The following is a 243,793-nucleotide window of genomic DNA, read 5'->3' as shown; positions in this document are numbered from 1 at the left end:
CTGTGCCAAAGCACAGGGAAGACCTGAAGGGGAGGGACTAGGAGCCTCAACCAATCTGACCACGGACATGCAGCAGCTAATGACACCGCGGTCTGTGGAGAGACAAGTGAGGTGATCCAGTGCTACTCCAGGACTGACCTTGGGTAGATGGTGGCTGACCCCTAGGAGCGGATAGCTGGGATGGCACAGAGGAATGTCCAACAGATGCAGGCAGGCAGAGATGACAGGAACTGCAGGTGCAGACTGTACAGTCTGACGGAGAGATGAGTGCTGGCGGGTGCAGCTGGCTCGACTGCCGTTGAGGTGAGCACTGGCGGGTGCAGCTGGCTCGACTGCCGTTGAGGTGAGCACTGGCGGGTGCAGCTGGCTTGGCTAGCCTTTGAGGTGAACACTGGTGGGTGCAGCTGGCTCGGCTGCCGTCGAGGTGAGCACTGGCGGGTGCAGCTGGCTCGGCTGCTGTTTTACATGCTACTGTACGTCCGCACCTTAGTGTACTATATTCACCTGACATCCCTCTATGTATTTTGACTGGACCCACCAGTTGAGGTGAATGAGGATGGACTATACCATGATTGCGGTTGTGACCGGGCACAGTCTTACACCGTTTTCCTGCCGTGTGTTAGGACTCCGGTTTGAGGTGGTTTCTACCATAATTATGGCGTTTGTGACATGGACGTGCAAACAACGCAGTAATGAAAGTGTAGACGGATAAGTCCAGCACGAGCAGGGAATAAGGAGTCTGAGATCTTGCGGGTCCACAGCACTGCGGCCAACTTTATTGTGCTCATTACATCTCAGCAAATAAACGAAACTGGTCATTGTGAGAGAATGTGACCAAGATCCTCTGCCCACAATCACACGCTGCTGGTGGCAGTCACCCTACAAAAGGACTGGACATCGCTCACTCCACGCCTTTAGCTTTCAGCTCATCTCGGACACGCTTCAGATAATCGGGATCCGGGAACCCAAACCTGCAGGAGAAAGATACGAGGACGTTACAGAGCATGATACGGGTGCCGCAGAGAGGGAGACGGCCATCGCAGCTGCCCACAGTGAAGACCAACATCCAGTAAAACTCTCCATAAATGAGGGCAGTCCCGGGCACTAGTGACTTAGCAGCAAAAAACATGTGTTTGTTGCAGATTTCACGCGCCCCAGCGACATTTGTACTGTGTGCAGAATCCAACCTGTCGTGTACAATCACTACGCCATGCGTTACTAGGGGCTTACTCTGCTGCCCCCTTAGAATAAATCCGAGTCCCATCATGCTCTTACCCGGCGGCGCCCCCCTGAGGGTTGGTCTTATGATGAATGTCGTTCCAGGTCACAGCGTCTTTAGCGCCGGTGGTGCGAGATTCCCCCACGGTGAAGATCAGTTTCTGATCGAAGGCTTTCCTGAGCAGACGAAGAACCTCCTGACCCTCTCGGTTATCCGGTAAATACGCCATGCGTTGAGTGCCATGGAACGGCTTTCCGGGGTTAGGATGGTTCTTCTGGATAGGAGAGAAGATAAAACATGGAGTTACCGGACCTGGAACATGTGATGGCAGAAACATGATGGCGGTGTGGATGAGGCTCAGCCTGCAGCCTGAAATACGACAAATGAAGGTGGATTTACACTAAAAAATGCATCAGGTCCAGATCCACTGATCTCCGTCACTTCTATAATGCGTCACTGCAGAACTGCAGCAAATCTACATCTGAACGAGGCCATAAAGGCTCCAAAAGTCAAGGGGCATCACAGACCCCAACGTCAGAACAGTCAGACATCAATGGCTGATAGTCTAATATATAGGACCCCAATAACATCTATATTTATATCCCAAACAGCACCGCCCAATGGGAGCACCGGGCTGTGCTGCGCCTGACGGACCCAGACGTCCCTCAGAGCGGAGACCCATGCCTCTCCGTCAGTGCTGGGTCCCCTAGTGACCAGACATTGATGGCAGCGTGATTATCATGCCCTCCTCTCCCCCAGCTCCGTATCCCCTGCACTCACCTGCTGAATGCCCCCTGGGACTTCATATTGAATGTGTATGGTGCCACATCCAAGATAGCCCGGCAGGCTTAGTCCTGAGGTCGTAACTTTCATCGTCCCATCAGGCTGGTTCCCTATGACAACTCCGTACGGGACACCACACACGGGGCAGACCGGCTTCAGGTCTTGACATTTCTGGAGACAGTGAGCACAGAATTCATGTTTGCACTTCAGGACCTTCTTATTTGTAATCTGGTCCAGGCAGATAGGGCACAGCTCCTGCTCCGCTCTCGCCTTTGTAGCAGGGGGACCAGTAGTGTCCATTGCCTCCTGAGCCTCACGTCTGGAGGCAGCAGCATCCCGGACATCTTTTATCTTGAAGAACTCCCGGAGCTTCTCTTCAGCAAACTCCAGGAGGACTGGAGAAGCGATGAGGGTGACGGAGCCATTGTCCTGCTCCAGAATAACGTCTAGTCCCGCTTTCTGCAGCTCCGTTCTGAACTGCTCCAGTTGCTCTCCATTCTCCAGGTTCCCGTGGATGGTTTTTCTCTGCAGGTTCATGATGGTGCTCTGCAGAAGGCTGGTGAAGCTGTGACAGGCGTGTGCGCGCAGATCAGGGGCCCCGCTCGTGACTCTGAATGTGACTCTCACGTTCTTGTCTTTACCTTCTTCATCCATCATCACTCCGTACTTCTGCTGGAGCTCCTCCATCTCTCTGGACTTTAATTTCTTCAAGATGTCCATGTGCCTGGCATCTACTATCACCTCGCTCCTCGTGTCCCTCGATGAGATGGTTATGCCTCTGCGGGGGTGCCGAGATCGGCCTTCTACTTTATGCAAAGCCCCCACTGCCAGGGACAATTCCCGTTCAGGTCCACGGAGAATTAGACGATCTCCGTCCACTAGGACCAAGGTCTTGTGATGTTCCTTCATGTAGTGTTTGGTGTCTTCCAGTGGAGCTTTCATGGCGGATATCGGCACTTCCTTCTGGCTCCAGTCCTTGGTCACAGCTTGGATCTTTTCAATAAAGATTTGCTTTGCTCGATCCACTGAGGAGTCAGGTGCCAGAGGGTTCAGTTTTATGTAAGAGGTGTTCTCAGATTTCTTCCCCTCGGTCACCTCCACCTTGTATCGCGTCTCCATCTTTGTCAGCTCCTCTTTGTAGATCTCAGTGATATACTCATATAAAGGTGTCTGAAGGTTCAGCCAGTCGTCTCCGTCTTCTCCGCGCTCCTCCTCATGGTGGATTGTGCTCCTCTCACCACCCCCGAGCTGTGTCTGGAGGAATCTACGAAGCTCTTCGATTTCACTGTAACTTCCTCTGATTTCGATGCCGGCTTGAGTCTCTGCCATTTTCAGAGATGGAAACTTGTGTGAGATTTGCTGCAAGATCTGTAAATGGATCAAGTCTGGGTGGAGCTGTGCAGAGACGTAAGGAAAGATCTGGAGAGGTAGGAAAGAAAGGGAGAAGGTGGTGACGGTCGAGTCTGGACACTGCAGAAGTGGCTGCACGAGTAGGGTCCTTACATAAAACATCAGCTCCTTATTTGTCCTCCGTGTAGCAAAATGGATCGCAATAAAATGCTTTAGGGTGCATGTGACTGCGGAAACCTGTGCCGACCCCAGCGTCATGTGTCCAGAAACAGCAGTACCACCTCAGCCAGGAATGTCCGACTGTGGATCACTGTCAAGTCCCAAATAAAGACACCGCTTAATAACCGCGGGGAGATTAGTCAGACGGACCTGGTCATACCTTGTGTCGGATACATGCCGCCGGAGATCGGCACGTGTGTCCGCTGTCAGGTTCCCTTTACAACCCACCAGGATCGTCCTTGAGCCAAGACTGTGGCAGAGGCCGGCAATCACTGGTGGGCTACAGGACCACAGCAGAGTATTCATTTCATTACCGGAGGGCTGTCACTAATGTTATTTCCCTGCCCCTATTCTTTTTACTTACCAGCTGCTGTCTTCTGCTCTTCCCGGAGCCACTCTGGTCCTGCGCCGCCATCTTGTTACTGCAGTGCCTGAATGACCAGAACTCAGCAGTAACGGTCACCAGCTCAGTGTCCGTCTATAGGGACTGGGTTCTGGCCCTCACAGTTTCACACGACAGTGACACCGGAGGATATGCAGGTGATAAAGTGCTGGAGACCGAGAGGAGCGGCACCGAGTAAGCAGAAGACGACGCTGGCAAGAAGAGTACTGGGTGCAGGGAAATTACATTACTGATACCGGGGGTGAAATTAAACATTGGAGGGCTGCTGTAATGTGCAGCCATCTCCTGCATTCATGCTGTCGCCTGAATTCGATAGATTTACCACCTATTTTCGTGCAGAGACATCTGTCCATCAGTGGCCTGAGGGCGGCGGCAGTCTTTGACCAGCACGGCACCATTGTGCAGCCGTCCACCTCACATTCTGTGGCCTGAAACCGCGGGAGGGGGGACGCAGTCACTGACCAGCATTGCAACATCCTGCAGCCGTCCACCTCACAGTCAGCGGCCTGAGGGCCACAGTCATTGACCAGCACTGCGCCATCCTCCTCACAATCAGCGGCCCTAGGACGGGGGGGCCGCAGTCATTGACCAGCACTGTGCCATCCTGCAGCCGTCCACCTCACAGTCAGCGGCCTGAGGGCGGGGGCCGCAGTCACTGACCAGCACTGCGCCATCCACCTCACAGTCAGCGGCCCTAAGACGGGGGGCCGCAGTCATTGACCAGCACTGTGCCATCCTGCAGCCGTCCACCTCACAGTCAGCGGCCTGAGGGCGGGGGGGCCGCAGTCACTGACCAGCACTGCGCCATCCACCTCACAGTCAGCGGCCCTAAGACGGGGGGGCCGCAGTCATTGACCAGCACTGTGCCATCCTGCAGCCGTCCACCTCACAGTCAGCGGCCCTAGGGCGGGGGGGCCGTAGTCACTGACCAGCACTGCTCCATCCTGCAGCCATCCACCTCACAGTCAGCGGCCCTAGGACGGGGGGCCGTAGTCACTGACCAGCACTGTGCCATCCTGCAGCCATCCAGCGGCCCTAGGACGGGGGGCGCAGTCACTGACCAGCACTGCACCATCCTGCAGCCGTCCACCTCACAGTCAGCGGCCCTAGGGCGGGGGGGCCGTAGTCACTGACCAGCACTGTGCCATCCTGCAGCCATCCACCTCACAGTCAGCGGCCCTAGGACGGGGGGCCGTAGTCACTGACCAGCACTGTGCCATCCTGCAGCCATCCAGCGGCCCTAGGACGGGGGGCGCAGTCACTGACCAGCACTGCACCATCCTGCAGCCGTCCACCTCACAGTCAGTGGCCCTAGGGCGGGGGGGCCGCAGTCACTGTCCAGCACTGCATCATCCTGCAGCCGTCTGCCTCACAGTCACTGTCCAGCACTGCGACATCCTGCAGCCGTCTGCCTCACAGTCAGTGGCCCTAGGGCGGGGGGGCCGCAGTCACTGTCCAGCACTGCGACATCCTGCTGCTGTCCACCTCACAGTCAGCGGCCCTAGGGCGGGGGGCCGCAGTCACTGACCAGCACTGCACCATCCTGCAGCCGTCCTCCTCAGTTAGTGCAGATTATCTCTTAATTCATAAAATCTGAGTCAGAATTGATTACGGGGTTGGTTTTTCAGAATGGATTACGGGGTTGGTTTTTCAGAATGGATTACGGGGTTGGTTTTTCAGAATGGATTACGAGGTTGGTTTTTCAGAATGGATTACGGGGTTGGTTTTTCAGAATTGATTACGGGGTTGGTTTTTCAGAATTGATTACGGGGTTGGTTTTTCAGAATGGATTACGGGGTTGGTTTTTCAGAATGGATTACGAGGTTGGTTTTTCAGAATGGATTACGGGGTTGGTTTTTCAGAATTGATTACGGGGTTGGTTTTTCAGAATGGATTACGAGGTTGGTTTTTCAGAATGGATTACGGGGTTGGTTTTTCAGAATGGATTACGAGGTTGGTTTTTCAGAATGGATTACGGGGTTGGTTTTTCAGAATGGATTACGAGGTTGGTTTTTCAGAATGGATTACGAGGTTGGTTTTTCAGAATGGATTACGGGGTTGGTTTTTCAGAATTGATTACGGGGTTGGTTTTTCAGAATGGATTACGGGGTTGGTTTTTCAGAATTGATTACGGGGTTGGTTTTTCAGAATGGATTACGAGGTTGGTTTTTCAGAATGGATTACGGGGTTGGTTTTTCAGAATGGATTACGGGGTTGGTTTTTCAGAATGGATTACGAGGTTGGTTTTTCAGAATTGATTACGGGGTTGGTTTTTCAGAATGGATTACGGGGTTGGTTTTTCAGAATTGATTACGGGGTTGGTTTTTCAGAATGGATTACGAGGTTGGTTTTTCAGAATGGATTACGGGGTTGGTTTTTCAGAATGGATTACGAGGTTGGTTTTTCAGAATGGATTACGGGGTTGGTTTTTCAGAATGGATTACGAGGTTGGTTTTTCAGAATTGATTACGGGGTTGGTTTTTCAGAATTGATTACGGGGTTGGTTTTTCAGAATTGATTACGGGGTTGGTTTTTCTTAGATTTAATTAAAAAAAAAAAATCTATTGAGACTAAAATATCTTTGCAAGAGTCTTGTACGCTGGTCCTTACCCGTCACTGGCTCCACTCCTCAGCATGCCCCGACCGACAGCCGCACAGTCACCGATTCTGCACCAACACAAACTCACCCCACCCTGACCACGCCCTAAATACAATAGCCACACCCCTGAATACACTGACCACGCCCTGCACAGCCATTGGTCCTACTGCATCACAGCCACTGACCACTCCTGTGGAGACATGGTCCGCTAGCCAGAACTGAAAGGACCATAGATTGTCCGCCAAACACCCGCTCTCCTTTTAATGTGGGCATAACGCTACTCAGACAACACAGGGTGAGGGCAACAGTGCGGCAATGCTTATTGAGCCACAAACCAGGCAGATGACGCATAGTACAGTCCCAGCACAGTACCCCAAGATGGTGACATTACAGGGTCTCACCCTTCCGCTGAGCCGCCGGGATAATGGCAGATGTTATGTCAGAGCTCCCAGAGCCGACTACCCCACCTGTGGCACACACACAGAGAGGAGGTAACGACAAGCGTAGGGAGATGACAGTCCGCAGAGTCCTTACAAGGTACTAGGCCAGTTGACCTGAGAGTCACAACCTGCTTCTCCGAACGTCTCCATGGAGCCAGGTGAATACGCAGGCCCAAATTCTGGCTTCTCCAAACGTATCCATGGTTCAGCGATGGTCAATGGAGCAGATCTGTATCCTTCCTAACGGAGCCGAAAACCCCTAGGTTGTTTCCTGTAGAATGATAGATCCCTCTCCCTCGTGATGGTGCCGTGATATTGGCTGCTGTCCTGTCTCTGGTCTTTTGGATGTATATGTCTTGGCAGAATCTCCGGCTGTCTCTCTCACTCAGTTTCTCTGTTTCTGAGTCTCTTTATACAGAGGCATGTAACCTATTTTTACATTTAACAAGTGTCCTTCAGTCCAGCATGAAGATAAGGGCTTAAAGGGAATCTGTCACCCCATTTTAGGCCTATAAGCTGCGGCCACCGCCGTTCTGTAATGCTGTAGAGAAGCCCCCGATGAAACCTGAAAGTTAAGAAAAACACGTTACATTATACTCACCGGGGGGCACGGTAGGGTGCGGTGGGTGTCGCGGTCCGGCGCCTCCCATCTTCATACGATAATGTCCTCCTTGCTTCTCCCTCGGCTCCTGCGCAGGCGTACTATATCTGTCCTGTTGAGGGCAGAGTAAAGTACTGCAGTGCGCAGGTGCCGGGAAAGGTCAGAGAGGCCCAGCGCCTGCGCACTGCAGTACTCTGCTCTACCCTCAACAGGAGAGATATAGTACGCCTGCGCAGGAGCCGAGGGAGAAGCAAGGAGGACATCATCGTATGAAGATGGGAGGCGCCAGACGGGACCGCGACACCCACCGCACCGGACCGCCCCCCGGTGAGTATAATCTAACTCATTTTTCTTATCTTTCAGCTTTCATCGGGGGCGTCTCTACGGGATTACAGAATGCTGTAGATAAGCCCCTGATGGCAGTGGCCGCAGCTGATAGGGCTAAAATGGGGTGACAGATTCCCTTTAAAGAATGCTGATGAGATCAAGTAGCATTAGTTGATTATTTAATCTAATTGCATAGTTTTTCCCTCTCTGCTTTTGGAGTCAACAAACTGGCTCCATAATACAATGCACAATTAGCATATCAGCAGACATCACTAGTCATCAAAGATAAGCGCACACTAGATTATATGGAATATCAGCTTACACATCAATATTACAGGCTTACACAAGCAAAGGTATACATAACGGCATTTATTATTGGTTTTCCAAAAATAGTCGTCTGGGTAATTAAGATACAAGGCCGTGCCTTCACATTGCTCCCCATCTTAATTAGCCAGATGTGGTAGGACACCGATCATTCCTCTCCACAACAGGTCGTTAACTACAGTCTGGAATGTAAGAGGTCTCACGTCTATGACACAAACCTCTCTAGTTTCCTCAGAGCATATTCCATGTCCTCCTTACGAAAGCAAACTCCACACGTAATTGAAGAGTAAGTACTGGTATCCATTGGGTCCAGGCATGGCTTCCTCCGCATTCCGTAGTTCCTGGATTAAATCCCATTCAGTCTGTTGAAGCTGGCACCTCTCCAGTTGCTTCCGTCTCTTGTTGAGGTCACATACTCACTCTGGTCGTCTTCCCATGGCCGAGTTGGTGGGGTTGGACATAGTAGCATCAGAAACCTGCTGTGCATGCCTCAGCAATGGTCTGCTGGGTCTGCCTGCATGCCTCCCTGGTTGTGGAGCCCTGGACAGTGTGTGAGAACACCAGTCCCATGCAGCATCCCTGAATCCACGGGGCTGAGTAATATCCCACTGCAGCCACCATAATGTGGAGACACAGGGGGTCGACGGGCGCCCAGGACTGCTAGCCGAAACCGCAAGGACCAGGGATAGTCCCGCCGAACGCCCGCTCTCCATTTAACAAGGTACAAGGCCAGTTAACCCGAGAGACACCAGTGGGTCCCAATTCTGGCTTTCTCCAAACGTATCCATGGTTCAGCGACGGTCAATGGATCAGATCTGCATCCTTCCTACCAGAGCCGAAAACCCCGAGGTTGTTTCCTGTAGAATGATAGATCCTTGTCCCTCATGATGGAGCCAGGATATTGGCTGCAGTCCTGTCTTTGGTCCTTTAGATGTACACTGTATGTCTTGGCAGAATCTCCGGCTGTCTCTCTCTGTCTCTGAATCTCTTTATATAGAGGCATGTAACCTATTTTTAGATTTAACAAGTGTCCTTCAGTCCAGCATCAAGATAAGGGGAACATTGGTGAGGAGATCACCACGTCTCAGCCAATCATTGACCACTGTCACTGACCACGCCCCTGCACAGCCACTGACCACACCTCTGCATATCCACTGACCACGCCCCAGCCAATCACTGATCACAGCCACTGACCACGCCCCTGCACAGCCACTGACCACACCTCTGCAGCCACTGACCACGCCTCTGCATATCCACTGACCACACCTCAGCCAATCACTGACCACAGCCACTGACCACGTCTCACTCAGTCATTGACCACTGCCACTGACCACACCCCTGCACATCCACTGACCACGCCCCAGCCAATCACTGACCACAGCCACTGACCACGCCCCTGCCAATCACTGACCACGCCCCTGCAGTCATATGGTGTATTAAAAACCTATGATGAACATGTTACAGGACGTCTGCACGTGCGGCGTGCAGCTGCAGCACAGCCAAATAATATCTGAGAGTAGAGGGGCTGCTGCTGTAATAAAGGGGCTTGTCTTGTTATTGCCACTTTCATCACAAACCATCACTTCTGCCCATAAAATGCCCGCTGATGGAGGAGAATGTGGTCAGACCCGTGCGCCACCTGACATGGGAAAGCTGCAGAAACCAGAGAGCGTGGTCAATGACAGACGACTACAGCAAAGATGTCAGTGTGGCTGCAATCACCTCTGGAAAAGGGGCGCTGTGACCCCCTGCAGTGGGGTCTGCGAGGGTCCGGTGGTCGCTCTCTGGAGGAGGAGGACGGCCCGCACCGATGTAATCTCCGCTCCCGTCTTCTATAGATAGATCTGCGCTCTCACGTGTCCTGGAGGATCGGGGGCTGCGATGGATGTCACCTTCTCTGATCGTCACCCGAACAGTATCGATCATGTGGTCCTTCCTCTGGAGAACTCTGTGCAGTGCTGGGGAGAGAAGAGACAACCTCCGAGACCGCACTGTATACCGTACACTGCTGAGAAGAGAAGAGACAACCTCCGAGACCGCACTGTATACCGTACACTGCTGAGAAGAGAAGAAACAACCTCCGAGACCACACCGTATACCGTACACTGCTGAGAAGAGAAGAGACAACCTCCGAGACCGCACCGTATACCGTACACTGCTGAGAAGAGACAACCTCCAAGACCGCACCGTATACCGTACACTGCTGAGAAGAGACAACCTCCAAGACCGCACCGTATACCGTACACTGCTGGGAAGGGACAACCTCCAAGACCGCACCGTATACCGTACACTGCTGGGAAGAGAAAGAGACAACCTCCGAGACCGCACCGTATACCGTACACTGCTGAGGAGAGAAGAGCCAACCTCCGAGACCACACCGTATACAGTACACTGCTGAGAAGAGAAGAGACAACCTCCGAGACCGCACCGTATACCGTACACTGCTGAGAAGAGACAACCTCCAAGACCGCACCGTATACCGTACACTGCTGAGAAGAGACAACCTCCAAGACCGCACCGTATACCGTACACTGCTGGGAAGAGAAAGAGACAACCTCCGAGACCGCACCGTATACCGTACACTGCTGAGGAGAGAAGAGACAACCTCCGAGACCACACCGTATACAGTACACTGCTGAGAAGAGAAGAGACAACCTCCGAGACCGCACCGTATACCGTACACTGCTGAGAAGAGACAACCTCCAAGACCGCACCGTATACCGTACACTGCTGAGAAGAGACAACCTCCAAGACCGCACCGTATACCGTACACTGCTGAGAAGAGACAACCTCCGAGCGCACCGTATACCGTACACTGCTGAGAAGGGACAACCTCCAAGACCGCACCGTATACCGTACACTGCTGGGAAGAGAAAGAGACAACCTCCGAGACCGCACCGTATACCGTACACTGCTGAGGAGAGAAGAGCCAACCTCCGAGACCGCACCGTATACCGTACACTGCTGAGAAGAGACAACCTCCAAGACCGCACCGTATACCGTACACTGCTGAGAAGAGACAACCTCCGAGACCGCACCGTATACCGTACACTGCTGAGAAAAGAAGAGACAACCTCCGAGACCGCACCGTATACCGTACACTGCTGAGAAAAGAAGAGACAACCTCCGAGACTGCACCGTATACCGTACACTGCTGAAAAGAGACAACCTCCGAGACCGCACCGTATACCGTACACTGCTGAGAAAAGAAGAGACAACCTCCGAGACCACACCGTATACCGTACACTGCTGAGAAGAGACAACCTCCAAGACCGCACCGTATACCGTACACTGCTGAGAAGAGACAACCTCCGAGACCGCACCGTATACCGTACATGCTGAGAAGAGAAGAGACAACCTCCGAGACCGCACCGTATACCGTACATGCTGAGAAGAGAAGAGACAACCTCCGAGACCGCACCGTATACCGTACATGCTGAGAAGAGAAGAGACAACCTCCGAGACCGCACCGTATACTGCTGAGAACAGACAACCTCCGACACCGCACCGTATACCGTACACTGCTGAGAAAGAAGAGACAACCTCCGAGACCACACCGTATACTGTACACTGCTGAGAAGAGAACCTCCAAGACCGCACCGTATACCGTACACTGCTGAGAAGAGAAGAGACAACCTCCGAGACCGCACCGTATACTGCTGAGAAGAGACAACCTCCAAGACCGCACCGTATACTGCTGAGAAGAGACAACCTCCGAGACCGCACCGTATACCGTACATGCTGAGAAGAGAAGAGACAACCTCCGAGACCGCACCGTATACCGTACACTGCTGAGAAAAGAAGAGACAACCTCCGAGACCACACCGTATACTGCTGAGAAGAGACAGCCTCCGAGACCGCACCGTATACCGTACACTGCTGGGAAGAGAAAGAGACAACCTCCGAGACCGCACCGTATACCGTACACTGCTGAGGAGAAAAGAGACAACCTCCAAGACCGCACCGTATACCGTACATGCTGAGGAGAGAAGAGACAACCTCCGAGACAGCACCGTATACCGTACACTGCTGGGAAGAGAAAGAGACAACCTCCAAGACCACATCGTATACCGTACACTGCTGAGAAGAGAAGAGACAACCTCCGAGACAGCACCGTATACCGTACACTGCTGAGAAGAGAAGAGACAACCTCTGAGACCGCACCGTATACCGTACACTGCTGAGAAGAGAAGAGAGACTGCTCTTCTGGGGGGAGGGCGCGCACAGGGGGACTGCTCTTCTGGGGGGTGTACATGAGGCTGCTCCTCTGGGGGGTGTACATGGGGCTGCTCCTCTGGGGGGTGTACATGGGGCTGCTCCTCTGGGGGTGTACATGGGGCTGCTCCTCTGGGGGGTGTACATGGGGCTGCTCCTCTGGGGGCTGCTCCTCTGGGGGCTGTACATGGGGCTGCTCCTCTGGGGGCTGTTCCTCTGGGGGCTGTACATGGGGCTGCTCCTCTGGGGGCTGTACATGGGGCTGCTCCTCTGGGGGGGTGTACATGGGGCTGCTCCTCTAGGGGGTGTACATGGGGCTGCTCCTCTAGGGGGTGTACATGGGGCTGCTCCTCTAGGGGGTGTACATGGGGCTGCTCCTCTAGGGGGTGTACATGGGGCTGCTCCTCTAGGGGGTGTACATGGGGCTGCTCCTCTAGGGGGTGTACATGGGGCTGCTCCTCTGGGGGGTGTACATGGGGCTGCTCCTCTGGGGGGTGTACATGGGGCTGCTCCTCTGGGGGCTGTACATGGGGCTGCTCTTCTGGGGGGTGTACATGGGGCTGCTCCTCTGGGGGGTGTACATGGGGCTGCTCCTCTGGGGGGTGTACATGGGGCTGCTCCTCTGGGGGCTGTACATGGGGCTGCTCCTCTGGGGGCTGTACATGGGGCTGCTCCTCTGGGGGGTGTACATGGGGCTGCTCCTCTGGGGGCTGTACATGTGGCTGCTCCTCTGGGGGCTGTACATGGGGCTGCTCCTCTGGGGGCTGTACATGGGGCTGCTCCTCTGGGGGCTGTACATGGGGCTGCTCCTCTGGGGGCTGTACATGGGGCTGCTCCTCTGGGGGCTGTACATGGGGCTGCTCCTCTGGGGGCTGTACATGGGGCTGCTCCTCTGGGGGCTGTACATGGGGCTGCTCCTCTGGGGGGTGTACATGGGGCTGCTCCTCTGGGGGCTGTACATGGGGCTGCTCCTCTGGGGGCTGTACATGGGGCTGCTCCTCTGGGGGCTGTACATGGGGCTGCTCCTCTGGGGGCTGTACATGGGGCTGCTCCTCTGGGGGGGGGTGTACATGGGGCTGCTCCTCTGGGGGGTGTACATGGGGCTGCTCCTCTGGGGGCTGTACATGGGGCTGCTCCTCTGGGGGCTGTACATGGGGCTGCTCCTCTGGGGGCTGTACATGGGGCTGCTCCTCTGGGGGCTGTACATGGGGCTGCTCCTCTGGGGGCTGTACATGGGGCTGCTCCTCTGGGGGCTGTACATGGGGCTGCTCCTCTGGGGGCTGTACATGGGGCTGCTCCTCTGGGGGCTGTACATGGGGCTGCTCCTCTGGGGGCTGTACATGGGGCTGCTCCTCTGGGGGCTGTACATGGGGCTGCTCCTCTGGGGGCTGTACATGGGGCTGCTCCTCTGGGGGCTGTACATGGGGCTGCTTCTCTGGGGGCTGTACATGGGGCTGCTCCTCTGGGGGCTGTACATGGGGCTGCTCCTCGGGGGGGGTGTACATGGGGCTGCTCCTCTGGGGGGTGTACATGGGGCTGCTCCTCTGGGGGCTGTACATGGGGCTGCTCCTCTGGGGGCTGTACATGGGGCTGCTCCTCTGGGGGCTGTACATGGGGCTGCTCCTCTGGGGGCTGTACATGGGGCTGCTCCTCTGGGGGCTGTACATGGGGCTGCTCCTCTGGGGGCTGTACATGGGGCTGCTCCTCTGGGGGCTGTACATGGGGCTGCTCCTCTGGGGGCTGTACATGGGGCTGCTCCTCTGGGGGCTGTACATGGGGCTGCTCCTCTGGGGGCTGTACATGGGGCTGCTCCTCTGGGGGCTGTACATGGGGCTGCTCCTCTGGGGGCTGTACATGGGGCTGCTCCTCTGGGGGCTGTACATGGGGCTGCTCCTCTGGGGGCTGTACATGGGGCTGCTCCTCTGGGGGCTGTACATGGGGCTGCTCCTCTGGGGGCTGTACATGGGGCTGCTCCTCTGGGGGGTGTACATGGGGCTGCTCCTCTGGGGGGTGTACATGGGGCTGCTCCTCTGGGGGGGTGTACATGGGGCTGCTCCTCTGGGGGGTGTACATGGGGCTGCTCCTCTGGGGGGTGTACATGGGGCTGCTCCTCTGGGGGCTGTACATGGGGCTGCTCCTCTGGGGGCTGTACATGGGGCTGCTCCTCTGGGGGGTGTACATGGGGCTGCTCCTCTGGGGGGTGTACATGGGGCTGCTCCTCTGGGGGCTGTACATGGGGCTGCTTCTCTGGGGGGGTGTACATGGGGCTGCTCCTCTGGGGGGTGTACATGGGGCTGCTCCTCTGGGGGGTGTACATGGGGCTGCTCCTCTGGGGGCTGTACATGGGGCTGCTCTTCTGGGGGGTGTACATGGGGCTGCTCCTCTGGGGGGGTGTACATGGGGCTGCTCCTCTGGGGGGTGTACATGGGGCTGCTCCTCTGGGGGGTGTACATGGGGCTGCACTCACCCTCTCGGTTCTGGAAGCGGACACCGTAGGTGGTCGGACTGATCTCGGTCACTTCGCAGGTTTCTTCTCCTCCAGATTTATTCCTGGACATGAAATATTTCTGTATCTTCAGTTTGAATGTTGGGAGATTCTGGGGGAGACTCACCAGGACGTGGTGACCCCCGACCCTCACCGCGCCCCCCGGTACACTCGGGGCTGAACTGGTTTCCATCTTCCCCCCAAACTGTGGTGAGTGGGAACCAAGAGGCCCCAGCACATAAGGGTCTGTGTGCCCGGTGTCCATAGGGGGCCCCTGAGTGCCAGTCTGTGGCCCCCGATCCTCTGCGCCCCCTTGTACCGCTGCTGTGCGCGCTCTCCGCTGTCAGCCACTTCCGGCTCCGCGGACACTTTCACTTTGTGAGAAACAGAAACTTCTAAAGTCTCACCCGGAACCGGAGCAGAGAGACGCCCGAGACCCCCGGGAGCAGAGAGACGCCCGAGACCCCCGGGAGCAGAGAGACCCCCGAGACCCCCGGGAGCAGAGAGACGCCCGAGACCCCCGGGAGCAGAGAGACGCCCGAGATCCCCGGGAGCAGAGAGACGCCCGAGACCCCCGGGAGCAGAGAGAGACGCCCGAGACCCCCGAGAGCAGAGAGACGCCCGAGATCACACAGCTGCAGACTCCCAACAAGGTATCACTCAGGACAGAATCTCTGTATACAGACTCTATATACCGCCCCTTCTTCACTCCGCATAAAACCCTTTGACCCCTCCATACACCCCCCCCGCGCCCTCGTACGCCCCTATTCGGCCTCCTCGTACGCTCCCCCCTGCGCCCTCCTCGTACGCTCCCCCCTGCGCCCTCCTCGTACGCTCCCCCCTGCGCCCTCCTCGTACGCTCCCCCCTGCGCCCTCCTCGTACGCTCCCCCCTGCGCCCTCCTCGTACGCTCCCCCCTGCGCCCTCCTCGTACGCTCCCCCCCGCGCCCCCCTCGTACGCCCCCCCGCACCCCCCTCGTACGCTCCCCCGCGCCCTCATACGCCCCTCTTCGGCCTCCTCGTACACTCCCCCCCGCGGCCTCCTCGTACGCTCCCCCCTGCGCCCTCCTCGTACGCTCCCCCCTGCGCCCTCCTCGTACGCTCCCCCCTGCGCCCTCCTCGTACGCTCCCCCCTGCGCCCTCCTCGTACGCCCCTCTTCGGCCTCCTCGTACGCTCCCCCCCGCGGCCTCCTCGTACGCTCCCCCCTGCGCCCTCCTCGTACGCTCCCCCCTGCGCCCTCCTCGTACGCTCCCCCGCGCCCTCGTACGCCCCTCTTCGGCCTCCTCATACGCTCCCCCCTGCGCCCTCCTCGTACGCTCCCCCCTGCGCCCTCCTCGTACGCTCCCCCCTGCGCCCTCCTCGTACGCTCCCCCCTGCGCCCTCCTCGTACGCTCCCCCCTGCGCCCTCCTCGTACGCTCCCCCCTGCGCCCTCCTCGTACGCTCCCCCCTGCGCCCTCCTCGTACGCTCCCCCCCGCGCCCCCCTCGTACGCCCCCCCGCACCCCCCTCGTACGCTCCCCCGCGCCCTCATACGCCCCTCTTCGGCCTCCTCGTACACTCCCCCCCGCGGCCTCCTCGTACGCTCCCCCCTGCGCCCTCCTCGTACGCTCCCCCCTGCGCCCTCCTCGTACGCTCCCCCCTGCGCCCTCCTCGTACGCTCCCCCCTGCGCCCTCCTCGTACGCCCCTCTTCGGCCTCCTCGTACGCTCCCCCCCGCGGCCTCCTCGTACGCTCCCCCCTGCGCCCTCCTCGTACGCTCCCCCCTGCGCCCTCCTCGTACGCTCCCCCGCGCCCTCGTACGCCCCTCTTCGGCCTCCTCATACGCTCCCCCCTGCGCCCTCCTCGTACGCTCCCCCCTGCGCCCTCCTCGTACGCTCCCCCCTGCGCCCTCCTCGTACGCTCCCCCCTGCGCCCTCCTCGTACGCTCCCCCCTGCGCCCTCCTCGTACGCTCCCCCCTGCGCCCTCCTCGTACACTCCCCCGCGCCCTCATACGCCCCTCTTCGGCCTCCTCGTACCCCCGTCTGCGCCCTCCTCGTACGCTCCCCCCCGCGCCCCCCTCGTACGCCCCCCCGCACCCCCCTCGTACGCTCCCCCGCGCCCTCGTACGCCCCTCTTCGGCCTCCTCGTACGCTCCCCCCTGCGCCCTCCTCGTACGCTCCCCCCTGCGCCCTCCTCGTACGCTCCCCCCTGCGCCCTCCTCGTACGCTCCCCCCTGCGCCCTCCTCGTACGCTCCCCCCTGCGCCCTCCTCGTACGCTCCCCCCTGCGCCCTCCTCGTACGCTCCCCCCTGCGCCCTCCTCGTACGCGCTCCCCCGCGCCCCCCTCGTACGCCCCCCCGCACCCCCCTCGTACGCTCCCCCGCGCCCTCGTACGCCCCTCTTCGGCCTCCTCGTACGCTCCCCCCTGCGCCCTCCTCGTACGCTCCCCCCTGCGCCCTCCTCGTACGCTCCCCCCTGCGCCCTCCTCGTACGCTCCCCCCTGCGCCCTCCTCGTACGCTCCCCCCTGCGCCCTCCTCGTACGCTCCCCCCTGCGCCCTCCTCGTACGCTCCCCCCTGCGCCCTCCTCGTACGCTCCCCCGCGCCCTCGTACGCCCCTCTTCGGCCTCCTCGTACCCCCCTCTGCGCCCCCCTCGTACGCTCCCCCCTGCGCCCTCCTCGTACGCTCCCCCCTGCGCCCTCCTCGTACGCTCCCCCCTGCGCCCTCCTCGTACGCTCCCCCCTGCGCCCTCCTCGTACGCTCCCCTCTGCGCCCTCCTCGTACGCTCCCCCCTGCGCCCTCCTCGTACGCTCCCCCCTGCGCCCTCCTCGTACACTCCCCCCTGCGCCCTCCTCGTACACTCCCCCCTGCGCCCTCCTCGTACGCTCCCCCGCGCCCTCGTACGCCCCTCTTCGGCCTCCTCGTACCCCCGTCTGCGCCCCCCTCGTACGCTCCCCCCTGCGCCCTCCTCGTACGCTCCCCCCTGCGCCCTCCTCGTACGCTCCCCCCTGCGCCCTCCTCGTACGCTCCCCCCTGCGCCCTCCTCGTACGCTCCCCTCTGCGCCCTCCTCGTACGCTCCCCCCTGCGCCCTCCTCGTACGCTCCCCTCTGCGCCCTCCTCGTACGCTCCCCTGCGCCCTCGTACGCCCCTCTTCGGCCTCCTCGTACCCCCCTCTGCGCCCTCCTCGTACCCTCCCCCCTGCGCCCTCCTCGTACGCTCCCCCCGCGCCCTCCTCGTACGCTCCCCCCTGCGCCCTCCTCGTACGCTCCCCCCTGCGCCCTCCTCGTACGCTCCCCCCTGCGCCCTCCTCGTACGCTCCCCCCTGCGCCCTCCTCGTACGCTCCCCCCTGCGCCCTCCTCGTACGCTCCCCTCTGCGCCCTCCTCGTACGCTCCCCTGCGCCCTCGTACGCCCCTCTTCGGCCTCCTCGTACCCCCCTCTGCGCCCTCCTCGTACCCTCCCCCCTGCGCCCTCCTCGTACGCTCCCCCCGCGCCCTCCTCGTACGCTCCCCCCTGCGCCCTCCTCGTACGCTCCCCCCTGCGCCCTCCTCGTACGCTCCCCCCTGCGCCCTCCTCGTACGCTCCCCCCTGCGCCCTCCTCGTACGCTCCCCCCTGCGCCCTCCTCGTACGCCCCTCTTCGGCCTCCTCGTACGCTCCCCCCTGCGCCCTCCTCGTACGCTCCCCCCTGCGCCCTCCTCGTACGCTCCCCCCTGCGCCCTCCTCGTACCCCCCTCTGCGCCCCCCTCGTACCCTCCCCCCTGCGCCCTCCTCGTACGCTCCCCCCGCGCCCCCCTCGTACGCCCCCCCGCGCCCCCCTCGTACGCCCCCCCGCGCCCCCCTCGTACGCCCCCCCGCGCCCCCCTCGTACGCTCCCCCGCGCCCTCGTACGCCCCTCTTCGGCCTCCTCGTACGCTCCCCCCTGCGCCCTCCTCGTACGCTCCCCCCTGCGCCCTCCTCGTACGCTCCCCCCTGCGCCCTCCTCGTACGCTCCCCCCTGCGCCCTCCTCGTACGCTCCCCCCTGCGCCCTCCTCGTACGCTCCCCCCTGCGCCCTCCTCGTACGCTCCCCCCTGCGCCCTCCTCGTACGCTCCCCCCTGCGCCCTCCTCGTACGCTCCCCCCTGCGCCCTCCTCGTACGCTCCCCCCTGCGCCCTCCTCGTACGCTCCCCCCTGCGCCCTCCTCGTACCCCCCTCTGCGCCCTCCTCGTACGCTCCCCCCTGCGCCCTCCTCGTACGCTCCCCCCTGCGCCCTCCTCGTACGCTCCCCCCTGCGCCCTCCTCGTACGCTCCCCCCTGCGCCCTCCTCGTACGCTCCCCCCTGCGCCCTCCTCGTACGCTCCCCCCCCGCGCCCTCCTCGTACGCTCCCCCCTGCGCCCTCCTCGTACGCTCCCCCCTGCGCCCTCCTCGTACGCTCCCCCCTGCGCCCTCCTCGTACGCTCCCCCCTGCGCCCTCCTCGTACGCTCCCCCCTGCGCCCTCCTCGTACGCTCCCCCCTGCGCCCTCCTCGTACGCCCCTCTTCGGCCTCCTCGTACCCCCCTCTGCGCCCCCCTCGTACCCTCCCCCCTGCGCCCTCCTCGTACGCTCCCCCCGCGCCCCCCTCGTACGCCCCCCCGCGCCCCCCTCGTACGCCCCCCCGCGCCCCCCTCGTACGCCCCCCCGCGCCCCCCTCGTACGCTCCCCCGCGCCCTCGTACGCCCCTCTTCGGCCTCCTCGTACGCTCCCCCCTGCGCCCTCCTCGTACGCTCCCCCCTGCGCCCTCCTCGTACGCTCCCCCCTGCGCCCTCCTCGTACGCTCCCCCCTGCGCCCTCCTCGTACGCTCCCCCCTGCGCCCTCCTCGTACGCTCCCCCCTGCGCCCTCCTCGTACGCTCCCCCCTGCGCCCTCCTCGTACGCTCCCCCCTGCGCCCTCCTCGTACGCTCCCCCCTGCGCCCTCCTCGTACGCTCCCCCCTGCGCCCTCCTCGTACGCTCCCCCCTGCGCCCTCCTCGTACGCTCCCCCCTGCGCCCTCCTCGTACGCTCCCCCCTGCGCCCTCCTCGTACGCTCCCCCCTGCGCCCTCCTCGTACGCTCCCCCCTGCGCCCTCCTCGTACGCTCCCCCCTGCGCCCTCCTCGTACGCTCCCCCCTGCGCCCTCCTCGTACGCTCCCCCCTGCGCCCTCCTCGTACGCTCCCCCCTGCGCCCTCCTCGTACGCTCCCCCCTGCGCCCTCCTCGTACGCTCCCCCCTGCGCCCTCCTCGTACGCTCCCCCCTGCGCCCTCCTCGTACGCTCCCCCCTGCGCCCTCCTCGTACGCTCCCCCCTGCGCCCTCCTCGTACGCTCCCCCCTGCGCCCTCCTCGTACGCTCCCCCCTGCGCCCTCCTCGTACGCTCCCCCCTGCTCCCTCCTCGTACGCTCCCCCCCGCGCCCTCCTCGTACGCTCCACCCCGCGCCCTCCTCGTACGCCCCCCCGCGCCTTCCTCGTACGCCCCCCCGCTCCTTCCTCGTACGCGCCCTCCTCGTACGCTCCCCCCCGCGGCCTCCTCGTACGCTCCCCCCCGCGCCCTCCTCGTACGCTCCCCCCTGCTCCCTCCTCGTGCACCCCCCCCGCGTCCTCGTACGCTCCCCCCGCTCCATCCTCACACGCTCTCTCCTCATACGCCCCTCCCCCCTGCCCTCCGGCCCCCGTGCCCTCCTTGTACGCTCCCCCCCCGCGCCCTCCTCGTACGCTCCCCCCCGCGCCCTCCTCGTACGCTCCCCCCCGCGCCCTCCTCGTACGCTCCCCCCCGCGCCCTCCTCGTACGCTCCCCCCCGCGCCCTCCTCGTACGCTCCCCCCCGCGCCCTCCTCGTACGCTCCCCCCCGCGCCCTCCTCGTACGCTCCACCCCGCGCCCTCCTCGTACGCCCCCCCGCGCCTTCCTCGTACGCCCCCCCGCTCCTTCCTCGTACGCGCCCTCCTCGTACGCTCCCCCCCGCGGCCTCCTCGTACGCTCCCCCCCGCGGCCTCCTCGTACGCTCCCCCCCCGCGGCCTCCTCGTACGCTCCCCCCCGCGGCCTCCTCGTACGCTCCCCCCCGCGGCCTCCTCGTACGCTCCCCCCCGCGGCCTCCTCGTACGCTCCCCCCCGCGGCCTCCTCGTACGCTCCCCCCCGCGGCCTCCTCGTACGCTCCCCCCCGCGGCCTCCTCGTACGCTCCCCCCCGCGGCCTCCTCGTACGCTCCCCCCCGCGGCCTCCTCGTACGCTCCCCCCCGCGCCCTCCTCGTACGCTCCCCCCTGCGCCCTCCTCGTGCGCCCCCCCACGTCCTCGTACGCTCCCCCCGCTCCATCCTCACACGCTCTCTCCTCGTACGCCCCTCCCCCCTGCCTTCCGGCCCCCGGGCCCTCCTCGTACGCTCCCCCCCGCGGCCTCCTCGTACGCTCCCCCCCGCGGCCTCCTCGTACGCTCCCCCCCGCGGCCTCCTCGTACGCTCCCCCCCGCGGCCTCCTCGTACGCTCCCCCCCGCGGCCTCCTCGTACGCTCCCCCCCGCGGCCTCCTCGTACGCTCCCCCCCGCGGCCTCCTCGTACGCTCCCCCCCGCGGCCTCCTCGTACGCTCCCCCCCGCGCCCTCCTCGTACGCTTCCCCCCGCGCCCTCCTCGTACGCTCCCCCCCGCGCCCTCCTCGTACGCTCCCCCCGCGCCCTCCTCGTACGCTCCCCCCGCGCCCTCCTCGTACGCTCCCCCGCTCCATCCTCGTACGCTCCCCCGCTCCATCCTCGTACGCCCCCCGCGGCCTCCTCGTACGCTCCCCCTCGCTCTCTCCTCGTACGCCCCCCCGCGGCCTCCTCGTACACCCCCTGCGGCCTCCCCTTATGCCCCTGCCCTCCTTGTCCGGCCCCCGCGTCGTCCTCTCTGTACGGGGTGTATTTTCTAGTCCGGGTGGTCTCCTCCATGACGGCCTCTGCTTTCTCTGCAGGAGATGGATGTTGTGCGGAAGGTTTCGGTCCCCGCAGACGTTTTTCGCGGCCTCCTCCGCTGTGAGAGTAATGTGAACGACTTGTTCATCCGGAGATTTCGGTGCACGGCCGAGGTGACCGCACCCAGACCCGCGGCCGCTCCTGCTCCCATCAAGGTGTATGAGAAGCGTCCCCTCCACGGACCCCTGATCAGCGTGTGGAGGGACGACGTGACCCGACAAGACAGCGACGTGGTGGTGAACGCAGCTAATGGCCGCCTGGAGCACACGGCGGGGCTGGCGCACGCCCTGGTGGAGGCTGGGGGGTGGCAGATTGTCCGGGAGAGTCGGGAATACATTGCTAGGAGTGGAGCAGTGAAGACGGGGGGCATCGCGGTGACGAGCGCAGGCGCGCTGCCCTGTAAGACCATCGTCCATGCGGTGGGGCCGATCTGGAACAACTGGGCTGCGGAGCAATGTCAGGCAGAGCTGCAGCACGCCATCCACAACGTGCTGCTCTATGTGAGCTGCCACCCCGACCTGCACTCCGTGGCCATCCCTGCCGTCAGCTCCGGCATCTTTGGATTCCCCCTCGACCTCTGCGCGGAAATCATAGTGAAAACCGTTCAGACATTTTGTAGCCGTGAGAATCAAGATTGTCTGAGCGAAGTCCGACTGGTGAACAACGATGACAAAACCGTGCAAGCCATGAGGGCAGCGTGCGAGCGGATCCTCGGGGGTAGTGACAGGCTGGCGGCCGCAGCGTCCTCCTACCTCTCCGCAGCGTCCTCCTCCCACAATGAGCACTGGCAGCAAGAGGCGTCCATCACTATCAATGGTCTGAGCCTTCACCTTAAGATGGGAATGATCGAAGAGCAGAAGGTTGGTGTCTTGTCTTCAAAAAGTGCCAATATGTGATGAATTCACCAATCGTAGTCCAGCCGTGTGATCCGGGCGCGCGTGTGCAGATTGATGGGAAAGTTCATATAACTGATAGTGATACGGGGGATAGTGAGAGATACAGGGGGGATAGTGAGAGATACAGAGGGGATAGTGAGAGATACGGGGGGGTGTTATGAATGGGTCACCGAGGAGGATAGCAGGCCCAGGCTAAGTCACAGAAAACCAGAGAGGTTGGTAACTAAGCGAATTGCAGACCCCTGATCCTGTCCACACAACTAGCAGTAGCCGTGGAGCGTACCTACGATGATCCTAGAAGCCTCGGTACAGCCGGAGAACTAACTCGGCCTAAAGCAAGAAAGGTGAAATCTAAACTGCCCCAGAGCAGACCCCAAAGGAATAGATGTCATGGTTAGGACATGGTTAATGTCCTGTTCTCACAGGATTAACTTTTGCCGGCCTCTCTTTGGATCTGGGAGGGGTATTTATACTCACTCCAGACTAGGATTCCCTGTCAGCTATACTGTTATTCTGGCTGTGTGTCTGACCCCCTGGTGTGCGTGGATACTGCATTGCTTGTTTGATTCCCGTGTATGACCCGGTCTGTCCCCTCACTCAGTTCTCTGTCTCACGTTTTGGTACTATTGTCTTCTCCGGTTCTGACCTCCTGGCTTGGCTATTGTTACTCCGTTACAGTTTGCCCCTTTTGTATCATCTATTGTCCATTCTGGTTTTCTGATCTATTGCTACGTCCTGACTATCCGCTCTGTCTAACCCTTTGGTACTGTCCTGCTATCTCGTGCTTTGACCCGGCTTCTGGTTTACGTCCCTGTCTATGCCCCTTGGTAACTTGTCCCGTAGTTACCTTTCTAGGAGTTTCCCTGCAGCTCCTGGCTCTGTGGAGCTTAGGTCACGCCCCCAGCAGTCACTTGCTTCAGGTCCTGATAGTCTGATGCACACATCGTCGTCGCTGCTGCCCCGCTCCACAGGTATCTTTGAGCACTGTTTTTGTACTCAGGACACCCGCACTGGCTCAGTGAGCAAGTGCAGTGCGGTGTTCCTGACAATAGATAGCCCCCAAACATATATTGTCGGTGAGACAAGATGAAAACACAAACGCAGGCAGAAAAATAGACTGAGCAAACGATGGGGCCCACACTGACTAGACAGCACAGGAAAGGAAAGACACTGTCTGCAATCACGCAAAAAACCCTGCAAAAAGTCCAACACATCTGATGCACAAAGAACACTGAAGTCGCACGACTTCGCCCCCCACTATATCAGCACTCTGGTATATTCTGAAAGCAAAGCAAAAAGAGACCAATATAACAGGGGATAAAACAAACTGGCACAAGCAGTAACATATGGCTGGTGATTCAGCACAGCCCCAGCCGGACCTGGCCCGCACAAAGCAGAGATAGACAAAACCAGATCAAATGCAAACAGAATAGCAAATGAACCACTTAGCTGAACCATGTAGGGAAAGAGCAGGAGACATCAGACCTCAGAAAGCACAGGAAGAAAATCACCAGCAGGGATAGAGGGAGTCAGCTGTCTTAAATCCCAATCAGAAACCCCAGATCTACAATCGTCATCCTCATTATCAGGTGGCAAGCCTCTGTCAATCAGATCAGCTCCACTCCCTCCAGTAACCACCAGAGGGAACCCAGAAATAGAACTTTCAATCTGACCAGCTCCACTATCTTCAGTAATCACCAGAGGGAAGCCAGAGAGAGAATTCACAACAGTACCCCCCCCCCCCCTTGAGGAGGGGGTCACTGAACCTTCATCCAAGCCACAAGGCCGGTCACGATGGGCCCGGTGAAAAGCACGAACCAATCTTTCGGCATGAATGTCAGAAGCAGAGACCCAAGAATTATCCTCCTGGCCATAACCTTTCCATTTGACCAAGTACTGGAGTCTCCGTCTAGCCAAACAAGAATCCAATATTTTCCCTACCTCATATTCCACATTGCCTTTAACCAATACAGGGTCAGGAGGCGCCGCCATGGGAACTACTGGCTCTACAAACCTCTTCAACAAGGATTTATGGAACACGTTATAAATCATAAATGTAACTGGAAGAGCCAAACGGAAAGAAACGGGATTAAGGATTTCCAAAATCTTATAAGGTCCAATGAATCTTGGCTTGAATTTTGGAGACGCAACCTGCATAGGAATATTCTTTGACGACAACCAAACCATATCACCCACTTTAAACCGGGGACCAATGATCCTATGCCAGTTGGAAAACCGTTGGGCTTTTTCCTGAGAGTGGGACAACTTATCTACCACTTGGTCCCAATCTGCTGCATTCTCACTACCACAGAATCCACACTTGGGCAGGTCGAAGATTCCACCTGCCCTGAAGAAAATCGAGGATGAAACCCAAAGTTACAGAAAAAGGGCGACATCAAAGTGGCAGAACTAGCCCTATTGTTTAGCGCAAATTCGGCCAAGGGCAAAAATGAGACCCAGTCATCCTGATCAGATATGAAACATCTCAAGTAGGACTCCAAAGCCTGGTTTCTTCTCTCAGTCTGCCCATTGGTCTGAGGATGAAATGCAGAGGAGAAAAAGATAACTGAATTCCCAGTTTGGAACAAAAAGCTCTCCAAAATCTGGAAACAAACTGGACTCCTCTGTCCGACACAATGTTCTCAGGAATCCCGTGCAACCGAGCCACCTGTTGTAAAAACAAGGGCACCAACTCAGAAGAAGATGACAACTTTGGGAGTGGTACAAGATGGACCATCTTAGAGAATCGATCACAGATCACCCAGATAACAGTCATTCTCTGAGAGACGGGAAGATCAGAAATAAAATCCATTGAGATATGAGTCCATGGCCTCCTGGGCACCACCGGCAGGGGCATCAACAACCCACTAGAACGAGAACAGGGCTTGGACCGAGAACAAGTCCCACAGGACTGCACAAAATTCCTGACATCACGAGATAAGGCAGGCCACCAAAAAGACAGACTCACCAAATCTCTGGTACCAAAAATACCTGGATGACCAGCCAACACTGAGCAATGAATTTCAGACATTACTCTTTTCCTCCACTGGTCAGGGACATACAATTTTCCCATAGGGCAACGTTCAGGTTTGTCCTCCTGAAATTCCTCCAGGGCACGTCTCAAATCGGGTGAGATGGCGGAAAGAACTACCCCCTCACCTAGGATGGTAGTAGGCTCGGTCACATTAAGAGAATCGGCAAAGAAACTCCTAGAAAGGGCATCTGCCTTAACATTCTTAGTGCCCGGAAGAAAAGAGACCACAAAATTAAAACGTGTGAAAAACAAGGCCCATCTAGCCTGTCTAGGATTCAAGCGTTTGGCTGATTCAAGATAAATCAAATTCTTGTGGTCAGTGAGGACCACAACTTGATGTCTAGCTCCCTCCAACCAATGTCTCCACTCTTCAAATGCCCATGTCATGGCCAACAATTCCCGATTCCCCACGTCATACTTACGTTCAGATGGGGAAAATTTTCGAGAAAAGAAGGCACAGGGATTCATCTTAGAAGTCACCGGATCTCTTTGCGACAAAACGGCTCCTGCACCAATCTCAGAAGCATCTACCTCCACCTGAAATGGGAGTGAGACATCAGGTTGCCGTAGAACCGGAGCATATGTGAATCTCCGCTTAACCCCTTCATCCCCAAGGGTGGTTTGCACGTTCATGACCGGGCCAATTTTTACAATTCTGACCACTGTACCTTTATGAGGTCATAACTCTGGAACGCTTCCATGGATCCCGGTGATTCTGACATTATTTTCTCGTGACATATTGTACTTCATGTTAGTGGTAAAATTTCATTCAAATAACTTGCGTTTATTTGTGAGAAAAACGGAAATTTGGCGAAAATTTTGAAAATTTCGCAATTTTCCAACTTTGAATTTTTATGCCCTTAAATCACAAAGATATGGCACACAAAAAACTTGATAACTAACATTTCCCACATGTTTACTTTACATCAGCACAATTTTGGAACCGAAATTTTTTTTTTGTTAGGAAGTTATAAGGGTTAAAAGTTGACCAGCGATTTCTCATTTTTACAACACCATTTTATTTTTAGGACCACATCACATTTGAAGCCACTTTGAGGGGTCTATATGATAGAAAATACCCCAAAGTGACACCATTCTAAAAACTGCACCCCTCAAGGTGCTCAAAACCACATTCAAGAAGTTTATTAACCCTTTAGGTGCGTCACAGGAATTTTTTTGAATATTTAAAAAAAAATGAACATCTAACTTTTTTCACAAAAAAAATACTTCAGGTTCAATTTTTTTTATTTTACCAAGGGTAACAGGAGAAATTGGACTGCAAAAGTTATTGTGCAATTTGTCCTGAGTAGGCTGATACCTGATATGTGGGGGGGGAACGACTGTTTCGGCGCATGGCAGAGCTCAGAATGGAAGGAGCGCCGTTTGACTTTTTCAATGCAAAATTGGCTGGAATTCAGATCGGACGCCATGTCACGTTTGGAGAGTCCCTGATGTACCTAAACAGTGGAAACCCCCTACAAGTGACCCCATTTTGGAAACTAGACCCCCTAAGGAACTTATCTAGATATGTGGTGAGAACTTTGAACCCACAAGGGCTTTACAGAAGTTTATAACGTACAGCGGTACAATTAAAAAATCATATTTTTCCACTAAAATGATCTTTTCACCCCAATTTTTATTTTCCCAAGGGTAACAGGACCCTAAAAGTTATTGTGCAATTTGTCCTGAGTACGCTGATACCCCACATGTGGGGGTAAACCACTATTTGGGCGCATGGCAGAGCTCGGAAGCGGCGCCATTTGACGTTTTTGGCTGGAATTGAGATCGGACATCATGTCGCGATTGGAAAACCCCTGATGTACCAAAACAGTGGAAACCCCCCACAAATGACACCATTTTGGAAACTAGACCCCCTAAGGAACTTATCTAGATGTGTGGTGAGAACTTTGAACCCCCAAGGGCTTCACAGAAGTTTATAACATACAGCCGTACAATTAAAAAATCATATTTTTTCCTCAAAAATGATCTTTTCACCCTCAATTCTTATTTTTCCAAGGGAAACAGGACCCTAAAAGTTATTGTGCAATTTGTCCTGAGTACGCTGATACCCCACATGTGGGGGTAAACCACTATTTGGGCGCATGGCAGAGCTCGGAAGGGAAGCAGCGCCATTTGACGTTTTTGGCTGGAATTGAGATCGGACACCATGTCGCGATTGGAAAACCCCTGATGTACCTAAATAGTGGAAACCCCCCACAAATGACACCATTTTGTAAACTAGACCCCCCAAGGAACTTATCTAGATGTGTGGTGAGCACTTTGAACCCCCCAGTGCTTCACAGAAGTTTATAACGCCCGGGCGTGAAAATAAAAAATTCGTATTTTTTCCACAAACATGATCTTTTAGTCACCATTTTTTTTATTTTCCCAAGGGTACCAGGAGAAATTGGACCCCAAAAGTTGTTGTCCAATTTGTCCTGAGTATGCTGATACCCCATATGTGGGAGAAAACTACTGTATGGGCACACGTCGGGGCTCGAAAGGGAAGTAGTGACGTTTTGGAATGCAGACTTTGATGGAATGATCTGCGGGTGTCATGATGCCTTTGGAGAGCCCCTAATGTACCTAAACAGTGGAAACCCCCCACAAATGACCCCATTTTGAAAACTAGACCCCCTAAGGAACTTATCTAGATGTGAGGTGAGCACTTTGAACCCCAAAGGCTTCACAGAAGTTTATAATGCCAGGGCATGAAAATAAAAAAATCGTATTTTTTCCACAAACCTGATCAATTAGTCCCCAATTTTTTTATTTTCCCAAGGGTAACAGGAGAAATTGAACCCCAAAAGTTGTTGTCCAATTTGTCCTGAGTACGCTGACACCCCATATGTGGGAAAAAACTACTGTATGGACACACGTCAGGGCTCGGAAGGGAAGTAGTGACGTTTTGGAATGCAGACTTTGATGGAATGGTCTGCGGGTGTCATGTTGCCTTTGGAGAGCCCCTAATGTACCTAAACAGTGGAAACCCCCTACAAATGACCCCATTTTGAAAACTAGACCCCCTAAGGAACTTATCTAGATGTGAGGTGAGCACTTTGAACCCCCAAAGGCTTCACAGAAGTTTATAATGCCAGGGCATGAAAATAAAAAAATCGTATTTTTTCCACAAACATGATCAATTAGTCCCCAATTTTTTCATTTTCCCAAGGGTAACAGGAGAAATTGGACCCCAAAAGTTGTTGTCCAATTTGTCATGAGTACGCTGACACCCCATATGTGGGAGAAAACTACTGTATGGACACACGTCGGGGCTCGGAAGGGAAGCAGTGACGTTTTGGAATGCAGACTTTGATGGAATGGTCTGCGGGTGTCATGTGCGTTTGAAGAGCCCCTGATGTACCTAAACTATTGAAACTCCCCACAAGTGACCCCATTTTGGACACTAGACCCCCCACGGAACTTATCTAGATGTGTGGTGAGCACTTTGAACCCCCAAGTGCTTCACAGAAGTTTATAACGCTCGGACATGAAAATAAAAAAATCATTTTTTTCCACAAAAATGATATTTTTGCCCCCAATTTTTTATTTTCCTAAGGGTTAGAGGAGAAATTGGACCCCAAAAATTGTTTTGCAATTTGACCTGAGTAGGCTGATACCCTACATGTGGGGGTAAAACACTGTTTGGGCGCATGGCAGAGCTTGGAAGGGAAGGAGCACCATTTGACTTTTTCAACTCAGAATTGGCTGGAATTGAGATCAGACGCCATGTTGCATTTGGAGAGCCCCTGATGTGCCCAAACAGTGGAAACCCCCAATTCTAACTCCAACCCTAACCCCAACACACCCCTAACCCTAATCTCAGCCCTAACCCTAGCCCTAACCCTAGCCCTAATGGAAAAATGGAAATAAATACATTTTCTTTTAGTTTTATTATTTTTCCCTAACTAAGGGGGTGATAACGGGGGGTTTGATGTACTATTTATGGCGGTTTTTATGTTTGGCAGCTGTCACACGCTAAAAGACGCTTTTTATTGTAAAAATAGTTTTTGCATCACCTGTAGGCGACTTCGTTGACTCGTTCCAGGATCTCAAAAGGACCAATGTACCGGGGGCCCAGCTTGTAAGAGGGTAGTTTCAGTCGAATGTACTTGGACGATAGCCAGACCTTATCCCCAATGTGAAACGGTGGGGGGTCCAGCCTTCTCTTGTCTGCGTGTCTCTTCATTTGCTCGCTGGCTCTCTTGAGAGCTGCGTTGGTCTCGGACCAGATCTCAGAGAATTCCTGGAACTGGGAATTGGCTGCCGGTACCTCGGAGGCTGGGGTGACAAGAAGAGGTATGTTAGGATGTTTTCCAAATACTACGAAAAAAGGTGATTTGGTAAAGGATTCGCCAGCATGATTATTATAGGCGAGCTCCGCCCATGGAAGCAGCTCAACCCAGTCATCTTGATGGGCGTTGGAGAAATGCCGAAGGTATGTAGTCAGCGTCTGGTTAGTTCGTTCCACTTGCCCATTGGTCTGCGGATGATAGGCAGATGAGAAATCCAAGGATATGTCCAGAAGCTTGCAAAGCGCCCTCCAAAATTTAGCCGTAAACTGTACTCCACGATCTGACACAATTCGTTGAGGAAGGCCATGTAACCTAAAAATCTGATGAACGAAGATCTTGGCTAAAGCAGGTGCGGAAGGAAGGCCACTTAACGGAAGGAAATGCGCCATCTTAGAAAAGCGGTCCACGACCACAAGGATCACCGTACAGCCAGACGAGCGGGGCAGATCCGTGATAAAATCCATGGCGATACTCTCCCAAGGAGACTTCAGTATCGGTAACGGAAGCAGCAGGCCAAAAGGAGAACGACAAGGTGTCTTGTTCCTTGCACAAGAAGAACAGGAGGCGACGAAGTCCACCACATCCTGACGAAGAGTGGACCACCAGTAATACCGTGTTATGAGGGCCAGGGTTTTCCTAATTCCGGCATGGCCAGCCACCTTGGAGGAATGACCCCATAGAAGAACTCTTCTCCTGACGTTCTCTGGCACAAGAGTTTTGCCCGGGGGTGGAGACAGCAGCGTCAGCGGAGCCACTGTGATTATCTTCGAGGGCTCGATAACATGGGAAGATTCCTCCCCAGATTCACACGGCTGAAAGACCCTGGATAGGGCATCGGCTTTAGTGTTCCTGTCTCCGGGGCGAAAGTGCAGCTTGAAATCAAATCGAGCAAAAAACAGGGACCATCTAGCCTGTCGAGGATTGAGTCTCTGGGCGGACTGGAGGTAGGCTAGATTCTTGTGGTCAGAATAAACAACAAATGGGTGGACAGCTCCTTCCAGAAGGTGACGCCACTCCTCCAATGCCAGTTTGATGGCCAATAACTCGCGGTCGCCAATCGAGTAATTACACTCAGCTGGGGAGAAGGCTCTGGAGAAGAAACCACAGGGACGTAGGCGGCCCGAGCCAGTTCTCTGGGATAAGACAGCCCCGGCGCCAGTCGAGGACGCGTCCACTTCCAGCACAAAAGGTTTGTCGCTCTCTGGACGGATCAAAACGGGAGCCGTGGAAAACGCTTGTTTTAGCAACTGGAAGGCCTCTTCGGCTTCGGGTGTCCAAGAATTAGTAGGGATCCCCTTACAGGTAAGGGCAGAGATCGGCTTGGAGAGTGAGGAAAAATGCGGAATGAATTGCCGATAGTAGTTGGCGAACCCCAAAAAACGTTGGATGGCTCTTAAGCCAACTGGACGAGGCCACTTGAGAATGGCGGAGAGTTTTTCAGGATCCATCTGCAGTCCGGCATCAGAGACGATGTAACCCAGAAAAGGCAGTGAGGTCTGCTTGAACAGGCACTTCTCCATCTTGGCATATAAATGATTCTCCCGAAGACGCTGAAGAACAAGGCGGACGGTCCTCCTGTGAGACGGAAGATCTGGGGAGAAGACCAGGATGTCATCCAGGTATACTATGACACAGGAGTACAGGAGGTCCCGAAAGATTTCATTGACGAACTCCTGGAACACCGCCGGGGCATTGCACAGACCGAAGGGCGTCACCAAGTACTCGTAATGGTCGTCACGAGTGTTAAAGGCGGTCTTCCATTCATCGCCGGCACGGATGCGGATGAGGTTGTACGCCCCCCTGAGGTCCAATTTGGAGAAGATGCGGGCCCCTCTGAGACGGTCAAACAACTCCGGGATAAGAGGGAGCGGGTACCGGTTCTTGATAGTAATGCTGTTCAATCCTCTATAGTCGATACAAGGGCGCAGAGAACCGTCCTTCTTTTTGACAAAGAAGAACCCGGCGCCCGCAGGAGACGAAGACTTCCGAATGAATCCCTTGGCGAGGTTCTCCGCGACGTATTCAGACATGGCTGCGGATTCCGCAGGAGACGGGATATATCCTGCCCCTAGGAGGAGTAGAACCAGGGATTAACTCGATCGGGCAATCGAAGGACCGATGTGGCGGGAGAACCTCCGACTCCTTCTTGTCGAACACGTCGGCATAAGCCCAATAGGCTGAGTGGAGTCCCGAGAGCTCCTGAGGTGGGCGGGTGGGAACGACCGGATGAATGAGGTTCAGACAGCGACCATGACAAGGATCTCCCCAGCGTAAGACCTCCCCGGTCGACCAGTTGAGTACCGGCTGGTGTGTCCGTAGCCACGGGAGGCCAAGAAGAATGGCATGAGACAGGTCGGGCAACACGTAGAAGGCCACTTTTTCTCAGTGGAGAGCGCCGACTTGTAAGACAACCTCCTCCGTGACCGCAGTGATGGACTCCTGTAGCGGTCTGCCGTCAACGGAAGCGAGCAGCCGGTGGTTCTTCAGGGTGACCACGGGAATGCGATACTTATCCACCACTTCACGCCGGATGAAGTTGCCTGCTGAGCCCGAATCCACATAGGCCACCTCGGACCCACGCCTCTCCCCTGAAAGTAAAAGAACAGAAAGTGTAAGGGGCTGAGAGGATTCATAATCACCTAGGACGGCCTCTCTTACCTGGCCTAGGTGGAGGAGTTTCCCGGTCTCACTGGACAAGAGCGGATGAAGTGGGAAGCGTTTCCGCAATATAGACAGAGACCCTGCTCCCGTCTCTCCCTCTGACGTCTCTCAGTTATCCGGACCCGATCTACCTGCATAGGCTCGGGAGGCGGAGTATGTACAGGACCGGGCGAGCGTGGGCTAAAGGGCCGACTAGTGGGCGGAGCAGGCCGAATGGGTCTCCTGTCCCTCGCTGATTCCCGGGCGCGCTCCTGAAACCGGAGGTCAATCCGAGTGGCCAGGGAGATGAGGTCCTCGAGGGTGGTAGGAGTATCCCGCCCCGCTAACTCATCCTTAATTCTGCCCGACAACCCCCGCCAAAAGGCCCCCGACCAATGCCGCGTTATTCCATCCTAACTCTGAGGACATGGTGCGGAACCGAATGGCGTACTGACCGACAGTAAGGGAACCCTGGTGGAGGTTGAAGAGTGATTCCGTAAGCGAGGCTATTCGTCCAGGCTCATCAAACACCTTACGAGAGGTGTCCAGAAAAACCGGAATACTAGAGACTATGGGATCGTCCCTCTCCCAGAGCGGATTTAGCCAGGACAAGGCCTCTCCCTCCAGATGGGACATGATAAAGGCCACCTTGGCTCTATCGGAGGGATACTGGTGAGGCTGCAGCTCGAAATGCAAGCCACACTGGTTTAGGAACCCCCTACACTGTTTGGGGTCCCCACTGTACCGGGGTGGTTTAGCCAAGCGAGGAGAGGGAAACGGAGCGGGATTAGGGAGGGCGGCTGAGGCAGCGGCGGCGGACTGGAGATCTCCCAGGCGACTGTCTACTGAGGCCATATAGGACAAAATATGGGACTGAGCGTCCCGCTGCTGGCTCAACTCCTGCTGGAGACCAGCCAGCTGAGCGGCATTTCCGGGATCGGCTGCCTGAAGGGCGGACAAACGGGACTCCATGGACTTCATGACCGACATGATGCGCCCCTGGTTCTCCCATAAAAAGAGCAACTCCTTTTGCCCGGGAGCAGAAATTCCGGCGGGATCCATGGCCTGACCGCACTGTTACTCACTGTTACTCGGGACACCGTACTAGGCCGAGCGAAGTTCTCCGGAGTGGACCCTCTGGACCGTGGCACCGAAGGACACCGAACGAGCAACCAGGTGTGGCCGACCCCTATACAGGGACCGTTAGGCGCAGGTCCGGGGGTTCGAATGCCACGGTAGCCGGAACCAAGAGGGGCGGCTCGGAATAGATCCGGTAGACTGGACTGGAGCTGGACCGCGAGCTGGAACCCGGGTTGGTGTGGTTTGTGATGGACAGCAGGTACGGAGTCGGGTAGGCAGTGCTGGAGCAGGTACGGAGACTGGGCCGGAACAGGTACAGACCCAGAACTAGGACAGGTATGATCCCGGAACTGGAGCAGGTGTGGACTTAGGACTGGAACCGGAACGGACACAGGACTGGAACCGGTGCGGACACGGGACTGGAACCGGTGCGGACACAGGACTGGAACCGGTGCGGACACAGGACTGGAACCGGTGCGGACACAGGACTGGAACCGGTGCGGACACAGGACTGGAACCGGTGCGGACACAGGACTGGAACCGGTGCGGACTCAGGACTGGAACAGGAACGGACTCAGGACTGGAACTGGAACGGACTCAGGACTGGAACAGGAACGGACACAGGACTGGAACAGGAACGGACACAGGACTGGAACCGGTGCGGACACAGGACTGGAACAGGAACGGACTCAGGACTGGAACAGGAACGGACTCAGGACTGGAACAGGAACGGACTCAGGACTGGAACAGGAACGGACACAGGACTGGAACAGGAACGGACACAGGACTGGAACAGGAACGGACACAGGACTGGAACAGGAACGGACACAGGACTGGAACAGGAACGGACACAGGACTGGAACAGGAACGGACACAGGACTGGAGCTGGAATGGACAAGATAGATTAGCACCAGGAGCCTGATGACAGGCGAGCGTGCGGACCCAAAGGTGCTGAATGAACAACAGCGGTCAGGCGCCTCCATTAAGGGAGGACGACCTGATATAGCAGCCGCTGTGCTCTCATTGGCCCGGCGGCGCCATCAGGGGAGGGCGCCGCCGGAGGCCGGGTCAGATGGGGAGAGCTGACCGCAGCCTACGGCGCATGCGCGAGACCCGCGGTGACGTCACCAGCCGCGGCCGCACAGAGGAGGAAGCCGGCGTCGGGGCTGGGAGGAGCGCGGCTGCCGGACGCGGTAAGTATGGCTGCGCGCGCTGGGAGACCTGACTGGGAACGTGGCAGGGGGCCCGGGGGCTGAGACGGCAGGGCCAGGGGCCGTGACATCCTGATAGTGAGTTATTGTGAGGGAGTGTCTGGTAGTGAGGAGTCCTGATATTGAGCTATTGTGAGGGAGTGTCTGGTAGTGAGATGTCCTGATAGTGAGCTATTGTGAGGTAGACTCTGGTAGTATCCATGTCTTGGTATAGGGAGATGAGCAGTAATGTTATGGGTGGTTCTACAGGAAGCAGTTTTTTTTTCTTTGGGGGCACTCAACTTTTTTAGCATACACAAAGAGACACAAAAATGCACCTAAACATGCATCTTTGCCGCAGCTTCTTTCCTGGCAAGAAATCAGGTTTTGCTGCAGCAAAAAAAAACGCAGCAAAACCGCCCTGTGTGAACTTACCCTAAGTCTTCAGTCACTGCAGATGACTTCCAGGTCGTTTATTGCGGTGTCATTTGTCCCCACATGTTTTAGCAGGAATGGGCAGTCATCTGTAGGTCTGAAGAGTCCTGATATCCTGTCAGACACATCTTTTGATTCTTGCACCTGTAGGACAGCACATTTCTCTTAAGATTATATCCAGTGTGCAGATAGCGGCCTCTCTTCCTTCCCCATGACCACCACTCGCCGCTTCTTCTTCCCCTTGATCATCACTCTCCGCTTCTTCTTCCCTTTGACCGCTATTTCCTGCTTCTTCCCCATGACCACCACTCTCCGCCTCTTCTTCTCCCCAGTGACCACCACTCTCCGCCTCTTCTTCTCCCCCGTGACCACCACTCTCCGCCTCTTCTTCTCCCCCGTGACCACCACTCTCCGTTTCTTCTCCCCCATGACCACCACTCTCCGCTTCTTCTCCCCCATGACCACCACTCTCCGCTTCTTCTCCCCCATGACCACCACTCTCCGCTTCTTCTTCTCCCCCATGACCACCACTCTCCGCTTCTTCTTCTCCCCCATGACCACCACTCTCCGCTTCTTCTTCTCCCCCATGACCACCACTCTCCGCTTCTTCTCCCCCATGACCACCACTCTCCGCTTCTTCTCCCCCGTGACCACCACTCTCCGCTGCTTCTTCTCCCCCGTGACCACCACTCTCCGCTTCTTCTCCCCCGTGACCACCACTCTCCGCTTCTTCTTCTCCCCCATGACCACCACTCTCCGCTTCTTCTTCTCCCCCATGACCACCACTCTCCGCTTCTTCTTCTCCCCCATGACCACCACTCTCCGCTGCTTCTTCTCCCCCATGACCACCACTCTCCGCTTCTTCTTCTCCCCCATGACCACCACTCTCCGCTTCTTCTTCTCCCCCATGACCACCACTCTCCGCTTCTTCTTCTCCCCCATGACCACCACTCTCCGCTTCTTCTCCCCCATGACCACCACTCTCCGCTTCTTCTCCCCCGTGACCACCACTCTCCGCTGCTTCTTCTCCCCCGTGACCACCACTCTCCGCTTCTTCTCCCCCGTGACCACCACTCTTCGCTTCTTCTCCCCCGTGACCACCACTCTCCGCTTCTTCTTCTCCCCCGTGACCACCACTCTCCGCTTCTTCTTCTCCCCCATGACCACCACTCTCCGCTTCTTCTTCTCCCCCATGACCACCACTCTCCGCTTCTTCTTCTCCCCCATGACCACCACTCTCCGCTTCTTCTTCTCCCCCATGACCACCACTCTCCGCTTCTTCTTCTCCCCCATGACCACCACTCTCCGCTTCTTCTTCTCCCCCATGACCACCACTCTCCGCTTCTTCTCCCCCATGACCACCACTCTCCGCTTCTTCTCCCCCGTGACCACCACTCTCCGCTGCTTCTTCTCCCCCGTGACCACCACTCTCCGCTGCTTCTTCTCCCCCGTGACCACCACTCTCCGCTTCTTCTCCCCCGTGACCACCACTCTCCGCTTCTTCTCCCCCGTGACCACCACTCTCCGCTTCTTCTTCTCCCCCGTGACCACCACTCTCCGCTTCTTCTTCTCCCCCGTGACCACCACTCTCCGCTTCTTCTTCTCCCCCATGACCACCACTCTCCGCTGCTTCTTCTCCCCCATGACCACCACTCTCCGCTTCTTCTTCTCCCCCATGACCACCACTCTCTGCTTCTTCTTCTCCCCCATGACCACCACTCTCCGCTTCTTCTTCTCCCCAATGACCACCACTCTCCGTTTCTTCTTCTCCCCCATGACCACCACTCTCCGCTTCTTCTTCTCCCCCATGACCACCACTCTCCGCTTCTTCTTCTCCCCCATGACCACCACTCTCCGCTTCTTCTTCTCCCCCATGACCACCACTCTCCGCTTCTTCTTCTCCCCCATGACCACCACTCTCCGCTTCTTCTTCTCCCCCATGACCACCACTCTCCGCTACTTCTTCTCCCCCATGACCACCACTCTCCGCTTCTTCTTCTCCCCCATGACCACCACTCTCCGCTTCTTCTTCTCCCCCATGACCACCACTCTCCGCTTCTTCTTCTCCCCCATGACCACCACTCTCCGCTTCTTCTTCTCCCCCATGACCACCACTCTCCGCTTCTTCTTCTCCCCCATGACCACCACTCTCCGCTTCTTCTTCTCCCCCATGACCACCACTCTCCGCTTCTTCTTCTCCCCCATGACCACCACTCTCCGCTTCTTCTTCTCCCCCATGACCACCACTCTCCGCTTCTTCTTCTCCTCCCCCATGACCACCACTCTCCGCTTCTTCTTCTCCCCCATGACCACCACTCTCCGCTTCTTCTTCTCCCCCATGACCACCACTCTCCGCTTCTTCTTCTCCCCCATGACCACCACCCTCTGCTTCTTCTTCTCCCCAGTGACCACCACTCTCTGCCTCTTCTTCTCCCCCGTGACCACCACTCTCCGCTTCTTCTTCTCCCCCGTGACCACCACTCTCCGCTTCTTCTTCTCCCCTGTGACCACCACCCTCTGCTTCTTCTCCCCCATGACCACCACTCTCCGCTTCTTCTCCCCTATGACCACCACTCTCTGCTTCTTCTTCTCTCCCATAACCACCACTCTCAGTTGTTTCATCCTCCATCCAGGAGGACTCTGAGGGCGTACAGGGTTGTTCTTTGTGGGTAAGGTTTTATCTTGATGCATTTTTTCATCATTCTCCTGCGTCAGAGCCTGGTACTGGTTCCTAAGCAGTATGGACGCTGACTGCATCCCGAACCTCCTGCTTCTCTGGGTCACAAGCTTCTATTCCTCTGTTTCTTCAGGTGAACTACAAATGTCTTCTCTTTCCGTATTCTGTAGAGATACTTCTGCTCTAAGAACTCCTCACCTTACGTATTAATTTTCAATGTCACTTTTCTCTCTTCTGGATTTTGCCCGTTTCCTCCAGTAGGGACACAAGCTGCATTTCTGGTGAAGTTTGACTTCACCAGAAGTCATGTTCATGTTTATATGACTTCAAAGCGATGAAGATCGTGACTATTCACGCGATTCCCTCTTCCCAGAATGCGCCAGAATATGCAGATTATCCCTGGAGCTTCAATTCCTGGTTATACTACAATTGTGGTCCCGCTATTCAGTCACGAGAGCGGGGCAGTAGCCTGGCAATTCTAGCGTCGTACCGGCTGTCATGGCCGCTGTCCTAGTGGCCCATCGCTGCACACCACTGTAAGCAGCGGTGCCATAGGGAACCTGCAGCTACGCACATGGCGCTGGGCCACTGTAAAATGGCGCCGGCGTCCCCCGCAGCCGTGAGCCGCATGTCCTGGATGTAAGTCCTCTTTGGTCGGGCGTCCGACCACGGTGTCCTATGTCCCAGAGGTGCCATATTTGCATCTGTTGAACTTGGACAATTGCACACCAGATGTAAAAATGTCCGCCCCGTGACTGAGAGAGCGGGAATAAAAATACATGGTCATCCAGTAAAATTTATATTGTTTAAAAATAAATGTTTGTTTCCTAAATAAAGATTGTGACCATCGCCCTAAAGGGCCACTGTAATGGAGGCGTCCGCAGGGGACGTCTGTGTAATGGAGGCGTCCGCAGGGGACGTCTGTGTAATGGAGGCGTCCGGAGGGGACGTCTGTGTAATGGAGGCGTCCGCAGGGGACGTCTGTGTAATGGAGGCGTCCGCAGGGGACGTCTGTGTAATGGAGGCGTCCGGAGGGGACGTCTGTGTAATGGAGGCGTCCGCAGGGGACGTCTGTGTAATGGAGGCGTCCGCAGGGGACGTCTGTGTAATGGAGGCGTCCGGAGGGGACGTCTGTGTAATGGAGGCGTCCGCAGGGGACGTCTGTGTAATGGAGGCGTCCGCAGGGGACGTCTGTGTAATGGAGGCGTCCGCAGGGGACGTCTGTGTAATGGAGGCGTCCGGAGGGGACGTCTGTGTAATGGAGGCGTCCGCAGGGGACTGCTGTGTAATGGAGGCGTCCGCAGGGGACGTCTGTGTAATGGAGGCGTCCGCAGGGGACGTCTGTGTAATGGAGGCGTCCGCAGGGGACGTCTGTGTAATGGAGGCGTCCGCAGGGGACGTCTGTGTAATGGAGGCGTCCGCAGGGGACGTCTGTGTAATGGAGGCGTCCGCAGGGGACGTCTGTGTAATGGAGGCGTCCGCAGGGGACGTCTGTGTAATGGAGGCGTCCGCAGGGGACGTCTGTGTAATGGAGGCGTCCGCAGGGGACTTCTGTGTAATGGAGGCGTCCGCAGGGGACGTCTGTGTAATGGAGGCGTCCGGAGGGGACTTCTGTGTAATGGAGGCGTCCGCAGGGGACGTCTGTGTAATGGAGGCGTCCGCAGGGGACGTCTGTATACTGGGGTCCTCCATGTGCCCCACAGCGTCAGTGCGGCTCATCAGTTATTGTTTCTCTTCCAGACAACAATCATTGTGAATTCAGTCTCCTCCAATCTGGACCTCATGTCTGGAGCCGTATCAGCCGCCATTTACCGAAAAGCCGGCTGGGAACTACAGCAAGAAATTTACAGGAAAAGTCAGAGCAACCACAAAGTGATCGCGACCGGCGGCGGCGGCGGCCTCTCCTGCAAGTATGTCTACCACGTCATACTACCGTCAGAGAAATGGGAGGCCGAGAAGGTGAGTGTAACGCCGGGGGGACTGCAAAGACCACCAGACACATCAATATGGAGAGTGCATATAAAAGTCTACACGCCCCTGATAAATCCCGGGTTTTTATCATGTAAGTGATCCACGAAGAGGAAACATTTCAGGATTCTTCCCCCCCCCCTTAATGTCGCCATGATCTGTAGAAATCCTGAGGGATACAGACAAATCCTTTCAGGTATAAAAACAATAATAAAACTAGAATACTGTGGTTGCATAAGTGTGCACACCCTCATTATCAGGGCTGTGGTTGTGCTTAGAATCAGTCGATAACCTCTCCCCCATGTTACATAGTAGTCAGTGCTCCTGATTAGCCTCAGAGAATGTGTTGCTGCTCTAGGAGGGTTCTCCTGACATTTTCTGGTCTGTAAACAGCTGACAACACAGCAAATCAGTAGCGCAGCTACTAGGGGGGCAGAGAGTGCGGCCACCCCTGGCCCCGCGCTCTCTAGGCCCACCTAGAGGTACGCTACTGTAGCTGTACTGGTGTGCGCAGCACGCTCATACGGTTACCCTCTGCGGCAGTGCAGGGAGTCGCGATCTCCCTGCACTGCCACCCAACCGCTGTGGGGACCGTGAGCGGTGGGAGGGGCCGGTGCCAGCATCGGGCCCTCACCCGTCATCACATCTTCAACTGTATTGGCTGGATGCTGATACAATTTAAAGCAATGATGAGAGAGGGAGCGTGACACTCATTCTCCCATCATTCCCTCTCTGCGTCTGATGTCACTGATGCAGAGACGTCACTACATGGAGCCCGATGTGCTGAGATGTGCGGGCGCTCGGAGCAGCGGGGAAGCAAGGAGGAGAGGTGAGTTTTTTTTTTTTTGTTTTTTTTTTTAATGGGGACAGCATTTTACTATATGGAGGCTTTTAGGGAGTACATTATACTGTATAGAGGCCTATGAGAAATGCATTATACTGTATAGAGGCCTATGGGGAGTGCAGTATACTATATACAGGCCTAAGGGGAGTACATTACGCTGTATGGAGGGCTATGGGGAGTGCATTACACTTTATAGAGGCCTATGGGGATTGCATTACACTATATACAGTGGGGCAAAAAAGTATTTAGTCAGTCGGTATAGGGGGGTGTACATATAACACCGGTATAGGGGGGTGTATTTATAACACCGGTATAGGGGGGTGTATTTATAACACCGGTATAGGGGGGTGTATATATAACACCGGTATAGGGGGGTGTATATATAACACCGGTACAGGGAGGTATATATACAGTGGGGCAAAAAAGTATTTAGTCAATCAGCAATAGTGCAAGTTCCACCACTTAAAAAGATGAGAGGCGTCTGTAATTTACATCATAGGTAGACCTCAACTATGGGAGACAAACTGAGAAAAAAAAAATCCAGAAAATCACATTGTCTGTTTTTTTTTCATTTTATTTGCATATTATGGTGGAAAATAAGTATTTGGTCAGAAACAAGCAATCAAGATTTCTGGCTCTCACAGACCTGTAACTTCTTCTTTAAGAGTCTCCTCTTTCCTCCACTCATTACCTGTAGTAATGGCACCTGTTTAAACGTGTTATCAGTATAAAAAGACACCTGTGCACACCCTCAAACAGTCTGACTCCAAACTCCACTATGGTGAAGACCAAAGAGCTGTCAAAGGACACCAGAAACAAAATTGTAGCCCTGCACCAGGCTGGGAAGACTGAATCTGCAATAGCCAACCAGCTTGGAGTGAAGAAATCAACTGTGGGAGCAATAATTAGAAAATGGAAGACATACAAGACCACTGATAATCTCCCTCGATCTGGTGCTCCACGCAAAATCCCACCCCGTGGGGTCAGAATGATCACAAGAACGGTGAGCAAAAATCCCAGAACCACGCGGGGGGACCTAGTGAATGAACTGCAGAGAGCTGGGACCAATGTAACAAGGCCTACCATAAGTAACACACTACGCCACCATGGACTCAGATCCTGCAGTGCCAGACGTGTCCCACTGCTTAAGCCTGTACATGTCCGGGCCCGTCTGTAGTTTGCTAGAGAGCATTTGGATGATCCAGAGGAGTTTTGGGAGAATGTCCTATGGTCTGATGAAACCAAACTGGAACTGTTTGGTAGAAACACAACTTGTCGTGTTTGGAGGAAAAAGAATACTGAGTTGCATCCATCAAACACCATACCTACTGTAAAGCATGGTGGTGGAAACATCATGCTTTGGGGCTGTTTCTCTGCAAAGGGGCCAGGACGACTGATCCGGGTACATGAAAGAATGAATGGGGCCATGTATCGTGAGATATTGAGTGCAAACCTCCTTCCATCAGCAAGGGCATTGAAGATGAAACGTGGCTGGGTCTTTCAACATGACAATGATCCAAAGCACACCGCCAGGGCAACGAAGGAGTGGCTTCGTAAGAAGCATTTCAAGGTCCTGGAGTGGCCTAGCCAGTCTCCAGATCTCAACCCTTTAGAAAACCTTTGGAGGGAGTTGAAAGTCCGTGTTGCCAAGCGAAAAGCCAAAAACATCACTGCTACAGAGGAGATCTGCATGGAGGAATGGGCCAACATACCAACAACAGTGTGTGGCAACCTTGTGAAGACTTACAGAAAACGTTTGACCTCTGTCATTGCCAACAAAGGATATATCACGAAGTATTGAGATGAAATTTTGTTTCTGACCAAATACTTATTTTCCACCATAATGTGCAAATAAAATGAAAAAAAAACCGACAATGTGATTTTCTGGATTTTTTTTTCTCAGTTTGTCTCCCATAGTTGAGGTCTACCTATGATGTAAATTACAGACGCCTCTCATCTTTTTAAGTGGTGGAACTTGCACTATTGCTGACTGACTAAATACTTTTTTGCCCCACTGTAGCTGCCTGTGGGGAGTGCATTAAACTGTATAGAAGCCTACAGGGAGTGCTTTGTACTACATAGAGGCCTGTGGGGAGTGCATTATACTATATAGAGACCTATGGGGAGTACATTACACTATATGGAAATCTCTAGTAAGTGCATTATATTGTATGGAGGCCTATAGGGAATGCAGTAACCAGTATTTAGGACAATTTGAGTGTATTATACTGGATGGGGGCCTATGGGGAGGGCATTATATGATATGGAGGCCTATGGGGAGAGCAATATACTACATAGAGGCCTATGGGGAATTCATTTTACTATATGGAGGTGTATGGGGAGTGCATTATACTATATGGAGGAGTATGGAGAGTGCATTAAACTTTATGGAGGCCTATGGGGAGTGCATTATAATGTATGTAGGACTATGGGGAGTGTATTATACTGGATATAAGGATTATGAGGAATGTATTATACTTTAGAGGCCTATGGTGAGTGCATTATACTGTATATAGAGACCACTTAAGGAGGGGATTATACTATATAGAGACCTATGGGGAGTGCATTGTACTATATGAAGACCTATGGGGAGTGCATAATACTATATGAAGGTCTATGGAGAGTGAAGTATACTATATGGAGGACTATGGGGCGTGCATTATACTATAAGGAGGCCTATGGACAGTGCTTTATACTAATACAAAAAGGGTTAACCAGCTCACTTGTCTTGGCTGGTGGTGCATAGGAAGCACGGACACCGTGTAGTCCCACGTGCAAACATAAAAGAAAAGGATTCCAGCTTCCATATAAAATACAAATTTATTCAAGCATAAAATTGAAGCTCCAGACAAAACGCATCAGTGCACAGTAAGAGGCAGAAGCAACGCTGCAGCTTGGAAAAAGAACAGCGGTCTGTTCGAAACGCGTTGCTTCTGCCTCTTACTCTACCCTGATGCGTTTTGTCTGGAGCTTCAATTTTATGCTTGAATAAATTTCTATTTTATATGGAAGCTGTGATCCTCTTTTTTTAGTGCTTTATACTATATGGAGGACTATGGGGAGGGCAGTATATTATGTGGAGGCCTAAGACGAGTGCATTATACTATATGGAGACCTATGGGGAGTGCATTATGTTGTAGAGGCGTGTGGTGAGTGCATAATACTATATGAAGGACCCATACGGCAGAGGCTCAGTATCGGGGTATCAGGTGCAGTAATAAGGACACATAAGGCAGAGGCTCAGTATCGGGGTATCGGGTGTAGTAATAAGGACACATACGGCAGCGGCTCAGTATTGGGGTATCGGGTGCAGTAATAAGGACACATACGGCAGCGGCTCAGTATTGGGGTATCGGGTGCAGTAATAAGGACACATACGGCAGAGGCTCAGTATCGGGGTATCGGGTGTAGTAATAAGGACACATACGGCAGCGGCTCAGTATTGGGGTATCGGGTGCAGTAATAAGGACACATATGGCAGAGGCTCAGTATCGGGGTATCAGGTGCAGTAATAAGGACACATAAGGCAGAGGCTCAGTATCGAGGTATCGGGTGCAGTAATAAGGACACATACGGCAGCGGCTCAGTATCGAGGTATCGGGTGTAGTAATAAGGACACATACGGCAGAGGCTCAGTATCGGGGTATCGGGTGTAGTAATAAGGACACATACGGCAGAGGCTCAGTATCGGGGTATCGGGTGTAGTAATAAGGACACATACGGCAGAGGCTCAGTATCAGGGTATCGGGTGTAGTAATAAGGACACATACGGCAGAGGCTCAGTATCGGGGTATCGGGTGCAGTAATAGGGACACATACGGCAGAGGCTCAGTATCAGGGTATCGGGTGCAGTAATAAGGACACATACGGCAGAGGCTCAGTATCGGGGTATCGGGTGTAGTAATAAGGACACATACGGCAGCGGCTCAGTATCGAGGTATCGGGTGTAGTAATAAGGACACATACGGCAGAGGCTCAGTATTGGGGTATCGGGTGTAGTAATAAGGACACATACGGCAGAGGCTCAGTATTGGGGTATCGGGTGTAGTAATAAGGACACATACGGCAGAGGCTCAGTATCGGGGTATCGGGTGTAGTAATAAGGACACATACGGCAGCGGCTCAGTATTGGGGTATCGGGTGCAGTAATAAGGACACATACGGCAGCGGCTCAGTATCGAGGTATCGGGTGTAGTAATAAGGACACATACGGCAGAGGCTCAGTATCGGGGTATCGGGTGCAGTAATAGGGACACATACGGCAGAGGCTCAGTATCAGGGTATCGGGTGCAGTAATAAGGACACATACGGCAGAGGCTCAGTATCGGGGTATCGGGTGTAGTAATAAGGACACATACGGCAGCGGCTCAGTATCGGGGTATCGGGTGCAGTAATAAGGACACATACGGCAGCGGCTCAGTATCGAGGTATCGGGTGTAGTAATAAGGACACATACGGCAGAGGCTCAGTATCGGGGTATCGGGTGTAGTAATAAGGACACATACGGCAGAGGCTCAGTATCGAGGTATCGGGTGTAGTAATAAGGACACATACGGCAGAGGCTCAGTATCGGGGTATCGGGTGTAGTAATAAGGACACATACGGCAGAGGCTCAGTATCGAGGTATCGGGTGTAGTAATAAGGACACATACGGCAGAGGCTCAGTATCGGGGTATCGGGTGTAGTAATAAGGACACATACGGCAGAGGCTCAGTATCGGGGTATCGGGTGTAGTAATCATTACACATACGGCAGAGGCTCAGTATCGGAGTATCGGGTGCAGTAATAAGGACACATACGGTAGAGGCTCAGTATCGGGGTATCGGGTGTAGTAATAAGGACACATACGGCAGAGGCTCAGTATCGGGGTATCGGGTGTAGTAATAAGGACACATACGGCAGAGGCTCAGTATCTGGGTATCGGGTGCAGTAATAGGGACACATACGGCAGAGGCTCAGTATCGGGGTATCGGGTGCAGTAATAGGGACACATACGGCAGAGGCTCAGTATCGGGGTATCGGGTGCAGTAATAGGGACACATACGGCAGAGGCTCAGTATCGGGGTATCGGGTGCAGTAATAGGGACACATACGGCAGAGGCTCAGTATCGGGGTATCGGGTGCAGTAATAAGGACACATACGGCAGAGGCTCAGTATCGGGGTATGGGGTGTAGTAATAGGGACACATACGGCAGAGGCTCAGTATCGGGGTATCGGGTGTAGTAATAAGGACACATACGGCAGAGCCTCAGTATCGGGGTATCGGGTGTAGTAATAAGGACACATACGGCAGAGGCTCAGTATCAGGGTATCGGGTGTAGTAATCAGGACACATACGGCAGAGCCTCAGTATCGGGGTATCGGGTGCAGTAATAGGGACACATACGACAGAGGCTCAGTATTGGGGTATCGGGTGTAGTAAAAAGGACACATACGGCAGAGGCTCAGTATTGGGGTATCGGGTGTAGTAATCAGGACACATACGGCAGAGGCTCAGTATCGGGGTATCGGGTGTAATAATAAGGACACATACGGCAGAGGCTCAGTATCGGGGTATCGGGTGCAGTAATAAGGACACATACGGCAGAGGCTCAGTATTGGGGTATCGGGTGTAGTAATAAGGACACATACGGCAGAGGCTCAGTATCGGGGTATCGGGTGTAGTAATAAGGACACATACGGCAGAGGCTCAGTATCGGGGTATCGGGTGTGGTAATAGGGACACATACGGCAGAGGCTCAGTATTGGGGTATCGGGTGTAGTAATAAGGACACATACGGCAGAGGCTCAGTATCGGGGTATCGGGTGCAGTAATAGGGACACATACGGCAGAGGCTCAGTATTGGGGTATCGGGTGCAGTAATAGGGACACATACGGCAGAGGCTCAGTATTGGGGTATCGGGTGCAGTAATAAGGACACATATGGCAGAGACTCAGTATCGGGGTATCGGGTGTAGTAATAAGGACACATACGGCAGAGGCTCAGTATTGGGGTATCGGGTGTAGTAATAAGGACACATACGGCAGAGGCTCAGTATCGGGGTATCGGGTGTAGTAATAAGGACACATATGGCAGAGACTCAGTATCGGGGTATCGGGTGCAGTAATAAGGACACATACGGCAGAGGCTCAGTATTGGGGTATCGGGTGCAGTAATAGGGACACATACGGCAGAGGCTCAGTATTGGGGTATCGGGTGCAGTAATAGGGACACATACGGCAGAGGCTCAGTATTGGGGTATCGGGTGCAGTAATAAGGACACATATGGCAGAGACTCAGTATCGGGGTATCGGGTGTAGTAATAAGGACACATACGGCAGAGGCTCAGTATCGGGGTATCGGGTGTAGTAATAAGGACACATACGGCAGAGGCTCAGTTTAGGGGTGTCGGATGTAGTAATAGGGACACATACGGCAGAGGCTCAGTATTTGGATATCGGGTGTGGTACTAGGGACACATACGGCAGAGGCTCAGTATCGAGGTATCGGGTGTAGTAATAAGGACACATACGGCAGAGGCTCAGTATCGGGGTATCGGGTGTAGTAATAAGGGCACATACGGCAGAGGCTCAGTATAGGGGTATCGGGTGTAGTAATAAGGACACATACGGCAGAGACTCAGTATCGGGGTATTGGGTGCAGTAATAGGGACACATACGGCAGAGGCTCAGTATCGGGTGTAGTAATAAGGACACATACGGCAGAGGCTCAGTATCGGGGTATCGGGTGCAGTAATAAGGACACATACGGCAGAGCTCAGTATCGGGGTATCGGGTGTAGTAATAAGGACACATACGGCAGAGGCTCAGTATCGGGGTATCGGATGTAGTAATAAGGACACATACGGCAGAGGCTCAGTATCGGGATATCGGGTGTAGTAATAAGGACACATACGGCAGAGGCTCAGTATCGGGGTGTCGGGTGTAGTAATAAGGACACATGGCAGAGGCTGAGTATCGGGGTATCGGGTGTAGTAATAAGGACACATACGGCAGCGGCTCAGTATCGAGGTATCGGGTGTAGTAAAAAGGACACATCTGGCAGAGGCTCAGTATCGGGGTATCGGGTGCAGTAATAAGGACACATACGGCAGTGGCTCAGTATTGGGGTATCTGGTGCAGTAATAAGGACACATACGGCAGAGGCTCAGTATCGGGGTATCGGGTGTAGTAAAAAGGACACATGGCAGAGGCTCAGTATCGGGTTATCGGGTGTAGTAATAAGGACACATACGGCCGAGGCTCCGTATCGGGGTGTCGGGTGTAGTAATAAGGACACATGGCAGAGGCTCAGTATCGGGGTATCGGGTGTAGTAATAAGGACACATACGGCAGCGGCTCAGTATCGAGGTATCGGGTGTAGTAAAAAGGACACATCTGGCAGAGGCTCAGTATCGGGGTATCGGGTGCAGTAATAAGGACACATGGCAGAGGCTCAGTATCGGGTTATCGGGTGTAGTAATAAGGACACATACGGCCGAGGCTCCGTATCGGGGTGTCGGGTGTAGTAATAAGGACACATACGGCAGAGGCTCAGTATTGGGGTATCGGGTGTAGTAATAAGGACACATACGGCAGCGGCTCAGTATCGAGGTATCGGATGTAGTAAAAAGGACACATCTGGCAGAGGCTCAGTATCTGGGTATCGGGTGCAGTAATAAGGACACATACGGCAGAGGCTCAGTATCGGGGTATCGGGTGTAGTAATAAGGACACATACGGCAGAGGCTCAGTATCGGGGTATCGGGTGTAGTAATAAGGACACATACGGCAGAGGCTCAGTATCGGGGTATCGGGTGTAGTAATAAGGACACATACGGCAGAGACTCAGTATCGGGGTATCAGGTGTAGTAATAAGGACACATACGGCAGAGGCTCAGTATCGGGGTATCGGGTGTGGTAATAGGGACACATACGGCAGAGGCTCAGTATCGGGGTGTCGGATGTAGTAATAGGGACACATACGGCAGAGGCTCAGTATTTGGGTATCGGGTGTGGTACTAGGGACACATACGGCAGAGGCTCAGTATCGGGGTATCGGGTGTAGTAATAAGGACACATACGGCAGAGGCTCAGTATCGGGGTATCGGGTGTAGTAATAAGGGCACATGGCAGAGGCTCAGTATCGGGGTATCGGGTGTGGTAATAGGGACACATACGGCAGAGGCTCAGTATCGGGTGTAGTAATAAGGACACATACGGCAGAGGCTTAGTATCGGGGTATCGGGTGCAGTAATAAGGACACATATGGCAGAGGCTCAGTATCGGGGTATTGGGTGCAGTAATAGGGACACATCTGGCAGAGGCTCAGTATTGGGGTATCGGGTGTAGTAAAAAGGACACATCTGGCAGAGGCTCAGAATCGGGGTATCGGGTGTAGTAATAAGGACACTTACGGCAGAGGCTCAGTATCGGGGTATCGGATGTAGTAATAAGGACACATACGGCAGAGGCTCAGTATTGGGATATCGGGTGTAGTAATAAGGACACATACGGCAGAGGCTCAGTATCGGGGTATCGGATGTAGTAATAAGGACACATGCGGCAGAGGCTCAGTATTGGGGTATCGGGTGTAGTAATAAGGACACATACGGCAGAGGCTCAGTATCGGGGTATCGGGTGTAGTAATAAGGACACATCTGGCAGAGGCTCAGTATCGGGGTATCGGGTGTAGTAATAAGGACACATACAGCAGAGGCTCAGTATCGGGGTATCGGGTGTAGTAATAAGGACACATACGGCAGAGGCTCAGTATCGGGGTATCGTGTGTAGTAATAAGGACACATACGGCAGTTGCTCAGTATCGGGGTATCGGGTGCAGTAATAAGGACACATACGGCAGAGGCTCAGTATCGGGGTATCGTGTGTAGTAATAAGGACACATACGGCAGTTGCTCAGTATCGGGGTATCGGGTGTAGTAAAAAGGACACATCTGGCAGAGGCTCAGTATCGGGGTATCGGGTGCAGTAATAAGGACACATGGCAGAGGCTCAGTATCGGGGTATCGGGTGTAGTAATAAGGACACATACGGCAGAGGCTCAGTATCGGGGTATCGGGTGTAGTAAAAAGGACACATACGGCAGAGGCTCCGTATCGGGGTGTCGGGTGTAGTAATAAGGACACATGGCAGAGGCTCAGTATCGGGGTATCGGGTGTAGTAATAAGGACAAATACGGCAGTTGCTCAGTATCGGGGTATCGGGTGCAGTAATAAGGACACATACGGCAGAGGCTCAGTATCGGGGTATCGGGTGTAGTAAAAAGGACACATCTGGCAGAGGCTCAGTATCGGGGTATCGGGTGCAGTAATAAGGACACATACGGCAGTGGCTCAGTATTGGGGTATCTGGTGCAGTAATAAGGACACATACGGCAGAGGCTCAGTATCGGGGTATCGGGTGTAGTAAAAAGGACACATGGCAGAGGCTCAGTATCGGGTTATCGGGTGTAGTAATAAGGACACATACGGCCGAGGCTCCGTATCGGGGTGTCGGGTGTAGTAATAAGGACACATGGCAGAGGCTCAGTATCGGGGTATCGGGTGTAGTAATAAGGACACATACGGCAGCGGCTCAGTATCGAGGTATCGGGTGTAGTAAAAAGGACACATCTGGCAGAGGCTCAGTATCGGGGTATCGGGTGCAGTAATAAGGACACATGGCAGAGGCTCAGTATCGGGTTATCGGGTGTAGTAATAAGGACACATACGGCCGAGGCTCCGTATCGGGGTGTCGGGTGTAGTAATAAGGACACATGGCAGAGGCTCAGTATCGGGGTATCGGGTGTAGTAATAAGGACACATACGGCAGCGGCTCAGTATCGAGGTATCGGGTGTAGTAAAAAGGACACATCTGGCAGAGGCTCAGTATCGGGGTATCGGGTGCAGTAATAAGGACACATACGGCAGAGGCTCAGTATCGGGGTATCGGGTGTAGTAATAAGGACACATACGGCAGAGGCTCAGTATCGGGGTATCGGGTGTAGTAATAAGGACACATACGGCAGAGGCTCAGTATCGGGGTATCGGGTGTAGTAATAAGGACACATACGGCAGAGACTCAGTATCGGGGTATCAGGTGTAGTAATAAGGACACATACGGCAGAGGCTCAGTATCGGGGTATCGGGTGTGGTAATAGGGACACATACGGCAGAGGCTCAGTATCGGGGTGTCGGATGTAGTAATAGGGACACATACGGCAGAGGCTCAGTATTTGGGTATCGGGTGTGGTACTAGGGACACATACGGCAGAGGCTCAGTATCGGGGTATCGGGTGTAGTAATAAGGACACATACGGCAGAGGCTCAGTATCGGGGTATCGGGTGTAGTAATAAGGGCACATGGCAGAGGCTCAGTATCGGGGTATCGGGTGTGGTAATAGGGACACATACGGCAGAGGCTCAGTATCGGGTGTAGTAATAAGGACACATACGGCAGAGGCTTAGTATCGGGGTATCGGGTGCAGTAATAAGGACACATACGGCAGAGGCTCAGTATCGGGGTATTGGGTGCAGTAATAGGGACACATACTGCAGAGGCTCAGTATTGGGGTATCGGGTGTAGTAAAAAGGACACATCTGGCAGAGGCTCAGAATCGGGGTATCGGGTGTAGTAATAAGGACACTTACGGCAGAGGCTCAGTATCGGGGTATCGGATGTAGTAATAAGGACACATACGGCAGAGGCTCAGTATTGGGATATCGGGTGTAGTAATAAGGACACATACGGCAGAGGCTCAGTATCGGGGTATCGGATGTAGTAATAAGGACACATGCGGCAGAGGCTCAGTATTGGGGTATCGGGTGTAGTAATAAGGACACATACGGCAGAGGCTCAGTATCGGGGTATCGGGTGTAGTAATAAGGACACATACGGCAGAGGCTCAGTATCGGGGTATCGGGTGCAGTAATAAGGACACATGCGGCAGAGGCTCAGTATCGGGGTATCGGGTGTAGTAATAAGGACACATACGGCAGAGGCTCAGTATCGGGGTATCGAGTGTAGTAATAAGGACACATACGGCAGTGGCTCAGTATTGGGGTATCTTGTGCAGTAATAAGGACACATACGGCAGAGGCTCAGTATCGGGGTATCGGGTGTAGTAATAAGGACACATACGGCAGAGGCTCAGTATCGGGGTATCGGGTGTAGTAATAAGGACACATACGGCAGAGGCTCAGTATCGGGGTATCGGGTGTAGTAATAAGGACACATACGGCAGTGGCTCAGTATTGGGGTATCTTGTGCAGTAATAAGGACACATACGGCAGAGGCTCAGTATCGGGGTATCGGGTGTAGTAATAAGGACACATACGGCAGAGGCTCAGTATAGGGGTGTCGGATGTAGTAATAGGGACACATACGGCAGAGGCTCAGTATAGGGGTATCGGGTGTAGTAATAAGGACACATACGGCAGTGGCTCAGTATTGGGGTATCTTGTGCAGTAATAGGGACACATACGGCAGAGGCTCAGTATCGGGGTATCGGGTGTAGTAATAAGGACACATACGGCAGAGGCTCAGTATAGGGGTGTCGGATGTAGTAATAGGGACACATACGGCAGAGGCTCAGTATTTGGGTATCGGGTGTGGTACTAGGGACACATACGGCAGAGGCTCAGTATCGGGTGTAGTAATAAGGACACATACGGCAGAGGCTCAGTATCGGGGTATCGCGTGTAGTAATAAGGGCACATGGCAGAGGCTCAGTATCGGGTGTAGTAATAAGGACACATACGGCAGAGGCTTAGTATCGGGGTATCGGGTGCAGTAATAAGGACACATACGGCAGAGGCTCAGTATCGGGGTATCGGGTGTAGTAATATGGACACATACGGCAGTGGCTCAGTATTGGGGTATCTGGTGTAGTAATATGGACACATACAGCAGAGGCTCAGTATTGGGGTATCTGGTGCAGTAATTAGGACACATACGGCAGAGGCTCAGTATCGGGGTATCGGGTGTAGTAAAAAGGACACATCTGGCAGAGGCTCAGTATCGGGGTATCGGGTGCAGTAATAAGGACACATGGCAGAGGCTCAGTATCTGGGTATTGGGTGTGGTAATAGGGACACATACGGCAGAGGCTCAGTATCGGGGTATCGGGTGTAGTAATAAGGACAAGTGGCTGAGGCTCAGTGTCGGGGTATCGGGTGTAGTAATAAGGACACATGCGGCAGTGGCTCAGTATCGGGGTTTCGGGTGTAGTAATATGGACACATACGGCAGTGGCTCAGTATTGGGGTATCTGGTGTAGTAATATGGACACATACAGCAGAGGCTCAGTATTGGGGTATCTGGTGCAGTAATTAGGACACATACGGCAGAGGCTCAGTATCGGGGTATCGGGTGTAGTAAAAAGGACACATCTGGCAGAGGCTCAGTATCGGGGTATCGGGTGCAGTAATAAGGACACATGGCAGAGGCTCAGTATCTGGGTATTGGGTGTGGTAATAGGGACACATACGGCAGAGGCTCAGTATCGGGGTATCGGGTGTAGTAATAAGGACACATACGGCAGAGGCTCAGTATTGGGGTATCGAATGTAGTAATAAGGACACATACGGCAGACGCTCAGTATCGGGGTATAGGGTGTAGTAATAAGGACACATACGGCAGAGGCTCAGTATTTGGGTATCGGGTGTAGTAATAAGGACACATGGCAGAGGCTCAGTATTGGGGTATCGGGTGTAGTAATAAGGACACATACGGCAGAGGCTCAGTATTGGGGTATAGGGTGTAGTAATAAGGACACATACGGCAGAGGCTCAGTATTGGGGTATCGGGTGTAGTAATAAGGACACATACAGCAGAGGCTCAGTATCGGGGTATCGGGTGTAGTAATAAGGACACATACGGCAGAGGCTCAGTATTGGGGTATAGGGTGTAGTAATAAGGACACATACGGCAGAGGCTCAGTATCGGGGTATCGGGTGTAGTAATAAGGACACATACGGGAGAGGCGGGGTATCGGGTGTAGTAATAAGGACACATACGGGAGAGGCTCAGTATCGGGTGTAGTAATAAGGACACATACGGCAGAGGCTCAGTATCGGGGTATCGGGTGTAGTAATAAGGACACATACGGCAGAGGCTCAGTATCGGGGTATCGGGTGTAGTAATAAGGACACATACGGCAGAGGCTCAGTATCGGGGTATCGGGTGTAGTAATAAGGACACATACGGCAGAGGCTCAGTATTGGGGTATAGGGTGTAGTAATAGGGACACATACGGCAGAGGTTCAGTATTGGGGTATCGGGTGTAGTAATAAGGACACATACAGCAGAGGCTCAGTATCAGGGTATCGGGTGTAGTAATAAGGACACATACGGCAGAGGCTCAGTGTCGGGGTATCGGGTGTAGTAATAAGGACACATACAGCAGAGGCTCAGTATCAGGGTATCGGGTGTAGTAATAAGGACACATACGGCAGAGGCTCAGTGTCGGGGTATCGGGTGTGGTAATATGGACCCATACAGCAGAGGCTCAGTATTGGGGTATCTGGTGCAGTAATAAGGACACATACGGCAGTGGCTCGGTATCGGGTGTAGTAATAAGGACACATACGGCAGAGGCTCAGTATCGGGGTATCGGGTGTAGTAATAAGGACACAAATGGCAGAGGCTCAGTATCGGGGTATCGGGTGTAGTAATAAGGACACATATGGCAGAGGCTCAGTATAGGGGTATCGGGTGCAGTAATAGGGACACTTACGGCAGAGGCTCAGTATCGGGGTATCGGGTGCAGTAATAGGGACACATACGGCAGAGGCTCAGTATCGGGTGTAGTAATAAGGACACATACAGCAGAGGCTCAGTATCGGGGTATCGGGTGCAGTAATAGGGACACATACGGCAGAGGCTCAGTATCGGGGTATCCGGTGCAGTAATAGGGACACATACGGCAGAGGCTCAGTATCAGGGTATCGGGTGTAGTAATAAGGACACATACGGCAGAGGCTCTGTATCGGGGTATCGGGTGTAGTAATAATGACACATACAGCAGAGGCTCAGTATCAGGGTATCGGGTGTAGTAATAAGGACACATACGGCATAGGCTCAGTATTTGGGTATCGGGTGTAGTAATAAGGACACATACGGCAGAGGCTCAGTATTGGGGTATCAGGTGTAGTAATAAGGACACATACGGCATAGGCTCAGTATTTGGGTATCGGGTGTAGTAATAAGGACACATACGGCATAGGCTCAGTATTTGGGTATCGGGTGTAGTAATAAGGACACATACGGCATAGGCTCAGTATTTGGGTATCGGGTGTAGTAATAAGGACACATACGGCATAGGCTCAGTATTTGGGTATCGGGTGTAGTAATAAGGACACATACAGCAGAGGCTCAGTATCGGGGTATCGGGTGTAGTAATAAGGACACATACAGCAGAGGCTCAGTATCAGGGTATCGGGTGTAGTGATAAGGACACATACGGCATAGGCTCAGTATTTGGGTATCGGGTGTAGTAATAAGGACACATACGGCATAGGCTCAGTATTTGGGTATCGGGTGCAGTAATAGGGACACATACGGCAGAGGCTCAGTATCGGGGTAACCGGTGCAGTAATAGGGACACATACGGCAGAGGCTCAGTATCAGGGTATCGGGTGTAGTAATAAGGACACATACGGCATAGGCTCAGTATTGGGGTATCAGGTGTAGTAATAAGGACACATACGGCATAGGCTCAGTATTTGGGTATCGGGTGTAGTAATAAGGACACATACGGCATAGGCTCAGTATTTGGGTATCGGGTGTAGTAATAAGGACACATACAGCAGAGGCTCAGTATCGGGGTATCGGGTGTAGTAATAAGGACACATACAGCAGAGGCTCAGTATCAGGGTATCGGGTGTAGTAATAAGGACACATACGGCATAGGCTCAGTATTTGGGTATCGGGTGTAGTAATAAGGACACATACGGCATAGGCTCAGTATTTGGGTATCGGGTGTAGTAATAAGGACACATACGGCATAGGCTCAGTATTTGGGTATCGGGTGTAGTAATAAGGACACATACGGCATAGGCTCAGTATTGGGGTATCAGGTGTAGTAATAAGGACACATACGGCATAGGCTCAGTATTTGGGTATCGGGTGTAGTAATAAGGACACATACGGCATAGGCTCAGTATTTGGGTATCGGGTGTAGTAATAAGGACACATACAGCAGAGGCTCAGTATCGGGGTATCGGGTGTAGTAATAAGGACACATACAGCAGAGGCTCAGTATTTGGGTATCGGGTGTAGTAATAAGGACACATACGGCATAGGCTCAGTATCGGGGTATCTGGTGCAGTAATAAGGACACATACGGCAGAGGCTCAGTATTGGGGTATCGGGTGTAGTAATAAGGACACATACGGCAGAGGCTCAGTATCGGGGTATCAGGTGCAGTAATAAGGACACATACGGCAGAGGCTCAGTATTGGGGTATCAGGTGCAGTAATAAGGACACATACGGCAGAGGCTCAGTATTGGGGTATCAGGTGCAGTAATAAGGACACATACAGCAGAGGCTCAGTATCGGGGTATCTGGTGTAGTAATAAGGACACATACGGCAGAGGCTCAGTATCGGGGTATTTGGTGTAGTAATAAGGACACATATGGCAGAGGCTCAGTATCGGGATATCGGGTGTAGTAATAAGGACACATACGGCAGAGGCTCAGTATCGGGGTATTTGGTGTAGTAATAAGGACACATATGGCAGAGGCTCAGTATCGGGCTTTTGGGTGTAGTAATAAGGACACATACGGCAGAGGCTCAGTATCGGGGTATCGGGTGTAGTAATAAGGACACATACGGACCAATACTGAGCATCTGCCGTATGTGTCCTTATTCCTATGATAAGATCCTGTCTGCAGCTACCACTAGGGGGAGCTCCCTGTATACATAGATACATGATAAGATCCTGCTTGCAGCCACCACTATGGGGAGCTCCCTGTATACAGAGATACATGATAAGATCCTGTCTGCAGCCACCACTAGGGGGAGCTCCCTGTATACAGAGATACGTGATAAGGTCCTGTCTGCAGCCACCACTAGGGGGAGCTCCCTGTATACAGAGATACATGATAAGATTCTGTCTGCAGCCACCACTAGGGGGAGCTCCCTGTATACAGAGATACATGATAAGATCCTGCCTGCAGCCACCACTAGGGGTAGCTCCCTGTATACAGAGATACATGATAAGATGCTGTCTGCAGCCACCACTAGGGGGCGCTCCCTGTATACAGAGATACGTGATAAGATCCTATCTGCAGCCACCACTAAGGGGAGCTCCCTTTATACAGAGATACATAAGATCCTGTCTGCAGCCACCACTAGGGGGAGCTCCCTGTATACAGAGATACATGATAAGATCCTGTCTGCAAGGACCACTAGGGGGAGCTCCCTGTATACAGAGATACATGATAACATCCTGTCTGCAGCCACCAGTAGGTGGAGCTCCCTGTATACAGAGATACATGATAAGATCCTGTCTGCAGTCATCACTAGGGGGAGCTCCCTGTATACAGAGATACATAAGATCCTATCTGCAGCCACCACTTGGGGGAGCTCCCTGTATACAGAGATACATGATAAGATCCTGTCTGCAGCCACCACTAGGGGGCGCTCCCTGTATACAAAGATATATGATAAGATCCTGTCTGCAGCCACCACTAGAGGGAGCTCCCTGTATACAGAGATAGGGAGAGCTCCCTGTATACAGAGATACATGATAAGATCTTGTCTGCAGTCACCATTAGGGGGAGCTCCCTGTATACAGAGATACATGATAAGATCCTGTCTGCAGCCACCACTAGGGGGAGCTCCCTGTATGCAGAGATAGGGGGAGCTCCCTGCTGTATACAGAGATACATGATAAGATCTTGTCTGCAGTCACCACTAGGGGGAGCTCCCTGTACACAGAGATACATGATAAGATCCTGTCTGCGGCCACCACTAGGGGGAGCTCCCTGTATACAGAGATACATGATAAGATCCTGTCTGCAGCCACCACTAGGGGGAGCTCCCTGTATACAGAGATACATGATAAGATCCTGTCTGCAGCCACCACTAAGGGGAGCTCCCTGCATACAGAGATACATGATAAGATCCTGTCTGCAGCCACCACTAGGGGGAGCTCCCTGTATACAGAGATACATGATAAGATGCTGTCTGCAGCCACCACTAGGGGGCGCTCCCTGTATACAGAGATAGGGAGAGCTCCCTGTATACAGAGATACATGATAAGATCTTGTCTGCAGTCACCACTAGGGGGAGCTCCCTGTATACAGAGATACATGATAAGATCCTGTCTGCAGCCACCACTAGGGGGAGCTCTCTGTATGCAGAGATAGGGGAACTCCCTGCTGTATACAGAGATACATGATAAGATCTTGTCTGCAGCCACCACTAGAGGGAGCTCCCTGTATACAGAGATAGGGAGAGCTCACTGTATACAGAGATACATGATAAGATCTTGTCTGCAGTCACCACTAGGTGGAGCTCCCTGTATACAGAGATACATGATAAGATCCTGTCTGCAGCCACCACTATGGGGAGCTCCCTGTATGCAGAGATAGGGGGAGCTCCCTGCTGTATACAGAGATACATGTTAAGATCTTGTCTGCAGTCACCACTAGGGGGAGCTCCCTGTACACAGAGATACATGATAAGCTCCTGTCAGCAGCCACCACTAGGGGGAGCTCCCTGTATACAGAGATACATGATAAGATCCTGTCTGCAGCCACCACTAGGGGGAGTTCCCTGTTTACAGAGATACATGATAACATCCTGTCTGCAGCCACCACTAGGGGGCGCTCTGTTGTGAGTTCATTTTCCCCTTCACCATTGAGGTCTGATGAACTCCCTCTTCTGGTGAAGGAAGGTAGTGAGGCTGATTACCAAGCACCTGGGTATGATGATGATGACTGGGTGACGGGAATTGCTGAATGGATATAAGGCAGCTGACGCCCTTCTGCCTGGCTGGTGATCTCTCTGAGGGATTTTAGGAGACCAGTCTGATTCCTGCTCCTCAAAAGCTAAGTTTTCTGCACTGCTTTTTGCATTTGTGTTTTGTTTTGTTTTGCCTTGTTTTTCTGAATTTCTGCCATTCCCTGCTGGGGTGAGTTGAATTCCTTTTTGCTCTGTCTTCAGAAAATACTTGAGTGCTGATATAGTCTTTTTGAAGCCTAGCGTCTTCAGGGCCTTTTTCCCTATCAGCCTGTTGGCCCTTGTTTTGATAGGGTTTTTAGCGGATTGCAGACAGTAGCTTTCCTATCCTGTCCTATTTAGTTAGCTTGGGCCCCATCATTTGCTCAGCCTATCTTTCTATCTGTGTGAGTGTTTTTTTCATCTTGCTACACCGTCATTATATGTTGGGGGCTGCCTATTGCTTTGGGGTCTGCTCTGGGGCAGTTTAGATTTCCCTTTCTGTCTTTAGGCTATGTAGTTCTCCGGCTGTGATCGAGGGGTCTAGGGCACCGTAGGAACCCCCCACGGCTACTGCTAGTTGTTGTTGATAGGTTCAGGGGTCTGCAATCCGATAGCTGCCAACTTCTCTGGTTTTCTGGACTTAGCTAGTATTTCTGTTTTTGCCTCCTACGGTGACTCATTCATAACAGCGCTCCCTGTATACAGAGATACATGATAAGATCCTGTCTGCAGCCACCACTAGGGGGAGCTCTCTGTATACAGAGATACATGATAAGATCTTGTCTGCAGTCACCACTAGGGGGAGCTCCCTGTATATATAGATACATGATAAGATCCTGTCTGCAGCCACCACTAGGGGGAGCTCCCTGTATACAGAGATACATTATAAGATCCTGTCTGTAGCCACCACTAGAGGGAGCTCCCTGAATACAGAGATACATGATAAGATCCTGTCTGCAGCCACCACTAGGGGGAGCTCCCTGTATACAGAGATACATGATAAGATCCTGTCCGCAGCCACCACTAGAGGGCGCTCCCTGTATACAGAGATACATGATAAGATCCTGTCTGCAGTCACCACTAGGAGGAGCTCCCTGTATACAGAGATACATGATAAGATCCTGTCTGCAGTCACCACTAGGGGGGAGCTCCCTGTATACAGAGATACATGAAAAGATCCTGTCTGAAGCCACCACTAGGGGGAGCTCCCTGTATACAGAGATACATGATAAGATCCTGTCTGCAGCCACCACTAGTGGGAGCTCCCTGTATACATAGACACATAATATCCTGTCTGCAGCCACCACTAGGGGGAGCTCCCTGTATACATAGACACATAATATCCTGTCTGCAGTCACCACTAGGGGGAGTTCCCTGTATACAGAGATACATAATAAGATCCTGTCTGCAGCCACCAGTAGGGGCCGCTCCCTGTATACAGACATATATTGTCCTCCACGCTTATCATGTTCTGCTCGGTGATTGATTATAGATTGGGGTACCTGGATTTCCCTTGTTTCTGAGTGGTCCGTTGCTGGAGCTGCTCCTTTCTCTCGGGTTAATATTGGGGGCTGCGTGTCTCTCCTCTGTGGCGTTGGTGTCTACTATCGTAACGTTCATGTGTTGCAGAGTCTACGAGAAGTCACCCGGGAGTGTCTGCATCTTGCACACAGTAACGCGGCTCCGTCCATCTCATTCCCGGCTTTGGGCTCTGGAAATATTGGTTTGCAGAAGCAGAAGGTGGCAGACATCATGACGCAGACGGTTCTCGACTTCGCCAGAGCGAACCAGAGCCGGATGGACGTGACCTTCATCATCCACCCCAACGACCGGGACACGTTGCAGGTTTATATCGGGGCTGTGGCAGGATTCGGGATGATGTGTGTGATGACGTGCGGAGGGATACATGGGGTTAACACATGTATAGGGGCGTTGTAGGGTCAGTGTCTTTAATAGGTTAATCCGGGAGCAGACGTTTTGAGTCGTGCACATTCATCAGCCCACGATGGCGGACATCATGGATATCTAATCGATCAGTGCGACCCCCAAACCTTTTCCTCTTACATCGGCCCCTGAGAACCAGAATATAGGAGACTCCCTGACGATAGGACTGCAGCCGCATGGAGATGACAGGATGGCATATGCCACGGAGCTCCCACCATGATATACCATGTACATATGCCACGGAGCTCCCACCATGATATACCATGTACATATGCCACGGAGCTCCCACCATGATATACCATGTACATATGCCACGGAGCTCCCACCATGATATACCATGTACATATGCCACGGAGCTCCCACCATGATATACCATGTACATATGCCACGGAGCTCCCACCATGATATACCATGTACATATGCCACGGAGCTCCCACCATGATATACCATGTACATATGCCACGGAGCTCCCACCATGATATATCATGTACATATGCCACGGAGCTCCCCCCCATGAAATACCATGTACATATGCCACGGAGCTCCCACCATGATATACCATGTACATATGCCACAGAGCTCCCACCATGATATACCATGTACATATGCCACGGAGCTCCCACCATGATATACCATGTACATATGCCACGGAGCTACCACCATGATATACCATGTACATATGCCACGGAGCTCCCCCCTATGATATACCATGTACATATGCCACGGAGCTCCCCCCATGATATACCATGTACATATGCCACGGAGCTCCCCCCTATGATATACCATTACATATGCCACGGAGCTCCTCCCATGATATACCATGTACATATGCCACGGAGCTCCCCCCTATGATATACCATTACATATGCCACGGAGCTCCTCCCATGATATACCATGTACATATGCCACGGAGCTCCCCCCTATGATATACCATGTACATATGCCACGGAGCTCCCCCCATGATATACCATGTACATATGCCACGGAGCTCCCCCCATGATATACCATGTACATATGCCACGGAGCTCCTCCCATGATATACCATGTACATATGCCACGGAGCTCCCCCCTATGATATACCATGTACATATGCCACGGAGCTCCTCCCATGATATACCATGTACATATGCCACGGAGCTCCTCCCATGATATACCATGTACATATGCCACGGAGCTCCCCCTATGATATACCATGTATATATGCCACGGAGCTCCTCCCATGATATACCATGTACATATGCCACGGAGCTCCCCCCTATGATATACCATGTACATATGCCACGGAGCTCCCACCCATGATATACCATGTACATATGCCACGGAGCTCCCCCCCATGATATACCATGTACATATGCCACGGAGCTCCCCCCTATGATATACCATGTACATATGCCACGGAGCTCCCACCATGATATACCATGTACATATGCTACGGAGCTCCCCCCTATGATATACCATGTACATATGCCACGGAGCTCCCACCATGATATACCATGTACATATGCCACGGAGCTCCCCCCTATGATATACCATGTACATATGCCACGGAGCTCCCACCATGATATACCATGTACATATGCCACGGAGCTCCCCCCATGATATACCATGTACATATGCCACGGAGCTCCCCCCTATGATATACCATGTACATATGCCACGGAGCTCCCCCCTATGATATACCATGTACATATGCCACGGAGCTCCCACCATGATATACCATGTACATATGCCACGGAGCTCCCCCCTATGATATACCATGTACATATGCCACGGAGCTCCCCCCTATGATATACCATGTACATATGCCACGGAGCTCCCCCCATGATATACCATGTACATATGCCACGGAGCTCCCCCCTATGATATACCATGTACATATGCCACGGAGCTCCCCCCTATGATATACCATGTACATATGCCACGGAGCTCCCACCATGATATACCATGAACATATGCCACGGAGCTCCCCCCTATGATATACCATGTACATATGCCACGGAGCTCCCACCATGATATACCATGTACATATGCCACGGAGCTCCCACCATGATATACCATGTACATATGCCACGGAGCTCCCACCATGATATACCATGTACATATGCCACGGAGCTCCCCCCTATGATATACCATGTACATATGCCACGGAGCTCCCCCCATGATATACCATGTACATATGCCACGGAGCTCCCCCCATGATATACCATGTACATATGCCACGGAGCTCCCACCATGATATACCATGTACATATGCCACAGAGCTATATAAGAGACATCGTATATATGTGTATATGACACCGGCACAAGACACTGCAGTAGCCGCACCACACGCGCTCACTGGTAAAAATGAAGATCTCCCGATATCGGTGCCGGTGGCTTCATCCTTATACTGAAAGCTCCCGGCTCACAGTACAACATCCGATCTTGTAGGAAACAAATCTGGATTAGAAGTAGAGACCGAACCTGCATGCGGAGGTCGTCCGAGCTGCTCTATGTATGGGAGAGTGTAGTGAGCGTGCTCTGGGTATAGGAGAGTGTAGTGAGCGTGCTCTGGGTATAGGAGAGTGTAGTGAGCGTGCTCTGGGTATAGGAGAGTGTAGTGAGCGTGCTCTATATAGGAGAGTAGTGAGCGTGCTCTGTATATAGGAGAGTGTAGTGAGCGTGCTCTATATAGGAGAGTAGTGAGCGTGCTCTGTGTATAGGAGAGTGTAGTGAGCGTGCTCTGTATATAGGAGAGTGTAGTGAGAGTGCTCTGTGTATAGGAGAGTGTAGTGAGCGTGCTCTGTGTATAGGAGAGTGTAATGAGCGTCCTCTGTGTATAGGAGTGTAGTGAGCGTGCTCTATATAGGAGAGTAGTGAGCGTGCTCTGTATATAGGAGAGTGTAGTGAGCGTGCTCTGTATATAGGAGAGTGTAGTGAGCGTGCTCTGGGTATAGGAGAGTGTAGTGAGCGTGCTCTGGGTATAGGAGAGTGTAGTGAGCGTGCTCTGGGTATAGGAGAGTGTAGTGAGCGTGCTCTATATAGGAGAGTAGTGAGCGTGCTCTGTATATAGGAGAGTGTAGTGAGCGTGCTCTATATAGGAGAGTAGTGAGCGTGCTCTGTGTATAGGAGAGTGTAGTGAGCGTGCTCTGTATATAGGAGAGTGTAGTGAGAGTGCTCTGTGTATAGGAGAGTGTAGTGAGCGTGCTCTGTGTATAGGAGAGTGTAATGAGCGTCCTCTGTGTATAGGAGTGTAGTGAGCGTGCTCTGTGTATAGGAGAGTGTAGTGAGCGTGCTCTGGGTATACGAGAGTGTAGTGAGCGTACTCTGTGTATAGGAGAGTGTAGTGAGCGTGCTCTGTGAATAGGAGAGTGTAGTAAGCGTGCTGTGTATATAGGAGAGTGTAGTGAGCGTGCTCTGGGTATAGGAGAGTGTAGTGAGAGTGCTCTGGGTATAGGAGAGTGTAGTGAGCGTGCTGTGTATATAGGAGAGTGTAGTGAGCGTGCTCTGTGTATAGGAGAGTGTAGTGAGCGTGCTGTGTATATAGGAGAGTGTAGTGAGCGTGCTGTGTATATAGGAGAGTGTAGTGAGCGTGCTCTGTGTATATAGGAGAGTGTAGTGAGCGTGCTCTGGGTATAGGAGAGTGTAGTGAGCGTGCTCTGGGTATAGGAGAGTGTAGTGAGCGTGCTCTGGGTATAGGAGAGTGTAGTGAGCATACTCTGTGTATAGGAGAGTGTAGTGAGCGTGCTCTGTGTATAGGAGAGTGTAGTGAGCGTGCTGTGTATATAGGAGAGTGTAGTGAGCGTGCTGTGTATATAGGAGAGTGTAGTGAGCGTGCTGTGTATATAGGAGAGTGTAGTGAGCGTGCTGTGTATAGGAGAGTGTAGTGAGCATACTCTGTGTATTGGAGAGTGTAGTGAGCGTGCTCTGTGCATAGGAGAGTGTAGTGAGCGTGCTCTGTGTATAGGAGAGTGTAGTGAGCGTGCTGTGTATATAGGAGAGTAGTGAGCGTGCTGTGTATATAGGAGAGTGTAGTGAGCGTGCTCTGTGTATAGGAGAGTGTAGTGAGCGTGCTGTGTATATAGGAGAGTGTAGTGAGCGTGCTCTGTGTATAGGAGAGTGTAGTGAGCGTGCTGTGTATATAGGAGAGTGTAGTGAGCGTGCTCTGTGTATAGGAGAGTGTGAGTGTGCTGTGTATATAGGAGAGTGTAGTGAGCGTGCTCTGTGTATATAGGAGAGTGTAGTGAGCGTGCTCTGGGTATAGGAGAGTGTAGTGAGCGTGCTCTGGGTATAGGAGAGTGTAGTGAGCGTGCTCTGTGTATTGGAGAGTGTAGTGAGCATACTCTGTGTATTGGAGAGTGTAGTGAGCGTGCTCTGTGTATAGGAGAGTGTAGTGAGCGTGCTGTGTATATAGGAGAGTGTAGTGAGCGTGCTCTGTGTATAGGAGAGTGTAGTGAGCGTGCTGTGTATATAGGAGAGTGTAGTGAGCGTGCTCTGTGTATAGGAGAGTGTAGTGAGCGTGCTATGTATGTAGGAGAGTGTAGTGAGCGTGCTCTGTGTATATAGGAGAGTGTAGTGAGCGTGCTCTGGGTATAGGAGAGTGTAGTGAGCGTGCTCTGAGTATAGGAGAGTGTATTGAGCGTGCTCTGGGTATAGGAGAGTGTAGTGAGCATACTCTGTGTATTGGAGAGTGTAGTGAGCGTGCTCTGTGCATAGGAGAGTGTAGTGAGCGTTCTCTGTGTATAGGAGAATGTAGTGAGCGTGCTGTGTATATAGGAGAGTGTAGTGAGCGTGCTCTGTGTATAGGAGAGTGTAGTGAGCGTGCTGTGTATATAGGAGAGTGTAGTGAGCGTGCTCTGTGTATAGGAGAGTGTAGTGAGCGTGCTCTGTGTATAGGAGAGTGTAGTGAGCGTGCTGTGTATATAGGAGAGTGTAGTGAGCGTGCTCTGTGTATAGGAGAGTGTAGTGAGCGTGCTCTGTATATAGGAGAGTGTAGTGAGCGTGCTGTGTATATAGGAGAGTGTAGTGAGCGTGCTCTGTGTATATAGGAGAGTGTAGTGAGCGTGCTCTGTGTATAGGAGAGTGTAGTGAGCGTGCTCTGTGTATAGGAGAGTGTAGTGAGCGTGCTCTGTGTATAGGAGAGTGTAGTGAGCGTGCTCTGTGTATAGGAGAGTGTAGTGAGCGTGCTCTGTGTATAGGAGAGTGTAGTGAGCGTGCTCTGTGTATAGGAGAGTGTAGTGAGCGTGCTGTGTATATAGGAGAGTGTAGTGAGCGTGCTGTGTGTATAGGAGAGTGTAGTTAGCGTGCTCTGTGTATAGGAGAGTGTAGTGAGCGTGCTCTGTGTATATAGGAGTGTGTAGTGAGCGTGCTCTGTATATAGGAGAGTGTAGTGAGTGTGCTCTGTGTATATAGGAGAGTGTAGTGAGCGTGCTCTGTGTATATAGGAGAGTGTAGTGAGCGTGCTCTGTATATAGGAGAGTGTAGTGAGCGTGCTCTGTATATAGGAGAGTGTAGTGAGCGTGCTCTGTGTATATAGGAGAGTGTAGTGAGCGTGCTCTGTGTATATAGGAGAGTGTAGTGAGCGTGCTCTGTGTATAGGAGAGTGTAGTGAGCGTGCTCTGTGTATAGGAGAGTGTAGTGAGCGTGCTCTGTGTATAGGAGAGTGTAGTGAGCGTGCTCTGTGTATAGGAGAGTGTAGTGAGCGTGCTCTGTGTATAGGAGAGTGTAGTGAGCGTGCTCTGTGTATAGGAGAGTGTAGTGAGCGTGCTGTGTATATAGGAGAGTGTAGTGAGCGTGCTGTGTGTATAGGAGAGTGTAGTTAGCGTGCTCTGTGTATAGGAGAGTGTAGTGAGCGTGCTCTGTGTATATAGGAGTGTGTAGTGAGCGTGCTCTGTATATAGGAGAGTGTAGTGAGTGTGCTCTGTGTATATAGGAGAGTGTAGTGAGCGTGCTCTGTGTATATAGGAGAGTGTAGTGAGCGTGCTCTGTATATAGGAGAGTGTAGTGAGCGTGCTCTGTATATAGGAGAGTGTAGTGAGCGTGCTCTGTGTATATAGGAGAGTGTAGTGAGCGTGCTCTGTGTATATAGGAGAGTGTAGTGAGCGTGCTCTGTGTATAGGAGAGTGTAGTGAGCGTGCTCTGTATATAGGAGAGTGTAGTGAGCGTGCTCTGTGTATATAGGAGAGTGTAGTGAGCGTGCTCTGTATATAGGAGAGTGTAGTGAGCGTGCTGTGTATATAGGAGAGTGTAGTGAGCGTGCTGTGTATATAGGAGAGTGTAGTGAGCGTGCTCTGTGTATAGGAGAGTGTAGTGAGCGTGCTCTGTGTATAGGAGAGTGTAGTGAGCGTGCTGTGTATATAGGAGAGTGTAGTGAGCGTGCTCTGTGTATAGGAGAGTGTAGTTAGCGTGCTGTGTGTATAGGAGAGTGTAGTGAGCGTGCTCTGTGTATATAGGAGTGTGTAGTGAGCGTGCTCTGTATATAGGAGAGTGTAGTGAGCGTGCTCTGTGTACATAGGAGAGTGTAGTGAGCGTGCTCTGTGTATATAGGAGAGTGTAGTGAGCGTGCTCTGTGTATATAGGAGAGTGTAGTGAGCGTGCTCTGTGTATATAGGAGAGTGTAGTGAGCGTGCTCTGTATATAGGAGAGTGTAGTGAGCGTGCTCTGTATATAGGAGAGTGTAGTGAGCGTGCTCTGTGTATATAGGAGAGTGTAGTGAGCGTGCTCTGTGTATATAGGAGAGTGTAGTGAGCGTGCTCTGTGTATAGGAGAGTGTAGTGAGCGTGCTCTGTGTATAGGAGAGTGTAGTGAGCGTGCTCTGTGTATATAGGAGAGTGTAGTGAGTGTGCTCTGTGTATAGGAGAGTGTAGTGAGCGTGCTCTGTATATAGGAGAGTGTAGTGAGCGTGCTGTGTATATAGGAGAGTGTAGTGAGCGTGCTCTGTGTATAGGAGAGTAGTGAGCGTGCTCTGTGTATAGGAGAGTGTAGTGAGCGTGCTGTGTATATAGGAGAGTGTAGTGAGCGTGCTCTGTGTATATAGGAGAGTGTAGTGAGCGTGCTCTGTATATAGGAGAGTGTAGTGAGCGTGCTCTGTGTATAGGAGAGTGTAGTGAGCGTGCTCTGTGTATAGGAGAGTGTAGTGAGCGTGCTGTGTATATAGGAGTGTGTAGTGAGCGTGCTCTGTGTATATAGGAGTGTGTAGTGAGCATACTCTGTGTATTGGAGAGTGTAGTGAGCGTGCTCTGTATATAGGAGAGTGTAGTGAGCGTGCTCTGTATATAGGAGAGTGTAGTGAGCGTGCTCTGTATATAGGAGAGTGTAGTGAGCGTGCTCTGTGTATAGGAGAGTGTAGTGAGCGTGCTCTGTGTATAGGAGAGTGTAGTGAGCGTGCTGTGTATATAGGAGAGTGTAGTGAGCGTGCTCTGTGTATAGGAGAGTGTAGTTAGCGTGCTGTGTGTATAGGAGAGTGTAGTGAGCGTGCTCTGTGTATATAGGAGTGTGTAGTGAGCGTGCTCTGTATATAGGAGAGTGTAGTGAGCGTGCTCTGTGTACATAGGAGAGTGTAGTGAGCGTGCTCTGTGTATATAGGAGAGTGTAGTGAGCGTGCTCTGTGTATATAGGAGAGTGTAGTGAGCGTGCTCTGTATATAGGAGAGTGTAGTGAGCGTGCTCTGTATATAGGAGAGTGTAGTGAGCGTGCTCTGTATATAGGAGAGTGTAGTGAGCGTGCTCTGTATATAGGAGAGTGTAGTGAGCGTGCTCTGTGTATATAGGAGAGTGTAGTGAGCGTGCTCTGTGTATAGGAGAGTGTAGTGAGCGTGCTCTGTATATAGGAGAGTGTAGTGAGCGTGCTCTGTGTATATAGGAGAGTGTAGTGAGCGTGCTCTGTGTATAGGAGAGTGTAGTGAGCGTGCTCTGTATATAGGAGAGTGTAGTGAGCGTGCTGTGTATATAGGAGAGTAGTGAGCGTGCTCTGTGTATAGGAGAGTGTAGTGAGCGTGCTCTGTATATAGGAGAGTGTATTGAGCGTGCTGTGTATATAGGAGAGTGTAGTGAGCGTGCTCTGTGTATATAGGAGAGTGTAGTGAGCGTGCTCTGTATATAGGAGAGTGTAGTGAGCGTGCTCTGTGTATAGGAGAGTGTAGTGAGCGTGCTCTGTGTATAGGAGAGTGTAGTGAGCGTGCTGTGTATATAGGAGTGTGTAGTGAGCGTGCTCTGTGTATATAGGAGTGTGTAGTGAGCATGCTCTGTGTATTGGAGAGTGTAGTGAGCGTGCTCTGTATATAGGAGTGTGTAGTGAGCGTGCTCTGTGTATAGGAGAGTGTAGTGAGCGTGCTGTGTATATAGGAGAGTGTAGTGAGCGTGCTGTGTATATAGGAGAGTGTAGTGAGCGTGCTGTGTATATAGGAGAGTGTAGTGAGCGTGCTCTGTGTATAGGAGAGTGTAGTGAGCGTGCTGTGTATATAGGAGAGTGTAGTGAGCGTGCTCTGGGTATAGGAGAGTGTAGTGAGCGTGCTCTGTATATAGGAGAGTGTAGTGAGCGTGCTCTGTATAGGAGAGTGTAGTGAGCGTGCTCTGTGTATATAGGAGAGTGTAGTGAGCGTGCTCTGTATATAGGAGAGTGTAGTGAGCGTGCTCTGTGTATAGGAGAGTGTAGTGAGCGTGCTCTGTGTATAGGAGAGTGTAGTGAGCGTGCTGTGTATATAGGAGTGTGTAGTGAGCGTGCTCTGTGTATATAGGAGTGTGTAGTGAGCATACTCTGTGTATTGGAGAGTGTAGTGAGCGTGCTCTGTATATAGGAGTGTGTAGTGAGTGTGCTCTGGGTATAGGAGAGTGTAGTGAGCGTGCTCTGTATATAGGAGAGTGTAGTGAGCGTGCTCTGTATATAGGAGAGTGTAGTGAGCGTGCTCTGTGTATAGGAGAGTGTAGTGAGCGTGCTGTGTACATAGGAGAGTGTAGTGAGCGTGCTCTGTGTATAGGAGAGTGTAGTGAGCGTGCTCTGTGTATAGGAGAGTGTAGTGAGCGTGCTGTGTATATAGGAGAGTGTAGTGAGCGTGCTCTGTGTATATAGGAGAGTGTAGTGAGCGTGCTCTGTGTATAGGAGAGTGTAGTGAGCGTGCTCTGTGTATAGGAGAGTGTAGTGAGCGTGCTCTGTATATAGGAGAGTGTAGTGAGCGTGCTGTGTATATAGGAGAGTGTAGTGAGCGTGCTCTGTGTATATAGGAGAGTGTAGTGAGCGTGCTCTGTGTATATATGAGAGTGTAGTGAGCGTGCTCTGTGTATAGGAGAGTGTAGTGAGCGTGCTCTGTATGTAGGAGAGTGTAGTGAGCGTGCTCTGTGTATAGGAGAGTGTAGTGAGCGTGCTCTGTGTATAGGAGAGTGTAGTGAGCGTGCTCTGGGTATAGGAGAGTGTAGTGAGCGTGCTCTGTATATAGGAGAGTGTAGTGAGCGTACTCTGTGTATAGGAGAGTGTAGTGAGCGTGCTCTGTATATAGGAGTGTGTAGTGAGCGTGCTCTGTATATAGGAGTGTGTAGTGAGCGTGCTCTGTGTATAGGAGAGTGTAGTGAGCGTGCTCTGGGTATAGGAGAGTGTAGTGAGCGTGCTCTGTATATAGGAGAGTGTAGTGAGCGTACTCTGTGTATAGGAGAGTGTAGTGAGCGTGCTCTGTATATAGGAGTGTGTAGTGAGCGTGCTCTGTGTATAGGAGAGTGTAGTGAGCGTGCTCTGTGTATAGGAGAGTGTAGTGAGCGTGCTCTGTATATAGGAGAGTGTAGTGAGCGTGCTGTGTATATAGGAGAGTGTAGTGAGCGTGCTCTGTGTATATAGGAGAGTGTAGTGAGCGTGCTCTGTGTATATAGGAGAGTGTAGTGAGCGTGCTCTGTGTATAGGAGAGTGTAGTGAGCGTGCTCTGTATGTAGGAGAGTGTAGTGAGCGTGCTCTGTGTATAGGAGAGTGTAGTGAGCGTGCTCTGTGTATAGGAGAGTGTAGTGAGCGTGCTCTGGGTATAGGAGAGTGTAGTGAGCGTGCTCTGTATATAGGAGAGTGTAGTGAGCGTACTCTGTGTATAGGAGAGTGTAGTGAGCGTGCTCTGTATATAGGAGTGTGTAGTGAGCGTGCTCTGTATATAGGAGTGTGTAGTGAGCGTGCTCTGGGTATAGGAGAGTGTAGTGAGCGTGCTCTGTATATAGGAGAGTGTAGTGAGCGTGCTCTGTGTATAGGAGAGTAGTGAGCGAGTTCTATGACCTGTTCAGGTAGAGGGTGAAGTTGTTTTCTTCCGTGTTGTGTGATCAGCCACCAGGAAGCTCCCTCTGTAGATCCCAGATCCTGAGATCTCAGTATCAGTCTCCTATTGGCAGCTGTTATGTGCGGACTTCACACAAGGTCGAGGATTCTGATGACAGACCCAGCAGCTGTCACCTGTGATGCTTCAGAGCAGCGCTCACTGGGCCCCGGTAATAGCCGATCATTGTTTTTTTTTTTATGGAGAACCATCATCATCTTCATCATCTTGTTTTCTCCTTAAAAGGCTTTTCAGGACAAACTCAAAACATCCAGAAAAACGAATGATAAGAATGTGGACTTTACCCAGAGACCGAGAGGTGAGAGTATAACTGAGCGCAGCAAAAGTGTAACTGCCCAAATGTCGACAGTAATAATCTACTGCCTGTATACAGAGATACATGATAAGATCCTGTCTGCAGCCACCACTAGGGGGAGCTCCCTGTATACAGAGATACATGATAAGATCCTGTCTGCAGCCACCACTAGGGGGAGCTCCCTGTATACAGAGATACATGATAAGATCCTGTCTGCAGCCACCACTAGGGGGAGTTCCCTGTATACAGAGATACATGATAAGATCCTGTCTGCAGCCACCACTAGGGGGAGCTCCCTGTATACAGGGATACGTGATAAGATCCTGTCTGCAGCCACCACTAGGGGGAGCTCCCTGTATACAGTGATACATGATAAGATCCTGTCTGCAGTCACCACTAGGGGGAGCTCCCTGTATACAGAGATACGTGATAAGACCCTGTCTGCAGTCACCACTAGGGGGAGCTCCCTGTATACAAATACATGATAAGATCCTGTCTGCAGCCACCACTAGGGGGAGCTCTCTGTATACAGAGATACATGATAAGATCCTGTCTGCAGTCACCACTAGGGGGAGCTCTCTGTATACAGAGATACATGATCTTGTCTGCAGCCACCACTAGGGGGAGCTCCCTGTATACAGAGATGCATGATAAGATTCTGTCTGCAGCCACCACTAGTGGGAGCTCCCTGTATACAGAGATGCATGATAAGATCTTGTCTGCAGCCACCACTAGGAGGAGCTCTCTGTATACAGAGATACATGATAAGATGCTGTCTGCAGCCACCACTAGGGGGAGCTCCCTGTATACAGAGATACATGATAAGATCCTGTCTGCAGCCTCCACTAGGGGGAGCTCCCTGTATACAGAGATACATGATAAGATCCTGTCTGCAGCCTCCACTAGGGGGAGCTCCCTGTATGCAGAGATATGTGATATCCAGTGGGACATAGGATTCACCACTGACAATAAGTCATTTTTCTTTATGACCCCCTCTCGCCCTTGGGGTCTGTGCTGTCCGGATATGTGACCCCTCTCGCCTTCTTTCTGCTTTGCAGGGCCGGAGTCGCCGATTGATGAGATGTGTGTGAGATTGGCCGGGGGGTGCGCCGAGGACGTGGGGGCGGCTGCGGCCTGGCTCGGGCGTCTCCTGTCGGAGCCTCCTCTGCTCATACACAATAACCATTTGCTGCTCTGTGGAAATGAAGAATTGGACGTTTTTGCTTCGTGCCCTCAGAGTGTGAACATAGAGGAAGAAGTGAAGGCCGGGGAGGCCACGCTGAGGATCCAGGGTCCGTGCCCGGACAGGGTGATGGCGGCCGTACAGGCAGAGCGCCTCCTGCTGGATGTCCAGGATGAGATGGCGGAGTCGCTGGGGGAAGAGCTGCTGGCGGCCGCCGTCATCTGGTTCTATGACGGTCAGCCATATTCTCCAAAAGCCAACAGGGAGGTGGAGGAAGCCTTCATGTCCCGAAAGGACGTCACCCTGAGCGTGCCGCCCAGCCACATGATCCACGTGAAGAGCCGCACCGCGTGCGAGAGCGACCGGAAATTCACCCTCCAGAGACGAAGTGAGTGACTAATGTGTGCGGTGTAATGAGGGGTCCTGACGGTAAGGCCGTGTTCACATGTCCAGTAGTGATCCGGCGCAAGGATCCAGCAGCTGTTGGGGGGCTGTGCAGACACCTGATAACTGATCACTGCTGGATCCATTACTCACAGAGCAACAGATCCACCGGCATATACGGCAAGGTGCCGATAATTATACCGCACCCTGCGGGGAGCATCTGATAGCGGTGTGCTGCGGGGAACATCTGATAGCGGTGTGCTGCGGGGAACATCTGATAGCGGTTCAGTGTGGAGAACATCTGATAGCGGTGTGCTGCGGGGAGCATCTGATAGCGGTGTGCTGCGGGGAACATCTGATAGCGGCTCAGTGTGGAGAACATCTGATAGCGGTGTGCTGCGGGGAACATCTGATAGCGGTGTGCTGCGGGGAACATCTGATAGCGGCTCAGTGTGGAGAACATCTGATAGCGGTGCGCTGCGGGGAGCATCTGATGGCGAGGTGCTGCGGGGAACATCTGCTGGTAGCGGTGTGCTGCGGGGAACATCTGATAGCGGCTCAGTGTGGAGAACATCTGATAGCGGTGTGCTGCGGGGAGCATCTGATGGCGACGTGCTGCGGGGAACATCTGATAGCGTCGTGCTGCAGGAAACATCTGCTGATAGCGGTGTGCTGCGGGGAGCATCTGATGGTGACGTGCTGTGGGAAACATCTGCTGATAGTGGTGCGCTGCGGGGAGCGTCTGATGGCGACGTGCTGTGGGGAACATCTGCTGATAGCGGTGTGCTGCGGGGAGCATCTGATGGCGGCTCAGTGTGGAGAACATCTGCTGATAGCGGTGTGCTGCGGGGAGCATCTGATGGCGACGTGCTGCGGGGAACATCTGATAGCGGTGCGCTGCGGGGAGCATCTGATGGCGACGTGCTGCAGGGAACATCTGATATCGGTGTGCTGCGGGGAGCATCTGATGGCGACGTGCTGCGGGGAACATCTGATAGCGGTGCGCTGCGGAGAGCATCTGATGGTGACGTGCTGTGGGGAACATCTGATAGCGGTGCGCTGCGGGGAACATCTGATGGTGACGTGCTGCGGGGAACATCTGATGGTGACGTGCTGCGGGGAACATCTGCTGATAGCGGTGTGCTGCGGGGAGCATCTGATGGTGACGTGCTGTGGGGAACATCTGATAGCGGTGCGCTGCGGGGAACATCTGATGGTGACGTGCTACGGGGAACATCTGATGGTGACGTGCTGCGGGGAACATCTGATAGCGGCGCGCTGCGGGGAACATCTGCTGATAGCGTTGTGCTGCGGGGAGCATCTGATGGCGTCGTGCTGCGGAGAACATCTGATAGCGGTGTGCTGCGGGGAACATCTGATGGCGGCGCGCTGCGGGGAACATCTGCTGATAGCGTTGTGCTGCGGGGAGCATCTGATGGCGTCGTGCTGCGGAGAACATCTGATAGCGGTGCGCTGCGGGGAGCATCTGATGGCGTCGTGCTGCGGAGAACATCTGATAGCGGTGCGCTGCGGGGAACATCTGATGGCGACGTGCTGCGGGGAACATCTGATAGCGGTGTGCTGTGGGGAGCATCTGCTGATAGCGGTGTGCTGCGGGGAGCATCTGATGGCGACGTGCTGCGGGGAACATCTGCTGATAGCGGTGTGCTGTGGGGAGCATCTGATGGCGACGTGCTGCGGGGAACATCTGATAGCGGTGTGCTGTGGGGAGCATCTGCTGATAGCGGTGTGCTGCGGGGAGCATCTGATGGCGACGTGCTGCGGGGAACATCTGCTGATAGCGGTGTGCTGTGGGGAACATCTGCTGATAGCGTTGTGCTGCGGGGAGCATCTGATGGCGACGTGCTGCGGGGAACATCTGATAGCGGTGTGCTGCGGGGAACATCTGATGGCGACGTGCTGCGGGGAACATCTGCTGATAGCGTTGTGCTGTGGGGAGCATCTGCTGATAGCGGTGTGCTGTGGGGAGCATCTGATGGCGACGTGCTGCAGGGAACATCTGCTGATAGCGGTGTGCTGTGGGGAGCATCTGCTGATAGTGGTGTGCTGCGGGGAGCATCTGATGGCGACGTGCTGCGGGGAACATCTGCTGATAGCGGTGTGCTGTGGGGAACATCTGCTGATAGCGGTGTGCTGTGGGGAACATCTGCTGATAGCGGTGTGCTGCGGGGAGCATCTGATGGCAACGTGCTGTGGGGAACATCTGCTGATAGCGGTGTGCTGTGGGGAACATCTGCTGATAGCGGTGTGCTGTGGGGAACATCTGCTGATAGCGTTGTGCTGCGGGGAGCATCTGATGGCGACGTGCTGCGGGGAACATCTGATAGCGGTGTGCTGTGGGGAACATCTGCTGATAGCGGTGTGCTGCGGGGAACATCTGATAGCATTGTGCTGCGGGGAGCATCTGATGGCGACGTGATGCGGGGAACATCTGCTGATAGCGGTGTGCTGTGGGGAACATCTGCTGATAGCGGTGCGCTGCGGGGAGCATCTGATGGCGAGGTGCTGCGGGGAACATCTGCTGGTAGCGGTGTGCTGCGGGGAACATCTGATAGCGGCTCAGTGTGGAGAACATCTGATAGCGGTGTGCTGCGGGGAGCATCTGATGGCGACGTGCTGCGGGGAACATCTGATAGCGTCGTGCTGCAGGAAACATCTGCTGATAGCGGTGTGCTGCGGGGAGCATCTGATGGTGACGTGCTGTGGGAAACATCTGCTGATAGTGGTGCGCTGCGGGGAGCATCTGATGGCGACGTGCTGTGGGGAACATCTGCTGATAGCGGTGTGCTGCGGGGAGCATCTGATGGCGGCTCAGTGTGGAGAACATCTGATAGCGGTGTGCTGCGGGGAGCATCTGATGGCGACGTGCTGCGGGGAACATCTGATAGCGGTGCGCTGCGGGGAGCATCTGATGGCGACGTGCTGCGGGGAACATCTGATATCGGTGTGCTGCGGGGAGCATCTGATGGCGACGTGCTGCGGGGAACATCTGATAGCGGTGCGCTGCGGGGAGCATCTGATGGTGACGTGCTGTGGGGAACATCTGATAGCGGTGCGCTGCGGGGAACATCTGATGGTGACGTGCTGCGGGGAACATCTGATGGTGACGTGCTGCGGGGAACAACTGCTGATAGCGGTGTGCTGCGGGGAGCATCTGATGGTGACGTGCTGTGGGGAACATCTGATAGCGGTGCGCTGCGGGGAACATCTGATGGTGACGTGCTGCGGGGAACATCTGATGGTGACGTGCTGCGGGGAACATCTGCTGATAGCGGTGCGCTGCGGGGAGCATCTGATGGTGACGTGCTGTGGGGAACATCTGATAGCGGTGCGCTGCGGGGAACATCTGATGGTGACGTGCTGCGGGGAACATCTGATGGTGACGTGCTGTGGGGAACATCTGCTGATAGCGGTGTGCTGCGGGGAGCATCTGATGGTGACGTGCTGTGGGGAACATCTGATAGCGGTGCGCTGCGGGGAACATCTGATGGTGACGTGCTACGGGGAACATCTGATAGCGGCGCGCTGCGGGGAACATCTGCTGATAGCGTTGTGCTGCGGGGAGCATCTGATGGCGTCGTGCTGCGGAGAACATCTGATAGCGGTGTGCTGCGGGGAACATCTGATGGCGACGTGCTGCGGGGAACACCTGCTGATAGCGTTGTGCTGTGGGGAGCATCTGCTGATAGCGGTGTGCTGTGGGGAGCATCTGATGGCGACGTGCTGCGGGGAACATCTGCTGATAGCGGTGTGCTGTGGGGAGCATCTGCTGATAGCGGTGTGCTGCGGGGAGCATCTGATGGCGACGTGCTGCGGGGAACATCTGCTGATAGCGGTGTGCTGTGGGGAGCATCTGATGGCGACGTGCTGCGGGGAACATCTGATAGCGGTGCGCTGCGGGGAGCATCTGATGGCGACGTGCTGCAGGGAACATCTGATATCGGTGTGCTGCGGGGAGCATCTGATGGCGACGTGCTGCGGGGAACATCTGATAGCGGTGCGCTGCGGAGAGCATCTGATGGTGACGTGCTGTGGGGAACATCTGATAGCGGTGCGCTGCGGGGAACATCTGATGGTGACGTGCTGCGGGGAACATCTGATGGTGACGTGCTGCGGGGAACATCTGCTGATAGCGGTGTGCTGCGGGGAGCATCTGATGGTGACGTGCTGTGGGGAACATCTGATAGCGGTGCGCTGCGGGGAACATCTGATGGTGACGTGCTGCGGGGAACATCTGATAGCGGCGCGCTGCGGGGAACATCTGCTGATAGCGTTGTGCTGCGGGGAGCATCTGATGGCGTCGTGCTGCGGAGAACATCTGATAGCGGTGTGCTGCGGGGAACATCTGATGGCGGCGCGCTGCGGGGAACATCTGCTGATAGCGTTGTGCTGCGGGGAGCATCTGATGGCGTCGTGCTGCGGAGAACATCTGATAGCGGTGCGCTGCGGGGAGCATCTGATGGCGTCGTGCTGCGGAGAACATCTGATAGCGGTGCGCTGCGGGGAACATCTGATGGCGACGTGCTGCGGGGAACATCTGATAGCGGTGTGCTGTGGGGAGCATCTGCTGATAGCGGTGTGCTGCGGGGAGCATCTGATGGCGACGTGCTGCGGGGAACATCTGCTGATAGCGGTGTGCTGTGGGGAGCATCTGATGGCGACGTGCTGCGGGGAACATCTGATAGCGGTGTGCTGTGGGGAGCATCTGCTGATAGCGGTGTGCTGCGGGGAGCATCTGATGGCGACGTGCTGCGGGGAACATCTGCTGATAGCGGTGTGCTGTGGGGAACATCTGCTGATAGCGTTGTGCTGCGGGGAGCATCTGATGGCGACGTGCTGCGGGGAACATCTGATAGCGGTGTGCTGCGGGGAACATCTGATGGCGACGTGCTGCGGGGAACATCTGCTGATAGCGTTGTGCTGTGGGGAGCATCTGCTGATAGCGGTGTGCTGTGGGGAGCATCTGATGGCGACGTGCTGCAGGGAACATCTGCTGATAGCGGTGTGCTGTGGGGAGCATCTGCTGATAGCGGTGTGCTGCGGGGAGCATCTGATGGCGACGTGCTGCGGGGAACATCTGCTGATAGCGGTGTGCTGTGGGGAACATCTGCTGATAGCGGTGTGCTGTGGGGAACATCTGCTGATAGCGGTGTGCTGCGGGGAGCATCTGATGGCAACGTGCTGTGGGGAACATCTGCTGATAGCGGTGTGCTGTGGGGAACATCTGCTGATAGCGGTGTGCTGTGGGGAACATCTGCTGATAGCGTTGTGCTGCGGGGAGCATCTGATGGCGACGTGCTGCGGGGAACATCTGATAGCGGTGTGCTGTGGGGAACATCTGCTGATAGCGGTGTGCTGCGGGGAACATCTGATAGCATTGTGCTGCGGGGAGCATCTGATGGCGACGTGATGCGGGGAACATCTGCTGATAGCGGTGTGCTGTGGGGAACATCTGCTGATAGCGGTGCGCTGCGGGGAGCATCTGATGGCGAGGTGCTGCGGGGAACATCTGCTGGTAGCGGTGTGCTGCGGGGAACATCTGATAGCGGCTCAGTGTGGAGAACATCTGATAGCGGTGTGCTGCGGGGAGCATCTGATGGCGACGTGCTGCGGGGAACATCTGATAGCGTCGTGCTGCAGGAAACATCTGCTGATAGCGGTGTGCTGCGGGGAGCATCTGATGGTGACGTGCTGTGGGAAACATCTGCTGATAGTGGTGCGCTGCGGGGAGCATCTGATGGCGACGTGCTGTGGGGAACATCTGCTGATAGCGGTGTGCTGCGGGGAGCATCTGATGGCGGCTCAGTGTGGAGAACATCTGCTGATAGCGGTGTGCTGCGGGGAGCATCTGATGGCGACGTGCTGCGGGGAACATCTGATAGCGGTGCGCTGCGGGGAGCATCTGATGGCGACGTGCTGCGGGGAACATCTGATATCGGTGTGCTGCGGGGAGCATCTGATGGCGACGTGCTGCGGGGAACATCTGATAGCGGTGCGCTGCGGGGAGCACCTGATGGTGACGTGCTGTGGGGAACATCTGATAGCGGTGCGCTGCGGGGAACATCTGATGGTGACGTGCTGCGGGGAACATCTGATGGTGACGTGCTGCGGGGAACAACTGCTGATAGCGGTGTGCTGCGGGGAGCATCTGATGGTGACGTGCTGTGGGGAACATCTGATAGCGGTGCGCTGCGGGGAACATCTGATGGTGACGTGCTGCGGGGAACATCTGATGGTGACGTGCTGCGGGGAACATCTGCTGATAGCGGTGCGCTGCGGGGAGCATCTGATGGTGACGTGCTGTGGGGAACATCTGATAGCGGTGCGCTGCGGGGAACATCTGATGGTGACGTGCTGCGGGGAACATCTGATGGTGACGTGCTGTGGGGAACATCTGATAGCGGTGTGCTGCGGGGAGCATCTGATGGTGACGTGCTGTGGGGAACATCTGATAGCGGTGCGCTGCGGGGAACATCTGATGGTGACGTGCTACGGGGAACATCTGATAGCGGCGCGCTGCGGGGAACATCTGCTGATAGCGTTGTGCTGCGGGGAGCATCTGATGGCGTCGTGCTGCGGAGAACATCTGATAGCGGTGTGCTGCGGGGAACATCTGATGGCGACGTGCTGCGGGGAACACCTGCTGATAGCGTTGTGCTGTGGGGAGCATCTGCTGATAGCGGTGTGCTGTGGGGAGCATCTGATGGCGACGTGCTGCGGGGAACATCTGCTGATAGCGGTGTGCTGTGGGGAGCATCTGCTGATAGCGGTGTGCTGCGGGGAGCATCTGATGGCGACGTGCTGCGGGGAACATCTGCTGATAGCGGTGTGCTGTGGGGAACATCTGCTGATAGCGTTGTGCTGCGGGGAGCATCTGATGGCGACGTGCTGCGGGGAACATCTGATAGCAGTGTGCTGCGGGGAACATCTGATGGCGACGTGCTGCGGGGAACATCTGCTGATAGCGGTGTGCTGCGGGGAGCATCTGATGGCGACGTGCTGCGGGGAACATCTGCTGATAGCGGTGTGCTGTGGGGAACATCTGATAGCGGTGTGCTGTGGGGAACATCTGCTGATAGCGGTGTGCTGCGGGGAACATCTGCTGATAGCGTTGTGCTGCGGGGAGCATCTGATAGCGGTGTGCTGCGGGGAACATCTGATAGCGGTGTGCTGCGGGGAACATCTGATGGCGACGTGCTGCGGGGAACATCTGATAGCGTTGTGCTGCGGGGAGCATCTGATGGCGACGTGCTGCGGGGAACATCTGATAGCGTTGTGCTGCGGGGAGCATCTGATGGCGACTGTGACGAACAGCCCACCGCCGTTCGTCTACTTACGGGCGACACTAACGGGGGTCCCGCTGCCACCAAAACGCGACGGACAGCGGACCCTGTGTCACCACTATGTCACAGTCCCACCACTGACACGGGTGTATCAGCGGACGGAGGGACGAGACACAATGCCGGCACACGGCTATCACAGGCGCAGTGGGGCTTATCTTAGTTATCCCAACACTGGCACCATGTGACCAAAAATATCCAGCAAGCTAATCTCGCTCTACAATTTGCCACAGGGGGGTTTAATTTGGATGCCCCACCACTGCTATCAATCTTCCAAGTACTGCGGGGATTTATGTATATCCCACTTTCTCAGTTCCACTTTGGAACTTGCAGCTCTCCGGCGCCCCCCTTACCCTCAGGTCAGTCAGGGAACTGCACCTAGGATAATTGGTCGCAGGACGGGCTGCCTGTTGTGAACCGGCAATTAGGCTTCTGCAGTAAGGGAATTATCAGCTGTGGCCGCAGCCCCTCATTCAGCTATATAAGACCCTTCTAGACTGCCAGCAAGCCGCAATAGCCGTGCACAACGTGCTGCCACCAGTCACGGTTACTTAATTCACAGTGTTAAATTAAGAGGGTCCGTGGCAAACCCCTTGAATTAGTAGCGATTATCTATCAAAGGCGTATAGTTCGAGTCTTAGAGCAAAGAGACAGATCTAAATAATTATTTCATTTATTTTCCGAAAGAGGACAGTGATTACAGATAAAAGTTGCTATAAAATTGAGACATAAAATATGTACAGTACAGGTATAAAATAAAAGTGGAGAAAACAAAGAGAGTACACTCACAGTTCCATATTGTTCCTTAGGCAGACCATGCGGCTAAGGTGGGTGGAGGCGGAGCTGCACTTCTCCGCTCATCTAGGTCTTTCTAGCACGACGACTTGAGCTGTTCTGCTCTGGTTTTGTCCAGGAAATGCTTTATAGACTTGCTATGTGACATCACGGAGAGATGCATGCTGGGTTAATCCCACCTCTCCCTTTTGGATTTAGAATTACACTAGAAAACTTATACTAATCATAACTCCGTGGGGGCAGCCCGCACAGACACATATAGGGCATCATTGGTTGTGATTTGTTGAGTACAATAATTCAAGACCAAATATGCAGTAGTTCTGATACACCGTTTAGCTGGAACACATATCTCAGGTTCTGAAAGGATTACGCTTCGCCAGAACCACGGCAGCGACGCTGTGACCGCCCGGATTACAAAAATGTGATTTTCATATCTCTAGGGTATTTGGTTCTTATGGTATAGTCTCTCATAGTTTTATTCGTTTCAAACAAAGAAGTTTTTCCCGCTCTGAAGAGGAGAGAAGGAAACAAATGGTTGTAGCAGCAGGGGGGGTCTCCTATTACTAGTGCGAACACAGGCTGTAGAGGAGGGGGGGTGGCACTGCTCTGTGTGTGTGTGAAGGGAGGAGGGATGAAGCTGCAGAGCTAGCAGCCTGGATTGTCATATCTGACGGATCTTTCTGGAAAGTTACAACAGAAAACATCATATTTTGTGGACAAAACCCCATACCTCACAGACATTGTACATCACACCTCCCCCCTTAAGAGGGCGCTAAGGAGGCATTACCTCTCGGTAATCGGCCATGCGCACCTCAGCGGGTTCGCCCCGGCGGGACAACCCATCGGCATTGCCGTTTTCACTGCCCTTCCTGTGTTTTACAGTGAAGTCTTACTGTTGAAGGGCAAGGCTCCAGCGGAGCAACCTTCCATTGGTTCCGGACACTGTGTGCAACCAGCTCAGAGGGTTGTGGTCAGTTACCACCGTGAAGGCGCGCCCGTACAGGTAGGGCTGCAAACGTTGCAGTGCCCACACCATGGCCAGACACTCCTTCTCGATGGTCGAGTATGCCACTTCCCTCAGCAAAAGTTTCCGGCTCAGGTACAACACGGGGTGTTCTTGGTCTCCCGAGTCGACCTGGCTAAGCACAGCACCGAGGCCAAACTCGCTGGCGTCGGTCTGTACCAGAAACGGGCGACTGCTGTCGACTGCTCTCAACACTGGAGAGTTGCACAGGGCTGCTTTCAAAGCTTGGAAAGCCGCCTCACAGTCATCTGTCCAGTTGACTGTTTGGGGTAGCCTCTGCTTGGTGAGGTCAGTCAAGGGTTTGGCAAGGGCGCTATAGTCCTGTACGAACCGCCTATAGTACCCTGCAGTGCCCAAGAAGGACTTCACCTGTTTCTTGGTCCTGGGGGTGGGCCAGGACACGATTGCGTCCACTTTTTCTGGCTCCGGACTCATGGAACCCCCGCCTACCCGGTGCCCCAGGTAATGGACCTTGTGCATGCCTATCTGGCACTTCCCCGGCTTGATGGTCAGGCCTGCCTTGTGAAGACGCTTGAGCACCTCCTGGAGGTGCTGAAGGTGTTCCTCCCAGGTGGAACTGAAGACAGCAATATCGTCTAAGTACGCCACTGCGTACTCCTCCAGTCCCCGAAGCAGGTGGTCACCATCCGCTGGAAAGTGGCAGGGGCATTCTTCATGCCGAAGGGCATGACCGTGGACTCGTACAGTCCAAAGGGGGTGATAAAGGCGGATTTCTCCTGCGCCTCAGGGCTCAGGGGAATCTGCCAGTATCCCCGACTCAAATCCATGATGGATATGTAGTTGGCGTTTGTCAACCGCTCGAGCAGATCCTCGATGCGCGGCATTGGGTGGGCATCAGAGGTTGTGATGGCGTTGAGCCCCCTGTAGTCCACGCAGAACCGGGTGGTTCGATCCTTTTTAGGCACGAGGACTACAGGTGAAGCCCACGCGCTTTTTGACCGTCGAATCACCCCCAGCCTTAACATCTCATCGATCTCTTGGCGCATGACTTGTTGCACCGTTTCAGAGATCCGATAAGGTGTTCGCCGTAATGGGGCGTGATTCCCGGTGTCCACCTCATGAACCGCTAACTCCGTCCTCCCCGGTTGGTTGGTGAACACGGGCCGGAAGAGTTTCAGGGTGGCCATCAACTGCAACCGCTGGGACACGGTGAGCGAACCACTTATCTCCATGTCCTCAATGGACCCATTGGCCTTGGCCTGGGCCAGCATGTCCAGGAGGGAATCTTCCTCCCCATCCTCTGGCAGATTGCAGACCGGTAGGACGCAAGCTTCACGTTCGTAGTGCGCCTTCAGCATGTTGACGTGAAAGGCCTTGCGCCTACCCCGAGCATGGTCAAGCGTGACCACGTAGGTGACCGGGTTGAGCTGTTGGTGGACGACGTATGGGCCTTCCCAGGCTGCCTGAAGCTTATCCGTCGGTACAGGGACCAGCGCCCACACCTTTTGACCCACCTGGTAGGTCCGCTCCCGGGCGTTCTGGTCGTACCAGCGCTTCTGGTCAGCCTGAGCCTGCGTCATGTTGTCATGCACCAACTGCATCAAGGTCTGCATCTTGTCACGGAAGCGCATGACATAATCCACGATGGACACTTCTGTGGGGTTTGGCTCATCTTCCCAGGATTCTCTTATCAACCCAAGGGGTCCCCGGACTCGCCTGCCATACAGGAGCTCGAAGGGGGAGAACCCGGTCGAGGCCTGCGGAACTTCTCTGTAAGCGAACAGCAGGTGTGGGAGGTACCACTCCCAGTCGCGCCCTTGGGTCTCAACCAGTATGCGGAGCATCTGTTTGAGGGTACCGTTGAAACGTTCACACAAACCATTAGTCTGTGGGTGATACGGACTCGATACCAGCTGCGTCACCTGCATTTTCTCACAGAGAGCCTCCATTAGGCGAGACATGAATTGGGGCCCTTGATCGGTAAGCATCTCCCTGGGAAATCCTACTCTTGAAAAGATGGTCACCAGTTCGTCAGCCACCTTATCTGCCCTGGTTGAAGACAGAGCTACTGCCTCTGGGTACCGGGTAGCGTAGTCTACCACGGTGAGAATGTATCGCTTTCCGGAGCTGCTGGGGACGGACAGCGGTCCTACAATGTCCACCGCGATTCTCTGGAAAGGCTCCTCTATCACCGGCAAAGGAATAATTGGAGCCTTAAGAGCAGGCCCCGCCTTACCCACTTTTTGACAGGTGGCACAGGAGCGGCAGTAGTGTGTTACATCTGTCCCCATCTTGGGCCAATAGAAGTGTTGAGACAGCCGTGCCTTTGTTTTGCTGATCCCCAAGTGTCCAGCGAGTGGAATCTCATGGGCAATCCGCAACAACTCAGTTCTGAACTGATAGGGGACGACCAGCTGTCTTTCCCTCAACCACTCCTTTTTAGGATCTCTGGGTACTGTCTCCCGGTACAACCTTCCTCGTTCCCAGAACACCCTCTCCTTATCAGACTTGGAGGTGGGCGTCTCGGCGAGACCTCTCAATTTCTCCAGGCTGGCATCTGAGTGCAGAGCAGCCTGGAACTCCATGCTGGAGGCTGCCAGAAGTGACGTCAGGGTCCCCTCTTTACTGGGACCCTCTGGAACCGGCTCTGGGTTCACCTCTGGTTCAGTCTCTCCTGTAGCAGCAGAGGGTCCAGAAGACAGTGCGTTACCTGCGATCTGGGCACTCTGACTGCGTGTGACAGCTGCTATGTATGCCGCCTCCCTGGGGATTTCTACAGACCCACCAGCCGGTGCTGCCCTGGGCTCTACCTCCCTATCCACCCCCAACACTTCAGGAGCAGGGCTACTTATGGGCCAGTTACCTTCCTCGGTGGCACTGGTCAGCTGCATGGCATTACCTTCCTCATGGTCCCCATGCACCTCCCCATTTCCTTGAGCACGGTTGCTTACTCCTGCCAGGGGTTCCTCAGCCGTCTCACTCCGCGGAGTGACGGGACTGAGCACTTCGGTACCTGTGGACACATCTACCGCTTCAAAGAAAGGGTTAACGGGTTCAGTCGGCACAGATACATCAACATCATCATCCTTCCTAGGTGAAGAATGGTTATCAGTTTGCTTTGGTACATTCACATCAGCATCAGCATCATACCTGGGGAAAGAATGGTTGTTAGTTGCATCATTACTCATCAAGGCATTAGCAGGTAACACATTCAGTTTCCCATCATCAACATCATCAGGGTTAACGTTACCCTTATTATCAGTTTGGGGAAGGGTGTCAGGGACGTAGTATGCAACCATCCGCCCCAAGTCAGTCCCCAATAAAACATCAGTGGGCAGGTTTTCAGACACTCCCACCTCCCTCAACCCGCTCCCAGCACCCCAATCGAGATAAACTCGTGCCACTGGCAAGGGACAACGGGTGCCTCCAATCCCGGTGACAGGGTTTTCCCCTCAACAAACTCTTCAGGGGCCGCCAGTCCAGGACGGATGAGGGTTCGTTCAGCCCCGGTGTCCTTGAGGCCTGTAGCAAGACGGGCCCCCACCTGAACAGGTTGAACGTTGTCGTCAGCCCTCCCAACCACACCAAAAGAACAGAGGCGTTGGGCCCGGGGGCCTTGGCTGGGGGGTTCTTCGGCCTGTTCGGACAGGCGTAAAAGAAGTGACCAGGCCGCTGGCAGTGGTGACACAGGCGACTGTCAGTAGCCGGCCTGTTGTTGGCAACAGGGACAGGGCCTCCGGAGGGACGGCTAGCTGGGGCATTGGGGTTGGTTGCTGGCTTACCCCCTTTCCAGCTGGTGGCGACTGGCCTCCGCGTCTCGGGCTTCCGGTTGGCCTCGTGGTTGTCGGCGATCTGCGCCGCTTTGTCCGCGTTCGTCGGTTCGCGGTCCAGGATGAACTGTCGGACCTCAGCTGGGCAGAGATGCAGGAACTGGTCTTTGATCATCAGGTCCCGTAGCTGCTCAAAGGTTTCAACGGACAGTCCATGGATCCACTGGTCAAAGTGGGTCCTGAGTCCTTGCACCACATCACTGTAGCTATCGTGTGGGCCACGTTGGAGGTGCCGGAACTTCTTTCGGTATACCTCAGGTGTCAGCCGGTATTTGGCGATCAGCGCCTGCTTTATGGCGTCATAGTCATCATCATGCGCTTGCGGAAGAGAAGCAAACGCCTCCAGAGCTTTGCCTTTTAGCCCTGGGGTCAAGTACCTTGCCCATTGGTCTTCGGGCAGTCGGTACTGTCTGCAGGCTTTCTCAAAGGCTCGCAGAAACGTGTCCAAGTCCCCATCCTTTTCCATCACGGGAAAATGCTCTGGCCGGGGTTTAGGAGTCTGGACGCTGCTGGGCTCACGGCTTCGGGCTGTGGGGGCATTCCCACCCTGCTGGAGTACCTCCAGTTCACGGGCCCTCTGCGCCTGGCGCTCGGCTCTCTCAGCCTCTCTTTGGCGCTCAGCTCTCTCCTGAGCTTGCTGGATCAGCTGCAGACGTCCAACATGGTCTTCGGCAGGGAGTTGCTGTAGAGCCAATTGCAGATAGGGGTCACGGACTTCCCGGCTGGCGGTCTGCACCATCTGGACCCCTGCGGCTGCACCATCGGCACGGGTGCTGCCTTCTGCGCCCTGGCTCTCTTCCCATTGCACTAGAGCCGCGACCAACTGGGCTTTGGTCTTGTCGGCGACATCAATCTGCTTTGACGTGCACAGGGACCTCAGGATGTCCTTATTAAGCTGCTTATAATAAGATTCTCCCCACGTAGCCATGGTTGCCAACTAAAAGATAGAAAAGAAAAACGAAGAAATGGGAGGGAATACTTGTACGTACACACAAATGTCTCAGAACTAGTAACCACTGAGTCTGTTCTCCAAAACCTATGAAGCAGGATTCCCGCAGGAACCGTGCAGGTTTTTAGTGAGTGGAATGATTGCTCAAACCAAATCACTAATGCTCTAGGATTATCCCACCGCTCTGCCACCAATATGTGACGAACAGCCCACCGCCGTTCGTCTACTTACGGCGACACTAACGGGGGTCCCGCTGCCACCAAAACGTGACGGACAGCGGACCCTGTGTCACCACTATGTCACAGTCCCACCACTGACACGGGTGTATCAGCGGACGGAGGGACGAGACACAATGCCGGCACACGGCCATCACAGGCGCAGTGGGGCTTATCTTAGTTATCCCAACACTGGCACCATGTGACCAAAAATATCCAGCAAGCTAATCTCGCTCTACAATTTGCCGCAGGGGGGTTTAATTTGGATGCCCCACCACTGCTATCAATCTTCCAAGTACTGCGGGGATTTATGTATATTCCACTTTCTCAGTTCCACTTTGGAACTTGCAGCTCTCCGGCGCCCCCCTTACCCTCAGGTCAGTCAGGGAACTGCACCTAGGATAATTGGTCGCCGGACGGGCTGCCTGTTGTGAACCGGCAATTAGGCTTCTGCAGTAAGGGAATTATCAGCTGTGGCCGCAGCCCCTCATTCAGCTATATAAGACCCTTCTAGACTGCCAGCAAGCCGCAATAGCCGTGCACAACGTGCTGCCACCAGTCACGGTTACTTAATTCACAGTTTTAAATTAAGAGGGTCCGTGGCAATCCCCTTGAATTAGTAGCGATTATCTATCAAAGGCGTATAGTTCGAGTCTTAGAGCATAGAGACAGATCTAAATAATTATTTCATTTATTTTCCGAAAGAGGACAGTGATTACAGATAAAAGTTGCTATAAAATTGAGACATAAAATATGTACAGTACAGGTATAAAAACAAAGAGGGTACACTCACAGTTCCATATTGTTCCTTAGGCAGACCATGCGGCTAAGGTGGGTGGAGGCGGAGCTGCACTTCTCCGCTCATCTGGGTCTTTCTAGCACGACGACTTGAGCTGTTCTGCTCTGGTTTTGTCCAGGAAATGCTTTATAGACTTGCTATGTGACATCACGGAGAGATGCATGCTGGGTTAATCCCACCTCTCCCTTTTGGATTTAGAATTACACTAGAAAACTTATACTAATCATAACTCCGTGGGGGCAGCCCGCACAGACACATATAGGGCATCATTGGTTGTGATTTGTTGAGTACAATAATTCAAGACCAAATATGCAGTAGTTCTGATACACCGTTTAGCTGGAACACATATCTCAGGTTCTGAAAGGATTACGCTTCGCCAGAACCACGGCAGCGACGCTGTGACCGCCCGGATTACAAAAATGTGATTTTCATATCTCTAGGGTATTTGGTTCTTATGGTATAGTCTCTCATAGTTTTATTCGTTTCAAACAAAGAAGTTTTTCCCGCTCTGAAGAGGAGAGAAGGAAACAAATGGTTGTAGCAGCAGGGGGGTCTCCTATTACTAGTGCGAACACAGGCTGTAGAGGAGGGGGGGTGGCACTGCTCTGTGTGTGTGTGAAGGGAGGAGGGATGAAGCTGCAGAGCTAGCAGCCTGGATTGTCATATCTGCCGGATCTTTCTGGAAAGTTACAACAGAAAACATCATATTTTGTGGACAAAACCCCATACCTCACAGACATTGTACATCACAGCGACGTGCTGCGGGGAACATCTGATAGCGTTGTGCTGCGGGGAGCATCTGATGGTGACGTGCTGTGGGGAGCATCTGAAATAATAAAGATGTGGAGGGCACCACCAGCAATAAGTAAGGGGATACACCAGTAGTCAGTACAAAATGGACAATGCACTAAAAGGAGAGAAAGCTACTGACCAAAAAAACTGGGATCACCATATCGAGGTAGCTATTTAGGGAGGGCTAAATTAACCCTTCACGGTTGAGCCAGTGATTTCCAAATTATTCCAGTATTGCTAGCAACTCAAATGACCACATGGAGACGGGGGTCTCTGTACGGGAGGATCGAGGCAGATCACTGAGCCCCTTTATTTTAGTCACTTCTTTTATAATCTTTTGCTTAATTATGCAAGGTTCTCAAGTACCAATAGCATCATTTCACTTTATAAGCCAATAATATTGCAAGAAAACCGGAAACTACATATACAGTGGGGCAAAAAAGTATTTAGTCAGTCAGCAATAGTGCAAGTTCCACCACTTAAAAAGATGAGAGGCGTCTGTAATTTACATCATAGGTAGACCTCAACTATGGGAGACAAACTGAGAAAAAAAAATCCAGAAAATCACATTGTCTGTTTTTTTTTCATTTTATTTGCATATTATGGTGGAAAATAAGTATTTGGTCAGAAACAAAATTTCATCTCAATACTTTGTGATATATCCTTTGTTGGCAATGACAGAGGTCAAACGTTTTCTGTAAGTCTTCACAAGGTTGCCACACACTGTTGTTGGTATGTTGGCCCATTCCTCCATGCAGATCTCCTCTAGAGCAGTGATGTTTTTGGCTTTTCGCTTGGCAACACGGACTTTCAACTCCCTCCAAAGGTTTTCTATAGGGTTGAGATCTGGAGACTGGCTAGGCCACTCCAGGACCTTGAAATGCTTCTTACGAAGCCACTCCTTCGTTGCCCTGGTGGTGTGCTTTGGATCATTGTCACGTTGAAAGACCCAGCCACGTTTCATCTTCAATGCCCTTGCTGATGGAAGGAGGTTTGCACTCAAAATCTCACGATACATGGCCCCATTCATTCTTTCATGTACCCGGATCAGTCGTCCTGGCCCCTTTGCAGAGAAACAGCCCCAAAGCATGATGTTTCCACCACCATGCTTTACAGTAGGTATGGTGTTTGATGGATGCAACTCAGTATTCTTTTTCCTCCAAACACGACAAGTTGTGTTTCTACCAAACAGTTCCAGTTTGGTTTCATCAGACCATAGGACATTCTCCCAAAACTCCTCTGGATCATCCAAATGCTCTCTAGCAAACTTCAGACGGGCCCGGACATGTACAGGCTTAAGCAGTGGGACACATCTGGCACTGCAGGATCTGAGTCCATGGTGGCGTAGTGTGTTACTTATGGTAGGCCTTGTTACATTGGTCCCAGCTCTCTGCAGTTCATTCACTAGGTCCCCCCGCGTGGTTCTGGGATTTTTGCTCACCGTTCTTGTGATCATTCTGACCCCACGGGGTGGGATTTTGCGTGGAGCACCAGATCGAGGGAGATTATCAGTGGTCTTGTATGTCTTCCATTTTCTAATAGGTGGCACTAGAGTTCTAGTCCTCTTCCTCTCTGAAGAGACAATTTGCATAATTAGCTAATTATTGCTCCCACAGTTGATTTCTTCACTCCAAGCTGGTTGGCTATTGCAGATTCAGTCTTCCCAGCCTGGTGCAGGGCTACAATTTTGTTTCTGGTGTCCTTTGACAGCGCTTTGGTCTTCACCATAGTGGAGTTTGGAGTCAGACTGTTTGAGGGTGTGCACAGGTGTCTTTTTATACTGATAACACGTTTAAACAGGTGCCATTACTACAGGTAATGAGTGGAGGAAAGAGGAGACTCTTAAAGAAGAAGTTACAGGTCTGTGAGAGCCAGAAATCTTGATTGCTTGTTTCTGACCAAATACTTATTTTCCACCATAATATGCATATAAAATGAAAAAAAAACAGACAATGTGATTTTCTGGATTTTTTTTTCTCAGTTTGTCTCCTATAGTTGAGGTCTACCTATGATGTAAATTACAGACGCCTCACATCTTTTTAAGTGGTGGAACTTGCACTATTGCTGACTGACTAAATACTTTTTTGCCCCACTGTATGTCTGTATCCAAATAGAAAGTAGTATAATGGCATATTCTTCAGAGTTTTACACCCCCGCCTCCCTTATCTTTGCATCTGATGAGAACAGTCTGGTTTCATGACAGCCCTTGCCAATTACAAAAATTTATCTTACAGCAGCAAAAATGAAGAAACGAAACCTTCAGAGAATGGACAAACCGAAACTTCAGCTCTGATTTTAGTATTAACCCTTCACATTCCCCCCTAGATAAATTTTGTTAACACATATGCAGCATCAGAGGTGCTATCCCAAGCTAACAGCTTGAGGGGTACTGGTCTTCACATGACTGATGCCGTGTTACCAGTCATGCCTGTCGCGGCGCACCCGTCCCCCCTGTATACTGCAGTTCACGAATAACAATTTTTGATGATGGTGGTGGGGATCTTTTGTAGGTAGCCATGTGCTTGGCTTCAACATCTTCATCAAGTAGCCTTTTGAGATCGGTGCCGAGAAGAGCAGGGGCAACGACACCTTTGGTATCATCATTAGCTGTCTTAGTGTAGAATTTCCTAATACATACAGGAATACACCAAAGAACAAGTTTTAGTATCGCATATACAACAAGGATACAGGCAGCAATGTGTAACAAGCTCTGTAACATCCCAGCTATCCAGCCCCCAATAGCCTTAAACCAATTGGCTGGATTAAGAAAGGAGAAAGTGTCTGACCACCAACTGTCCTTAGTACGATCATTGTCTTTATCGTATTGATCTCTGAGTCATTGAATATCTTCTAACTTTAAGTTTTAACTTCTACCAATAATAATATGGAAAATGCGAACAACCAAAACATTATGTCCCTTTTATTTGCTATTGGCTTGTTGGGTGATGAGGAGAACTTGATAGGGACCGTCATACAAGGGTTCTACGTAATAGAAGCAACAAGCCACTCTTCAAATAAATGGTAGTAGGTGCACAAGTAGGGTCTCCAGCCCACGTAATAATGTGAAAGAACTTGGCACTCAAATGGCAAAGTGGATTAGATCCTTTGTTTTATTTGCATCCAGATTGTACAGTCATATGTAAAAGTTTGGGCACCCCTATTAATGTTAACCTTTTTTCTTTATAACAATTTTGGTTTTTGCAACAGGTATTTCAGTTTCATATATCTAATAACTGATGGACTCAGTTATATTTCTGGATTCAAATGAGGTTTATTGTACTAACAGAAAATGTGCAATCTGCATTTAAACAAAATTTGACCGGTGCAAAAGTATGGGCACCCTTATCATTTTCTTGATTTGAACACTCCTAACTACTTTTTACTGACTTCCTGAAGCACTAAATTGGTTTTGTAACCTAATTGAGCTTTGAACTTCATAGCCAGGTGTATCAAATCATGAGAAAAGGTATTTGAAGTGGCCACTTGCAAGTAGTTCTCCTATTTGATTCTCCTATGAAGAGCGGCATCATGGGCTCCTCAAAACAACTCTCAAATGATCTGAAAACAAAGATTATTCAACATAGCTTTTCAGGGGAAGGATACAAAAAGTTGTCTCGGAGATTTAACCTGTCAGTTTCCACTGTGAGGAACATAGTAAGGAAATGGAAGAACACAGGTACAGTTCTTGTTAAGCCCAGAAGTGGCAGGCCAAGAAAAATATCAGAAAGGCAGAGAGGAAGAATGGTGAGAACAGTCAAGGACAATCCACAGACCACCTCCAAAGACCGGCAGCATCATCTTGCTGCAGATGGTGTCACTGTGCATCGGTCAACAATACAGCGCACTTTGCACAAGGAGAAGCTGTATGGGAGAGTGATGCGAAAGAAGCCGTTTCTGCAAGCACGCCACAAACAGAGTCGCCTGAGGTCTGCAAAAGCACATTGGGACAAGCCAGTTACATTTTGGAAGAAGGTCCTGTGAACTGATGAAACAAAGATTGAGTTGTTTGGTCATACAAAAAGGCGTTATGCATGCGCTGTATTGTTGACCGATGCACAGTGACTCCATCTGCAGCAAGATGATGCTGCAGGTCTTTGGAGGTGGTCTGTGGATTGTCCTTGACTGTTCTCACCATTCTTCTTCTCTGTCTTTCTGATATTTTTCTTGGCCTGCCACTTCTGGGCTTAACAAGAACTGTACCTGTGTTCTTCCATTTCCTTACTATGTTCCTCACAGTGGAAACTGACAGGTTAAATCTCTGAGACAACTTTTTGTATCCTTCCCCTGAAAAGCTATGTTGAATAATCTTTGTTTTCAGATCATTTGAGAGTTGTTTTGAGGAGCCCATGATGCCACTCTTCATAGGAGAATCAAAGAGGAGAACTACTTGCAAGTGGCCACCTTAAATACCTTTTCTCATGATTTGATACACCTGGCTATGAAGTTCAAAGCTCAATGAGGTTACAAAACCAATTTAGTGCTTCAGGAAGTCAGTAAAAAGTAGTTAGGAGTGTTCAAATCAAGAAAATGATAAGGGTGCCCATACTTTTGCACCGGTCAAATTTTGTTTAAATGCAGATTGCACATTTTCTGTTAGTACAATAAACCTCATCTGAATCCAGAAATATAACTGAGTCCATCAGTTATTAGATATATGAAACTGAAATAGCTGTTGCAAAAACCAAAATTGTTATAAAGAAAAAAGGTTAACATTAATAGGGGTGCCCAAACTTTTACATATGACTGTATGTTAAACGTTTTCGATCCGACAACGGATCTTTATCAGAACTTCTCTGAAAAAGCATATATACAAAAATAGAAACAAATCTGTGTTATTGAGTGTCATATTTAGAGAAGATAAACATTACAATTCATAAGAATGATATATACTTCAAGAAACAAGGTTGAACTATTTATCAAGGAATATAAATCTTGTCAAACAGAATCTTGAGGTTGAATCCCAGGTGTGAAGTGATCCGTGAGGTAAGGTATAGAAATCGATGTTAAGGAGATATCCGCCCAAATTACCTATAAAATCTATCAAATCTACATCAGAGGTGAAACCACGATCAAGGATATTATGGAGTTCCGGCAACAAGGTGCCGACCAAAAAGTGAAAGGTGACAGTAATACACGTGAGGTGTAAGATATGTCTTTCCTAAAAAAGAGCAAAGCGAGAATCCTATATAGCGGGATCTTTAAATTATTATCATATGCAGAAAATATTGACAAATGCTCAATGGTAGTAGTGCAAGTGAGTGAGCGCAGGAACCTCTTTAGAGTGAATATTAATAGTCCCTGGACTTAATATATACCTGAATTTAATATATATGAGGAGAGGTAATGCGCTGGTATAGTCATCTAAGGCACTTATTTTGTATGGCGCTGTAATGACAAAAATGAAAAGGATTGCCCAATGTTGCTTAACTCCATAATATCCTTGATCGTGGTTTCACCTCTGATGTAGATTTGATAGATTTTATAGGTAATTTGGGCGCATATCTCCTTAACATCGATTTCTATACCTTACCTCACGGATCACTTCACACCTGGGATTCACCTTCAAAATTCTGTTTGACAAGATTTATATTCCTTGATTAATAGTTCAGCCTTGTTTCTTGAAGTATGCATTGTAATGTTTGTTATCTTCTCTAAATATGACACTCAATAACACAGATTTGTTTCTATTTTTGTATATATGCTTTTTTAGAGAAGTTCTGATGAAGATCCGTTGTCGGATCGAAAACGTTTAACATACAATCTGGATGCAAATAAAACAAAGGATCTAATCCACTTTGCCATTTGAATACAAGGGTTCTAGTCCGTGCTTCCTGACATGCCTTTTCACGACTACCAAATCACCAGGCTTCAGGTTATGACAGGTGTCGGTTTCTGATGCTTCGGGCTTAGCAAGATGCTTCGGGGGCACACGTTGAAGTTGACCGGGATTACAGGTCTGACAGATATTACAGGAACGGTTGAGCTCTGTCAAAACTGTGGAAATTCCCGGGGCCCAGTAGAATTTTTGCACCAGGGAGAGGGCCTGATTCTTTCCTCGATGTGTAGGCCCATGTGGCAATAGCAGGGTACATCCGCTTAGGGAGACACACGAGTTGGTCCTTTTTCCAGAGGCCATTATCCATACGTGTCCCATCAGTCTTCCATTGCTTCACCTCTTCCTTTGGAGACCTTCTCTGCATCGTCATTAAGCGGTCTCGCGGGGTCCGACAGAAAACTTCAGTCTGTTGTAGATCATCAGGTTCTCGTAGGGTCAGTGCTTCTTGTAACTGTTTACGCTGAGAGCGTGTGGTCACCATAGTTGGTATGGTTGGTTCAACGGGTAAGAGAGTGGCGGCTTTTGCTTGCATATCCGGAAATGTGTTGCCAACAGTCTGTGGACTGGTCCTAGGACCGTGCGCCTTAACTTTGATAATGGCCACCTGAGTAGGTAATTTGATCGAGTCCATGAGGGCTTTAACAGCTTCAGCATTTTTCACTGGGGTTCCGACAGTAGTAATAAACCCTCGATTGGCCCATAGAGCCCCAAAATCGTGAGCAATACCAAATGCATACCGTGAGTCCGTGTATATATTAGCACGTCTGTTCTTGGCCAAAGTACATGCAGTAGACAGAGCCTGGAGTTCTGCTTCTTGTGCGGACTGTGAGGGCAGGAGCGCAGCTGCGTCCACTACAGTGTCCTCTGGTAACAGCGTATCCCGTGTGGAATCTACCAAACTCGTCAGCATATCTTGAACCGTCCGTGTATAACACCAGATCAGGTTCTGGGAGTGGATTCTCACTGACATTTGGTGGAGTAGCTGTTTCTTCAGTCAGAAGTTGGGAACAATCATGTTGGAGGTAATCCTCATCACTGCCATCTTTCTTGGGGACCGGCAGTAAAGTAGCGGGGTTGATTGTAGTACAGCGATGCAACTTGACATAGTCAGGCAAAAGGAGTGAACATTGCAGCCGTAAATGTCGTTGCACAGTCAAATGTCTTGGTTGCTGCAGTGTCAGTATTGCTGCAATATCATGCGGAGCAAAAATATGCGATTCATGTCCAAGAATTCTGTCTGCAGTCTTGTCAAGCAACGAGTGAGTGGCGTGAACTGCCCTCATGCAACTTGGTGATGCTCGGGCCACTGGGTCGAGGCGGGCCGAATAATAGCCCACTGGTCGCTGCCTGTTGCCATGTGACTGTGTAAGTACCCCTGCTGCGTGTCCTCCATTCTCAGACACATAGAAATGGAACGGTCGAGTATAGTCCGGGATGCCCAAGGCAGGGGCACAAGCAATAAGCCGCTTCAACTCAGAGAAGGCATGATGAAGGCTTTCCATGCAAACCGGTGATCTTCCCGTATAGTTCATTATGCCGTCTTTCAAGGCGTTGTAAAGGGGTTGCATTATGCGGGATGCATCCGGTATCCACTGACAACAATAAGTGCACAGTCCAAGAAAACGCTGGAGTTCAGTTTCATCTTTTGGGAATGGAAGGGAGCTGACAGCTATTTTTCTTTATTCTGTGAGGTGTCTGACACCCTGAAGGAGACAGTGACCCAAGAAGATCACTTGACCAAGGCAGAACTGGAGTCTCGAGGCCGAAACCCGACAGTTCAGTGCTGCCAGATGCTTGAGGAGGCTGACAGTGGCAACAATGGCTTCCTGCTCCGTTCGTGCACACAACAAAAGATCATCCACATACTGAAGCAGCGTGACCTGGGGGTGATCTAACTGCCAGGGCAAGAGACACTCGCTCATGTTTTTTGCAAACTGGTTGGGACTGTTTTGGGCCCCTTGTGGCATAACCGTCCATGTTAACTGTCGTCTCTGAAAAGTGAATGCAAACAAAAACCAGCAATCTGGGTGTAACGGAATGCTAAAGAAGGCATTGGTAAGATCGATGACTGTAAACCAAGCAGCATCCTGGGGTATTTGAGACAAAAGAGTATGAGGATTAGGCACCACTGGAGTTTCCAGAACAGTAGCTGCATTAACTGCCCATAGGTCTTGTACCAGCCGGTACACAGGGGGCTGGCCAGGTGGGGTCTTTTTCTTAACGGGAAACAAGGGCGTATTACACGGAGAAACACAGGGTACCAGAGCACCGTTATCAAGTAACGTTTGCATTTGTTCCTGAAGGCCCCGCTCCTGATCATGTTTCAAAGGATATTGATGGACTTTGGGAAAAGGGGCACCAGGTTTGAGAAACACTTTTACTGGTTCTACAGGCATTTTCCCTAAATCATTTGGCCCTTTTGACCAGAGTTTAGATGGTATCTCTGAGAGGTATGGGGTGAGGCGTTGATCCTCAGGCAATATTGGGGGTGGATCTGGGCCTATCGGGGCCATCATAACTGTGGGAAGGGCATGCAAAATACAGATTTCCTCACTGTCTTCATCTGCATAGGGGTTATGTAACGTAAGAACCATCCGACCATCATCTTGGAATTGTATTCTGGGGCGGAACTGTGATAATGAATCTGCCCCTAGTAAAGTTACTGGACATGTGGGAGAGATTACGAACTGGGCAGTAACCTCGGGGAAGGGTCCCACAGGGATGGGTTTTGTAAGAGTATGTTTATTGGGTCTGCCATCTACTCCAATTAAAACAAGCTCTTGATCTGAGAGTTGAATAGGGATATCCGTAGGTACATCTGATGATTTGATTATAGAATTGGCCGCCCAAGTGTCTACCATGAACTTAACAAGGGTGTCCCCTACAGGGAGCGTGACGGATGAGCATGCCCCAGGTTTGGTGGAGGACATTGTGATGGCAGACCCTGGTTGGCCACCCCTTCAGTATGGACTATTAGCAGGATTTTGGGGCTGTCCGTAATCAGGGTATCCTCTGGGGTTCCCAGTATTTAGATTACGATTGGAAGAGGGAACTTGAGGGTAGCATCTATCAGCGGGAGTGTGACAGTCTCTCTGAAAGTGACCCAGTCGCCCGCAGCGCCAGCATTGTGAATGAGAATTAACATGGCGGAGCTGGGGAGGAAGGCTTCTATTCATAGAATTAGAGATATTGGAGTAGGGAGCTGAAGTCTGAGGGGGGGGCAGAGTTTGCTGTGTGCTCCAGTGATACTGATAAGAGACTGGCTGTGTGCTCGCAGCTGCAGTGGGGGCGAAGGGGGATATGGTGTGGGCTAAGATGGGAGGGGGTACTGAAGCAGCTGCTAGCTTGCTTTTTTTTTCTCTCTGCTGAACAGAGCGGGTTAAAGTCTTCTGAAAATTTTTTTTTTCTTTTTCCTCTGGATCGGGTGAACGGGGATTGAGGCTGGCTGCGGATGATAATAGGTACCGTCAGCATTCAACAACGGAAAGGTGGGGGCTGCAACACCCGGTCTTCTTGTGCCACAATTATAACAAATTATAACAGACCTCTCTCCACTGAGGATTAGTAACTCCACATACAGCACAGATCCACCCGGCAGGATCATAGGGTGGGGGCATACTGAGTTTCGGTAGTCCAGGATACATCGGTGCCTTAGGGTTAAGGGGGACAGAGCTTACAGTCGGGAGGAGAGGCTAGATTTCCTGGGGAGGGAGCTTACCATCTAGCAGGGAAACTTCTTGTTTCAAATCATTCTTAACCATCTGTCTGCCTGACACATTGTCTCATTAATCTCAGTTCCTTCTTTAATCAATCACTTTCTCACACCAGTCACTTCCTTGAACCACAATACATCCCGTCTTTGCCATAATAATAGACAATTTTTCCGTCTTCAACATAGCAGTAACAGAAACAATCAGAATTCACTTGCTGTTCAATGTCCACATAACCTTCATTATACAATTCATGTGCCAAGCCACGGAATTCCTCAGCGCCTTCAAGTAATCCATCATCAGTCAACCTTCCTTTATTCTTTTTAACTCCTTCATCCCATAGCGTAGGCTGCAACCTCCCGCCCTTAGGAAATCCCAGAATCGAAAATATTTTTCCTGCATTCCTGACACATTTCTTTCCTCGTCTTTGAATCATAAGACTAACAGTATCTGATCCTTCACACAATTCCAAACTTTTCTTTTTCTTCCACAGAAATATAATTCTCTCCTTTAGAGCTAAATATCCTGACAAATTGTGCACAGATCTGGAGCGGCCGTCTCAGATTGTTCCACCGGGTCAACCCCCTCTGGGAAGCCCAAAATTCGCGGTACTCAGTGAAAGGAGGAGGGCGTCTCAGACTATCCCTCCGGACACCTCTGGTTATATATATCTATCTATATATACAGTGCCTACAAGTAGTATTCAACCCCCTGCAGATTTAGCAGGTTTACACATTCGGAATTAACTTGGCATTGTGACATTTGGACTGTAGATCAGCCTGGAAGTGTGAAATGCACTGCAGCAAAAAAGAATGTTATTTCTTTTATTTTTTTTTTTTAAATTGTGAAAAGTTTATTCAGAGGGTCATTTATTATTCAACCCCTCAAACCACCAGAATTCTGTTTGGTTCCCCTAAAGTATTAAGAAGTATTTCAGGCACAAAGAACAATGAGCTTCACATGTTTGGATTAATTATCTCTTTTTCCAGCCTTTTCTGACTAAGACCCTCCCCAAACTTGTGAACAGCACTCATACTTGGTCAACATGGGAAAGACAAAGGAGCATTCCAAGGCCATCAGAGACAAGATCGTGGAGGGTCACAAGGCTGGCAAGGGGTACAAAACCCTTTCCAAGGAGTTGGGCCTACCTGTCTCCACTGTTGGGAGCATCATCCGGAAGTGGAAGGCTTATGGAACTACTGTTAGCCTTCCACGGCCTGGACAGCCTTTGAAAGTTTCCACCCGTGCCGAGGCCAGGCTTGTCCGAAGAGTCAAGGCTAACCCAAGGACAACAAGGAAGGAGCTCCGGGAAGATCTCATGGCAGTGGGGACATTGGTTTCAGTCAATACCATAAGTAACGTACTCCACCGCGATGGTCTCTGTTCCAGACGAGCCCGTAAGGTACCTTTACTTTCAAAGCGTCATGTCAAGGCTCGTCTACAGTTTGCTCATGATCACTTGGAGGACTCTGAGACAGACTTGTTCAAGGTTCTCTGGTCTGATGAGACCAAGATCGAGATCTTTGGTGCCAACCACACACGTGACGTTTGGAGACTGGATGGCACTGCATACGACCCCAAGAATACCATCCCTACAGTCAAGCATGGTGGTGGCAGCATCATGCTGTGGGGCTGTTTCTCAGCCAAGGGGCCTGGCCATCTTGTCCGCATCCATGGGAAGATGGATAGCACGGCCTACCTGGAGATTTTGGCCAAGAACCTCCGCACCTCCATCATGGATCTTAAGATGGGTCGTCATTTCATCTTCCAACAAGACAACGACCCAAAGCACACAGCCAAGAAAACCCAGGCCTGGTTCCAGAGGGAAAAAATCAAGGTGTTGCAGTGGCCTAGTCAGTCTCCTGACCTTAACCCAATTGAAAACTTGTGGAAGGAGCTCAAGATTAAAGTCCACATGAGACACCCAAAGAACCTAGATAACTTGGAGAAGATCTGCATGGAGGAGTGGGCCAAGATAACTCCAGAGACCTGTGCCGGCCTGATCAGGTCTTATAAAAGACGATTATTAGCTGTAATTGCAAACAAGGGTTATTCCACAAAATATTAAACCTAGGGGTTGAATAATAATTGACCCACACTTTTATGTTGAAAATTTATTAAAATTTAACTGAGCAACATAACTTGTTGGTTTGTAAGATTTATGCATCTGTTAATAAATCCTGCTTTTGTTTGAAGTTTGCAGACTCTAACTTATTTGCATCTTCTCAAACCTGCTAAATCTGCAGGGGGTTGAATACTACTTGTAGGCACTGTACCTGAGTTACGTATCCTACCCATCTTCGATCACTTCACCATGCCTGACTCTAACAGTGAATTCAGGATTGCAGGATATTTTGACTATAAAGAGAGCCACAATCACTGGTCAATCCGGGGTGTCCGTCCCTTATGAGGTACGGTTCGAGCACTGGGCCCCCAACGGGACTACACCTCTATATGATTCCACCCATGAATCACCCCACCACGGGGACAAACCTCAGATTCTCTTTGCAGCAACAAGCACAGGAAAACCACACCAGCGGTCAGTCTGAACAGTATAACTGCCAACTTACCGTGGTTGTCGTGGGGGGTGATCAGGCCCAATTTTCCAGCACCCGTGTCCGCTCCGAGGGTCCTTTGTCTTGTTGTCCTCCGGGGGCAGAGGCGTCCCTATTCGGGGGCCGCACGTTGGGCGGCCAGCTGTCGGGGTAGCTATTTAGGGAGGGCTAAATTAACCCTTCATGGTTGAGCCAGTGATTTCCAAATTATTCCAGTGTTGCTAGCAACTGGGAATGACCACACGGAGACTGGGGTCTCTGTACGGGAGGATCGAGGCAGATCACTAAGCCCCTTTATTTTAGTCACTTCTTTTATAATCTTTTGCTTCATTATGCAAGGTTCTCAACTACCAATAGCATAATTTCACTTTATAAGCCAATAATATTGCAAGAAAACCGGAAACTACATATACAGTGCCTACAAGTAGTATTCAACCCCCTGCAGATTTAGCAGGTTTACACATTCGGAATTAACTTGGCATTGTGACATTTGGACTGTAGATCAGCCTGGAAGTGTGAAATGCACTGCAGCAAAAAAGAATGTTATTTCTTTGTTTAATTTTTTTTTAAATTGTGAAAAGTTTATTCAGAGGGTCATTTATTATTCAACTCCTCAAACCACCAGAATTCTGTTTGGTTCCCCTAAAGTATTAAGAAGTATTTCTGGCACAAAGAACAATGAGCTTCACATGTTTGGATTAATTATCTCTTTTTCCAGCCTTTTCTGACTATATTTAAGACCCTCCCCAAACTTGTGAACAGCACTCATACATGGTCAACATGGGAAAGACAAAGGAGCATTCCAAGGCCATCAGAGACAAGATCGTGAAGGGTCACAAGGCTGGCAAGGGGTACAAAACCCTTTCCAAGGAGTTGGGCCTACCTGTCTCCACTGTTGGGAGCATCATCCGGAAGTGGAAGGCTTATGGAACTACTGTTAGCCTTCCACGGCCTGGACAGCCTTTGAAAGTTTCCTCCCGTGCCGAGGCCAGGCTTGTCCGAAGAGTCAAGGCTAACCCAAGGACAACAAGGAAGGAGCTCCGGGAAGATCTCATGGCAGTGGGGACATTGGTTTCAGTCAATACCATAAGTAACGTACTCCACCGCAATGGTCTCCGTTCCAGACGAGCCCGTAAGGTACCTTTACTTTCAAAGCGTCATGTCAAGGCTCGTCTACAGTTTGCTCATGATCACTTGGAGGACTCTGAGACAGACTGGTTCAAGGTTCTCTGGTCTGATGAGACCAAGATCGAGATCTTTGGTGCCAACCACACACGTGACGTTTGGAGACTGGATGGCACTGTATACGAACCCAAGAATACCATCCCTACAGTCAAGCATGGTGGTGGCAGCATCATGCTGTGGGGCTGTTTCTCAGCCAAGGGGCCTGGCCATCTGGTCCGCATCCATGGGAAGATGGATAGCATGGCCTACCTGGAGATTTTGGCCAAGAACCTCCGCTCCTCCATCAAGGATCTTAAGATGGGTCGTCATTTCATCTTCCAACAAGACAACGACCCAAAGCACACAGCCAAGAAAACCAAGGCCTGGTTCAAGAGGGAAAAAATCAAGGTGTTGGAGTGGCCTAGTCAGTCTCCTGACCTTAACCCAATTGAAACCTTGTGGAAGGAGCTCAAGATTAAAGTAGACATGAGACACCCAAAGAACCTAGATAACTTGGAGAAGATCTGCATGGAGGAGTGGGCCAAGATAACTCCAGAGACCTGTGCCGGCCTGATCAGGTCTTATAAAAGACGATTATTAGCTGTAATTGCAAACAAGGGTTATTCCACAAAATATTAAACCTAGGGGTTGAATAATAATTGACCCACACTTTTATGTTTAAAATTTATTAAAATTTAACTGAGCAACATAACTTTTTGGTTTGTAAGATTTGTGCATCTGTTAATAAATCCTGCTCTTGTGTGAAGTTTGAAGGCTCTAACTTATTTGCATCTTATCAAACCTGCTAAATCTGCAGGGGGTTGAGTACTACTTGTAGGCACTGTATGTCCGTCATAGAAAGTAGTATAATGGCATATTCTTCAGAGTTTTACACTCCCGCCTCCCTTATCTTTGCAACTGATAAGAATAATCTGGTTTCATGACAGCCCTTGCCAATTACAAAAATTTATCTTACAGCAACAAAAATAAAGAAACGAAACCTTCAGAGAATGGACAAAACGAAACTTCAGCTCTGATTTTAGTATTAACCCTTCACAACCACAATAAATAAACACCAAAATAATTTTATTAAATTTCAGACAGACCTATACATCGTTAAAAACATTAAAAAGTCACTCCATGACAGTTAGAGTGAACCAATGAGGTTAATAATATAGCCCTCTAGAACTTTATAATATGGATAAAGGTAAACACCTGGTCAAAATATTGATGGAATAACATGACAATATGATAATGTATCCAAGATACCATAACCATACATGAGGATGCAACCCAAATAAATCATGGACCAGAGTGTATATAATACCCTAAAGGAGAGAGAGATGCACTAGTCACCACAAATTCCCCCCTCGTCAGAGAAAGGACATAATAAAGAGGCAAAAAACAGAGAAATTGCCTCTGAATCCTGATTCAATGGTTCAAAATCAGGTAGCCAATAGCACATAAAAAGAGCACTTTGTGCATAGCTATCATACCATACCACAAATAAGGGGAGCCTGTGGAAGATGCCCGATGCGTGTCGCTACCGCAAAGTAGCTTCGTCAGGGGCCCCTGACGAAGCTACTTTGCGGTAGCGACACGCGTCGGGCACATAGCGCTCATTTTTGGTCAGTAGCTTTCTCTCCTTTTAGTGCTGCGGGGAACATCTGATAGCGGTGTGCTGCGGGGAACATCTGATAGCGGTGCGCTGCGGGGAACATCTGATAGCGGTGTGCTGCGGGAAACCTGCTGATAGCGGCGCACTGCGGGAAACCTGCTGATAGCGGCGCGCTGCGGGAAACCTGCTGATAGCGGCGCGCTGCGGGGAACATCTGCTGATAGCGTCGTGCTGCGGGGAACATCTGCTGATAGCGGTGCGCTGCGGGGAACATCTGATGGCGACGTGCTGCGGGAACATCTGATGGCGGCTCACTGTGGAGAACATCTGATGGCGGCTCACTGCTGGGAACATTTGCTGATAGCGTCGTGCTGCGGGGAACATCTGCTGATAGCGGTGCGCTGTGGGGAACATCTGCTGATAGCGTCGTGCTGCGGGGAACATCTGCTGATAGCGTCGTGCTGCGGGGAACATCTGCTGATAGCGTCGTGCTGCGGGGAACATCTGAAGGCAGCATGCTGCGGGGAATATCTGCTGATGGCGATGTGCTGCAGGGAACATCTACTGAAGGCAGTGCGCTGCGGGGAACATCTGATGATAGCAGCTCACTGTGGAGAACATCTGCTGATGGTGGTGCGCTGCGGGGAACATCTGATGGCGACGTGCTGCGGGGAACATCTGATGGCGACGTGCTGCGGGGAACATCTGATGGCGACGTGCTGCGGGGAACATCTGATGGCGACGTGCTGCGGGGAACATCTGATGGCGACGTGCTGCGGGGAACATCTGCTGATAGCGTGCTGCGGGGAACATCTGCTGATAGCGGTGCGCTGTGGGGAACATCTGATAGCTCGTGCTGCGGAGAACATCTGCTGATAGCGGTGTGCTGTGGGGAACATCTGATAGCGTCGTGCTGCGGGGAACATCTGATAGCGTTGTGCTGCGGGGAACATCTGCTGATAGCGTTGTGCTGCGGGGAACATCTGCTGATAGCGTCGTGCTGCGGGGAACATCTGCTGATAGTGTCGTGCTGCGGGGAACATCTGATAGCGTTGTGCTGCGGGGAACATCTGATAGCGTTGTGCTGCGGGGAACATCTGATAGCGTTGTGCTGCGGGGAACATCTGCTGATAGTGTCGTGCTGCGGGGAACATCTGCTGATAGTGTCGTGCTGCGTGGAACATCTGCTGATAGTGTCGTGCTGCGGGGAACATCTGATGGCGGCGCACTGCTGGGAACATCTGATGGCGGCTCACTGCTGGGAACATTTGCTGATAGCGTCGTGCTGCGGGGAACATCTGCTGATAGCGTCGTGCTGCGGGGAACATCTGATGGCGTTGTGCTGCGGGGAACATCTGATGGCGTTGTGCTGCGGGGAACATCTGCTGATAGTGTCGTGCTGCGGGGAACATCTGCTGATAGCGTTGTGCTGCGGGGAACATCTGCTGATAGTGTCGTGCTGCGTGGAACATCTGCTGATAGTGTCGTGCTGCGGGGAACATCTGATGGCGGCGCACTGCTGGGAACATCTGATGGCGGCTCACTGCTGGGAACATTTGCTGATAGCGTCGTGCTGCGGGGAACATCTGCTGATAGCGTCGTGCTGCGGGGAACATCTGATGGCGTTGTGCTGCGGGGAACACCTGATGGCGTTGTGCTGCGGGGAACATCTGCTGATAGCGTCATGCTGCGGGGAACATCTGATGGCGGCTCACTGCTGGGAACATCTGCTGATGGCGTTGTGCTGCGGGGAACATCTGATGGCGGCTCACTGCTGGGAACATCTGCTGATAGCGTTGTGCTGCGGGGAACATCTGATAGCGTCGCGCTGCGGGGAACATCTGATGGCGTCGTGCTGCGGGGAACATCTGCTGATAGCGTCATGCTGCGGGGAACATCTGATAGCGTCGTGCTGCGGGGAACATCTGATAGCGTCGTGCTGCGGGGAACATCTGATAGCGTCGCGCTGCGGGGAACATCTGATGGCGTCGTGCTGCGGGGAACATCTGCTGATAGCGTCATGCTGCGGGGAACATCTGATAGCGTCGTGCTGCGGGGAACATCTGATAGCGTCGTGCTGCGGGGAACATCTGATAGCGTCGTGCTGCGGGGAACATCTGATGGCATCGTGCTGCGGGGAACATCTGATGGCGGCTCACTGTGGAGAACATCTGCTGATGGCGGTGCGCTGCGTGGAACATCTGATGGCGACGTGCTGCGGGGAACATCTGATGGCGACGTGCTGCGGGGAACATCTGATGGCGACGTGCTGCGGGGAACATCTGATGGCGACGTGCTGCGGGGAACATCTGATGGCGACGTGCTGCGGGGAACATCTGATGGCGACGTGCTGTGGGGAACATCTGATGACGACGTGCTGCGGGGAACATGTGCTGATAGCGGTGCGCTGCGGGAAACCTGCTGATAGAGGCGCGCTGCTGGGAACATCTGCTGAAGGCGGTGTGCTGCTGGGAACATCTGCTGATAGCGTTGTGCTGCGGGGAACATCTGCTGATAGCGGTGTGCTGTGGGGAACAACTGATAGCGTCGTGCTGCGGAGAACATCTGCTGACAGCGGTGCGCTGTGGGGAACATCTGATAGCGTCGTGCTGCGGGGAACATCTGATAGCGTTGTGCTGCGGGGAACATCTGCTGATAGCGTTGTGCTGCGGGGAACATCTGCTGATAGCGTCGTGCTGCGGGGAACATCTGCTGATAGTGTCGTGCTGCGGGGAACATCTGATAGCGTTGTGCTGCGGGGAACATCTGATAGCGTTGTGCTGCGGGGAACATCTGATAGCGTTGTGCTGCGGGGAACATCTGCTGATAGTGTCGTGCTGCGGGGAACATCTGCTGATAGTGTCGTGCTGCGGGGAACATCTGCTGATAGTGTCGTGCTGCGTGGAACATCTGCTGATAGTGTCGTGCTGCGGGGAACATCTGATGGCGGCGCACTGCTGGGAACATCTGATGGCGGCTCACTGCTGGGAACATTTGCTGATAGCGTCGTGCTGCGGGGAACATCTGCTGATAGCGTCGTGCTGCGGGGAACATCTGATGGCGTTGTGCTGCGGGGAACATCTGATGGCGTTGTGCTGCGGGGAACATCTGCTGATAGTGTCGTGCTGCGGGGAACATCTGCTGATAGCGTTGTGCTGCGGGGAACATCTGCTGATAGTGTCGTGCTGCGTGGAACATCTGCTGATAGTGTCGTGCTGCGGGGAACATCTGATGGCGGCGCACTGCTGGGAACATCTGATGGCGGCTCACTGCTGGGAACATTTGCTGATAGCGTCGTGCTGCGGGGAACATCTGCTGATAGCGTCGTGCTGCGGGGAACATCTGATGGCGTTGTGCTGCGGGGAACACCTGATGGCGTTGTGCTGCGGGGAACATCTGCTGATAGCGTCATGCTGCGGGGAACATCTGATGGCGGCTCACTGCTGGGAACATCTGCTGATGGCGGCTCACTGCTGGGAACATCTGCTGATAGCGTTGTGCTGCGGGGAACATCTGATAGCGTCGCGCTGCGGGGAACATCTGATGGCGTCGTGCTGCGGGGAACATCTGCTGATAGCGTCATGCTGCGGGGAACATCTGATAGCGTCGTGCTGCGGGGAACATCTGATAGCGTCGTGCTGCGGGGAACATCTGATAGCGTCGCGCTGCGGGGAACATCTGATGGCGTCGTGCTGCGGGGAACATCTGCTGATAGCGTCATGCTGCGGGGAACATCTGATAGCGTCGTGCTGCGGGGAACATCTGATAGCGTCGTGCTGCGGGGAACATCTGATAGCATCGTGCTGCGGGGAACATCTGATGGCATCGTGCTGCGGGGAACATCTGATGGCGGCTCACTGTGGAGAACATCTGCTGATGGCGGTGCGCTGCGTGGAACATCTGATGGCGACGTGCTGCGGGGAACATCTGATGGCGACGTGCTGCGGGGAACATCTGATGGCGACGTGCTGCGGGGAACATCTGATGGCGACGTGCTGCGGGGAACATCTGATGGCGACGTGCTGCGGGGAACATCTGATGGCGACGTGCTGTGGGGAACATCTGATGACGACGTGCTGCGGGGAACATGTGCTGATAGCGGTGCGCTGCGGGAAACCTGCTGATAGAGGCGCGCTGCTGGGAACATCTGCTGAAGGCGGTGTGCTGCTGGGAACATCTGCTGATAGCGTTGTGCTGCGGGGAACATCTGCTGATAGCGGTGTGCTGTGGGGAACAACTGATAGCGTCGTGCTGCGGAGAACATCTGCTGACAGCGGTGCGCTGTGGGGAACATCTGATAGCGTCGTGCTGCGGGGAACATCTGATAGCGTCGTGCTGCGGGAAACATCTGATAGCGGCGTGCTGCGGGGAACATCTGCTGATAGCGGCGTGCTGCGGGGAACATCTGCTGATAGCGGTGTGCTGCGGGGAACATCTGCTGATAGCGTCGTGCTGCGGGGAACATCTGCTGATAGCGTCGTGCTGCGGGGAACATCTGCTGATAGCGTCGTGCTGCGGGGAACATCTGCTGATAGCGTCGTGCTGCAGGGAACATCTGATGGCGTCGTGCTGCGGGGAACATCTGATGGCAGCTCACTGTGGAGAACATCTGCTGATGGCGGCTCACTGCTGGGAACATCTGCTGATGGCGGCGCACTGCTGGGAACATCTGCTGATGGCGGCGCACTGCTGGGAACATCTGATGGCGACGTGCTGCGGGGAACATCTGATGGCGACGTGCTGCGCGGAACATCTGATGGCGACATGCTGTGGGGAACATCTGATGGCGACGTGCTGCGGGGAACATCTGATGGCGACGTGCTGTGGGGAACATCTGATGACGACGTGCTGCGGGGAACATGTGCTGATAGCGGTGCGCTGCGGGAAACCTGCTGATAGAGGCGCGCTGCTGGGAACATCTGCTGAAGGCGGTGTGCTGCTGGGAACATCTGCTGATAGCGTTGTGCTGCGGGGAACATCTGCTGATAGCGGTGTGCTGTGGGGAACAACTGATAGCGTCGTACTGCGGAGAACATCTGCTGATAGCGGTGCGCTGTGGGGAACATCTGATAGCGTCGTGCTGCGGGGAACATCTGATAGCGTCGTGCTGCGGGAAACATCTGCTGATAGCGGCGTGCTGCGGGGAACATCTGCTGATAGCGGTGTGCTGCGGGGAACATCTGCTGATAGCGTCGTGCTGCGGGGAACATCTGCTGATAGCGTCGTGCTGCGGGGAACATCTGCTGATAGCGGTGTGCTGCGGGGAACATCTGCTGATGGCGGCGCACTGCTGGGAACATCTGATGGCGGCGCACTGTTGGGAACATCTGCTGATGGCGGCGCACTGTGGGGAACATCTGATGGCGGCGCACTGTGGGGAACATCTGCTGATGGCGGCGCACTGCTGGGAACATCTGCTGATGGCGGCGCACTGTGGGGAACATCTGCTGATGGCGGCGCACTGTGGGGAACATCTGCTGATGGCGGCGCACTGCTGGGAACATCTGATGGCGGCGCACTGTTGGGAACATCTGCTGATGGCGGCGCACTGTGGGGAACATCTGATGGCGGCGCACTGTGGGGAACATCTGCTGATGGCGGCGCACTGTTGGGAACATCTGCTGATGGCGGCGCACTGTGGGGAACATCTGCTGATGGCGGCGCACTGTGGGGAACATCTGCTGATGGCGGCGCACTGTGGGGAACATCTGTCATATTTCCAGTGTCTGTTTCCTTCAGGTTTACTTCAGACCCCTGAGCCGCGGCCGTTACAGATCACGGAGGTCGATCCACAGAGTTCGGAGTTCAGAAAGCGGAGTAAGGAGTTTGAGAGGGCGTCTCTGGTGCTTGTGAAGGTAACGTCACGATTTGTGCTGCGGGGGGCGCATTATTATGGTGGTCCGGTCCTGAGGACGTAGCACAGGATGATGGGGGTGCTGGTGCAGTAGTGGGTCAGGCGGGGGCTGCACCTGTAGGATATATGCACTGGTGAGAAGCACTTGATGCCGCTGACGTCGCCGATCACTTTTCAGCTTGTACCTTTTTTATGTTCTAATTGAATCAATAAAGTTTTTAATACAATTGCAGACAGGTTGTAGGTTTTGGGATATGAGGCGCCGGCCCCAGCCTCCTCTTTCTGGTGCCCCCGCTGTGCCTCGGCCAGCCCCCTTCTTACATATGCCCCCTGTTCTGGGACTATTAAGGCTGCGGCTTTTCCTAATTTAGCGGCTTTCTATTCTTTTTGTCGCCCCCGGTCATTGCCAGGTTCAGGCGGTGGCAGATTTCACCTGATTCCATGGCGCTCACAAAACACCGCCCCTATAAGTGAACCTGATGGAATCTCCCGCAAATCCAGGGAGAAGGCACCAGACTCCACATACAGTGGCGTGTAAAAGTCTGTGCCCCCTGGTCAGGATTACTATAGTATTGTTTTAGTGGACAGTTCAGCAAGCTGAAGATGAAATGATCTAAAAGGGATAACGTTCCATTTACTTTGTATTTTAGGTGCAAAAAAATATTTTCATCTTTTACATTATAAAAATTACAAAAATGAAAATGGGCTGATGCAAAAGTATTGACACCCTTGGAGATTTTTGTGCTCAGATAACTTTGACTGAGGTGTCAGACCTTATTAAGCCTGTTAGGGTTATGGCTTGCTCGTTATTGTTAGGAAAGGCCAGGTGATGAAAATTTCCAGCTTTATAAAAACCCAGCCTCCGCTAACCTTGTGCCAAAAACCAGCAGCCATGGGATCTTCTAAGCAGCTGTCGAGCACTCTGAGAATGGTGGAGGCCACAAAGCAGGAGACGGCTATAAGAAGAAAGCAAAGCATCTACAAGTTGTTCTTTCCTCAGTTCAAAATAGAATTAAGAAATGGCTGTTACCAGGAACAGTGGAGGTCAAGATAAGGGCTGGAAGACCAAGCAAAACTTCAGTGCGAGCTGCTTGTGGGATTACTACATAAGCAAATCAGAACCTCTGTCTGACTGCAAAAGATCTTCAGAAAGATTTATCAGACTCTGGAGTTGTTGTGACAAGTAGAAAAAATCCAGCTTCTGGCAACAATCCATAAAAATATGAAAATCCTTTATTAAAGACAACTTTAAAATTCTAACAATTCCCTGGCACATTGAGGGGGGGGCAGGAAACAACATGGCGACACGTTTCAAACACAAACGGCGTTCTTCCTCAAGGCCTGATGGGAAATCTTTCCCATCAATCCTAAGTACCCAGTAAATGATGCTCATTGGACAAAAAAAATAATCACATGATCTAAAACTGCATAAATGAGCAAAACAACAAAGAGGCAGAACACAAAAAGAGACAAAGAAATGTAAATTACACAAAAATCACCTGAACTAAGAGCATGAAAATAAAGAAAATACACAAAAAGAAACCTAATAATGACACGTAGGATCACGGCCCAAGTGCGGACCTTCAGGTGATGAAGTAATCTGTTCACCTCTCGGAGGATCCCGCACTCCGTACCGAAGCCCCGTACAGACGTCGTCTCTCGCTGATGGTGCAGGGTGAAACGCCCGGAGGCAGAGGATATATTCCTGATGGCGCAGGGTGAAACGCCCGGAGGCAGAGGATATATTCCTGATGGCGCAGGGTGAAACGCCCGGAGGCAGAGGATATATTCCTGATGGGACAGGGTGAAACGCCCAGAGGCAGAGGATATATTCCTGATGGCGCAGGGTGAAACGCCCGGACGCAGAGGATATATTCCTGATGGCGCAGGGTGAAACGCCCGGACGCAGAGGATATATTCCTGATGGCGCAGGGTGAAACGCCCGGACGCAGAGGATATATTCCTGATGGCGCAGGGTGAAACGCCCGGACGCAGAGGATATATTCCTGATGGCGCAGGGTGAAACGCCCGGACGCAGAGGATATATTCCTGATGGCGCAGGGTGAAACGCCCGGACGCAGAGGATATATTCCTGATGGCGCAGGGTGAAACGCCCGGACGCAGAGGATATATTCCTGATGGCGCAGGGTGAAACGCCCGGACGCAGAGGATATATTCCTGATGAGGCAGGGTGAAACGCCCGGAGGCAGAGGATATATTCCTGATGGCGCAGGGTGAAACGCCCGGAGGCAGAGGATATATTCCTGATGGCGCAGGGTGAAACTCTCGGACGCAGAGGATATATTCCTGATGGCGCAGGGTGAAACGCCCAGACGCAGAGGATATATTCCTGATGGCGCAGGGTGAAACGCCCGGAGGCAGAGGATATATTCCTGATGGCGCAGGGTGAAACGCCCGGACGCAGAGGATATATTCCTGATGGCGCAGGGTGAAACGCCCGGACGCAGAGGATATATTCCTGATGGCGCAGGGTGAAACGCCCGGACGCAGAGGATATATTCCTGATGGCGCAGGGTGAAACGCCCGGACGCAGAGGATATATTCCTGATGGCGCAGGGTGAAACGCCTGGAGGCAGAGGATATATTCCTGATGAGGCAGGGTGAAACGCCCGGAGGCAGAGGATATATTCCTGATGGCGCAGGGTGAAACGCCCGGAGGCAGAGGATATATTCCTGATGGCGCAGGGTGAAACGCCCGGACGCAGAGGATATATTCCTGATGGAGCAGGGTGAAACGCCCGGACGCAGAGGATATATTCCTGATGGCGCAGGGTGAAACGCCCGGACGCAGAGGATATATTCGTGATGGCGCAGGGTGAAACGCCCAGACGCAGAGGATATATTCCTGATGGCGCAGGGTGAAACGCCCGGACGCAGAGGATATAATCCTGATGGCGCAGGGTGAAACGCCCGGACGCAGAAGATATATTCCTGATGGCGCAGGGTGAAACGCCCGGACGCAGAGGATATATTCCTGATGGCGCAGGGTGAAACGCCCGGAGGCAGAGGATATATTCCTGATGGCGCAGGGTGAAACGCCCAGAGGCAGAGGATATATTCCTTATGGCGCAGGGTGAAACTCCCGGACGCAAAGGATATATTCCTGATGGCGCAGGGTGAAACGCCCGGAGGCAGAGGATATATTCCTGATGGCGCAGGGTGAAACGCCCGGACGCAGAGGATATATTCCTGATGGCGCAGGGTGAAACGCCCGGACGCAGAGGATATATTCCTGATGGCGCAGGGTGAAACTCTCGGACGCAGAGGATATATTCCTGATGGCGCAGGGTGAAACGCCCGGACGCAGAGGATATATTCCTGATGGAGCAGGGTGAAACGCCCGGACGCAGAGGATATATTCCTGATGGCGCAGGGTGAAACGCCCGGACGCAGAGGATATATTCGTGATGGCGCAGGGTGAAACGCCCAGACGCAGAGGATATATTCCTGATGGCGCAGGGTGAAACGCCCGGACGCAGAGGATATAATCCTGATGGCGCAGGGTGAAACGCCCGGACGCAGAAGATATATTCCTGATGGCGCAGGGTGAAACGCCCGGACGCAGAGGATATATTCCTGATGGCGCAGGGTGAAACGCCCGGAGGCAGAGGATATATTCCTGATGGCGCAGGGTGAAACGCCCAGAGGCAGAGGATATATTCCTTATGGCGCAGGGTGAAACTCCCGGACGCAAAGGATATATTCCTGATGGCGCAGGGTGAAACGCCCGGAGGCAGAGGATATATTCCTGATGGCGCAGGGTGAAACGCCCGGACGCAGAGGATATATTCCTGATGGCGCAGGGTGAAACGCCCGGACGCAGAGGATATATTCCTGATGGCGCAGGGTGAAACGCCCGGAGGCAGAGGATATATTCCTGATGGCGCAGGGTGAAACGCCCAGAGGCAGAGGATATATTCCTTATGGCGCAGGGTGAAACTCCCGGACGCAAAGGATATATTCCTGATGGCGCAGGGTGAAACGCCCGGAGGCAGAGGATATATTCCTGATGGCGCAGGGTGAAACGCCCGGACGCAGAGGATATATTCCTGATGGCGCAGGGTGAAACGCCCGGACGCAGAGGATATATTCCTGATGGCGCAGGGTGAAACGCCCGGACGCAGAGGATATATTCCTGATGGCGCAGGGTGAAACTCTCGGACGCAGAGGATATATTCCTGATGGTGCAGGGTGAAACGCCCGGAGGCAGAGGATATATTCCTGATGGCGCAGGGTGAAACGCCCGGACGCAGAGGATATATTCCTGATGGTGCAGGGTGAAACGCCCGGACGCAGAGGATATATTCCTGATGGCGCAGGGTGAAACGCCCGGACGCAGAGGATATATTCCTGATGGCGCAGGGTGAAACTCTCGGACGCAGAGGATATATTCCTGATGGCGCAGGGTGAAACGCCCGGACGCAGAGGATATATTCCTGATGGAGCAGGGTGAAACGCCCGGACGCAGAGGATATATTCCTGATGGAGCAGGGTGAAACGCCCGGACGCAGAGGATATATTCCTGATGGCGCAGGGTGAAACGCCCGGAGGCAGAGGATATATTCCTGATGGCGCAGGGTGAAACGCCCAGAGGCAGAGGATATATTCCTTATGGCGCAGGGTGAAACTCTCAAAGCACAGTTGTTAACAATTCCGAAAAGAGGGAAGAATAGGAAGCATTTAAGGAAACCAGGATGGATGAACACAGAACTTAAGCACATGCTAAAAAGGAAGAAAAAAATGTTTATAAAATGGAAAGAGGGAGGCATATCTAAAGAAGAATATAATGCTGTCTGCAGAACCTGCAGGGCACAAATCAGATTAGCTAAAGCTGAAAATGAACTGAGGCTTGCAAGAGATGTCAAAAGCAATAATAAAGGATTTTGGGGATATGTCAAAAGTAAAAGAAAAGTCAAAGATGCTATAGGATTTTTACAGGATGAAAATGATGAAATGGTAAGACAGGATGTTGAGAAGGCTGAACTTTTAAATTCCTATTTTGCATCTGTTTTCTCTCAGAAAGGAAATGCAACATCAACTGTTATTCACTGTCCTATTAAGGGAATAGAAGAATCCAGGATATCTATAAACAGAAAGATAGTGAGGAAACACTTAGCTAACCTAAATGAATTCAAGTCTCCAGGTCCAGATGAATTACACCCCAGAGTACTGAAGGAGATAGCAGAAGAAACTTTTGAACCCCTCTCCATAATCTTTGAAAATTCTTGGAGAACAGGAGAAGTGCCAGAAGACTGGAGAAGAGCAAATGTTGTTCCTATCTTCAAAAAGGGGAAGAAGGTGGACCCAGGCAACTATAGGCCGGTGAGTCTGACTTCTATACCAGGAAAGATCTTTGAACAAATTATTAAACAACATGTATGTCAATACCTGGATAAGAATGAAGTGATTAAACAGAGTCAGCATGGGTTTCTAACTAATAAGTCATGTCAGACTAACTTAATTTCCTTCTATGACGGTATCACTGATTGGGTGGATCAAGGAAATGCTGTAGATATAGTATATCTTGACTTCAGCAAAGCATTTGACAAAGTCTCTCATACAATCCTTATTGAAAAAATGACTAAGTATGGAATGGACAAGGCAACTGTTAGGTGGATTCATAACTGGCTTAGTGATCGGACCCAAAGAGTGGTCGTAAATGGCTGCACATCCAGTTGGAAGAATGTCTCAAGTGGGGTACCACAGGGCTCTGTCCTGGGCCCTGTATTGTTCAACATCTTTATCAACGATTTAGATGAAGGAATTGAGGGTAAACTGATTAAATTTGCTGATGACACAAAGCTAGGAGGGATAGCTAATACTAGAGAAGAGAGAGAGAGGATTCAAAAAGATTTAAATAAACTGGAGAAGTGGGCAGCAACTAACAGAATGGTTTTTAACAGGGAGAAATGCAAAGTACTACATCTGGGCAATAAAAATGAAAAAAGCATATATAGAATGGGAGGAATAGGGCTAAGTGACAGCACATGTGAAAAAGACTTGGGTATACTAATAGATCACAGACTGAATATGAGTCAACAGTGTGATGCAGCAGCAAAAAAGGCAAATGCAATTCTAGGATGTATTAACAGAAGCATACAGTCTAGATCACGTGAAGTCATTATTTCCCTCTACTCCTCTTTGGTCAGACCTCATCTGGAATATTGTGTCCAATTTTGGGCACCACATTTTAAAAAAGACATCAACAAACTGGAGCAAGTTCAGAAAAGAGCGACCAGAATGGTGACCGGTCTGCAAACCCTGTCTTATGAGGAAAGGTTGCAGGATTTGGGAATGTTTAGTTTGCAAAAGAGAAGACTGAGAGGAGACTTAATAGCTGTCTACAAATATCTAAAGGGCTGTCACATTGTAGAAGGATCAACTTTATTCTCATTTGCACAAGGAAAGACTAGAAGCAATGGGATGAAACTGAATGGGAAGAGACACAGATTAGATATTAGAAAAAACTTTTTGACTGTTAGAGTGATCAATGAGTGGAACAGGCTGCCACGAGAAGTGGTGAGTTCTCCTTCAATGGAAGTCTTCAAACAGAGGCTGGACAGACATCTGACTGGGATGATTTAGCGAATCCTGCTTTGAGCAGGGGGTTGGACCAGATGGCCCAGGAGGTCCCTTCCAACTCTACGATTCTATGATTCCCGGACGCAGAGGATATATTCCTGATGGCGCAGGGTGAAACGCCCGGACGCAGAGGATATATTCCTGATGGAGCAGGGTGAAACGCCCGGACGCAGAGGATATATTCCTGATGGCGCAGGGTGAAACGCCCGGACGCAGAGGATATATTCGTGATGGCGCAGGGTGAAACGCCCGGACGCAGAGGATATAATCCTGATGGCGCAGGGTGAAACGCCCGGACGCAGAGGATATAATCCTGATGGCGCAGGGTGAAACGCCCGGACGCAGAGGATATATTCCTGATGGCGCAGGGTGAAACGCCCGGACGCAGAGGATATATTCCTGATGGCGCAGGGTGAAACGCCCAGAGGCAGAGGATATATTCCTGATGGCGCAGGATGAAACTCCTGGACGCAGAGGATATAATCCTGATGGCGTAGGGTGAAACGCCCGGACGCAGAGGATATATTCCTGATGGCGCAGGGTGAAACGCCCAGAGGCAGAGGATATATTCCTGATGGCGCAGGATGAAACTCCTGGACGCAGAGGATATATTCCTGATGGCGCAGGGTGAAACGCCCGGACGCAGAGGATATATTCCTGATGGCGCAGGGTGAAACGCCCAGAGGCAGAGGATATATTCCTGATGGCGCAGGATGAAACTCCTGGACGCAGAGGATATATTCCTGATGGCGCAGGGTGAAACGCCCGGACGCAGAGGATATATTCCTGATGGCGCAGGGTGAAACGCCCGGACGCAGAGGATATATTCCTGATGGCGCAGGGTGAAACGCCCGGACGCAGAGGATATATTCCTGATGGCGCAGGGTGAAACGCCCGGACGCAGAGGATATATTCCTGATGGCGCAGGGTGAAACGCCTGGACCCAGAGGATATATTCCTGATGGCGCAGGGTGAAACGCCTGGACGCAGAGGATATATTCCTGATGGCGCAGGGTGAAACGCCCGGACGCAGAGGATATATTCCTGATGGTGAAGTTATTAGTGTTGGAAATATCACTTAAATGCTCATTATTTCTGATTTTCATCCTGCAACTGTTGCATCCAATGTAACTGACACGGTGTGAAGTGTAGTGTGTGCAAGAGATGACATTCTTGGGATTACAATTAATAAACTGATTATATGAGTATGAGTATTATCAAAATGAGAAAATGTCTTCCAGGGACTGGCGAAACTGCAGGTCTTCCAGGGACTGGCGAAACTGCACGTCTTCCAGTGTGTCGCTCCACATTAAAAAAAAACCTTTTGCTTAAGCCAAGCACTCTTGGGTGTGGACAGATTAAAAAAAGGAGTTGTGGTACATTGTTCTACTGTTCAGAACAATGGCCTTCATGGAATAGACATTGGAGGAAAACCTCTCCTGCGTCCTCACCATAAAATTCAGTGTCAGAAGTGTGAAAAGAACATTAAACAAGCCTGATGCATTATGGAAACAAGTCCTGTGGACCGATGAGGATAAAATAGATCTCTGTGGCCACAAGGATCAAAAGTAGAGAAAAAAGGGCACAGAATTTCAGGAAAAAAAACCTCGCCAACCATTAACCCTTTAATGACCATGCCAATTTTTACAATTCTGACCACTGTCACTTTATGTGGCTATAACTCTGGCGCTTCCATGGATCCCGCCGATTCTGACTTTGTTTTTTCGTGACATATTGTACTTCATGTTAGTGGTAACATTTTTGCAATTTTCAAACTTTTAATTTTTGTGCCCTTAAATCAGCGAGCCACACAAATTTATAAATAAATAACATTTCCCACATGTCTACTTTACATCAGCAAAATTTTGGAAATTTTTTTTGTTGTTAGGAAGTTATAAGGGTTAAAAGTTGACCAGCGATTTCTCAATTTTCCAACAAAATTTATAAAACCATTTTTTTAGGGACCACCTCACATTTGAAGTCACTTTGAGGGGTCTATATGACAGAAAATACCCAAAAGTGACACCATTTTAAAAACTGCACCCCTCATGGTGCTCAACACCACATTCAAGACGTTTATTAACCCTTCAGATGCTTCATGAGAACGAAAGCAATGTGGAAGGAAAAAATGAACATTTTACTTTTTTCACAAAAAATTACTTTAGACCCAAACTTTTTTATTTTCACATGGGGAATCAGGAGAAAATGGACCCCAAAATCTGTTGTGCAATTTCTCCTGAATACGCCGATACCCCGTAAGTGGAGTAAAGCCACTGTTTGGGCGCATAGCCGGGCTCAGAAGGGAGGGAGCACCGTTTTAGTTTTTGAACCCAAAATGAGCTGGAATCAGTGGCGGGCGCCATGTCACGTTTGGAGACCCCCTGATGTGCCTAAACTGTGGAAACCCCCCAATACTAACTCCAACCCTAGCCCCATTCCTAAACCCAACCCAACCCTAGCTATAACCTCAACCATAACCATAATGGAAAAATAGAAATAAATACTTTTTTTTAATTTTATTATTTTTACCTAAGGGGGTGATAAAGGGGGGGTCTGATTTACTATTTTTTAAATTTTGAACACTGTGATAGACCCTATACCTGTGATCAAACTGGGGGATCAATCACGCTTTGGGGTTTTATTGCAGCTTATGGTGCGGGGAACATTTCACGGGTAGAGGGAAGAATGGATTCAATGAAATTTCCACAAATTCTTGATGCAAACATGACACCATCTGTAAAAACCTGAAGGTGAAAAGAGGAAGAGGATGAGGAAGAGGATGAGGAAGAGGATGGCTGCTACACATGGAGAATGATCCTAAACACACGTCACAATCCACAATAGACGACCTCAGAAGGTGCAAGATGAAGGTTTCACTATGGCCCTCACAGTCCCCTGATCTGAGCATCATTGAAAACCTGTGGTGAGGAAAATCTGTAAAAGGGCGCTACTAGGCACTAACCATGCAGGGTGCCCAAACATTTGCATTGTCCCATGTTTCTTTTTGTAACTTTTAAAGAGTCAAATATGACTAATATGATATAGATTTTTTTTCCTAAAATACAAAGCCAATGTGTCGTCTGTAACTTTAGGCCTCTTAGATCATTTCATCATCAATTTGCTGACCTGTCCACAATGCAGAAATTCTCACCAGGGGTGCACAGACTTTTACTTGTCACTGTAGATGTTGTCCTTGAGGATAGGAACCCACAACCCCCAGACATCAAGGACCCCCTCCTACAGTAAAGCCCCCGTCACACTAAGCGAGATCGCTAGCGAGAACTGTGACACGCATCAGCGACCGCCCCCCGCCGGATATCGCTGATCGTGCTTCATCGTCCTGGGCCATTTTTTGATCGTTGGTCTCTCGCTGGCCAGTGCGCATCGCTGCGTGATCGATCGGCGAGCTCCCAACGCTGCAAGTAGACGCTGGTATCCAAGGTAAATAGCGGGTGACTAAGCGATGTGCGTCGCTTGTTATCCGCGTCCTCGCTGGTGCTGATCTCTGGTGAGATCTGTCTGAGAGCTCACCAGCGATCATGTAGCGAGGCACCAGCGATCCTGACCAGGTCGTTATCGGGATCGCTGGTGCGTCGCTATGTGTAACGGGACCCTTAGACACAATACCGGACCCCAGGGATGTCCACGTTTCTGGCTGCGGCTCCGACCATTGTGGCAGCTCCGCAGGGAGAGCGGGAGCAGCCGGGGGCTGACATGGCGGCGGCCCATCAGTATGAGACCCCCGGACTCCTTGTGCTGTCATCTCTCTCTAGATGGAGAAGGTGCAGAACGAGCTGCTGACCGGCGTCTTCCAGGCCAAGAAGGAAGCGATGAAGAAGCCGACGAGCACCGAGCAGATGTATCAGCTGCTGCCCGGACAGTTCTGGAGGACGGTCTGCGATGTCGGCTGCCACCGGCTGTACGCCACGTCCAAAGGTGAGAGACCACCGCGCTCCGTGCGGCTCGTTACCCCCAGAAAACCTCCCCTGCTCCTCTCCCGTGCGGTGCGTAGCAGCGTCTCCTCTCCCCTGCGTGGTGCGTAGCGGCATCTCCCCCCTATGCGGGGCGTAGCGGCGTCTCCTCTCCCCTGCGCGGCGCACAGCGGCATCTCCTCTCCCCTGCGCGGCGCGCAGCGGCGCCTCCTCTCCCCTGCGCGGCGAGCAGCGGCGCCTCCTCTCCCCTGCGCGGTGCGCAGCGGCGTCTCCTCTCCCCTGCGCGGTGCGCAGCGGCGTCTCCTCTCCCCTGCGCGTTGCGCAACGGCGTCTCCTCTCCCCTGCGCGGTGCGCAGCGGCGTCTCCTCTCCCCTGCGCGGTGCGCAGCGGCGTCTCCTCTCCCCTGCGCGGTGCGCAGCGGCGTCTTTTCTCCCCTGCACGGTGCGCAGCGGCGTCTCCTCTCCTTGGTACCACGGCTTCTCTATCTTCCAGATGTGAAGTTCAGGGCTGGAGTTTACTTCAAGAAGACTTTGCCAAACATTCTGCAGCGTTTCGTGGCCCCGGAGAAGGATGGGGCCCTCTACATCCTCGAGGCAGAGGTGGTGATCGGCGCCACCACCAAATATGACAAGAATCAGCCAGCTCTGCCCTGTGTGATGTCTGACGCTCTGCAGCTGTACACCTGCCTCGCAGACGGGGGGCGGCCACCTGATAATTTCGTCATATTTGACCGTTTTCAGGCAAATCCCCAGTATGTGTTCACCTGTAAATGCAAGTCATAGCGCGTCGGGGCGGTCGAGGTGCGCGTCGGGGATGTGGAGAGCGGCCGAGGTGCGCACCAGTAGGGTGAATGGAGTCTGTGGTGCATGCCAGTGGGGGTGCATCTGAGGTGTGGCTCTCTTGGACCATTACTTTTCAGCAGGGCTGTGTACACATTATGGAGCCGCAGCTTGAACACTGCTGCAGAGAAAGACAATCTGCATTTAATTATAGTTTTAGTACCGGTGGAGGGTGAGGATACTGGCAGGGGTGGACATTAGTGGGGATGTAAAGACATTGTAGGGTAGGGTCCTTGCTGCCAGGGGCCACGCCGTCCTCGCGCCTGCCACTGGCGGTTGTGTAGGGACAACCTGTGAGCACAGGACCTCTGTGGCCGCCATGTCCGGTTGGGTCTTATTTCTGACGCGTGGCCATATGGCGGCATTCACACGGTCCTGTAGCACCTGGCCGTGCAGAGGGACGGCGGGATGGAGGCACGTTTCACTCTCGGTGGGCTCGTTATATGGACGGTGCATCTATGCCATTGCTGCGGGTCCGGGTGGGACTGTGCGCCGTCGCAGTGATCTCTGAAGATGGCGGTGGCTCCTGGATCACTTTCATACTCTCCTGGGATGGATCCACCCGTCACTGAGCTGCAAAATCCCGGATAGCGTATCTCGCGCGCTACGATGAAAGTCTGTGCACCCCGACCTCCGTCTGCTGGGACCAATGATATTTGTTTAGATTTTCGTTTTTGTAGAAATTGCTGCAAGTTAATGAAAAATAAAAGCTGTTCTATAATGTACTCCAGCCTGTACTCCGCCCTTGTGGCCGTGCTCGCAGTGATGGCAGCCGCCGGTCTGTAATGTACTCCAGCCTGTACTCCGCCCTTGTGGCCGTGCTCGCAGTGATGGCAGCCGCCGGTCTGTAATGTACTCCAGCCTGTACTCCGCCCTTGTGGCCGTGCTCGCAGTGATGGCAGCTGCCGGTCTATAATGTACTCCAGCCTGTACTCCGCCCTTGTGGCCGTGCTCACAGTGATGGCAGCCGCCGGTCTGTAATGTACTCCAGCCTGTACTCCGCCCTTGTGGCCGTGCTCGCAGTGATGGCAGCCGCCGGTCTGTAATGTACTCCAGCCTGTACTCCGCCCTTGTGGCCGTGCTCGCAGTGATGGCAGCCGCCGGTCTGTAATGTACTCCAGCCTGTACTCCGCCCTTGTGGCCGTGCTCGCAGTGATGGCAGCTGCCGGTCTATAATGTACTCCAGCCTGTACTCCGCCCTTGTGGCCGTGCTCGCAGTGATGGCAGCTGCCGGTCTATAATGTACTCCAGCCTGTACTCCGCCCTTGTGGCCGAGCTCGCAGTGATGGCAGCTGCCGGTCTATAATGTACTCCAGCCTGTACTCCGCCCTTGTGGCCGTGTTCGCAGTGATGGCAGCTGTCGGTCTATAATTTACTCCAGCCTGTACTCCGCCCTTGTGGCCGTGCTCGCAGTGATGGCAGCTGCCGGTCTATAATGTACTCCAGCCTGTACTCCGCCCTTGTGGCCGAGCTCGCAGTGATGGCAGCTGCCAGTCTATAATGTACTCCAGCCTGTACTCCGCCCTTGTGGCCGTGCTCGCAGTGATGGCAGCTGTCTGTCTATAATTTACTCCAGCCTGTACTCCGCCCTTGTGGCCGTGCTCGCAGTGATGGCAGCTGCCGGTCTATAATGTACTCCAGCCTGTACTCCGCCCTTGTGGCCGAGCTCGCAGTGATGGCAGTCGCCGGTCTGTAATGTACTCCAGCCTGTACTCCGCCCTTGTGGCCGAGCTCGCAGTGATGGCAGTCGCCGGTCTGTAATGTACTCCAGCCTGTACTCCGCCCTTGTGGCCACGCTCGCAGTGATGGCAGCCGTCGGTCTACAATGTAATTAAGCAGCAGTGCAGTCACGGAGACACTTTCGGCACCGCTCACAGACCAAGCTGCAGCGAGGCCGGAATCTTCCAGGATTTATGGAGATTTGTGATCAGAGCAGAAAATTTCAACATAACACATTAAAATATTTACAGAAAATGTAATAAATCCATCAGAAACAAGAAGTGATGACCAATCAGAACGCTGCGTCACCCGCCTGTAACGAGCGGGACCGACTGATGGAAAGTGCAGCAGTCACCTCCAGAGCTGCAGTCATTATTCTGCTGTTACATCGTGTCTTATCCTCCAGTCACCTCCAGAGCTGCAGTCACTATTCTGCTGTTACATCCTGTCTTGTCCTCCAGAGCTGTAGTCACAATATTGCTATTGTGTCTGTATAGAGCAGGACAGGACTAATTTCAGAGGCAGCCAAGGCGTGAGTGCAGCTCTGGATGTGAGTGGAGTCTGATTCATCTGATGAAAGTAAAAAAATCAGAAATTTTTGTTTTTGTCAATAAAATAAGTTCATCTGAGGCAGAAAGTTTGTGCCCCCGGTTTCGGCATAAGGTTTCAGATGGGGGAAGACGACGGCGGCTTGTCGCCTCTCATCCGGGGTACCGTACATTGATGGCAGATCAGCGTCATACAGCAGCGACGGATCGGCTGCCGTGGCGCGGGGGGGTGGAGGTGGGAGCAGCCGGAGTGGCCCAGGGGGGGGGAGGTGGCAGTGGCCGCCGAGGGTGGAGGTGGCAGCGGCGGAGCACCCTGAGCGGCGGCCCGTCACTCCACGCTCTCGGGGATCTCCCGCCCGTCCACGATCAGAGTGTGGATGATGCCTTCTCGGCGTTTGCCGCTGCTCACCGCCTTTATGCAGCAGTCGTGGTCGCCCAGAGTGAAATGCGTCTCGGTGCCGTCATCCACAAACTCGCCCTGAACAAGAAGAAAAGGGTGAGAGGCCGCGCTCCTGACAGCAGACAACTGCGAGACAACAGCACAGCTCTGACCAATGATTCCGGCTCCGCTACATGGAGGCTGGGGAAGCCCAACGTTCACGTCCTGTCACGCTCATGCTCTACCCTGCAGCTGCACTCCCCAGGACACAGCTGTGACCACAGACTCTGGCTCAGCTACATTATCTATTGGGGTCTATGGTGGGCTGAACACGGGCTCCCGTCTCCGCAGATGCTCAGGCTGCTGCTATACACCATGCTCTACCCTGCAGCTCCACTAACCCAGGACACAGCTCTGCTGCTCGGTGTGTGGCGTCTGAGGCGTCGCAGTCACATGATGCAGGATGGCGCCGACTTACCGCGGTCTCCAGCTTCCTCCCGTTGCACCAGACGTCCATTGTGTCCTTCTCTGAAACAAGATCAGGGATCGAGTCAGACATGTGGATCCGAGATCCACTACCTACAGGATCCTGCCACCAGAGGGCGCCACACTCACTGCTGAGCTACTACTGTCCTCCAAAGCGATAGCACCTGCAGGGTAAAGAATGGAGGATTCACGGCACCCTCCTCCGGCTGTAATCGCTCCTCCACCCGATCATCGTACACAGGACCGTGGCCACAGACTCGGCAACCAGAAAGATGACCTCCATTCTTTACACTGCAGCGTGAGACCGCGAGCAGCGTGGCTCATGAGAATCTTTGAGGGGTCACACTCCTCAGACTGGGAGAGACAAAGGCCGCTCTCCTCTGTACATAGGACGGCAGCACCACGTGCAGGCCGGCAGCAGTACTGCATTAGGGGGACAACAGCCCAGGCAGCAGGAGGGCACCGACACACCGTGACGGACGCCGCAGCTCCGCGCTGCACCCTCACCTAGTACCACCCGGCAGTCCTCCCCGTCCACGTGCAGCACCCAGGTGTTGGTGGTCTTGGACCGATTCTCCATGTACTTCTTCAGGCTCTTCCCGTTCACCTCTAGCGTGTACTCGTAGGCGAAACCGCTCACCGCGTCGATGTTAATGGTCGCCTTCGTCTGCGCAGCGCCAACCGCAAACGTCTCCTTCCCGACCAACTTAAACATCCAGTCCTTCCGGATAATCTCCTGGAGATGAGAGCGACCATGACACAGGACAAATACCCCCAGCATCTCCCGCAACATCCCCAGCATCACCTAACACTACCCCCATCATCTCCAGTAACATCCCCCAGCATCACCTAACACTACCCCCATCATCTCCAGTAACATCCCCCAGCATCACCTAACACTACCCCCATCATCTCCAGTAACATCCCCCAGCATCACCTAACACTACCCCCATCATCTCCCGCAACATCCCCAGCATCACCTAACACTATCCCCATCATCTCCCGCAACACCACCCAGCATCACCTAACACTACCCCATCATCTCCCGCAACATCCCCCAGCATCACCTAACACTACCCCATCATCTCCCGCAACATCCCCCAGCATCACCTAACACTACCCCCATCATCTCCCGCAACATCCCCCAGCATCACCTAACACAAACCCCAGCATCACCTAACACAAACCCCAGCATCCCCCAGCATCACCTAACACTACCCCCATCATCCCCCAGCATCACCTAACACTACCCCCATCATCTCCCAGCATCACCTAACACTACCCCATCATCTCCCGCAACATCCCACATCATCACCTAACACTACCCCCATCATCTCCAGTAACATCCCCCAGCATCACCTAACACTACCCCCATCATCTCCTGCAACATCCCCCAGCATCTCCCGCAACATCCCCAGCATCACCTAACACTAACCCCATCATCTCCTGCAACATCCCCCAGCATCTGAATTTCCCCATGGTGGGACGATTAAAGGATTATCTTATCACCTAACACTACATCCATCATCTCCTGCAACATCCCCCAGCATCACCTAACACTACCCCCATCATCTCCCGCAACACCCCCCAGCATCACCTAACACTACCCCCATCATCTCCCGCCACACCCCCCAGCATCACCTAACACTACCCCATCATCTCCCGCAACATCCCCCAGCATCACCTAACACAAACCCCATCATCCCCCAGCATCACCTAACACTACCCCCATCATCTCCCAGCATCACCTAACACTACCCCATCATCTCCCGCAACATCCCCAGCATCACCTAACACTACCCCCATCATCTCCAGTAACATCCCCCAGCATCTGAATTTCCCCATGGTGGGACGATTAAAGGATTAAAGGATTATCTTATCACCTACCACTACATCCATCATCTCCTGCAACATCCCCCAGCATCACCTAACACTACCCCCATCATCTCCCGCCACACCCCCCAGCATCACCTAACACTACCCCAATCATCTCCCGCCACACCCCCCAGCATCTCCCGCCACACCCCCCAGCATCACCAGCACTACCCCATCATCTCCTGCAACTTCCCCCATCATCACCTAACACTACCCCCATCATCTCCCGCAACATCTCCCAGCATCACCTAACACTACCCCCATCATCACCCACAACATCCCCTACCCCATCATCTCCCGCAACATCCCCCAGCATCACCTAACACTACTCCCATCATCTCCCACAACATCCCACAGCATCACCTAACACTACCCCCATCATCTCCCGCAACATCCCCCAGCATCACCTAACACTACCCCCATCATCTCCCGCAACATCCCCCAGCATCACCTAACACTACCCCCATCATCTCCCGCAACATCCCCCAGCATCACCTAACACTACCCCCATCATCTCCCGCAACATCCCCCAGCATCACCTAACACTACCCCCATCATCTCCCGCAACATCCCCCAGCATCACCTAACACTACCCCTATCATCTCCCGCAACATCCCCCAGCATCACCTAACACTACCCCCATCATCTCCCGCAACATCCCCCAGCATCACCTAACACTACCCCATCATCTCCCGCAACATCCCCCAGCATCACCTAACACTACCCCCATCATCTCCCGCAACATCCCCCAGCATCACCTAACACTATCCCCATCATCTCCCGCAACATCCCCCAGCATCACCTATCACTACCCCCATCATCTCCCGCAACATCCCCCAGCATCACCTAACACTACCCCCATCATCTCCCGCAACATCCCCCAGCATCACCTAACACTACCCCATCATCTCCCGCAACAACCCCCAGCATCACCTAACACTACCCCCATCATCTCCTCCAGCATCACCTAACACTACCCCATCATCTCCCGCAACATCCCCCAGCATCACCTAACACTACCCCCATCATCTCCCGCAACAACCCCCAGCATCACCTAACACTACCCCCATCATCACTAACACTACCCCCATCATCTCCCGCAACAACCCCCAGCATCACCTAACACTACCCCCATCATCTCCCGCAACCCCCAGCATCACCTAACACTACCCCCATCTCCCGCAACAACCCAGCATCACCTAACACTACCCCCATCATCACCTAACACAACAACCCCCAGCATCACCTAACACTACCCCATCATCTCCCGCAACAACCCCCAGCATCACCTAACTCTACCCCCATCATCTAAAGCAACATTCCCCAGCATCACCTAACACTAATCCCATCATCTCCCGCAAAATCCCCCAGCATCACCTAACACTACCTCCATCATCACCTAACACTATCCCCATCATCTCCCCAGCATCACCTAACACTACCCCCATCATCTCCCGCAACAACCCAGCATCACCTAACACTACCCCATCATCTCCCGCAACAACCCCCAGCATCACCTAACTCTACCCCCATCATCTAAAGCAACATCCCCCAGCATCACCTAACACTAATCCCATCATCTCCTGTAAAATCCCCCAGCATCACCTAACACTACCTCCATCATCACCTAACACTATCCCCATCATCTCCCCAGCATCATCTAGCACTACCCCTATCATCTCCTGCAACATCCACCAGCATCACCTAATACTACCCACATCATCTCCCGCAACATCCCCCAGCATCACCTAACACTACCCCCATCATCTTCTGCAACCATTATGATAAAAGATCTGCAAAGTAACAGCCAACTTCTCCTCACTCACTATTCTGTTACATTGTGTCTTATCCTCCAGTCACCTCCAGAGCTGCGGTCACTATTCTGCTGTTACATTGTGTCTTATCCTCCAGAGCTGCGCACGTTCTCCGCACTCACCTTCCCATCCACGTACACGACACGTTTTCCTGACGTGGTTCCATGTTCAAACTCGATCTTGTGGACGCCGTCACTGAGCGCCACTTCCCACACGGCCACGAGGTCGGTCATCTTCTCCAGGCGGCCGAAGCGCGATCTGTGGACGGTCGGGGGAGGGGAGTGGGATCAGATTACTGGTAATAGGGATTAGACCGGGGGGGGGGGGGGGGTGATGACTACAACCCACAGGACAATCACTCCTATCGGGGTCACACACTGACATGTACCGAGGGGGAGGAGGCAGCGCTGCCGCCTGTCTATACGTTACCGGACTTCATCCTCGTATATCGTCACCTCCTCACGTGCTGCAGCCATCACCTGCTGATCGTCAGCAGCAAGGGGAGAGAAAGCGACAGTGAGAACCACCGAGCCACCGCACAGAATCCACACACTGCGGGATGGGTGGCCCCCTACAGACCGCGGGACCGGCGCCCCCTACAGACCGCGGGACCGGCGCCCCCTACAGACCGCGGGACCGACGCCACCTACAGACCGCGGGACCGACGCCACCTACAGACCGCGGGACCGACGCCACCTACAGACCACGGAAAGCCTGGTACAGATCGAGGGACAGCCGCGTGCAGCCCCATGTAACCCGAGACTATATAACTCACGTGCAGCCCCATGTAACCCCTACAACTATATATAAACCACGTGCAGCCCCATGTAACCCCTACAGACTGTATATAAACCACATGCAGCCCCACGTAACCACTACAGACTGTATATAAACCATGTGCAGCCCCATGTAACCCCTACAGACTATATATAAACCACATGCAGTCCCATGTAACCCCTAAGACTATATATAAACCACGTGCAGCCCCATGTAACCGCTACAGACTGTATATAAACCAGGTGCAGCCCCATGTAACCCCTACAGACTGTATATAAACCACGTGCAGCCCCATGTAACCCCTACAGACTGTATATAAACCACGTGCAGCCCCATGTAACCACTACAGAATGTATATAAACCACGTGCAGCCCCATGTAACCCCTACAGACTGTATATAAACCACGTGCAGCCCCATGTAACCCCTACAGACTGTATATAAACCACGTGCAGCCCCATGTAACCCCTACAGACTGTATATAAACCACGTGCAGCCCCATGTAACCCCTACAGACTGTATATAAACCACGTGCAGCCCCATGTAACCCCTACAGACTGTATATAAACCACGTGCAGCCCCATGTAACCCCTACAGACTGTATATAAACCACGTGCAGCCCCATGTAACCCCTACAGACTGTATATAAACCACGTGCAGCCCCATGTAACCCCTACAGACTGTATATAAACCACGTGCAGCCCCATGTAACCCCTACAGACTGTATATAAACCACGTGCAGCCCCATGTAACCCCTAGACTGTATATAAACCACGTGCAGCCCCATGTAACCCCTACAGACTGTATATAAACCACGTGCAGCCCCATGTAACCCCTACAGACTGTATATAAACCACGTGCAGCCCCATGTAACCCCTACAGACTGTATATAAACCACGTGCAGCCCCATGTAACCCCTACAGACTATATATAAACCACGTGCAGCCCCATGTAACCCCTACAGACTGTATATAAACCACGTGCAGCCCCATGTAACCCCTACAGACTGTATATAAACCACGTGCAGCCCCATGTAACCCCTACAGACTGTATATAAACCACGTGCAGCCCCATGTAACCCCTACAGACTGTATATAAACCACGTGCAGCCCCATGTAACCCCTACAGACTGTATATAAACCACATGCAGCCCCATGTAACCCCTACAGACTGTATATAAACCACGTGCAGCCCCATGTAACCCCTACAGACTGTATATAAACCACGTGCAGCCCCATGTAACCCCTACAGACTATATATAAACCACGTGCAGCCCCATGTAACCCCTACAGACTGTATATAAACCACGTGCAGCCCCATGTAACCCCTACAGACTGTATATAAACCACGTGCAGCCCCATGTAACCCCTACAGACTGTATATAAACCACGTGCAGCCCCATGTAACCCCTACAGACTATATATAAACCACGTGCAGCCCCATGTAACCCCTACAGACTGTATATAAACCACGTGCAGCCCCATGTAACCCCTACAGACTGTATATAAACCACGTGCAGCCCCATGTAACCCCTACAGACTGTATATAAACCACGTGCAGCCCCATGTAACCCCTACAGACTGTATATAAACCACGTGCAGCCCCATGTAACCCCTACAGACTGTATATAAACCACGTGCAGCCCCATGTAACCCCTACAGACTGTACACAGTCGCCCATACTCGGTGCGGTCTGTACAGACGTTGCGGCAGGCGGGGGCGCACTCTCCGGTCCCGGGGTCGCTGCGGCCTCACCTCTTGGTCTCCGCGGCCGGAAGTAGCTGTGACGCGTTCTCTGCTGCCTGGCAACAGTCTCCAGGAAACCAGAAGAGCGCGGACCCAACTCTCTACTGCGCATGTGCTACTGAAGCCGCTCCCAGCACGTCACGTGACCGTGTCTGCTGTGTATCATCCAGTCCCGTGATCAGTGGTCAGCACTGCACTGTATATAGGGCGCACTGCACTGTATATAGAGAGCACTGCACTGTATATAGAGAGCACTGCACTGTATATAGAGAGCACTGCACTGTATATAGAGAGCACTGCACTGTTTATAGGGAGCACTGCACTGTATATAGGGAGCACTGCACTGTATATAGGGAGCACTGCACTGTATATAGAGAGCACTGCACTGTATATAGAGCGCACTGCACTGTATATAGGGCGCACTGCATATAGGGCGCACTGCACTGTATATAGGGCGCACTGCACTGTATATAGAGAGCACTGCACTGTATATAGGGCGCACTGCACTGTATATAGGGCGCACTGCACTGTATATAGAGAGCACTGCACTGTATATAGAGAGCACTGCACTGTATATAGAGAGCACTGCACTGTATATAGAGAGCACTGCACTGTTTATAGGGAGCACTGCACTGTATATAGGGAGCACTGCACTGTATATAGGGAGCACTGCACTGTATATAGAGAGCACTGCACTGTATATAGAGAGCACTGCACTGTATATAGGGCGCACTGCACTGTTTATAGGGAGCACTGCACTGTTTATAGGGCGCACTGCATATAGGGCGCACTGCACTGTATATAGGGCGCACTGCACTGTATATAGGGCGCACTGCACTGTATATAGAGAGCACTGCACATAGGGCGCACTGCACTGTATATAGGGCGCACTGAACTGTATATAGAGAGCACTGAACTGTATATAGAGAGCACTGAACTGTATATAGGGCGCACTGCACTGTATATAGGGCACACTGCACTGTATATAGAGAGCACTGCACTGTATATAGGGCGCACTGCACTGTATATAGGGCGCACTGCACTGTATATAGGGCGCACTGAACTGTATATAGAGCACTGAACTGTATATAGGGTGCACTGCACTGTATATAGGGCGCACTGCACATAGACAGCATTGCACTGTATATAGACAGCACTGCACTGTATATAGGGAGCACTGCACTGTATATAGGGCGCACTGCACTGTATATAGGGAGCACTGCACTGTATATAGGGAGCACTGCACTGTATATAGACAGCACTGCACTGTATAGACAGCACTGCACTGTATATAGGGGGCACTGCACTGTATATAGGGTGCACTGCACTGTATAAAGGGCGCACTGCACTGTATATAGAGAGCACTGCACTGTATATAGGGTGCACTGCACTGTATATAGGGTGCACTGCACTGTATTTAGGGCGCACTGTATATAGGGAGCACTTCACTGTATATAGGGAGCACTTCACTGTATATAGGGAGCACGGCACTGTACATAGAGCGCACTGCATATAGGGAGCACTGCACTGTGTATAGGGAGCACTGCACTGTATATAGGGAGCACTGCACTATACATAAGGAGACTGCACTGTATATAGGCAGCACTGCATATAGGGAGCACTGCACTGTATAGGGAGCACTGCACTGTATATAGAGAGCACTATATATAGGGAGCACTGCACTGTATGTAGTGAGCACTGCACTGTATATAGGGAGCACTGCACTGTATATAAGGAGACTGCTCTGTATATAGAGCCCTGCACTGTATATAAGGAGACTGCACTGCATATAGAGATCACTGCACTGTATATAGGGAGCACTGCACTGTATATAGGGAGCACTGCATATAGGCAGCACTGCACTGTATAGGGAGCACTGCATATAGGGAGCACTGCACAGGGCGCACTGCACTGTATATAGGGCACATTGCACTGTATATAAGGAGACTGCACTGTATATAGAGCACTGCACTGTATATAAGGAGACTGCACTGTATATAGAGAGCACTGCATATATAGAGCACTGCACTGTAGAGAGCACTGCATATAGGGAGCGCTGCACTGTGTATAGGGATAATTGCACTGTATATAGGGAGCACTGTACTGTATATAAGGAGACTGCACTGTATATAGAGAGCACTGCACTGTATATAGAGAGCACTGCACTGTATATAGACAGCACTGCATATAGGGAGCACTGCACTGTATATAGGGATCACTGCACTGTATAGAGGGCATGCACTGTATATAGGGAGCACTGCACTGTACATAGAGAGCACTGCACTGTATATAGAGAGCACTGTATATAGAGAGCACTGCATGTAGGGAGCACTGCATTGTATATAGAGAGCACTGCACTGTATGTAAGGAGACTGCGCTGTATATAGAGAGCACTGCATTGTGTATAGAGATCACTGCATATAGAGATCACTGCACTGTATATAGGGAGCACTGCACTGTATATAGAGAGCACTGTATATAGAGAGCACTGCATGTAGGGAGCACTGCACTGTATATAGAGAGCACTGCATGTAAGGAGACTGCGCTGTATATAGAGAGCACTGCATTGTGTATAGAGATCACTGCATATAGAGATCACTGCACTGTATATAGGGAGCACTGCACTGTATATAGAGGGCATGCACTGTACAGAGCACTGCACTGTATATAGAGAGCATGCAGTGTGTATAGGGAGCACTGCACTGTATATAGAGAGCACTGCACTGTATATAGGGAGCACTGCATTTTATATAGAGAACACTGCACTGTGTATAGGGAGCACTGCACTGTATATAGAGAGCATGCAGTGTGTATAGGGAGCAATGCGCTGTATTCAGTACAGACCAAAAGTTTGGACACACCTCATTCAAAGTGTTTTCTTTATTTTCATGACTATGAAAATTGTAGATTCACTCTGAAGGCATCAAAACTATGAATTACCACATGTGGAATTATATAATTAACAAAAAAGTGTGAAACAACTGAAAATACTGTATGTCTTATATTCTAGGTTCTTGAGGCTTTGTGCCCACGTTGTGTATTTTTAAGCGTTTCTGCAGCGTTTGTGCCGGCTCAGACGCTGCAGAAACACTTAAAAGAAGCTTCCCATTAATTTGCATGCGTTTTTCAATGCTCAGGAATTGCTTAGCAGCACGCTCATTAATCTCCGCATTGCTCCGCGTTTTTAGCCTTTTCCAATGTTCCCAGAAAACGCGTCAGACACGTGCAGAAATAAACCGCGCGTTTTCTGGGAAGGGGATCAGTTTCCTGAGCGTTTAAAAACGCTAACGTGGGCACATAGCCTCACAGTAGCCACCTTTTGCTTTGATTACTGCTTTGCACACTCTTGGCATTCTCTTGATGAGCTTCAAGAGGTAGTGTCACGCCGCCTGTCACGCCACGCTCACTTGGGGGCGGGACCTCGGTCCTAACGTCACCTCTTCCGGAGCCAAGGCCGCTCCGGGGGTCCCGTCGGGTGCGCACGCGCACCTCTCGTACTTAGGTTCATGTTTGCACCATGTTCTTTGTGCGCACCCGCGCTCTCCTCAGCTCTGTCTCCAGGTCCATCCTCTCTATGGTATTGGAGGACCTGACCCGGAAGTCCTGGTGATCATGTGCTATATCAGGCTACCTCTTCTTATTGCAGGTGCCTGATTATTGTTGTGCTTTCTGGCTTGGTCTGCTTTGGCCTTGCCTGGCTGTGCACTGTATTCGGGTCCCCTGCCTTGTACTCAGTTGTGCCTCCTGGCACACGCTCTGATCCTGCACTCTGCCTTGTACTCTGCTGTGCCTCCTGGCACATGCTCTGATCCTGCACTCTGCTGTGCCTCTTGGCACACGCTCTGATCCTGCACTCTGCTGTGCCTCCTGGCACACGCTCTGATCCTGCACTCTGCTGTGCCTCCTGGCACACGCTCTGATCCTGCACTCTGCTGTGCCTCCTGGCACACGCTCTGATCCTGCACTCTGCTGTGCCTCCTGGCACACGCTCTGATCCTGCAGTCTGCTGTGCCTCCTGGCACACGCTCTGATCCTGCAGTCTGCCTTGTACTCTGCTGTGCCTCTTGGCACACGCTCTGATCCTGCACTCTGCCTTGTACTCTGCTGTGCCTCTTGGCACACGCTCTGATCCTGCACTCTGCCTTGTACTCTGTTGTGCCTCCTGGCACACACTCTGTTCCTGTACTCTGTTACACCTCCTGGCACACCTGCTGCCTAACTCAGTACTCTGACGTGCTCCTTTGGACGCGTCCTGCTTTGTTCACACTCGGATGTACTAGTCGGTGCACGCCATACGTGCTCTCGTGTACCCGTCTTGCACTACCCTGTATCTAACGCACTCCAGTGTACACGCCTTGTGTTCCCGAGTACTCTCTGTGCCCCCGTACACTCACCCTGTACCGTCCTGTGTCCACGCTGTACACGTTCTTGCAGACACACTCGTGTCTCCTGTGAGCCGGCCACCTGGTGCCAGCAGTCGAGGTACCTCACCCCCTTGGGCTTGCCCGACACTCCCTGTATAATGGGTGGTCCTCACTAGGTCAGCTCGCCCTGGGAGGGTTGGTGCCACAACCCAGAGGGTCCATTCCCAGAGTCGTCACAGGTAGTCACCGGAAATGGTCTTCACTTCATGGGTGTGCCCTGTCAGGTTTAATAAGTGGGATTTCTTGCCTTATAAATGGGGTTGGGACCATCAGTTGTGTTGTGCAGAAGTCTGGTGGATGCACAGCTGATAGTCCTACTGAATAGACTTTGTATTATGGCAAGAAAAAAGCAGCTGAGTAAAGAAAAACGAGTGGCCATCATTACTTTAAGAAATGAAGGTCAGTCAGTCCGAAAAATTGGGAAAACTTTGAAAGTGTCCCCAAGTGCATTGGCAAAAACCATCAAGCACTACAAAAACTGGCTCACATGAGGACCGCCCCAGGAAAGGAAGACCAAGAGTCACCTCTGCTGCGGAGGATAAGTTCATCCGAGTCACCAGCCTCAGAAATCGAAGGTTAACAGCAGCTCAGATTAGAAACCAGGTCAATGCCACACAGAGTTCTAGCAGCAGAAACATCTCTACAACTGTTAAGAGGAGACTTTGTGCAGCAGGCCTTCATGGTAAAATAGCTGCTAGGAAACCACTGCTAAGGACAGGCAACAAGCAGAAGAGACTTGTTTGGGCTAAAGAACACAAGGAATGGACATTAGACCAGTGGAAATCTGTGCTTTGGTCTGTGGAGTCCAATTTTGAGATCTTTGGTTCCAACCACCGTGTCTTTGTGCGACGCAGAAAAGGTGAACGGATGGACTCTACATGCCTGGTTCCCACCGTGAAGCATGGAGGAGGAGGTGTGATGGTGTGGGGGGGGCTTTGCTGGTGACACTGTTGGGGATTTATTCAAAATTGAAGGCATACTGAACAAGCATGGCTACCACAGCGTCTTGCAGCGGCATGCTATTCCATCTGGTTTGTGTTTAGTTGGACCACCATTTATTTTCCAGCAGGACGATGACCCCAAACACACCTCCAGGCTGTGTAAGGGCTATGTGACCAAGAAGGAGAGTGATGGGGTGCTACGCCAGATGACCTGGCCTCCACAGTCACCAGACCTGAACCCAATCGAGATGGTTTGGGGTGAGCTGGACCGCAGAGTGAAGGCAAAAGGGCGAACAAGTGCTAAGCATCTCTGGGAACTCCTTCAAGACTGTTGGAAGACCATTTCCAGTGACTACCTCTTGAAGCTCATGAAGAGAATGCCAAGAGTGTGCAAAGCAGTAATCAAAGCAAAAGGTGGCTACTGTGAAGAACCTAGAATATAAGACATATTTTCAGTTGTTTCACACTTTTTTGTTAATTATATAATTCCACATGTAGTAATTCATAGTTTTGATGCCTTCAGTGTGAATCTACAATTTTCATAGTCATGAAATAAAAGAAAACTCTTGGAGGCTATGTGCCCACATTGCGTTTTAAAACGCACAATGAAAACCGGACTCCTTCCCAGAAATCGCATGTTTTTTTCCGCGTGATTTCACCGCGATTTTCGTGTGCGATATTCAAGCACTTTCCAAGCGATTTGAAGCATCGTTTGGAAAGTGATTGACAGGTTGGTCACACTGGTCAAACATAGTGTTTGACAAGTGTGCGCAGCTTTTTACTATTGAAGCGGCCTATGCGGCATTAATAGTAACAGAATGTTAAAAATTATAAAAAAATAACAAATCGGGGTATATTTACCTTCCAGCGTCCCGCGCTGCCATCCCGGCCTCAGCGTTCCCAGTAATGCCTTGCGAGACCTGTGATGACGTTGGTCTCGCGTTGCTATAGTGATCTCATGAGACCGCTAGAGTCACGCGAGACTACGTCATCACAGGTCCTTGCCGCAAGGCATTACTGGGAACCCTGAGGCCGGGAATGCAGCGCGGGACGCCGGAAGGTAAATATACCCCGATTTGTTATTCTTTTTTTTACAGGGGTATGGTGCCCAGGACCTGGAGGACAGTCTCCTCTCCTCCACACCGTGGGTACCAACCGCACATGAGACGCTTAAACTTCGCACATGGTGGGCATAGTCACATGCGGGAAGCGATTCTCATGCATTCCTATGGGTGCGGAATCGCGGCAATTCTTTGCGATTCCGCAAAAAGAATGAGCATGCTGCTGTTTTTTCCACGATGCGATTCCGCCGCGGAAAAAAGCGCAGCATTAGCACAGCATGTGCGGAATGCCATAGGAATGCATGGGGGGCGTCATGTACAAGATTTTTAAACGTTTTCGTGCAGAAAATCGTGGCAAAAACGCTTAAAAATCGCATCGTGGGCACACAGCCTGAATGAGGTGTGTCCAAACTTTGGTCTGTACTGTATAGGGAGCACTGCACTGTATATAGAGCACTGCACTGCATATAGGGGTCAGAGATGATGTCGGTAAGGCCGGGCTATACGCCAGTGTGAACGAGGACCAAAGATGTGGAATTCATGGCGTTGTATAAGTGAGGAAACTATAACTGCTGGGATCCCGCCAGCTCTGAGGTTGTCATGGCAACATTAGTAAACAATAGTGATTTTTTTTTTTTTTAAACTAATTGTCCTAGGAGGAAATCCGTCTGTTGATGCCACCAAGGCAAAGCCAGAGCAAGTGCAACACTCATCTCTGCCGCACGGAGAATGCGGCGTCAATGGGGGAAGAAGCTGCTGACACCATTTACTTCTCATAATATCAGGAGCAGCCAGGATCCGAGTGATGGGAAGGGGCGCAATGGGCTCCAAGTACAGGGGTCCTCCACACTGCACCACCGGCCCTAGAGACTATCACGTCTTATCCTCCAGAGCTGCACTCACTATTCTGCTGTTATATCGTGTCTTATCCTCCAGAGCTGCAGTCACTATTCTGCTGTTACATCGTGCCTTATCCTCCAGAGCTGCACTCACTATTCTGCTGTTACATTGTCTTATCCTCCAGTCACCTCCAGAGCTGCACTCACTATTCTGCTGTTACATCGTGTCTTATCCTCCAGAGCTGCACTCACTATTCTGCTGTTACATCGTGTCTTATCCTCCAGAGCTGCACTCACTATTCTGCTGTTACACGTCTTATGCTCCAGTCACCTCCAGAGCTGCAGTCACTATTCTGCTGTTACATAGTGTCTTATCCTCCAGTCACCTCCAGAGCTGTAGTCACTATTCTGCTGTTACATCGTGTCTTATCATCCAGAGCTGCAGTCACTATTCTGCTGTTACACCGTGTCTTATCCTCCAGTCACCTCCAGAGCTGCAGTCACTATTCTGCTGTTACATCGTGCCTTATCCTCCAGAGCTGCACTCACTATTCTGCTGTTACATTGTCTTATCCTCCAGTCACCTCCAGAGCTGCACTCACTATTCTGCTGTTACATCGTGTCTTATCCTCCAGAGCTGCAGTCACTATTCTGCTGTTACACGTCTTATGCTCCAGTCACCTCCAGAGCTGCAGTCACTATTCTGCTGTTACATCGTGTCTTATCCTCCTATGACAAGCGGCCCTGGACCGTGAGCGCGGGGTGTATGGAGGGGGAACTCTGGGTACTGGCTACCCTGCATCCATCATGTCTGCCATGCTGCTGTACCTGACACAGCCAGGAGAGGCGCCGTGTCACGGAGGAAGCAGCCATGTCTCCCCTTCATCTCTGATGCAAAAAAACCCACAAACGGTGAAAATGTCAGAAAATCTTTTACTGTTGGTCGCCCACAGGATCCGTAGAAACATGAAGCTCGGGACGCCGAGTGTAAACAGAATCCGCCGCTCCTGCCCCACCGCTCCGCATGCAGGGAAGCTGGGAAATGGCACGTACTGGCCAGGAAAGGGTTAATGTCCGGCTTGTAGCGGGGCTGCGGAGATCTCTGGAGGACTAGTGCATCATAATGGGCCCCTGCGTCCATCTATCCTCCCCACAGCACCAGGCCCCTGCATGTGACGGGGCCCTCTTATCCCGCCGGGTGCAGCCCAGGGTCAGGGCGCACTCCTGCCTGAGATCCAGGAGGCAGCGAGGCTTCGGGGTGTTTGGGCGAGATGATTCCTATAGAGGGCGTCCTGAGCGGGGGAAGGGCTCATAGATGTGCGGCAGCGCTTTCTCCATTGGCTCATCTGGGGACAGATCAGCAGCCCCTCTGATAGCCACGCCTCCTGTGTGACTGCTGGCTCCACCCCCGAGGAGCTGAGGTATGTGGCTGCAGGTTCGCAGCTCGGTCCTGCTGAGCTGAGGCTCCAATGGTATCGTACCAGAAGTTGAGACCCCCAGCACCCCCACACTTGGCACAGCTGCCTACGGAGCAGTAAGTCCTCGGAGCATGCAGCAGCAGCGCGGCGTCCCGGCTCAGAGCGGCCTCAAGCGTTTAGTAATATAAAAGGCGGCGGAGCCCTCCTGGTGCATGCTGGGTAGTGGCCGGGGTTAGTATGTAAACACGCCACCCCTGCAAGCAGTTACCTCATCCCGGTATTCTCATAGGAAAGGGCGCACTCGAAAAGGCGGCAGCATTAGGGGTCAAGAAGAGGTGGAAAATGTGAGGAAAGGAGATAACGGTGGAGGCGCGGGAAGGGTTAAGCCGACTTCTTGCGCTCAACATGAAGAACTTTCCTCCTCTGGTGCAACATGTGGAAGTAGAGCTGCGGGAAAACTGCGGAGAGAAGGAGGCGGTGAGTGACGGCGCAGCAGGACCCCCAGAGTGAGAACGCCCCCGAGGGAGACACAAAGGACCTCCTGCAAGAGTAGATTGCCCCCAAGGGTCCCGCACACTGGCGGTGCGAGGGTGCCGGCAGTCAGCGGCTCGCGCAGTCGGCGGCGCGTGCGTCCCGGCAGTCAGCGGCACGTGTGTCCCGGCAGTCAGCGGCTGTCGCAGTGGCGGCGCGTGCGTCACGGCAGTCAGCGGTGCGTGCGTCACGGCAGTCAGCGGCGCGTGCGTCACGGCAGTCAGCGGCGCGTGCGTCACGGCAGTCAGCGGCGCGTGCGTCACGGCAGTCAGCGGCTCGCGCAGTGGCGGCGCGTGCGTCCCGGCAGTCTGCGGCTCGCGCAGTGGCGGCGCGTGCGTCCCGGCAGTCTGCGGCTCGCGCAGTGGCGGCGCGTGCGTCCCGGCAGTCAGCGGCTCGCGCAGTGGCGGCGCGTGCGTCCCGGCAGTCAGCGGCTCGCGCAGTGGCGGCGCGTGCGTCCCGGCAGTCAGCGGCTCGCGCAGTGGCGGCGCGTGCGTCCCGGCAGTCAGCGGCTCGCGCAGTGGCGGCGCGTGCGTCCCGGCAGTCAGCGGCTCGCGCAGTGGCGGCGCGTGCGTCCCGGCAGTCAGCGGCTCGCACAGTGGCGGCGCGTGCGTCCCGGCAGTCAGCGGCTCGCGCAGTGGCGGCAGACAGATACTCACTGGGGATGTAGGACGCCATGACGAGGATGAGGAAGGTGTAGTAATGGAAGGAGAAGTTGTATTTGTTGGGCAGGCTGATGGAGTACAGACCGGTCTGCTGGACAGACGGCAGCGCAGCGTAGATGGTCAGTAACTCTCCGGCTACCCCCATGGGATATAAGACGATGAAGAGGGTGTACCTGAAAGAGGCAGAGATGGGACAGAGGACATAGGTGTGATGGCCGCTAGTGAGCGCCATCCCGGGCCCAGTGCCTCCTGACCTGGAGCCGCCCATATTGTAAATTCTGGGGGGGAGATCTGCTGTGTGAATGGTAACGTATGGAAGAAAAGGATAGTAACAACATCAGTGTCTGGCTGCGTTTCTGCTCATCTTATTGTTTTTTTTTTTAATCATTACCAATCGCGGGGCCCAGAGGTTGTGAGGCCCGGAGATGCCTCTGAGAATCACGATTTCTAATGAAAAAAATCCAGCAGAGCAGAAAAAGCAGAACACACAAGTGTAGCTATGATACTTGTCGCTGGGGGTCCGCTGAGCCCCCGCCCCAAAGGGGGATGTACCGGGACACACAAGTGTAGCTATGATACTTGTCGCTGGGGGTCCGCTGAGCCCCCGCCCCAAAGGGGGATGTACCGGGACACACAAGTGTAGCTATGATACTTGTCGCTGGGGGTCCGCTGAGCCCCCGCCCCAAAGGGGGATGTACCGGGACACACAAGTGTAGCTATGATACTTGTCGCTGGGGGTCCGCTGAGCCCCCGCCCCAGAGGGGGATGTACCGGGACATACAAGTGTAGCTATGATACTTATCGCTGGGGGTCCGCTGAGCCCCCGCCCCAGAGGGGGATGTACCGGGACATACAAGTGTAGCTATGATACTTGTCGCTGGGGGTCCGCTGAGCCCCCGCCCCAGAGGGGGATGTACCGGGACACACAAGTGTAGCTATGATACTTGTCGCTGGGGGTCCGCTGAGCCCCCCACTCACCTAGCCCATTTGATTATGTACGGCAGATGGTTGAGGAGACTGAAGGTATAAAACGAGTAGCGGATGATCTCAGTGATTGTCCAGGCAACAACGAACAGCAGCACCGAATCCTCGTTCTGAACCTGCAGGGACAAGAGGAGATGAGCCTCCTGTTCTCCCGGACGGTCGCCCTTTCCTGCCCCACACGCACCTCTCTCACGCTGTGCGTGACGGCCCAGGTCAGGAACACCCGAGAAAGCACCTGAAACGCTGTGAGGACCACGGAGGACGGCACGATTCCTGTGGTGAAGAGACATGGGGAGTCAGCAATGCCGGTCACATGTGCCACTGCACGGACATCTTCACATCTGCCCCCTCCTCCACATCCAGGCAGCGTGCGACGGTCAGAGCGTGATCTGCAGTCACTACAGGGTCAACCACTGTCGGATATACAACAGTGGCTACAACATGGAGGACCCCCTCATGGGCAGAGTCTGCGGGCCGGGCGCCCCTCGTGGGCAGAGTCTGCGGGCCGCGCTCCACTCATGGGCAGAGTCATCACTCTTTCTCCATAGCTGGACTGAGGATGAAGTACCCTATAATAACCGGACTCCCACTATCAGTAACTTACTGCCCCGCGGTCACTCACAGCACCACCGCTGCCGACCTTCGCCCAGTGACTTACCCAATGCACAATGTACAATCTGTAAATAAAGAGATGGTGTCAGTATCCGGCACCTGCCACAAGTCACAGCCAGGATGAGACGCAGCCGCCCTTACCTCCAGCAGCGCTCCCGTCTGGAAGAACTTCAGGGGCCGCTCGATGGAGTAATACAGGCTGTGATAACTCCCCTTGGCGAGATACGTGCGCACTAGGCCGACTGCTATGACCAGCCACCTACAAGACACAATGCACAATGGCGCCCATCACTAAAAATCCCCCTGGGTAACTGGCAGATTCCTGGGGCCCGGCTGTCATCACCTGAGCGCCACAGAGCGAGAAATCATCAGATATCAGCTCAACACACAACACTAGCACCCCAGTATCACAGGGACCCTCCGTCATCACATGCATCAATCAGCCCCTAGACTTACTCACCCCGCTGTCATTATCACATTATAAATGACAAGATAAGCCGTGGCAAAAGCTCCGGGGCCCCGTCTCCTCTTCTGACTGTCATTATCCATAGACCGGCCACTGCCAGAAGGTGGACTCGCCATATCTGTAAGGAGAAGCCGCACACAGTAATGCAAACGTCACCCCTGACCCCACACTACACAGCTTGTACTGAACTCCAGAGCTGCACTCACTATTCTGCTGGTGCAGTCACTGTGTACATACATTACTGATCCTGAGTTACCTCCTGTATTATACTCCAGAGCTGCACTCACTATTCTGCTGGTGCAGTCACAGTGTACATACATTACTGATCCTGAGTTACCTCCTGTATTATACTCCAGAGCTGCACTCACTATTCTGCTGGTGCAGTCACAGTGTACATACATTACTGATCCTGAGCTACCTCCTGTATTATACCCCAGAGTTGCACTCACTATTCTGCTGGTGTAGTCACTGTGTACATACATTACATTACTGATCCTGAGTTACATCCTGTATTATACTCCAGAGCTGCACTCACTATTCTGCTGGTGCAGTCACAGTGTACATACATTACATTACTGATCCTGAGTTACATCCTGTATTATACTCCAGAGCTGCACTCACTATTCTGCTGGTGCAGTCACAGTGTACATACATTACATTACTGATCCTGAGTTACCTCCTGTATTATACTCCAGAGCTGCACTCACTATTCTGCTGGTGCAGTCACAGTGTACATACATTACATTACTGATCCTGAGTTACATCCTGTATTATACTCCAGAGCTGCACTCACTATTCTGCTGGTGTAGTCACTGTGTACATACATTACTGATCCTGAGTTACCTCCTGTATTATACTCCAGAGCTGCACTCACTATTCTGCTGGTGTAGTCACTGTGTACATACATTACTGATCCTGAGTTACCTCCTGTATTATACTCCAGAGCTGCACTCACTATTCTGCTGGTGCACTCACTGTGTACATACATTACTGATCCTGAGTTACATCCTGTATTATACTCCAGAGCTGCACTCACTATTCTGCTGGTGCAGTCACAGTGTACATACATTACATTACTGATCCTGAGTTACATCCTGTATTATACCCCAGAGCTGCACTCACTATTCTGCTGGTGCAGTCACAGTGTACATACATTACATTACTGATCCTGAGTTACCTCCTGTATCTCTATTATAAAAATATCAAAAACACAATACATAATACATAAGACAGACAAAAACATTCCAGAACTAAAAAACAAGACAAAACCATACAGAAACATACAACACCTGTGCAAAACTTGCAATGTCCTTTGTGGTCCTCAAGCTTTCCAGCTTGGAAGGCCCCCAGCAGGAACTCTCCAACAACACTATACAATTTAAAAAATAAAAATAAAACCCCCCAGATGTAATCCATTCATCCTCATGCATACCCGTTCACACCCCATTCACGTTCCCCACCCATACCTATATACAAATAACTAAAGAAATACTTCCGGCCCATACTGCCTCAAAACTAGCTTTAGCCATTAACTTGGCAAAAAGAACCGCCACCGAGCTTACCACCCCTATCCTTTTTTTTTTTTTTTTAATTTTTTTTTTATAATTTTTTTTTTTTTTTTTTTAATTTTTTTCCCCCCACCTTTTTTCCTCACCACAGGTCCATATACGTCCATGGCCTATCACTCCACAAGGTCCATAACAGTTCGTGGCCTATCACATCTACTTGAGGAGCACGAAAGTTTTATGCCCCTCAAGAAAAAAAAAAAACCCTCCACCATTTGCCTCCGATGTGCTCCAGCATGCCTTCTTCCTCCATGGTCCATGGTATATCTCCACTTGCCACTTCCCTTGACTTGGGGTCCTTTGATTTTTCCATTCTCACCTCCCCCATTCACCCCCCTCCCAACCTCACTATACCCTCCCATGCCCTCTAACTAAAAGAAAATAATAACACATACACAACACATAACAACATACAATACAATACATAATACTACTACTCCATGCTAATTCTCTTGGATCTCTCTGCAGCATTCGACACTGTGGATCATCAGCTCCTCCTCACTATGCTCCGTTCCATTGGCCTCAAGGACACCGTTCTCTCCTGGTTCTCCTCCTATCTCTCCGACCGCTCCTTTACTGTTTCTTTTGCCAGTTCCTCCTCCTCTCACCTTCCCCTTACTGTTGGGGTTCCTCAAGGATCGGTTCTAGGCCCCCTCCTCTTCTCCTTGTACACTGCCCCTATTGGTCAAACAATCAGTAGATTTGGTTTCCAGTACCATCTCTATGCTGATGACACCCAATTATACGCTTCTTCTCCTGACATCACGCCAGCCTTTCTAGAAAACACCAGCGATTGTCTAAACGCTGTGTCTAATATCATGTCCTCACTATATCTGAAACTGAACCTGTCAAAGACTGAACTCCTTGTGTTTCCTCCCTCTACTAATGTACCTATACCCGACATTGCCATTTCTGTGTGTGGTTCCACTATTACTCCCCAGCAACAGGCCCGCTGTCTTGGGGTCATACTTGATTCCGAGCTTTCCTTTGCCCCCCACATTCGATCACTGGCTCGCTCTTGTCATCTGCACCTCAAAAACATTTCTAGAATTCGACCTTTTCTTACCTTTGACTCTGCAAAAACTCTTACTGTTTCTCTTATTCATTCTCGTCTCGACTATTGTAACTCTCTTCTAATCGGTCTCCCTCTTACCAAACTCTCCCCTCTCCAATCTGTCTTGAATGCTGCAGCCAGGATCATATTCCTCACCAATCGTTACACCGATGCCTCTACCTTGTGCCAGTCATTACACTGGCTACCCATCCACTCCAGAATTCAGTATAAACTTATTACCCTCACTCACAAAGCCCTCCATGGCTCAGCACCACCCTACATCTCCTCCCTTGTTTCAGTATACCACCCTACCCGCGCCCTCCGTTCTGCTGATGACCTGAGATTAGCATCCTCAATAGTCAGAACCTCCCACTCCCGTCTCCAAGACTTGACACGTGCCGCGCCAATTCTTTGGAATGCACTTCCCAGGTCAATACGATTAGTCCCCAATCCCCACAATTTTAAGCGTGTCCTGAAAACGCATTTATTCAGACTGGCCTACCGCCTCAACACATTAACCTAATCTATCCCTGTGTGGCAGAGCCAAAAGTTTTACCATAACCAGGTTCCCCGCATCATGTTCCCACATGCTTTATGCATCCATTAGCCCTCTGTGTCTGTACTGTTACACACTTAACATTATGGCTGGTCCATACAATCAGGGCAACTGTTACCACCCACCTTTCGTGTCTCCCTCTTTCCTCATAGACTGTAAGCTTGCGAGCAGGGCCCTCACTCCTCTTGGTATTTGTTATAATCTACTGTATGTGATTATTGTTATGTTGTAATGTCTATTGTCTGTACAAATCCCCTCTGAAATGTAAAGTGCTGCGGAATATGTCGGCGCTATAAAAATAAAATTTATTATTATTATTATTATTAATACAATATAACACCAATTAAATATAATTAATTACTAAATACACCATACCCTTCAAAACGTTTCTTACAGGCCCAAGTTCAGTGCCTGCAAGCCCAATATCCATTAATGCTCTATGTTTCCAAAACAAAAGACTAGAGTGGCATGCTTTTAGCCCACCACCAGGAAAAGGAGTTCTCGAGGCTCCGTCCCTCACTAACTCATTCACCCTGTCCCTTAACAACTAAGACTGTCCCTGCTTCTGTCCCTAAAGAAACTGTCCCTATCTGTCCCTTCCTGTCCCTACTCCACCTAACTTAACATAACTAACTCTATCTGTCCCTCAGTGCCTGTCCCTCCCTGTCCCTATCTGCCCATACTTCTGTCCCTAACACACCCAGTGAAACTTATGCTATCCCTACCCTCATTCACACGGAGCTAGCTCTCCCTTGAGTGCATTTTTAAAAGGAGAGGCCTCTCCAAAGCCAAGAGGCCTTCCTCACACCCAACCTTTCGAACTCCAAAGAACGGACCTTCACCAGGTCACCCAAGATGTTTTCTACCACCTCATCCCTTGGGAGGGTTTTTTTCCGCGTCGAAACTAGGCACCGTGCATTCCAAGTGTAGAACCTAACCACTACACTGACTAGGAATAAAGTGCACGGGTCCCGACCACCCAGGGATCTGAACACTCCATAGGCCCACTCAGCGTAGGAGAGGGACGCCAGCCGCGGCCAACGTATGGAAGCACCCACCCTGTTGTACACCTCTGCATTAAAGGGACACTGAAACAGGAAGTGCTCCATGCTTTCCAGCACGTCACCACACTCCTCACGGGGACAACCCCGATCATCGGATTTCCTGCACTTCAAGTTATCCTTTACATACAGCCTCCCGTGGAAGCAACGCCAGGTCAAGTCCCAAAACTTCATGGGGATCCGCTTAGAATTTAAAAGCCCCAGCCCGACCTCCAGATCCCGGCCTGGGCAATCCTTAAGGGCCAGGGGCTTCTGGAAATGGGTCAACAGGACCCTCCTGTCAAGGCATTGCCTCGACATGGTCCTGATTTCCCACATTCCCAGACCCCACCGGCGGATCACCTTCAGAACCGGGGTAGCGTAAGCCGGGAGATGCCCATGAGGTGTGCGTAGGTCCTTCACCTGCCCTCCTGTCTCCCATTCCTGGAAGAAAGGCCAAAGCCAACCCTTGCAGGAGACTACCCACGGAGGAGCCCTCTCTAGCCAGAGGTTGGAGATGTTAGTCTTAAGAAAGGTGTTTACTAGAAACACCACCGGGTTGACCATACCCAACCCGCCTAGTCTCCTCGTACGGTATGTAACCTCCCTCTTGATTAGGTTAAGCCTATTCCCCCATAACAATTGGAAGAACAGGCTATAGACCCGTGTCCAGAGAGGTTCCGGCAAGATGCACACACTGCCCAGGTATATTAATAAAGGTAGCAGAAAGCCTTTAGCCAGGGCAACCCTTTCCCTCAGGGTTAAAGACCAACCCTTCCATTGGTCCACCTTTTGGGCGGCGATCTTAAGTCTGCCCTCCCAATTTTGCTGGGGGTAATCCCCGGGGCCAAATTCGATGCCTAGAATTTTGGCGGTGGCCTGGGGCCCTGGAAGGGTGTCCGGGAGATCAAACCTGGGATCTCCCCCTCCCAGCCAGAGACTTTCACACTTATCCCGGTTGATCATGGACCCGGATGCCTCCGAGTAGCGCACTACCTCCGACATGACCCAATCCGCCTCCCCTCTCGAGGACACAAAAAGGGAAACATCATCAGCATACGCCACCACCCTCAGAGAGGACCCAGAGCCCGCCTGGTCCATCCCGACTCCCGCCAACGGTCCACGATCTACCCTCCTTAAGAAGGGATCGATCGCAAACACGTATAAAAGCGGGCTCAGCGGACAGCCCTGACGGACCCCAGAACCCACCTCAAAAGGGCGACCTGACCAACCGTTCACCAGCGGAAAAGTCTCAGCCCCTTGGTACAAGATCTCTAACCATTTTACAAACCTCCCAGGCAGACCATACCTCAAAAGACCGGACCAGAGGTACTCGTGGTTGACCCGGTCAAAGGCTTTCGCTTGATCTAATGACAGCAAGTACCCCCCCCAGTGACCTGCCCTACCCTGCTCCACTGCCTCTCGGACACCGAGCACAGCACTAAAAGTACTGCGGCCTGGAACAGAGCAATGCTGGGCCCCTGACAGGAGCCGGGGTGCAAACTTCACCAGCCGATTAAACAGCACCTTGGCCAGAACCTTCCGGTCCATATCGAGAAGCGCTATGGGACGCCAGCTCTCGATACGGGACGGATCCTTACCCTTTGACAGAATAATGAGGGCTGACTTCCTCATTGAGTCGGGAAGAGTGCCCGAGGAGAGACACTCATTGAATACCCCTGTCAAGAGGGGGACCAAGGAATCCCTAAAAGTCTTATAGAACTCGGATGTTAAGCCATCCGGACCTGGCGATTTCTTGGGCCGAAGCCCATCAATGGCCAGTCTCACTTCCTCTTCCCTGATTTCTTCTGCCAAAACACCAAGAGAGGGATCACCCCCTGGCTCAGGGACGGTTTCAGCCAGGAAAGCCGACATCCTATACCGATCCAGATCCTTCTTTTCCAAGAGGTGTGAGTAGAAGGATCTGACCACCTCCAGGATCCCTGATTTGGATCTGTTCAGGGACCCCGTACTGTCGATCAGTCCTGTCACCATCTTACAATTCACTGACATCTTACAGTTTCTGTAAGGGTCGGGCGAGCGGTACTTCCCGAAGTCCCTCTCAAAAACTAAAGATGTGTGTCTATCATACTGACACCTCTTGAGCAAAGATTTCACTCTGGAGATTTCCTCACGGTCACCTCCAGTCGAGACAAGCTGCTCGAGTTTCCTCCCCAGGGCCTGGTACAAGCGGTGCCTGTTCAGACTCCTGAGGTTCGAGAGCTGACGGAAGAACCCCGCCGCCCGCTTTTTGAAGATCTCCCACCACTCTGACTTACTACTACAGAGATCCAACAGCGGTACCTGGCTCTGAAGAAAATCCTCGAAAGATTGTCTCACCTCCGCTTCTTCCAGCAGGGACGAATTGAGTTTCCACAGCCCTCTTCCCATCCGATGAGTCTCTGCAACATTCAGAGAAAAGAAAATTAAACAGTGGTCGGAGAACTCCACCTCAACTGCGGACACAGCAGAAAAGATGGCGTCCTCCTTCAAAAAAAACCTGTCTATTCTAGACCTACTGCTACCCCTATGGTAGGTGAAACCCCCGTGACCTGGGGTGTGCCGGATGTGGACATCCACCAGGCGAGCTTCACTGGCTATGCTATTCAACGCGACGCTATCATAAGCCAGGCGATCTCCGGGACCCCCCCGGTCACGGGACCTCGTAATGGTGTTGAAGTCCCCACCGAAGACCACCTGCCGGCTCGTAAAAAGAAAGGGCTTGATCCTCAGGAAGAGACATTTGCGGTCCCACTTGGATTGTGGGCCGTAGATGTTGATGAGCCGGAGCTCTTGTCCCCTCATGAAGACATCTAGGATCAGGCACCTCCCCATTTCCAACTCAGTAACCCGTCGGCATTCAACAGCTGCAGTCTTAAAAAGGACTGCCACCCCGCTATACGGCTCGGCCGCAAGAGACCAGTATGAGGGCCCGCACCTCCACTCCCTCCGTGCTTTAAAGATGGCCCCCATGTCCGTTAGTCTGGTCTCTTGCAAGAATAAAATTTCTGCCTCAATCCGGGAGAAAAAAAATCAAAGGCCGTGAAGCGAGCCGCATCTGACTTAATGCTGGCGACATTAATGGACGCCAGCGTCAACGGGGCGAGTTCAGCCATCATGGGTGATCGAGTTGGATGGCCAGTTTCTTCCCTGCCCCGCTATCACCTCCACCTGGGGAGGGGTCAGACACCTTCCTTTTCAGGGAAGCTCCCGACGTGTCCATCCCCCCCCCCCCCGGTGTCCTCGCCCCCGGGTTCCAGGTCTGTCCCCCCCCTCAGGAGGAACAGTGCCCCCTGAGGGACGGACTCCGCCATCCCCTGAAGGACCCTCCAGTGTTGCCCCCGGCCCAGCACCCTCGTCTGGCGGCTCATCATCTGAACCTCCGAGGGCGCTGAACCGGTTGGAGAGTCTGATCAGAGGGGGGTCAGCGGGCCCTTCCGTGTGCACCCTGGTGGTCGGGGGAGACTTTGAAGGCTTGTCAGCCTTCTTCCCCCCCCGTTTTGCGCTTAGCACGCCTGGTTTTGCCACCTGATGCTGTAGGCTGCTCTCTGACATCCTCGTCGACACTTTCATAACGAGAGGAGTCGTCTGAGTCAGCGGCTTTCTCCTCTCTCACCATCCTCCTGATCTCCTCACTCACCACTCTCTCCCCCAGGGCCTCAGAGGCTTTGGCCACGGGCCTGGAGGGAGGAGCAGGCATCACCCCGGTTGCCCGAGGCTCCACCTGTCCCCTACCACCCTGGAGCTTTTCCTGCCTCCGCTGGTACGCGGGGCCCCTTGCAGCATTGCCCTTCCTCACTGGCCCCTCAGCCCTTCCTCCTCCGCCACCACCTGTCACAGCAGAAGAAGCGCCACCGGGGGTTGCCCCCCCACGGTCTCCCCCCACCGGGCCTGCGGCGGCATTAGAGAAAGAGCGAGGGCAGCGGCTGAGAGGGTGACCTAGGTCACCACACAGGTGGCACCGAATATCCTTACACAAGGCGGCCAGATGACCCACCCCACCACACAAGGCACATTTCTGCACCTTGCAGTTGGCGCTGAAGTGGGTGGGGTCGCCGCACTTGTGGCAGACCTTCGGTTGCCCCTGGTAGAAGACCAGGATCCTGGCCCTTCCCAGGAACGCCGAGGAAGGGATGTGGGTGACCGTGCCGCCGGAAACCTTCAATTTAACCATGAAAGTCCAGCCCCCCGACCAGATGCCGAATTCGTCCCTGTTCTTTTTTGGGACCTCTGTGACCTCCCCGTAACGGGAAAGCCACGTCATGATGTCCACGCCTGCGAGTGACTCGTTACATGTAACCACGGTCACTCGCTTGACGGAATTTTGGCGAGACACCGCTTGAGCCAAGAAGTCTCGCCATCCGGGCTCTTCTCGCACCAGCTCGTAATTCGACCAGAAGAGCTCAAGCCCCTCGGGCCGCACGAAGCTGACGTAGAAGAAGCGGGACGCCGAAGGATGTATCAGGGCAAATATGTCATTCGCCCCGAAGCCCATCTTAAGGAGGAGCTCCACCACCTTGCTCCTAGGTGGACAAGCTTCACTACCCCCCCACCTAAGACGGACCACATTCCTTCTTGGCGGCCCCTGCCCGGCTGTGGGGAGAGACCAAACAGTCCCTCCCTCCCTTTGATTTTGGAAGGCGGCAAGGCCGTGTCTCTCTATCCAGAAAGACAAGTCCACTGTCCTCCCCTCTACCACTATTGATCTATCTCCCCTTTTGAGAGCCTCCAGGAAACGGCGGTGCGAAACGCCGTCCCTGGAGCCCGGAGGCGAGGAGACCCCCCCAGGACCACCCCGACCCCCAGCCGCGGCCCCCGCATAATTGCGTTGAGGTCTCGCGGCCGGAGTGGCAGATGGGCCAGCCCTCCAACCACTACCACCACTTGTGCCAGCACCCTCATTCGTCCTCCCATTCACTCTTTTATTATTTGCATTCACCCCAGCACTTTCACCCACATTCACAGTAGCACTCTCTCCCTCATCCATGTCACTCATGTCACCATTCACTTCAGCAAACATCTCCTCAAATATGTCCACTCCGCTTTCGTACTCACTCTCACTCGCACAATTGGTGAACATAGCAACATTATTTACATTATCTACATTTCCTGAATCAGTGCAGTTCCTCTCTTTGCCTGCTGGGGGCCCTGAGCTCTCTTGCTCGGAGCTACTCCAGCTCCTGCCCAGGAGCGCTGCTGCCCCTTTAAATGCCTCAGTGCTGATGACATCATGCACTCTGCCCTGGCTGGGCCTAGGAGCAACAGCAGCTCCTGGTTTCAGCTCCATTTTTTTTTCTTTTGCTGAGTTTTCATTACTCTGGGCAGGGACGGCCACTGGCACCGCTCCCTGCCCTGCACTTTTCTTCACCCCAGCCGCCGGCTTGCCAGGGAGCGCCAGAGTCCCCGCACCCTCAGATGAAGGTAGGTGGGCCGGGGACCCCGACAACTCCCCGCCAGCTTTTGGGGGCAGCACAGCATTACTTGGAAGGGTGGGTGGGACAGAGGGCAGCGGGCCCGCCGTGGCCACGCCCCCCCGCCGGTCGCAGCCATCCCAGGCAGAGTCGCGGCCCCCTGCGAGGCCATGGCCCCCCCGGGTGACGCGAGCACAGTGGGCGGAGCCGCGACCGCTGAGGCCACGCCCCCCGCCAGTCACAGCCAACACGGGCAGAGCAGCGACCCCTTGCGAGGCCACGCCCCCCCGGGCGACGCAGACGCAGCGAGTGGGACGACGGCCGAGGAGGACATGCCCCCCCCCGCACGCCGCAGCCTTTGCAGGCCGGGCAACACTCGGGGAGGCCACGCCCCCCTCACGGACCACCGCCGCCACCCTATGCCCACCACTTGAGACGGGCAAGGCCGGCCACTCCCCCTCGTCGCCCAGCGGCGGAGCCCCCTGCACGGACCCCTTTTTGGGTCGACGTGCCGGAGACCCCGCTCTCACCACAGGCGCCGACATGGGAGCGACCAGCACTTTGCACCACCTCAGCTGCTGCTTGATGTTCTGTTCGCCCTTCCTAGGCTTCTGGACCCCCACTAGCGATCCAGACTTAGCGGATCCGTACGTGGGGGGCCCAGAAGCCCCAGCACTCGCCGCCGGAGATACGGCCCTGGCTGTACCAACTTTACCTGGTGCCAGGCCAGCCCCCCCTGCCACCGAGGGCTGAGCCTGGACACCACCACCACAACCAGCACCGACCTCCATGTCGCTGCCCTGGTCTGAACTGTCACCAGATGCGACAGTCAGGTCACAACAGTCATCTCTCTCCCCGCTCCCTCGCTGCGGACCCACCACAGGGCCCGAGCCGGGGTGGGTAGCGGGGTCCACACAGCGGGACAGAGGGGCCCCGGGAAGAGGAGCAAAAACCAGTTGTTCCTCCACGCCTTCAGAGGCCTTACGCCTGCGCCTCCTGTTTCTCCTCCTCCCGGTTGCCTCATCCTCCGGGCAGACCTCATACCCAAACAACAGCGTGCCAAACCGTGCTGGGGATTCCATCTGCCATACTTGTTTAAGGATGAGGCAGCCCCCCTCAGAACTACTCCCGCTCCCTCCATCCTCCCCCTCGCTCCTGCTTTCCTCCGCGTTACTGGAGTCCAGCAGGAGGGCCACCTGCTCGGGGGCTATCCCGCTGCATGTTACCTGACTCACGCTGGTGTCCGCCAGGTCTTCAGGTGGAGGCGGCCCAGGTGTGGTGTGGGCGCCATCTTGCTCTTCCTCGCTTTCCTCCACCTGGATGGGGACTCCTGACCCCCCAGGAGACCCACCGGCCATGGCCCTGAACCGGTCCTCGTTCTGCAGCTTCTCCTGGAAGGGGCCGCTGCCGGCCATGATGGTACTTCGCCGGCCCTCCAGGGCCCGAATCTCCCCTTTCAGCCGCTTGACCGTGGCGGTGACCTCCGCTCTCTTTGAGGCAGGGAGCCTGTTTTTACTGATGACCCGGGCTCCCTCCAACTCCCCCCGGAGTCTCCTGAGCTGCTTGCCGGCCTCCTCATACTCGGAGAGGTGGGCATGAATGCGGGAGGCGTAGGTGGTAGCTGGCTCTCCCGCAACCTTGGAGCCCCAGATGTTAAGGGGGGGCCCCGCCTCACCTCTGCCGGCTGCTGCACCTCCGGGGGAAGGGCCCGCCACAGCCTTCACTTCGGGGGTCCCAGACCCTGGAGCCTTGCGGCCCCCTGGGGTCCGCTTTTTCCCCATCCCTGGGACCGGCTGGCTGTGCCTTGGGCCTCCTGGTGGTGGATGAGGCCCCCCACCCCCAGCTGGCTTGCCGGAGGGTGGGACCAGGGGCACAGCCCCGGCGCTCAGTCCCAAGGAGAGTCCTCTTTCCTGGGAAGGGGGCAGATGGAAAGTCCTTGCAGGAAAAAAAAAAAAACCTCCCTTCCCAGGAGCTTAGCAAAACCCCAGCCTGCAAAGGCTCAGCTGCGACGCTCCTCCTCTTCTGGGGTGTGTCCAGAGCTGCACTCACTATTCTGCTGGTGCAGTCACTGTGTACATACATTACTGATCCTGAGTTACCTCCTGTATTATACCCCAGAGCTGCACTCACTATTCTGCTGGTGCAGTCACTGTGTACATACATTACTGATCCTGAGTTACCTCCTGTATTATACCCCAGAGCTGCACTCACTATTCTGCTGGTGCAGTCACTGTGTACATACATTACTGATCCTGAGTTACCTCCTGTATTATACCCCAGAGCTGCACTCACTATTCTGCTGGTGCAGTCACTGTGTACATACATTACTGATCCTGAGTTACCTCCTGTATTATACTCCAGAGCTGCGCTCACTATTCTGCTGGTGCAGTCACTGTGTACATACATTACTGATCCTGAGTTACCTCCTGTATTATACTCCAGAGCTGCACTCACTATTCTGCTGGTGCGAGGTGTGCGGAGCGGAGATGTGCGTGTATTTTGAAATGGGGGGTCCCTATTTGAAAGTTCGCACCGGGGCCCATAACTTTGTAGTTACGCCACTGGGTGAAGGGTTAATGAGGCGGTGCTGGAGATAAGCCGCGCAGACTCTGGACTAATAATCTAGCAGCACTGAAACTGGCAGACAGCAGGGAGTCCAGGAGGTCACCGGGATCCATCCCTCTGTGCATTGGACATTGCACCCAGCAGTGAAGGACGGGGAAGAGGGGGGGGCGGAGAAGAGGCGGAGGACGGGGAAGAGGGGGGGAGAGAGGGGGGGAGAGAGAGAGAGAGAGAGAGAGAGAGAGAGGGGGGGGGACGGGGGGAGAGAGGGGGGGGGGGACGGGGGGAGAGAGGGAGGGGGGGGACGGGGGGAGAGAGAGAGGGGGGGGACGGGGGGAGAGAGAGAGGGGGGGGACGGGGGGAGAGAGAGAGAGAGGGGGGGGGACGGGGGGAGAGAGAGAGAGAGAGGGGGGGGACGGGGGGAGAGAGAGAGGGGGAGACGGGGGAGAGAGAGAGAGGGGGAGACGGGGGGAGAGAGAGAGAGAGAGAGAGGGGGAGACGGGGGAGAGAGAGAGAGAGAGAGAGAGAGAGAGAGGGGGAGACGGGGGGAGAGAGAGAGAGAGAGAGAGAGAGAGGGGGAGACGGGGGGAGAGAGAGAGAGAGGGGGAGACGGGGGGAGAGAGAGAGAGAGGGGGAGACGGGGGGAGAGAGAGAGAGAGGGGGAGACGGGGGGAGAGAGAGAGGGGGAGACGGGGGGAGAGAGAGAGGGGGAGACGGGGGGAGAGAGAGAGGGGGAGACGGGGGGAGAGAGAGAGGGGGAGACGGGGGGAGAGAGAGAGGGGGAGGGGGAGACGGGGGGAGAGAGAGAGAGAGAGAGGGGGAGACGGGGGGAGAGAGAGAGAGAGAGAGGGGGAGACGGGGGGAGAGAGAGAGAGAGAGAGGGGGAGACGGGGGGAGAGAGAGAGAGAGAGAGGGGGAGACGGGGGGAGAGAGAGAGAGAGAGAGGGGGAGACGGGGGGAGAGAGAGAGAGAGGGGGAGACGGGGGGAGAGAGAGAGGGGGAGACGGGGGGAGAGAGGGAGGGGGAGACGGGGGGGGAGAGAGAGGGGGAGACGGGGGGGGAGAGAGAGGGGGAGACGGGGGGGAGAAGGGGGGGAGAAGGGGGGGAGAAGGGGGGGGGAGAGGGGGGGGAGAGGGGGGGGAGAAGGGGGGGGAGAAGGGGGGGAAGGGGGGACACGGGGGAGAAGGGGGGACACGGGGGAGAAGGGGGGACACGGGGGAGAAGGGGGGACACGGGGGAGAAGGGGGGACACGGGGGAGAAGGGGGGACACGGGGGAGAAGGGGGGACACGGGGGAGAAGGGGGGACACGGGGGAGAGGGGGGGGACACGGGGAGAAGGGGGGACACGGGGGACAGGGGGGGGACACGGGGGAGAAGGGGGGACACGGGGGAGAAGGGGGGACACGGGGGAGAAGGGGGGACACGGGGGAGAAGGGGGGACACGGGGGGGGACACGGGGGGGGACACGGGGGGGGACACGGGGGACAGGGGGGGGACACGGGGGACAGGGGGGGGACACGGGGGGGGGACACGGGGGACAGGGGGGGGACACGGGGGACAGGGGGGGGACACGGGGGACAGGGGGGGGACACGGGGGACAGGGGGGGGACAGGGGGGGGACAGGGGGGGGACAGGGGGGTGACACGGGGGACAGGGGGGTGACACGGGGGACAGGGGGGTGAGACGGGGGACAGGGGGGTGAGACGGGGGAGAGGGGGGGTGAGACGGGGGAGAGGGGGGTGAGAGGGGGGAGAGGGGGGTGAGAGGGGGGAGAGGGGGGTGAGAGGGGGGGGACAGGGGGGGAGAGGGGGGGGAGAGGGGGGGGGACAGGGGGGGGACAGGGGGGGGAGAGGGGGGACAGGGGGGGGACAGGGGGGGGAGAGGGGGGACAGGGGGGGGACAGGGGGGGGACACGGGGGAGAGGGGGGGGACACGGGGGAGAGGGGGGGACACGGGGGAGAGGGGGGGACACGGGGGAGAGGGGGGGACACGGGGGAGAGGGGGGGACACGGGGGAGAGGGGGGGACACGGGGGAGAGGGGGGGGACACGGGGGAGAGGGGGGGGACACGGGGGAGAGGGGGGGGACACGGGGGAGAGGGGGGGGACACGGGGGAGAGGGGGGGACACGGGGGAGAGGGGGGGACACGGGGGAGAGGGGGGGACACGGGGGAGAGGGGGGGACACGGGGGAGAGGGGGGGACACGGGGGAGAGGGGGGGGAGAGGGGGGGGACACGGGGGAGGGGGGGGAGAGGGGGGGACACGGGGGAGAGGGGGGGGACACGGGGGAGAGGGGGGGGACACGGGGGAGAGGGGGGGGACACGGGGGAGAGGGGGGGGGGACACGGGGGAGAGGGGGGGGGACACGGGGGAGAGGGGGGGGACACGGGGGAGAGGGGGGGGGACACGGGGGAGAGGGGGGGGGACACGGGGGAGAGGGGGGGGGACACGGGGGAGAGGGGGGGGGGGACACGGGGGAGAGGGGGGGGGACACGGGGGAGAGGGGGGGGGACACGGGGGAGAGGGGGGGGGACACGGGGGAGAGGGGGGGGGACACGGGGGAGAGGGGGGGGGACACGGGGGAGAGGGGGGGGGACACGGGGGAGAGGGGGGGGGACACGGGGGAGAGGGGGGGGGACACGGGGGAGAGGGGGGGGGGACACGGGGGAGAGGGGGGGGGGACACGGGGGAGAGGGGGGGGGGGACACGGGGGAGAGGGGGGGGACACGGGGGAGAGGGGGGGGGACACGGGGGAGAGGGGGGGGACACGGGGGAGAGGGGGGGGACACGGGGGAGAGGGGGGGGACACGGGGGAGAGGGGGGGGACACGGGGGAGAGGGGGGGGACACGGGGGAGAGGGGGGGGACACTGGGGAGAGGGGGGGGACACGGGGGAGAGGGGGGGGACACTGGGGAGAGGGGGGGACACTGGGGAGAGGGGGGGACACGGGGGAGAGGGCGTCACTGATCTGCGGATAGTGAAGATCCTCTGGATTCTCCCCTCCGGCTGCGGTCACTGAGGTCATTAATGGTCGTCGGAGGGAAGCTCTGCCGCTGACTGTACAGATGATCGGGATCCGCTGCCGGCAGCTCCTGTGTAATCACCGACCAATAATGTCTCCGAGTCTGCAGCCACAGAAGCAGGTTCAGGTCACAGAGGCGGCTCACAGGAGGACGAGGAACAGGCGGCGGTCGCAGCGTCTCCGGACTCGTCTCCAGCCAGCACTGCGCCCCCGGGGCCCCACCATTCTCCCCCATGTCCTCACCTTGTGTCCTCACAGCCGCGCACTTCTCTGCCGCCGACTCCTCCGCTCCCCGCCGCAGCTCCCGTGTCTCCTTCCGCCTCCGCTCGGTCCCGTCCTGTCAGCTGCCCCGCTGCTCTGTCGCACGGTCGCAGCCTAGCCTGCTGACACAGACGCCTCCACACTCTCTGCTCTGATTGGACGATGAGACACTGAGGGAGGAGCAACAAAATAGTTACAATAAGATTGGTTGACAACTCGGTCACTAATAACACGAGGTCACCTGACTCACTCCAACCAATCAGAGGGCAGAATCCTCCGCCAGACAAGAACAGGAACGGCGTCTCCTTGGAAACGGACGGAAGCTGAGAAGGAAAAAGAAAGCTAGAAAAGCGGCTGCGTTTATTACGTCCACAGGCCTCCCCTATCTGACACATTGAAGCGTCCATTGATAACGGCACGGAAGACACCAGCTCTAGTAAACGGGTCAGTGTGGAAATGGGGAGGGTGTAGATGGGGGGCAGTGTGATGGGGAGGGTGTAGATGGGGGGCAGTGTGATGGGGGAGGGTGTAGATGGGGGGGCAGTGTGATGGGGAGGGTGTAGATGGGAGCAGTGTGATGGGGAGGGTGTAGATGGGGGGCAGTGTGATGGGGGAGGGTGTAGATGGGGGGCAGTGTGATGGGGAGGGTGTAGATGGGAGCAGTGTGATGGGGGAGGGTGTAGATGGGGGGCAGTGTGATGGGGGAGGGTGTAGATGGGGGGCAGTGTGATGGGGAGGGTGTAGATGGGGGGCAGTGTGATGGGGGAGGGTGTAGATGGGGGGCAGTGTGATGGGGAGGGTGTAGATGGGGGGCAGTGTGATGGGGGAGGGTGTAGATGGGGGGGCAGTGTGATGGGGAGGGTGTAGATGGGAGCAGTGTGATGGGGAGGGTGTAGATGGGGGGCAGTGTGATGGGGGAGGGTGTAGATGGGGGGCAGTGTGATGGGGAGGGTGTAGATGGGGAGCAGTGTGATGGGGAGGGTGTAGATGGGGGGGCAGTGTGATGGGGGAGGGTGTAGAGGGGGGGCAGTGTGATGGGGGAGGGTGTAGATGGGGGGCAGTGTGATGGGGAGGGTGTAGATGGGAGCAGTGTGATGGGGAGGGTGTAGATGGGGGGGCAGTGTGATGGGGGAGGGTGTAGATGGGGGGGCAGTGTGATGGGGAGGGTGTAGATGGGGAGCAGTGTGATGGGGAGGGTGTAGATGGGGGGGCAGTGTGATGGGGAGGGTGTAGATGGGAGCAGTGTGATGGGGAGGGTGTAGATGGGGGGCAGTGTGATGGGGGAGGGTGTAGATGGGGGGCAGTGTGATGGGGGAGGGTGTAGATGGGGGGCAGTGTGATGGGGAGGGTGTAGATGGGGGGCAGTGTGATGGGGGAGGGTGTAGATGGGGGGCAGTGTGATGGGGAGGGTGTAGATGGGGGGGCAGTGTGATGGGGAGGGTGTAGATGGGAGCAGTGTGATGGGGAGGGTGTAGATGGGGGGCAGTGTGATGGGGGAGGGTGTAGATGGGGGGCAGTGTGATGGGGGAGGGTGTAGATGGGGGGCAGTGTGATGGGGAGGGTGTAGATGGGGGGCAGTGTGATGGGGGAGGGTGTAGATGGGGGGCAGTGTGATGGGGAGGGTGTAGATGGGGGGGCAGTGTGATGGGGAGGGTGTAGATGGGAGCAGTGTGATGGGGAGGGTGTAGATGGGGGGCAGTGTGATGGGGGAGGGTGTAGATGGGGGGCAGTGTGATGGGGGAGGGTGTAGATGGGGGGCAGTGTGATGGGGGAGGGTGTAGATGGGGGGCAGTGTGATGGGGGAGGGTGTAGATGGGGGGGCAGTGTGATGGGGAGGGTGTAGATGGGAGCAGTGTGATGGGGAGGGTGTAGATGGGGGGGCAGTGTGATGGGGAGGGTGTAGATGGGAGCAGTGTGATGGGGAGGGTGTAGATGGGGGGCAGTGTGATGGGGGAGGGTGTAGATGGGGGGCAGTGTGATGGGGGAGGGTGTAGATGGGAGCAGTGTGATGGGGAGGGTGTAGATGGGGGGCAGTGTGATGGGGGAGGGTGTAGATGGGGGGGCAGTGTGATGGGGAGGGTGTAGATGGGAGCAGTGTGATGGGGAGGGTGTAGATGGGGGGCAGTGTGATGGGGGAGGGTGTAGATGGGGGGCAGTGTGATGGGGGAGGGTGTAGATGGGGGGCAGTGTGATGGGGGAGGGTGTAGATGGGGGGCAGTGTGATGGGGGAGGGTGTAGATGGGGGGCAGTGTGATGGGGAGGGTGTAGATGGGGAGCAGTGTGATGGGGAGGGTGTAGATGGGGGGGCAGTGTGATGGGGGAGGGTGTAGATGGGGGCAGTGTGATGGGGAGGGTGTAGATGGGAGCAGTGTGATGGGGAGGGTGTAGATGGGGGGGCAGTGTGATGGGGGAGGGTGTAGATGGGGGGGCAGTGTGATGGGGAGGGTGTAGATGGGGAGCAGTGTGATGGGGAGGGTGTAGATGGGGGGGCAGTGTGATGGGGAGGGTGTAGATGGGAGCAGTGTGATGGGGAGGGTGTAGATGGGGGGGCAGTGTGATGGGGGAGGGTGTAGATGGGGGGGCAGTGTGATGGGGAGGGTGTAGATGGGGGGGCAGTGTGATGGGGGAGGGTGTAGATGGGGGGCAGTGTGATGGGGAGGGTGTAGATGGGAGCAGTGTGATGGGGAGGGTGTAGATGGGGGGCAGTGTGATGGGGAGGGTGTAGATGGGGGGGCAGTGTGATGGGGAGGGTGTAGATGGGGGGGCAGTGTGATGGGGAGGGTGTAGATGGGAGCAGTGTGATGGGGAGGGTGTAGATGGGGGGCAGTGTGATGGGGAGGGTGTAGATGGGGGGCAGTGTGATGGGGAGGGTGTAGATGGGGGGGCAGTGTGATGGGGGAGGGTGTAGATGGGGGGGCAGTGTGATGGGGGAGGGTGTAGATGGGAGCAGTGTGATGGGGAGGGTGTAGATGGGGGGGCAGTGTGATGGGGAGGGTGTAGATGGGGGGCAGTGTGATGGGGAGGGTGTAGATGGGGGGCAGTGTGATGGGGAGGGTGTAGATGGGGGGCAGTGTGATGGGGAGGGTGTAGATGGGGGCAGTGTGATGGGGAGGGTGTAGATGGGGGGCATTGTGATGGGGCAGTGTGATGTGGAGGGTGTAGATGGGAGCAGTGTGATGGGGAGGTTGTAGATGGGGGCAGTGTGATGGGGGAGGGTGTAGATGGGGGGGCAGTGTGATGGGGAGGGTGTAGATGGGAGCAGTGTGATGGGGAGGGTGTAGATGGGGGCAGTGTGATGGGGAGGGTGTAGATGGGGGCAGTGTGATGGGGGCAGTGTGATGGGGGAGGGTGTAGATGGGAGCAGTGTGATGGGGAGGGTGTAGATGGGGGGGCAGTGTGATGGGGAGGGTGTAGATGGGGGGGCAGTGTGATGGGGAGGGTGTAGATGGGGGGGCAGTGTGATGGGGAGGGTGTAGATGGGGGGGCAGTGTGATGGGGAGGGTGTAGATGGGGGGCAGTGTGATGGGGGAGGGTGTAGATGGGGGGCAGTGTGATGGGGAGGGTGTAGATGGGGGGCAGTGTGATGGGGAGGGTGTAGATGGGAGCAGTGTGATGGGGAGGGTGTAGATGGGCTGCAGTATGTGGTTATGGGGGGGTGACTTGATATTGGGGTGTCCATGCTGTACATTTGAGGTCATTGTTTTGTCTTCCAGGGTCCTGCAGTCGGTGGGGGCCATGAGCTTCTCAGCAGGTGAGGTGTCCGGACCCCACTTAGAATCATAGAATCATAGAATCGTAGAGTTGGAAGGGACCTCCTGGGCCATCTGGTCCAACCCCCTGCTCAAAGCAGGATTCGCTAAATCATCCCAGTCAGATGTCTGTCCAGCCTCTGTTTGAAGACTTCCATTGAAGGAGAACTCACCACTTCTCGTGGCAGCCTGTTCCACTCATTGATCACTCTAACTGTCAAAAAGTTTTTTCTAATATCTAATCTGTGTCTCCTCCCATTCAGTTTCATCCCATTGCTTCTAGTCTTTCCTTGTGCAAATGAGAATAAAGTTGATCCTTCTACAATGTGACAGCCCTTTAGATATTTGTAGACAGCAATTAAGTCTCCTCTCAGTCTTCTCTTTTGCAAACTAAACATTCCCAAATCCTGCAACCTTTCCTCATAAGACAGAGTTTGCAGACCAGTCACCATTCTGGTCGCTCTTTTCTGAACTTGCTCCAGTTTGTTGATGTCTTTTTTAAAATGTGGTGCCCAAAACTGGACACAATATTCCAGATGAGGTCTGACCAAAGAGGAGTAGAGGGAAATAATGACTTCACGTGATCTAGACTGTATGCTTCTGTTAATACATCCTAGAACTGCATTTGCCTTTTTTGCTGCTGCATCACACTGTTGACTCATATTCAGTCTGTGATCTATTAGTATACCCAAGTCTTTTTCACATGTGCTGTCACTTAGCCCTATTCCTCCCATTCTGTATATGCTTTTTTCATTTTTATTGCCCAGATGTAGTACTTTGCATTTCTCCCTGTTAAAAACCATTCTGTTAGTTGCTGCCCACTTCTCCAGTTTATTTAAATCTTTTTGAATCCTCTCTCTCTCTTCTCTAGTATTAGCTATCCCTCCTAGCTTTGTGTCATCAGCAAATTTAATCAGTTTATCCTCAATTCCTTCATCTAAATCGTTGATAAAGATGTTGAACAATACAGGGCCCAGGACAGAGCCCTGTGGTACCCCACTTGAGACATTCTTCCAACTGGATGTGCAGCCATTTACGACCACTCTTTGGGTCCGATCACTAAGCCAGTTATGAATCCACCTAACAGTTGCCTTGTCCATTCCATACTTAGTCATTTTTTCAATAAGGATTGTATGAGAGACTTTGTCAAATGCTTTGCTGAAGTCAAGATATACTATATCTACAGCATTTCCTTGATCCACCCAATCAGTGATACCGTCATAGAAGGAAATTAAGTTAGTCTGACATGACTTATTAGTTACAAACCCATGCTGACTCTGTTTGATCACTTCATTCTTATCCAGGTATTGACTTACATGTTGTTTAATAATTTGTTCAAAGATCTTTCCTGGTATAGAAGTCAGACTCACCGGCCTATAGTTGCCTGGGTCCACCTTCTTCCCCTTTTTGAAGATAGGAACAACATTTGCTCTTCTCCAGTCTTCTGGCACTTCTCCTGTTCTCCAAGAATTTTCAAAGATTATGGAGAGTGGTTCAGAAATTTCTTCTGCTATCTCCTTCAGTACTCTGGGGTGTAATTCATCTGGACCTGGAGACTTGAATTCATTTAGGTTAGCTAAGTGTTTCCTCACTATCTTTCTGTTTATAGATATCCTGGATTCTTCTATTCCCTTAATAGGACAGTGAATAACAGTTGGTGTTACATTTCCTTTCTGAGAGAAAACAGATGCAAAATAGGAATTTAAAAGTTCAGCCTTCTCAACATCCTGTCTTACCATTTCATCATTTTCATCCTGTAAAAATCCTATAGCATCTTTGACTTTTCTTTTACTTTTGACATATCCCCAAAATCCTTTATTATTGCTTTTGACATCTCTTGCAAGCCTCAATTCATTTTCAGCTTTAGCTAATCTGATTTGTGCCCTGCAGATTCTGCAGACAGCATTATATTCTTCTTTGAATATGCCTCCCTCTTTCCATTTTATAAACATTTTTTTCTTCCTTTTTAGTATGTGCTTAAGTTCTGTGTTCATCCATCCTGGTTTCCTTAAATGCTTCCTATTCTTCCCTCTTTTCGGAATTGTTAACAACTGTGCTTTGAGAATTTCATTTTTCAAGATTTCCCATCCTTCCTGGACATTTTTGTGTTTAAGGATATCCAGCCATTGGATCCCTCCAATTCTCTTTCTGAATCCCTTAAAATCTGCCTTTCTGAAATCTAACCTTGACGTCTGAGTCTTCACAGGTCTTCCGCCTCTAGTTATCCAAAATTCTAAAATAGCATGGTCGCTACCTCCTAGGGTCCCAGCCACTTTTACCTCCTCAACCATTTCCTCCCTGTTTATAAGGATTAGATCCAAGGTAGCAGTTCCCCTTGTTTTCTCCCCTACCTTTTGGAAGATAAAGTTGTCAGCAAGAGAGGATAAGAATTTCCTTGACCTGTTAGTTTTGCCTGAGAGAGATTCCCAACAAATGTCTGGATAGTTGAAATCTCCCATGACAACTATGTCATATTTTTTGGAGAACTTGGCCATTTGATGCATAAAGAGTTCATCCATATCTTCAGCTTGCACAGGCGGCCTGTAGTAAATGCCTACAATGGTGTCCTTTCCATTGTTCTGTCCTTGTATTCTTACCCAAACAGTTTCCACAGAACTCCCAGTCTCTGAAGCTTGGATCTCTGTGCAGATATACGCGTTTCAAACATACAATGCGACACCCCCTCCTCGTTTATCAAGTCTGTTTCTTGCAAATAAGTTGTATCCTTCTAGTCTTGTATTCCAATCATGTGTATTGTCCCACCAAGTTTCAGTGATTCCAATGACATCATATTTCTTTTCCTGTGTTAGTAGTTCCAATTCTCCTTGTTGTTGCCCATGCTTTGTGCATTAGTATAGAAACATTTTAGTTTGTGATTGGTTTCTCTTTCTCCAATATTTTTATTAATTAGATTCTTTCGTCTTTGTTCTTCCTTTCCACTTCTATTAGCAGAGTTCTCAATAGCATTTGTCAGGTGTATGGCTTTTTCTGGTCTTTTGCTTCCCTTCCCATGTTGTTCTAGTTTAAAGCTCTCCTTACAAGTGTAGCAAGGCGACTTCCAAATACATGCTTACCAGTCTTCGTAAGGTGCACCCCATCTCTAGCAAGTAGTCCATCGTATAAGTAGTTCACTCCGTGATCCAGAAATCCAAATCGTTGCTGACGGCACCATCGACGTAGCCAGTTGTTCACCTGCAGAATCTTATTCCACCTCCTTGCTCCATGGCCATCCACTGGGAGGATGGAAGAGAAGACCACCTGCGCTCCCAGTTCTTTCACTTTCTTGCCTAAGTCTTCAAAGTCTCTGCAGATGGTTTCCAGGTCGTTTCTTGCGGTGTCATTTGTCCCCACATGTAGTAGCAGGAATGGGTAGTCATCTGTAGGTCTGAAGAGTCCTGATCTCCTGTCAGACACATCTTTAATTGTTGCACCTGGAAGACAGCACATTTCTCTTGAAGTTATATCCGGTCTGCAGATAGCGGCCTCTGTTCCTCTCAGCAGGGAATCCCCCATGACCACCACTCTCCGTTTCTTCTTCACAACATTTTTCTTTCTCCATCCAGGAGGACTCTGAAGGCGTACAAGGTTGCTGTTTGTTGGCAAAGTCTTATCCTGATGTATTTCTTCATCGTTTTCCTGCGTGAGAGCCTGGTACTGGTTTCTGAGCAGTATGGGTGCTGACTGCCTCCCGATCCTCCTGCTTCTCTGGGTCACATGTCTCCATTCCTCTGTTTCTTCAGGTGCACTTCGAATTTCTTCTCTTTCTGTAACATGAAGAGATAATTCTGCTCTGTCCAAGAACTCTTCACCTTCCTTAATGATCTTCAACGTAGCTAACCTCTCTTCGAGATTTTGCAACTTTTCCTCCAGCAGGGACACAAGCTGCATTTGTGGCATGTGAAGTTTGGCTTTTCCACTGGTAAGTCTGTGAACATGTAGCAAGAAATGCAGCTCACTAATGGCTCCTGGCCTCTTCCATCTTGAGATTTCTTAAAAACGATGAAAGATGAGCCAAAATTCGCGCGCCGATGATCTCCTCAAGACTCTTCCCCTGGTTTTCCGATTTCCTCTTTTCAGCTGCAACGGCCAAAACCCAGTGATCGTTGAGCTCGCGGAGACTCTTCACTTATCCCAGAAGGCACTGGGAATATGCAAATGATCTCCTCAAGACTCTTCCCCTGGTTTGTGACCCCCGTGGCCGCTGACTTTGCTTTCTCTTTGTTTTGCAGACGGTGATGAAGCTTCGTCTTGATCTGGCCGCTCGGCCTCTCCCCGGGGTCTGGTGTGGGGGCGTCCATCTTCTGTCACCACAGTGGCCAGCATCGGCCCCAGACATCGCTGGCTGATGGTCGGGATGGGGGGGTCTGTGCTGGTTTTGGGTCCTCGGTGTCAGACACCCAGCTGTCATCCGCTCCCGCAGCCCCTGGATCACCATCGCTCCATACACCATGTAGTGGCCGCTCTCGGTCCTGCAGCTCAGGTCACAATCACCTCAACAGGAGCTGAGCTGCAGTACCGAGAGCGGCCACTACATGGTGTATGGAGCTGGTAGCAGCTGATCGGGGGAGGTGCTGGGTGTCAGATCCCTCTGATCTGGGTGTTGCCATAATGATCCTGATCAATCCCTTCCTCAGTGTCGCGGAGACTGGTGATGGAGAGCGTCACCATCACTAATAATGGCGGCAGATAGTGAGGTGGCCTGTCTGAGTCCCGGGCTTTCTGAATGATGGGAGTGGTCTCTCCGTTCCCGGCAGGTGACGGCTCAACTCCAGCCCCCGTCGCGCTGCCCCCTATTGGCCGTCTGGTTCTTGGTTTTCTTTCTCTGCAGGTGGAGTTGTCAGAAGGGGAGAATAGAAATCGGATCCTGGGGCGTCACGACTGCGGCACGGCGCACGTGTGTCTGGGAGACCAAGCGCTCTGGTAATGGCAGCTGCGGGGTGGGGGTGTCCGTCCGTTCTGCTCTGCCCCCAGGTGGCGCCTCGCTGGAGCTCTGAGCCGCCATCACATCACTGGTGGACAATGGCGAGAGACGACAGAGCCTGATCGGCGGCCTGATCCACATCCGCAGCCTGATGATCCACATCCTGATCCGTGGCCTGATCTGCAGCCTGATCCTGATCCGCAGTCTGATCCTGATCCGCGGGGGCCGATATCTGGAGGATGGGGGTATTAGGGGTCTGGTCCCTGTAGTCACATGGTCGCCGTCTTCTCCCGTTATCGGCTGCAGTCGTGGCGGCAGCGGAGCTCGGAGGACACTTTATTGGCTCGTGGCCCACCAACGTGCGCTGAGGAATCCGGCGGCTGAGAAATGCCGGAGCGACGGGTGAAGCCAGCGAGCGCCACCGTAAGAGATGCTGAGAGTTGTACTCCAGTCACCATAGAAACCTCTGCCTATGGCGGCGTTCACACCAGCAGGTTTTGGTGCAGATTTTCTGCTCCCATCAGCTTACTCGCCTTTTTATCGGTGTTGTGACGTTTTGTATTTTTGGCACCAGTTTCATATTCACTTTTCTTTTTTTTTTTACGCTGGTCGTGTGCGGATCTAAGGCGAGGTCTTTAACGCTACGTGGGGAGCTGTAAGATGCTCCTCCCCCTCACCACCAGGGGGCGTCGGCCTGGGCACTCCACCCTTCCCCCTCACCACCAGGGGGCATCAGCCTGGGACCTGGGCACTCCACCCCTCACCAACAGGGTGCGTCGGCCTGGGCACTCCCCCCTCACCAAAAGGGGGCGTCAGCCTGGACACTCCACACCTCCCCCTCACCAGGGGCGTCGGCCTGGGCACGCCGCCCCTCACCATCAGGGGGCGTTGGACTGGGACTTGGGCGCTGCAGCCCTCCCTCTCACCACCAGGCGACGGGCAGTCACCAGATACTGATGATGGAGGCGACGTGCGGTAACCAGATACTGATGATGGAGGAGACGGGCGGTCACCAGATACTGATGATGGAGGCGACGGGCGGTCACCAGATACTGATGATGGAGGCGACGGGCGGTCACCAGATACTGATGATGGAGGCGACGGGCAGTCACTAGTGATGAGAGACCACTAAAATACTCGTGTGCTCGGACAGAACAACGAGCCCAATATTAGTCTATGGGAAATCTGATCTTTTTTGCATCGATTCTACCCAGGAGGTCTTTCTAGGGTATCAAAACAATGGAAATCGATGGGGACAGTGCATAAACAACGTGGGAACATCATGGGGAAGACCCCTGGAAGAATGTCTCTCTCCCAGGTCGCTGCGCTAATCAATGCGGTCGGAGTCTTGTGCCATTTTTACAGGCGCACAATAAAACATCCAAAACCAAAATGGATTTTCTTAGGAAATATGTTAAGTTACATCCTTTCCAGGGTAATGACTTGTATCTAAGGCAAAAGAAATAACCCCCAAAAATGTTCCTCCCCCACTTGGGCTGTGTTCACACGCAGCGGTTTAGATGTGGTTTCCAACTTTACCATTGCTTTCAACTAAGACAAATGCATTCACTGGGAAATGTCACTGTAACATTTACCAACCCTAGCTGGCCACGTGGTGTGTGACACATCCTCAGACTCATCCTGTTTCATTTATGAAGGAGGGACTCTGAATGTCACAGAGCCTATTCTTACAGGGGCATCAGGCAGCATTAATCTTCTTAAAGGGCCATTATTAAACAGTGGGTCTCCGAAACTATTATTGCCAAAAAACTAGGACGCACCCAATACCCCTGTCACGAGACGTACAGGAGGGCCTCCTGAAATAAAAGGTTCTCATTATAAGAAAGTGGGTCTCCCTTAGGCTACTTTCACACTTGCGTTGCACAGACCTGCGTCGGTCCGTGCACAGCCGCCCCCTGCCGCGCCTCCTCCTGTTAGCTCCGCCTGTGGACGCATGATGCTGCATGCGACCTGCGTACCCTATCTTTAATCCCAGCAAAGAGCAAACAGATGAACGGCATACTAGGGCACACAAATCACCACCTTACCAGACGGAGCTATCTATCTGAAGTATTGCGGTATATATTTCAGTCAAAAAATGGAGGTGCTTGCATGAAAAAGTATGAATGTTTCAGGCTATGTGCCCACGTAGCGTTTTAAAACGCTCACTAAAAACCGGACTCCTTCCCAGAAATCGCACGTTTTTTTCCCCGCGCAATTTCACCGCGATTTTGCCGCGATTTTCGCGTGCGATATTCAAGCACTTTCCAAGCGATTTGAAGCATCGCTTGGAAAGTGATTGACAGGTTGGTCACACTGGTCAAACATAGTGTTTGACAAGTGTGCGCAGCTTTTTACTATTGAGGCGGCCTATGCGGCATCAATAGTAAAAGATAGAATGTTAAAATGCAAAAAATAAAAAAAAAATCGGGGTATATTTACCTTCCAGCGTCCCGCGCTGCCATCCCGGTCTCAGCGTTCCCAGTAATGCCTTGCGAGACCTGTGATGACGTTGGTCTCGCGTTGCTATAGTGATCTCATGAGACCTCGAGTCACGAGAGACTACGTCATCACAGGTCCTTGCCGCAAGGCATTACTGGGAACGCTGAGGCTGGGAATGCAGCGCTGGACGCCGGAAGGTAAATATACCCCGATTTTTTTTTTTTATTTTTAATTCTATTTTTTACAGGGGTATGGTACCCAGGACCTGGAGGACAGTCTCCTCTCCTCCACACCGTGGGTACCAACCGCACATGAGACGCTTAACTTCGCACATGGTGGGCATAGTCACATGCGGGAAGCGGTTCTCATGCATTCCTATGGGTGCGGAATCGCGGCAATTCTTTGCGATTCCGCAAAAAGAATGAGCATGCTGCGATTTTTTTTCCGTGATGAGATTCCGCCGCGGAAAAAAGCGCAGCATTAGCACAGCATGTGCGGAATGCCATAGGAATGCATGGGGGGCGTTCTGTACACGATTTTTAAACGTTTTCGCGCCGAAAATCGCGGCAAAAACGCTTAAAAATCGCTACGTGGGCACACAGCCTGAATGTGAAGCGAGAAAAGAAGAAAGATGCAGCACTCACCGATATAGCTGAAAAACTGTCTTTATTTCACATGAATTCCATCAATAGATGTGTGGACATGCAGGACGTTAGAGGAATGCTGGGGGAGGGAGGTCCACCTGGACCCGTAGAAGCGAGTAATCGCGAAACGGCTGTCGTCCGGCACCTCCCTCCCCTAGCATTCCTCTAACGTCCTGCATGTCCACACATCTATTGATGGAATTTATGTGAAATAAAGACGCACACTTATTCAGCTATATTGGGGAGTGCTGCATATTTCTTTTTTCGCTTCACATTGAAGTACCCTACCTTTAGCATTGGGTACTCAGGCCGTGCACAGGTGTGCGTTTTCCGGCGCATGCGTCCTTTTGATGGTACGCTGAGTGCGCCAAAATGCAACACTGTGAATTTGGCGCAGGTCAGCGCACCGTCAAAAGGATGTATGCACCGGAAAACGCACACCTGTGCACGGCCTGAGTACCCAATGCTAAAGGTAGGGTACGCAGGCCGCAGGCAGCATCATGCGCTCATAGGCGGAGCTAGCAGGAGGAGGCGCAGCAGGGGGCGGAGCTTAGTGGCGGACGTGCGCCGACAGACACTTGCGTTGTGAAAGCAGCCTTAGTGTTTGCCTATGCAGTAAATGCATGGGCTGCCAAAAATTAGGAGGCTCTCCAATGCCCCTGTGGAGGAGAGCCTCATAAAAAAATGTACCTATTATAAAGGAGTGGGTCTCCTAGACTTGGAACGCCCATATACTAAGTGTATGGGCTGACAAACATTTCCCCATGGGGGGTACATATATTTTAACATTTTTTGACAGACATCATAAACACACTTTGAACAAACGAGTGGCTGTAGCAGCACGGAACACAGGCACCCTGGTGATCTAGTGGTGGAGGATGAGGAGTATGACACCAAATAGCCAAAATCAGGAAGTGTATACCTATGTGTGGGTGTGAAGAGGTGCATGGGACCTCCCAAAAAAGACACTGGAGGTTATGTTATGCTGCTGTCATTCGGTGGTGTAGAGAAATCTGGCCCAATCCTTCCCTTGTTCATTTTTAGAAGAGTCAGCCTGTCTGCATTGTCAGTTGACAGGCGGATGAACTTATCAGTTATAATTCCACCAGCGGCACTAAATCCCCGCTCTGACAGAACGCTAGCGGCGGGGCAGTTCATGCCACGTGTCCAGCTTGGATACCCAATAATTATAAGGCACAGGAATCCCGGAGGACGTTGGTACGGTCAGCAAGGTACGCCCTCAGCATCTTCCCAAACATTCCATGCCTTGTGAAAACTTTTCTTCCTGAGAAAACTCTCCCAGAACTTTGCCAGTGTTCCCCTGCCTCTGCTGGATTGGAGTTGGGTCTCTCTCGCCTGTACTCCTTGGTTGTCCAACGATCTGTGACCTCTGCCGCCAGTGTTTTCAGATGGGAATTTACTTAATAATTCCACAACAAGGGTCCTCTGTTACTGCTCCATTTTAACCCCTTTCTGACATTTGACGTCCTCTCCCGTCCATGGTTCTTACTTCCCATGGACGGAATAGTACGTCATTAGCGATCGGCCACACTCACGGGGGCCGGGTGTCAGCTGATTCTCACAGCTGACGCCCAGAACTAGGTGCTACGAGCTGTCACAGACCGCTCCCGGCACTTTATCCCCCGAAACACTGCAATCAAACAAGATCACAGTGTTCTGGAGCCGGCACAGGGCCGACAGCCCCTCTGCCTTTGGATCGGAGACCCTGTGGCATGACGACATCCGGGTCTCCAGCGCTCAGAGACTTCCAGTCATGCGCAGCGCCGGTCTCTCAGGTCAGTGTCCAGCGCTGACCGCTCATATGGCATGGCGATCTTCACACTCTAGAAGAGATCAGCCCGCACAGAATGAGGGTCCCAGACTGGGACCGGGTGTAAGGCCGGGATCACACATGCGAGAAACACGGCCGAGTCTCGCATGTTAATACCCGGCACTGCCACCGGCACTCAGGAGCGGAGCGTGCGGCCGCAGAGCAATACATGGAGGCTCACGCTCTCGAGTGCTGGCGGCAGACTCGGCCGTAATCCTTGCATGTGTGATCCCGGCCTAAAAGTAACAAATGAAATTTTTTTTTTTTTAAATAGTAAAAATATTTTAAAAAATTTTATAAAAATAAAAAAAAATCAATATTCTATCATTAAATCAATATTTGAATACAAAAAAATCTACACAATAAAAGTACAGATATTTAGTATCGCCGCGTCCGTAACGACCCGAACTATAAAACTGTCCCACTAGTTAACCCCTTTAGTGATCACCATAAAAAAGGCAAAAAAACAATGCTTTATCATCATACCGCCAAACAAAAAGTGCAATAACGCGCGATCAAAAAGACGCATATAAATAACCATGGTACCGCTGAAAACGTCATCTTGTCCCGCAAAAAACGAGCCACCACACAGCATCATCAGCGAAAAAATAAAAAAGTTACAGCTCGCAGAATAAAGGGATGCAAAAATAATTTTTTATATAAAATTGTTTTCATTGCATAAAGGCACCAAAACACAAAAAAAGACCTAAATGAGGTATCACTGTAACCGTACTGACCCGAAGAATAAAACCGCTTTATCAATTTTACCGCACGCGGAACGGTGTAAACGCACCCCCGAAAAGAAATTCATGAAACGCTGGTTTTTGTTCATTCTGCGTCCCAAAAATCGGAATAAAAAGCGATCAAGAAATGTCACGTGCCCGAAAATGGTACCAATAAAAACATCAACTCGTCCCGCAAAGAATAAGACCTCACATGACTCTGTGGGTCAAAATACGGAAAAATTATAGCTCTCAATATGTGGTGATGCAAAAACTATTGTCACGCCGTGCTCACCTGGGGGCGGGACCTCGGTCCCGACGTCATCTCTTCCGGAGCCGCGGTCACTCCGAGGGTCCCGTCGGGTGCGCACGCGCAGCTCTCGTCCCCGGGTCTCCTCCTACATGTCACGTTTGCGCTTGCACGCTCCTGTCAGTGCTGTATAGGGCTTGGTCCTCTCTATGGTAATGGAGGACATGACCCGGAACCAGTAGTAGTCATGTGCTATATCAGACGACCTCCCCCTAGGGGAGGTGCCTGATTATTGTTGTGCTTCCTGGCTTGGTCTGCCATGTCCCTGCCTGGCTGTGCGCTGTATTCAGGTCCTCTGCTTTGTACTCGGTTGTGCCTCCTGGCAAACGCTCTTACCCTGTACTCTGTCTCATCCTCAGTTGGGCCTCCTGGCACACACACTCTGATTCCGTGCTGTGTCTTATACTCAGTTGTGCCTCCTGGCACATGCTCTGACCCTGTACTCTGTCTCATACTCGGTTGTGCCTCCTGGCACACGCTCTTACCCTGTACTCTGTCTCATCCTCAGTTGTGCCTCCTGGCACACACTCTGATTCCGTGCTCTGTCTTATACTCAGTTGTGCCTCCTGGCACACACTGATTCCGTGCTCTGTCTTATACTCAGTTGTGCCTCCTGGCACATGCTCTGATCCTGTACTCAGTCTCTTACTCTGTTGTGCCTCCTGGCACATGCACCAATCCTGCGCTCTGTCTTATGCTCAGTTGTGCCCTCTGGCACACACCCTGCTCCTGTACTCTGTTACACCTCCTGGCACACCTGCTGCCTGACTCAGTGCTCTGACGTGCACCTTGCACGCATCCTGCTTCACTCGCACCCGGACGAACGAAGTCTCTGTATACCACGTGTTCCCGTGTCCACGCTTTACACGTTCCTGCAGACACACTCACCCACTCGTGCCTCCTGTGAGCCGGCCGCCTGGCGCCAGCAGTCGTGGTGCCTCACCCCCTGGGGCTTGCCCCTGACACTCCCTGTATATGGGGTGGTCTTCACTAGGTCAGCTCGCCCTGGGAGGGTTGGTGTCACGACCCAGAGGGTCCACTCCAGGAGTCGTCACAGTGTAATCAGGCCATGGACCCCGCTGGTACCACCACCTCCATCCAAAAGGAACTGGTGTTCCTACGGGAGAGTCAGACCAGGATTATGGCCTTTTTGAAATCCATGGAGTCTCGTTTTTCGGCCATACAATCCGTTTCTGCCCAGTCCTCGGCCCCGCACCTGATGCCGCGCCTCGGCAAGCCACCCCGATATAGCGGGGACCCTAAGTTTTGTCGAGGATTTCTGAACCAATGCTGGTTACATTTTGAGCTTTTGCCGCAGCACTTTCCCACTGAGCGTGCCCAAATTGCCTTTATTGTTTCACACTTAGAGGGGGAGGCGTTAGCGTGGGTGAACCCCCTCTGGGAGCGCAATGACCCACTCGTCTCTCAGCTTTCCACCTTTTTGGACACCTTCCGCAAGGTGTTCGACGAGCCGGGTCGGCTGGCCTCTATCACCGAGTCCCTCTTTAACCTCCATCAGGGTACGCTACCGGTGGGACAATATGCCATCCGTTTTCGTACCTTGGCCTCCGAAATCGGTTGGAACAACGAGGTTCTCGTAGGGATCTTTTGGCGTGGCCTGTCCGGTCGGATCAAAGACGTACTGGCAGGTCGGGATACCCCCACCTCTTTAGAGGATCTGATCTCTCTGGCGACACGCACTGACCTGCGGTTTCAGGAACGCGCCCGTGAATTAGCCAGAGAGAGGAGCTCCTCTCACCTCCTCCATTCCTGCTCCAAGAAGCCGGGAAACTTCTCCGCCTAGGGTTGATAGGAGAGGCCTCCCTAGGTTTATGTGATTCCTCTCCTCCCCTGCTCGTGTCCGTATTATTGAATCTCGGTGCCAAGCGTTATTCTGAGGAGGCTTTTCTGGATTCTGGCGCAGTGGGGAATTTTATCACACTCGAGGCGGTTAAAAAATATCGGATTCCTGTCAGATCCCTGGAGACTCCTCGGTCGATTGTTTCGGTCAATGGTACGTCCGTGCAGGAGACCGTTACCCAGGCCACGGAAGAGATCGAGCTGCAGATTGGAGCCCTGCACCAGGAGATCTCCTTCCTCGTCTTGTCTACCATGTCTTACACACTACTTCTAGGCCTCCCTTGGCTACGGACTCATGAGCCAACCCTGGACTGGCGGTCGGGCGAGATACTCCGGTGGGGACTGTTCTGTCAGAAGTGCCTGTTGCCCGTCCGTCCGATGAACTCTGCCGGTCCGTCCCCGGCACCTACAGGTCTGCCGTCGGCTTACTGGTCCTTTGCAGATGTCTTCGACAAGAAGGAGGCCGATACTCTGCCCCTCCATCGGCCATATGACTGTCCGATTGACCTCATTCCTGGTTCTACACCACCCAGGGGTAGGATATACCTGCTATCCCCTGCTGAGACCCAAGCTATGTCTGACTATATCTAGGAGAACCTTGCAAGAGGTTTTATCCGTAAGTCCTCCTCGCCCGCGGGAGCGGGATTTTTCTTTGTAAAAAAGAAGGACGGCTCCCTCCGTCCTTGCATAGACTACCGAGGCCTGAACGATATCACGGTCAAGAACAAGTACCCATTGCCATTGATCCCGGAGCTCTTTGACCGACTTAGAGGAGCTCGAATTTTCACCAAACTGGATCTTCGTGGGGCCTACAACTTGATCCGCATTCGTTCCGGGGATGAGTGGAAGACCGCCTTTAACACCAGAGACGGTCACTATGAGTACTTGGTCATGCCCTTCGGCCTCTGCAATGCCCCAGCGGTGTTCCAGGAGTTCGTGAATGATGTCTTCCGGGATATGCTGTACTCCTGCGTGGTAGTCTATCTGGATGACATCCTCGTTTTTTCTCCAGACCTCTCCGCCCACAGAAAGAACATGCGTCAAGTCCTCCAGCGCCTGAGGGAGAACCGCCTTTATGCCAAACTCGAGAAATGTGCCTTCGAGCAAACGTCCCTGCCATTCTTGGGGTACATTATCTCAGAATCAGGTCTACGCATGGATCCGGCAAAGGTGTCCGCCGTCCTCGATTGGCCACAGCCCCATGGGGTGAAGGCAATCCAACGCTTCCTTGGTTTTGCGAACTACTACCGACAGTTTGTTCCTCATTTCTCCTCGTTGGTTCACCCCATCTCGTCCCTTATCTGCAAGGGAGCTAACCCAAAGGCTTGGCCCTCTGAGGCTGAAGAGGCATTCCAGTCATTGAAACAAGTCTTCGCCGCTGCTCCGGCGCTTCACCGACCTTAGGTTAGTAGACCTTTCACTCTCGAGGTGGACGCATCCTCTACTGGGGCTGGCGCAGTCCTTCTGCAGAAATCCTCTTCTGGACGTTTTGTCACCTGTGGCTTCTCTTCTAAAGTATTCTCCCCAACTGAGCAGAACTACTCCATTGGCGACAAAGAGCTATTGGCCATTAAGTTGGCCTTGGAGGAGTGGAGGTACTTACTGGAAGGTGCCATACATCCATTCAAGATCTTCACGGACCATAAGAACCTGGCATACATCCAGTCTGCACAGAGGCTCAATCCTCGGCAAGCCAGGTGGTCCCTATTCTTCGCCCGCTTTGACTTTGAGCTACATGTTCGGCCCGGCGATAAGAACATTAGAGCGGATGCGTTGTCAAGATCATTCCTGTCATCTGATGCAGAGGAAGAACCCTCTCGTATCATTGATATATCCAAAGTGATTACTGTGGCCCCTGTCAAGTTAACCACGTTACCTCCGGGAGGAACCTTTGTGTCTGAGAATAACCGAAAACGAGTGCTAAATTGGGGACATTCATCCAAGATTGCCAGACACGTTGGTGTCAAAAAGACTTTGGACTTACTCTCTCGCCATTATTGGTGGCCTTCACTCTCCCAGGATGTTAAAGACTTTGTAGCATCTTGCCCGTCCTGTGCCCAGAACAAGATACCCAGACAACGACTCTCCGGTCTTCTGTTCCCGCTTCCCATTCCGTCGGCTCCATGGCAGCACATAGCCATGGATTTCATTACTGATCTGCCTTGTTCTTCCGGTTGTACTGTGGTCTTGGTGGTTGTAGACCGATTTTCAAAGATGGCCCACTTAATTTCTCTTCCCGGACTACCCTCTGCTCCTGACTTGGCGAAGATCTTCATTTCCCATATCTTCAGGATTCACGGCTTCCCCCAGCACATCGTGACGGATAGAGGGGTCCAATTCACCTCCCGATTCTGGAGAACTCTATGCGGACTCATGAAAGTGTCAATGGATTTCTCTTCCGCCTATCACCCCCAAACCAATGGGCAGGTGGAACGTACCAACCAGATCCTTACATCCTACCTCCGGCATTTTTCTAATGCTCATCAGAGTGACTAGGTCGGTCTACTTCCTTGGGCTGAGTTCGCCTACAATAATCACTCCAGTGAATCGTCTACCAAGTCTCCTTTCTTCATCGTCTTTGGACAGCATCCCAATGTGCCTCTACCGGTACTTCCTGTCTCGGGGGTACCTGCTGCCGATTGTCTGTGGAGTTCTCCAGGGTATGGCAGGAGACCAAAACCGCTCTCGAGAAAGCACGGGACAGAATGAAATTACACGCTGACAAGAGGCGCCTGGACGTTCCTCCATTTCTCCCTGGTGACAAGGTGTGGCTCTCCACCAAATACGTCCGCCTTAAGGTACCATCTTACAAACTGGGTCCCCGTTACATTGGTCCTTTTGAGGTCCTCAGGCGGATTAATGATGTTGCTTACAAATTGAAGCTGCCTCCTTCACTCCGTATTCCCAATTCCTTCCATGTATCTCTCGTAAAACCTGTGGTTCTTAACCGATTTCATCCTTCTCCAGGCCACACACCCCAGCCTGTTGGCTTGGGGAATGAGTTTGAGGTGAATGACATTTTGGCCATGAAGAAGGTAAGAGGGAGAACCATGTTCTTGGTCGATTGGAAGGGTTTTGGCCCCGAGGAGAGGTCATGGGAACCCAGGGAGAATATCCACGCACCCCAGATTTTGTCCAAGTTCCTCTCCAGTTTTAGAAAGAGGGGGCGTAAAGGGGAGGGTACTGTCACGCCGTGCTCACCTGGGGGCGGGACCTCGGTCCCGACGTCATCTCTTCCGGAGCCGTGGTCACTCCGAGGGTCCCGTCGGGTGTGCACGCGCAGCTCTCCTCCCCGGGTCTCCTCCTACATGTCACGTTTGCGCTTGCGCGCTCCTGTCAGTGCTGTAAAGGGCTTGGTTCTCTCTATGGTAATGGAGGACCTGACCCGGAACCTGTAGTGGTCATGTGCTTTCTGGCTAGGTCCTGACCCAGAACCAGTAATAGTCATGTGCTATATCAGACGACCTCCCCCTAGGGGAGGTGCCTGATTATTGTTGTGCTTCCTGGCTTGGTCTGCCGTGTCCCTGCCTGGCTGTGCGCTGTATTCAGGTCCTCTGCTTTGTACTCGGTTGTGCCTCCTGTCACACGCTCTTACCCTGTACTCTGTCTCATCCTCAGTTGGGCCTCCTGGCACACACTCTGATTCCGTGCTGTGTCTTATACTCAGTTGTGCCTCCTGGCACATGATCTGACCCTGTACTCTGTCTCATCCTCAGTTGTGCCTCCTGGCACACACTCTGATTCCGTGCTCTGTCTTATACTCAGTTGTGCCTCCTGGCACACACTCTGATTCCGTTCTCTATCTTATACTCAGTTGTGCCTCCTGGCACATGCTCTGATCCTGTACTCAGTCTCTTACTCTGTTGTGCCTCCTGGCACATGCACCAATCCTGCGCTCTGTCTTATGCTCAGTTGTGCCCTCTGGCACACACCCTGCTCCTGTACTCTGTTACACCTCCTGGCACACCTGCTGCCTGACTCAGTGCTCTGACGTGCGCTTTGCACGCATCCTGCTTCACTCGCACCCGGACGAACGAAGTCTCTGTATACCACGTGTTCCCGTGTCCACGCTTTACACGTTCCTGCAGACACACTCACCCACTCGTGTCTCACCCCCTGGGGCTTGCCCCTGACACTCCCTGTATAGGGGGTGGTCTTCACTAGGTCAGCTCGCCCTGGGAGGGTTGGTGTCACGACCCAGAGGGTCCACTCCAGGAGTCACAACTATTTTACAATAAAAAGCGTCTTTTAGCGTGTGACAGCCGCCAAACATAAAAACCGCCATAAATAGTAAATCAAACCCCCCGTTATCACCCCCTTAGTTAGGGAAAAATAATAAAAGAAAATGTATTTATTTCCATTTTCCCGCTAGGGTTAGGGCTAGAGTTAGGACTGAGATTAGGGTTAGACGTGTGTTGGGGTTAGGGCTAGGGTTAGAATTGGAGGGTTTCCACTGTTTAGCTACATCAGGGGCTCTCCAAACGTGGCATGGCGTCCGATCTCAATTCCAGCCAATTCTGCGTTGAAAAAGTCAAACGGCGCTCCTTCCCTTCTGAGCTCTGCCATGCGCCCAAACAGTGGTTCCCCCCACATATCAGGTATCGGCGTACTCAGGACAAATTGCACAATAACTTTTGCAGTCCATTTTCTCGTGGTACCCTTGGTAAAATAAAACAAATTGAACCTGAAGTATTTTTTTTGTGAAAAAAAAGTTAAATGTTCATTTTATTTTTTAAACATTCCAAAAATTCCTGTGAAGCACCTGAAGGGTTAATAAACCTCTTGAATCTGGTTTTGAGCACCTTGAGGGGTGCAGTTTTTAGAATGGTGTCACTTTTGGGTATTTTCTATCATATAGACCCCTCAAAGTGACTTCAAATGTGATGTGGTCCCTAAAAAAATGGTGTAAAAATGAGAAATCGCTGGTCAACTTTTAACCCTTATAACTTCCTAACAGAAAAAAATTTTGTTTCCAAGATTGTGCTGATGTAAAGTAAACATGTGGGAAATGTTATTTATTAACTTTTTTGTGTGCCGTATCTCTGTGATTTAAGGTCATGAAAATTCAAAGTTGGAAAATTGCGAAACTCAAAATTTTCACCAAATTTCCATTTTTTTCACAAACGCAAGTCATATCGAAGAAATTTTACCACTAGCATGAAGGACAATATGTCACGAGAAAACAATGTCAGAATCACCGGGATCCATGGAAGCTCCAGAGTTATTACCTCATAAAGGGACAGTGGTCAGAATTGTAAAAATTGGCCCGGTCATTAACGTGCAAACCACCCTCAGGGGTAAAGGGGTTAATAGACCTGTCTGCCTCTGGAAGAAGAGATTGAAAGTTCTCCTTGTAGCGTGGGTCTAGACGTGTCACCAACCAGTAATGAGTGTCACCGTATATTTTCATAATGCGAGTGTCAAGGGAAAGGCAGCGCAACATAGTCAGCCATGAGTACAAGACTGCTAACAGGCAAGACTTCCGTGTCCTCACCAACATTACGACTGACCAAGCTGTCCTCCTCCCTGTCCTCAGGCCATCCATGCTGAACAGATGGTATGACAGTTGTGCTTGTAGCATCTATAGTGCATGAAACTAGCTCCTGTTCCGCCTCTTCCTCATTGTCACCCAATCCACGTTGGGATGACATGAGGCTGGGCTGCGTGTAATCACCCTTGCTCCATGTCCTTGTGCATCCTGTTTCATTGTCAGCAGAGAGCTTTTCAGAATGCAGAGAAGCGGGATGGTGACGCTAATTATGGCGTCATCGCCGCTCACCATCTTGGTGGAGTACTCAAAGTTTTGTAGGATGGTACATAGGTCTGACATCCATGTCCACTCCTGAGGTCTTATGTGTGGAGTCTGAACTGAATACCAATGGGCTTGTTGATGCTGATAATCAACAACTGCCCTCTTCTGCTCTCAAATCCTTCCTAACACATGCAGTGTAGAGTTCCAGCGCGTAGGGACATCACACACCAGTCGGTGAGCCGGAAGCTGCAAATTCTGCTGAAGAACGGCAAGGGCGGCGGAAGCTGGAGCTGACTTTCTAAAATGGGCACACAGGCAGCGTACTTTCACAAGCAGATCCGGCAGCTCCCGGTAGCTTTTGAGAAACCGTTGAACAATAAGCTTGCCTCGCCTCAGAGTGGCCACCAGGTTCTGGCCATTGTAACACACGACCATGCCTGGCTGTAGGTTCAGCAGTGTCAGCCACACATCTGCCTGCTCTTTCAGAGCTGTCCACAACTCCAGCATTGTGTTTTGTCACCTAAGCATATTAGCTTCAGCACAGCCTGTTGGCGTTTGGCTTTGGCAGTGCTGCAGTTCTTCCAGCTTGTGACTGATGTGCTTATTTCAGAGATGGACACTGAAGAGGAGGAGGTGCTGGAGCTGTAGACTGTGGGGGCAACACTGATTGACATAGAGCCCGCAATCCTCGGCGGCGGAAGGACTTTCCATCCCAAGGTCTGTCTGGGTCCTGGTTTCCACTAACTCAGTGTGCCGTCAGCGAGATGTAGCATCCCTGCCCACAAGCACTTGTCCACGTGTCCGTAGTTAGGTGGACATTCCCAGTAAAAGCATTGTTCAGGGCACAGGTTATGTTGAGGGACACGTGCTTGTGTAATGCGGGGACGGCACACCGGGATAAATAGTGGCGGCTGGGGACCGAGTACCAAGGGACAGCCATCGCCATCAGGTTGCGGAAAGCTTCCGTCTCCATGAGCCTAAAAGGCAACATTTCGAGCGAAAGCAGACGAGAAATGTGTAAATTTAGTACTGTGGCCTGTGGGGCGTTGGCTGCGTATTTACGCTTGCGTTCCAATGACTGGGGTATGGACAACTGAAGGCTGCGCTGGGACAAGGACGTGGACATGCTTGATGATGGTAGTTGAGTGTGGGCAACTACAGATGCATCTTTGCATGCACCATTGACGGGAATGGCTTGCACGCACGACTGTGGAAGAAGCAGTGGTGTCACCTGCAGACACTTTTCCTGGACTCTGGGGTTAGGCCCATAAAGTTGGGTGCTTTGCTGCCATGTGCCTGATCATGCTTGTGGTGGTCAGGCTGGTAGTTTTGCTACCCCTGCTGATGCTGGCATGGCAGGTGGTGCAAAAGGCCTGTTTGGGGTTATCGGTAGAGTCTTTAAAAACCAGCCAGACTCCGGAAGACCTAACAGTTGTACTGGCAACTTCCGTCATGTTGGTGATACGGGGAACAGTTGCCTGCCTTCTGTCTGTGGCCACCACACTCCTTCATGCCTGTTGGGGTGCTACGCCTCCCTCCTCCTATGTGCTGCTGTCCTCGCTCTGCATGTCTGTTATGAATGAGTCACCGGAGGAGGAAAAAACAAAAATACAAGCTAAGTCCAGAAAACCGGAGAGGTTGGTAGCTAGCGGATTGCAGACCCCTGATCCTATTCAAAACAACTAACAGTAGCCGTGGGGTGTTCCTACGGTGGTCCTAGACACCTCGTTCACAGCCGGAGAACTAAATAAACCTAAAGAAAGAAAGGGGAAATCTAAACTGCCCCAGAGCAGACCCCAACAGGTATTGACGGTGAAAACAGATGAAAACACAGACAGAAAGACAGGCTGAGCAAACGATGGGGCCCTCACTAACTAGATAGGACAGGAAAGAAAAGCAACTGTCTGCAATCACGCAAAAACCCTGCCAAAAATAATGTCCAACACGTCTGATAGAAAAGGCCCTGAAGTCACTAGACTTCAAAATCACTATATCAGCACTCAGGTATATTCTGAAAAAAGAGCAAAGAGATCAACTGATTAGAGACGAAAATGGAGTTCAGCCAGTCCCAACCAGGACTGGCTGAACACAAACACTAAGTAAACCAGACAAAATCATATGGAACAATAGCAGAGCAAAAACTTAGCTTTAGTAGACAGGACTAAACTGGAGGCCAGAGCTCAGAGCAGAGAGGATCACCAGCAACTCAGCAGGGCGTCGGCGGCCTTATATCCACTCAGAGATTCCGGATGTCCAATCACACTCCACCTGTTCAGAAGACAGGTTTTTCCCATCAAAATCAATTTCACTACCTCCTTTCACCAGCAGAGGGACTTCATCGGACATCAAAGGTGAAGGAGAAAATGAGCTCATAACAGTACCTCCCCCTTGAGGAGGGGTCACCGAACCCTCATCCACGCAACCAGGGCAATCAGGATGGGCCCGATGAAAAGCACAAACCAATCTTTCGGCATGAAAATCGGTTGCAGAGACCCAAGAATTATCCTCCTGGCCATAACCCTTCCACTTAACCAAATACTGGAGTCTCCGTCTAGCCAGACGAGAATCCTGTATCTTCTCAACCTCATATTCCACATTACCTTCAACCAATACAGGGTCAGGAGGTGCCAAAACAGGAACTACTGGCTCAACAAACCTCTAACAGAGACTTATGAAACACGTTTCGGATCTTGAATGTAACAGGAAGAGCCAATCGAAAAGAGACCGGATTAAGAATCTCCAAAATCTTGTAAGGTCCAATAAATCTAGGTTTAAACTTTGGAGAAGCCACCTTCATAGAGATATTCTTTGATGACAACCAAACCATATCACCCACCTTAAACCAGGGACCAATGGTCCTATGCCGGTTGGAAAACCACTGGGCCTTTTCCTGGGAGAGAGACAACTTATCCACCACTTGGTCCCAGATCTGGAGCATTCTCTCCACCACAGTGTCAACACCTGGGCAGGCAGAAGACTCCACCTGCCCTGAAGAGAATCGAGGATGAAACCCAAAGTTACAAAAAAAAGGTGACATCAAAGTGGCAGAACTAGCTCTATTATTTAAAGCAAATTCGGCCAAGGGCAAAAATGAAACCCAATCATCCTGATCAGCAGAAATAAAACATCTCAAATAAGACTCCAAAGTCTGGTTTGTTCTCTCCGTCTGCCCATTGTTCTGAGGGTGAAACGCAGAGAAGGACAACTGAATTCCCAGCTTGGAACAAAAAGTCCTCCAAAATCTAGAAACAAACTGAACTCCTCTGTCAGACACAATGTTCTCAGGAATCCCATGCAAGTGAACCACCTGTTGCAAAAAAAAGCACAACAACTCTGAGGAAGATGGCAACTTAGGGAGTGGTACAAGATGGACCATCTTAGAGAATCTGTCACAAATCACCCAAATAACAGTCATTCTCTGAGAGACAGGCATATCAGAAATAAAATCCATTGAAATATGGGTCCATGGCCTCCTGGGCACCGGCAAAGGCATCAACAACCCACTAGAGCGAGAACAAGGTTTAGACCGGGAGCAAGTCCCACAGGACTGCACAAAATTCCTGACATCACGAGACAAGGCGGGCCACCAAAAAGACCGACTCACCAAATCTCCAGTACCAAAAATACCTGGATGACCAGCCAATGCGGAGCAATGAACTTCAGACATTACTCTCTTCCTCCACTGGTCAGGAACATACAATTTTCCAATGGGACAACTGTTGTGAGTTCATTTTCCCCTTCACCATTGAGGTCTGATGAACTCCCTCTTCTGGTGAAGGAAGGTAGTGAGGCTGATTACAAAGCACCTGAGCAGAATGATGATGACTGGGTGACTGGGATTGCTGACTGGATATAAGGCAGCCGACGCCCTTCTGCCTTGCGGATGATTACTCTGAGGGATTCTTGGAGACCAGACTGATTCCTGCTCCTCAAAAGTTAAGTTTTCTGCTCTACTTTTTGCATTTCTGTTTTGGTTTTGTTTTGCCTTGTTTTTCTGGATTTCTGCCTTTCCCTGCTGGGTGAGCTGAATTCCTTTTTGCTCTGTCTTCAGATAATACCTGAGTACTGATATAGTCTTTTTGAAGCCTAGCGTCTTCAGGGCTTTTTTCCCTATCAGTCTGTTGGCTCTTGTTTTTGAGAGGGTTTTGGCGGATTGCAGACAGCAGCTTTTCTATTCTGTCCTATTTAGTTAGCTTGGGCCCCATCATTTGCTCAGCCTATCTTTCTATCTGTGAGTGTTTTTTCATCTTGCTTCACCGTCATTATATGTTGGGGGCTGCCTATTTCTTTGGGGTCTGCTCTGGGGCAGTTTAGATTTCCCTTTCTGTCTTTAGGCTATGTAGTTCTCCGGCTGTGATGGAGGGGTCTAGGGCACCGTAGGAACCCCCCACGGCTACTGCTAGTTGTTGTTGTTAGGTTCAGGGGTCTGCAATCCGATAGCTGCCAACTTCTCTGGTTTTCTGGACTTAGCTAGTATTTCTGTTTTTGCCTCCTATGGTGACTCATTCATAACAGACAACGCTCAGGTTTGTCCTCCTGAAACTCTTCCAGAGCACGTCTCAAATCGGGCGAGATGGCAGAAAGAACTACCCCCTCACCTAAGATGGTAGCAGGCTTGGTCACAATAGGAGAATCAGCAAAGAAACTCCTAGAGAGGGCGTCTGCCTTGACATTCTTAGTGCCCGGAAGAAAAGAGACCACAAAATCAAAACGTGTGAAAAACAAGGCCCACCTAGCCTGTCTAGGATTCAAGCGTTTGGCCGACTCAAGGTAAATCAAATTCTTGTGGTCAGTAAGGACCACGACTTGATGTTTAGCCCCCTCCAACCAATATCTCCACTCCTCAAATGCCCATTTCATGGCTAACAGTTCCCGATTCCCCACATCACAGTTGCGTTTGGATGGGGAGAACTTTCGGGAAAAGAGCACAGGGATTCATTTTAGATGTTACCGGATCTTTTTGGGACAAAACAGCTCCTGCACCAATCTCAGAAGCGTCCACCTCTACCTGAAACGGGAGTGAGACATCAGGTTGCCGCAAAACCGGAGCAGAAGTGAACCTCCGCTTCAGCTCCTGAAAGGAAGAAACAGCCTCTGGAGACCAATTCAGCACATCAGCACCCTTCTTAGTCAAATCAGTCAATGGTTTGGCAATACCAGAAAAATTAGCTATAAATTTACGATAAAAATTAGCAAAACCCAAAAACTTCTGGAGAGCCTTCAAAGAAGTGGGCTGAACCCAATCATAAATGGCCTGTACCTTAGCCGGGTCCATTTCAATAGTTGACGGAGACAAAATAAATCCCAAAAATGAATTCCTCTGTACACCAAAAAGGCATTTCGATCCCTTAACATACAGGGAATTCTCCCTCAAAATCCGGAACACAGTCCGAAAATGTTCCACATGAGAGTCCCAATCCCTGGAAAAGATCAAAATATCATCCAGATAGATGATCAAATCCCCATGCTTAATGCGGATAAGATTATACACCCCCCTGAGGTCAAGCTTGGTAAACCAGCAAGCACCTTTAACTATGGAGAATAGATCAGAAATCAGGGTAACGGATACTGATATTTAACAGTAATTTTGTTGAGGGAACGATAGTCAATACAAGGCATTAATGAACCATCTTTCTTGGCCAAGAAAAAAAAACAGCACCCAAGGGTGACGAGGATGGTCTAATATGACCCTTCTCCAACGCCTCCTTAATATAGGATCGCATAGCCTCGTGCTCGGGTGCAGATAAATTGAAAAGTCGATCCTTGGGAAATTTGCACCCAGGGCTCAACTCAATTGCACAGTCATAACTCCTATGAGGAGGCAAAGATGCAGACTCATTCTCACTAAATACATCATAAAAGTCCGCCAAATAGTCAGGAACATCATGCAACTGGGGAGAGGTGGAGAAAACAGGAGCATCACTAAGGGCACTCCTACAACCCCAACTCACCACAGACACAGATTTCCAATCCAAGACTGGATTATGGATTTGCAACCAGGGAAATCCCAGAACAATGATATCATGTAAATTATGCAACACCAAAAATCTGCAATTTTCTTGATGGTCTGGGGCGACCCGCATCACCACCTGGGTCCAAAACTGAGGTTTATTCTTCGCCAAAGTAGTACCATCAATACCCCTCAAAGGGATAGGCGTCCGCAAAGGTGTCATAGGAAACCCACAACGTTTAGCAAAATCCAAGTCCATTAGGTTCAGGGCTGCTCCTGAATTCACAAAAGCATAGCGGAAAATGTGGACAGGGAGCAGATCAGAGTAATTGCCAGAAGAAACTTAGGTTGAACACCACCCACAGCAAATGTGTGTGCAAAACGTTTCTCTCGTTTAGGGCAGACAGGAATCATATGAGAGGCATCACCACAGAAAAAACACTGCTTATTACGCCTTCTGAACTCCTGACGTTGCGCCCTAGACAAAACTCTATCACATTGCATAGGTTCAGACATTTGTTCAACAGGTGGCAGCATTTCTCGTGTAGTTTTACGTTCACGTAAACGCCGATCAACCTGAATGGCTAATGACACAGAATCGTCAAGACCAGAGGGAACAGGAAATCCCACCATAGTATCTTTTATGGCTTCTGACAAACCCTTCCGAAAAAGAGCTGCCAAGGCACCATCATTCCAGGTAGTAAGGACCGCCCACTTTCGGAATTTTTGACAGTATAACTCTGCAGAATCCTGACCCTGGTTCAATGCCAATAGGGCTTTCTCAGCTTGATCAATAGCATTAGGTTCATCATACAACCCCAAGGCTTGAAAAAATGCATCCACATTAGTTAGAATAGGATTATCAGGTGTCAAAGAAAACGCCCAATCCTGGGGATCGCCGTGCAGCAAAGAGATGACAATTTTAACCTGCTGCGTCCCCGATGAGTTAGGCTTCAAGGCAAGAAATAATTTACAATTATTCTTAAAATTCAAAAATTTAGACCGATCCCCAAAAAACACATCAGGAGTAGGGATCTTTGGTTCAGCAGCATGTGAATGAGCAATAAAGGCGGAAATTCCCCGCACTTCAGCAGCCAGCTGCTCCACACGATCAGACAATTGCTTCATCTCCATTAAGAAAATTCCTCCTACGGCCCCAGAAAAAAAGAGGAAAAAATATACGTAAAAAAAAAAATTCTGCCACTTTTTTTTTTTCTTTCCTGCTGTTGAGTACCCTAGAATCTGCGGTATGGCTGGTGATTTTGTTATGAATGAGTCACCGGAGGAGGAAAAAACAAAAATACAAGCTAAGTCCAGAAAACCGGAGAGGTTGGTAGCTAGCGGATTGCAGACCCCTGATCCTATTCACAACAACTAACAGTAGCCGTGGGGGGTTCCTACGGTGGTCCTAGACACCTAGTTCTCGGCCGGAGAACTAAATAAACCTAAAAAAAAGAAAGGGGAAATCTAAACTGCCCCAGAGCAGACCCCCAAAGCAATAGACAGCCCCCAACATGTATTGTCGGTGAAAACAGATGAAAACACAAACACAGAAAGACAGGCTAAGCAATCGATGGGGCCCTCACTAACTAGATAGGACAAGAAAGAAAAGCAACTGTCTGCAATCACGCAAAAACCCTGCCAAAAATAATGTCCAACACGTCTGATAGAAAAGGCCCTGAAGTCACTAGACTTCAAAATCACTATATCAGCACTCAGGTATATTCTGAAAACAGAGCAAAGAGATCAACTGATTAGAGACAAAAATGGAGTTCAGCCAGTCCCAACCAGGGCTGGCTGAACACAAGCACTAAGTAAACCAGACAAAATCTCATGGAACAATAGCAGAGCAAAAACTTAGCTTTAGTAGACAGGACTAAACTGGAGGCCAGAGCTCAGAGCAGAGAGGATCCCCCAACAGGGCATCGGCGACCTTATATCCACTCAGAGATTCCGGATGTCCAATCACACTCCACCTGTTCAGATGACAGGTTTTTCCCATCCAAATCAATTTCACTACCTCCTTTCACCAGCAGAGGGAGTTCATCGGACATCAAAGGTGAAGGAGAAAATGAGCTCATAACACATGTCCTCCTGCCAGGTTGAGTCAGTTATATCATCCACCACCTCGGCTTCCCCTTCCACACCCTGGTCCTACTACTGACTTTCTGGCAATTGTGTCTCATCATCTTGCACCTTTTGTGACACGATCCCACTGTCGCCTTTGTGTGACCATGGCTGCTCAAATATGTGGGCATCGCTACATGGAATCTCATCTTGCCCCGCTTGAAGTGGACCGGACGAAAGGCCCGAATCTGTAAATGGAAAAGTGAACAGCTCTTCGGAGTGTCCAAGTGTGGGATTAGTTGTCTCTGGGCAGTCAGCATGGTGGGAGGAAGGAGGATCAGGGTGAGGAATATGCGGTCCAGACTCACGGATACTCAGACTTGACCGTGTGGAAGACAGGGTGGTGCTGGTGGCAAACTGACTGGAAGCATTATCCGCTATCCAACCAACAACTGCTTCACACTGCTCTGGGTTCAATAGTGATGTCCTGCTGCAGACCCCTAGTAATTGGGTCATGAAGGTCGGGCGAGAAGATGTGGGTGTTTGTTGTGGCGCAATATTTTGCATGTTCACGAAAAATGTCTGAATTGGTAGCGAACGTCTATGTGATCCGTGTGCGGGAAATCCACACTTTACAATATCTGGAATATAGGTAAAAATTTATTTCTGGGGGGGCGTAGCTAACAGCCGAAGGAGCAGGATGTGCTGATCAGAGCTCCTCTCATCCCAACTACAATCCAGCCATTTCTAAACCCCCTATAGCCCATGCACTCTCACCTGGGGCTGTGGTGACTTGGAGGAGACCGTGGGGTGACCCCTACCCGCTGCGGTCGCGTCCGGGCCCATGGAATGAAGCAGGCGCCTGCGGTCTACTTGCAGGCCTGGACCTGTCGGAGGTGCATCTGGCCTGCCGCTGACCTGGGAGTCTGGAGATCTCCTTCCCGTTACTGGAACACTGAAGACGGGGAGAAACAATCGCTTACCCCTCTCCATCCCCCGACTGGACCGCGGGGAGAGGCAGGAGAGAACGCGGTGTCTTCTGCAGCCTGCACTTCCGGCGAGACCGCAATCTGGAGCGGGCGGCCCGCCGGCAACGCTGATAGCGGGACGCGCAGTGGTAGTGCTGAGAAGGTAACACAGGAGGGGGCACTAATAAGCTAATACCGAGAGGCGGGTGACCCACTGGGGACACGGGGGTACCTGGAGATCCCCCAGGCTAGGAGCATACTACAGCCCCTTTACAACCTTCCTCTAAATAGCAGAGCCCTATAGAGCTGATATAACCCTAATTTCAGCCAGATCCCAGGATTTGGGGACTATTTTTTCTCTGATTTTACTGCAGCTGAAAAGAGAAAGTAAAGTTCTGTATGACTGGGTACTATATTCATCTCTGCCTCATGGTACATATAATAATAATAAATGTTATTTCTATAGCGCCGACATATTCCGCAGCACTCTACATTTCAGAGGGGACTTGTACAGACGATAGACATTACAGCATAACAATAATCACATAGATCATAACAGATACCAAGAGGAATGAGGGCCCTGCTCACAAGCTTACAGTCTATGAAGAAAGAGGTAGACACGAAAGGTGGGTGGTAGCAGTTGCCGTGATTGTATGGACCAGCCATAATGTTAAGTGTGTAACAGTACAGACACAGAGGGCTAATGAAGTGGGGCTCCACCTGCTGACCGCTTAGTGCTACAGCACGATCTCTATACCTTCAGTTTTTCATATGCCCAAGCGGTGTCCATAGCTCATTTGTATAGATATAAAGGCACCGATATAGGATTGTACAAGCTCACATCAGAAATACGTTGGTGCATAGTTATGGATTACAAAAATTACCCCATAACCTGATGAAATTCAACACGGAGGACGTGGGCGGCCCTGATAAACTATGATCATGGTGCACTAGGACCGCCACCATGGGCACAAACACGCACTCAAATGTATAATTAAACTCCATGATTTGAAATGCAGAACACAGGAGGTCTCTAAGCAATGCGTCCCAAAAATCCACTGCATCTGAAATCAATACTCGATCGATCACACACTTACTGTCCCAACGTACAAAACCGGCAAATCACGTCATGTCAGCATCACAATCAACCTCATCGAGTTCTAGAGGTCCCATCAGAGGTCATAGCAAACTGACCTGGCTGTTTCAGCAAATATGATTCCAATGACAATGGAGGACCTGCTGGCCACCATTCAGAAGACATTCCGAGCTGAACTCTCATCTGCTGTGGACACTTTTACACAACAAATCCAAGATATTGCCCAAAGAACCAATGATCTAGAGAAAAGAATGGATGATCCCGCTGATGCCACCGAATGTGACAGAGAACAGCTACAGGAGCAAGACGCTAGAGTTGAATTCCTAGAGCTTAAATGTGAGGACTTGGAAAATCGCTCACGATGGGCTAATATGAGAATTAAGGGGCTACCAGAAAGCAATACTAATTTAATGGAAGTTGCCTGGAACCTCTTTGGTGCTCTCCTACCCCAGGCGGACCCTGCCACTTTACGAATAACCAGAATTCAGAGAGCACTGGGAGGACCTAAACCGGACGCTCCACCAAGGGACATTGTCCTTAAAATGCACCATGAAGAATATAGAGATCCTGACTGCTGCTGGTAAAATATCTAAACTACCAGGGGTCTCAGATACTGTTTCCTGACATCTGCCTGGCGACTCTGCAGAGGAGAAGAGCCATGAAAGATGTAACAATGGCTCTAACCAAGGCAAACGTCACATATAGATGGGGATTCCCACATGCATTAATCTCACATGGTAACACTAACTATTCGCCAAAAAATCAAGAAGAAGGTAAAAAGGCACTAGAAAAAGCGGGTATCCCGGTGCTGGATTCAGGACTATTACCACAGAGACAAAGACCTCGCAGAGACAGGATTGAGGTTTGTCGTGCACGGCCCAGCAGACCACAGCACAACAGGTCATCTGCTACCTGAGGCCTCTGTAGAGGCATGTGCTGAGAATGACCCAAAGAGTAGTCAAAAAGGCAAGACATTGTTCTGATGTTACTGCTAATTAACACCCGTTATAGAGAGTTTTATAATATGTTATCTTAGGGTGCTGTCCCCTTGGAGTATCCGTGCTGTGCCCTTGGGGTATCCGTGCTGTGCCCTTGGAGTATCCGTGCTGTGCCCTTGGAGTATCAGTGCTGTGCCCTTTGGAGTATCCGTGCTGTGCCCTTGGAGTATCAGTGCTGTGCCCTTGGAGTATCCGTGCTGTGCCCTTGGGGTATCCGTGCTGTGCCCTTGGAGTATCAGTGCTGTGCCCTTGGGGTATCCGTGCTGTGCCCTTGGGGTATCCGTGCTGTGCCCTTGGAGTATCCGTGCTGTGCCCTTGGGGTTTCCGTGCTGTGCCCCTAGGGGTTTCCGTGCTGTGCCCTTGGAGTATCAGTGCTGTGCCCTTGGAGTATCCGTGCTGTGCCCTTGGGGTATCCGTGCTGTGCCCGTGGATTATCCGTGCTGTACCCTTGGGGTATCCGTGCTGTGCCCGTGGAGTATCCATGCTGTACCCTTGGAGTATCCGTGCTGTGCCCTTGGGGTATCCGTGCTGTGCCCTTGGGGTATCCGTGCTGTGCCCTTGGAGTATCCGTGCTGTGCCCTTGGGGTATCTGTGCTGTGCCCTTGGAATATCCGTGCTGTGCCCTTGGGGTATCCGTGCTGTGCCCTTGGAGTATCAGTGCTGTGCCCTTGTGGTATCCGTGCTGTGCCCGTGGAGTATCAGTGCTGTGCCCTTGGGGTTTCCGTGCTGTGCCCATAGGGGTTTCCGTGCTGTGCCCTTGGAGTATCAGTGCTGTGCCCTTGAGGTATCCGTGCTGTGCCCTTGGGGTATCCGTGCTGTGCCCTTGGAGTATCCGCGCTGTGCCCTTGGGGTATCCGCGCTGTGCCCGTGGAGTATCCGTGCTGTGCCCTTGGGGTATCCATGCTGTGCCCTTGGAGTATCTGTGCTGTGCCCTTAAAGTATCAGCGCTGTGCCCTTGGGGTATCCGTGCTGTGCCCTTGGGCTTGGGGTATCCGTGCTGTGCCCTTGGGGTATCCGTGCTGTGCCCTTGGGGTATCCGTGCTGTGCCTTTGGAGTATCCGTGCTGTGCCCTTGGAGTATCCGTGCTGTGCCCTTGGAGTATCCGCGCTGTGCCCTTGGAGTATCCGTGCTGTGCCTTTGGAGTATCCGTGCTGTGCCTTTGGAGTATCCGTGCTGTGCCCTTGGAGTATCCGTGCTGTGCCCTTGGAGTATCCGTGCTGTGCCCTTGGAGTATCCGTGCTGTGCCTTTGGAGTATCCGCGCTGTGCCCTTGGAGTATCCGTGCTGTGCCCTTGGAGTATCTGTGCTGTGCCCTTGGAGTATCCGTGCTGTGCCCTTGTGGTATCCGTGCTGTGCCCTTGGGGTATCAGTGCTGTGCCCTTGGAGTATCAGTGCTGTGCCCTTGGAGTATCCGTGCTGTGCCCTTGTATCCGTGCTGTGCCCTTGGAGTATCAGTGCTGTGCCCTTGGGGTATCCGTGCTGTGCCCTTGGGGTATCCGTGCTGTGCCCTTGGAGTATCCGCGCTGTGCCCTTGGAGTATCCATGCTGTGCCCTTGGAGTATCCGCGCTGTGCCCTTGGAGTATCCGCGCTGTGCCCTTGTGGTATCCGTGCTGTGCCCTTGGAGTATCCGCGCTGTGCCCTTGGAGTATCTGCGCTGTGCCCTTGGAGTATCCGCGCTGTGCCCTTGGCGTATCCGTGCTGTGCCCTTGGAGTATCCGCGCTGTGCCCTTGGAGTATCCGTGCTGTGCCCTTGGAGTATCCGTGCTGTGCCCTTGGGGTATCCGCGCTGTGCCCGTGGAGTATCCGTGCTGTGCCCTTGGGGTATCCATGCTGTGCCCTTGGAGTATCTGTGCTGTGCCCTTAAAGTATCAGCGCTGTGCCCTTGGGGTATCCGTGCTGTGCCCTTGGGCTTGGGGTATCCGTGCTGTGCCCTTGGGGTATCCGTGCTGTGCCCTTGGGGTATCCGTGCTGTGCCTTTGGAGTATCCGTGCTGTGCCCTTGGAGTATCCGTGCTGTGCCCTTGGAGTATCCGCACTGTGCCCTTGGAGTATCCATGCTGTGCCCTTGGAGTATCCGTGCTGTGCCCTTGGAGTATCCGTGCTGTGCCCTTGGAGTATCCGTGCTGTGCCCTTGGAGTATCCGTGCTGTGCCTTTGGAGTATCCGCGCTGTGCCCTTGGAGTATCCGTGCTGTGCCCTTGGAGTATCTGTGCTGTGCCCTTGGAGTATCCGTGCTGTGCCCTTGTGGTATCCGTGCTGTGCCCTTGGGGTATCAGTGCTGTGCCCTTGGAGTATCAGTGCTGTGCCCTTGGAGTATCCGTGCTGTGCCCTTGTATCCGTGCTGTGCCCTTGGAGTATCAGTGCTGTGCCCTTGGGGTATCCGTGCTGTGCCCTTGGGGTATCCGTGCTGTGCCCTTGGAGTATCCGCGCTGTGCCCTTGGAGTATCCGTGCTGTTCCCTTGGAGTATCCGCGCTGTGCCCTTGGAGTATCCGCGCTGTGCCCTTGTGGTATCCGTGCTGTGCCTTTGGAGTATCCGCGCTGTGCCCTTGGAGTATCTGCGCTGTGCCCTTGGAGTATCCGCGCTGTGCCCTTGGCGTATCCGCGCTGTGCCCTTGGAGTATCCGCGCTGTGCCCTTGGAGTATCCGTGCTGTGCCCTTGGAGTATCCGTGCTGTGCCCTTGGGGTATCCGCGCTGTGCCCTTGGGGTATCCGCGCTGTGCCCTTGGAGTATCCGCGCTGTGCCCTTGGAGTATACGCGCTGTGCCCTTGGAGTATACGCGCTATGCCCTTGGAGTATCCGTGCTGTTCCCTTGGGGTATCCGCGCTGTTCCCTTGGGGTATCCGCGCTGTGCCCTTGGAGTATCCGCGCTCTGCCCTTGGAGTATCCGCGCTGTTCCCTTGGAGTACCCGTGCTGTGCCCTTGGAGTATCCGTGCTGTGCCCTTGGGGTATCCGTGCTGTGCCCTTGGGGTATCCGTGCTGTGCCCTTGGAGTATCCGCGCTGTGCCCTTGGAGTATCCGCACTGTGCCCTTGGAGTATCCGCACTGTGCCCTTGGAGTATCCGTGCTGTGCCCTTGGAGTATCCGTGCTGTTCCCTTGGGGTATCCGTGCTGTTCCCTTGGGGTATCCGCGCTGTGCCCTTGGAGTATCCGCGCTCTGCCCTTGGAGTATCCGCGCTGTTCCCTTGGAGTACCCGTGCTGTGCCCTTGGGGTAGCCGTGCTGTGCTCTTGGGGTATCCGTGCTGTGCCCTTGGGGTATCCGTGCTGTGCCCTTGGGGTATCCGTGCTGTGCCCTTGGAGTATCCGCGCTGTGCCCTTGGAGTATCCGCGCTGTGCCCTTGGAGTATCCGTGCTGTGCCCTTGGAGTATCCGTGCTGTTCCCTTGGGGTATCCGTGCTGTTCCCTTGGGGTATCCGCGCTGTGCCCTTGGAGTATCCGCGCTCTGCCCTTGGGGTATCCGTGCTGTGCCCTTGGGGTATCCGTGCTGTGCCCTTGGGGTATCCGCGCTGTGCCCTTGGAGTATCCGCGCTGTGCCCTTGGAGTATCCGCGCTGTGCCCTTGGAGTATCCGTGCTGTGCCCTTGGAGTATCCGTGCTGTTCCCTTGGAGTATCCGCGCTGTGCCCTTGGAGTATCCGCGCTGTGCCCTTGGAGTATCCGCGCTCTGCCCTTGGAGTATCCGCGCTGTGCCCTTGGAGTATCCGTGCTGTGCCCTTGGGGTATCCATGCTGCTCCACCTTGCTGTCTCAGGTCCTAGTTATAACGGACTGACACGCTTTACCCACAAACTGGCTATTGGTTGTGACCGTTTATCTTGTTGTATTTTCCCTTTTTACCTTACTGCTTTTCTTTTCCCTAAAACAGTGCTGGCGACATTTAAAGGTACAGTCGATATGACAGATGATGGGGAACAATTCACTACACACTTTGTCATTTTAGGTGATTTAATAGGATTTCCTCACACAACTTAAATGTTTATAACATTATCGCACAATGTTTGGGGGTTTAACTCCCCGATAAAAAGAAAACGTGCGTTTATTATCAAAAACATTCCCCTGATTGGATATTCCTACAGGAAACTCCTCTTTCTAATAATTAATCTCCCAAATTCCTCCCTAAGTTTTTCTCAAGATTCTTTTTAGCTTCACATGATAACAGAACTAGAGGAGTCGCCATTCTGCTTCACAGTTCTTTTCCGTTTATACAGGAGGACACAGAGGGCCGATATATGACCCTCTGGGGTAAGGGGCAGCAGAGACGAGTTGGCTTGGTTGTTACGCACCCCCAACCCTACAAATTAAGACCATTCAATGCATTCAATTCGACAATATCATATGGGGGGCGATTTCACCTGGCCCATAGATGCAACACTCGATAGCTCTAATAATAAGAGATCTGACATCACAGAGGGAAAAAAACTGTACTGAAAGCCATTCTCCAAGCTCATCACTTGGGTGATACATGGAGAGAAACTCACCGACAAACAAGAGGGCATACCTACTTTTCTAGAGTCTACCGTTCATATTCCGGGATAGACTGGATTCTCACTAACTCAGAAAATATACCTTCACGGTTCTACTCTAGACGTACCCCCTCTTCATGGTCTGACCATGACAGTGTGCTCTCTGTGTTTAAATTTGACCTAGCAACCTCACCACTCTATAAATGGAGATTAAACGAATCCTTATTATCGGACCCCCAAACGAGACCATTAATTGAACGCGAACTTAAAACCTTCTTTCTCTCGAACACTGCTCCTGATGTGTCTGTGGGTAATGTGTGGATGGCCCTCAAAGAATACATCACGGGTGTATTTATTAGGATCGCCTCCCAAAAAAAGAGAGACCGTCTCCAAGAACTAAGATCACTTGAAATTGAGCTTCTTAAATTAGAAATCGCCAACCAATCGTGCCCCTCATTATACCTAACCAAATGAATATTCGATTTAAAATTGCAATTAAACACTTTATTAACTACTCGTACTGAAAGAGCAATCAGGTGGACACAACGGACATTTTATCGGCTTTCCAACAAAATGGATCGAATGCTTGCAAGAAAATTAAAGCAAACACAGAGATTAAACTCTGCCCTCTCCATAAAAGACAAGCCATCTCAAACTACCCAAACCCAAACAGGATTTACAAAACATTCCAAAATTATTATCCAAAGCTGTACACTGATTATGTGCAGGGCACAAATCAGATAATCCAAAGCTGTACACTGATAATACGAATTTCTCTTTGCCCAAACTGAATGACTTTCTGTCTAATGTCCCCTACCCTCTTTAACCCCAACTTATGCTACAACACTACACTCTCCTATCTCTGAGGAGGAAATTGCCTCTACTATCAAACATCTAAACATTGGGACGGCCCCAGGCCCTGATGGGCTAACGGCACTAGATTATCCGAGCATACTGTAACAGCATGTTACCAGGTCAGCCAATGCCACCAGAGTTCCATACTGCACATATTGCAGGCATTCCAAAGCAGCAGAGGGATCCCTTTACTTACCAAGAATTATAGACCTATCTCGCTATTAAATCTAGATCTTAAGATATTCTCGTCCATAATAGCCAATAGGATCGATAAATGTTTACCCAGCCTCATTCACAAAGATCAGGTCGGATTTATCCCAACAAGACAGGCCCCGGATAATATTCGCAGGAATCTAAATCTTATTCATAGCGCCAATAGGCAAAAATCTCCCTTGGTCCTGTTGGCTTCAGATATAGAAAAGGCTTTCGACACTGTCATCTGGCCATATACGTTCCATATACTGCATGAAATGGGGATTTCACAGCAATTGACTCACTTAAGCTCCTCTATAATAACCCGGTGGCTTAGGGCCCCGTCACACATAGTGATCTCGCTAGCGAGATCGCTGCGGAGTCACAAGTTTTATGATGTAGCAGCGATCTCACAGTGTGTGACAGCGATCAGTGACCGCCCCCCTGCCGGTATCGCTGATCGCTCTAGGAAAGCCCTGGACATTTCTTTGGTCGCTGGTCTCCCGCTGGCCGGCACGCATCGCTCCGTGTGACAGGCAGGAGACCAGCGATCAGCGAGCAGGCGCTGGTAACTAAGGTAAGCGCAGGGTTTCTGAGTGACGGGCGCCCCTTGGATACCTGATGTGTACATTACTTACCAGCTCCCTGCATCAGCGTGCGCGGCGTCGCCGGTCCTGATCGCTGCTGAAGCGGCCTGTCTGACAGCTCACCAGCGATTCTAACACGGTGATATCGTTATCGGGATCGCTGGTGAGTCGCTATGTGTGACGGGGCCTTTACTTCGACCACCCCTGAACCAATAACTATTAGCAGGGGAACCAGGCAGGGGCGCCCTCTGTCCCCGGCCCTACTCGCTATGGTGATGGAACCACTGGCTCAAAAGATGCGCCTGCACCCGACATAGTGGGCCAAAATGTGGGTTACCACGAATACAAAGTCAGTCTTTGTGCCGACGACCTCCTCCTCACGTATCACTACCTTAATCATTCTGAGGAGGTCTCTGGAGGTTAATATGGATAAATCAGAGGTTATGTTCCGGAATATTCCACCTGCCGTCCAAGCCTCCAGACTAAGCAATTTTCATTTCCGACACGCAAAGCAAAATATCACTTATTTAGGGATTAAACTTACAACATCCAAATCCACTCTGATTACATATAACTGCGCCCCTCTCCCTCATAAATTACCGCAAACTCTTTCTAGATGGTCTTCCCTTTCTTTTCTGGGAAGGATCCACTCGGTAAAAATGGTTCCATGGCCTCAGTTTCTATATTTATTCCGATAAATCACGAGACATAAACTCACACATCCTGCGCTTTATTTGGAACAATATAAAACCCCGTATCTCTCCGTATACCTTGTCTAGACACAAAAGACAAGGAGGACTCTCACTGCCGAGTTCTGCTGTCTGCTACAAGGCGGCCCAGATCGCTCCATGGCAGCGGTGAACGCTGAACAGCAGGAGCCTATCTGGCCACAAATAGAAAACGCTCACATAGCGCCTTACACCCGGGGAAAGTCTGATTTGGGCCATGGGACCTTTACCAAAACATTTGGATATACACTCGCCATGCGCCTCTGGATACGCACTCGCCATACACCTCTGGATATGCACTCGCCATACACCTCTGGATACGCACTCGCCATACACCTCTGGATACGCACTCGCCATACGCCTCTGGATATACACTCGCCATACACCTCTGGATATACACTCGCCATACACCTCTGGATACTCACTCGCCATACGCCTCTGGATACGCACTCGCCATACACCTCTGGATACGCACTCGCCATACGCCTCTGGATATACACTCGCCATACACCTCTGGATATACACTCGCCATACGCCTCTGGATACGCACTCGCCATACACCTCTGGATACGCACTCGCCATACACCTCTGGATACGCACTCGCCATACACCTCTGGATACACACTCGCCATACGCCTCTGGATCTACACTCGCCATACGCCTCTGGATACGCACTCGCCATACACCTCTGGATCTACACTCGCCATACACCTCTGGATACGCGCTCGCCATACGCCTCTGGATACACACTCGCCATACACCTCTGGATATACACTCGCCATACGCCTCTGGATATACACTCGCCATACACCTCTGGATATACACTCGCCACACACCTCTGGATATACACTCGCCACACACCTCTGGATACGCGCTCGCCATACACCTCTGGATACGCGCTCGCCATACACCTCTGGACACACACTCGCCATACGCCTCTGGATACACACTCGCCATACGCCTCTGGATATACACTCGCCATACACCTCTGGATATACACTCGCCACACACCTCTGGATACGCGCTCGCCATACACCTCTGGATACGCGCTCGCCATACACCTCTGGACACACACTCGCCATACGCCTCTGGATACACACCCGCCATACGCCTCTGGATACGCACTCGCCATACGCCTCTGGATACGCACTCGCCATACACCTCTGGATATATACTCGCCATACACCTCTAGATACGAACTCTCCATACACCTCTGGATCTACACTCGCCATACGCCTCTGTATACGCGCTCGCCATACACCTCTGTATACGCGCATGCCATACACCTCTGGATACGCGCTCGCCATACACCTCTGGATACGCGCTCGCCATACACCACTGGATACGCGCTCGCCATGCACCTCTGGATACGCGCTCGCCATACACCTCTGGATACGCACTCGCCATGCACCTCTGGATACGCACTCGCCATGCACCTCTGGATACGCGCTCGCCATGCACCTCTGGATGCGCGATCGCCATGCACCTCTGGATACGCGCTCGCCATGCACCTCTGGATATGCACTCGCCATACACCTCTGGATACGCGCTCGCCATGCACCTCTGGATACGCACTCGCCATACACCTCTGGATCTACACTCGCCATACACCTCTGGATACGCGCTCGCCATACACCTCTGGATACGCACTCGCCATACACCTCTGGATCTACACTCGCCATACACCTCTGGATACGCGCTCGCCATACACCTCTGGATACGAGCTCGCCATACACCTCTGGATACGCGTTCGCCCTGCACCTCTGGATACGAACTCGCCATGCACCTCTGGATACGCGCTCGCCATGCACCTCTGGATACGCGCTCGCCATGCACCTCTGGATACGCGCTCGCCATACACCTCTGGATACGCGCTTGCCATACACCTCTGGACACACACTCGCCATACGCCTCTGGATACACACTCGCCATACGCCTATGGATATACACTCGCCATACACCTCTGGATATACACTCGCCACACACCTCTGGATACGCGCTCGCCATACACCTCTGGATACGCACTCGCCATACACCTCTGGATATACACTCGCCACACACCTCTGGATATACACTCGCCACACACCTCTGGATACGCGCTCGCCATACACCTCTGGATACGCGCTCGCCATACACCTCTGGACACACACTCGCCATACGCCTCTGGATACACACTCGCCATACGCCTCTGGATATACACTCGCCATACACCTCTGGATATACACTCGCCACACACCTCTGGATACGCGCTCGCCATACACCTCTGGATACGCGCTCGCCATACACCTCTGGACACACACTCGCCATACGCCTCTGGATACACACCCGCCATACGCCTCTGGATACGCACTCGCCATACGCCTCTGGATACGCACTCGCCATACACCTCTGGATATATACTCGCCATACACCTCTAGATACGAACTCTCCATACACCTCTGGATCTACACTCGCCATACGCCTCTGTATACGCGCTCGCCATACACCTCTGTATACGCGCATGCCATACACCTCTGGATACGCGCTCGCCATACACCTCTGGATACGCGCTCGCCATACACCACTGGATACGCGCTCGCCATGCACCTCTGGATACGCGCTCGCCATACACCTCTGGATACGCACTCGCCATGCACCTCTGGATACGCACTCGCCATGCACCTCTGGATACGCGCTCGCCATGCACCTCTGGATACGCGATCGCCATGCACCTCTGGATACGCGCTCGCCATGCACCTCTGGATATGCACTCGCCATACACCTCTGGATACGCGCTCGCCATGCACCTCTGGATACGCACTCGCCATACACCTCTGGACCTACACTCGCCATACACCTCTGGATACGCGCTCGCCATACACCTCTGGATACGCACTCGCCATACACCTCTGGATCTACACTCGCCATACACCTCTGGATACGCGCTCGCCATACACCTCTGGATACGAACTCGCCATACACCTCTGGATACGCGTTCGCCCTGCACCTCTGGATACGCACTCGCCATGCACCTCTGGATACGCGCTCGCCATGCACCTCTGGATACGCGCTCGCCATGCACCTCTGGATACGCGCTCGCCATACACCTCTGGATACGCGCTTGCCATACACCTCTGGACACACACTCGCCATACGCCTCTGGATACACACTCGCCATACGCCTCTGGATACACACCCGCCATACGCCTCTGGATACGCACTCGCCATACGCCTCTGGATACGCACTCGCCATACACCTCTGGATATATACTCGCCATACACCTCTAGATCTACACTCGCCATACGCCTCTGTATACGCGCTCGCCATACACCTCTGTACACGCGCACGCCATACACCTCTGGATACGCGCTCGCCATACACCTCTGGATACGCGCTCGCCATACACCACTGGATACGCGCTCGCCATGCACCTCTGGATACGCGCTCGCCATGCACCTCTGGATACGCACTCGCCATGCACCTCTGGATACGCACTCGCCATGCACCTCTGGATACGTGCTCGCCATGCACCTCTGGATACGCACTCGCCATACACCTCTGGATACGCGCTCGCCATGCACCTCTGGATACGCACTCGCCATGCACCTCTGGATATGCACTCGCCATACACCTCTGGATACGCGCTCGCCATGCACCTCTGGATACGCCCTCGCCATACACCTCTGGATCTACACTCGCCATACAACTCTGGATACGCGCTCGCCATACACCTCTGGATACGCACTCGCCATACACCTCTGGATCTACACTCGCCATACACCTCTGGATACGCGCTCGCCATACACCTCTGGATACGAGCTCGCCATACACCTCTGGATACGCGTTCGCCCTGCACCTCTGGATACTCGCTCGCCATGCACCTCTGGATACGCACTCGCCATGCACCTCTGGATACGCGCTCGCCATGCACCTCTGGATACGCGCTCGCCATACACCTCTGGATACGCGCTCGCCATACACCTCTGGATACGCGCTCGCCCTACACCTCTGGATACGCACTCGCCATACACCTCTGGATACGCACTCGCCATGCACCTCTGGATACACGCTCACCATGAACCTCTGGATACGCGCTCGCCATGCACCTCTGGATACGCGCTCGCCATACACCTCTGGATACGCGCTCGCCCAACACCTCTGGATACGCGCTCGCCATACACCTCTGGATACGTGCTCGCCATACACCTCAGGATACGCGCTCGCCATGCACCTCTGGATACGCGCTTGCCATGCACCTCTGGATACGCGCTCGCCATACACCTCTGGATACGCGCTCGCCATACACCTCTGGACACGCGCTCGCCATGCACCTCTGGACACGCGCTCGCCATGCACCTCTGGATACGCACTCGCCATACACCTCTGGATCTACACTCGCCATACACCTCTGGATACGCACTCGCCATGCACCTCTGGATACGCACTCGCCATACACCTCTGGATATCCACTCGCCATACACCCCTGGATACGCACTCGCCATACACCTCTGGATACCCACTCGCCATACGCCTCTGGATACACACTCGCCATGCACCTCTGGATACGCACTCGCCATACACCTCTGAATACGCACTCGCCATACACCTCTGGATACGCACTCGCCATACACCTCTGGATACCCACTCGCCATACACCTCTGGATCTACACTCGCCATACACCTCTGAATACGCACTCGCCATACACCTCTGGATACGCACTCGCCATAAACCTTTGGATATACACTCGCCATACACCCCTGGATACGCAATCGCCATACACCTCTGGATATACACTCGCCATACACCTCTGGATATACACTCGCCATACGCCTCTGGATATACACTCGCCGTACGCCTCTGGATAGACACTCTCCATACACCTCTGGATACACACTCGCCATACGCCTCTGGAAACACACTCGCCATACGCCTCTGGATATACACTCGCCATACACCTCTGGATCTACACTCGCCATACACCTCTGGATACGCACTCGCCATACACCTCTGGATCTACACTCGCCATACGCCTCTGTATACGCACTCGCCATACACCTCTGGATACGCACTCGCCATACACCTCTGGATACGCACTCGCCATACACCTCTGGATCTACACTCGCCATACGCCTCTGTATACGCACTCGCCATACACCTCTGGATACACACTCGCCATACACCTCTGGATACACGCTCGCCATACACCTCTGGATACGCGCTTGCCATACACCTCTGGATACGCACTCGCCATACACCTCTGGATACGCACTCGCCATACACCTCTGGATACACACTCGCCATACGCCTCTGGATATACACTCGCCATACGCCTCTGGATACGCACTCGCCATACACCTCTGGATCTACACTCGCCATACACCTCTGGATACGTGCTCGCCATACGCCTCTGGATACACACTCGCCATACGCCTCTGGATATACACTCGCCATACGCCTCTGGATATACACTCGCCATACACTTCTGGATATACACTCGCCACACACCTCTGGATATACACTCGCCACACACCTCTGGATATGCGCTCGCCATACACCTCTGGATACGCGCTCGCCATACACCTCTGGACACACACTCGCCATACGCCTCTGGATACACACTCGCCATACGCCTCTGGATATACACTCGCCATACACCTCTGGATATACACTCGCCACACACCTCTGGATACGCGCTCGCCATACACCTCTGGATACGCGCTCGCCATACACCTCTGGACACACACTCGCCATACGCCTCTGGATACACACCCGCCATACGCCTCTGGATACGCACTCGCAATACGCCTCTGGATACGCACTCGCCATACACCTCTGGATATATACTCGCCATACACCTCTAGATACGAACTCGCCATACAACTCTGGATCTACACTCGCCATACGCCTCTGTATACGCGCTCGCCATACACCTCTGTATACGCGCACGCCATACACCTCTGGATACGCGCTCGCCATACACCTCTGGATACGCGCTCGCCATACACCACTGGATACGCGCTCGCCATGCACCTCTGGATACGCGCTCGCCATGCACCTCAGGATACGCACTCGCCATGCACCTCTGGATACGCACTCGCCATGCACCTCTGGATACGCGCTCGCCATGCACCTCTGGATACGCGCTCGCCATGCACCTCTGGATATGCACTCGCCATACACCTCTGGATACGCGCTCGCCATGCACCTCTGGATACGCACTCGCCATACATCTCTGGATCTACACTCGCCATACACCTCTGGATACGCGCTCGCCATACACCTCTGGATACGCACTCGCCAAACACCTCTGGATCTACACACGCCATACACCTCTGGATACGCGCTCGCCATACACCTCTGGATACGAGCTCGCCATACACCTCTGGATACGCGTTCGCCCTGCACCTCTGGATACGCACTCGCCATGCACCTCTGGATACGCACTCGCCATGCACCTCTGGATACGCGCTCGCCATGCACCTCTGGATACGCGCTCGCCATGCACCTCTGGATACGCGCTCGCCATACACCTCTGGATACGCGCTCGCCATACACCTCTGGACACACACACTCGCCATACGCCTCTGGATACACACTCGCCATACGCCTCTGGATACACACCCGCCATACGCCTCTGGATACTCACTCGCCATACGCCTCTGGATACGCACTCGCCATACACCTCTGGATATATACTCGCCATACACCTCTAGATCTACACTCGCCATACGCCTCTGTATACGCGCTCGCCATACACCTCTGTATACGCGCACGCCATACACCTCTGGATACGCGCTCGCCATACACCTCTGGATACGCGCTCGCCATACACCACTGGATACGCGCTCGCCATGCACCTCTGGATACGCGCTCGCCATGCACCTCTGGATACGCACTCGCCATGCACCTCTGGATACGCACTCGCCATGCACCTCTGGATACGAGCTCGCCATGCACCTCTGGATACGCACTCGCCATACACCTCTGGATACGCGCTCGCCATGCACCTCTGGATACGCACTCGCCATGCACCTCTCCATATGCACTCGCCATACACCTCTGGATACGCGCTCGCCATGCACCTCTGGATACGCACTCGCCATACACCTCTGGATCTACACTCGCCATACACCTCTGGATACGCGCTCGCCATACACCTCTGGATACGCACTCGCCATAAACCTCTGGATCTACACTCGCCATACACCTCTGGATACGCGCTCGCCATACACCTCTGGATACGAGCTCGCCATACACCTCTGGATACGCGTTCGCCCTGCACCTCTGGATACGCGCTCGCCATGCACCTCTGGATGCGCGCTCGCCATGCACCTCTGGATACGCGCTCGCCATGGACCTCTGGATACGCGCTCGCCATACACCTCTGGATACGCGCTCGCCATACACCTCTGGATACGCGCTCGCCCTACACCTCTGGATACGCACTCGCCATACACCTCTGGATACGCACTCGCCATGCACCTCTGGATACACGCTCGCCATGAACCTCTGGATACGCGCTCGCCATGCACCTCTGGATACGCGCTCGCCATACACCTCTGGATACGCGCTCGCCCAACACCTCTGGATACGCGCTCGCAATACACCTCTGGATACGTGCTCGCCATACACCTCTGGATACGCGCTCGCCATGCACCTCTGGATACGCGCTCGCCATGCACCTCTGGATACGCGCTCGCCATACACCTCTGGATACGCGCTCGCCATACACCTCTGGACACGCGCTCGCCATGCACCTCTGGACACGCGCTCGCCATGCACCTCTGGATACGCACTCGCCATACACCTCTGGATCTACACTCGCCATACACCTCTGGATACGCACTCGCCATGCACCTCTGGATACGCACTCGCCATACACCTCTGGATATCCACTCGCCATACACCCCTGGATACGCACTCGCCATACACCTCTGGATACCCACTCGCCATACGCCTCTGGATACACACTCGCCATGCACCTCTGGATACGCACTCGCCATACACCTCTGAATACGCACTCGCCATACACCTCTGGATACGCACTCGCCATACACCTCTGGATACCCACTCGCCATACACCTCTGGATCTACACTCGCCATACACCTCTGAATACGCACTCGCCATACACCTCTGGATACGCACTCGCCATAAACCTCTGGATATACAATCGCCATACACCCCTGGATACGCAATCGCCATACACCTCTGGATATACACTCGCCATACACCTCTGGATATACACTCGCCATACGCCTCTGGATATACACTCGCCGTACGCCTCTGGATAGACACTCTCCATAAGCCTCTGGATACACACTCGCCATACGCCTCTGGATACACACTCGCCATACGCCTCTGGATATACACTCGCCATACACCTCTGGATCTACACTCGCCATACACCTCTGGATACGCACTCGCCATACACCTCTGGATCTACACTCGCCATACGCCTCTGTATACGCACTCGCCATACACCTCTGGATCTACACTCGCCATACGCCTCTGTAAATGCACTCGCCATACACCTCTGGATACGCACTCGCCATACACCTCTGGATATACACTCGCCATACGCCTCTGTATACGCACTCGCCATACAACTCTGGATACGCACTCGCCATACACCTCTGGATACACGCTCGCCATACACCTCTGGATACGCGCTTGCCATACACCTCTGGATACGCGCTCGCCATACGCCTCTGGATACGCACTCGCCATACGCCTCTGGATACGCACTCGCCATACACCTCTGGATCTACACTCGCCATACACCTCTGGATACGCGCTCGCCATACGCCTCTGGATACACACTCGCCATACACCTCTGGATACGCGCTCGCCATACACCACTGGATACGCGCTCGCCATGCACCTCTGGATACGCGCTCGCCATGCACCTCTGGATACGCACTCGCCATGCACCTCTGGATATGCACTCGCCATGCACCTCTGGATACGCACTCGCCATGCACCTCTGGATACGCACTCGCCATACACCTCTGGATACGCGCTCGCCATGCACCTCTGGATACGCACTCGCCATGCACCTCTGGATATGCACTCGCAATACACCTCTGGATACGCGCTCGCCATGCACCTCTGGATACGCGCTCGCCATACACCTCTGGATCTACACTCGCCATACACCTCTGGATACGCGCTCGCCATACACCTCTGGATACGCACTCGCCATACACCTCTGGATCTACACTCGCCATACACGTCTGGATACGCGCTCGCCATACACCTCTGGATACGAGCTCGCCATACACCTATGGATACGCGTTCGCCCTGCACCTCTGGATACGCGCTCGCCATGCACCTCTGGATACGCGCTCGCCATGCACCTCTGGATACGCGCTTGCCATGCACCTCTGGATACGCGCTCGCCATGCTCCTCTGGATACGCGCTCGCCATACACCTCTGGATACGCGCTCGCCCTACACCTCTGGATACGCGCTCGCCATGCACCTCTGGATACACGCTCGCCATGAACCTCTGGATACGCGCTCGCCATGCACCTCTGGATAGCGCTCGCCATACACCTCTGGATACGCGCTCGCCATACACCTCTGGATACGCGCTCGCCATACACCTCTGGATACGCACTCGCCATACACCTCTGGATCTACACTCGCCATACACCTCTGGATACGCACTCGCCATGCACCTCTGGATACGCACTCGCCATACACCTCTGGATATCCACTCGCCATACACCCCTGGATACGCACTCGCCATACACCTCTGGATACCCACTCGCCATACGGCTCTGGATACACACTCGCCATGCACCTCTGGATACGCACTCGCCATACACCTCTGGATCTACACTGGCCATACACCTCTGGATACGCACTCGCCATGCACCTCTGGATACGCACTCGCCATACACCTCTGAATACGCACTCGCCATACACCTCTGGATACGCACTCGCCATACACCTCTGGATACCCACTCGCCATACACCTCTGGATCTACACTCGCCATACACCTCTGAATACGCACTCGCCATACACCTCTGGATACGCACTCACCATACACCTCTGGATATACACTCGCCATACACCCCTGGATACGCAATCGCCATACACCTCTGGACACGCACTCGCCATACACCTCTGGACACACACTCGCCATACACCTCTGGATATACACTCGCCATACGCCTCTTGATATACACTCGCCATACGCCTCTGGATAGACACTCTCCATACGCCTCTGGATACACACTCGCCATACGCCTCTGGATACACACTCGCCATACACCTCTGGATATACACTCGCCATACACCTCTGGATCTACACTCGCCATACACCTCTGGATACGCACTCGCCATACACCTCTGGATCTACACTCGCCATACGTCTCTGTATACGCACTCGCCATACACCTCTGGATCTACACTCGCCATACGCCTCTGTATACGCACTCGCCATACACCTCTGGATACGCACTCGCCATACACCTCTGGATCTACACTCGCCATACGCCTCTGTATACGCACTCGCCATACACCTCTGGATACGCACTCACCATACACCTCTGGATACACGCTCGCAATACACCTCTGGATACGCGCTTGCCATACACCTCTGGATACGCGCTCGCCATACGCCTCTGGATACGCACTCGCCATACACCTCTGGATACGCACTCGCCATACACCTCTGGATATACACTCGCCATACACCTCTGGATATGCACTCGCCATACACCTCTGGATATACACTCGCCATACACCTCTGGATATACACTCGCCATACACCTCTGGATATGCACTCGCCATACACCCCTGGATATGCACTCGCCATACACATCTGGATATACACTCGCCATACACCTCTGGATATGCACTCGCCATACACCTCTGGATACGCACTCACCATACACCTCTGGATACACGCTCGCAATACACCTCTGGATACGCGCTTGCCATACACCTCTGGATACGCGCTCGCCATACGCCTCTGGATACGCACTCGCCATACACCTCTGGATACGCACTCGCCATACACCTCTGGATATACACTCGCCATACACCTCTGGATATACACTCGCCATACACCTCTGGATATACACTCGCCATACACCTCTGGATATACACTCACCATACACCTCTGGATATGCACTCACCATTCACCTCTGGATATGCAATCGCCATACACCTCTGGATATACACTCGCCATACACCTCTGGATATATACTCGCCATACACCTCTGGATATACACTCGCCATACACCTCTGAATATACACTCGCCATACACCTCTGGATATGCACTCGCCATACACCCCTGGATATGCACTCGCCATACACATCTGGATATACACTCGCCATACACCTCTGGATATGCACTCGCCATACACCTCTGGATATACACTCGCCATACACCCCTGGATATGCACTCGCCATACACCCCTGGATACGCACTCGCCATACACCTCTGGATACGCGCTCGCCATGCACCTCTGGATACACACTCGCCATACACCTCTGGATACACACTCGCCATACACCTCTAGATACCCACTCGCCATACACCTCTGGATACCCACTCGCCATACACCTCTGGATACGCACTCGCCATGCACCTCTGGATACGCACTCGCCATACACCTCTGGATCTACACTCGCCATACACCTCTGGATACGCGCTCGCCATGCAACTCTTGATACGCACTCGCCATACACCTCTGGATACGCGCTCGCCATGCACCTCTGGATACGCACTCACCATGCACCTCTGGATACACGCTCGCCATACACCTCTGGATACGCACTCGCCATACACCTCTGGATACGCGCTCGCCATACACCTCTGGATACGCACTCGCCATGCACCTCTGGATACGCACTCGCCATACGCCTCTGGATACGCACTCGCCATACACCTCTGGATACGCACTCGCCATACACCTCTGGATACACACTCGCCATACACCTCTGGATATGCACTCGCCATACACCTCTGGATACGCACTCGCCATACACCTCTGGATATGCACTCGCCATACACCTCTGGATATACACTCGCCATACACCTCTGGATATACACTCGCCATACACCTCTGGATATGCACTCACCATTCACCTCTGGATATGCACTCGCCATACACCTCTGGATATACACTCGCCATACACCTCTGGATATATACTCGCCATACACCTCTGGATATTCACTCGCCATACACCTCTGGATATACACTCGCCATACACCTCTGAATATACACTCTCCATACACCTCTGGATATGCACTCGCCATACACCCCTGGATATGCACTCGCCATACACATCTGGATATACACTCGCCATACACCTCTGGATATGCACTCGCCATACACCTCTGGATATACACTCGCCATACACCCCTGGATATGCTCTCGCCATACACCCCTGGATACGCACTCGCCATACACCTCTGGATATACACTCGCCATGCACCTCTGGATATGCACTCGCCATACACCCCTGGATATGCACTCGCCATACACCTCTGGATACCCACTCGCCATACGCCTCTGGATACACACTCGCCATGCACCTCTGGATACGCACTCGCCATACACCTCTGGATCTACACTCGCCATTCACCTCTGGATACGCGCTCGCCATGCACCTCTGGATACGCACTCGCCATACACCTCTGGATCTACACTCGCCATACACCTCTGGATAGGCGCTCGCCATGCACCTCTGGATACGCACTCGCCATACACCTCTGGATACGCGCTCGCCATGCACCTCTGGATACGCACTCGCCATACACCTCTGGATACGCACTCGCCATACACCTCTGGATATACACTCGCCATACACCTCTCGATACGCGCTCGCCATACACCTCTGGATACGCGCTCGCCATACACCTCTGGACACACACTCGCCATACGCCTCTGGATACACACTCGCCATACGCCTCTGGATATACACTCGCCATACACCTCTCGATACGCGCTCGCCATACACCTCTGGATACGCGCTCGCAATGCACCTCTGGATACACACTCGCCATACACCTCTGGATACACACTCGCCATACACCTCTAGATACCCACTCGCCATACACCTCTGGATACGCACTCGCCATGCACCTCTGGATACGCACTCGCCATACACCTCTGGATCTACACTCGCCATACACCTCTGGATACGCGCTCGCCATGCACCTCTGGATACGCACTCGCCATGCACCTCTGGATACGCGCTCGCCATGCACCTCTGGATACGCACTCGCCATGCACCTCTGGATACGCACTCGCCATGCACCTCTGGATACGCGCTCGCCATGCACCTCTGGATACGCACTCGCCATTCACCTCTGGATACGCGCTCGCCATGCACCTCTGGATACGCACTCGCCATGCACCTCTGGATATGCACTCGCCATACACCTCTGGATATGCGCTCGCCATGCACCTCTGGATACGCACTCGCCATACACCTCTGGATCTACACTCGCCATACACCTCTGGATACGCGCTCGCCATACACCTCTGGATATGCACTCGCCATACACCTCTGGATCTACACTCGCCATACACCTCTGGATACGCGCTCGCCATACATCTCTGGATACGAGCTCGCCATACACCTCTGGATACGCGTTCGCCCTGCACCTCTGGATACGCGCTCGCCATGCACCTCTGGATACGCACTCGCCATGCACCTCTGGATACGCGCTCGCCATGCACCTCTGGATACGCGCTCGCCATACACCTCTGGATACGCGCTCGCCATACACCTCTGGATACGCGCTCGCCCTACACCTCTGGATACGCACTCGCCATGCACCTCTGGATACACGCTCGCCATGAACCTCTGGATACGCGCTCGCCATGCACCTCTGGATACGCGGTCGCCATACACCTCTGGATACGCGCTCGCCCAACACCTCTGGATACGCGCTCGCCATACACCTCTGGATACGTGCTCGCCATACACCTCTGGATACGCGCTCGCCATGCACCTCTGGATACGCGCTCGCCATGCACCTCTGGATACGCGCTCGCCATACACCTCTGGATACGCGCTCGCCATACACCTTTTGACACGCGCTCGCCATGCACCTCTGGACACGCGCTCGCCATGCACCTCTGGATACGCACTCGCCATACACCTCTGGATCTACACTCGCCATACACCTCTGGATACGCACTCGCCATGCACCTCTGGATATGCACTCGCCATACACCTCTGGATATCCACTCGCCATACACCCCTGGATACGCACTCGCCATACACCTCTGGATACCCACTCGCCATACGCCTCTGGATACACACTCGCCATGCACCTCTGGATACGCACTCGCCATACACCTCTGAATACGCACTCGCCATACACCTCTGGATACGCACTCGCCATACACCTCTGGATACCCACTCGCCATACACCTCTGGATCTACATTCGCCATACACCTCTGAATACGCACTCGCCATACACCTCTGGATACGCACTCGCCATAAACCTCTGGATATACACTCGCCATACACCCCTGGATACGCAATCGCCATACACCTCTGGATATACACTCGCCATACACCTCTGGATATACACTCGCCATACGCCTCTGGATATACACTCGCCGTACGCCTCTGGATAGACACTCTCCATACGCCTCTGGATACACACTCGCCATACGCCTCTGGATATACACTCGCCATACACCTCTGGATCTACACTCGCCATACACCTCTGGATACGCACTCGCCATACACCTCTGGATCTACACTCGCCATACGCCTCTGTATACGCACTCGCCATACACCTCTGGATCTACACTCGCCATACGCCTCTGTATACGCACTCGCCATACACCTCTGGATACGCACTCGCCATACACCTCTGGATCTCCAATCGCCATACGCCTCTGTATACGCACTCGCCATACACCTCTGGATACGCACTCGCCATACACCTCTGGATACACGCTCGCCATACACCTCTGGATACGCGCTTGCCATACACCTCTGGATACGCGCTCGCCATACGCCTCTGGATACGCACTCGCCATACGCCTCTGGATACGCACTCGCCATACACCTCTGGATCTACACTCGCCATACACCTCTGGATCTACACTCGCCATACACCTCTGGATCTACACTCGCCATACACCTCTGGATACGCGCTCGCCATACGCCTCTGGATACACACTCGCCATTCACCTCTGGATACACACTCGCCATACGCCTCTGGATATACACTCGCCATACACCTCTGGATATACACTCGCCACACACCTCTGGATACGCGCTCGCCATACACCACTGGATACGCGCTCGCCATGCTCCTCTGGATACGCGCTCGCCATGCACCTCTGGATACGCACTCGCCATGCACCTCTGGATACGCACTCGCCATGCACCTCTGGATACGCACTCGCCATGCAGATCTGGATACGCACTCGCCATACACCTCTGGATACGCGCTCGCCATGCACCTCTGGATACGCACTCGCCATGCACCTCTGGATATGCACTCGCCATACACCTCTGGATACGCGCTCGCCATGCACCTCTGGATACGCGCTCGCCATACACCTCTGGATCTACACTCGCCATACACCTCTGGATACGCGCTCGCCATACACCTCTGGATACGTGCTCGCCATACACCTCTGGATACGCACTCGCCATACACCTCTGGATCTACACTCGCCATACACCTCTGGATACGCGCTCGCCATACACCTCTGGATACGAGCTCGCCATACACCTCTGGATACGCGTTCGCCCTGCACCTCTGGATACGCGCTCGCCATGCACCTCTGGATACGCGCTCGCCATGCACCTCTGGATACGCGCTCGCCATGCACCTCTGGATACGCGCTCGCCATGCACCTCTGGATACGCGCTCGCCATACACCTCTGGATACGCGCTCGCCCTACACCTCTGGATACGCGCTCGCCATGCACCTCTGGATACACGCTCGCCATGAACCTCTGGATACGCGCTCGCCATGCACCTCTGGATACGCGCTCGCCATACACCTCTGGATACGCGCTCGCCCTACACCTCTGGATACGCGCTCGCCATACACCTCTGGATACGCGCTCGCCATGCACCTCTGGATACGCGCTCGCCATACACCTCTGGATACGCGCTCGCCATACACCTCTGGACACGCGCTCGCCATGCACCTTTGGATACGCGCTCGCCATACACCTCTGGATACCCCCTCGCCATACGGCTCTGGATACACACTCGCCATGCACCTCTGGATACGCACTCGCCATACACCTCTGGATCCACACTCGCCATACACCTCTGGATACGCACTCGCCATGCACCTCTGGATACGCACTCGCCATACACCTCTGGATATCCACTCGCCATACACCCCTGGATACGCACTCGCCATACACCTCTGGATACCCACTCGCCATACGCCTCTGGATACACACTCGCCATGCACCTCTGGCTACGCACTCGCCATACACCTCTGAATACGCACTCGCCATACACCTCTGGATACGCACTCGCCATACACCTCTGGATACCCACTCGCCATACACCTCTGGATCTACACTCCCCATACACCTCTGAATACGCACTCGCCATACACCTCTGGATACGCACTCACCATACACCTCTGGATATACACTCGCCATACACCCCTGGATACGCAATCGCCATACACCTCTGGACACGCACTCGCCATACACCTCTGGACACACACTCGCCATACACCTCTGGATATACACTCGCCATACGCCTCTTGATATACACTCGCCATACGCCTCTGGATCGACACTCTCCATACGCCTCTGGATACACACTCGCCATACGCCTCTGGATATGCACTCGCCATACACCCCTGGATATGCACTCGCCATACACCTCTGGATACCCACTCGCCATACGCCACTGGATACACACTCGCCATGCACCTCTGGATACGCACTCGCCATACACCTCTGGATCTACACTCGCCATTCACCTCTGGATACGCGCTCACCATGCACCTCTGGATACGCACTCGCCATACACCTCTGGATCTACACTCGCCATACACCTCTGGATAGGCGCTCGCCATGCACCTCTGGATACGCACTCGCCATACACCTCTGGATACGCGCTCGCCATGCACCTCTGGATACGCACTCGCCATACACCTCTGGATCCGCACTCGCCATACACCTCTGGATATACACTCGCCATACACCTCTCGATACGCGCTCGCCATACACCTCTGGATACGCGCTCGCCATACGCCTCTGGACACACACTCGTCATACGCCTCTGGATACACACTCGCCATACGCCTCTGGATCTACACTCGCCATACACCTCTGGATACGCACTCGCCATGCACCTCTGGATACGCACTCGCCATACACCTCTGGATACGCGCTCGCCATGCACCTCTGGATACACACTCGCCATACACCTCTGGATACACACTCGCCATACACCTCTAGATACCCACTCGCCATACACCTCTAGATACCCACTCGCCATACACCTCTGGATACGCGCTCGCCATGCACCTCTGGATACGCACTCGCCATTCACCTCTGGATACGCGTTCGCCATGCACTTCTGGATACGCACTCGCCATGCACCTCTGGATATGCACTCGCCATACACCTCTGGATATGCGCTCGCCATGCACCTCTGGATACGCACTCGCCATACACCTCTGGATCTACACTCGCCATACACCTCTGGATACGCGCTCGCCATACACCTCTGGATATGCACTCGCCATACACCTCTGGATCTACACTCGCCATACACCTCTGGATACGCGCTCGCCATACACCTCTGGATACGAGCTCGCCATACACCTCTGGATACGCGTTCGCCCTGCACCTCTGGATACGCGCTCGCCATGCACCTCTGGATACGCACTCGCCATGCACCTCTGGATACGCGCTCGCCATGCACCTCTGGATACGCGCTCGCCATACACCTCTGGATACGCGCTCGCCATACACCTCTGGATACGCGCTCGCCCTACACCTCTGGATACGCACTCGCCATACACCTCTGGATACGCACTCGCCATGCACCTCTGGATACACGCTCGCCATGAACCTCTGGATACGCGCTCGCCATGCGCCTCTGGATACGCGGTCGCCATACACCTCTGGATACGCGCTCGCCCAACACCTCTGGATACGCGCTCGCCATACACCTCTGGATACGTGCTCGCCATACACCTCTGGATACGCGCTCGCCATGCACCTCTGGATACGCGCTTGCCATGCACCTCTGGATACGCGCTCGCCATACACCTCTGGATACGCGCTCGCCATACACCTCTGGACACGCGCTCGCCATGCACCTCTGGACACGCGCTCGCCATGCACCTCTGGATACGCACTCGCCATACACCTCTGGATCTACACTCGCCATACACCTCTGGATACGCACTCGCCATGCACCTCTGGATATGCACTCGCCATACACCTCTGGATATCCACTCGCCATACACCCCTGGATACGCACTCGCCATACACCTCTGGATACCCACTCGCCATACGCCTCTGGATACACACTCGCCATGCACCTCTGAATACGCACTCGCCATACACCTCTGAATACGCACTCGCCATACACCTCTGGATACGCACTCGCCATACACCTCTGGATGCCCACTCGCCATACACCTCTGGATCTACATTCGCCATACACCTCTGAATACGCACTCGCCATAAACCTCTGGATATACACTCGCCATACACCCCTGGATACGCAATCGCCATACACCTCTGGATATACACTCGCCATACACCTCTGGATATACACTCGCCATACGCCTCTGGATATACACTCGCCGTACGCCTCTGGATAGACACTCTCCATACGCCTCTGGATACACACTCGCCATACGCCTCTGGATACACACTCGCCATACGCCTCTGGATATACACTCGCCATACACCTCTGGATTTACACTCGCCATACACCTCTGGATACGCACTCGCCATACACCTCTGGATCTACACTCGCCATACGCCTCTGTATACGCACTCGCCATACACCTCTGGATACGCACTCGCCATACACCTCTGGATCTCCAATCGCCATACGCCTCTGTATACGCACTCGCCATACACCTCTGGATACGCACTCGCCATACACCTCTGGATACACGCTCGCCATACACCTCTGGATACGCGCTTGCCATACACCTCTGGATACGCGCTCGCCATACGCCTCTGGATACGCACTCGCCATACGCCTCTGGATACGCACTCGCCATACACCTCTGGATCTACACTCGCCATACACCTCTGGATCTACACTCGCCATACACCTCTGGATCTACACTCGCCATACACCTCTGGATACGCGCTCGCCATACGCCTCTGGATACACACTCGCCATTCACCTCTGGATACACACTCGCCATACGCCTCTGGATATACACTCGCCATACACCTCTGGATATACACTCGCCACACACCTCTGGATACGCGCTCGCCATACACCACTGGATACGCGCTCGCCATGCACCTCTGGATACGCGCTCGCCATGCACCTCTGGATACGCACTCGCCATGCACCTCTGGATACGCACTCGCCATGCACCTCTGGATACGCACTCGCCATGCAGATCTGGATACGCACTCGCCATACACCTCTGGATACGCGCTCGCCATGCACCTCTGGATACGCACTCGCCATGCACCTCTGGATATGCACTCGCCATACACCTCTGGATACGCGCTCGCCATGCACCTCTGGATACGCGCTCGCCATACACCTCTGGATCTACACTCGCCATACACCTCTGGATACGCGCTCGCCATACACCTCTGGATACGCACTCGCCATACACCTCTGGATCTACACTCGCCATACACCTCTGGATACACGCTCGCCATACACCTCTGGATACGAGCTCGCCATACACCTCTGGATACGCGTTCGCCCTGCACCTCTGGATACGCGCTCGCCATGCACCTCTGGATACGCGCTCGCCATGCTCCTCTGGATACGCGCTCGCCATGCACCTCTGGATACGCGCTCGCCATGCACCTCTGGATACGCGCTCGCCATACACCTCTGGATACGCGCTCGCCCTACACCTCTGGATACGCGCTCGCCATGCACCTCTGGATACACGCTCGCCATGAACCTCTGGATACGCGCTCGCCATGCACCTCTGGATACGCGCTCGCCATACACCTCTGGATACGCGCTCGCCCTACACCTCTGGATACGCGCTCGCCATACACCTCTGGATACGCGCTCGCCATGCACCTCTGGATACGCGCTCGCCATACACCTCTGGATACGCGCTCGCCATGCACCTCTGGACACGCGCTCGCCATGCACCTCTGGATACGCGCTCGCCATACACCTCTGGATACCCCCTCGCCATATGGCTCTGGATACACACTCGCCATGCACCTCTGGATACGCACTCGCCATACACCTCTGGATCTACACTCGCCATACACCTCTGGATACGCACTCGCCATGCAACTCTGGATACGCACTCGCCGTACACCTCTGGATATCCACTCGCCATACACCCCTGGATACGCACTCGCCATACACCTCTGGATACCCACTCGCCATACGCCTCTGGATACACACTCGCCATGCACCTCTGGATACGCACTCGCCATAGACCTCTGAATACGCACTCGCCATACACCTCTGGATACGCACTCGCCATACACCTCTGGATACCCACTCGCCATACACCTCTGGATCTACACTCGCCATACACCTCTGAATACGCACTCGCCATACACCTCTGGATACGCACTCACCATACACCTCTGGATATACACTCGCCATACACCCCTGGATACGCAATCGCCATACACCTCTGGACACGCACTCGCCATACACCTCTGGACACACACTCGCCATACACCTCTGGATCGACACTCTCCATACGCCTCTGGATACACACTCGCCATACGCCTCTGGATACACACTCGCCATACACCTCTGGATATACACTCGCCATACACCTCTGGATCTACACTCGCCATACACCTCTGGATACGCACTCGCCATACACCTCTGGATCTACACTCGCCATACGCCTCTGTATACGTACTCGCCATACACCTCTGGATCTACACTCGCCATACGCCTCTGTATACGCACTCGCCATACACCTCTGGATACGCACTCGCCATACACCTCTGGATCTACACTCGCCATACGCCTCTGTATACGCACTCGCCATACACCTCTGGATACGCACTCACCATACACCTCTGGATACACGCTCGCCATACACCTCTGGATACGCGCTTGCCATACACCTCTGGATACGCGCTCGCCATACGCCTCTGGATACGCACTCGCCATACGCCTCTGGATACGCACTCGCCATACACCTCTGGATCTACACTCGCCATACACCTCTGGATCTACACTCGCCATACACCTCTGGATCTACACTCGCCATGCACCTCTGGATACGCGCTCGCCATACACCTCTGGATACGCGCTCTCCCTACACCTCTGGATACGCGCTCGCCATGCACCTCTGGATACACGCTCGCCATGAACCTCTGGATACGCGCTCGCCATGCACCTCTGGATACGCGCTCGCCATACACCTCTGGATACGCGCTCGCCCTACACCTCTGGATACGCGCTCGCCATACACCTCTGGATACGCGCTCGCCATGCACCTCTGGATACGCGCTCGCCATACACCTCTGGATACGCGCTCGCCATACACCTCTGGACACGCGCTCGCCATGCACCTTTGGATACGCGCTCGCCATACACCTCTGGATACCCCCTCGCCATACGGCTCTGGATACACACTCGCCATGCACCTCTGGATACGCACTCGCCATACACCTCTGGATCTACACTCGCCATACACCTCTGGATACGCACTCGCCATGCACCTCTGGATACGCACTCGCCATACACCTCTGGATATCCACTCGCCATACACCCCTGGATACGCACTCGCCATACACCTCTGGATACCCACTCGCCATACGCCTCTGGATACACACTCGCCATGCACCTCTGGATACGCACTCGCCATACACCTCTGAATACGCACTCGCCATACACCTCTGGATACGCACTCGCCATACACCTCTGGATACCCACTCGCCATACACCTCTGGATCTACACTCCCCATACACCTCTGAATACGCACTCGCCATACACCTCTGGATACGCACTCACCATACACCTCTGGATATACACTCGCCATACACCCCTGGATACGCAATCGCCATACACCTCTGGACACGCACTCGCCATACACCTCTGGACACACACTCGCCATACACCTCTGGATATACACTCGCCATACGCCTCTTGATATACACTCGCCATACGCCTCTGGATCGACACTCTCCATACGCCTCTGGATACACACTCGCCATACGCCTCTGGATATGCACTCGCCATACACCCCTGGATATGCACTCGCCATACACCTCTGGATACCCACTCGCCATACGCCTCTGGATACACACTCGCCATGCACCTCTGGATACGCACTCGCCATACACCTCTGGATCTACACTCGCCATTCACCTCTGGATACGCGCTCGCCATGCACCTCTGGATACGCACTCGCCATACACCTCTGGATCTACACTCGCCATACACCTCTGGATAGGCGCTCGCCATGCACCTCTGGATACGCACTCGCCATACACCTCTGGATACGCGCTCGCCATGCACCTCTGGATACGCACTCGCCATACACCTCTGGATACGCACTCGCCATACACCTCTGGATATACACTCGCCATACACCTCTCGATACGCGCTCGCCATACACCTCTGGATACGCGCTCGCCATACACCTCTGGACACACACTCGCCATACGCCTCTGGATACACACTCGCCATACGCCTCTGGATCTACACTCGCCATACACCTCTGAATACGCACTCGCCATACACCTCTGGATACGCGCTCGCCATGCACCTCTGGATACACACTCGCCATACACCTCTGGATACACACTCGCCATACACCTCTAGATACCCACTCGCCATACACCTCTGGATACGCACTCGCCATGCACCTCTGGATACGCACTCGCCATACACCTCTGGATCTACACTCGCCATACACCTCTGGATACGCGCTCGCCATGCACCTCTGGATACGCACTCGCAATGCACCTCTGGATACGCGCTCGCCATGCACCTCTGGATACGCACTCGCCATGCACCTCTGGATACGCACTCGCCATGCATCTCTGGATACGCGCTCGCCATGCACCTCTGGATACGCACTCGCCATTCACCTCTGGATACGCGCTCGCCATGCACCTCTGGATACGCACTCGCCATGCACCTCTGGATATGCACTCGCCATACACCTCTGGATATGCGCTCGCCATGCACCTCTGGATACGCACTCGCCATACACCTCTGGATCTACACTCGCCATACACCTCTGGATACGCGCTCGCCATACACCTCTGGATATGCACTCGCCATACACCTCTGGATCTACACTCGCCATACACCTCTGGATACGCGCTCGCCATACACCTCTGGATACGAGCTCGCCATACACCTCTGGATACGCGTTCGCCCTGCACCTCTGGATACGCGCTCGCCATGCACCTCTGGATACGCACTCGCCATGCACCTCTGGATACGCGCTCGCCATGCACCTCTGGATACGCGCTCGCCATACACCTCTGGATACGCGCTCGCCATACACCTCTGGATACGGGCTCGCCCTACACCTCTGGATACGCACTCGCCATACACCTCTGGATGCGCACTCGCCATGCACCTCTGGATACACGCTCGCCATGAACCTCTGGATACGCGCTCGCCATGCACCTCTGGATACGCGGTCGCCATACACCTCTGGATACGCGCTCGCCCAACACCTCTGGATACGCGCTCGCCATACATCTCTGGATACGTGCTCGCCATACACCTCTGGATACGCGCTCGCCATGCACCTCTGGATACGCGCTTGCCATGCACCTCTGGATACGCGCTCGCCATACACCTCTGGATACGCGCTCGCCATACACCTCTGGACACGCGCTCGCCATGCACCTCTGGACACGCGCTCGCCATGCACCTCTGGATACGCACTCGCCATACACCTCTGGATCTACACTCGCCATACACCTCTGGATACGCACTCGCCATGCACCTCTGGATATGCACTCGCCATACACCTCTGGATATCCACTCGCCATACACCCCTGGATACGCACTCGCCATACACCTCTGGATACCCACTCGCCATACGCCTCTGGATACACACTCGCCATGCACCTCTGGATACGCACTCGCCATACACCTCTGAATACGCACTCGCCATACACCTCTGGATACGCACTCGCCATACACCTCTGGATGCCCACTCGCCATACACCTCTGGATCTACATTCGCCATACACCTCTGAATACGCACTCGCCATACACCTCTGGATACGCACTCGCCATAAACCTCTGGATATACACTCGCCATACACCCCTGGATACGCAATCGCCATACACCTCTGGATATACACTCGCCATACACCTCTGGATATACACTCGCCATACGCCTCTGGATATACACTCGCCGTACGCCTCTGGATAGACACTCTCCATACGCCTCTGGATACACACTCGCCATACGCCTCTGGATACACACTCGCCATACGCCTCTGGATATACACTCGCCATACACCTCTGGATCTACACTCGCCATACACCTCTGGATACGCACTCGCCATACACCTCTGGATCTACACTCGCCATACGCCTCTGTATACGCACTCGCCATACACCTCTGGATCTACACTCGCCATACGCCTCTGTATACGCACTCGCCATACACCTCTGGATACGCACTCGCCATACACCTCTGGATCTCCAATCGCCATACGCCTCTGTATACGCACTCGCCATACACCTCTGGATACGCACTCGCCATACACCTCTGGATACACGCTCGCCATACACCTCTGGATACGCGCTTGCCATACACCTCTGGATACGCGCTCGCCATACGCCTCTGGATACGCACTCGCCATACGCCTCTGGATACGCACTCGCCATACACCTCTGGATCTACACTCGCCATACACCTCTGGATCTACACTCGCCATACACCTCTGGATCTACACTCGCCATACACCTCTGGATACGCGCTCGCCATACGCCTCTGGATACACACTCGCCATTCACCTCTGGATACACACTCGCCATACGCCTCTGGATATACACTCGCCATACACCTCTGGATATACACTCGCCACACACCTCTGGATACGCGCTCGCCATACACCACTGGATACGCGCTCGCCATGCACCTCTGGATACGCGCTCGCCATGCACCTCTGGATACGCACTCGCCATGCACCTCTGGATACGCACTCGCCATGCACCTCTGGATACGCACTCGCCATGCAGATCTGGATACGCACTCGCCATACACCTCTGGATACGCGCTCGCCATGCACCTCTGGATACGCACTCGCCATGCACCTCTGGATATGCACTCGCCATACACCTCTGGATACGCGCTTGCCATGCACCTCTGGATACGCGCTCGCCATACACCTCTGGATCTACACTCGCCATACACCTCTGGAAACGCGCTCGCCATACACCTCTGGATACGCACTCGCCATACACCTCTGGATCTACACTCGCCATACACCTCTGGATACACGCTCGCCATACACCTCTGGATACGAGCTCGCCATACACCTCTGGATACGCGTTCGCCCTGCACCTCTGGATACGCGCTCGCCATGCACCTCTGGATACGCGCTCGCCATGCACCTCTGGATACGCGCTCGCCATGCACCTCTGGATACGCGCTCGCCATGCACCTCTGGATACGCGCTCGCCATACACCTCTGGATACGCGCTCGCCCTACACCTCTGGATACGCGCTCGCCATGCACCTCTGGATACACGCTCGCCATGAACCTCTGGATACGCGCTCGCCATGCACCTCTGGATACGTGCTCGCCATACACCTCTGGATACGCGCTCGCCCTACACCTCTGGATACGCGCTCCCCATACACCTCTGGATACGCGCTCGCCATGCACCTCTGGGTACGCGCTCGCCATACACCTCTGGATACGCGCTCGCCATACACCTCTGGACACGCGCTCGCCATGCACCTCTGGATACGCGCTCGCCATACACCTCTGGATACCCCCTCGCCATACGGCTCTGGATACACACTCGCCATGCACCTCTGGATACGCACTCGCCATACACCTCTGGATCTACACTCGCCATACACCTCTGGATACGCACTCGCCATGCACCTCTGGATACACACTCGCCATACACCTCTGGATATCCACTCGCCATACACCCCTGGATACGCACTCGCCATACACCTCTGGATACCCACTCGCCATACGCCTCTGGATACACACTCGCCATGCACCTCTGGATACGCACTCGCCATACACCTCTGAATACGCACTCGCCATACACCTCTGGATACGCACTCGCCATACACCTCTGGATACCCACTCGCCATACACCTCTGGATCTACACTCGCCATACACCTCTGAATACGCACTCGCCATACACCTCTGGATACGCACTCACCATACACCTCTGGATATACACTCGCCATACACCCCTGGATACGCAATCGCCATACACCTCTGGACACGCACTCGCCATACACCTCTGGACACACACTCGCCATACACCTCTGGATATACACTCGCCATACGCCTCTTGATATACACTCGCCATACGCCTCTGGATCGACACTCTCCATACGCCTCTGGATACACACTCGCCATACGCCTCTGGATACACACTCGCCATACACCTCTGGATATACACTCGCCATACACCTCTGGATCTACACTCGCCATACACCTCTGGATACGCACTCGCCATACACCTCTGGATCTACACTCGCCATACGCCTCTGTATACGCACTCGCCATACACCTCTGGATCTACACTCGCCATACGCCTCTGTATACGCACTCGCCATACACCTCTGGATACGCACTCGCCATACACCTCTGGATCTACACTCGCCATACGCCTCTGTATACGCACTCGCCATACACCTCTGGATACGCACTCACCATACACCTCTGGATACGCGCTCGCCATGCACCTCTGGATACGCACTCGCCATGCACCTCTGGATATGCACTCGCCATACACCTCTGGATACGCGCTCGCCATGCACCTCTGGATACGCGCTCGCCATACACCTCTGGATCTACACTCGCCATACACCTCTGGATACGCGCTCGCCATACACCTCTGGATACGCACTCGCCATACACCTCTGGATCTACACTCGCCATACACCTCTGGATACACGCTCGCCATACACCTCTGGATACGAGCTCGCCATACACCTCTGGATACGCGTTCGCCCTGCACCTCTGGATACGCGCTCGCCATGCACCTCTGGATACGCGCTCGCCATGCACCTCTGGATACGCGCTCGCCATGCACCTCTGGATACGCGCTCGCCATGCACCTCTGGATACGCGCTCGCCATACACCTCTGGATACGCGCTCGCCCTACACCTCTGGATACGCGCTCGCCATGCACCTCTGGATACACGCTCGCCATGAACCTCTGGATACGCGCTCGCCATGCACCTCTGGATACGCGCTCGCCATACACCTCTGGATACGCGCTCGCCCTACACCTCTGGATACGCGCTCGCCATACACCTCTGGATACGCGCTCGCCATGCACCTCTGGGTACGCGCTCGCCATACACCTCTGGATACGCGCTCGCCATACACCTCTGGACACGCGCTCGCCATGCACCTCTGGATACGCGCTCGCCATACACCTCTGGATACCCCCTCGCCATACGGCTCTGGATACACACTCGCCATGCACCTCTGGATACGCACTCGCCATACACCTCTGGATCTACACTCGCCATACACCTCTGGATACGCACTCGCCATGCACCTCTGGATACACACTCGCCATACACCTCTGGATACACACTCGCCATACACCCCTGGATACGCACTCGCCATACACCTCTGGATACCCACTCGCCATACGCCTCTGGATACACACTCGCCATGCACCTCTGGATACGCACTCGCCATACACCTCTGAATACGCACTCGCCATACACCTCTGGATACGCACTCGCCATACACCTCTGGATACCCACTCGCCATACACCTCTGGATCTACACTCGCCATACACCTCTGAATACGCACTCGCCATACACCTCTGGATACGCACTCACCATACACCTCTGGATATACACTCGCCATACACCCCTGGATACGCAATCGCCATACACCTCTGGACACGCACTCGCCATACACCTCTGGACACACACTCGCCATACACCTCTGGATATACACTCGCCATACGCCTCTTGATATACACTCGCCATACGCCTCTGGATCGACACTCTCCATACGCCTCTGGATACACACTCGCCATACGCCTCTGGATACACACTCGCCATACACCTCTGGATATACACTCGCCATACACCTCTGGATCTACACTCGCCATACACCTCTGGATACGCACTCGCCATACACCTCTGGATCTACACTCGCCATACGCCTCTGTATACGCACTCGCCATACACCTCTGGATCTACACTCGCCATACGCCTCTGTATACGCACTCGCCATACACCTCTGGATACGCACTCGCCATACACCTCTGGATCTACACTCGCCATACGCCTCTGTATACGCACTCGCCATACACCTCTGGATACGCACTCACCATACACCTCTGGATACACGCTCGCCATACACCTCTGGATACGCGCTTGCCATACACCTCTGGATACGCGCTCGCCATACGCCTCTGGATACGCACTCGCCATACGCCTCTGGATACGCACTCGCCATACACCTCTGGATCTACACTCGCCATACACCTCTGGATCTACACTCGCCATACACCTCTGGATCTACACTCGCCATACACCTCTGGATACGCGCTCGCCATACGCCTCTGGATACACACTCGCCATTCGCCTCTGGATACACACTCGCCATACGCCTCTGGATATACACTCGCCATACACCTCTGGATATACACTCGCCATACACCTCTGGATACGCGCTCGCCATACACCTCTGGATACACACTCGCCATACGCCTCTGGATATACACTCGCCATACACCTCTGGATATACACTCGCCATACACCTCTGGATACGCGCTCGCCATACACCTCTGGTCACACACTTGCCATACGCCTCTGGATGCATACTCGCCATACGCCTCTGGATACGCACCCGCCATACGCCTCTGGATACGCACTCGCCATACGCCTCTGGATACGCAATCGCCATACGTCTCTGGATACGTACTCGCCATACACCTCTGGATATACACTCGCCATACACCTCTGGATACGCACTCGCCATACACCTCTGGATCTACACTCGCCATACGCCTCTGTATACGCGCTCGCCATACACCTCTGGAAAAGCGCACGCCATACACCTCTGGATACGCGCTCGCCATACACCTCTGGATACGCGCTCGCCATACACCACTGGATACGCGCTCGCCATGCACCTCTGGATACGCGCTCGCCATGCACCTCTGGATACGCGCTCGCCATGCACCTCTTGATACGCGCTCACCATACACCTCTGGATACACACTCGCCATACACCTCTGGATACGCGCTCGCCATACACCTCTGGATACGCACTCGCCATGCACCTCTGGATACGCGCTCGCCATGCACCTCTGGATACGCACTCGCCATGCACCTCTGGATACGCACTCGCCATACACCTCTGGATCTACACTCGCCATACAACTCTGGATACACGCTCGCCATACACCTCTGGATACGCGCTCGCCATACACCTCTGGATACGCGCCTGCCATACACCTCTGGATACGCGCTCTCCATGCACCTCTGGATACACGCTCGCCATACACCTCTGGATACGCGCTCGCCATACACCTCTGGATACGCTCTCGCCATGCACCTCTGGATACGCACTCGCCATACACCTCTGGATACCCACTCGCCATACGCCTCTGGATACACACTCGCCATGCACCTCTGGATACGCACTCGCCATACACCTCTGGATCTACACTCGCCATTCACCTCTGGATACGCGCTCGCCATGCACCTCTGGATACGCACTCGCCATACACCTCTGGATCTACACTCGCCATACACCTCTGGATAGGCGCTCGCCATGCACCTCTTGATACGCACTCGCCATACACCTCTGGAAACGCGCTCGCCATGCACCTCTGGATACGCACTCGCCATACACCTCTGGATACGCGCTCGCCATACACCTCTGGACACACACTCACCATACGCCTCTGGATACACACTCGCCATACGCCTCTGGATCTACACTCGCCATACACCTCTGGATACGCACTCGCCATGCACCTCTGGATACGCACTCGCCATACACCTCTGGATACGCGCTCGCCATGCACCTCTGGATACACACTCGCTATACACCTCTGGATACACACTCGCCATACACCTCTAGATACCCACTCGCCATACACCTCTGGATACCCACTCGCCATACACCTCTGGATACGCACTCGCCATGCACCTCTGGATACGCACTCGCCATACACCTCTGGATCTACACTCGCCATACACCTCTGGATACGCGCTCGCCATGCACCTCTGGATACGCACTCGCCATACACCTCTGGATACGTGCTCGCCATGCACCTCTGGATACGCACTCGCCATGCACCTCTGGATACGCGCTCGCCATACACCTCTGGATACGCACTCGCCATACACCTCTGGATACGCGCTCGCCATACACCTCTGGATACGCACTCGTCATGCACCTCTGGATACGCACTCGCCATACGCCTCTGGATACGCACTCGCCATACACCTCTGGATACGCATTCGCCATACACCTCTGGATACACACTCGCCATACACCTCTGGATATGCACTCGCCATACACCTATGGATACGCACTCGCCATACACCTCTGGATATACACTCGCCATACACCTCTGGATATGCACTCGCCATACACCTCTGGATATACACTCGCCATACACCTCTGGATATACACTCGCCATACACCTCTGGATATGCACTCACCATTCACCTCTGGATATGCAATCGCCATACACCTCTGGATATACACTCGCCATACACCTCTGGATATATACTCGCCATACACCTCTGGATATGCACTCGCCATATACCTCTGGATATACACTCGCCATACACCTCTGAATATACACTCGCCATACACCTCTGGATATGCACTCGCTATACACCCCTGGATATGCACTCGCCATACACATCTGGATATACACTCGCCATACACCTCTGGATATGCACTCGCCATACACCTCTGGATATACAATCGCCATACACCCCTGGATATGCACTCGCCATACACCCCTGGATACGCACTCGCCATGCACCTCTGGATACACACTCGCCATACACCTCTGGATACACACTCGCCATACACCTCTAGATACCCACTCGCCATACACCTCTGGATACCCACTCGCCATACACCTCTGGATACGCACTCGCCATGCACCTCTGGATACGCACTCGCCATACACCTCTGGATCTACACTCGCCATACACCTCTGGATACGCGCTCGCCATGCACCTCTTAATACGCACTCGCCATACACCTCTGGATACGCGCTCGCCATGCACCTCTGGATACGCACTCACCATGCACCTCTGGATACACGCTCGCCATACACCTCTGGATACGCACTCGCCATACACCTCTGGATACGCGCTCGCCATACACCTCTGGATACGCACTCGCCATGCACCTCTGGATACGCACTCGCCATACGCCTCTGGATACGCACTCGCCATACACCTCTGGATACGCACTCACCATACACCTCTGGATACACACTCGCCATACACCTCTGGATATGCACTCGCCATACACCTCTGGATACGCACTCGCCATACACCTCTGGATATGCACTCGCCATACACCTCTGGATATACACTCGCCATACACCTCTGGATATACACTCGCCATACACCTCTGGATATGCACTCACCATTCACCTCTGGATATGCACTCGCCATACACCTCTGGATATACACTCGCCATACACCTCTGGATATATACTCGCCATCCACCTCTGGATATTCACTCGCCATACACCTCTGGATATACACTCGCCATACACCTCTGAATATACACTCTCCATACACCTCTGGATATGCACTCGCCATACACCCCTGGATATGCACTCGCCATACACATCTGGATATACACTCGCCATACACCTCTGGATATGCACTCGCCATACACCTCTGGATATACACTCGCCATACACCCCTGGATATGCACTCGCCATACACCCCTGGATACGCACTCGCCATACACCTCTGGATATACACTCGCCATGCACCTCTGGATATGCACTCGCCATACACCCCTGGATATGCACTCGCCATACACCTCTGGATACCCACTCGCCATACGCCTCTGGATACACACTCGCCATGCACCTCTGGATACGCACTCGCCATACACCTCTGGATCTACACTCGCCATTCACCTCTGGATAGGCGCTCGCCATGCACCTCTGGATACGCACTCGCCATACTCCTCTGGATCTACACTCGCCATACACCTCTGGATAGGCGCTCGCCATGCACCTCTGGATACGCACTCGCCATACACCTCTGGATACGCGCTCGCCATGCACCTCTGGATACGCACTCGCCATACACCTCTGGATATGCACTCGCCATACACCTCTGGATATACACTCGCCATACACCTCTCGATACGCGCTCGCCATACACCTCTGGATACGCGCTCGCCATACACCTCTGGACACACGCTCGCCATACGCCTCTGGATACACACTCGCCATACGCCTCTGGATCTACACTCGCCATACACCTCTGGATACGCACTCGCCATGCACCTCTGGATACGTACTCGCCATACACCTCTGGATACGCGCTCGCCATGCACCTCTGGATACACACTCGCCATACACCTCTGGATACACACTCGCCATACACCTCTAGATACCCACTCGCCATACACCTCTGGATACGCACTCGCCATGCACCTCTGGATACTCACTCGCCATACACCTCTGGATCTACACTCGCCATACACCTCTGGATACGCGCTCGCCATGCACCTCTGGATACGCACTCGCCATACACCTCTGGATACGCGCTCGCCATGCACCTCTGGATAAGCACTCGCCATGCACCTCTGGATACGCGCTCGCCATACACCTCTGGATGCGCACTCGCCATACACCTCTGGATACGCGCTCGCCATACACCTCTGGATACGCACTCGCCATGCACCTCTGGATACGCGCTCGCCATACGCCTCTGGATACGCACTCGCCATACACCTCTGGATACGTACTCGCCATACGCCTCTGGATACACACTCGCCATACACCTCTGGATATGCACTCGCCATACACCTCTGGATACGCACTCGCCATACACCTCTGGATATACACTCGCCATACACCTCTGGATATGCACTCGCCATACACCTCTGGATATACACTCGCCATACACCTCTGGATATACACTCGCCATACACCTCTGGATATGCACTCACCATTCACCTCTGGATATGCACTCGCCATACACCTCTGGATATACACTCGCCATACACCTCTGGATATATACTAGCCATACACCTCTGGATATGCACTCGCCATACACCTCTGGATATACACTCGCCATACACCTCTGGATATACACTCGCCATACACCTCTGGATATGCACTCGCCATACACCCCTGGATATGCACTCGCCATACACATCTGGATATACACTCGCCATACACCTCTGGATATGCACTCGCCATACACCTCTGGATATACACTCGCCATACACCCCTGGATATGCACTCGCCATACACCCCTGGATACGCACTCGCCATACACCTCTGGATATGCACTCGCCATACACCTCTGGATATGTGTGATGTACAATGTCTGCAAGATATGTTTTCTGTTGCAATGTGCTAACAAATCCTCCATCCTAGGACATTGTAAACTGTCAGTAGTAGGAATTCCTTCCCCCCAGGTTTTATCAACCCTGCCACTTCCTCTGGAAGAGCAGGAATGTTAATTAGCTAGACCATCTTCCTCACACCATTTGGCTTCTCTCAGCTGAAAGAGAAAAAATGCGGGAAAAAGGTCTTTGTTTGAAATAAAACTTTAAGAGCCTGCCCTGCGAAAACCGTACCAAGTAGAGATATGAAAATCATATTTTTGTAACCTGAGCGGTCCCAGCTTCGATACCGCGTATCTTTCGAAGTTCTACCCTGTCCAGAACATGAGATAGGATTTGCGCCCAAATGGACGGTCATATCGCATAGATGTTTGATGTTTTCTTGATAGGCTCATTACGCTGGGTAACATGATACCACTGATGAGTCCATACCAGCTTCTCCCATAAAGTTATAGCTAATCTAAGTTTTGTAGCCAAAACATGACTTGGATAAGAGAGGTGGGATCAACCCAGAATGCATCTCTCCGTGATGTCACAAAGCAAAGCCTATAAGGCCTTCCCTGGGCAAACCAGCACAGAACAGCTGCAGAGTCCGTGCTGACAAGAACTCAGATGAGTGGAGACGCGCAGCTCCGCCTCCACCCCCTTAAAGCCACATGGGATGTCAACTGACCACATGTGAGTGTGACTTTCTACCCTTTTAATCCTTTTATTTGATATCTGTACTGTACCTATCTCATGTCTCAATTTTATAGCAACTTTTATCTGTAATCACTGTTCTCTTTCGGAAAATAAATGAAATAATTATTTAGATCTGTCTCCATGCTCTAAGAATCGAACTATACGCCTTTGTTAGATAATCGCTACTAATTCAAGGGGTTTGCCACGGACCCTCTTAATTTAACACTGTGAATTAAGTAACCGTGACTGGTGGCAGCGCGTTGTGCACGGCTATTGCGGCTTGCTGGCAGTCCAGAAGGGTCTTATATTGCTGAATAAGGGTCTGCGGCCACAGCATTGATAATTCCCTTACTGCAGAAGCCTAATTGCCGGTTCACAACAGGCAGCCCGTTCGGCGACCAATTATCCTAGGTGCAGTTCCCTGACTGACCTGAGGGTAAGGGGGGCGCCGGAGAGCTGCGAGTTCCAAAGTGGAACTGAGAAAGTGGGATATACATAAATCCCCGCAGTACTTGGAAGATTGATAGTAGTGGTGGGGCATCCAAATTAAACTCCCCCTGCGGCAAATTGTAGAGCGAGATTAGCTTGTTGGATATTTTTGGTCACATGGTGCCAGTGGTGGGATAACTAAGATAAGCCCCAACGGTGCCTGTGATAGCCGTGTGCCGGCAGTGTGTCTCGTCCCTCCGTCCGCTGATACACCCGTGTCAGTGGTGGGACTGTGACATAGTGGTGACACAGGGTCCGCTGTCCGTCACATTTTGGTGGCAGCGGGACCCCCGTTAGTCGCCTCCGTAAGTGGACGAACGGCCGTGGGCTGTTCGTCACATATTGGTGGCAGAGCGGTGGGATAATCCTAGAGCATTAGTGATTTGGTTTGAGCAATCATTCCTCTCACTAAAAACCTGCACGGTTCCTGCGGGAATCCTGCATCATAGGTTTTGGAGAACAGACTCAGTGGTTACTAGTTCTGAGACATTTGTGTGTACGTACAAGTGTTCCCTCCCATTTCTTTGTTTTTCTTTTCTATCTTTTATTTGGCAACCATGGCTACGTGGGGAGAGTCTTATTATAAGCAGCTTAATAAGGACATCCTGAGGTCCCTGTGCACGTCAAAGCAGATTGATGTTGCCGACAAGACCAAAGCCCAGTTGGTCGCGGCTCTAGTGCAATGGGAAGAGAGCCAGGGCGCAGAAGGCAGCACCAATGCCGATGGTGCAGCCGCAGGGGTCCAGATGGTGCAGACCGCCAGCCGGGAAGTCCTGGACCCCTATCTGCAATTGGCTGTACAGCAACTCCCTGCCGAAGACCATGTTGGACGTCTGCAGCTGATCCAGCAAGCTCAGGAGAGAGCCGAGCGCCAAGCAGAAGCTCAGAGAGCCCATGAGCTGGAGATGCTCCGGGGGGGTGGAATGACCCCACAGCTCGACGCAGTGAGCCCATCAGCGTCCAGACTCCTAAACCCCGGCCAGAGCATTTTCTCGTGATGGAAAAGGATGGGGACTTGGACACGTTTCTGCGAGCCTTTGAGAAAGCCTGCATACAGTACCAGCTGCCTAGAGACCAATGGGCAAGGTACTTGACCCCAGGGCTAAAAGGCAAAGCCCTGGAGGCATTTGCTTCTCTTCCGCCAGAAGCCGATGACGACTATGACACCATAAAGCAGGCGCTGATCGCCAAATACCGGCTGACACCTGAGGTATACCGAAAGAAGTTCCGGCACCTCCAACGTGGCCCACACGATAGCTACAGTGATGTGGTGCAAGGACTCAGGACCCACTTTGACCAGTGGATCCATGGACTGTCCGTTGAAACCTTTGAGCAGCTACGGGACCTGATGATCAAAGACCAGTTCCTGCATCTCTGCCCAGCTGAGGTCCGACAGTTCATCCTGGACCGCGAACCGACGAACGCGGACAAAGCGGCGCAGATCGCCGACAACTACGAGGCCAACCGGAAGCCCGAGACGCGGAGGCCAGTCGCCACCAGCTGGAAAGGGGGTAAGCCAGCAACCAACCCCAATGCCCCAGCTAGCCGTCCCTCCGGAGGCCCTGTCCCTGTTGCCAACAACAGGCCGGCTACTGACAGTCGCCTGTGTCACCACTGCCAGCGGCCTGGTCACTTCTTTTACGCCTGTCCGAATAGGCCGAAGAACCCCCCAGCCAAGGCCCCCGGGCCCAACGCCTCTGTTCTTTTGGTGGGAGGTGTGGTTGGGAGGGCTGACGACAACGTTCAACCTGTTCAGGTGGGGGCCTGTCTTGCTACAGGCCTCAAGGACACCGGGGCTGAACGAACCCTCATCCGTCCTGGACTGGCGGCCCCTGAAGAGTTTGTTGAGGGGAAAACCCTGACTGTCACCGGGATTGGAGGCACCCGTTGTCCCTTGCCAGTGGCACGAGTTTTTCTTGACTGGGGTGCCGGGAGCGGGTTGAGGGAGGTGGGAGTGTCTGAAAATTTGCCCACTGATGTTTTATTGGGGACTGACTTGGGGAGGATGGTTGCATACTATGTCCCTGACACCCTTCCCCAAACTGATAATAAGGGTAACGTTAACCCTGATGATGTTGATGATGGGAAACTGAATGTGTTACCTGCTAATGCCTTGATGAGTAATGATGCAACTAACAACCATTCCTTCCCCAGGTATGATGTTGATGCTGATGTGAATGTATCAAAGCAAACTGATAACCATTCTTCTCCTAGGAAGGATGATGATGATGTTGAGGTATCTGTGCCGACTGAACCCGTTAACCCTTTCTTTGAAGCGGTAGATGTGTCCACAGGTACCGAAGTGCTCAGCCCGGCCACTCTGCGGAGTGAGACGGCTGAGGGACCCCTGGCAGGAGCAAGCCACGGTGCTCAAGGAAATGGGGAGGTGCATGGGGACCATGAGGAAGGTAATGCCATGCAGCTGACCAGTGCCACCGAGGAAGGTAACTGGCCCATAGGTAGCACTGCTCCTGAAGTGTTGGGGGTGGATGGGGAGGTAGAGCCCAAGCCAGCACCGGCTGGTGGGTCTGTAGAAATCCCCAGGGAGACAGCATACATAGCAGCTGTCACACGCAGTCAGAGTGCCCAGGTCGCAGGTAACGCACTGTCTTCTGGACCCTCTTCTGCTACAGGAGAGACTGAACCAGAGGTGAACCCAGAGCCGGTTCCAGAGGGTCCCAGTAAAGAGGGGACCCTGACGTCACTTCTGGCAGCCTCCAGCATGGAGTTCCAGGCTGCTCTGCACTCAGATGCCAGCCTGGAGAAATTGAGAGGTCTCGCCGAGACGCCCACCTCCAAGTCTGATAAGGAGAGGGTGTTCTGGGAACGAGGAAGGTTGTACCGGGAGACAGTACCCGGAGATCCTAAAAAGGAGTGGTTGAGGGAAATACAGCTGGTCGTCCCCTATCAGTTCAGAACTGAGTTGTTGCGGATTGCCCATGAGATTCCACTCGCTGGACACTTGGGGATCGGCAAAACAAAGGCACGGCTGTCTCAACACTTCTATTGGCCCAAGATGGGGACAGATGTAACACACTACTGCCGCTCCTGTGCCACCTGTCAAAAAGTGGGTAAGGCGGGGCCTGCTCTTAAGGCTCCCCTTATTCCTTTGCCGGTGATAGAGGAGCCTTTCCAGAGAATCGCGGTGGACATTGTAGGACCGCTGTCCGTCCCCAGCAGCTCCGGAAAGCGATACATTCTCACCATGGTAGACTACGCTACCCGGTACCCAGAGGCAGTAGCTCTGTCTTCAACCAGGGCAGATAAGGTGGCTGACGCACTGGTGACCATCTTTTCAAGAGTAGGTTTTCCCAGGGAGATGCTTACCGATCAAGGGCCCCAATTCATGTCTCGCCTAATGGAGGCTCTCTGTGAGAAAATGCAGGTGACGCAGCTGGTATCGAGTCCGTATCACCCACAGACTAATGGTTTGTGTGAACGTTTCAACGGTACCCTCAAACAGATGCTCCGCATACTGGTTGAGACCCAAGGGCGCGACTGGGAGCGGTACCTCCCACACCTGCTGTTCGCTTACAGAGAAGTTCCGCAGGCCTCGACCGGGTTCTCCCCCTTCGAGCTCCTGTATGGCAGGTGAGTCCGGGGATCCCTTGGGTTGATAAGAGAATCCTGGGAAGATGAGCCAAACCCCACAGAAGTGTCCATCGTGGATTATGTCATTCGCTTCCGTGACAAGATGCAGACCTTGACGCAGTTGGTGCATGACAACATGACGCAGGCTCAGGCTGACCAGAAGCGCTGGTACGAACAGAACGCCCGGGAGCGGACCTACCAGGTTGGTCAAAAGGTGTGGGCGCTGGTCCCTGTACCAACGGATAAGCTTCAGGCAGCCTGGGAAGGCCCGTACGTCGTCCACCAACAGCTCAACCCGGTCACCTACGTAGTCACACTTCACCATGCTCGGGGTAGGCGCAAGGCCTTTCACGTCAACATGCTGAAGGCGCACTACGAACGTGAAGCTTGCGTCCTACCGGTCTGTAATCTGCCAGAGGATGGGGAGGAAGATCCCCTCCTGGACATGCTGGCCCAGGCCAAGGCCAATGGGTCCATTGAGGACATGGAGATAAGTGGTTCGCTCACCGTGTCCCAGCGGTTGCAGTTGATGGCCACCCTGGAACTCTTCCGGCCCGTGTTCACCAACCGTCCTGGGAGGACGGAGTTAGTGGTTCATGAGGTGGACACCGGGAATCACGCCCCATTACGGCGAACACCCTATCAGATCTCTGAGACGGTGCAACAAGTCATGCGCCAAGAGATCGATGAGATGTTAAGGCTGGGGGTGATTCGACGGTCAAAAAGCGCGTGGGCTTCACCTGTAGTCCTCGTGCCTAAAAAGGATCGAACCACGCGGTTCTGTGTGGACTACAGGTGGTCAACGCCATCACAACCTCTGATGCCCACCCGATGCCGCGCATCGAGGATCTGCTCGAGCGGTTGACAAACGCCAACTACATATCCATCATGGATTTGAGTCGGGGATAATGGCAGATTCCCCTGAGCCCTGAGGTGCAGGAGAAATCCGCCTTTATCACCCCCTTTGGACTGTACGAGTCCACGGTCATGCCCTTCGGCATGAAGAATGCCCCTGCCACTTTCCAACGGATGGTCAACCACCTGCTTCGGGGACTGGAGGTGTACGCGGTGGCGTACTTAGACGATATTGCCGTCTTCAGTTCCACCTGGGAGGAACACCTTCAGCACCTCCAGGAGGTGCTCAAGCGTCTTCACCAGGCAGGCCTGACCATCAAGCCGGGGAAGTGCCAGATAGGCATGCACAAGGTCCACTAGCTGGGGCACCGGGTAGGCGGGGGTTCCATGAGTCCGGAGCCAGAAAAAGTGGACGCAATCGTGTCCTGGCCCACCCCAAGGACCAAGAAACAGGTGAAGTCCTTCTTGGGCACTGCAGGGTACTATAGGCGGTTCGTACAGGACTATAGCGCCCTTGCCAAACCCTTGACTGACCTCACCAAGCAGAGGCTACCCCAAACAGTCAACTGGACAGATGACTGTGAGGCGGCTTTCCAAGCTTTGAAAGCAGCCCTGTGCAACTCTCCAGTGTTGAGAGCAGTCGACAGCAGTCGCCCGTTTCTGGTACAGACCGACGCCAGCGAGTTTGGCCTCGGTGCTGTGCTTAGCCAGGTCGACTCGGGGGACCAAGAGCACCCCGTGTTGTACCTGAGCCAGAAACTTTTGCCGAGGGAAGTGGCATACTCGACCATCGAGAAGGAGTGTCTGGCCATGGTGTGGGCACTGCAGCGTTTGCAGCCCTACCTGTACGGGCGTGCCTTCACGGTGGTAACTGACCACAACCCTCTGAGCTGGTTGCACACAGTGTCCGGAACCAATGGAAGATTGCTCCGCTGGAGCCTTGCCCTTCAACAGTACGATTTTACTGTAAAACACAGGAAGGGCAGTGAAAACGGCAATGCCGATGGGTTGTCCCGCCGGGGCGAACACGCTGAGGTGCGCATGGCCGATTACCGAGAGGTAATGCCTCCTTAGCGCCCTCTTAATGGGGGAGGTGTGATGTACAATGTCTGCAAGATATGTTTTCTGTTGCAATGTGCTAACAAATCCTCCATCCTAGGACATTGTAAACTGTCAGTAGTAGGAATACCTTCCCCCCAGGTTTTATCAACCCTGCCACTTCCTCTGCAAGAGCAGGAATGTTAATTAGCTAGACCATCTTCCTCACACCATTTGGCTTCTCTCAGCTGAAAGAGAAAAAATGTGGGAAAAAGGTCTTTGTTTGAAATAAAACTTTAAGAGCCTGCCCTGCGAAAACCGTACCAAGTAGAGATATGAAAATCATATTTTTGTAACCTGAGCGGTCCCAGCTTCGATACTGCGTATCTTTCGAAGTTCTACCCTGTCCAGAACATGAGATAGGATTTGCGCCCAAATGGACGGTCATATCGCATAAATGTTTGATGTTTTCTTGATAGGCTCATTACGCTGGGTAACATGATACCACTGATGAGTCCATACCAGCTTCTCCCATAAAGTTATAGCTAATCTAAGTTTTGTAGCCAAAACATGACTTGGATAAGAGAGGTGGGATCAACCCAGAATGCATCTCTCCGTGATGTCACAAAGCAAAGCCTATAAGGCCTTCCCTGGGCAAACCAGCACAGAACAGCTGCAGAGTCCGTGCTGACAAGAACTCAGATGAGTGGAGACGCGCAGCTCCGCCTCCACCCCCCTTAAAGCCACATGGGATGCCAACTGACCACATGTGAGTGTGACTTTCTACCCTTTTAATCCTTTTATTTTTTATCTGTACTGTACCTATCTCATGTCTCAATTTTATAGCAACTTTTATCTGTAATCACTGTCCTCTTTCGGAAAATAAATGAAATAATTATTTAGATCTGTCTCCATGCTCTAAGAATCGAACTATACGCCTTTGTTAGATAATCGCTACTAATTCAAGGGGTTTGCCACGGACCCTCTTAATTTAACACTGTGAATTAAGTAACCGTGACTGGTGGCAGCGCGTTGTGCACGGCTATTGCGGCTTGCTGGCAGTACAGAAGGGTCTTATATTGCTGAATAAGGGTCTGCGGCCACAGCATTGATAATTCCCTTACTGCAGAAGCCTAATTGCCGGTTCACAACAGGCAGCCCGTCCGGCGACCAATTATCCTAGGTGCAGTTCCCTGACTGACCTGAGGGTAAGGGGGGCGCCGGAGAGCTGCGAGTTCCAAAGTGGAACTGAGAAAGTGGGATATACATAAATCCCCGCAGTACTTGGAAGATTGATAGCAGTGGTGGGGCATCCAAATTAAACTCCCCCTGCGGCAAATTGTAGAGCGAGATTAGATTGTTGGATATTTTTGGTCACATGGTGCCAGTGGTGGGATAACTAAGATAAGCCCCAACGGTGCCTGTGATAGCCGTGTGCCGGCAGTGTGTCTCGTCCCTCCGTCCACTGATACACCCGTGTCAGTGGTGGGACTGTGACATAGTGGTGACACAGGGTCCGCTGTCCGTCGCGTTTTGGTGGCAGCGGGACCCCCGTTAGTCGCCTCCGTAAGTGGACGAACGGCCGTGGGCTGTTCGTCACAATATGCACTCGCCATACACCTCTGGATATACACTCGCCATACACCCCTGGATATGCACTCGCCATACACCCCTGGATACGCACTCGCCATACACCTCTGGATATGCACTCGCCATACACCTCTGGATATGCACTCGCCATACACCCTTGGATACGCACTCGCCATACACCCCTGGATACGCACTCGCCATACGCCTCTGGTTACACACTCGCCATACACCCCTGGATATGCACTCGCCATACACCCCTGGATACGCACTCGCCATACACCCCTGGATATGCACTCGCCATACACCCCTGGATACGCACTCGCCATACGCCTCTGGATATACACTCGCCATACACCTCTGGATATACAGTCGCCATACACCTCTGGATATGCACTCGCCATACACCTCTGGATACGCACTCGCCATACACCTTTGGATATGCACTCGCCATACACCTCTGGATATGCACTCGCCATACACCTCTGGATACGCGCTCGCCATACACCTCTGGATATGCACTCGCCATACACCTCTGGATACGCACTCGCCATACACCTCTGGATATACACTCGCCATACACCTCTGGATAGGCACCCGCCATACAACTCTGGATACTGTGATAAAACACTCCGGGATCGCCTTTGCTGGGGTCAAAGGTCACGTGCGTTCAGCATGAAACTCAGGCGCAGAGCTGGGATTCGGGTGTAACTGACACTGGGTCAGGTTTATTATCGGTGAAAGCAATGCAAAAGGAAATAAAACATAAAACAAATCCTTGCCTGTCCGGCACTAACTAAACAATGGACAACCTAACTACCCACTGGCGGGCTTCTCCCGTCCCGCCAAACCACAGTTGCAGTGGGCACTGCTTCCACTCACGTGTGTCTCTCACACAGACAGGCTCTCTGTGTTCCCAGGCTGAGACACTCACACAACCACCTGGCATCCTTTTATATCCGCCTCCCATTATTCATTAGTAAGCAGGTGCGATACTGACCAGACTAGGCCACATAGGAAAGGTATCTGGGCGAGATATACCTGCCCTCATCCACTATTCCCACATGATTCTCAAAATACGCACTCGCCATACACCTCTGGATCTACACTCGCCATACACCCCTGGATACGCACTCGCCATACACCTCTGGATATACACTCGCCATACACCTCTGGATACACACTCGCCATACGCCTCTGGATACGCACTCGCCATACACCTCTGGATATGCACTCGCCATACACCTCTGGATACGCACTCGCCATACACCTCTGGATACGCACTCGCCATACACCTCTGGATATACACTCGCCATACACCTCTGGGTACGCGCTCGCCATACACCTCTGAATACGCACTCGCCATACACCTCTGGATACGCACTCGCCATACACCTCTGGATATACACTCGCCATACACCTCTGGAAACGGACTCGCCATACACCTCTGGATACGCACTCGCCATACACCCCTGGATACGCACTTGCCATACGCCTCTGGATACACACTCGCCATACGCCTCTGGATACGCACTCGCCATACACCTCTGGATACGCACTCGCCATACGCCTCTGGATACACACTCGCCATACGCCTCTGGATACACACACGCCATACACCCCTGGATACGCACTCGCCATACACCTCTGGATACGCACTCGCCATACACCCCTGGATACGCACTCGCCATACGCCTCTGGATACACACTCGCCATACGCCTCTGGATACACACTCGCCATACACCCCTGGATACGCACTCGCCATACACCTCTGGATACGCACTCGCCATACGCCTCTGGATACACACTCGCCATACGCCTCTGGATACACACTCGCCATACACCTCTGGATACACACTCGCCATACGCCTCTGGATACACACTCGCCATACGCCTCTGGATATACACTCGCCATACACCTCTGGATCTACACTCGCCATACGCCTCTGGATACGCACTCGCCATACACCTCTGGATACGCACTCGCCATACACCTCTGGATACGCACTCGCCATACACCTCTGGATCTACACTAGCCATACGCCTCTGTATACGCACTCGCCATACACCTCTGGATACGCACTCGCCATACACCTCTGGATACGCGCTCGCCATACACCTCTGGATACGCGCTCGCCATACACCTCTGGATACGCGCTCGCCATACGCCTCTGGATACCCGCTCGCCATACGCCTCTGGATATGCACTCGCCATACACCCCTGGACACGCACTCGCCATACACCTCTGGATACGCACTCGCCATACACCTCTGGACACGCACTCGCCATACACCTCTGTATACGCACTCGCCATACGCCTCTGGATACGTACTCGCCATACACCTATGGATCTACACTCGCCATACACCTCTGGATCTACACTCGCCATACACCTCTGGATACGCGCTCACCATACGCCTCTGGATACACACTCGCCATACGCCTCTGGATACACACTCGCCATACGCCTCTGGATATACACTCGCCATACACCTCTGGATATACACTCGCCATACACCTCTGGATACGCGCTCGCCATACACCTCTGGATACACACTCGCCATACGCCTCTGGATATGCACTCGCCATACACCTCTGGATATACACTCGCCATACACCTCTGGATACGCGCTCGCCATACACCTCTGGATAAGCGCTCGCCATACACCTCTGGACATACACTCGCCATACGCCTCTGGATACATACTCGCCATACGCCTCTGGATACACACTCGCCATACGCCTCTGGATACACACTCGCCATACACCTCTGGATATACACTCGCCATACACCTCTGGATATACACTCGCCATACACCTCTGGATACGCACTCGCCATATGCCTCTGGATACGCACTCGCCATACGCCTCTGGATACGCACTCGCCATACGCCTCTGGATACACACTCGCCATAAGCCTCTGGATACGCACTCGCCATACACCTCTGGATATACACTCGCCATACACCTCTGGATACGCACTCGCCATACACCTCTGGATATACACTCGACATACACCTCTGGATACACACTCGACATACACCCCTGGATACGCACTCGCCATGCACCTCTGGATATACACTCGCCATACACCTCTGGATACGCACTCGCCATACGCCTCTGGATACGCACTCGCCATACACCTCTGGATATACACTCGCCATACACCTCTGGATACGCACTCGCCATACACCTCTGGATATACACTCGACATACACCTCTGGATACGCACTCGCCATACACCCCTGGATACGCACTCGCCATGCGCCTCTGGATACGCACTCGCCATACACCCCTGGATACACACTCGCCATACACCTCTGGATCTATACTCGCCATACACCCCTGGATACGCACTCGCCATACACCTCTGGATACGCACTCGCCATACACCTCTGGATACACACTCGCCATACACCCCTGGATCTACACTCGCCATACACCCCTGGATATACACTCGCCATACACCTCTGGATCTACACTCGCCATACACCTCTGGATCTACACTCGCCATACACCCCTGGATATACACTCGCCATACACCTCTGGATATACACTCGCCATACACCTCTGGATACACAATCGCCATACACCTCTGGATACGCACTCGCCATACACCTCTGGATATACACTCGCCATACACCTCTGGATACACACTCGCCATACACCTCTGGATACGCACTCGCCATACACCTCTGGATCTTCACTCGCCATACACCTCTGGATCTACACTCGCCATACACCCCTGGATACGCACTCGCCATACACCTCTGGATACGCACTCACCATACACCTATGGATACACACTCGCCATACACCTCTGGATCTACACTCGCCATACACCCCTGGATACGCACTCGCCATACACCTCTGGATATACACTCGCCATACACCTCTGGATACACACTCGCCATACACCTCTGGATACGCACTCGCCATACACCTCTGAATACGCACTCGCCATACACCTCTGGATA

At 53.2% G+C, this 243,793-nt stretch overlaps 4 protein-coding genes across 7 annotated transcripts; 1 reads left to right on the top strand and 3 right to left on the bottom strand.

The window, feature by feature from the left end:
• Positions 1 to 747: 747 nt before the first annotated feature.
• Positions 748 to 15,522, bottom strand: DTX3L (deltex E3 ubiquitin ligase 3L). Its single transcript, XM_073551904.1, has 5 exons — positions 14,948 to 15,522; positions 9,988 to 10,223; positions 2,000 to 3,421; positions 1,276 to 1,493; positions 748 to 971 (listed from the first exon to the last, which is right to left on the bottom strand). Exons 1-5 carry the CDS (start codon positions 15,228 to 15,230, stop codon positions 902 to 904), a joined length of 2,229 nt encoding a protein of 742 aa, XP_073408005.1. The 5' UTR covers positions 15,231 to 15,522; the 3' UTR covers positions 748 to 901.
• Positions 15,523 to 15,598: 76 nt separating this feature from the next.
• On the top strand, positions 15,599 to 121,511 carry LOC141054979 (protein mono-ADP-ribosyltransferase PARP9-like). The gene is made up of 9 exons (XM_073551902.1): positions 15,599 to 15,618; positions 21,876 to 22,736; positions 39,864 to 40,082; positions 60,497 to 60,712; positions 71,313 to 71,385; positions 72,441 to 72,953; positions 109,298 to 109,413; positions 119,789 to 119,951; positions 120,440 to 121,511. Exons 2-9 carry the CDS (start codon positions 21,879 to 21,881, stop codon positions 120,727 to 120,729), a joined length of 2,448 nt encoding a protein of 815 aa, XP_073408003.1. The 5' UTR covers positions 15,599 to 15,618; positions 21,876 to 21,878; the 3' UTR covers positions 120,730 to 121,511.
• A 1,172-nt stretch (positions 121,512 to 122,683) lies between these two features.
• Positions 122,684 to 130,248, bottom strand: FAIM (Fas apoptotic inhibitory molecule). 4 transcript variants are annotated; one of them, XM_073551905.1, is made up of 6 exons: positions 130,137 to 130,248; positions 128,037 to 128,089; positions 127,730 to 127,865; positions 124,426 to 124,654; positions 123,911 to 123,960; positions 122,684 to 123,531 (listed from the first exon to the last, which is right to left on the bottom strand). In XM_073551905.1, exons 2-6 carry the CDS (start codon positions 128,081 to 128,083, stop codon positions 123,382 to 123,384), a joined length of 612 nt encoding a protein of 203 aa, XP_073408006.1. In that variant the 5' UTR covers positions 128,084 to 128,089; positions 130,137 to 130,248; the 3' UTR covers positions 122,684 to 123,381. The 4 variants fall into 4 exon arrangements, with proteins under 4 accessions (XP_073408006.1, XP_073408007.1, XP_073408008.1 ...); XM_073551906.1 differs by having other exon boundaries at positions 128,037 to 128,086; positions 130,137 to 130,236; XM_073551907.1 differs by lacking the exon at positions 130,137 to 130,248 and adding an exon at positions 130,065 to 130,135.
• An 8,057-nt stretch (positions 130,249 to 138,305) lies between these two features.
• Positions 138,306 to 157,705, bottom strand: LOC141054978 (very-long-chain (3R)-3-hydroxyacyl-CoA dehydratase 2-like). Its single transcript, XM_073551901.1, is given in 9 exon segments — positions 138,306 to 139,268; positions 139,998 to 140,176; positions 140,982 to 141,103; positions 141,172 to 141,260; positions 141,646 to 141,718; positions 141,720 to 141,858; positions 142,060 to 142,183; positions 148,621 to 148,682; positions 157,518 to 157,705. Coding segments are annotated over 7 exon segments (801 nt in total). The 5' UTR covers positions 142,182 to 142,183; positions 148,621 to 148,682; positions 157,518 to 157,705; the 3' UTR covers positions 138,306 to 139,191.
• Positions 157,706 to 243,793: the final 86,088 nt, after the last annotated feature.

Source organism: Dendrobates tinctorius, unplaced genomic scaffold (genome assembly GCF_039654945.1).
Source record: "Dendrobates tinctorius isolate UK_male_01 unplaced genomic scaffold, ASM3965494v1 ptg000182l, whole genome shotgun sequence".
NCBI lineage: Eukaryota > Metazoa > Chordata > Amphibia > Anura > Dendrobatidae > Dendrobates > Dendrobates tinctorius.
The sequence above is the reverse complement of the archived record's forward strand: the minus strand, read 5'-3'. Positions and strand labels throughout refer to the sequence as shown.

What these genes read in the sequence shown, in the direction of transcription:
- DTX3L (XM_073551904.1), bottom strand. Translation starts at nt 15,230, where the DNA reads ATGGACACCGGGCACACAGACCCTTATGTGCTGGGGCCTCTTGGTTCC. An exon ending in ACAGCGCCCCTTTTCCAGAG is followed by an intron (nt 3,422 to 9,987) that starts GTGATTGCAGCC and finishes CTACCTCTCCAG; the next exon opens with ATCTTTCCTTACGTCTCTGC. An exon ending in CCTCAGGGGGGCGCCGCCGG is followed by an intron (nt 972 to 1,275) that starts GTAAGAGCATGA and finishes TTTCTCCTGCAG; the next exon opens with GTTTGGGTTCCCGGATCCCG.
- LOC141054979 (XM_073551902.1), top strand. Translation starts at nt 21,879, where the DNA reads ATGGATGTTGTGCGGAAGGTTTCGGTCCCCGCAGACGTTTTTCGCGGC. An exon ending in CTTTACCCAGAGACCGAGAG is followed by an intron (nt 71,386 to 72,440) that starts GTGAGAGTATAA and finishes TCTGCTTTGCAG; the next exon opens with GGCCGGAGTCGCCGATTGAT. An exon ending in CGTCTCTGGTGCTTGTGAAG is followed by an intron (nt 109,414 to 119,788) that starts GTAACGTCACGA and finishes ATCTCTCTCTAG; the next exon opens with ATGGAGAAGGTGCAGAACGA.
- FAIM (XM_073551905.1), bottom strand. Translation starts at nt 128,083, where the DNA reads ATGGCTGCAGCACGTGAGGAGGTGACGATATACGAGGATGAAGTCCG. An exon ending in GGACTGCCGGGTGGTACTAG is followed by an intron (nt 123,961 to 124,425) that starts GTGAGGGTGCAG and finishes ATCTTGTTTCAG; the next exon opens with AGAAGGACACAATGGACGTC. An exon ending in GGAGGAAGCTGGAGACCGCG is followed by an intron (nt 123,532 to 123,910) that starts GTAAGTCGGCGC and finishes CTTCTTGTTCAG; the next exon opens with GGCGAGTTTGTGGATGACGG.